This window comes from Ammodytes marinus (assembly GCF_949987685.1).
Source record: "Ammodytes marinus genome assembly, chromosome: 20".
Taxonomy (NCBI): Eukaryota; Metazoa; Chordata; class Actinopteri; order Uranoscopiformes; family Ammodytidae; genus Ammodytes; species Ammodytes marinus.
This window is the reverse complement of record NC_137224.1, coordinates 6995588-7283945: the sequence shown is the minus strand read 5'-3', so window position 1 is coordinate 7283945 and position 288358 is coordinate 6995588. Positions and strand designations below refer to the sequence as shown.

At 41.4% G+C, this 288358-nt stretch overlaps 5 protein-coding genes across 5 annotated transcripts in view; 2 read left to right on the top strand and 3 right to left on the bottom strand.

The window, feature by feature from the left end:
* adam12a (ADAM metallopeptidase domain 12a) overlaps positions 1-72051 on the bottom strand; it is an 81484-nt gene extending 9433 nt beyond the window's left edge. Inside the window, exons 1-17 of the mRNA XM_080049522.1 lie at positions 71931-72051; positions 58674-58795; positions 55987-56060; positions 32446-32524; positions 27487-27563; positions 25473-25659; positions 21073-21138; positions 19958-20029; positions 19138-19307; positions 17511-17595; positions 15080-15228; positions 7335-7512; positions 4779-4868; positions 4371-4566; positions 4168-4276; positions 3346-3544; positions 1968-2045 (exon numbers count right to left, since the gene is read on the bottom strand). Of these exons, the coding sequence (XP_079905648.1) occupies positions 1968-2045; positions 3346-3544; positions 4168-4276; positions 4371-4566; positions 4779-4868; positions 7335-7512; positions 15080-15228; positions 17511-17595; positions 19138-19307; positions 19958-20029; positions 21073-21138; positions 25473-25659; positions 27487-27563; positions 32446-32524; positions 55987-56060; positions 58674-58795; positions 71931-72039 (2040 nt within the window). The 5' untranslated portion in view covers positions 72040-72051. The remainder of the gene's footprint in view (positions 1-1967; positions 2046-3345; positions 3545-4167; positions 4277-4370; positions 4567-4778; positions 4869-7334; positions 7513-15079; positions 15229-17510; positions 17596-19137; positions 19308-19957; positions 20030-21072; positions 21139-25472; positions 25660-27486; positions 27564-32445; positions 32525-55986; positions 56061-58673; positions 58796-71930) is intronic.
* A 2615-nt stretch (positions 72052-74666) lies between these two features.
* cUnh10orf90 (chromosome Un C10orf90 homolog) lies at positions 74667-86847 on the bottom strand (the record flags this gene model as incomplete). Its single annotated transcript, XM_080049722.1, has 9 exons — positions 74667-76119; positions 78294-78384; positions 78845-78908; positions 80197-80371; positions 80815-80945; positions 81264-81416; positions 83338-84622; positions 86383-86474; positions 86763-86847. The coding sequence occupies 9 exons, from the start codon at positions 86845-86847 to the stop codon at positions 76081-76083; spliced, it is 2115 nt and encodes a 704-aa protein (XP_079905848.1). The 3' UTR covers positions 74667-76080.
* Positions 86848-93311: 6464 nt separating this feature from the next.
* dock1 (dedicator of cytokinesis 1) lies at positions 93312-266188 on the top strand. Its single transcript, XM_080049354.1, has 52 exons — positions 93312-93491; positions 112954-113037; positions 113330-113370; positions 113509-113564; positions 114189-114285; positions 114973-115121; positions 115800-115935; positions 117588-117745; positions 118410-118491; positions 118977-119112; positions 119802-119874; positions 121886-121965; positions 123670-123795; positions 124354-124478; positions 127785-127883; positions 128418-128490; positions 131902-132005; positions 132764-132947; positions 137283-137380; positions 139130-139219; positions 140456-140556; positions 140668-140796; positions 142741-142849; positions 145674-145744; positions 149159-149265; positions 155603-155730; positions 158161-158256; positions 201022-201123; positions 202493-202587; positions 216381-216459; positions 217335-217435; positions 223642-223700; positions 224385-224533; positions 225634-225719; positions 226105-226261; positions 226749-226789; positions 227213-227303; positions 229360-229479; positions 230870-230959; positions 231292-231396; positions 239921-240062; positions 240633-240714; positions 242715-242799; positions 243856-243942; positions 245671-245847; positions 247428-247511; positions 255596-255733; positions 259076-259218; positions 259887-260085; positions 261963-262143; positions 263614-263768; positions 265354-266188. The coding sequence occupies exons 1-52, from the start codon at positions 93449-93451 to the stop codon at positions 265447-265449; spliced, it is 5619 nt and encodes a 1872-aa protein (XP_079905480.1). The 5' UTR covers positions 93312-93448; the 3' UTR covers positions 265450-266188.
* Positions 165422-189559, bottom strand: insyn2a (inhibitory synaptic factor 2A; the record flags this gene model as incomplete). The annotated part of the gene is made up of 4 exons (XM_080049355.1): positions 189522-189559; positions 179139-180369; positions 174362-174433; positions 165422-165605 (listed from the first exon to the last, which is right to left on the bottom strand). Exons 2-4 carry the CDS (start codon positions 180362-180364, stop codon positions 165422-165424), a joined length of 1482 nt encoding a protein of 493 aa, XP_079905481.1. The 5' UTR covers positions 180365-180369; positions 189522-189559.
* An 11960-nt stretch (positions 266189-278148) lies between the features above and the next one.
* On the top strand, positions 278149-279595 carry foxi1 (forkhead box i1; the record flags this gene model as incomplete). The annotated part of the gene is made up of 2 exons (XM_080049398.1): positions 278149-278761; positions 279051-279595. 2 exons carry the CDS (start codon positions 278149-278151, stop codon positions 279593-279595), a joined length of 1158 nt encoding a protein of 385 aa, XP_079905524.1.
* Positions 279596-288358: the final 8763 nt, after the last annotated feature.

Here is a 288358-nt window from a genome sequence, read left to right as displayed (position 1 = left end):
AATATTTGAATATTGAATTTTAGTGTATTTTTCAAAAAAGCGGTTGGTGGTATATGATCGAAACTGGCATCTAAAGGGTTAATTTTTAATTGTGATTAATTAAATCACAACATGAATTGAATAACAACCCCTTCATGAAACAAATGGAAAAAAAAATTGTGAAAAAATATTGATCTTTCATCATTTTAATGCAGTTTAAAGGTCAAAATACACAAAATGTACGAAGCGGTCCCAGTGTAACTTTTTTATTCAATCTGACATTAAACAAAAAGTAATAATGCACCAAATATAATTTTCTCACCTATCATTCAGATGGGTGAGTCGGTGATACTAATAATAATCAAAGTTAAAAAAAATATTTGAATATTGAATTTTAGTGTATTTTTCAAAAAAGCGGTTGGTGGTATATGATCGAAACTGGCATCTAAAGGGTTAATTTTTAATTGTGATTAATTAAATCACAACATGAATTGAATAACAACCCCTTCATGAAAAAAATGGAAAAAAAAATTGTGAAAAAATATTGATCTTTCATAATTTTAATGCAGTTTAAAGGTCAAAATACACAAAATGTACGAAGCGGTCCCAGTGTAACTTTTTTATTCAATCTGACATTAAACAAAAAGTAATAATGCACCAAATATAATTTTCTCACCTATCATTCAGATGGGTGAGCCGGTGATACTAATAATAATCAAAGTTAAAAAAAAGATTTGAATATTGAATTTATGTGTATTTTTCAAAAAAGCGGTTAGTGGTATATGATCAAAAATGGCATCTAAAGGGTTAATTTTCATTTGTGATTTATTAAATCACAACATGAATTGAATAACAACCCCTTCATGAAAAAAATGGAAAAAAAAATTGTGAAAAAATATTGATCTTTCATCATTTTAATGCAGTTTAAAGGTCAAAATACACAAAATGTACGAAGCGGTCCCAGTGTAACTTTTTTTTAACGGGGCATAAGGGTTAATTGTGTGCAGTTTTCTCAGCACTTGTTGACAGCCACAGTCAACAAACAACTGATGATAAAGACGCTCTACGTGCTACATGGAGAAGGCATACAGTTAGCCAAGAATCCACACTGCTAGGCTCCACATGGCAAAGACGTCTGGTAAAAAAAAAACAGAGCAGATTTTGTTTGTTCTCTCTCTCTCTGTCTCTCTTTCTCTTTCTCTATGTGTCTCTCTTTCTCTCCTTCCTGTCCTGGAGAGTAAAGCAATAGTGGAGTCTAAGAGGATTTCCCCCAGTAGGGTAATACGGAGCAGGTGAGGGCCTCTTTCCAAGGCAACATCTTGATCTAATCTGTCTGCATGCAGAGGAGGGTGCCCCGTCTCCTAGAGGAGGAGCAGCAACATTCTTTTTTATTTCTGCGCGTAAAAAAAAACGGTCCCTAGAGCTTTATAGATGGGTCGCAAATTGGAACTTAAGACAAACAAATGTGGCAGTGTAATAACTTGAGATGTTTCGTTTGACTTTTACCGGTCGCAGTCGTGAGTTGTAACCACAGAAGCCACATATTTCATCTCAAACAGGGACCACCCGTAGATGTTTGATGGGTGGCATTTAACAAAAAAATCCTTTACCCACACTCCCCCGGCTCAAAGTCAAGCTGTATGTCACCCGCTCCATAAGTGTTCGGTCAGATAAAAGCCTGGCCTTCAGATTTCACATTTCAACACAGTTTTTTGGGACAAGGACGACTGCCTGAGAGTGTGATGAATGGCTGAGCACAAATTAAAGCTATTATGTCTAATTGATTGAACCTTTCAGCATCCAGAATGATTGATTGCGAGGCACCGTAATGGCTCCCTCCCTACCATGGCGTACACAGGGCATTTTGAACATATTTAGCTTCTGTGTGAAGTCAAATGGGATATTAAGTCAACAGCTAATCCGGGGGTGGCCACTGGTTTCGAGATAGACAGGCCAATCACTTTAGAAAAGAAAGGTGCTGTACTCACCCCGCGACCACTGCACTTGGATGAGCACTGGTGCACGCCAAAAACACTGACGTTCTGGCACTGGCGATTCAGACACATCTGAAGCAAGACAAAAACACTTAAAGAAAATTGACAAAGAAGTGAACCTTAAAGAGCGTATCTGCAATATTGTTCCAAAACTTTCTAATCTTTTAAAAAGGGAAATGAGCAACGGACCGAGATATATAATTCTTCTAATTTGCCCCTGACAAGACCATTTCGGCTTAAAAAACAAAGCACGAAATGTAATTATGTTAACACTGGGATTTTTGAAGAAAAATTAAAGCTGCTTTAATATTTCAAGTTATACGACGTGTGGACCGTGGGCTCATTTAAAGGCACCGCACCCAAATATCCCCCAGGCTTGTGAATGTGAAAGATGAACCTGGCAGCCCTGGGCACTGGGAGAGTAATGCCAGAGGGGCTTTGACAGATGAAGGGCTGAGGCTAGAATCCTCCTTTAAGGGTGGAGGATCACAGAAGACTAAATGGAGTAACTGTACCACTGAAATGACCAATGGCGTAATATATGTCTCCGGAGATTGCCAACTAGAATGAATAACGGTAAGTCAATGAAGTGTTCGGGGCTATGCGAGTCTGAAATGACTAGAAGAAACACCCTGTAGAACTTCTTAGGACAGGTTTAGTCATGGCCTGTCGCTCCACATCACTTTTCTCCGCCCTTATTTCTTCCCAGAATTTGGGAAATAAATTCACATTAAGTTTACACACCGTCTTAGACAGTCTGCAGCAGTATTAAGCAGTGGTGGTTAATGTATTCAAATCCTTTACTTAAAAGGATAGGTTCATGCTTTCAAGTCTGTCTAAACCCAAAGTATTTCAATGTGCATATGGGTCGGTGAGTTTTCCATTATGATGGACTCCTAGAATTATACAGCAATACAACAGTGTAAAAAATACAAATAATTGTTCATAGCTTCAGACAAAATCAGCAAAAGCACAGAAGCATCAAACATCATGTAGAATAGTTGTTTTTCATTTTCATTTCATTTAAATTATTTACGGCTCTAGTCTTGACCATAGTATTATGGTATGGAGCACAAAACATTCGAATAATAACAGAACAAAACAACGGTGGACGGCATGGACAAAAGAAAAACGCTACTTAAACAATGGTAGGACATTTAGGCTAAAGCACCTGTTTTACCAATAACTTTTGGTTTACCTGACCTCAAAAGCAAAATCAATTTAAACATACAGTAGATGGAAAGTTAACGTAACATAATTATGCACAATGCATAAGTCAACACTTCTGCTTGTCTATGATTTATATATATATATATTCCAATGCATCCTTTACTATTGTGTATGTTGTGTACAGTATATGCACTGCTCTCACCAGTCCATCCCCACACTTGGTGCCCGTCAGGACCAGGCCGGGGTCGGGCATGTCGTCGCCCAAGTAGACGTGCGTCCCTCGACACAGTATCCTCCCCCCTTCCTGCAAGGGGATGTTTGTTTCTATGGAAACAGCATTGGTACCAATTACTGGGCGGTTAGCTCCTCCTTGACACTGGACTTTGCCACACTTAGCGTCTCTGCAAACAAGAAGCCAAACAACGGGGAGAAGAACAATGTGATAATTGAACAAGGTGTCACCGTTTTTACTACACAATGTGTGTGTACTATATGCAATTATTTTTTCCTCCCCGCTCACTCTTGCCGTCCAATTAGGGAAAGAGAGCAGAACAGGCAGTTTGTTTGTGCTCATTTCAGAGCAACAACCTGAGAGATATTGTAACTTGCTGCATTTCATCCTGTGCCTATGTAACCTTCAATTAGGCCTGCAACTAATTATTACTTACATCGTTTTAAGGTGTCAGTTAAATTTTGGATTAATAGTTTAGTATATAAGATGTCAGAACATTAAGAAGAAAGACCAGCCCATGTTGACACAACCCAGATGGATGTCTTGAAAATTGCTTGTTTTACAACAACAGTCAAATATGTCATTCACAATGATATGAAACAGAGGGTAATGCAGCCAATTCTCATATTTCAGAGGCTGGAAGCAATTTTTGGCTTGTACTAATCAACTGATTGTTCCATGCACTGGTCAATCACATCCATTCTTTTGCATTGAAAAGGTCCGGTCATGGGTGAATGTTCAGTTCTTTTCACAAAGTAAGTCCATGCTCTATGTATGAAGTGCAGGTCTTACCGTGCTTCACATTTGGCGAAGGAACCTTTGGAGTCCTTGCCACAGTTGCCATAAGGGTCTCCTGCTGAGTTGACCCTTTCAAAGCAGATGCCTGGAGCTGCCTTTGCTCCTATGAAACACAATAAAACACATTTAAAAAAAAAAAAAAGCTGGTGACTATTATTGAACCATTGTGTGAGCCAGCGAGAGGGCCTTGTACATACCTGGGCCCCACAGTGTGATGCATTGCTGTTCGTGAGTCTGGCAGATGCCGTTGTAACAGTAGCCATCAACGTTATGGCAACCGTGGCCGTCGTGCAGGTAGACGTTGGACGGGCAGTGAGGGCTAGTGCCGGTGCAGAACTCGGGCAGATCACAAGAGTTACTGGATTCCCGGCATGGCGTGCCTGCTGGCTTCAGCTACAGTCCCAATGTTGACGGGAAGCAACATAGTGGAAGCAATGAGACAAATACGGGGTGAGCCGAGAAGAGCTCCGGAGAAATGTTTGTTTACAACATATTGTTAGCGCTGCTGCTGACGTAAAGCTCAAGTTAATCCGTGAGAACATGTTTGTGTCAAGAATGCCTGTGCAAATACCGTGGCTGTGGCAAAAACAGTAAGCACATCCTACCTGACAGTCCTGGCAGCATTGTCCGTGTGCGCACACAGCATCTCCCTTCAAGGTGCAGGTGGTAGCATTGCAGCAGGGATTCATACATTCCTTTAGATGGAAAAGAAAGGGGGGAAAAAGAAGGTATGAGCAGAGAAACGGAATGTAAGTTAGGGGGAACAAGAACAAAAAGAAGAAGAACACATTCAGCACAAAGAGATCATATTTCAGCCCAGAGTAAAATGCTCAGAATGTGTTATCAGGTTGGATGCAGCCCTAGCAGGACTGTGTACCGTAGCCACGGAAGAAAAAGAAAAAACCCTGGCAGAGGGAAAGGAAACAGCAGTTTTTTAGTTCTGTGAAAACAAGGTTTTCATCTGACAGGACTTACAAACTCATTTAGAACCCTGGAACCATGAGCCGGACGGTGAAGGAAAAAGAAAAATGAGGAGAGAAAAGAAAGAGACACATTACAACAACAAAAAAAGAAAAAAAAAGGGAAAATATTGTGTTATTTAGACAAATTGGCTCGTAACAAATAGAAACTGCCAAAGGAGTATCAACGGTCTTGATAAGACCTAATGGAATAATATAAAAATCAAGCCATGAGCCAGGAACTAACTGACCCTAAAAGAAAAAACGTAGAAAAGAACTTCAACAGACTACACTGGGTCTCCTGCTTGTTAACGTTGGTTTGAGGAGCTTTACCCGGCAGATTGTACCATACACATTTATTTACATCCCCCTCCCCTAACTAATGAATTAACACCCCTCTAAAAGTCATGTCTTTGGTGACCTCCAGTGGTTTGACTTCTCACTTTGCTGCAGTGACGTACAGATGTTTTTCTAGACCAGGTGACATCACCGTTAGGTGTGGTTAAAGGGTGCAACACAGCACACTTCTGACCCCACACACCCATCATTGATACTGGCTAAAGTGGCTATTAGTCCCAGATGAAACAGATGGAGTAAGTTACTCTTTAAGCTACTCTTTATTAACCAAATGCAAAGGGGTGGTTGATAGGACTTATATATTTTTTTAAGATAAAAAATTATCCATTCTTGAATTGGCCCGTTTTGCAGTGCCGAGAGAGAGACACCCACACACCCACACACCCACACCCACACAAACACTATCCGTAACATACCATCCCTGTAACGTTTCCCATCTCACCATGGAGGCCCATCTGTTCCATATTAGCCTTTATTATGAGCCGTGCCCTGCACCAATCGACAACTCTGTGCCTCCTGATACAGATGGAAGGTAGCATTCAATCAAGGCTGAGTGGAACAACGTGTATTCTTCTTGGCTGACTGGACCCCCGAGAGGTGGACTCTCTCTTTTCTAGCCATTAAGCCTAAAGTCTGAACAGTCTGTACAGCTATACAGTGCAGCGCGAGTGTGGAGTTAGTAGATGGATGGAGCTAGCTGGCAGGGGACACAGCTGACATGATGGGCCTTCCAGAACTTCTTTTTAGCCTGAAAAGCATTAAGAGCCTTTCCCATGGTCCCCAGGGCCAAGAGGAGGGAGGGGGAGGCGGAGAAGCAGTCACGCTGGAAAGATGTAGCCCTGTGATTGTGAGCAATAAGAACCCAGGCTTTTCTTAATGGTGGAGAGAGGTGGTGTCTTGGGCACTCTGATCTGGCCTGTGTTGGCATGCCGCTGCTCAACTCCGCGGAGAGCTTTACTCTGGCTTCTGGCTCTGGCCTGCAATATGGGCGTATGTCAGTTCTTTGATTTGAAGGATGAAGGCCACTTTCAGCCTGACCCTGGGTGAAGCATGAACAGCTCACGAAAAAAGACTGGCATGAAGAGATAAACAAAATCACGAAAGGCATTCTTACATAGGCTATAATATAGATGTCTCTTTCATATTTTATAATTCTGCCACTGTCTAATTTTTTCAGCTGCATCAGGATTAACCGCATTGTCATCCTACAGTCTGAGCAGTATAGGCAACGTGTGTGCTGCCATTGAGTATGTGCACGCCGCTGCAGATTAATTTTAACAATCGGCCTGTTGACAGGGCGAAGCTGTCAGCGATGTTTCCCTCTCCGTGAATTGTATCCCGATCAGACAACCCTCCAACCCAGACACACACACACACACACACACACACACACACACACACACATACACACACACACACAGCAGATGCCTTTTACAGCGCACGGATTGAATAAATTCACACTCATATCTCACAGCTCATTTTCCGGAGAGAGAAGGTGTGTTTTGCATTAACAAGAGCTCTGTGCTCTCTGTACGCTTTGAAAACAGAAGGTGAACAGTTTGTTTTTGCTTTGGGAAATGTATGTTTTGTGCCATGCCAGTTTGTTTCAGAAAGGCTACAGAAAACCACCCCAACTAGTGCTTTTTCTTGATTCATATCTCAAACGTGGGAAACTAAACTAACTAAACCTAACTATGGGTAGCAGTTTAGGAAGACGTAGGCAATTTTGGCAGAAAAGCGACGTAAAACAAGAACGCTGAAAGAAATGTAGGGGGGTCTGACTGGAGATAAAAAGCAATTTGTTTACCGTGACCTATTTAGCCCTGTACCGTACATAGCTCTCACCTCAAGTTCTCCACAGTCGCACTCCTCGCCCTCCTCCACGTAGCCATTGCCACATTTCTGCCCGCCGTAGAGCACCTTGACCTCGGGCATGTTGAACAGACACATCCCCACACCTTTCTCGAAGCTGGCTGTCAGGTCCTTCTTGCTGCAGCTGCTGAAAACGGTGGGGAACGGATACCTGTGGGTTGAAAGCATATGTTTATAGTGAGTGACACAATCAAGATATCTTCCCACAAGGGTCCTCTTCACTGTGATGTAATCAGTGCATAATTGCTACTAATTACAAAATCAATTAACCACTTGAGCCCGGGCAGACTCTACCCATAAACTCCCATCAGTATGCAAACGGCACAGGGACTGGGTGACGTCTCCCTCCGTAGAGAGATTGTGAGAGAGACAGAGAGAGAGAGACACACAGAGAGAGAGAGAGAGAGAGAGACACAGAGAAAGAGAGAGAGAGAGAGAGAGAGAGAGAGGTAGATCTGATAAGGCATATTTTATGAGACAGGGGGATCATAAAAACTCAAAAGCAAAAAGTGCTTCCTTCACTAATGGCTTGCAACACCCATAAATTGGAGAGAAACAAGGGGAATGGTGTGTTTTTAATATTGTTGTTGGAGCGGACAGAAGGGGTGGTCCGACCTCGTGGGGGAAACACACAGCCCAGGGCCCTCTCTCTGCCAAAAGCTTTGTTACCCCGACCCTCCGTGGCTTTATTGAGGTTTTGCTGTGATAATAAAGTGCCTTAGATGACGGTTTGAGTGTGTGTGTGTGTGTGTGTGTGTGTGTGTGTGTGAGAAGAGTGCATGAAAATGAGCAGATTTTATCTTGTTCTCTTTGTGACTCTTGATAATGAAGCACCATATGAGATTTTTAATACCTCCTCCCACGCCGTAAAACTCAGCCTACTAACTCAGGCTGGAATGGGTGACTCTACATAATATTCACACTCATATCCGTGCTTGACTTTTGTGCACACAGATGAGTGCAGTTACGTGACAACATGTGGGAGATCCAGTTCAACTTAATTACCCAAATGATTCTTTCAACAGGCGCACACCCACCCAACAGCTGGACGCCAAGAGATGTGGACACACATCTAACTTTGCACGTCCAGTTCACTTGCAAGTCTGTGTAGGCATTTGTTGTAATGATTGTGCAAAATGTGTCAATTCCAGAGTCATTTACAATTTGCAGCCACTAGGATAGTCCAGATAAGCAAACTGCCTTTAACAAATTCCAATTTTTCAGTGCATAATGGATTTTTTCTAAATGACACCATGGGAAATTAGCTATTTAGCTTGTGAAAATTATAGTGATGGAAGGATAGTAAACGATTCATGGTTGTAGCACTATTGGTAATCTTTCAACAAGCATACATCTGAAAGGAGCTTGTGTATACAAGGGCCAATTTATATACAGGCCCCCTATGGCAAAGGAAACAAAGTCCTATAATTGTCCTTAGCAGCCCGATAAACGCAGCTCAGTGAGGTGTTTATTTAAGCGATACATGACTTTAAATGCAGTTGAGTTGTCTATTTGTTTTTCATCTTGTAAGGCCGAGCCTCGAAACCTATTGGCTGTATTGACATAGAAATCCGTAAAACAATCCCTTTTTTTCAGTTTCTGCGAGGGGATGCACGTCTTTACAGCTCAACGTCGACATCTCTCTTACAAACTGTTGTTTTTTCTCTGATTGGGTTTCACGTCAAATGCGGCTCTAAATATGTCGTGACACTCTGCAAATGTTTTGACATGACCTCATTCTTCGGCTTGCCTCCGATTTCCGTCATGTGTAGAGGAGGCTTACATCACTGACCACCCCCCACCCCATCCCACCCCTAAAACACACAGCCTGCTGCTCCCTTTCACGTCTACCATGCAGAGGTTGTGTTAGGTGAAAGTGGGGTACTTTGGAGCTGCTCTCTCTAGACACTGAAATAAAGAAAGCACAAGATCAGAGTGGATCTGTAATGACATGACACGAAATGACAAAAAGGAAGGAGCAAATGAGGAAAAGCTGTAATAACAGCCATTATTGCGGCCTCTTGTTCCCCCCCTCTGATCACCTCGGGGGGGATCTTGCCATGATGAACAGCTGTCAAGGCTGCTGTTTCAACGGGGCAGGTCACTTCCTTCGCAACTGCTGTTGTTGATTTCCTTTTTGCCCCCCCAAAGTCTCTCTCTCTCTCTCTCTCTCTGTCTCTATCTCTCTCTGGCAGCATTCATTCAATTTCCACCAACCCAGCCCTGCTCTTCACTTACCCAGCCCCACGCAAACCCATGACCAAAAACTCACATCCTTGTTTTTTCCCCGTCCTTTTTCTCTCTCCACGACACATGAGCGGCCCGGGATCCAGCTGTTCTTTATGAGATGCAATACAGAAATAATTTAGTCTACCACCACAAACGGTTCGAGGATGGGAGTAGAAGGGGAATAATGGCTCTGAGAAAAGGCAAAGAGGCCCATAAATGAATTACAGTGGATGGCAGCTGCAGTCCTCAGGGCTCTAGGTTAGCGGTGCAGTGAGTGACCAGTCATGGTGGGCACATCTGGGGCTTGACGGTGAACCCAAGACACCCCTGGCCTAGACAACTATTCATCCCATGGGAGCATTTGCCAACACCTCAAAAGAAAAAGACCCCAGCATGACTCCATGACCTTAGGGCTTGTTCTCATCCTGTTGTTGTGACCACTGCCTGGTTCTCAGAGACTGCTATTTCTGCCTTATATACTGCTGTATTGTTTTCCACCTGGTCTCGCTCCAGTTCCCCTTATGCTAAATATATGGTAATTCTCCTCAGCCCTGCATTCTTTTCCTCATCTCCCTACCCACAAGTTGTGTTTGACAGTTGGCTCCCGACCTCCAGAGGTAGCCTACTTTGGGTGATGGCTGATAAGAGTGTGTATAAAGGAATCGCTGTAACTAAGCTGCGGCGCTGGCCAATCCGAGGGCTTTAATGGATCTGTTGGAGGTCTGGCGATAACGAAAGCGTTCCCAGATCAGTTACAGGCCTCCTATAAGCTCAACCGCACACTGGGATCATACTCCAGAGCTCAAGGCTCAAGGCAAACATCTCACAGCCCTGTGCTACTTTGAGAAAAGATTTAGATGAACTTTGACAGCGCTATGTAAAGATGTTTAGAGTGAAATGGAATCCCCTGACAGTTCTTAACCTAAAATGCGTACATTTCTATTGGCTCTATTTCTTAAGTTATGCCTCTTGCTTTTCATTGATCCACTGTTGTCTGATCTGCCGTCCTAACCCAGTTTAAAAGACTCCAGTTCTATAAAACTTTCATTCAAGACAGAAATGATTTGGCCAGAGCAGCATAACAATTTCATCTCAACAAATGAGTGTGCTTATTCTTTACTACATAATACTATACTTTAGTCTATACTTTAGTTTCTTGACAACGCTCAAGTACAATGTTGTGGTTAATCCACATTAGACAAGTGTTGAGTGCAGTCACAGGATAAAAAAAGCACCACATGAAGATCACTTTTGTACATGCTTTTTCTGCAGACAATGATCACAAATCCAAACGTTTTCCATTTCACCAGCCATCAGGCAAAGCATCACATAAATAATAATAAATAAATACACCGACCCCTTTAACCTAAATTTAGCTGGGCAGGGCTTTTCTCTCTCTGACTAGTCTCCTCTGTCCTTGTGGTTGAAATCACAGAGAAACCCCGGGAAACTCATCCAAACACATCCTGCACAGCCAGTTCATGTCACATCTTGTCAGCCGTAAAACACTGATCACGCAATGAATCAGATGAGCCGGCCCCTTTCCAATGACGTATCTGCCAAAAAAATCCCCCGACCCCCCCCCCCCCCCATCCTTGAGAACCCTTGTTGGAGAAAATACAAAATGTGCAAAGTGCTGATACACTCACCCCTATCTTCATGCTGTTATCACTGCTTTTTTTTTTACAGTTTTGAAAGAGCTTGATCACACCGGCACGGATGTCAACGGAATCTAATTCAAACATGACTGTGGCAGCTGTAACTATGACAAATATTTAATACTTGATACTTCAGTAATTCAAAACCATAGTCTGCATCACTACACATCTCATATAAATGTTAGGTCTTCCTTCTCGTGCGTGTATAGAGTCTGAGGCTCTCTGGGCGATGACATTAGGTGATATGATCTGTTGTGGCCATTCGGTGCCCGGCAGTCTGGCCTATGTTGTAGATACTGAAGAGCGTTTTTTTTTTTCTTCACAGTGATTTCCCTATGGACCCAATTAAACAAGGCATACTAGAGAGTTCCTGTTCTTCAGCCCGGGCATGGGTCACATTTCCGTAGCGTGCCCGGGGACTCTGGTTCGCTTTCTGTGTGATCTCCTCATTATTTTATGACAAGAGAAATATGTCAATATCTGTCTGATGGTGATGCCGCGTAGGAGTTACTATTTTACTCAGGTTTTTGACCCATGCCAGTATAAACTCTGTCTTAATGATGCATCCTTGGAGTCTATCTGTCCATCTCAGTTTGAGTGACTGACTTGCTTGTCAATTGGCTGTATTCGTTCATTTGTATTTTTTATAGGAACAAATATGCACGTATCACGGCATTTGTAACAAATGATCAACTTGATAACTAATTAAACACATTTGAATTAAACAAAGGAAAATAATTAAACCATGTTTTGGAAATGCATTTTCACAACTTTTTGTGCAAGATGAGGACAATGTTCCACCAGATGATAAGGGTATCATCTGCATACATCTGGACACCAGCTTCATCATAACACAATTGTATTAAATCATTTAGAGATCTTTCACACTGGGGTTTTAGTTGAAATCGCTTGGCTGTTTATCTGAAGACATGTGGTAATATTGCTGCTTTATCCCAAGCTATTGGTGCAAAATACTGCCAAACTGTTGTATCCATCACAATGCGAACTGTACTCAGACAGGAAGAAAATCCCTGTGCATGTGTCATTGTTTACGATCTCCAATGGTGAAAGACATCGGCCTGTTCTCATTTAGACTTAACTGAGGGGGGGTTGATATACAGAGATGGATGGAGAAGGGGGAAGCGACAATTGGCCGTGACCAATGCGAGCAGGAAACAAGGCAGTGCTCTCTGCAGATGTGCAGCTGGCACTGGGACAGCTTGTAGTTTGACTGCCCCCCCCCCCCCACCACCACCACCACCAAACTCTAACCGCCCACCCAACCCAATAAAACAATGATGAACTGGATCTCCTCTGTCCAAATTCCTGGAGCTATACAGCAAGGCCGGGGAGAGCTTGATGTGGATCTGTCTGTGCATATCAGTGACAATGGAGACATTCCTGTGCTTTATTCGATTGATATGAAAGATCAATGAAACCAAGCAAATAGAAAAACACAAGGTACTGAATCGTGCAAGTACTTCCAATTACTCAATGCGGGGGCCTGGTAATCACTGTGGCTTACGTAGCAACTCATCCAAACCGTGGCCCGGTGAAAAAAAGGGCATTCTGTGAAATTGCATTGTGTTTGAAAAAAAAAAAAAAAAAGAGCTGGTCGCCTGCCTAGAATAACAAGTCAGTCAAATGCTGTAAACAAATAACTGTAGCTGCTGGGTGATGAACAACATTGGAGTGATTGCAGCAGACACCCCGCGTGTGTTTGTGTGTGTGTGGCCACATGGCGTTTGGAAGCATGGAACTGCGAGGGGGGCTTGAGCTAGCTGAAACCCATGGGAGATGTATTAGTACCGCCTCAAGGCAGAGCATGTTGTTGCTGACCTGGAATTAACCGAAGAATCCCGAATGAGGGAATACAGAGTTCTTTAACATCTTTATTTTGATGTGTTGCTTTCCTTAATCCTGGATTAAATTGACAGAGCAGCAGTATGGAGCAATAATAGGGTGCGGAGGAGATTATTTTCAAACCAAGGACCAGATCATTTCTTTCCTTTTGTCAGCTGCAATGAAAGAAGTGCTTTCTCCGTGGGGAAAAATCACCTTAAATATTTATGTCTTATTTTTTTATTCCCACCAGTCCCTTTTCGATACATGCAAAACATCATTTTGGAGAGGATTGTCACTGCGACGTGTGGCTTCAGATTGAGATAGTTTAAGGGAGAGGTGATAAGTTCGTCGTACATAGAAACTGCACGGGAGACAGTCTTATCAGGAGGTTTTTAACTATTTAGTTGGAGCTGCAGAGAGAGATTTTCCAACATTAAAGTTGCATGTGTGTCAAAGAATAGAATGGCTCTAACTGACTGTGAGTGAGGGAAAAAAGGCAAGAGCCAAAGAAAGAAAGAAAGAAAGAAAGAAAGAAAGAAAGAAAGAAAGAAAGAAAGAAAGAAAGAAAGACGGAAACAAGCATTTCTTGCTCTTTTTTGTATGTGTATATATCTCGTTGCCAAGTTTAGGACAAAGTCCATGACCAGGGATACCCTCAATCACAGTTATATATAAATCTACATCTTACCGCTGTGTTGTTTTACGAGTCTATGATCAAGAATAGTGTTTCACTGTTTTTCATGGCTCCGCTCCAAAGCAAATACAAAGGGGATGTTTCCAGCATAAACATAAATGAAATGTGAGGCTCCCACAGACCGCTACACGTTGGGGGCTGGAACTGATACCCAACCTTTTCCACTCAGCACATCCCTATCCCTCTGCTCCATTTACTATAAGATGTTAAACACTGCAATCCATAGTGAGCATCTTTTAAATACCTACACCTCTTTTTTTTATATGTTGTTAGATGCGACATAATTGTATAGTTTGTATTTTTGTTTTCCAAAATACATTTAAGGCAGTATATCACTCGCACACTCCGGCTACTTTATGGACCCTTTATGCACTCTTTTCTTTAGTCTATTAGACTATATCAGCTACTTTGTGTCAGGATAAGTAAAAGTCTACAGTTTTGGACGTGCACTGCCATTGAACCATTGGCTTCTCGTTCCAAAATGAGTCATATTGCCCCCCGAGGCATTAGCACAGCTGTTGAATCTGCCACAAAGCCAACAGGGCCAACAGTTTAATGGCATTATTTGCTTACCGCTCGACAGACAATGACTTCCAAATGGAGAGCATGTGGAATAATGTTTACACATGATCGCAATCTGGGCCTCTTCGAGCAACTAAGTGAATGCAAACTTAATGATGGGTTGACATCATGGTGATGCATTGCGAATAGTTTGGGAGTCAGACGTCATCTGAAAAGACGGTTCCAAATAGCGACCTCACTACTGGGGTGCACTGGAGCAGGGAATGATCGCCTTTGGCCCAGGGCTGCTGGAGGCCAACGTGCTGAAAGAAAAACTCCCGTCATCTCGGATATTGCAGTAAGGATTGAGGAGTCAGCTATGTTGAAAATATATTCAAGGCGGAGTCAGCAATTCTGGAGAACGCTTGTTGACTTGTTTTGTCAAAATCAGTGCATATTTCCACATTATCAGGTAGCTGTCCGTACTGTGTGTGTGCTGAAGAAAATCGGGTGTTAATACACACACCTTAGGCTCTGTAAACTGATATTTTCACAAAGGATATGTAAACAAAAGGAGCCTACAGTAGCTAGCAACATACCTGTTTACAGAGCCTAGGCTGTGTATTAACACAGTTTTTTTTCCACGAGCACACAGTACGGACAGGTGGCGGATCGTGAGGAGATATTCACAGATTTTGACAAAAAGTGAAATTTTGACAAGAAGCATTCTCCAGAAAAGCTGGACTCCACCTTTAACTCTCGATCGTCAAGGGAGACACTGTGCTACTCACCCCGTAGAGGGAGTCATGATGCAGCCTCCTCGATCCACCGTCACCCTGCAGCCACACCCCCTCTCTGGAGTGTCGTGGTTCATTCCAAAGTTGTGGCCGAGCTCGTGGGCCAGAGTGACCGCAGCGCCAAGGGGGTTGTCTGAATGGTCCTATGAAGAAGAAAAAAAAAACTGAACTTGACATTTCTTCTCACCAATTATTTGATCTTAAACTTTCAGTACAGAGTCCGATTTACCAAGTTTATTTGTTAGGCTAGACATGATAACAACAATAAATGTCCCCAAATAATATTAGCTCAGCTCGCAGTTCAAATAACAAAGAAATATGTATTTGTAGCCAAATTGTTTGTCCCCACAGGACCCAGTGGAGAAACATACCTCAAGTGGGTGTAATTGCATATTGCCAAGATTAAACAAACAATGCCGCTTGATGTTTTGGCAAAGAAAATGAGAAATTAAAAAGGTAATGGAGTGCGGGCTGTCACCTTCAGCTTGCTCTGCTAACTTTGACAGAGCCAGATGTGCTGCTTTATCCACACAATTCAACGTGGAGTCAGCGATTCTTGAGAACGCTTGCTGTCAAAATCACTATTTTTCCAAAGCAGTGATTATCTCCTCACGATCCGCTACCTGTGCGCACTGTGTGCCCACTGAAAACAATGTGGTGTTAATACACAGCCTAGGCTCTGTAAACTGGTATGTAAACAAAGGGGGCCCACCGTAGAAAGCAACATGCCCGTTTACAGATTCTAGGCTGTGGATTAACACTGGATCTCCTTTCAGCGCACATTACAGACAGGTGGCAGACCGTGAGGAGATTTTGACAAAAAGTGATTTTGACAACAAGCATTCAGAATCACTAACTCCACCTTTAAAAGGCACGACACTCCTCAGACAAAAACTAGCAAGTAGGTTGAGAGACAGAGTAAGAGCTTGGAAAAATAACACGGCTAATCAAGCAAAGAAATGAAAAAGTAGAGCACTGTAAAGATGAATTTACTGTGGCACAGAGTGAGTGGTGCTGCTTTTGGTTGAGTTGCCCAGATTTCCAGCAAGGTATGTAAAACATTACAACACATGAAGAGGCCGGATAAATAATGCAGAGCTATCGGCTCTGTTGGAATGCAGAGGCCGTGCGTCAAAGCACCTTGCATCAAGAGTCCTCCGTCAATGTGCATTATTCAGTTACGCTGCGCAAGTTGAGCTCAGACCGATGAACTGCTCTGCTGGGGGCTTTTGAAAATAACGGTCATCAGCTGGGATCCAACTGTGCAGCTTTGGATTCACACAAAAAAAAAGGAAAGAAAAAAAATCTCTTTGATTCTGATCCCTGGAAAAACCCAGACACGTTCACCGAAGGATGAGAGTCTGAAGTGGATCAAGAGGGCCCTGCATGCATGCACACTGTCTGTTCCTGTGTTCTGTTTCACCACACCAATGAAATGAATGTAACATTCGGGGCTCGGTAAATGGAGATCCCAGATGGTCAGAGAATGGGATGTTTAAGATTTAACTGCCTAGAAAAACAACAATGAGAGCCATAGGTCGGCTAATGAGTTCAAAGGTATACTCTGTGAAAAAAAATAAAAAATAAAACGAGAAGACACGACTGAGACAACAGCGATTTGCCCCAGCAGAAGAGTCTGCGGTAAAGACAGACGAATCCTTTTTGTCTCTGCCCATGATGCATGTGTGTGCATGCGGAGCTCTATCATAATGACACAGCCAGTCCCTCCCACTTTACCATCTGGGAGGACAAGAGTGAAGAACCATCTGGGGACTTGCCGTAAACCTTACCACCAGCCAACTGGCCAGCCAGCCTAGCCAAGCCACAAGACACACAGTCACTCAGACATGAGAAGCATAAACTAATAGCATGACTTGCACTCACACAACCTGACTTCTGCACATAGTACAGTATATGGGGTTGCAGTTCTGTAACCGGTAATCATTTGCATTCCCTTTTCATTTTCATTCAGGCTGTGATATGTGGTAACCCCTAAATGTACTCATTTCTTGCACCTCATTAAGAAGAAAAAGTTTCCAACTCGTGTATTCATTCAACACACACTCTTGCTTTATCCGCATTAAGTGCAGGGTGCTAGTATGCATATATACCTCTGGCTTTCTTGGAATAAGACCCAATGATGTGTGCAACCCTGGAGTTAATACAACTTAATATCAACTCTGGGAATCCTCAGCTCAACCCCTTACACAAGAGACTCGGGGGGGAGAAGAAATGTGAGTATTATGTCAGACAGGAGGGAGGCATGGAACAAGACAAATAGTGTAAGTCAGGAAGAGGAAGACAGAAAGAGCCTGTCTGGAAGTGTACAACACACCAAATATTTATTTTTTTGCTTTTTCTCCTTTACTTTAGGATGGATGAAAGGCTTTAAAAAGGGGTTGCTGTAGTGCATAGGTTTACGTACCATGACAATTCCTCCCGACTGCTCTGCTGTGCACATACTCATGATCGGTGCCATACCAATGGTGGTGCCCTGGAAATACACCCCACTAAGGAGGGAGAAAAAAAACAAAAGTCATCACATCATCAGCATAAAGCACATCCTAACACTTCAAACTGACAGGGTTAGTGGTGGGCTGAGCGAAAGAAAGACCAACCATCATGGCCATCCATTGAGCCATATGGCAGATGTCTAAAAATGCCATTTATTTAAAAAAAACTTCCTCTATATCAGTGCTTCTCAAATGGTGGGGCTAGCAAGTGCTAGCAAGCGCGATGTGTGCTTGTGTATGGTCATATCTGCGCGAAAGGCCGCGATTTGCAGTAAATAAATGTCCACATGTGTCTCCAAGTGTCTCTGTAGGCTATTTAAAAAGAAATCAAGCAAGTACACTAATAATAACGTGAATGAATTATTGGTTAACGCATCACAGAAGGCCTATTGGCCTATAATAATAAAAAAATACCACCTTAACTATGTTTACAGTTTGAAAATGTTTTGAATGAAATGCAAACCTCAGTGAATCATTTGCTCTTGTTTCTCTGTCCTGAGATTCACACAGACTGAGCAGTCTTGTTTAAATGTTACAAATTGAGCTAATAAACTGAACTTTGAATTGTTTTGCTGCAGAAGTTATCTCAGCAAAATTTTGTTATCTAATTTGATAATAAGGTGATTGTATGCAGAATGCTCGTGCCAGAAACTCATACAGTGGTTTTGTACCGATAAATAAATAAATATTAGCAGGTTCTCAATAGTATTTCAATTTAGGGAGGGCGCGAAAACATTTCTGTCCCATAGGGGGGGGGGGGCATGACGGAAAATAATTGAGAACCACTGCTCTATATGACACCTCTGTTCCAGTGGCATCTTAACTGCATGGTTTTTGTCTAATAAAGTGATTATTTCATGATCTTTCTGTAAAGCTACAATAGTTTACTCTGTTTTCCATTATTCCAAATCTGAACCAACATCTGCACTAGGTAGTAAAATAAGCACATTCCGTCATTTTAAGACAAAATGATAAATCTTTTTAATAGCATCATATTTACGGTGTTCAGCATTCAAAAATATTATTTTCTTGGTAGCATTTTGTTATCATTTTCCAAATAAAAGTGGGTGTGGGGAGAACAACTGTGTAGAGAGCCAAACTCCTGTCTCTTTCTCTCCTTGTTAACCTCCTTGTGAGGCTTTGTAAAAATCTGTTTTTCTGCCTATAATCACAGGTAAACTGGTATTTTACATCTGCGCATGATTTATGCATTTTTTTTTCTAGAAGTCAGACTTTTTTTCTGGCTTTCTTAAAGCATCTCATGGGGCTCTTCCAGCGTGCAGACGGCTGAATCAGAAAAAGGTTTTTGCAAATGTATTACATGGTCGGAAATGAAATTCGTTTTGGTGAAACAGAACCGTGGATTATTGGTTATGAAAAATCCTCAAAAGGCAGGGTGCACTTAAGGACAGCTCGAGAGAAACAGTAAAAAACATCACACTTGATTTTGCTCGGAATAAATACAACCCCGAGACCTCTCCAAAACTGACAGACATACAATATGAAATGCCTTTTTATTTTTGAATGTAGTGGATCTACCTGATTAGCTGGGCATTGTCATGGGGCTTCTGAGGCAGAAGCTTGACCTTCCTCCAGTCTAGGAACTCATGCAAGGTGGTGAAGGGGTCCTGGGTGATGGGACACTTGTCCACGTCGCTCCACACCTCCAAGCCCACCAGAGCCACACGGATATTCAGAGCCCTGTAGAACTGAAAGGTGAGGGGAGGTGGGAAGATAGATAAGGAACTTATCAGACTTTTCCGTTTCCCTTTTAACCTGTAACTTTGTATTTGTTTGTTTTCATTGTCGTCTAAATCCAATTTTTCTTGTTCAAATTTTTCTGTTTTCACGCCTTGTTTTATTATCTCTCAAATGCAATCTCAATATGTTCACCTGTCTGAATTTTAAATGTATTTTTATGCCCCTGTAAAGCACTTTGAATTGCCTTGTGTCTGAATGGTGCTATATAAATAAACTTGCCTTGCATGAACTTATGATCTGTCTCTGCTAACATTTCCTTGACTCCTATCGCTGTACATCAACTATTAAAGCACAAAATGCTACACGATCGTCGCTCCGAAGAAATCCTTAAACATTAATCAACGCATGACTCTCCATATGAATAAATCATCGTCGTAAGGCTTATGTTTTATTAAACCATCGCCACCCGTGGCACATTTTATTACCGCGGCCTTTTCACAACATTCCTTTAGCCGAGTTATGGAATTGATCATCCATTCATAATCCAATCAGCCCTATACGCTCGTAGGGTCGGTTAAATTTCAGCAGGCTTGATGTGACCTCTCGTAAATCACGTTGCGTATACTCCCCAAGTTCCCTCTGTTGATTTGATTGTTACCTTGTCCACGTAATTGGCGATCTCAGCCAGCCGCTGCTTGACCTTCTCCATGTCCTTGCCTTGCTTCTGAAACTGAACAACAGGCAGAAGATGGAACACAAAAGGTAATCCAGCCTCTTGAATGTTTAGTAACATCAAAGAGCTTATTTAGGGCACATTATGACGGTGTCAGCTCTGCATATAAATGCCTTTACAAGGGGTGTCCTGGGGCCGCGCTACAATCACCGTCGTGTTAATACCACTGACGCTTTCTATCGGCTGCACCTTTTTTTGTTCTACCATCAAAGGGCTCCTCGGGCTAAAGAGATAACCTCAGCCACCTTGTCTTTTATCTAGCGTTTATTCCATTCCCTTTTTTCTCTAAAGGCCTTTGACCTTTATGGTTATAATCAACAAAAGGAACACTTTCTTCTCGGGGCTAGTCTTCGAGATCTCAAGTCTGAGATATATAGGCTGAGATTTAGAGCGCACACAATAACAATGGAGTCAGGTGCTTAATTCAAATGATGTATGCAAATAGATGCAGCCGGACAGAGGAAGGAATGAGAATAGCGTACACACATCAGAGCAGTGGTGGCAGGTACGAGGCATCTTGTCTACATTTCAAGGTGGAGAGAGGGGCAGCTATGCTAAGTGACCTTTGAGCCCACCTTTTTCTTATGGGATTTGGCAGCACTAGGGGAGAACCAGCAAATACTCAGGAAAGCAGAGTGTATTGTTTGACCTCCCCGGGTCATGTTTTTGCAGGCGAATTCTCTCCGTTGACTTTAAAATAATTAATTCCCTCTGCACTGAAAACCTTTAAACTCTTCATAGTTTTTTTATAGACAATTTATTCTATTTCTTTATTTTTTATTTATTCTTAACATAACATAGTATCTTTTATGCATATCACTTCTCTAGTATTAACACTTGGTATAATTTTTTTATTTATAGATGTCTTCCACATATAAGCTCCTTGGTGTATCCGTTTGATTTTCTTGTGCGACATGTGTTCTGTGCAGCCTATAACCTGCTGCTCATAACTAATTGCCCCTAGTGGGATTGATAACGATGTTTGAATCAAATGAATGGAATTGAATTGGAAAAGGTCTAGACCGCGGGCATCAGCTTACCTCTCTGTTGTCAGCCACAATGATCAGCTCCACGTACTTGGTGGTAGTCTGGGCATGGCGTCTATGCTGCAAGGGGGATGAGTGAAAGGAAATGGGGAGGGAGAGGGAGAGGGAGAGGGAGAGGGAGAGGGAGAGGGAGAGGGAGAGGGAGAGGGAGAGGGAGAGGGAGAGGGAGAGGGAGAGGGAGAGGGAGAGGGAGGACAGGGTGGAAATGACAATGTGATGAAGAGAGACAAAGAGAGATAAGAAAGAGAGAAGGACATTAGGAGGGCACACTTAACCGCAGCTTCCTTTGAGAAGGGCAGCCTAAATTTAGCAGGTGGCACACTCACTGTGGCTTTTTTTCACCTGAAGTAGACTCTGCGCAAAAAAGGGCTGAAGAAAGCACAAAGCAATCAAGTACACATCCCGTCTGACCCAATAAGAGGCTCTAAGGTCACACGGACCTTCCAAAAAAACACTCTGCGACAGTTCATAAACTATTTAATCATAGTTTTGGGACAATGATACCTGCACTGTTAGCAGTGCAGAGTGTTAAAAATAACTTGCAACCCCTGCTTTTTCATTTTACAAAACACAAAGGGCATGTAATATGATAAATATTGATTTATGAACAACCTCAAAGTGACTTTATACCGGCACTCTTGTACAGTGAAATATACGGGCTAGTGAGCGTATATATATTGTGTCTATGTGGTATGTATACTTGGAAATTGTCAAATAACAGAACAATGAAACAAACAAACACAAACAAGACAAATAAAAATATAATGAAATTCTGAAAAAATAATAATAAATATTTAAAAATGTAGAGACATTGATTTGGAGCTCTTCCAAACCAAGACAAATACCACCGCTGGGCCATGGATCAGATGTATGGGGGGAAAACAACTCGCTCTAGCCACACAGTGAGCTTGGTTCTGTCTTACCTGCGCGCGCGCGCGCACACACACACACACACACACACACACACACACACGCACACGCAGATCCTATACTATCCTGCTGGCTAAGAGTTCTGCCTTCACACTATGGCCTGCTTTCATCCTGAGCCTCTTTATCCTTGCTGGCCTGGCAGCCTGGATCCTCTCTCTGCTCTTATCTGCCTCCTCCATAGATAAGCCAGGATGGGCAAGTGTACTCTAAATGCACCCGGTGGTGATTACCAAGTCTCTGGGAGGCCACTGGGGAAAACACACACACACACACACACACACACACACACGGAAACTTTGTTCACCAAAAGCACCCCCTGTTCTTGAATATAATCCAATAGGTTAGAGAGCTAGAAGTGTGAATTTACAACACAGCTTTTTTTCATTGTCTCTATAAAACTGAAACTACTCTACCTCTTCTTGCTCTCCTTTGCCTGTTTTACACACTGGCTGACACCCAACAGTTCTGATTTCTTTCAATCCATATGCACTGTAGTATGAGTCCACTTCAGGAGTCATCTCTGGACACATTTCATGGTCTGTTTCAACCACAAGAGACAATACACTCTCAAAAGGATTTGACATCTTGGACAGCCAAATTCCCATCTTGTAACAATAGAGATTTTGCAGGAACTCGCCGGTTCAGTTCCTGTCAGCTAGCCATCATGTCTCTATCTCTCTAGCCCTCTTCTACACCATCCGACCCCACTCTTATCATCCAGGGGCACTCTGCCAACATGCTCCCTTATCTTGAGACCCTCTAGCAGGGCACATCGCAGCTTATCAAAGAAGCAGCAGCAGCAGCAGCACACCTCACCGCCCCACTGTAACATGCAGAGGTGAGATTGCTCGCATGCCACCAAGTGCAGAGAATCGGACTTTATATTCTCACCTTTTTTGTGTACCTTCTCTTTGCCACTAACTTATCTCTCTCTCTCTCTCTCTCTGACTCTCTCGGTCTCTCTCGGTCTTTCTTTTTTGGTTACGAGAGACAATTCTTGTTACTTTGTATGTTTTCACTTTTTCAATCATCCGTTGGATTACCACGTTTAACCACCTCCCCCATAAAAACGCATCTGACTTCACTTAGTGTTGTGTTTGCCTCCAACTCCTACAAGTCTTGCGGTGTTAGAAGGGCTGCAGTATTTTTAAACAAATGGAGGGGGGGGGGGATTGTTATCAGATAAAAAAATATATATATGAAAGCCCATGGTGAAAAAAATATTGTATGCATCGTTTTTAACAATGGTATAAATAAATCATCAATTGGAGCCTCTTCTCTTTTGTTATCATACTCCCCCACTCTGTTTCTGCATCATGCCGTTTCAGCAAATTGTGCTGTTGTCAGGATTTGTTCTCTCGTGCTGAATCTTTGTTGACACTAAAGACAATGCTTGCGATTGAAGCCAGCGCCTTAAATCGTCCACAGGAATCAAACAGTACAGTGAAACATCAGAAGAAAACACTTTTAACTGCACGAGTAAATAAAAACTAACAATGTGAAAGGGACTGGATGCTTTAGTCAGCAGCGCGGCCCATATGTTTGGCCCACTTCCCCGAAAAACACATTCACTCAATCCCAATGTATCCTCAATGAAATGATTAAACAATTGCAGGAAAATAGAAAATAAATAAAAAAAAGTTTTAAGAACATGGAAAGTCCCCTCACATTCATTATTAATCACAGCTCTGATACATTTGTTCATCCTCCTTTTCTGTTCTTTAAAAAGGTCGACAGCGATTCTGGAGAGTGCTTGTTGTCAAAAGCGTTTTTCTACTAAGTACTCTTTAAGTACTGTGTGTTCACTGAAAAAAAATCCAGTGTTAATACACAGCTTAAGTTCTTTAAACTGGTATGTTAACAAAGGGGGCCAGTTTACAGAACCTGGGCTGTGTTTTATCACTATTTTTTTTAACACACACACAGTATGGACAGGTAGCGGATCCTGAGGAAATATTAGCAGATTTCGACAAAAAGTGATTTTGACAACAAGCCTTCTCCAGAATCGCTGACTCCATCCTTAACATCTGTTTTCATCTGTTACACAGCCTATCTTAGCGTCTGGTTGTATTGGTCTGATAAGTCAGCTGCCCCCGCCCCCACATCCACTCCTGCCATCATTCACAGGTCCGATAGAGATCACTGGAGTCTGTGTTTTCCACTTATCGGTGCTCATCATCTTTTAAGTCCCACTCCCCTCTATGGATAGATACTCCCTGGGACTGCGGCCCTCTTGATTTATACCTATACTCAGCGGAGTAGTACGGGGCTGAGAGTGGGGGTGTTGGGTTCCCTAAAAGGCAATCTGTTAAATTCTGGACGGACGGGTCCCGCTGAAGTCATGATGTACTATTTCTGCAGTCTGATATCGCATTCAGAACAAATGTTATCGCTTTAACAGCCAAGGTACTCCAACCACGGGGCGTTTATCAACCCCCGCTGTCCGTACACTCCACATCACTAATGGACACCGTTAGATCAGATAGGAGGAATGGGTGAATAATTCAACAAGTAGTCATGTCTAAAATACATAGCAGGCCACTTACCAATATCTACATTGCAAATTATCTTTATAAAAGGGGGTTGAGGTGAGCGATATTTTAAAATATGGCGCAGTTGGAATGCAAATGCAGGCTCCAGGAAGAACACATCAAGTAAAAACATTTTCACTTTGGGCAGGATGGTTGACGCAGTATATTATTGTCATCGCATACTTTTAAGAGCATGCAGCGTGATTAAAACTTCAAACCTTTTGAGTGGCAAACACAAAAAGGAAGAAAGAACGAAAGCAAAGGGGGTTAATTTGTTTCCAAATGCAGGGAATCTGGGGAAGCATGAAGTGCTTTCGAGTCTAAAAATTGGTTATTGAAAAAAAATAACATTCTGCAGCACTCCCAAGGCTTAGCAAGAAGTAAAAAAGGAATGCTGAAAGCCTTGAATTAGTCAGGCTTCTTGATGGTTAAAAACAAGAGACCTCCCAGAATCCTCAGGGTTGAAATAATAAAAAACAAAGTGACTACATATAGACTACACTTAATTCACTATAGTGACAAATGATCTAAGATATAGGAGTTATGGGGTTTATAACAAGGGTGTATAGTTTAAAAGGGTGTACTTACCAAGGGATTGTCTTTTATGACATGTTTGATCAATTTGACCTATTGAAGACTTAGTCAGGTCAAAAGTGGTTAAAATAAATACAGTAGTAGGCTTAAAAAAACCTCTCTCTTTGTTCTACTTTAAGTGAATGAAGAATATTTCTTCTGAGAGGCAAAATTTGGCTAATTGTTCATAAGGAAAGACCTAGAGGTTACCGTCGTAGCCGCTAGCCGAAAGCTTCCTTAGCCAACGTCCGTTTGGGGACATTGGTTGCATGTTATTCCCTCTCATCCAATCTTTTCTGTCACTTTCAAAAGCATAAAATGCAACCCAAAAACACAAGCAGATGGTTGGATAATCCTTACCCTTGTGCTGAAAGCCGTGAAGGGGCTGTTGCCTGCGTGTTCACCAGGATAGGATATGTTGAAATCGTGTCCACAGGTGCCAGGAGCAAAATTGAGGTGTTCAGCTGTGTAGATCCAGTGAGTCCCATCAGTGTGATTGGCAGATGGTTCCAGTACATAGGATTTGGTTTCAAGAGATATGAAACCCCTGTAGAGAGAGAGAGAGAGAGAGAGAGAGAGAGAGAGAGAGAGAGAGAGAGAGAGAGAGAGAGAGAGAGAGAGAGAGAGAGAGAGGAAAGCCCACAGAAACGATCTCTCAGAGGTAAGTAAATGTGCCACATACGTATCCTGATTATTTTGTCAGAATTCAAACACTTTTGCAAAGGAATTGCACTTAAAAAATCAGATAATAAAGAAACAGGGATTGTTGATGTTGATTTGGACAGGGAATATGACTGAGGTCTCTGTGACATCCTAACATAACCAGTAGTGAGTTTGGCTAAACGGTGAGATTCTCACAAACCTTGCACAATATAGCCACAACCACAGGAAAGACATACTTAACCCCCCACAGCCAAAAAAAAAAAAAAAAAGCCAGAGCACACGCCAACCCAAACCAACATCAATTCTTTTCTCTGTGAACCGTGCAATGTTTAGATGTCTGTCAGGAAAAGTTATGTGCGTCTGTTGTTGGTGCAGACAGGTTACAGAAAAACTGGAAAAAAAACATAAAGAAATGTTGAGACCAAGATCAACTGCGAGGGGCTTACACAATCGGGGCGAATCGCACGGCAGAGAGGGTGTCGACGTTTGGCTGGTTGGTTCGAAACATTCCTGATGGCTTCCAATGATATTACTGCAATCATTACTCCTGTTTGACATCAGCAAACAGAGCCTTTCCAACACTGAAACTCCTAACTCGTCTAAGCACTTAAATGTGTCAACTTTAGTGCTTTTCAACAGTATATATACAGGGTGTCATCTCAGCTTACTATGTGGCAAAATCCTTTTTCCCTTTTTTTTTTACCTGGGTTCTGTTGACGAAGCCATTCCTCACAGTGGGAGACTTGAAACCAAGTCAGATAATAATTCCTATTTATTACTACCTGTGTGTGTTTTTCATAGTGTTGCTGACCATTTAAAAAAAGTTTCAATAGCATTAGTAAAACATAGCACCAAAATAATTGGCCAGTGAGGTGGTGAACAGGCCAAAAGTTTAGCCACATTGCCTAAACCACTTTATTTTATTTGGAGGTATAAGCTGAAACTGAGCACCAGAGATTTCGGTAATATGCTCTTCCTTGCACAGGAAATACTGTAGTGTGTACACAGCTTTGACAAGTACAGTAGTTCTTTCAAAATACGTTTGTCTAAGCTAAGAGTTACTTTTTAAAGCTTATGTGCGTTTGTGTTTCTTCCATACCAGACTCCTTTTGAAAATAAGCCGATGACAATTGACTTGACTGCACTTGAAACGTGACTCATGCGAAACTTAAAAGCAGAAAAAAACATCTGTTTAGTGTTCACTTTGTTTGAATCCATGTTGATTTGCAATTTCCTTATGAAGCTTTTTTTCCCCCTCCAATAGTCCAAAAGACAAAGGCAGGTTACAGAAAGCAAACTCTAAATTTCCCGTGGCTGTGAATGTGGGCTTTAGCATTTGTCCGTCTCCATGGTATCAGCCAGGTGATTGACAGGCGACATGTCCAATGTGCACTAGCCCCGCCTCTGGCTCAATGTCAGCTGGGATTGGCTCCAGCCCCATTGTGGCCCCTCAAGGTTAAGCTTGTATAGCTAATGGATGGCCTTGTAACTAGAATTGGACTTGTCTTGAATGACATTCAACTCAACCAGCCTTCAAATTCGTCCCTATGGACTTTAACACATTTGAAATAATGATCAACACAGCGGGGAGGGCAGGACATTTTTTTTGCTTTGGGCTTTTCGGGCAACTTTTATAGTTTATCATAAAGGCATAAGACTAGTGCTTCTGTCATGACAAACAGGAATAAAAATGAGTGTGTGACAAACTTACTTAACGCCAGCGCAGGTACTGAGGCTGACATCTGAGTTGACGTGACCCTCCACCTCGCCGTGGTAGTAGCAGTTTGCCTATAAAAAGGGAGCACAAAAACAAAAAGACCTTTCAGCGTTCAAAAAAAAGGCTTGAAATGAAAGATGACTCTAGGTTTAAGCACAGTTCAACAACACCAGTCCCAGCTGATAAGTGTGAAATATGAGCAAATTAACTGGCAGAGGAGGGGGAATAGTCTTCTGCTGGGAGTAGTCCTTCCCCATCCCCACTCATCATCACAGGCTAATGACGGCTGAAATCTGTGCAGAATGCAGAATGTCCCATTTCACCAGCACACTCTTTTGCCTGCCACTGCTGCCTGCCTGCTTGCGTTTTCCCAGGTACCCCGCACTCTCTCCCACGGACCACCTGTCAAGCTCTGCAGCGGGGAGTAAAGAAAGTGTATTAAGGCCATGTTTATTGAACCAGCGCTGGCGGCGTGGAGGGCGGGGAGGAAGTGTCTGGTTTAGGGTGAAAACAGCCCCCCTTCTGCTACAGTTACTGTATACCACGGCCTCGCTCAGGTGAGGTCTGACCAAACGGCCAGTTCAGCAAACCCTGTTCTGGTAATACAAGGAAATGTGAGTTTTCCACCTCTCTGTCTTGGTCTGCCTCTAAATATAGAGTGCAGGCAGTACATTTTAATGCCAAACTTCCTTCAAAGGGCAGGAGGGGGGGGGGGGGGCTAACCTCTGAAGGCTGCTGATTTTGCATGTTCAGTCAGTGGCCGAATGGGTTTTCTGGTGTGCTGAAGTTAAAGGGGGATCATTGCTTGGTCTTGCATCACGGAACTTCTTCAAAGTAATTATGCCATAACATTTATAATCCAATTAATCTATACTCGCTTCTGACATGAGCTAGTTAATGGATTTCTTTTTTAAAAAGTTACTTTTAATCTCAACCCTGAAATAAGGTTGGGGTTCAATAGCATTTTCGAGTCGGGACTGAAAATGAATCCTTAAGGTATCCCTCGTCAAATTAAGTTTGGTTTAGCTTTCAGTAATTAGATCGTCATATTAAGAATCATTTAATGAATAATGCTGCACCAATTAATAGTCTTTTCTGTGGATTAAAATGGATCGTATGACTGTACTGTATCTGTATGTAATATGAAAGGGCTCACAGTGAGAATGATAACCCATCGCCTTGTGTTTTAGCATCATTTAACTCACTGTTTTAGGTTTGATGTACTTTTTTGGTTGAATGTTACTGCTCTCTGTGGTTTCCAGCCATTGCAGCAGCAAAGCAGCAGCTGTTTTCCAGCAAAAAAGATTAGTGACACGCTGGCGAAGAGGAGTATTTGCAGCTAACCAAACAGATCAAAACAAAAGCTTAAGCAGAAGAGTGATTGCTGGACTTACATTTGTTGGATTGCAAGAGACTCCAAAGGAATGTTAATTCAGCTGCCTCCATGTCTGCCAGATGTATAATTAGGCAATTGTTTGCTAATACATTTTCCAGTACGACGGCTACAATATGTCAATGCTGTGTTTACAGGTTGTTCTGCTGCTCACAATGGGCAGAAAAAACAAACATAAGCGATTACAGCGTGTTGAAGAAAACTAAACTAAATGTTTAATTGAAAAAGCTAAAATGTGAGTTTTGTTAGATATATAAGATCTTCATTTATTTGAATAAATAACTGAAGATTTTGTGCTTGGCTGTTTTCTAATGAAAATAAATAAAATATTGTGTATAAGTGAATTGTTTTTACATTCAATAATTGTACCAACTTGGGACCAAATCCAAAATGGCAACCCTGTCTCCTAAAAGATAATGTACAACAAAACAGCTACATTTGAAATTAGTTAATCTCGCAAGCAAATTGGCCTAGACCAGTACACACATTTAGATTTCTCTGCAAAACAGTTACATATCAACCTAATCTCTGGGAGACAAGAGTTGAATATTGGATTTGAATATATAATATATAAAACCCATCCCTACCACTGAAAAAGAATAAAAAAGATATCTTATTCAGAGGACATTCAAGAAGTATATACCAAAGCCCTGAAAGCCTTCGCGTGTTTGGCCACTCTCCATATCTCTACAGAGAGGTGTAACTGAAAAGAGAACTATCCATTATAGGGGGGTAAAAAGGTGCAAGGAAAGGACAGGCTCCATTATATGAAATATGAAATTTTAGTGTTATTGGGGAGGAGCAGAGCTGGATTTAGTACACCGCGTTAATGCTACCACCTCATGTTTCTTTGATGAGATCATGACTGTGATGCATCGATATGAGGGATATGAATAGACTTTTTGTTTCTAAGGTTTTTCTGCACAAAGAAATGAGTAAAATGGGAAGTGCTCACGCCTCCTTCATATCTGGAATAAAAGAAGATTAATAACTAATACCCAGATTATCGTGGGGAGGCAAACCCCCGGGGGTGTGAACGTTAACATTGCTCATCATAACTATGCATTCATTTATTTTTCTTTGTCAACCCATGTAATATCCATGCTAGTGATTCATACTCCCGGGAGATGGGTTTTTTGTTACAGCACACTGCACTCATTTATCGCATTGTATGTTGGACTGTGGATTTAGTGAGGGAAGGGGAGAGTACGTTAAAAACAGACAAGAGGGAACCGAGGGAGGGAGGGCTGACTAACGCCCCGAAGTCGCTCTCTCCCAGCAGTTACCTTGCCTTTGACACGCAACTGAACTCTCCAGATCCCCTCGCCCAGATCACTATATCAGTCTCCTCCCTGGCGGCAAGACAAATAAATTAACCACAGATCAGTTCTCAAATGATCTGGTTGTTTCCAGTAAAAAAAGAAGAAAAGAAAAACCTCCCATGAAGAGATTGCAGTGGTCATAGGAGAGGAATGAGTGGAGGGAGGGATGGAGGTTGAAAGACGACTGCAAGTTATCCAAGATGGTATAGGTTTAGGTAGATACAGGTTACTGGAACTGATCTATTGGCCCAATCCGTTACACTCTTTAATCCAGCCATCCATCCAGTGCTCCAGAGTTTATTAGTCGATTAATTAACCAGGGTCCTGACAGAAAATCATTCTGGAGGTAATTTGATGCAAACTGGAGGCAAAAAAATGCCACTCGCTTTTTCCAATGTGAGGATTGGCTATACTTACTTCCATTTAACATACGATTTTCAATTGAATATATTGGGCTGTTTCGATCGAAAAAAAAACAAAACAAGCTAATATTAAGGGGCCCCCTAGGCTCTGGGGCAATTTGCGACGGTGATTGTGATTTTGATTATTCTCGAGCATTTGAAAGATTCATTTTGATCAGGAAAACCAATGTTACTGGCAGCTTTACATCAATCTATGTGTCCATGTGAGTCAACCCTCAGCTGACCCGCTAGAACTCCTTCATTGTCTTTATGCTTAGGAATGGCTTTGGAATTTCAGATGAGCTGGCAAGAGCCCGGCCAGCAATGGTCCCAGCTCTGGTCTCCAGTGGAAAATACATGTTCATTTTGCTTTGCGTGGGTTGGCCTGGTTGAGTGAATTATATTAATCTCCTCCTCTTTTGTGGAATTCAGCATAAGTAGGACAGACGTTTTTTTGTACGCGGGCCCTCACAGGCATGCCTATTATTATGCCCCTCTGTGTATCTGAACATACAATTAGACGTTAAATTGCTTTTTGAAAACGAAGCGAAGGTGAACCAACCGTGGAAATCAAGCAAGCAGGTGGAAGCTTTGAGGCAGAGAAAAGCATGTTTTTTTCCCCACGTGGTCCAAGACACATCATACTCATTCATTACAGTATGCCGTGCAATGTAGTTTCCTAATACCCTTGCCGCTTCTGCACCTCAAAATAAATATCATTCAAAAGAGGGATATTTATGGAAGATGTTTTCAAAGACCCATTGTATTCGAAAGCAGAACATATGTTGCTGGGGGAAAACAAAATGAGCTTAATGAAGATGAGAAACATTTACCAAAACACTGAAGCAAATCAAACTAAATTAGAAATGACAGGCCCCCGCCCCCCACTCAATTTGTGTAGTTGAGGGAAATAAATTGGTGAAGTATAATTTATTTAGTTAAAAAGGTGCTCAGAGGAACTCTCAGTTTGTGTTAATTCTTGCACACCCTTTGGACAAATGCGGTAGTGTTTTTACTACACCAGCTGTTGTTCCTGGGTGAGCGTACCCATGACAAAGGCATTAAGACAAACTATTTAAAAATAGCATTCTTTGCACTGGTGGTCTCGTTTGCTGTTGCATGTTATTTATGATCATCAGAGGGAAAATGAGACTGTTTCAGGAATATTAAAAAGTTCATCGTAGCACCTTTAATAACCAAATAACTGATATATGTGTAAATTAAAAAGCAAGAAGCTGACATAAAACCCTGTTGGAGTTATCTAATGTGTATGTGCTCAGTGTGCATCTGCATTGATTTGGAGAAAAAATACAAATTACAAGTCATTTTACAGGCTTAACAGATGTATTTCAGGAATATTAAATGATATAAATTGCATTGCATATTTTTCTGGTATGGTCTATCCATTATATAAAAAAAAAGATTATAAAAGAGCTGTTCACTCTGAGAAACTAAGTCGTCTCTCTGACCTCTGTCGAACCCTTTTATTTCATTAAATATGAATCTTCTGGCAGACAACGAAAAAGGGCCCACTCACCTCCATTGGGTTCTTTATAAGTGGGACAAAAAGACTATACCCAAAAGCTAGGCTGGTTTCAAAAGTGGGTCTAAGCGCAAGACCAATTTTTTTCTTTGCTTCCTGACTGACCCTAACATAGGAGCAAAATGAAGCAGAACCCTGACAAGAAGAAGGGTTCAAGAAAGCATTCATAGGAAGGTGCTGCGCGGGGATAAATAAGAAAACTTCATAGATTTGAGATAAAACGTTTATTGAATCAGTCTTATTCAAAAAACGAAATAAAAAAACAGGTGAATAAAAAGGTTGTTTTTAACATACCATGAAGTTGTGAGAGCCCGTGACCGCACTGCCATCTTCCAGGTAATGGGTTTCTGTATAGTTACTTGCAAACAGCCCCCTAGAAAAAAAAGGATAGTACACAAAAAACAAGTGAACCCAAGGGTCTTTATCCTTTAAAGAAAAGAAAATCTAAATCAATCACAACGTCTTAAGCCCTTCCATCCCTGCCAGACTCGCAAGGAAGATAAATAGTCTGATGGGATTTCAGAGCCTGCTTTAGTAGAGCATCAATTGAATTTAGCAGCTGTAGGCAACGGAGAATGGAAGGCCTCCGTGACATTTTCTATTAAACCACTTTTTACACCACACACATGCACTGTGAAGACGCGCTCAATATAAATCCATAACTCATTCCACGTGATATGGTAGAAACCCGTAATTAGCTTACACACATTGCAGACAGGAGCAAGTCATGAGCAGATGGACAAATATGATGCGATAAAAGCGGGACTGGGGAGCTAATGTTGACAGGAAAACGGTGGTGATTTTTTGCTACAGAGGGGAATCGATAAAACCATAAAGTGACTCTCTGAGGTGACCAAGTGATCAATTTACAGTTTACATCTCGAAAGGCACATTAAATCAACACAGAAAAAATCTCCGCCGTGGGCAAACTATCTCTCTCTCTCTCTCTCTCTCTCTCTCTCTCTCTCTCTCTCTCTCTCTTTCTGCTTCTGTGCGAATTGATGCAAGATGCGGTAAGATCCATCCCACATGGCATTATACCATCCCAGAGGTAAACAATACTATCCGTAAGTATAAGTGGTTCTGCTGTGCCTGCATTATGTGTCTTGATGACGGTTGCATCACAGATGGGACACATATTTATTTAATGGAAACAGTTAAACAATCTCTTACATAAACATGTTTTGTTTGTGTGTGTGTGTGTGTGTGTGTGTGTGTGTGTGTGTGTGTGTGTGTGTGTGTGTGTGTGTGTGTGTGTGTGTGTGTGTGTGTGTGTGTGTGTGTGTTGTGCTGTGGTGTGTATGTGTGTGGGGGGCCATACAATGAGAAAGCAGAGCCATCAGCCACGGCGACAGGTTTATGATTTAGGAATAACTGTGAAAGATGCACCGCTCCCTTAAGACAACTACAAATAAATGAGAAAATCACTACAGGACTGCACATCAGGGAACCCATTCACGATAATCACGATTCCCAAATTCACCACGATCAACACATTGTGAGTGTAATTTATCACAATACAATATCATATCCTCTCATCCCTAGACATCAATATGAAACCATCAACTCTTCGGTACTCAAATGAGATATATGGGATTAAAGAACAATTATTAATAAACTTCTGGTATTTTGACTTTATTTTCAATAAAACATCTTACTTATTTTTTTCTTTTTTAGCTTTGAACCACATCTCATGATCATCCTCAGACCTCAGCTTAGAGTAGGTACAATGTAAATCACGTCGACTGAGTCAAGAAGTGTAGTTTGACCTTGTGTTAGATCCATCAGAACTGGGTTTTACAATCCCTAAGGTTCCTGCACTACAATTAAGTGGGGTTGTTGTTGTAGTTGACCACCAGATGATCATATAATCACCATAAAGACCATAAAGCCTGACCTTGTGTTAAGTACGTATTCAATTTCCATGGTCCAAAAGCAAACAGAGCAATTGACCTTGTCCCCAAAGTAAAATCATTTTCAGCTGTCTCACCCACAATCCTTCCTTTGAAAATAATTTACCAAACACTTGACCGTTTCGTGTTTTGGACAAACTATCAGTGTTCATACCGAACATATGGACAAGCAACAGTCGAAGTGGAATATGCTACAAGATTTTGAATTGAGAAGATTCTCCTGCACATTTTGTGATGCCTTTTCTTTGTGCTGTGGCTCTGGGCCACCGTTGAAATCCAACTGTTTGGAAACCAGGCGTACTAAAGCTCCAAGAAGCAGCAAACTACAAAGCCTCCGGTAGACTTTTCAAGCCTGGAGAGGAGAAGCGGGGTGGAATCGGATTATTTGACACTCTCTGAAGATAGATTTTTTTCTGAGCACACCACATAACCGCTGAACTGTGCTGCCCTGTCATTGCTGTGACAAAAAAACACTTTACCCTCATAACCCCACTGGGATGATGGCTGCCCTTCTCGTAACCCATTGAGGTTACTAAGCACTGCTTTGTTCTCTTGGGAGGGGAAGGACACTTTGGGGTAAAGGGAGTTGGGGGGAGTAAGACGATCAACAGCAAATTAGCTCGGATTCCAAAAAAAAGCTTTTGTGGACACCTCCTGGGTCCATCATTAGCACGAACATGTGTGTTTGTGTTCACGATTTGTACGAGCGAAAGGATGAGAGCGTCTGTGGCTTTCGCGTGTGTCCCCGTGTTGTACACAGAGCGAGTGCATGTACAGTACTAAACGCTACAGGACACCAGCAGATGGTTGGCTGGTGCTAATCCACTGCAGAGGAAGAAACCTCAGCAGGCAGCTGGATTCTCTTACTGACCTCACCGCTGACAACCCAGCTGGGAGTGTCAGATGTAACAACCCGCGGAGGGGGGGGGCGGGGGGGGGTGTTATTTTGTTTGGGAGCTGTCAGCATGAGACACAATGCTTCCCCGCCCCTCCGCTCGTCTGCCGAGCCAAAGAGCTGGTAATAATCATTGGATCAAAGCGAGGCCAAAAGAGTGCGAGAGAGCCAAATAAAATGATGTGTTTCTTCAGTCTTAATTAGGTCTGCTCTCTCGGTCGGATGCACAACCTCGACATCTGCCCACAACAGACAATCCAGTGTGCTGTGTGCGTGTGTGTATCTCACTGCTTGCCTGTAACACTCTGGGAGACTTGGTATAAAAGAACATGTTGCAGACAACCCATGTGTCATCCATATGTTCCATGTTGGGACTTTCAATAAATGAGCATGGTGGGGGGGGGGGGACTCAAGGACTCAGAGAGAAGACGCATAGTTGTTGCAGGAATTGAACCATCAAATCACTGCAGAGTATCTTATCTTAGTGAAGATCAACAAAGATATAAGCTACCGTCACGAGTCTGTTTAACATGTACTGTTAACCGTTGCTTGCTTTTTCGAGGCAGCCCTTAGAGTGCCTTCAAACCTGATGTGTTCTGTTCGATTGAAACAAACTCGGGTTCATTTCCACCTTTGCTTCAGTTCCGTTTTGTGCAGGTTAGAACACAGCAATTGGGTGCGCACCAGAAGCAGACCGAGTGGTGACTGTGATCGTGTCAAAGAGGTGATCTCGGTATACGCTTCCAAACAAACTCAGGTGCGGACCGTTTGTGGTGAGAAAGTGATTATACTGGATACAACCCAACCTCAGAAATCGTTGAGTATATTTTTACTTAACAAGCTGCCGTAGCCAGGTACTATACTGTATGTGTGTTATGGGATGTGGGAAACTTTCTGTAGTTTCTTTGTGTAGTCTTCCCGCATGGAAATTCTAACCAATTCCAGTTTAGGGATCTACAATATTGCTCCCTCCCAAGACACATCTGACCGATGGAAGCGCATGGAAAAGCGGATTATCAGGTGTGAAACCGCCCTCAGTCATAATCAACTTTCACAAACACACAAATTGTGAACCTATCCTTTAGATGGCTACTACAACATGATGAATCACCTAAAAAAAGAGTTGCAATCTCTAATACACAAAGCAAAATAACATACACAGGAGAAATGTGCACAAGAATACCATTTGCATCATTGAGTCAACAAAAGTGCAGAAACACGGATACACAGAACTTTTCCGAGGCACGTCACCCAGCCGTCAACACTTGGCAGAGGCGTGGGTTGATTTCCTCCCTAGCTGAGCGATGCATCCACCAGCCAACTACATCATGTGTCTAATTCCAGGAGCCTGTGGCAGCAGCAGCTCACTGTTTATCAATCAGTGGGACGTTAATGAGGCATGGGGGGGAAGGGAGGGGCTGGAGGGTTGGGGTCGCGCCCCTCCATTTAAAATGCATTACCCACAGGACAAACCTCCAGCAGGGCTCCGTCTGACAGACAGGGAGTTCACATCGCTGCGAGTGTCAACAAAGAAGATGCCATGTTCCGGGCTGTTAATGCCACACCTGTACTGAGTGTAGGTGGCCTGACACGCCAAACACACACACATATACACACACACACACACACACACACACACACACACACACACACACACACACACACACACACACACACACACACACACACACACACACACACACACACACACACACACACACACACACACACACACACACACACACACACACACACACACACACACACACACACACACACACACACACACACACACACACACACACACACACACACACACACACACACACACACACACACACACACACACACAGTCTTAAAACTCCTGAGAGAAATATTTGTTAACTTCTCTGCATCTGTTAGACAGGTACAATACCCATAATTACAGTTGGTATATTTACATCTTAGGCAAGAAAATATATTAGGTTGGTAGGGAAAAAGTCAGATTTGGCTGTCAGTGCATTTCACAACTAACAGACGGCAAGACAATGAAGTCACTTCAAGCTATAATCCTGAATGCCAGCCACTAAATGCCGCTGCTGTTCTTCCCGCATTAAATTATCATATTCATTCTGTTGTATCTCTGTTTAATATTGACAGCCTCTGCGGTCTGCCTTCGTATAGGGAAATAAGACTGGGCTTTACGCAAAGTCTTATCTAAAATTGAATATATTCAAATAAAGAAATAAATGTCATCCCCCGTTGTGCTTGTTCTTATTGAGAAAATAACGTCAGAAAAAGAATCTCTCTGGCGATTCATCAAAATATTCCACCATTCTTTTTACAGCGTGGCCTTCGTTGTTAGTGTTGGCTCTGCTTTAATGTGACTAAAGTAAACGTTGTGGCGTTTGAGATGCATTAATTGTAACAGGCTCGATGAATTGGAGTTAGTGCCTAATCAATCAACGGCAAAAGGGAGGTCTCATTTGAAGGTGAGTGCTGCATGTGACCTAGAGGCAGGTCAGGAAGGTCAATTAAGCCTGGACAATAATGATTGAGCTTTTCTATGCAAATGCATCGGTGTTGTATTGATTACAAAAAACAAGTGTACTGTACTGTAATGTAGTCTGGCCCTGAAAACCTATATGCTAACAATGAAGCATGGAGACCAAGCTAGAGCTGAAGGACATCATGCACAGGCTGTAAAAACACATTCTCAGCAGGGGAGCGACTGCTTGGGACACATCCTTCAAGGGGGGCGGACAACCAAACATTGAATTGATTATGTGACTGTGAGCCAAGAGGGAACTGTTGTCAGGTGGCTTAAAGACAAAGTCAGAAGCGTGGGCGAAATTACACAATAGCAGATTTAAGCTTGCCCATGCTGCGGACATCATAGGCCTGTTCTATTCGTCGGAATATCAAATCACCCATTTTTTATTCTGTATATATAGTCACAAATGGGGTTTCATCTTCAAGCTCTGCAGTACCTCTCCCTCTGCTCTAAATAAGGTGTGCAACCAGGCCGGAAGTATTAATTGAGCAAAGAAAAAGCTTAGCACTTACACATTCTGTGCTCATAATGGGACTTTAAGACTTCCAAAAGTACATTACCTTTTACCAAATTGACACTATAGAGCCTTCATTGCCATTCCTGTAATACAAGCTGGATCAATGTAGTGATTTCCCAGTCGCGGGCTCCGATTGGTCTCATTAAACTCAGACGACCTAATCAGGGACTTCTTGACAAATCCTAGAGTTAACTATGATAAATGAGTAAGCCAGGCGTTAGGTCTCGGCAGAGCAAGTAGCTCTCCAAATCGCTCGTATAGGCCCCCTGCTTTATGTCAGAGAGTTATTCAAAACAGATGTAAATATAAACATTTAGAGGCTGAAGAAATGGAATCATCATCATCAAAGGAATACGTTTCTCATAAAACCTAATCTAGGCGCTCCAATTAGTACATTACATTTGGACGGAGAGAAACCCTCGTGAGGCAATGTGGTAGCAATAATGTCCCCCCTTCGCTTTTATGTGGCAAGTGGCGAGAGCCCAGCGTCGTGTGGAAAAAGCGGGATCATGTGCATGAAAACCTACAATAGTCTAACCCCCCTCCCCCCCCCCCCTCTGAACCACACAAGCCAAAAAAACTTGTCTCAGTCTTGGTACGATTTTTTTTTTCCAGGAGCAAGGGAAGAGGGCCAGTCTTCCTGGCTGTGATCTGTCTGACATCAGGCAGTGTTGCAGGCCAGTGCCAAGTAGAGCAGAGAAGCAGAATTCCCCCGCGCTCACCCTGAGCTCAATGCAACTCCCAGTCTTCACCAAGCATGTCATGAACAGAGCCGTTAGAGAATGCCAGCCAATAGTTTGTGCTCAAGCGGGAGGGATGGAGGGAGGGGGGAAAAAAAAGTCAAGGCAGATGGTTTTGACTTCATACAAGCTGCCATGTTCGCTAACGTTCAGCAGCAGCAGACACGACAAGGCAAAAACAAACAAACAAAAGAAGGCTTTTTGGCTTTTGTTAAAGCTATAGTGTGTAAGTTTTTCATATAAATCAATTATGATTGTGTTACATTCAAGATATTGCCAAACGAGTTGACACAAAGGTGATCAGCTCCAAAAAACTCTTGTTTACAAACTGATGACGGGACACCAAACTGACTGAAGTTTGTTCCTGTTTCCATCGGAGAGTGTTTTTAAATCCTCCCGACCCTCCACAACCAAAGAGTGAGCCTCCGTTTAGCGTATATCCATTTGTTTACAAACTACCGGCGTTACTTCCTCAGTCGCAAAGTGATATGCAACTCTTACTCTGCAAACTGATTGGAACGCAGTATGTATACGCGCATTATACAACAGTTAGGAACCAATCAGATTGCTGGATTTAAGACACCCGTTTTATAATAGCGATTTTATAATGATAGAACGCCGGTTCCGTATGGGTGAAGTATTCCCTTAAGTACTATAGCTTTAAGAAACCAATAGTGTTGAAAGTGCAAAAGAGGACAAGTTTTCTCATATTTATTTTACGCAGAGAAAGCAGGTTGAGTTATATCCCTTGGTTTCACCTCATCATAACAGCCTCATTATGATTCTTTACACCTGGCTTCTCGGGCGGGCTAATTGGTCAGCGAGATGGTCAAACAGAGTAGCCATTAGTAGCAGGGGCACGCAATTATCGCCGTAACTATCTCATGGAGATTGATGTGGTCGGGTCCAGGCATGCCCCGTGAAATCAATAAAGTGTCATTTTTTGTGCAGCGTTCGTGTGATGGATGACTCCACAGGATCCCAATTACAGAGACTGGGACAGTGAATGCCACCCCCGACAATGGATAAGATAATTGGAATTAGGGCAGAGATGCAGCACAAATCTTTGATAAAGTGTGAAGATAATGATGCAGCAGGCCATACTGAGATACGCAGGCTTGTTGGTTATTGTGAAAAATAAATAAATAGATGATATAGTTTCTTGAAATTGTAAAAGTACTGAAAAGTAAATCCGAGAATGTCCTTGAAAGGAAAAAAATGTCCGCTTCCCTACTTGGTGGAAGTGGAGTGATGCTTCCACCACTACAAAAGCTGTCAGGGAAGAGGTCAGAGTGGATGGTGAATGATAACCATGGCTACCATCATAACAAAAACTGTTTCAGTTGCCTGAACTTAAAGGTCCCATATTATGCTAAATGCACTTTTTAAATGTGTTCCAACATATCCATGCGTCCACGGTGTGCCTAGAGACTGCCAAAATATCAAAAAAAATAACAATCTCTCCTTTTCTCACTCTCCCCTTTTCTGAAACCCCCACCCCTCCCCCCAAAAACACTCCAGTCAGAATTATCCCCTTTTCTGACCTCACAAACCGTAAAGCCAGAAGCTTCCACTGTGCAGCCCACACCCCTATTTCTTATTGGTCCACGGCCCTGACAGACAGAGGGCGAGGCGTATCTGGCTTCGCTTCCGGACAGGGGGCGGGGGGAGCTCAAAGATTGTATATTTACGAGGGGACCTGCAACTCTTTTTTTAAAAATAGGCCATTGTGAGATTAGCTGAACATCAGCATAGTACAATAAATTATCTGAAAGTTTTTTTCAGCAAACAATTAAAGAAAAACGTATTATGGACCACTAAGACCATATAATATGGTGTATAATAGAACCGAAAAGTGTATAATATGGGAGCTTTAATGAGATTACAACCATAGAGGGAGGCAGACTGGGAAAAATCTCATGATTTGTTTTTGGAATAATCACACAGATCACTTTTGGATGGCATGGACGAACGTTGTCATTTTCGTTTTCAGGAGTTGTTTTTTTGTGTCTGTTTTTACACATAATTGTCAATTCCTCTTATGGCTTCTTTGCCTGTTGTGACTTGACAACATGTAAGTCACATCTGGCTCTCATGTGTTTGTGCTCAACCCTTCTCACCCAAAGGGTTGGATGCATGCACACGGCCAAATGCAGTCTATGAGAACATTTCCCCCTGAACATCATCACCTGCTTACTCATGGTTTACAACAGGGCAAGCCTCTCTTATTTCGCAGAAGACATTAGTCATAGTCATTTTATTCAGCTAATGATAACCCAAAACCCCAAGGGCCGGGGATAAGTAATCACATGTGACTTATCAAAGGCAGTTTATCAGCACAGTGCAAACTAGGGATTTTTTCAGATTGCAGGCAAAACTCACCTTAAATATGATTTATCTGCATGTATGTGACTGAGTGAACATCACAAATAACACAGAATTTGATCTTTTCATTTCTGATATGAGACACTTTCCTACTCAGTCCGAACAATCATAAGGGAATTCATGCAACTTTTAAGCAGCCCTCGACACCTTAACATTTTGGATGAATTTTGTTTCTGCTAAGTCATTCACGCTGCATATTCCCACCACCACTCCTGGCTCTGATTCCACATCAACACACACCTCTGTGCAGAAGAGGGTTAGCCATTGTTCCACAAAAAGTCATCATTAAAAAATGTGGCTCTCTTTGGCCTCGTCCTCCTAATGGTTATCATCTGTTCACGAAAATTTCCACCCAGGGGATCAATAAAGTATGTCTGATTCTGATTCTAATTTGCTGGCTTCCAGTGCACATCAAATTAGAAACCAAACCATAAACAGTTGCCAGCGGCCTCCAGACTGCTGCATGCTGCGCGTGACAACATTGTTACCGTTTCTTTTTGCGAATGTGGGTCAGCTCAGGACCGTGACCGGTTCACTCTGGAACCTTTATATGTGCCACATTCAAAAATGAATGAGAACAGCCCAACAAAACAAACAAAGATCTGAGCAATAAATCTGAATTGAGCGTTGAGGCTTGCGGTGTGAACGTAGCCTCAATAATCCACTTGAGGTCAAATGAAATATTTCTTATGCTTTCAATTAAACACGTGATAACAATTTCATTTAAAATTGTAGGAAAACCAAAAAGAAAACTAAATAAATATTGGCGGTTTGTTCCAGGTAGATGATTTTTCTTCTTTTTTCTTTTCTTTTCTTCGGGGCATAGGCCATCGACATTGTTATCTGAAACTAATTATACCGGGTGCCAAAGCAGCAGTCTCTCAAATCGCCTTTGTTGCCGTGGATCACTGGAGGCAAGAGATCCTTCATCCTTCTTTCTACTCCTATCTGCCCGCAGGGCTTCTGTTCCTCTGCAGCAAAGATCGGCCTCCCCCTCTGCCTCTTCATCTCCTTCAGTGTGAACGCTGGTTGTGTGTGTGTGTGTGTGTGTGTGTGTGTGTGTGTGTGTGTGTGTGTGTGTGTGTGTGTGTGTGTGTGTCGGCATGCGGGGGTGTGGGAGTGATGGAAAGAGAGAGAGTGTGTCACTACTCAAAACGCAGGAGCCACTGCATGTGCTGGTGGCTCGGGCTGATTTACGCCACTCTGTACTAGAGCATGTGTGTGTGCTTATACACATGCAGGTGGGCAACAGTGATGTTGTTTGTGCTCTCTCCACATACACAGCAGGCTCATGGCTTAAATGTAATGCAATACATTCTTTTCTTTCAACACTATCGGCAGACCACAACACTCCCCGATTTCCTAAACCACTTATTCAACCCATATACATCCTGCATTGGAAGTCGGGGAGGCGTTAAAAAACTGAAATGCTTTCCAGTAGCTTTCTTCATTGTATTGTATTTTGGAGACAGAAGTGAAGAAGAGAGAGATACCTCATTTTGATATGCATGACTTTCGAGCCTGCGGTAAAAATCATAAAAATATTGAAAGCACACACAGATGTGAAGTGTCTAGATTTAATTCATATTCCTCGCTGGGGATACGTTTGCAGGTGGAAACAATAAGATTTGACGTGCAGCCTCAAAATAATGAATTGCATCACATCTCCTCTGTCTGTTTTCTACATTGTTTTTTGTCTTGTTCGTTATAACGGTTAAGGCTGAGAATGGTAGGAGGTACCGGTGAGGGGGGGGTGGGTGAATGCAAAGTCATCTTCAGGACGGGTCATGCCTATGCAGCAGCTTTAAGCTTTCCCATTAATGCAAATGGTTTGCAGGAGAACTGGCCCAGGTCCCAAAGCTCATGCTTCTATATTCATTGGAACCCTCGCGCCCCCAACTCAAGAGCAGCTAACTTCAAACAATCAACTCCTATCATTCTTTTCACGAGGTAAATGTACATACAAAAAAAACAACAGCAATGAATTAAATCTTTCCGAGACTTGTACGCCCTAACCCTTTTTCTTTCCCTTCTTGCGGGCCCTCTGGGAAATCAAACAATTAAGGACTGAATACAAATTTGCTCACCCTCCCCTTCAAGTATTTCACCTCCGTTGATGGTGTCAGTGAGGGAGATGTCTTTGCCTGTTTCCAGTAAAAGGCTGATTTTGATGTATTAGGCGGCTTTTAGTGGTGTATCACAACCCCGTGTTCTTCGAGGAGATTGACTGACAGGAGGAGACGGCTACAAGATTACAGTTGGAGGACACAGTAACAAAAACAGCTAAATTATTCAATGAGAAATGATCCTTAGTGTAACGTGGAGGGTCAGAATCCTTGTGTATTTACAACAACTGTGGTCTGTATTTTAAGCCTCTGGAATCCTGGTCTGAAATAGTCAAAAATCAATGTATGATATCAAAGTTGGGTGTCAGTCTCAATAAGCTTTTACAAAAAAATCTGGTTGAAAATAAATGTTCAGAAATATTATAAAACTTAGTTTATCGAATATCTGTAAAATGTATCAAACTTAAATGACAATATTTTTTATTTTCAAGTGATAAACATGCCTAAATCTTTGCAGGTGCAAGATCAAGATCATCGTTACTATCATGCAACTGACTCTCCAGATGACATAGTTAGAAGGATTTTTGGGTTTAGAGTGGCTTTTCAAAAACAGAACTCTAGGGTGAATGCTGACAAAATAATATGTTGTGTCAAGCTCCTTTAAATCATTACACGACATCAGGTTTGGCGATTGATTTCCCGATAATACACCTTCCAGCTCATCGATCATCCAAGGTCCATTGACCCCCAATGGAACGCTGGCTCCTTGTTGTTCAGCTGAGGCACCCAGGAAGTGGAACATTATTGGTTTTCTCTACACAAACTGTTTGCAAACATCACAGCATACATGGGAGCGTGCAGATGGAGCGCACAGATGGGGCTCGTTCATTTTTACTGCATTGATGACTTTGTATAAAAGGAAAAAAAAGGTGTGCGTGGTTGATTTGCATCCACATATGGAGAGACCGTTTGTTATTTTTTATATGCTTTTTGAAGAAAAAAATCAGTTGCAAGACCGAGGCCACAGCCAGGATTGTAGAAACTATTTGCATTTTTCCTATTTTAACCATTCAGTTAGCTATTCACTTGTATTTGCTTTTTTTGAAAGTCTTTTTCCACACTGTTCAGCTGGGGAAGTATTGAATCTGCTGAATCATGCATTCACTCATTAATTCATTAGCTCATTTTTCTTATATTATGTCTAAAAATACTGGAATCAGCTAATCAAGTATATACCACCTCCTGTGATTAGTTATTGTACAACCTTAAAGGATAGGCCAACATTTTTTAGTCATACTATGTTTTTGTTTCTTGCCAAGGGTTTAATGAGAAGATCAATAACGCTCTTTCATCTGATTGTACAATATGGAGTGGGAGCCAGCGTAGCATAGCATAAAGACTGAAAAACGGCGGATAGTCCGTCTCTATCCAACGGTGAAAAAAGGGATTCTCTGTGGGACTATTTCTTGGGGCGGGTGCACTGACTTCCTTGAGTCTCCACAGCTCCAGACCGATGGCTCCAGCTTCAAATTGAACTGGCAGATTTGAGTTGTCCTTATCTAACCATTGTCAAGAAAGGGAATAAATGCATTTCCCCAAATGTGGAACTCCCTCTGCATTTCTAACACCCCCAATATTGCCATAGTGGCAATGTTCCTACATTAAACCACAGCCAACTCGATATATGCCTTGTTGTTTTTCATAATTGACAACCTATAGCCTTTTTCTCCCGGCTCATGGACCCTCTTGCGAATTTACAACCTGCCCGTGACCCATACCCTCCCACATCTCCGTTGATGATTTTAAGGCTAACTGTGTCATGGACTCGTGCCCTGACTCCATGGGGTCCCTGCTCCCAAAGCAGTCCACATACAGCCTCTTTATCAAACCCTGGCAGCCCCTATTGTTGTTGGCAGCTCCACTCCTGTCCCCAGCGCTGGAGGGATTAAGTGAGAGAGAGAGTGAGTGAGTGAGGAGGAGTATGAGGGCCAGCCAAAGGAGGCCCTGCTGTGTCCCACACCCCAACAGGGGAGAGATATTAGAAGTAGCTGACGGCAAGAATAAAAAAAGGCACAGTTCTATTGGTTGTTGCTACCCATGTATTGTTTCTGGGAAGCAACTTTTTAGATAAGCATATTGGGCCTTTTGTTAAGATGTATTTCAAAGTCAGTAAACGGTCAGGCTTAGTTTTGATATATTTATTTCAAAATTCTTCAACTTCCCTTTGTTCCCTTCTTCCAATACCTTTATTTTGGAGACTCCGATATGTTGGACTCTTGATTTGTAAACTAAAAACACTGTTATTTTGTCACATCTACTCCCCCTCCCTCAATTTTAATTGGCTGTTGGGTTATCCTCCTTATTTACCTATAGTTCCACCAAAGGGGACATAACAGACAGGTAGACAGAAGAGGAGGAGGACTGCCTTTTCAAGTCATCTTGACAAAGCACAAACTCCAAAAACTATCTATCCCGTGCCTCTGTCTATGCTCCCTGAGTTGAGTGTCCATCTCTCAACACTGTGGGGCCTTTAATGACGAGTGGGATGGGGGGGGGGGGGGCGGAGGGGGGGGGAACCAAAAAGCATCTGCTTTCTGCATGACACGGAGACCGGGGAAGAGTCCCGGTGTTTCCAGGTCCCTGACTTTTCCTCCGCACCATTTCCTTTTATCACTGAGCTAAATTTAGTGATGAAAGAAGCATGTGAACTTTAACTCCTTCACGGGTTTCCAATTGAGTAATGTGAAGATTTCAAGATCTAAGCCGAGACACAGCAGGCACAAGCATAGTCTTTTCCAGCACTGGTAAATGTTGAAGATTTTTGGTATATTTTGCTTCTATAATGTTTTACTTCATAATAGTATAAATAAAAAGGTCCAAAATGTACCTTTAATAAAATAAATATTAAAACTCAGTATCTATCCGACATTAAGGTTTTAGTTTTTTTAAAGAGATGCAAATGTATATTTATATATTTAGTTAGATATTTGCCAATTTTGCATATTTATTCAAACATTTCTGAATACATTGTAATGCAAAGAATACTTGTTTCAATGTAAGTAATCAACTGGCAAAGTTTCACCTGCAGTGGAAACAAACAAAGGAAACAAAGGAAGATGAATTGATCTCTTTTGGATGGATGGGGGGAAATGGCTCTCAGAGCTTTATGCTGTGCTGGACAACTTTTTTTTTTTGCTTTCCACTCAGCATTTTTTGTTGACACTCTTCTACGTGAGCATGTGTAGCGCATCAGAAGTGCAAAAAAAAAACCTCACAGTTTAACCGGAGGAGACAGACTTCCTCCGACCGTCTGACTGATGACCACGCGAGGCTTCTTCGCTCAGTCAGTAACCCCGGCACGCACACACACAGGGAGAGCTGGTCACGGCCAGGTCAGTGGAGTGTGAGAACGGAGAGAACAGGATGGAGGACAAGTAGAGCGAGCGTTCCCTCCTGGCTCAGGCTGACATTAACTCCTCGCACTGCAAACTCTGGCAAAAAAAAAAACCTATTTGTCTGTCTGTCAAGAGACGGGAGGATGGAAGCCAGGACTGATTAGCTTTATGGTCAGACGACACACAGGTCAAAAACTTTGGCTGCTTTTGTTTATTCCCTTTGGCACCCGGAGAGCCTGGAGAAAATGAGAGTTCAGTGGTTTGCTCAAATAGGCGAGAGGGAGAGATCGTGAGCCAGAGAAAGAGAAAGACAGCGGAAAAGACAATCTGATGGAAAGAGCACATAAAAGCCAGATGAAGAGAGAGGGCTAATGATCGCTGAAAGTTAACTTTTTTTACTCCTAATTCAAGAACCTCTACTAAAGCCACATTCACGTATGCTACTGTTTACTGACTGTTAAAAAAAACTTGTTATTCCTCAAAGGCATACAAGTCAAATACTGTATTAGACAGGGTGTATGCTTACGCTCGACTTTCAGAGCTGCATTTCAGCAAAAATACGAGCCCCGGGAGGAAGTTTTTGTTTTGCTTGCTTTATTTCCCCCATGTCTATATACAACCACTGTGACATTATTGCAGGCAAGACAAGGGGGGAAGACAGAAGGGTTACAAGTTCCCCACCTCCAATTTGTGTTATTGTGGCCATGTATCAACAACAGTGAAAAATATACTGTGCGCTACAATTACACTGCTTTGATTGGTCTTTCTAATTTCACAAAAAGGACCTAAATGCTAAATGCCTACATGCGAGAGGAATTGCACACGTGAAATAGTTAGTTTTGCGCAATGGTCGTAGAATGCACAGTGCACGTTGTGATTAAAAAGACACATTTTGTTTGTGTGTAATACAATATCGGGTATTTAAGGAATTTAAATGTTCCCTGCAACAATCCAACAGGTTCTTTATTATAACAGTAATGTGTTGTAGCTGCGGTGATTTCCACCAACTTTTAGTGTAAAATAAACAAGACAAAGAAAATGAAAACTAAAAGAGTTGGTGGAAATGGGTGAACGGCAACACAATCACAGCTTTTGACCACGTTCCAGCGTGCAGTATAGTCACATTAAAAGATAATCTTAATTGTGTTTGGAAAGTGAGTTCCGCGCAGAGACACAACACACAATGTAATTCCATTAAGTTTGTATATGCTGATCTGTAATGCCACATGCAAAATTTATAGTATAACCCATGTCTGATCGAGCGTTATAGCAGCAGAGTCAAGAGCAGACATGGATAAAACATGAGGGCCGAGCTCATATTCAATGATTTTTTTTTCTCAGTTGACACATTCACTTGAAGGAAGGGGAGTTGGAAATAAAGGAAACATAATATAATGTGTGCTTCCACTTTTTCAGCCGTCTGGAAAATGCTGAAAGGTCTTGGAATAAGTGTTCTTGCAGATAAAGCCTTACATTATGCTCTACGAAATGTTAGCAAGAGGGTGTGGAGATGAAAAAAATGTGGCTTTTAGTTCAATCTGATTTTGAAAAGACGCACAGATGGGCACACGTCTTTACATCGACAGACTGGCATTCACAGGTAAATCAAATGCCAAGTGCACTGCTAAAACTGGCCTCAAAAAACAGCTCCATGGCAACATTGTATTTATTTATTTTTACCGGCAGGACTCTGTGTAAGCTTGTTGGTGGAGGTAAGTGGTGACTGGTGGCTCGTCTGCCTATAGAGTGAAACTGCTGCTGACAGTTAGGTTTGTGTCGGCTGTGTTACTTTGAGGTGAAGGGAGGCTGAGGAATAGATCTACCAGCTGTGCAGCCTGCAGAGACCCATGTGGTCCCGTCTGGAAAAGGGCTTAGGGTACAAGAGGGAAGACCCTTATCACTGCAGAAAAGCTCTTCTTTTTCTTTTTTTTTCTTCTTTTTTTAAGCCACTGCTGCAGAGTCTAAAAGTCAGTCTTCATTGTCGGCAGTTATGTACTTAACATCATGGAAATGTTGCTCTGCTTAACACACAGCAAATTCATTTCACTGTTGTTGCTGTTTTCACAATCGTCTTCTTCTTCTGAAGTTAAAGATGTATACGCATGGACATGATTTTGTGAAATCGCAACCACTTTGGAAAGCCAGCTGTGATCCGATTGGCCACATACACACAATGTGAGTGATGTAGAAACTGAATGCCTGCAGTGCACATACACAGGGAATGGACTCTCTTCAGTGAAGTGGGAGACGTCTCTTTTGTGTACAATCAGTTTAAACTTTTGAAATGAGCTCAGCATGCACACTTAAAGGTTCTGGTTTGTCAATGAATGAGAATGAGTAGATAACATTTTAGGAAAATTTAACCTTTTATTGAATTTTTCTTGGCAGAAAAAGTGTGAACGTCAAAACAAAAATTATTATTTAAAGCATTTTTTATATGTCTTCAAACGTGTTGGTGTAGATGAGATATTTCCAGTTTTCCTATTTGATTTCAAGTGAGAAACTAGATAAAGTCTCAAAATAAGGCAATCTCACATCACAAAATGCAACTTAATATATAGAACATAAGAAGGAATTCTAAATAAAAGTGCTTTCATCGATTCTATCTTCAGTTAATTGTGGACATCAAGTGCGTGTTTTGAGCTGTTGTTTTTGAGCTTTAGTAAGCTGGAAGGTTATGTTTGCGATTGAAGTGCTTCTAGACCAACATAATCGCATTTATAAAGACCCACGCAAAACACAAATGTCAAATAACACCGTGCTGTGCATCTCACTCTTCTTCACCCTGAAAACAAAGGACAAGCCCCACTAAGAGCGTTCCAGTGTTACTGCGTGCCTTTCTAATTAATTAGGCGCATGGAGTGGCGAGTCCACGTTATTAATTACTGCTCTAAGCTTTAAAATAATTGGAGCTTGTGAGAAGGTAATTCAAAAGAGGGAAGCTTGTTCCCCCCAAAAAGAAAATTCCCCCTTTTGAAGGAAGAAGTTGAAAGGCGTGGGGCTCTGGACGGAGACAAGCCCCATTTCCATGGCTTGTCTTTGACACTAATGAATCACAGTGTGTATCATGGCTTCGCAGCCGCAAGGGTGACTGGGAAAGGTACAAAGGCTACAGTTAACCTCTGTGCATCCTACTCATGGTAGTATAAGGTTCGGTGGCTCTTGATGAATTTTAGAACACGGTGTGTGTGCATGTGCGTGCGTGTGTGTGTGTGTGTGTGTGTGCGTGTGTACGTGTGTGTGTGCGTGCGTGTTTGAATCTCCCTGATGAGAGAAAACTGTGTATACATTTGTCCGCGGAAGAGAACACTTGGTTGCAGATGGTTAGTAGTGAGTGGAATGGGTTCTTCGTGGCCTCTTACACATTTGCCTTCGCTGTAATGTACAGAACATGCCGGCCAATGACTAATGCAGCCATTATGTTACTGTCAATGCCTTTTTCTATTTCCCTGGGAAACGCTTGGCTAACACAGTTGAGAGGACAAGCTGATTATGCACTGTTGGATAGATGTGACCAGTTGGCTTCTGATTAGACAATCAGGAGCATGGCCCCATTTAGTTGTCATCTCCACAGTGATTACATGAGAATAGAGCAGTAAGGAGCACGTACAGTATATCTCAAGGCTTGAATGCCTCAGAGGATGGAGACTTCAAAACCCCTATTTCCATCTGCATCTCCTCCCCTTCCTTAAAATCTTTAAACGGTCTTCCCACCCTCCATCCTTTCTCATATTATGCTCTTCTTGTTACCACTTGTTCTTAGCTCTACAATGAGGGGAAGTATTAAGGATGCCGGGCTAGCATACGTTACTATGGGAACAAAGCATTTAATGGGAGCCGGTGAGGAGTCTTTTATTCCTTTCATATGAATAACCAGATAATTGGATACTAGGCAGACTTGTGTTGCCCAAGAAGAATGGCAATTATTATTCGGGATTGATTTTATGTGGTTCAAATCACACGCACGATTCATAAAGAAATGTGTAAGATTTGATCGTCTGTAGCGGTTAGTACTTGTCCTTATCTATTGTTGGCTTGCTGTAAACACTTGTCATATTTGTCAACATTTTTCGAAAACACTGATTTTTTTTGTCTTCAAAAGAAAAGTCTTAAAACTAAAAAAAAAAAATCCCACTCCCAACCATTCTATTGGCAGGAATTACACAGGGTCAACTGGTCATGTGTGTTCCAAAGGAATGCTAATTAACTAACAAGACGTTGCACTATACATGATTATGTTGCTTAAGCATCTTGCCAATCAACACAGAAATTCACCTTCAAGAAACAAGGGTATAGAGTCAAGGAAAGAGCGGGATGAGGCTTTGCAATACCCCTGCACTACATTTTGAGTGTGAAGCAGTCCTTCTACGCATTCAAATCTGCAATTAACACATTCTGAACCATTCAATTTGAGAGAGCACTGAAGCCATCATGAGGAAAAAAAAACGAATTTTCTCCTTGCTTTATTTTCCACTTAATGACTTGGGGAAGGGCTTCTATACACATGGGGTGTCACTGGGTTGGACGTTCTTTAAACAATCTGTGTGTGGCTTCGGCAGCCGAGGACAATAACTCTACCAAAGGAGGTCATAGAGAGATGTCTTTTTTTCTTCCTAGAAAGGCTAGGTTGTTTGTGCTGCGCCTTTTTGCCTTCTGTTTGCTCAGCTCCCCACGAGAGACACTGTTTCCTGTCCATGTTTTCAGTGAGACATGAGGACGTCTTCATTGAGAAAAAAAGCAACGGGTCACTGGCCTGAGATATGGAGTTAAATAACATCCCTTAAAACCCAATACGCAAACTAGGACAAATAGTGTCTGGATCCTGTCCAGGCAGAGTTTTTATTGTTCTTCCAAACACCAGAGAGATAGATAGAAGAAGGCCTTTCACTCAGGAAACATATCCTGCTCTGCTTTCCCCTTTGTCCAGGGAAAAGGCCAGATTAAAAAGGTGGAGTCGACGATTGTGGAGAACCCTTGTTGATATCTCCTCACAATCCGCTAACTGTCCGTACTGTGTGTGTGTGTGTGTGTGTGTGTGTGTGTGTGTGTGTGTGTGTGTGTGTGTGTGTGTGTGTGTGTGTGTGTGTGTGTGTGTGTGTAGAAAAAAAAACATAGTTGTGTATGAACACTGGATTTTACTTTTTTATCGCACACACAGGTAGCAGATGGTGAGGAGATATTCACTGATTTTTTATTGTTTTTTCCAAACAGCAAAGAGATAGAAGATGTTTGCAGCCAGGCCTTCTCGCTCAGCAAACATATCCTGCGCTGCCTGCCCCTCTGTCCAGGGAAAAGGCTAGATTAAAACATCTGTGTGTGCTCCTTTGTCTCCGTTTCGCTCGGAGAATAACAAGGATCCTAAAAGATGGATAGCCGGCCCTCCAGGCGCCTTAATGCTTAAGGCCAAACAACATGATGAGCTGGGAGGAACCCAGGGTGCAGGCACAACCAAAAACATCATCCGACCAGCTGACGAGCCCCAGGCCTGGATCCTATCAGTTGATCCTGCAGTCCATTGGAACAGGGGAAGAGGGATGGTGTGTGCATGCTGCCTGCTCAGCTTGGGACTCATCTTGATATGCCTGCGGGCCGCACATTCAAAAAAGCCACAAAGCAGCAAGAGTTTGCTAGAACAGCTGGGCCAAGAAGTTCCATATACCCATCGGTCAAAGCTCAACAACTGGTCTAGCTGTACACAATCTTCAGGGTTTCTTCCCTAACTACTAGCTGTGGTAAGGCACATAATATAACTATACATGTATGAAATGGCTAATGGATGCATTCATACACTGTATATGGCACCTGAGCAGGAGAAAGTGCTTTACAAAGTCTCTCATTCGCCCACGCACACACTCCCACACTTGCCAGCTCATTGCCAGCAAATTGGTTGAGAGTAGTTAGAGGTGCTATTGAATCAAGCGAAAGACATGTGCAGCTTCTGTTCATGATAATGCCACTAGGGATAAGACTAAGCGCAGCAGGCTTACCTTTATGAACATTGTTTCTGTGGCAAATGAAGCAACATGTAACCACATCATGTAAAAAAAAAAGAAGAAATTTAAATAAAGCAAATTAACTGATTTCAAGTTTAATTGTCACCAGCTGGATTCACATTTTATCATCAGATCCCTTCGCGTCGACAGCTACATCATTGCTGCTTTATGTGTCTCCTTTTTGTGGAATGGTCAGAGAGAGTACAGCACTTAGAACCTACCTTGACAACACCTCCCCGCAGAGAATTGTAAGATTTATACTGTATATGTTTGGCAGGGAACGTTGGAATCAAACTGCTCATTAATGAAGTGTTGAAGTATCAACATGCACTACAGGGATTCATTCACCGTTGTTTTTTTCCTGCACAAATGTTTCTCCAATTAACCAGAGGGGACTACTGTATACTGTTCAAAAACCCATCGCTTACAAAAACACAGGTAACTAAAACGTGTCTAGAACCAATGCTTGTACTCCAATCTGAAGCAATGGGGTGACAGACCATAACTAAACCATGTTGTTATTTTCAACATGTGATTGCATACAAATGGCAGCATGTCCACATGGAGAGGGCCTTGATCTTTCAGTCAGCCATCTTCTGAACCATAATATCGAGCGCCGGTTCGCACAGTTGACATGTTGCTCCAGGCAGCGCGCGCCCTTTCCGTCCCCGACAAAAGGCAGCTTTCAAAAGGTGTCCGGGGATGTTTCTCGGAATATCTGACAGCTCAGACCTTAATGCCAATGGAGTAGACAAACCAAAAGGAATGCTCCATATTGGCTCAAAAACACGCTAGCTTTGTACTATCAAGACTGGTTTTCATCATGTAGTGGGCTTTCCAAATGTCATCAGCACCACACCATCGGAATAAGAACGTTTCAACAAGTCGGCATCCACAACAATAAACATTTTCTCAGATATTGATTAGAAATACAACTGTAATAGTGAGGACAGGGCAAAAAAAATTGCAACACAATTTGGGGTAGTTGCAATTGTTCTGACGTTTCTGCCGTTTGCAATCTGAATTTCCATATCAATTTCGAAAGTCAAGCTTCAGTTCAATATTTGCTATGTCATGGTGTTGATCAGGGTTGAATGATAAATCGATTTTAAATCGAAAATTGCGACAGTGCTATTAGCAAATCGGATATGGCTGAGATTTAAGATCTGATTAAGCTGTTGACTGGGCTTCGTAATAAGAGGTTTTGTTTATTGGGTCAACACTGTTACAGAAGGTTTAACATTAGACATTTATATGTCAAAGTTCTCACCTACACAATACATCAGTCACCAGTCTTAACAGATGTGTGTAATTCATGTTTTTTGCCCTTTAGTTCAGCTAATAATAATAGTAATAATAATAATAATAGAAAAAAAAAACATGTCATAATTTCAAGCAATTTGCCATAACATTTGCATGCCAGTCAACCTCTATTACTCTTTACTACACTACTGGGGTGATGTGAGTTCAGAATCAAACTGAGCCTGTTCCCCTCTCAGTCCAACAGAAATGAACATATTCAGCTGTGCAGCACACCTCACTCGTGTTTTGTTGCCGCCAATATTTATTAACCCAAGACCCCAGAAAGTCAAAAATAAATTCAGCGAATTTAATTGAAATCATTTCATCCTGGACCACACTTTTCTTCCTCCTCCTTCGACTGATGCCGGCTGTGTTTGAACAACTGGATTCCATCATCGGCGCACACACAAGCCGTGTCTGCCAGGAAACCTCACAAGACAAGAACCCCTCAACTTAATGTCAGCACATACACAGGTTTAGTTTGTCTGGCTCCAATGCAATGTTCAACCGAGCAACACGCATCCCCCCTTCAAAAATCCCCATCCTGTTTGCGATTTGTCAAACATGCGTGGCATAAAGTAGCTTCTATTTTGATTTTTTTTGAAGTGGTGTTTTGACTCGACGCAGAAAAAGTGTGTGAGAGTTTGCAGATGCTGAGAAATGCAACGTTAGCCAATGATTAAACCGTGTTCTCCAGGCAATTGCTGCATGTGTTGAAAGTATAATTTCAGACAGATTGGTATTTGTAATACTTGGAGGTTTGTTTGAGTTAAGTCATTCTATCATGCTCAGGCCTTATTAGAAAGATCTAGATTGCACCTCTCCAATCGTCTCTTGTTTGTTCCTCTTGGCCCGGAGGTTGGAGAGCTCAACTGTTGACTTGTACGCTTAATGCTATGGGACAACGATGACAGCCATATTGAAGGAGGATAATGTGCGGAATGCAGGATGTTTTTTCTCCCTGTGCACTGTAGCCCGAACAGTGAACACAGGGGAAAGGTTTAGTTCCAATTTTTAAAATGAAATGTTTTGACTGTACGAGAAATGTATTGCACCGTTACAGATGAGACTGTGTGTGACAATCTGCAAGTTAGCTTTGCAAAAAAAAAAATCCCCCACCTGTGCAGAGCGGGATATTTTTGTTCAACAGAAACAGATTTTAGAGTGGGATTTCCCATCAAAATATTTTCCGTGCAGGTAAGCCATAAAAATTGCATGGTGTTGAAAGCTTTGTCCCACACAGTCTGCACGTGGAATTTACATATATTAAGTCCGGGGGAAACAAGTGAGATTCATGGCTGACTGACAGTAAAAAAAACCCATCCGCTCTCTCTTTCTTTCTTTGCTTCCCTATCCCTCTGTCTCTCTATCACACAGACCGCTCTGCTTGTTCCTGGTTGCTCATGTGTGGCAGCAGGAAAAGCTGGGTGGAAAACATATTGCTCCATCAATCACGACCCATTCTTCTCAGCGAGCGACGCACTAAACTCAGAGGTCGTTGTCGGAGACCTGTACAACACGTATACAGCCCTTGTGTTAAAAAATGCAAAGATGACAAATATTCCCTCCGAAATAATTCAGAGCCGTGTCTATACGTAAAGTACCTATTGCGATAACCTGGTCTGTTTCGAATGATGTATTTTCCCCCTCCTTGACAGTCCCTGGGCTGACAACGTGTTGACAGTATCTCAACGTACAGCGCTAGGAGTGTGTATACTGTCTTCAAACAAAGCCCTCTTCTCCCCTGTGTTATACCAATAGATCAAATGAAAAGAGAGAGTAGACAGGGAAGGATGAGGAGGAGGAAAATGTCGGTTTTCATCAACGTCTTGGCTGATGTATTCAGGAAAATTCTGTCTTTCAAGTCGTTGTTTCAGAAGACCAGCGCTCTCTTTTGCACCGCTATGCTACTAGCACTGCAAGAGAGAGATAGACATTCACTTTCTCACCCCCTTCCCCCCTGGCTTTTATGTGTGACACACTGCTTTGGCCACTGCCCCTGCTGCAGCCCCCCGCGGGCAATTGCATATGTCACCCATTTGTAGCTCTCACTTCCTAAGCTATAAGGCCAAGTGTGGAATGGAGGGAACACTTACTGGTTTTTCGCCAGGGACAAGAGCAGCTGTTCACCTTCCGCTTCAATCAGGAGCTTCAGCGATGCAGGGTGACTCTGAAGAGACAACAGACAGGCGAGAGGGAGGGGGGGAAGAGAGAGATTGGATTCTGGAGTCAGGCAAGAAAGCATTTTGATTGTGGAAAGATCAAGGCTCAGGGCACCGTTCAACTGTTGCAGTATTAGTTTGCGTGGTTTGAACAAATGGAAAAACAAATTATATTGACGCAATGTGTGGCAATAAAAACAGCAAATAGTTCAAAAAGCTACAGTGCGTAACTTCTGTTGTCCCCATGAGGAATTCTGAGGAATTACTAACAACACAACACAGTCGGCACATCTGCACGAGGTAAGCCTTCGGTGATTGCGCATGGATTTTATTCCTTCTTTTGTACGTAAGGTTTTCTTTTTTGCAGTAGAATCAACAACTGAAACATTTTGTTGCAGCTTCTTGGGATTTTTCTGAGCTCCTTTGCCAGTGTTGGTGGGTGGGTGGCACCAGTTTGTAAATGAATACTGGGAAACACCTAGGCTGTTTTTTGTGGAGCTGAACGGCTTAATCAACTTTTGTGACAACTCCTACGGCAATGGCTTGAATGTAATCAAAACACATTTATATTTTTTTTAAAAAGTTACGCACAATAGCTTTATAAACCTTAATCACAATTCAAGAGTCAACTGTGAATGAGCAACCCAGTGATGTGTGGGAAAAATGTTAAGACGACTGCGTTCAATTGATGAGAGCAGTCGGAAAGCCCTTTTGAAGAGACGTTGTATCTTAGAACAAGAAGAGCTTGAGAGGATTAGCTTGATGTTTCTATTGTATTTGACATTAATCCTGCAGAGAGCCACGAGCCTTTCGCGCCCCCTGAGTTACAACACCGCCAGCCAGAGCCCATGTGTCTCTGTTAGGAGTCAGATGGAGTGGCACCCAGTCGTACATCACGTCTGGCAGTCGCGCTAAGCAACAAGCGTGGCTATGTGTGTGTGCTGTATGCGGTGTGCCTGCACCAACGCACACACACACACTCATCCACACTTCCACCTGTTACTCCATCTCCTCCCAGTATGTTGCCATCACACTCGGGCACAGAAAGAGAAAAAACAACTCTTTCTCTCTCCATACCAGTGGGCAACCGGGCAACCACACACACACACACACACACACACACACACACACACACACACACACACACACACACACACACACACACACACACACACACACACACACACACACACACACACACACACACACACACACACACACACACACACACACACACACACACACACACACACACACACACACACACACACACACACACACACACACACACACACACACACACACACACACACACACACACACACACGTATTGTCATCTGGGTCAACAGTGCTCTGGGTTAAGTCATCCATCACCCCCCATAGAGAAGAATGTCTAGTGGATCATGAGAGGATATGGAAGCGCAACACTTAAGGATTTAGACAGTATCATTGCACAAGCCATATGCAATGACTACACTTCCTGCTATCTTGCTTTGACCTTCCTGTACACTTTATACTGTTTATATAACTAAACATTTTCATTTCAAGGGGAAAATAGATGCTACACTGCATGTTTAGGCTTGTTATTAAGGGAGTAACATATTCAAATGAGCACTTGAGTTCACCTTCAGTCTGAGTATTCTTTAATTTGCTGATCTGATGTTTTGTTTTTCTTTTGATTTTTTGGGTAATGACGTCCCAGAGAAACCTTGTGATGCATTGACTGTGCAATTAAGCCAAAACAAATTAATTCACAAATGAATTGAGTAAAAAAACACAACCTGGAATAAGAAAGCTGTGTTTTTAAGTCTGCCTGGAGGCTATGTCTTCTTTCTTTATGTAGTCTGGGATTAAAACACCCGACAGAGTCAAGGATTCCAGATTTCAAACATTAGCGGGTTATGAAGTGCTTTCCTCTTCTCTAAGATGCAAACATTCTTCAGCTGTCTGCGTTCAGCTGCGTATACATTTTGAGCACAAAGAGGCAGTGACTGCCATCTGATTCGTTACATTAAGGATGATCTAATGGTGTATGACTCAATTTGCATAACATTTAATAAAACAATAACCAAACATTGGATTTTTCAAAATGTTTAACTGCAGCCTATATTGAATGATAGGGGAATATGACAACAGCCTTTCAAGAATGGCGCAGGGCTTGCCTGAAAAATTAGGAAGTCATCTAATTATAAGATTAGCATAAATTCATAATGTACAATCTGTTCAGTTGTACACAGTTGGTTTGGAGCCACTTGAGTAGGCATAAGACTACATTTGTGCACCAAGCTTTAGAGTAAACCTCAAAAGATTGAAGATCTGTATTTGTAGCCGAAGCACGAACTCCTGTATTAGCTCTTAAGCCCCAATAGGCAGCCCACTATAGAAGAACACTCACAGTATAGCTATTTTAATGCAGCGTCCAGACCAACTCTATCCCTGTGTAAAAACCTAGACAATTCATTCAATTGAGTGAGACCCATCAGTACTAAATTTCATGACGATATGCTGAGTAATGTCCAGATATTTGGAGTGATGTGGGAAAGAAAAAATAGAAGTTTCAAAGAACAAGTAGAGCAAAATATGTAAAAGAAACATGTTGAATTCTAACTGCTATCCTTCACCTTGGATTTGAGCTGGCTGATTGGTTTCCAGTCTTGTCCGACCAGCTGAAGAGGTACTGTAGTCCCATAGTGTTTCTGCTTTGCTGTCGGTCTGTGTTGAACATTCGTGCTCGAAATATCTCCTGCAGAAGAAAAAAAATGTAATCAAATAAATCAATCAAATAAATTTTTTTTTTTTTTTAAAGTTCACTGCTTTATGCTCAACTTTCTCGAAGCATCTGTAAAACCACCAGAACATGTCCATCTTTTGAGGACCACAAACAATTGGAACATTTTCTCAGCTGGTTTCCTATGAAAAATACTGATTATGAATTCCTCCCCCGGCTATTAAAAAGGCCTGAGGCTGAATGCAGCTGCCTTGTAATATAAAGTGTCACTTAAAGAAAATCACAGTGTTTTGCATTTGACACGCAAATAAGGCTCTTTTGAATGCTTCTTTATTCATACCTAACAATTATCCGCGCTGACAAAATGCCATCTCCAACGCACCCCTAGCCTCTCCTGAACACATGTTCACCATCTTTTTATAGGCCATCAGTATACTGGAGCCCGTTTTCTCTGAGATGAGTACATAAACGCAACCTGGAACTTATTGACGCTCTCACACAATCAAGCAATGAGAAGTGGAGCCTTGTGGCAACAAAGCGTTACCACCCCCTCTGCCAATCAAGCTGGCAAACATTTCCACAGTTCTTCCGGAACTGTGAGTGAAGAAGAACTAGGGCTGCTTCTGCTGCTGCTGCTGCTGTGATAACTCCTAACACAGGGCCAGTGTCCAGGATGGATTAGACATAGACATAGCTCCGGAAGTCTTGTTCCCAGCATGCATTGCTTTTATCTCTCTCTCTCTCTCTCTCTCTCTCTCTCTCTCTGGTGTGACACAGTGTCAACCGGAACTCTTGAGTGGCTACAATTCTTGGAACCCCTCTCAGAAGAATAGAAAAATCCCCCCCAAATCCAATACTGGGGTCCCCCAAGCAAAAATGGCCACTACTTCAAAAAAACCTACCGTTTATCCGCAAGACAGAACTTGCAATATTTTTAAATGGTACATTAAGAGTGAGAGAGCAATAGTGAGCCACTCGAACGTTATGGCTAACAGGGTTCCGGCAGTAATCAGCTCTCCACAGTGGGAAAGCTATTATAGAGCTCGGGGTCTCTTACTAAAAACGGCAGGGGTTTTTGGAGGCCATTTGTTTCAGACAAATTACAGACCAAACTCCTATTCAAATGTTTGCTTCTTTTTTTTTCCTTTCTTTTTTCTTCCATTGATGCTCTTCCATCCGAGCATTTCCGAACAGCAGGGAAACAGATTTTAGTTTCGGGAGGATGATGTCAGTTTCAAGCTGCGCGTGTGGTCTGAGCATGACTTATGTCTGCTTTGAATAGGAAAACTTTGTTACTTTTTAATTTTCTGAATCCAATTTACAAACACAAAACACACTATACTCGTCACCGATTTTTATTACCAACAGATCCAAGGCCCCATTCCTTTTTCGAGGGGTTTCCATTTCCATCCTTCTCCGTCTCTCCGCGCATGACTCACTCGACTCAATTGCTGAGTCTGCTTTTTATCCAGCATTAATAACCTGGGTCATGTGGGGAGCTCCCCAGCTGAGCTTTTGTTCTGGTTCTCCTCTTGAGGAAAAAATAAAAGCAACCCCTCTGGAGATCATCACAGAGCCTCTCCAGCTGATAGCAAGGAACCCAGAGGTGACCAGCTCAGCATTCTCCATCCAGCCTACAAGCCTCATGATGAGAAGCAGGCTCCGGCACACACACACACACACACACACACACACACACACGCACACACGCACACACACACACACGCACACACACACACACACACACACACACACACACACACACACACACACACACACACACACACACACACACACACACACACACACACACACACACACACACACACACACACACACACACACACACACACACACACACACACACACACATTTGAATGCCTAATACTTGTGAGGACCCTCATTAGGATAATGAATTCCCAAGCCTCTTACCCTTACCATTAAAACTAAATGCCTGACCCCAACCCTTAAACTAACCCTAACCTAAACCCAATTGATACCTGAACCTTAAAACCAAGACTTAACCCTCAAACAGCCCTTTCAAAAGGTATGTCCCGAAGTGAGAACCGTCAAAAATGTCCTCACTTTTCCAAAAATGTCCTCACTCTTGGTCTCAAGTATTAATTGGTCCTCACAAAAATAGTTGTTTAAGTACACACACACACACACACACACACGAGAGAAGCATCCCTCCCCTCATTAGTCCTAGAAAAACCACACCGTCTGGGGGAGGTGGGCATGCTGAGTAATTGAACGCATGACAACCTCCGTGAAAAGTCCAGATGGATAAACAACAGATGCGGGTGAAACACATGGAGAGGTTTTTTGACTGAAAAAAGGTCAAGTCCAAATTGTGGCTCTCCGACTTATGGGGCTGACACACGGATGAGTTGGAACGGCCCTTTGACGTTGAATGGCCCTTTTTCTGTGGTGTGCTCCGTGTCGATTTTTGAAAGTGAGATTTCACAACCAGACCAGTGTGTGGTTCCACCGACTTCAAAGTCTGCAAAGTGAATAACCATTTTGTTAATGTGCTGTGCTACGGGCTTTAATTCCCTGCATATAAATGGAATTATATTAGTGGAAACAGTCTGCAGTTTTCCCTGCGTAACTTGGAGAGACATTTTGGGGGAAGTTGGATGGTTGCAGGGGCTGCGGTGTGTGGAGTGTGTGTGTAAGTGGCTTTTGTTAGCCAGAATGTTATAGGAGCCACCAGAAGCATTAAGGGAGCGGTAAAAGTGGCACCGGGACCCCGAGCCTTATTTATACGTTCAATAAAGGAGAGTGTAAACAGAGGTCTTAATAAAGCAGAGTTCTGGGCATGATCAGCTCCCTTTATGCTCCGGTGTACACAAGGAGAGTTTGTGCCATTTATATTGCTCCAATAAAGTCAAAGCTCGGTTGGAGGATTGTATGTCTGCGTGTGTGTGTGTGTGTGCGCGTGTGCTCATGTGGGTGACTGAACACAATACAGACCTATGACTGATAAAGTAATAAAATTGACTTTCACTGGCAGGGTTAATAAAAGAAAATCTATCATGTACTCAGCATGTACAGCCATTGTTTTGTTGGTTTACACAATGCAATCCTGTGTATGATCGGCTGACTGTAGTTTAACAGAAGTGAATAACTTCTATAATGAAACTATCTGGTAAAGGAACATCTTTGGTGAAGTCCTCACATCTCAAATACATATGCAACTTGTGATGAGAGGGTGGGCTTGTATAGCTTGGCTTCAAAGGGACACAAGACAAAAAGGTCTGGGTCAGTGGTTGGTTTTTGGTTTTGGATCCCTTGAGAATAAAGCCTAGATTTTTGTCACACAGTATGTATGTTGGTTATGAACAAATAAATAATCAAGGAGTCAATTTGTCATGGTTTATCGTTAAGTCATTTTCAATCCAAATTATGCAAATACCAACAGAATTGGTGATTGGGAATAGAATGATGAATGATACATCCAGAGAGGAGGAGCCATCATGCAGACAGTCTTTCAGAAATGACCTTGGAGACAAAAGCATATGAACTCTTCGGCATTTCCATATCTCTTATCTTCTTTTTAGGCAACTGTAATGACTTCAAGAATTTTTTTTGGTTAATTGATGAATCTTGTATACTATAAGTTGTCAAAAGGTACTGGAAAATCCTGGTTTGAGATTGAACAGAGATTGTTTTCCCCACTTGCCCCTATAAATGCTCTGTATAGCACTATACCCTCCAAATTAAAATCTCACCCTATCATATCCAACCTCTTTAATGTGTGGAAGAAGTTTTCTAAAGCTTTTAATATCAATGTCTATCTTAATTCTGAATCTTGTATTTGGAATAACCCAAAGTTGCGTATTAATAAACATTCTCTTTTATGGAAAGATTGGGTAGAAAAAGGAATTATTACACTAGCAAACCTATATGAGAGGGATAATATAAAGTCATTTGAAATGTTGGCTGGTGAATACAATCTGCCCAGAAATAATTTCTGGAAGTACCTGCAAATGCGTCACTTGTTATTTACTGTAATAGGGAGAGGAATAGAACCTCAACAGTCAAACCTTCTTTCTCAGACTACGAAAATAATGGGTTTGGGGCATGAGGCTTCCATATTCTATGCAATGTTATTCCAACAGACTGTTACCATATCTTATGCAACAATGTTAACTTGGTCGGCAGATTTGAACATTGATGTCACACATAAAGAGTGGGATCGTATTTGTGAAAACATCAAGAGGGTGTCAAGAGACATTAAAATTAGATTAATCCAGTTTAAGATTCTGAACCGCTTTTATTGGACTCCAAGCCGACTGTTCAGGCTGAAGCTGCGGGATAATGCAGACTGCTGGAAGTGCTGCAGCTCAGAAGGGACTCTTCTTCATCTGCTCTGGGAATGTCCCATGATTCAGAGCTACTGGCAAAAGATTCACGATCGCATTGAAAACATTACTCGGACTACCTTGGAGTTCTGCCCTAGGCTGTATGTTTTAAATGATCCACAAATAACATCCAACTGTGGGGCAGCGGACTTTATTCAGACCAGTATAATGGTTGGAAAACAAATTATAATGAGAAACTGGAAGAACCCAGGTGAGCCCTCTTTCCAGGAGTGGAGCACGGAGTTGGCAAAAGTGGCATCCTACGAAAAAATCTCGTTCAACATCAATAACAGGACTGAAAAATATGTGGCGAAATGGGGAAAGTACGTGCAATATATTGCTACCAGATGAGAGAGTGTTGCTTAGTGTAAATCTGTACAACTGATCCATGTGTGTTTTTCTATTATATATACATATTTTTTTTCTCTTTTTTTTATTTTTTTTACCTTTTTTTTTTAACTATTTCTACCTGATTTCTATTACCCCTTTTGGCATAATCTTTATTTTCTTTTTCAAAAATGTAACATCACTAAGGGATAAATGCTAAGACGTCAATTGTTGTGTTGACTACAATTCTGATTACATTGTTACAGTGATGTATAAAAACTCAATAAAATACTAATTACAAAAAAAAAAAAAAGGTACTGGAAAATGCCAATTCCTTGTCCAACTAAAGCGCCCAGAAATATCCTAAAAATGGATTGCTTTGATACACAAACAGTTGAGAAAACAAACAGGCTCCCCTATTTGTTGGTTGTGTTGCTATGTCTATGTGCTTAATGTAGACTCACTCATTGCTGCACAAACAACTGCCCCACTGGGGATGGATAAAGTTATTGATTGATTCAGTTCTTATCACAAAGAAGCAAAATGAATTCACAAAAAAAATCTAAAACATAAACAGCATTTTCTTACAAAATGTGATTTTGTAGCACACATTCACAGCACTATAGCATGAACTTAGTGATATAAAAGTCAAAAGTCATGTATCAGTTGTCTCCACAGCATTTCAATGACCATATTCCATTCACCTTTAAAACCAAATTTTGGGCTGTTTTAAAACTCAACATCTAGCCTTAAACCAACTGAGTGCTTACTGGGGCATTTTACAGTTCCTGACGGTATTTCACAGTGAATCATTTCCCCGGTTTTTATCAGCGCTGCCAACGTAATGCATTCTCCACATCCTATGAGCTAAGGGTCCCAGGGAACAGACGACCTTCAAATCAAGTCAAAGCTTTATTTATATAGCACTAGTCATACTTTAAATGTACCCGCGTGCACTACTGAGTACCTTTCCTCAGTTCTCAAGAAGTCCTTTCTTACGTCCACAGCTCCAGCCCTCCTGCTCACTTTGTTCCACCAAAACACACCAACAACTGTTCGGTCTTTATTAAACCCCAGAGCCTGCTTTCTCGCAAGCAAGCCGCAAGTCGCTCCTTGACAGCCAAGCGTGAAATGATGTATTCATAACAATCTTTTGCTTTCCTAACACAAATGGCACGCTGTTCTTTTCATCTGCCTACTTGATGAGGCCGTGCCCCCGACATATGTGCAGGTCCCCATGCCGAGAAGAAGTACAGGCTATACACATACGTGCACACATCAATAACGAACACGCCTAATCACCATCTCCTTTACTGACGGCTGGCGCCGAAAAAAAAAACCCACAAGGACAAACTCCAAAGTCACATTGACAGCATTTCTCTATGATCTTGAAAATGTATTAGATTAAAAATAGGAAATAAACTATTCAAACCAATTAAAGGAAAGGGGCTTGGAAAAGGAACACATGGAATTAATCAAGACTGAGTGACAACTTGACACAGCAAAGACAACACAATGATTACAAGAAAAAAAATACAGGGCTTTCCCTTTTTCAATATGGAAGTGTGTTCTTGATCAAGCAAATCCATTGAAATGGTCCCTTTTGTCTGCACATACCGATGGCCGTTTTTAGCCAGATTAGGTGGATGTCTTTAATGAGAGAACTGACTGGACTGGACTGGAGACTCGATCCAGCTAAGTTTTTCAGCTGACATCAGCCCATAAGGGACAACTTGGTTAATGTTTATGGCTATTGTTAATTTAATAATGGCTGATTGGCAGGCCTATCACGTATTCAATTTATCCCCAATCAGAGTGGGCAAATTATGCAAATTCCAACAGAATTGGTGATTGGGAATAGAATGATGAATGATACATCCAGAGAGGAGGAGCCATCATGCAGACAGTCTTTCAGAAATGACCTTGGAGACAAAAGCATATGAACTCTTCGGCATTTCCATATCTCTTATCTTCTTTTTAGGCAACTTATTTATTTTATTTAACCTTTATTTCACCAGGAAGGTCCCATTGAGTTACAGTAACTCTTCTCACAGGGAGTCCTGGCCAAGACAGGCAGCAGAAAAGAAGTTGCAGAATTTGCACAAGGCCACACACACACACAAACAAAGTACACCACAATTGACACTACAATGCAACTGTAATGACTTCAAGAATTTTTTTTGGTTAATTGATGAATCTTGTATACTATAAATTGTCAAAAGGTACTGGAAAATGCCAATTCCGTGTCCAACTAAAGCGCCCAGAAATATCCTAAAAATGGATTGCTTTGATACACAAACAGTTGAGAAAACAAACAGGCTCCCCTATTTGTTGGTTGTGTTGCTATGTGTCTATGTGCTTAATGTAGACTCACTCATTGCTGCACAAACAACTGCCCCACTGGGGATGGATAAAGTTATTGATTGATTCAGTTCTTATTGCAGGAATAAATAGTCATGTAATTGATCAGTGAATTCATAGAAAATAAATCATCAAACCAACGAACCTACAACAATGCTAAGAATTTGAAAGCATTTACTGCAGTAAATTATAAAATAGGGAAAAAGCAGCAAATTCTCATATTCGGGAAGCAGGATTTTTGTTCTGTGACACACCTAAATCGACTAATCTTCGCCTTGCCCCATTTAAACTTCTTCCTGGAGTCACAGTTTGTGTGGGGTTGGAGGGGATTACAGAGCAAGAGGTGAAAAGTGCCTGCTAATCCTGGCTCCACTCCACAGCAAGCATCTGACCCAATTGGAGGGACATTATGTCAACACCCTGAGGGGCTGCACCACCAAACACAGAAAACCTGTAGGTGACATCATCATGGTAATGGGAATCTGCACAAACTGGAAGAGAGGGGGCCTCCTTAAATCAAATCTAATAAGGTAGCCATGTGTCAAAGGTCACGGCAATGAGTGTTTTTAATGGTGTGATTTATTAGCGTTTTTTTTATGACATATTTAGGGTCATTATCAGGCCGTTTACCACGGGGCTCCCTCTACCTCCAACAGGTAGAATAGCTCTTTTGTGTTTTCTCTCTATTTATCATACTCTCCACCCACACCTTGTTAAATGAACTCATTTACTGTCTGACTGGCTTGATGTCAGCACATAATTACTCCATAGGAAATAGATGGTCCTGCAGGGAGAGAGAAAAACAAAAAAACAAAAAACTCCCGTCTGCTCAGCGGGAGGTTAACTCTGTCCGAGAGCCTGTGCTGTTACGCCCCCAGCGGGTGACACCGTTAGCCCCCCTGCCCCCCCACGAGGGCTGGGCTCGCTGCCTGGCATGGGGCCAGTGTGCCTGGGCAACCAAAGGTCAGAGTCAGACAGCTTATAGCAAAAGAGCTGTGTGCAAGCTTGTAAATATAGTCCTTTTTATGATGAATTTCATTTGCACCGTTCTGGAACTACTCCCTATCATGGAAAGCACATGTCTGGCATCCAAAAATAAAAATAAATAAATTGACCATCAATATCAATATGTCCTCAACCAACTCACTCATTACCTCAAGGGACACAGTGTCTCTACAACACAGCTCAAGGAGTACAACAACAACAGCACTAACTGCGATATTTCAATTCCATTTATTTAAGTCACTCATCAAAGCAACAACGCAAAATATTTTTTCTGGCTTTGACAATACACGGATCCTTGAAGGCGTAATGGGGGGGGGGGGAGGGAGTCATTTGTGCTCTTGATTTATTAATTATCCCTCTGTTTGATGGTCCATGCTCTCCAATGTTTTGCAAATTAATTAATTTTGGGGATATTTTTCTCTCAATGACATCTCCCAGGCTCCCTACTAACGAGAGGATTTGGGGATTTCTTTTTTCTTTATATAAACATATCACAGGTCCGCCTGTGGAATATAACTCAGGCAGATGGAGACAAAGCACCAGGACTTTAATTGCTCCAGTTAAGTTAGAAACTCACCCAGGTAGGAGGTGACCTGTCTTTGCTGCAGTTAACACATCTGCCCATGCCCATTAGGGAACATATTGGGCTTTGTCCCTTCATTGGGTTAGACGCGGTGCGCCAGGCCGAAAGATGGATGATATGGAGACATTCAATTCTCTGTTTCAAATCTCAGTGCAAGACTATAGGGCTGCACATTCATGTGGAATCTTGTCAAACTCTGGGAATGCCATTGGTTCCTATTCTTGATGCATTTCTCTGCTCTGGCAAGATTATAAAATCTATTTGGTAAAAAATTAAAGGTGCACTACGCGGTTTCAGGGGAGAGGGGTTTGTTTACATTTAAAGAGCCTGCAGTAAGTTTACAAAACATACCTACTCTAGATGTAATTCTTAGGATTGAATCATTATAAAATCATAAATCAAAACTTATTTTATTTTGAGGCACCTGGAATCAAACGTAAGATTAGAATATGTTTGTAAACCAAACTGTTGGCCTTGCTGCTGTAAACAACAACAACAACAGTGAAACAGAAACTTTTCAGGAAGCTTTCTAACTTCAGTGTTCCAGGGATCCGATTTTGTTTATTCAGTTATGAGAATAGAACATGCTCACTTCTCTGACACACACAAAGTTACAGAGTGCACCTTTAATATAGGCTACAAAAAACGATTTCAAATGAATGCTAAAACATTCTCCACCATGACTGTACAAGGGGATAACATGAAGCTTATAGCGTGTTCAACTGCCAAAAAACAACCAATAATGAAAATCGACCGCAATATTTATTGCTCTGTTTCTTATGCTGAGGGAGTTTGCCCTGCACTTTGGAAATGTGATGCTGCTGCAGCTCTCTGCAGGGCCACGATGATCAAAGTGAAGTTGACTTATTCTAATTCACCTGGGACATTATGACCCAGTAAATCAATGCACTTGGTAATTCAGCAACATTAAAAAGGTCCACTAATCAATTCCCTTTTTAAACAAACCAAGGTTCAAATGACTAAATGTCACTAGCCAAACAGAATTATCACCCAACTCTGCGGTTCCCCCTCGGCCAGGCATTACAGCACATTTATTTGATTGTTTATTGTCCCAACCACTCTCATCAGTCCCGTCTCCTGCAAAAGATGGAGCTGTTTCTCAGGAAAAAAGGTTTCTGATAAGCCCTAATGTGTACTAACTGCTCAGTGCCAAACAACAATGAGAACCAGCTAATTAAAAACTAACTTAAATAAATTGGAAATATCCGGCTGCAGAGACAAATATTTTGTCAAGGACACCCAAGCAGAACTGAAGGGAGATGGGAATGTTGGACAGAAACACATCTCCAAATAATGAATACTTATGTAGCTGCACGTCTGCTAGAAAATAGGCAACAGATGCTAAAATGCTAGACATAATAACTTTAAAAGGGTGATTTTCAGAGCATTTTTTCCAGTAGACATTTAAAGGTCACATATTATGCTCATTTTTAGGTTCAAATTTGTAATTTGGGTTTCTACTATAAACTGTTTCCATGGTGTAGCGTCCAAAAAAGCTTTTATATTTCTCACAGTGCCAACGCTGAATCTCCTGTTATCAGCCTCGGTCTGAAACGCTCTGTTTTAGAGCCTGTCTCTCTGAGCCCTGTCTTGCAAAAAGCCCCAATCAGATATCTCTCCCCTCATGATGTCATAAGGGGAGAGATATCTGATTGAGGCTTTTTAAACACAAGTTTTCAAAAAGTGGTGTGGAGAAAAAGGGGACCCATATAAATGTTGAAAAAATTAAATAAAAGTGCATTTTGCAGAATAAGTGACCTTTAAGAATAACATTTATTATACTAAAACTAAAACAAAGTAGCACTGCAAAATGGATCAGAAGAACTGACGAATGCAGGCGAAGTTATGAACTGTCAAGATTCCTTTAGTGTGCAACACTGACGGGGTGGAACTTGAACTAACCCAGATAGACATCGCCGCTGACAAGAGACATGTGAGCCAAATGGGCTCTGTGTCCAGACGAGAGGAGAAGACGCTCGGGGAGGTCTGCGCTGAGCTCAACTCTGACCTGTCTGGGTGTGAAAGTCCAATGACAAAGTCCAGAGCCGGCATCGGGTTTCAGCTCGTGTGTTCAAAATTGTGTTGGGTGTGGTGGTGAAGGGTTGGAGTGGAGTGCAGTGGGGAGGTGGGGGGTCAAATGAGTCCAAAGCAGCTTCCACGAAATTAATGCAACACATGTAGGGTCAGGCCACATGAGCACAGTCCAGCTAAGCTATTTTCCCCCCTTCCTATATAAATATCCCCACTGCGGGACAACTGGTTGATCAATCTGTCTTAATGCACAAGCACACATTGGCTATATCTTTGCAGGCAGCCTCCCTGGGCTCTAACTATCCTGAACAACTCATCTGGAAGACCTGAATCCATCCCATGCTGAGTAGAGACTCTCAGCCTTGAGATGGGGGTCACTTCGTGGTGATGGAAATGTCTCTCTGGGGGAGGACACTGTTTGCTGAAGGAATGTTTTACTACGGTCCAAAAATATATCCTCTCTGCTCAACTTTCATTTGTCTGAGTGTGCAGCACGCAAGCTGCATGCTGCGCTCGCGGTGGAGGGAGGGAGAGAGAGAGAGAAAGAAAGAGAGAAAGTCATGTTGGCTGAAGCAGTGCAGCTGGCCAGTAAATGCTGGCTGACACTTTAGTGTGTCAGCCATCAGAGGAAATCATTCACAAATGATCCCCGGCGTGGGACAGAAACATGCACAAGATAGACAGGTAGAGGAAAAGCGACGAGGAAGCGACGAGGAGCGATGTCATTAAATATTTATGCCAACATGACATCGCGCTGAGGCTGAACTGCTCCATCTTTTTTCAGCAGCAGCCTTTAACATTCCTGACAGAAAAAGACAAAAGTGAGCTCAGCCTGGAGACAAAGAGCAAGGCTCATAAAAGGAAGCACTAATGATTCCCACTCACTCTGCCCCAGCATCAAGTAATCTGGGAGCAATTATTTTCACTAATTGAACAGTCACTTTGTCTATAAATTGTCCAAAACAATGTGAACAATTCCAGAAAACATCTTCAACTTGGCAAGACTTAAACCTATTCAGTTTGAAATGATATAAAGACAGAGAAAAAGAGTGGAAACAGTGACTTTATGTCGTAACATATTATTAAAAATTGTTGATTACGTTTTTGAACTTCAAGTGATGGTTTTGGTAGGCATCACTCACCCTGCATCTCACACCAGTCCATTATCTTTTTTCTTTTGAATGTAAAGCCCAGACACAAATGAAGTGGCGAGGATGCTCCAAAGGGGTGAAGCAAGGCGTCAAAGCCAACTTCTGATGATGGACTGTTTATGAATAAATGAACCACATTCCCCTTTTTCTCGATTCCCACGTTCACACACTTGCCCTGGCTGGTAATTAATTCCCAGGCTTCTACTGCGAGTGTCGTGACTGGCAGGGGGTACAGATGTTTTAAAAAAAACGTAGGCGCCAAACACTGTAGTCTAGTGCAGCTCCACCACTCACAGTTAACCTACTCCAAATCCTTTGCATAGTGTGTCCTTGGTTACATTTTACCTGGGGCAAGAAACACTGGTGCATGGTATGTCATGAGCCATGGCCCCTTAGGGTTGCAATAGCAGAAGGAGAAAAAAAAAACATACAAGCATAGACACAAATACACTCTGACACCAAATTTGAGCATCTCCCCAGAGCTATCGAGGCAGATATTTATCATTTGTTTGCTATGATGATTTCAACGTAACCCAGTGCAATTAACAGCTATCTGATCAAAAAGATACTTCAATTGCTTAAATTCAAACTAACAATGTGACTTTTATATTGTATGGTTGCCACTTAAAAGATAACCCTGGAATTCATCCATAATTGAGAAAGTGGAGCATGTTTGAAGTGCCTTGAAAAGCCGAGAAAATGCCTCAAGTGCTACCACTGATTACCAAAAAAAAGAGAAGAGTTTCAGCATCATCAATTATACAGCTTCTCCTCTCCTCTGAGGTATTAGGCTACACACTGGATGGACTGAGAGCTCACATGTTATGTTATGTTATGTTCTTCCTTTATGAAAATTATTTTTTTCTTATCCACAAAACCAAATGGATTGAATGACAGGCAGAAATCCATGCATTTAGAAAGCTTGTTTACACTGGAGATATGTTTTGTTCTGCCCCAACTTTTGTAACAGATCTGAAATGCTTTCATGATGTAAGCTGCCCAGAGCAGCCAGAGGGGAGACATGAATGATGAAGAGAATATTGAGTAGCCTATAGATGTAATAACCTGTACAATAGACACATGGGAGGCACAAACGCACAGCATCAGATGACGACAGGTTCATTTCAAAATAAAAGCTTTTTTCATTCAGGGTTCCAGGTGAAAACACATTTTTGACATTCGCGCAGAAATAAAACAATCAAGAGAACTATCTGTTGGTCACTTTAGCGCGTAGATGGAACAATGATTGAGCCTATAAAATAAAAAAGCAAAAGAATCTTCCCCACTTCTTCGCCTCCTCTTACCTTCAGCAGATCTGGAGATCAAGCTGTCACACACCGATATGGAGAGGGAGAAGAGGAGCTGAAGTGCTGTCAAAATAGCAAACTTCAGACTCCGGCTCCTGGGATTCATGGTTCCCCGGGTGAAGCGTGGACGGAGACTGGCCAAGTGTTTCACTGCAGCGCAACCATCATCATCATCATACACAGTTCACAGTCCACCACCAACAGCTGATGTAGCCTGCAAGATTCCGGATCCCCCCCCACCCCACTCAAAAAAATAAAAAAACAAAACCACTTCCTGAAATATGATCAAGTAGCCTAGGCTGCCGCTTTAGGAAATCCCGAAGACAGCTGATTCGACTCCGTGCACTTTCCCCATTGAAAGATATCCAAGTCGAAAGATGCCTCGCGCGAACACACACACACACACACACAAAATAGGAAAGAAAAAGTGAGAAGTGTAAGGTGAAAAGGAAGAGCGAGAGCTGAAAACATTAACAAGTACGCTAGCCTACACCAGCCGCAGCTGTCTCGGTCGCCCGCTGGATTGACATCAATTCCAGGGCAATTACTGAAGAGAAGTGTTGTGTCTTATGAGTGGGGACCATGTGCTTCAATGAAACGTTCCGCGAGGTCCTAAAGCCTCCTCATCCAGCGCCCACTACAGTCTATGATCAAGCACACAGAAACAAGCAAAGTACAACTTCCTGTCTTAGCTTTCAAAATAATTCCAAGAAACGACCATTAATTTATGATGCACTTTGGCAATACTTTTTTTTTTTAATAATTTACAAATAAATATTGAATTAATGAATAGCCTATATAGGTTGGATACCATATGCTAAACAGAATACGACTTGATCTAAAAAATAAATACAAAATAAAACAAACATATTGAGTGTGAAACGTCATTCTTGACTGAAACAATAGTTTTATTAAAAAATATTGTGTCAACAAGCTGCCAAATGCTTTGAAATTCCATACTATTTTATGCCAGAAAAAGATATAGGATGTCCCAAAACACTAATGTCAAATGCAGTTGGCCTATGCCTAAAATACCCGAATGCTAATACATCCAATTGCATTTTGCAATAGGCAATCTAGCATACTAATAAAGTGTAGTAGCCTATAGTAAAAAAGAAACTGTCAAAATGTATCTAGGCTAAATTGTCAGGATTATTTTTTTGTCAATGATGGACTCTTATTTTGAAGAAAGAATCACTGTATTTCCGGCATCCCTTACGTTCCTTTGCTCAACTTGACCTAACGGATTTGACGGGCATGCTGTAAAGCAGAGCCACACTGTGTAAATTGAAATACCATAGCATAGGCCTATATAGCCCTAACTCGCTGATATTATCATGGATACATGTTGTCATTCAGTCAGAGTGAGCTGAGAGCAGAGATGTGAAGACTTCAGTTGAATCATGTTGACACAGTGCTTGGTTCCTGACCCAAAGTTGGATAGTCAGAAAAGTGGCTTTACTTTAAACACATAAATCCTTTAAAATACTCACGAGACTTAACTATAAGCTTAACTTGTTGTCAAGATGCAGTGATGCACTTAAAGATCACACTTCATGGATCTAAATATACGAACATGGCCCCATTTAAGGGCTATGTGTCTCAACTCAATTATGCTCCTCATGTGCACTCTGTACTGCACCACACAGCTGTCCGACTCAAGAAAGCAAATGCAGGCAGGAAACAGACAGATATAGACTACAGGCTGGGGTCCTCAGAGCCTTTTCTCACGCAAAAGGAGAAAAAGTTCAGTATACAGCATTTCAGGTACAGTATGCACCCATCAGAAAGAAGTATGGTCACATCAGCAAATTCAATTGCTCCCTTACACTGTTTGAAATATATATATAGAGCGAGAAAAAAAAGGGGTGCAGTCTGGTGTCATGGTGCAGAGAAAACTCCATTTCTCAAAACTATTCCTTCAGGACCGAAATGTGAGTGGAAATACTGAGAGGAGTATTGCTCTGCATGCTGATTTTGTTGCAACTCAGGGTTGGGCTGTATAGGATTGTTACAAAGACGAGCTGATCTTTTGCTCTTTTTTGAAGCACCAGGGGACGCTCGGGGGGAGATGATAAGGTGCAGAGAGAGGAGCAGCCCATAAAAAAGGAGTTTCTGTTAGTGTACTAGGACAGATAGTGTTCAATAATAAATCCCAGCTTTATGGAAGTCATTCACTCTGTTGTTACTGTGTGGATGCAGTTTGAGGGGAAAAAAACTATACTTCTCTCTTTCACAAGTGATTGGAGGAAACTTTTTATACTTTACATGCTTGGAATAAAATGAAACAAGATATACAAAACACAACCAGTCAAAAAATAATTCAATTCAAATATAAAATACACATAGTTTTGGTATAAATAATTCAATATGTTTCTTGTGATACATGTGCAGACTGAAACATTTTGCAAAGTTGAATAGAGGAAACAACACATTCAATTCCAGCAGCAGTAATGGTTCACAGTGTAAAATGACTCATTTAAGAGAGAAGGAAACAATTACCTACCAAAAAATGTTGCGTTTAGTTATCTCCTACTAATCCAAACACAAACACACACACACACACACACACACTCGAACGTGCACTGTCAAGCAATGCTGTTTAAAAAAATATGTCTTCTTTGAGACATTGGTGCAAATTTAGATGGATGAAACAGCCGGACTATGAACAGCTCCAACCTTAAGGCCAACGGGTTGAAATAACAATTCAGGGGTAATGAAGTGAGAGTCTGCTCTGTTGTCTATAATTACAAAAATAAAATGTTCACACATCTCACATTTGGTTTGTGCCCAGCTCCATCATGTTGTGGAGCATGCAGCTCTTCCGGAGCCACAATGCACTTTGGATCAAAACACACAAATCTAAATCCGCGATGGCAGGCCCCGCTCTATCATGAGACAAAAGCCCCATTCAAAATCGGCACTGTCCATTAACAGGGCATTTCCCCAGTGAGAAGGGGAGGTCACATTCCTCCAATCTTACAGCTAAGAGCTGGCACTGACTGATGGCAGCCATATAGCCCACTTCAGGGCTGCTTTTCTACTCATCGGGTTGCATGATAATGAGAACGTTGACCGAACACTGTTCTCTGGATGGGACTGTAAAGCATAATGAGTGATTATGTCTTACATCTCTGCTCCACATCACATGAGGTCATGTGAAAAGTGGCTGCGTGAGGACATCAGTGCGTTATTGTGCAGCGAGAAGCTACTCTGCATCACATTATGTGGAGTAGTATTGCGGAAAAAAAGAAAAGAGGCAAATTTGCAATCAAGTGAAAACAAGATAATGCTGATAAAAGAGCGTGCATTACAGTGCGTCAGATGTTACATCAAAAGGATCGGTCAGTGGATTTGATTACAACCAGAGCATGAGTTTGAGACGTGATGACGTCCAGGAACATTCATTTTGAACATCTTCATTTGTATTTGCATACCACAAGAGGCAGCTGCAGGACAGTGAGTTCCTCAGAAAAGTGTTTTCTCAAAAAGACCAATCTGTGGCAATCTTTCAGATAATTCCAGAAGGTCATTTAACATTACCTCTTCTGATAGGATTTCCTGGATCTTTGTACTCATCTGTCCAAGTGCATCACATATATCCAATCCATCCATACCACTGCAGAGTATAAGAAATACACATTTAAGCTGTTCCAAAGGTTTCTTTTTTCTATATATGTAGGACACATTAACAAAATCACTAAGTTTTATCATCAGTTGTATCTGTGTTAACGTTCTGTCACTTTCTCTAACCATCTACTGTTGGATTAGGAAATACAGTAAAGTCGCAAATAAGGGAAAAAGGTTAAAAGTTTTTATTGTTGTGCATCAGAATATATGGTATTCTCTTATCCAGATGGGCAAAAGAGTCTGTGAGGGGTTCTGGAAAAACCTTTAAAATAGTGGTAAATTATGTCAAATGACCTTCTGAGTTTGAGATTGCCATTCATTCTTTTTCACAAAAACAGATGTGAAGCTGTAACTCGAATGTAAAGCCAATAAACAGGGGCCAGAGGACAGCTAAAGTTATACCATGACTAACACTGATATTACAGTTCACATTTAGTACTGTCAAAGGGGTGATGTCACTCTGTTATACAATGCGACACACTTTGTGATGTCATCATTTTCATCTGCTGTCAGTCGTTCAGCTGTTGCTCCTTTGAAGAATCTGATCCAACAGTTTCTGCAACAAGAAAAAAAAAATACTCAGATGGCTGAACTAAAACATTCATGGCAGATTGATGGCTATACATCCAATCCAGACTAACACACAAACACAAACATTCCCCAAAAAGGTATAGTGCGTAACTTTTATGTCAACCCCATGAGGGATTCTGAAGAATTATAAAAACACAATCGGACCATCTACATGAGGTAAGCCTTCGGATAACGCGCATGAATATGATACATTCTGCTGTTCGTCCAGGTTTTTTTGTGGCTGTAGAATGAACAACTGACATTTCGTGCATTGCATCTTGGGATTTTTCTGAGCTCCTGCGCCAGTGTGGGGAGGGTCGACACTAGTTTGTAAACGATGCCATACTGAGAAATACAGAGAGAGTTTTGTGGAGCTGATCGGCTTAATCAACTTTGTGTAAACTCATTTGGCGTTGGCTTGAATGTAACCGACATTCATTCACTGTATATGAAAAAGTTACGCACTGTAGCTTTAAAGGTTCAGGTTGGGAGTCAAACAATCCAGGAATGAAGCCCTGATACCCCCCCCCCCCACACACACACACACTTTTCAGGACCTGTTGGATCCCTGGCATCACGCCCCCTGTTCCCCCCACGTTATCTGCCACCGCAGCAGTGTGGGTGGAGCAGCTGTGTGTGGGCAGCACACGCTCTGTCTGCGACTCAGCTGAATGGTGGCACTACTGCACTGTATAGCTGGCTCTGCCACTGAAGGGCCTTTTGTTTCACTGGGGAACACGGGCCTCATACACTCGGCACAATGAGACTGTTCACAGTTTTTCTCTCCCCATAATGAGGCAAAGGGGAGGCTGCAACTTACATTCCTCTAGCAAAAAATCAAAATTTAATTATGTAAAGGGTTATAATTATAAAAAATAAAATAAAAATAACAATAACACCAAATGTACATGTTGAAAACGCTCTGAAATGGTAGTTTTGTTGACATCAGCTTTTCTAATCATGCACCAGGGGAGAAAGGCATGACAATAACAAAAGTGTGGCAGCAGCGACCTCTTGTGGAACAATACACTCATTGTTCTGAAAGCAAAGATGAACTCAGGAAAAACCCTTCAGCAGCTTCAATATTCAATATAATGTGACTCCTTTTAGAAAAAAGCAGAACCTAATTATCTAAATAAACATATATATTGTGTGTGTTTTCTCCCCTTCATCTTTGCCATCTATTTGATGTTTTGTTCCAGAGTTGCATACAAACAGACAGTACAGCAGCACAGAATCAAAGATCACCTCTCGAATGAGTCCTTGATCCCAACTAATGAACACAAAATCACAACATTATAGCACTATGAGACCGAATAAATAAGCCTGCCTCAACAGAAGAAAAATCCAGTCATATAAATTTGGATTGCTCATATTTTTGCACAACTATCCTGTCTACCTCTTGAGTCCCACTCATCACCATTTCACCATAGTGTAGTCTGCGAGCGATTTCAAGCCATTCTTTTTCAACAGCGACACTGCGGGGCGGTGATGAAAGGAAAATGCTTCATTATTACCACGGCCATTTAGTGTCGACCATTACCGCAAAATGCCTCACCCTTTGCGAGGATTAATTGAGCTTGTAGGAGAAAGGTGTGTTATTACTTGCTCAATTGCATGTGGGACATATACACGATTAATGATCTGTTCAGTTACTCGGTCAAGTACTTGTTAACACAGTGGCAGGCTGCTGCTATAAGGCTGTTTGCATTACTTCACATTCCCAGGGATTTGATGATTTAGTGCATCATTTCTGCACACATATTCATTACTAATTACTTCAGGGAAATACAATTTTTATTACATTTTTACAATATTAATCCCTCGATATGCATTTCTTTCCCCCTTACGTAGTGTTAATGTCAGAAAATCATCTTATTCTACGCTGTCTGTCAGTATCATAAACAGTTTATTGTGTATCAGCTATTTATTTAAACTATTTGATGTTCGTACAGTTCCATATTAAAACCACTCCATGTTTTTTATGGCTGCACCATTCCATCAAAGGGATGCATTGTACTGTCTTTTTTTGCATTATTCTATACATACATCTCCCAGAGTTCAATCTGACATATTTGACAATTTTTAAAATGTGGGCTCTTCACAAGGACAAAAATAACAAATACTGTGGGTTTGACTGAAAAAAAAGTATGGGTTTACCTTTTTGAAAAGTTCCACTCGCTGTCTGTTGCTCAAACACACCTCTCTCTTCTTCTCGTTCTCTTTTTTCCTCTTTACCTCTGCGGGCGTACTGTAACAAAATGACATGTTTTGGGGTATTTTATAGTTGCTGGTGACGACAAATGGCAGTTTAGGGGTGAGTATTTCCAAATATAGTGACAAAAAGTACATATATAACAGTAAACTTTCCATACATCACTTCTTACTGTCTATCTACACTAGAGTATATTCTATCAACAACAACAAAAAATCCCCAGTCTAACACCACAGTCTAACATTTCTCTCTAATCAATGGGTGGATCTGTCAGGGAAGGGAAATAAACAAGTGAGGCAAGCAATGGGAAAAAATATAATTGCAGCAAAGGTCTTGCCAGAGAAACAAGAGCAGCAGCATTACGGAGATGTCACCCATATACACACACCGCATTTCACATGCAGAAGAAATACGGGGCAGTAAAGATGAATATGCCAACAACGGAGGAAAAGCATATCTGACAGGGAGCCAAGATAGAGATTGAGATGGAACTCACCGCTTATATCTGTGCTGCGCCTCTTTCCCAGTAATGGCTCTATCTCGGAGTTTGAAAAGGTTATCTGGAAACACACACACACACACACGCAGTGCTGATTGAGTTGAAGGCTGAACAGGATGGTGGTTCATTTCTGTAGCCCTTTCTAATGTTTGAGAGACTGAAGGCCACCTATGTTACATAATCTCCGGAATAAACAAACAAGGCCATTTCTGAAGAAGGACATGAATTCCGCTCCCTCAAGACATTTTTATGAACTAGAATTTTGTCTCGACATCATGCAAGAACTTGGAGTTCCCATAACACTGTAATCCAGTTCATCACGTTTGGTGATCCCTGATGAAAACACCATAGGGAATGTGACATTTAAACCAGTCTTTTCGAACCACTACTGTATTTCCCTGTTTGAGCCAGTAGAGGGCAGAGAGAGCTACACAATCTCCGTCACACTTCTCCAAATTCTTTACTGTTCACTGTGAAGCCTGGCAAACAGAATGAAAGTCTCATCAGACCAAAGAAAGCTTAATGACATTTGAAGGTCACAGAAAAAATATTTCCACTGACACCTTGTTACTCCATAGAGGAGCACAATGTATACTATACTATGGATTTCAAACAAGGGCCTGTTATGTGATCCATCTCATGATACATTGTGTTACATCTACATCATCTTTGTCAATGTCTTTGTCCATTTTATTTCTTATTGCATGTATTCATTCAGCTTTTTTATACAATTTTCTGAAAATTGATTCCAGTTCTTAAAGACCTACTTCACAGGTGGAAATATGAAGGTGTATTGAACTCTGAGATGCTATGTAGTATACATGTGCAAACATTTTAGAAATCGGTTCATCCTAGCATGGGAAAATGTAGGGTAAGGATTAACAGGACAGCTGGGCCAAGGGAAGACTGAGGGAAGACTGGGAGAAGAAAAACCTAACTTATTATATCATAATAGCGTTGTTATAATGACAGAACGTTAGTAGTATTCCTTTAGTAAGTGTATGCCGGTCATTAAGTAGTTATGGTAGATCACCCTGTCTAAAACTACTGCTGATTTGGTCTTCAGTTTTCAATAGAGAATTCAGGTGGATTTAACAGCCCCATTGAGTAAATAAATAAATAAATAATGAACCTGAATATAGTATAATGTATGAGCCTTGAAAAACAACCCATATTGGCTGAAAGCTCTCTCCCCGCACTCTAGCTCTTTGTTCTGTGTCTGTATGTTTGTGATTGGTCATGTGGCAGAGAGCCACTGCAGCTGCAATGGAACAATGGGGCAGTGCAGTGGATGAAAGAGGTGAGGGTGGATGCTGCTGCTGCTGCTGCTGCATGCTGGCATACAGTACCGTTCAGAGAGGTAGAACAACCATTGTGGACTCTTCTCTCTTGCCTGAGAGTAGCATCAGACTGTGGGTCAACCAGGCTCACTAGCTCCCTCCTCTCCTGTGCCCTTAGCCCCAGCTCGCGCACTCTGCCCTGGGAACGACTGATGAAGCCTGGTCTGGACCTCTGCAGTGCATCCTGCCAAGATCACAAACATATTGATCTTGAGGACAAAACATTTAAGCCCAAACTGTAACCCTCCCCATTTCAACTTCCAACCACCCAGGGGCATCCCATGAAAACTCCAAAGACAGTACAATTGTGGCATTCACTTTTTTTTGACATTGAGTATATCTTTTTTTATTACTCTATACTTTTTTGCTACAAGAAATATGTTATTTTTCAAACTTTTCTATATCTTTTATATCTTAGTTAAACGGATAGTTTTAGCTCTGCTGCCTCTTAAATGAAAATGTGCCAGCCATGTTCTTTGGTTAAACATGGCTGCAACAAACAAACTTATGCTACAAGTAACCATTGCATTGTTCTAAGAGGGTCACACCAATCTTACCAAAATCAAAGCATCCATTTGCTTTACATTCTTATTTAGGAGAATTCAATCCCCAACTTTAAAAACTCACCCGAAGAGAAATAGTTTCGGGCGACCTTTCAAGCTGAAGGCTCGGCGGAACAAATGCAACATTAGGCTGGCTGTGGCTGTGGCGCTGGATTGGATTTTGAGCTGGACGTGGCTTCATACATTCCCCGTCATCTGTCACCACCAAGGCAGAGAAAGTGAAAAGTGTTTGCTTTTCATTCACACCTGGCTTGGCTTCTCATACCTGAGTGCAACGCACAGTTGCTCAATAGCCCCTCTGGGCCTGCCGGGACATATAACTTTCTTGGCATGAATCAAATAGGCACAGTATGTTATAACCAAGGAGTTTCTGTATCGATTAGAATCAAGGATGGAGCTCGGAAAACACAAGTGTTGAGCTTACCACACTTTTGGCTTATTGTAACAAGGACCAACATTGTGTAAGGTGAGGACTTATAGTAACATATGAGAGGAAGGGAGAAGTCATAATACCAGTATTTCCCCGGGGCGAAGCAGTGGAGTCGGTCCCAGAATTGCCATTTGGTGTTTTCGTCTTACTAAGCTGGTTTTGGAGTTTGATGTTCGCTATGACTAGAGCCGCATTGAGGGCAAGCACTTCCTCTGGAGACTGACGTGAGTGGGGATCTGAAATGTAAGAGGACTGTGATGTAACTCAGGCGTCAGTAAAAAGCAACGCTGACTGATATTGAGCTAGCACTTATCTGCAGTGCACTACAGGCAGATTTGAACACAATTGCACAATGGCCTGCCTCACTTGGAGGTTGACTGTATCAAACACTGAATTTTGAATGATGTTGCCTCAATTCTTAGTAATTAATTGATGGCACTGTTAATGAATGTGCTTGAGGAATAATTCATAATTTTGCACAGAGAAAAGCCATCGTGAATAAAGGAGCGGGCTTTCACAGCAGCAGCAGAACTCCCCTCTCATTTGACTAAATTCACTTGAATAATAAGCATTCCCAAACAATAGCTTGAGATGACTGTTTCTTTGCCATTTTAATCATCATAATCAAACAGTATTTTCTGTAACGTTGGGGGATTTTGTCTTTACTTACTTCCAATTGCACATTTTAAACTAGCTCTCCGACTTTATTCCCATAGAAAATGAGGACTTGAAATTGGTCCGCCTGCAGACTTGACTTCAGAATTAATGCCAAAAAACATTCAAGTCCAATTTTTTTTTAAGCCAGGAGCAATAAAAAAATAAATGGGCCAGCAACAGCCCGGCCTTGCATGCCCCCACATCTTGCATATTTGATTGTTCAGCTAAAGCATTGGAAAAACTTGCATCTTGATGTGCACTTTCCCAAAGTATGTGGACTCAAAACTTGGACTTTTCCACATAACACTTTATTGTCGGTTTACCATAATCTAAAAACAATAAGATTTGACATTTTGAGAAATACATTGATTCTCTTTCTAGTAAAGAGTTGGGCAAAAAAGGTCAACACCACACTTCTATTTGTAAGTTAAAGGTGCTGTAAGCGGAATGGTTCTTTTAGCTAACTTCCTGTCAGTTACTGCAGTTAGCAGTCCCCTCGCTCGTCCCTACGTCACCATATTAATGCATTGCGGTCTTCAAGCAGCGAGCTATCTAGCATCATCTCAGATCCATAAGTGTGATAAAACATGATAAAAACCATCAAAACAGACATTGGGAAGGATTTTTACCTGCTCCGCCATTGTAGGCGCATACACATTCACCCATCTGTTGCTCTGGCGTGCACAGGCAGTGAGACCATGGAGTGTATACAGTATATTAGGTATGAGTGAGACGGGTGTTGGTTTGTAGCGTTCTCTCTTCTGATTGGATAAAAATTTCGGGATACTCCAATACGTTTATTTGCCGATTACATGCAAAGCAGCTGATTGAGAGATCGGCTTTATGAAACGCGCACATTATGTAAGTGATCACTGTATTAATAAAGAGCGATTTAACACTTATATTAACATAAATGAACCGCTTACTTCACCTTTAAATATAAAGCAGCTTTGTATTTCCCCTGTGCTACCTGCGAAAAGGGTGACTGCAGTGCAAACTGAGTATACATGCAAAGAGGTGCATGGGAAAAATGAAAGAAGGTAAAAATGAGAAGGCGTCAGTGTGTGCTGCTTCTGAAACTAAGCAACGCTATTTGACATCAGCAAAGATATCTGGCATGAACGATAATTGCAACTGCAGGCCTATTAAAGGAATCACCTCAATACAATCTGATTATGCCTAGTATCAATAAGACACCAAAGGCGCAAGACTAGACAACGATAACAAACCTGAGAGTTCGGGCACCCAGAACACTGAAGTGTGTGTGAAATAACTTCAAGCTATAGTACACACAAAACAGGCCACAAAAGGAAAGCAGCGTATATTTAGACACACTGCAGTTCCTTTGAAAAATGGAGATCAGAGACAAAAGGGAGCCCTCTGTGTGTGCTGAAAAAGAAGCTACTGTCAGGAGTGGGACAGAGAGAGAGAGAGAGAGAGAGAGAGAGAGAGAGAGAGAGAGAGAGAGAGAGAGAGAGAGAGAGATAGAGAGAAACCTACCGGGGGCCTTGATGAGAGATAGCGACCCTCTCCTCCCTGGGTTCTCTGGGGGCAATCTTTCTGGCTCGCCGCCTCCGTTTGTCTTCAGGGTGTCTGCCACCAGCTGACCTGCCCCTGTCGTTGCTGCTGCTGTTAGCGGCCTGATGAATCCACTGTCGGGGTTCACGTTGGGGTTGATATTGGTCTCTTGCGGAGGGAGCCCATAGCTCCATTTCCTGGCAACCGGTTGTGTCACGTTGGCCCTGCTCGGCTCGGTGTGTCCGAACACATTGCCATGGCAGCTCTGCGGTCTGTCCCATCTCCGTCCAACAGCAGCCCTCAAACAAACCTCTGAGGGAGCGGCCGGCGCTGCTATCATGCCAGGGGTGGTGGGAGGAGTGCTCACAAACAGACTCAGAGTGGATCTGTGTAGCGAGCCTCCATTTTTCTCTGGCCCGGAAGTGGATTTATTTGGTGCCACCAGGGCAGAGCTTGGCCTCTTCGTGGTATCCAGATGTTGATATGAAGGCGCTGCAATGTGTTGACCCCACGAGTTGTTTTCCTTACAGTACAGGCCCTCTGTGTAGCTGTGTCTGTTCTGCGGGTGTCCTACTTTTGCTGGCCTGTAGCTCTCGCTGTGCTCTGTCACTTTGATGATAGTGGCCTTTCTTCTGTGGACCACCGTGTCCAAAGCATTCACACTACTAGTCGCCGCTTCAGTGCTATTGGGGACAGTGCTGGACGTCATCCGCTGCTCCGTCACTTTGACTATGGTGGCTTTCCTCTGCACTGTGACCTGCCTGGAGTCAGGGTCCCTAATGGACTGGTGGTGGCCTAGTAAGGGAGGTGGAGAAGGGGATTCCCGGGAGTGTCTGCCTGTGTCGGACGGTGGAGAACTGGAAGATCTGCTGACTTTTCTGGAGGAGATGGTGATGGAGGAGAATGTGGCTATGTTCTGAGGGACCATTGTAGTCACGGCAGAGCTTGTCTGTATGCGTGATGAGGAGGGCTGTGAGCTGCTGCTGTTTGTTGTGCACAGTGGGGCCGTTGCCCTTACAGGCTGAACACTGCTCACCCTATGCAAAGGAGTGTGTGACTTGTATGTTTCTGTGTTGTTTGTTGTGTGTGGTTTGCTAGTTGTTTTCATCAGAGGGGAGGTCTTCATGTCGGGGTCCCAGTGAGTCCCAGTGGACTGACTGCCTCGAGGGAAAGCCGACACCCTGCCGCTATTCCAGCCTCTCCTCAGAGCCTGCCAGCCTACAGGCCTGTCCCCTTCATAAGCAGGGGAGCTTTGTTTTTCTGGCCCCTACAGCATGTGGAGAAAAAGAGATTGTATGGGATGAATATCTTTAATTATGCATTGGAAATCCCATCCAATGGGATCTTAATTTGATAATCATTTTGTCATTAATCAACACATACGCTGTACATTCGTCCTGTCAATTTGAGCTGCAGTTCTCAAGTGGCAAATGCAGAAAAATGGAGCATAACCTCACTTAATACGGTTTGAGATATTGACAATATGACATCTCTTTAATACTCCATTTCAACAGCGGGTCAGCTGTTTCTGCAGGGCTTTTGCTGTTTGTTCTTTAGTCAGATGACTCCCCCCATGCTTGACACAGTGGATGCGCCCAGTGGCAATGGAAGCAGAAGCAGCAGCAGGCAGAGCCAGCACACAGCATGACTTATCCCTCACAGAATCACAATGAGACTCCTCTATCCTCAATAGAAACTGAGAGGCCAAACAAAAAGCAAAGAAGCTGGTCCTCGGGCGAGAGAGGTCTGACGCTATGCAAGGATGGAGTAGTCTGAAGTAGGCTGGAGAAATGCAGATACGTCCCTGTCGCTAACAGGTTTATGATGTGTCATCCCTCCCTGTCTATTGATCACTAATTTATCAATTTGAACCCATGGAATTTCTATCTGTAGGCCTACTAACTTTTTTTTTTTCTTCTTCTTCTTTTTTTTACACAATGTCAACAAGCTTTGACTATTATTTTGCAAAACACCTTCTGCCTGTCAAGAAAATACTTCTCACCAAAGAGACTAAACTGGGAGGACAGTAGGCTACAACAGTACTTCTTCATATAGGCTAGACTGATTTATTTTTTAAATTATGATCAAACTCATATTTACATATATAATGTATTTTCAAACCCATTGATGAAAGAACTATATATGTTAAATCTTGTATAAGGCAACAAGTACACATCATCTGTACAAAATGTCTCCCTTTGCATTGCCTTGGGTCAACTTTGCCCATCCGTGACGACAATGGTCAATAACAAGGCAAAGCAGTCTGACATCAGCCTCCTTTTTGTTGATGAATCATCACTTTTTTTCTGCATTCTGATAAGACGCTGCTTATCAAGAATTTGACCTGCTATAGTTACTCTTTGATTCCTCTCAATTCAATTCAATTCAAAAAGCTTTATCTCTCTCTCAAGTTCCAAAGATTATCTTTCATTTTATATAAATACAGGTTAAATTCCACATATCTGAAATGCTTTTCAGCTTTGACCCATTGGCCTGCTCCTGCATAGGTGAGTTTAATTTTCCTCGGCTTTTGAAAGGAAGGCTTTCAAAGGAAGTCCTTATTTATTGGCATTTGGACTGCAATGTCACGTAACTGAGGGGTTGAGAATGTGTAAGAAGCGAGCAAAAAAAAGGAAGCTAAATGAAGTGCAAATGAAAAATAATAACTTGTTTTTCTGCATTCAACATTTTTCTCTGTAGGAGTGAATTTTAGACCTTTCTCTACACAGTGTTGATAAATGAGGCCCTGGTTTTATCCAATATTATGAGTGTCCCACCAAGCTAAACACTAAATCCATCATGGTTTAGAAATTGGATACACGAGCCCACGCATCAGAAAGCATAATATAAGCACAACACTAGGATTAGAAGACTCAATTTCGCCCCAGTATCCAGGCAGACGTATAATACACTCACACAGACCCGCTGGTATCCATCATAATATTCTACCACTGTATTGTTACCTCCAGGTTTGTCCTGAGCTCAATATATATATAAAGAAAAGATACATGAGGTGTTATGAGTTACCTGTTTAAGAATGGGAGAGTCTTGTTCAGGTGTCTGCCACATCTTCACACCCACAGCACTCCGACTGGTGTGACTTCTCTCCACCTCTCCATCTATGTATCAAGGCAAAACAAAGGATCACATCCTTCACGTCACGAGACATGCTCTCTCTCTCTCTCTCTTTCTTTTACACACACACACACACACACACACACACACACACACACACACACACACACACACACACACACACACACACACACACACGTCAGGCATTCCTCTGACCGCATGGCAATGTTGACACTGTCAATAATTGACACTGACACTGTATAGTGAATCCAGCACCACCCAGAGCCACTTCTTTGTTTTTTGTTGTTGTTTCAAGACACGTAGCAAGTTGCCTGGTCTGCCTCTCAGCCCTGACTGATACTCTATTCTCACCCTGGCTGCCTGCCTGGCCGCATTTCCACCTGCTGCTGTTACCATGGCGACTGGCTCTTCATTTTGGGATAACCCTTGAATGCCGTGTGGTTAATCCGAGATGTTTTTCATTCAAAGAGGAGAAAAACAGGAGACAAGGTGAAAATTGCTCCACTTTGCAAATTATTAGAGATTACACATTTGCTGCAGAGGTCTCATAAAAGGACTGTGTTTTTTTGTGCCACAGTGTCACTCCTGCTGCTATCATTATACAATATGTTTCATTACTTTCTCTATAAAGGGCCCCCACACCAACCTGTGCCCCCCCCCCCCCTCAAAGAGCTTCTCTCATTACCTCCTCTACGCTGAGCTCAAATAACCATTTTTTCTGAATCAACAGCTGACTGTAATATCCCAGGGGAAAATGACTAAGCGGGGGCCATATGGCAAATACCCTCTGAAGTCCCAACCATCCCAATTTATTTCTTCATCCCCATGAGTTTTATCTAAATAGTAAGTGTGAGCAGGGTGAAAATGGGCACAGCGCGTCTAAACATGAAGTCCCTCGGTGAAGCACAAGATCCAATTTTATCATCATTTACTCATTAACGCCAGGCCATTTTAATATTGTTAAATGTGACTTCTGTGGCAAGAGAGGGCACTATATGTCTGCAACGAGACCTCGGGTCTGATTAAAATTCCTTCTGCAAGAGTTGTCAGCTAAAACCAGAAAGAGAGAGAAAAAGGAGCGGTAAAAAATAGATTATAGAAGAGGTTGGATAATTTTCTAGCTGGAGTGTAACCCAGTCCGTTCTTGCGGTTAGAATTTCTGAAAGTTTAATTTGTTTTCCATTGTGGAATTGTGAATGTTACAGAATTATACAGAATCATGGCTCATAAGGATATTAAACAATCTTGCCTAAATTGAATAACATACAAAGATTTTAATAGTCTTACATAATAGTTTTTATTATGTTAACACAATCAGTGCATGTAGCTTTTAACCAACAGTGGAGGTGATGTTAAACAGGCGTTTGCCTCTTAAAACACTGGCATCGTCAAAGTTGCATTGCCGCCATTGATGGATGGCTTTGATTTCTGCCAGCTGCCCGGGCCTCGCCAGGATAATCTATGTATAAACAAGGACAAGGCTGAAAGATAAAACCTTAGATCAAACCCCAGCTAGTTTCGGGGCTGCCACGTTCTTAGATTAACAGGGCTCCTTCAACAGCAATCAGTCTGCATCTCTCCTTATCTCTCTGCTTCTCTCTCCCCCCCCCCAAACCCCCCATTTCATCATCTTTTTAAGCCCTAATAGCGCCTTTCACTTTACCTGCAATCCTACAGGAATACTATATAACTCAACATTCAAGGCCAGTTGTACTTGGAATTGACTTTGTTTTGGGGAGGTGGGGGGGTTGATGGGAGGTTCAAAGTGATCAAGCAGTCAGTCAGTGTGGAGCATTTCAAAGAGGACAGGGGCAACACTGCTGCAAGGAGCTGATTAGAGGCAGGTAAACTATGTAGCAAGTCAGCCCTGAAATAAGCTCTTGTTCTCCCTCTAAATAAGCCGACATCTGAAGTTACCCCGGGGCTACAATTTTTTCTTCTAGCACTGATCAAGCACTTAACATCAAATCAATCTTTGTGTGTTTCAGGGTATTTTCGGGTTACATAATGCGCTACTTTATGTTTCTAAATTTGCTTCTACGTATTGTTTTGACGTATAACTTGGTAATGATCACACTTGCATAATCATGAATTTGTTTCGGATCACGATGACTTTTTTTTTTTTTACTTATCTGAAAACCCAGCTGTTATAGCCTACAAGAGATTTGAAACTGATAAAACAAATTGCATGTTGGTACATACCCTGGTGCCTGTTGGCTGTAACTTGAGTCTTCTGAATTGTTGGAGTAATTGCTTGTTTCAGTTTCACCTGCAGAGAAAAAAAGTCTGTTTAGAATATGTCATAAAAGTACCTTTTTCATCAGTATTTCCTTGCTGGAAAAAGCTGACATGTCTTTAAAAGAATAGTTAGAAAATGTGGGGAAACGCTATTCACCTACACGATTCATTACATTCTCATTTTCATACATCAAATGTGAAGCTACCGTAAGCAGCCATATGGAACAAAATCTGAACAACGGTAGAAAGCTATACCTGTCCGTTTTCAAAGGCAACCAAACATACAAAAAAACTTGAAAGCTTAAAAACAAACACGTCTTGTTTGTTTGTTTGTTTAAATCCCAATGACAACTATCAGGTATTCCGGTATTTGTGCTAAGCTATGCTAACTGGCAGCTAAATATTTATTGTATAGTCATAAAGGTATTATCAATCTTCCCTTTTATTCCCCACACAAAAAAAATTGTTGTATTCCCCCAAAATTTCAACACACTTTCAGAACTAGGGCTCATAAATACATATAAAAGATTTAAGTTACTGTGGTGAAAACCCAAACCATCTCAACGCTGACTTCACAGAGTGCTTTTCCAGTAGGCTACATAGTGGCAGGGGAAGGGATGTGCTTTGTGCATGCTTTCAGTCAAAGCTCTAGTACAGCGTGGCAACTTATCAACTTTGAAGTCATATTATCGGTTCACCGGGTAATACTCCCATTGAATTCTCTCTGTACTTTCCCTCGCATCCTTTTCAGGGCACAGAGCTCTATATCAGCCACCACGGCTCCAAATGAATCGTAAACCTTTCCAGAATGCGTGGAGTTCCTTCAGAGTATACCGTTTTCAAAGGATACTGCAGCTCTGCCTGCTCCCTGGGTAACTGAGACTTGACTACAAATTGACTCTCTGTGGCACTCTTATAGCCTGCCTTGTGTGGTAATATGCACCATCACCTCCATTACACAGCACTTTACTTTCAGACTTGCACAGCTTATACTGTCTTACTAACATGTAAGAATCCCAACCGCACAGCCTCAGAGGATGCCAATGCTAAATCCAGGGTTAAGCAGTGCAGCATGTTTGTAAAGGCCTGTTTTGAAAAGGGTTCACTGCGAGAGGAATTCTCAATGCTCCAACATACATTTTCTGTGTGAGTAAGGGGGCCTTAAACTGCTTAAATGGAAGGGGTTGCTTACTTTTTGAAAGGCAAGGATGTAACTGTTGTATTTATCTAAATTCTCCTAATCATTCTAATCTAACTGAAGATTGAAGAAAAGTAGAAACTTCTGTAGCGTCACAAAATGCTAGAAATATTTTTAGAATGTTATAAAACTTCATGAAAAAAAATACACTTGAGGCTTTCCCAAGGTATAATGTGTTTTTTTTTTTACCTGGCCAGCAGAGCGGTCCAAAAGCTGGTTCTGTTGACAAGAATCTTCCACCATAACTTTTCTTTCGACTGGCAGCCACCCAGTTTTGACCGGAACGAGATTACTGAGTTGAGCCTGTTCCTTCCTTGGGGCCTGTGTTATATGAACTCTCTCCAGGCTTCCGCTGCGCACCGGAGGAGAGAAAAACCCCGCTTGGAGGGACTCCTGGCTGCCCAACTGACTATCACACACTGTTGAACTCCCACAAGATGAAAATGAACCCCTGCTGTAGGAGGGAGTCCCCGTCTGTCTCCAGGCACGTTCTTTGTCCGGAGCGGGCATGGAGGATGTCCGATCGCTGAAAGCCGAAGCCTGATCCTGAACTGGGGCTCTCATGAGAAGGTTGTTCTGCATCCTCTGAAGGTGCTCCATCCAGCCGTTGATTTGGTGGCTCCCTTCGATGGCACTGTGGGGTCTAGGTTTGCGTTCGGGGCGAGATACTCTGGCCAGAGGAACCTCACCCTCTGACTCTGTCGTTTTCTCCCAGTAGGACTCATCTCCTGATCTCCTCCAGACAGGAGTTTGTCGTAGGTGGGCAGCTGGCCTGCGGAGAGCCATCTCTCCAGGGGGGCTCAGGTAACCACTTGACAGCTCTCGAGTTTCAAGCCCACGATAAAAAGACCTTAACTGCAGAGGTATTAATGAGAAGCCTCCTGGCTCAACTGGACCTTCTTTTTTTTTACCGGTGAAGGTGCCTGCCAGAAATGCACTGCAAGGAATTAGTACCTATACAAGAATGCTGGAGGGCATCTTTGTTACGGATCTGCAATGAGAATGTATACAGAATGCAGTCAAGACTGAGAATTGAGTGAAAATGGTCCTGTATCATACATTTAGGACAGAATACAATTCCCAGCTTCAACTCCACTACTCCACAGTGCTGCTGTCACCACTACTTACCAGTTACTGACAAAGCATTATTTTCCACTCGTTTCCATCTCTCCAAGTCCTTGAGGGGAAAAACACAGTCTGTCTTGATATAAACTAGGTGCTGGTGGGTACTGTCTCCAGTCAGGGCTTAGTGAACAAAAGAGTTACTGAGCACAAGGTCTGAACATCCAATACAGACAGGGAGATGGATAGAGACAGAGGAGGAGGGGGTGGGGGTGGGCTGAAAGAAAAAAACAATCACTTGTTGATGCAATGCGTGACCTATGTGCGTGACGCAACACTATCTCTATTTTAACCCGAGAAAAATCCTCAAACATTCGGCCATTTAATAATCCAATCGTCTAAATTTGGGCTAAGACAAGTCATGCACACACACACGCACTATATAAAGGAGCAAATCAAACTTCCTGAAATTCAGGTGTCTTTAAAAAGTGATGGAGCGTCACTAATGAGCAGATTATCCATGTTATTCCATGAGTCACTTACTGCGTCAGAGATCTTCTTTTGTTGAATCCCCCAATGCCTTTCTACTCTTCCCTGTGATCTCGTGGTCGGTGGCTGATGATGAGATATCTCTATGTCCTCAAGCCTCTCCATCTCAGCCATGTGATCTGTGCGAGGCTGCCTTTAAAAAAATGGGCCACTGTGTTCTCTTTGGATAAGTAACGGTGACCCACATGATGTCCCACAATGCATGAGTGAAGGGTGTTTACAAGACAGCACAAACTTGCCTCTGGCTGGAAGCAACTTTTGGCTATAGAATTGACTGAAAAGGGATAGTTAAAAAACAGATCTGTGAAAATACAACTTCTTCCAAAGAAAAAAGATGTGGCATGTTCCTTTGATGTTTAATGAATTTCACTCTTTCGCCATGGATTAAGAGTCCCCAAACGTCTCTTACAAAGCAACTTCGTTCCAACTCTGTGAAATAACATTTTCCAAATGTCTTTCAAAGACAGAGATATCTCAAATATAAAAGGTCGGTACCTATAGCGTGAAGACATCTTATCAAGCTGGGAAGCTACCTGTACAATGCAATATGCAGTGAGCTAAAGCAATTTGCATATTTTGTCTGCTCTGCATGTAAAATAACATCAAAACAAACCAAAAAAAACAACAACTGAATAATCCAAATCCAAACAAGGGTTCAAATGTGTTCGGTTTGGCAGCCCCCTCTGCTGGCAATCCTCCAACACGACAAGGGAAGGAAGCAGACAGAGAAAAAAAAGGAGGGCACGGGGTCAGGAGTTATGGAGGCTTCCTTAATAAATGATAAGATGCACCAACAGGATGCAACATTTGTGCAAACAAGAAGGATAAAGATGAACAGATCCAAATGTGTGCACCAGGCGCATCTCTGTGATGTCTTTTATTTTAACACTGGCAGCTGGAACATCGACGTATTAATAAACAAGGGAGGAAGGAACTAAATGTAAAATGCATGAATTGTATTTCTGTGGTATAGCCAATAGGAGGAATAATCTGTTGGGTTTCTCTTATACTACGGGCTACCAACATGAGCTCTTTGTTACTTTGTTTTGAAACGTGCAATACAAATAAAAGGCTATTAGGCTATTATAAAGAAAGGTCGCTGTGGGAAATGTAACAGACTAATAATACTTCAATATATTTAATGAAAAATTAAAAAAATAAAACAAGTTGAAACAGAATGTAGCTATTATCAACTTATTTATTCGAAGCTTGGTGAAGCAGAGCCATGCTAATGTTGACAATACATTACTGTCCACAATAGTTCTATTATGTCTGTTTGGAAAATAAAAATAAATTTGGACTAAAATGCCACTTTAATCCATATCTTTCTGTGTTTACTATTTATGTCAGTAGTAATAGTTTAACTGGTTATTTTATTTATTTTCTCATATCCTATATATTAATATCATACTCTAGTGAATATGTGTTTAATTTTTTGTTGTTGACTTTATTAGAATATGTAACATGGCAGAATAAAACCAACCCAATTTTTATAAGCTTACTGTAAAAGTGATGTATATGAAGAAAGAAAAATAGTGTTAATTCTTCAATGTAAAGGGTAGCCGTAATTTTTCTAATAGCATGCTGTAAAAAAAAAAAAAAAAAAAAAAGATAAAAGATAAAAAAAAAATCAACTATTCTTTCTTATAGCCTAAAAGGCTGTTTCCGCCTCGGTATATATAAACAGTAGTGGAAGTTGAGCAGGACGGTCTGTCTGCTGCCTAAACTCCTAGTCCATAGGCCTACTACAGGGAGAAAAAGTTGTGTTCCCTTCCTCCCCCTTGCGGAGCGTCCTGTAACTGGTGGAAAAAATGGCTGCTCGGAGTGGCTCCCCAAAGCTGAGAGAAAACTGAGAAAAGAAAAGTCTACTTCAACACCAAGAGGTCACGTCTGTACCTATTTTTCCCAACCGGCTAAACGACAAACTCGAGGAGAGCCTCGACGCGGAGAATGTCTCGCTGGGTGCCCACTAAAAGGGAAAAGTACGGTGTTGGTAAGTGAGAAAAAAAAACTTGCATGCTCCATCGTTAGCTCGTCCTAGCTCTCAGCTCTCATAAGTGCACAAGTTTGGAATTGTGATTACAAGGCGGGCAGGCGGATGTGTAGTTTCTCACGCGGGACCTACGTGATTTATTTGTGGGACAGAATTTGCCTATAGCGAGTGGGGAATGCAAATCTTAAATGTTGGAGAAATTTGCCTATTAGTTTGCATGAAACGCCAAACAAGGAATGTCTGTCTATTGTGAGGAAGAGGACTGTGTGTGGATTGGGAATTGTTAGAGGCGCGCCTAGTTATAGCGCTGTTTCCTGTGTTATGGGGCCTTTCGCTACAAACTAACTAGCTAGTATCAGGCTGCGCGAAACTTGTAACTCTTTACTTTGTTGTTTGTGTGTGTATGTGCGTGTTGAGCCTACCACATTGTCTTGAGCCCAGAGAAAAGCCCTTTTGTTGTTGGTTTCTTAGTTGTGGACACTTCCTCAAATGCTCTGACAACGGCCTGACAACACTGGCATTATCTAACAACATATCTAACAACATAAAACCCATTACCAAAAAGTATCTGTAAATTGTATTGGGCTTGTCTACTAAAGTTATATTGTAGGGTTCTGTATATCAACATGTACTGACACTGTGTGGTACTAGTACTGACATGACTTTTACTTTGCCCATGTTTATTTAAGGCCATGTTAAATCTGAATCTTATCCTTTTGTCAACTCCTTCAAACACAGTTATCACATATTGTTAATGTGCTTTGACCATGAACTACTTTTCTACGAGCTCAGTTAAACCATTTAATTGGAAGGACTTACGAAAACAACCACAGGGTTTTATTTGTTTACACATTGTCTGTCTGTTAGTACTTTAGTACTGTTAGTAGCCATTATATATATATATTTTTTGAATACTTTTTCATAACACATCATATGCTATAATACACATGTATTGTTGTGTACTATCACATGACTACCTTATACTTGAACTGTATATATACAATGGTGGAAATAACCTTGTTAGGCCACCCCGACGAAGGCAATAATATGTCCATAAAAAAGGATGCTGTGTGTAGGAAGAGACTTGTATTGCTTGTTTAATTTTGATGTACTCTTTAATTTGAAATATGAGAACAGCATCATTCATCATAGTTAAACAAGCTCACTGCACTGCTTTACTCCAATGCTTGAAATAACAGTGTCATGGAACTATTCTGATTTTTTTTTTTTTCTTTTTTTTTCTTTCTGGGGATCCCCTGGAATATCCCGATCCTGCCGGTTCAGTCAGCAATGTAGGAAATGACATATGTTTTATTTTACCCCTCCTCCTTGTGGAATCTGTTTTCACGTCAATGGCTTGCAATTTCAACGTATGTAACCCACCCTGTGTGCACACAACTTGACTCTTAGCTGGGTTCGTTAGCGGGTCTGTTAGCCGGGCTTGCTGCTGCTGTGCTGTGTGTGGGAAGGATGCTGATGCTGAGTGATGGTGGATGAGTTCAGCGGTGTGATGCTAAAGCTAAGCTAAATTGGCATCTCATCAGTGCGGCTTCTAAAACAAGCTCTGTTGTTTTCAGTCCAGTTCGAGGTCACATTGTCTCTTGAGCGGATAATATGGTTAGGTTTATGTGAGTGTGTGTGCTCCGTCCGTCCGTGTGTATTTGTGCAATGCCTGCGTGTGTGAAAACTAGTATAGTATTACGATTGCCTCAATGCATTCTCAAATACCCAAGAGATCTTAAAAAGTGGATGTTCTTCTTCAAAAAAGTCCAGCAGATAATTCACACAGGGCTTGCAGAATTGCAACAGTCAGTGGATGAGTCATTAGTGGAAAGAGAGGCAGCTGCCACATGGCTTCTTCTGCAGATGACTGGTGGTGGTGGTGGTGGGGTGCACACACTTTTAATACTTGTTACATGTGTTGACCAAGATGCACTAATAAGTGTCTCTGTGAGATCTCTTATGCAGCCGAGTCGGCAGTGTTCACTCACTGTGGACCTATTCCTGCTTCAGCAAAAAAAAAAAACGATTGGCCGCGCTACTCTCTCTTACTCTCATAATGGCCCCATGGCTTTGTTAGTGCAATATAGGAATCCCCACCTCCTTTTTAGTCTTTTCTCAGCAGTATAAATAATAAATGCTTTCTGTCTTCTTGCATAGAGAGCTGCAGTGATAATAAAGGGGCTTTGTTATCATATCAGTATTTTCATAACCCAGGATTTTGGATGGTTATAGAAGCAATTTTGTGCACAGTATTTAGCTTCAATATTGTACAATGATAGTGTATGAGATCGCTGTGACTGCATTTAATGGACACACTAATACTTTTTTTTGGTTTTGTTTGTCTGTTATAATAAAACATGTTGTGATTTTGGATGTTGACATGACTGGCGCCTCGCCCTAGTTGTTCAGACAACCTGCAAACTCTCTGCCTATCATGATAACTGCCCTACCCGGTTCTATTAGCAGCTTAGGAATGTAAATATTGTACTACTACTTAGGTGGCGACAGTAATTTGACTTAAAGGTGGAGTCAGCTATTTTCTGGAGAATGTCTTTTGTCAAAAATCACTTTGTCTAGGCTGTGTATTAACATTGGATTTATTTTCAGCGCACACACACAGTACGGACAGCTAGCTGATCGTGAGGAGATAATAACTGACAATAAGTGATTTTTGACCGCAAACTTTCTCCAGAATCACTGACTCAACCTTTTTAAGTAGTACCACTACAGGTCTAAAACTACACAGGGACATTTTCGGTTCTGTGACTGTTCTTACTAACTACTAATTCACTACATTTCAGAAATTGCTAATTTTCTTTTTCTTTTTTCTTTTCGTTTTATTTTACAGCTGTAGAGACAGAGGCAACTTTGCTGGTAGATTTTCTTTCACACAACATGATATAAAATTTGATGTATTGTTATTGAGTACATTATCTAGTTGGATAGAGTATATAAAAGTAGTTCAAATCAGCCTCAACCTGACCGGCTACACAGTAAAAGTTTACTAGCACATCAATGCAGCAGTGATAATGGAAATGTCTCTGCATAATGAGTACTTTGAATCATGACACTTTGTTGATACTTCCACTTCATTTGAAATATAGGGCTCTTCTTAAATTTTACCGAAGTATTTTCACATGGCTGTGTTGCTGAATAGTTCTCCCATCACTGGTATGTGGACTTTGGTGCTGTAAGACTAGTTCCCATTGAAACAAGGGTTTGATATTATGTGAGCACCTAGACTGGATTTAGGAAACTCATTTTCTCAATGCATCTGGAATCCTCCTTATCCCACCGGCGGCATCAACTTTATTGCGTTTTAAATTTTTTTTTTTTTTAAGGATAATTATTACTCCGGGGCTTGAGCTCCACTTCCTTCTCCAAACAATGTCTTGGGTTCCACTGGCATGTTCAGAATGCTGCCTATCAGCTCCTTTTTAACCTCGGCTAATCGGGTGATTTGACAGAAGTCATTGGCATTCATGAAGTAGCCGCATTCAGAAAGAATAATTGACTATTCTCAAATTGAAGTTGATTAATTTTTTTGGGGCGTTGGGCCTGACATCATTTTTTGACTCCAAATTTATACCATAAAGGAGGAGGAAGGCAATCAATTCATCAAATAAATGTTAAAAATCCTATCTATCTTGACCTTGTGCTAACTGTATTACGCAGTTCTTTTTCTTTTCTTTTTCTTGTCAAATGCCACCAAGCCCCCTGCACAAATCAAAGGAATGAGGAGTTTTGAAGCCAAAGTTATTCTTGTGACATCTCAAAAAGTGACTTAACAGGGCCTCTGGGAAATGTTTTTTTTTTTTTTTTTTTTTTTTTGCATCTCTGGGTTCTGTGATGAATTAACCAGAAATACTTTGATGCTAATTCCAAGCGTTGTCTCATTAATTCTGTTTCATCACAACGATGTTGTGGCTCCTATAAGTTAGAGACTTCAGAGGGGTTGTGGTTCTAGAAAACCAGGGATCTCTAAGCAACAGGGCCTACGTATCACTGTTGTAGACTTTGAGAAAACACAAATCACCCGTGAGAGCATGTTGTGCTGTCTCCAGAAATGTTTTCCACCCTGTGATGATCCTTCTTTTTTATAATTTAAATGTGCACTATGCCATTTAAGGGGAGGGTGATTTGTTTACATTTGCAGAGCCAGCGGTTAGTTTACAAAAACGGATTTGCTCTTCATATAAGTAGTATTAGTATTGAATAATAAGGTAATCATGAATCAAGAGAAAATTATTTTGAGGCACCTGGAACCAAACTTAAGACGAGGATATTTTTGCAAAGAAAGCTGTGGGCCCTGCTGCTGTAAACAACAATAGTTAAACAGTGACTTTTCAGGTAGTTTTCTGTCTTCAAAGTTCAAACGGGCTTCCAGCGATCTTATTTTGACGAAAGTTTGTTTATTCAGTTAAGAGAATATACCTTAGAAAACTTTCTCTCCTCTGTCACATCCAAAGTTACAAAGATCACCTTTAACTTAAAAGTGATCCAACATGATACAAACTCAGAAAAAAATAAAAAGCAGTCATTGTTCAAAATACGTGTTATTTTTTTCCTCTGGCTTGCAGTCACAGGTTTGGGCAGTAAGGAAACGCGGCTTCCTGAAGGTCAGATAAAGCACCGGCAGCTTATCTTTAAGACGACAAACCGGACACAGACGTATGCACGCTGAGCTTAAAACATATTAGAACCCCTAGACCCCATATAGAAAACCCCTAGAACTCATCTTATTTGGAACAGGTTAGCCGTGAGAGGGACACATTTGGAGAAGAAAATAGAGACCCAGTCGTTTCATCTCTTGATTCAGGCCGGAAAAGTAATGTGTGAATACCCTGCCCTGCACCTAAGGAAAACCATCTCCAGCCCACAAGTGCAGCAAGCTTATAAATATGGTTGCAATTAAAACACACAGTCGCAGGCCACTACATCAATTCTAACCATGTGTTTTAAACCACCCCTTCCTCGTTTTTTTGCTCTTATAGCCTTGACAGTGGGGAAATTTAGTGTAAAATATCGGCGAGGGAAATTTGAGTCATTCACTTTTTATCAGTTAACTCCTTGGTTTTATACTTGAGGAGTTATTTTCATTGCGCTACATTCAGAAAAAAGGCCTTGTCTCTCCCGTCATTTTTAAGGCACAATAAAATGTGAAAAGGAGAGAAGTGTGGCCCTTGTCTTTCAGCGCACTCCCTGCCAAACTTCACCGCTGTTAATTCTGACATAAAAAAGAAGCATTCTCCAATATTAACTACGCAGTGGAGTTTCAACTTATTTCACCTCTCCCCACGACTAAACTTTATCCAAAGGAATAAAAAAGCTGAGCTGACAAAAATGGAGACGGAGTGCTTTTACTAGAGTGAAATATGGCCGCTGATTAATAGGAAGGCGCAGAGGGAAGGAAGGAGATGCTGTGGACACAGGCAGAGGAGAGAGGCCAATTTTTATTTATTTTTTTGGTGTCAGGAGGGTAACAAAACAGTTTCATCTTTGTTTGGTCTGTCTCAAAGCCAGGTGGTGTTTATGATCAGCCCGGCACCTTTTGCTCGTAAATAAAACTGTACCAATAGAAATTGCTAGGAGTGTTTTTTTGCGGCAGAGGGAGATGATTAAATTAAACGATGCGCAGAGATATGTGAGATATGTTTTTTTGTATGTTTGTTTGTTTGCTTCCTTCCTTTTTGGTTCTGTGACCAATATGAGTGTGGTTATGGTCTGTTGTTGTGTTTTTATTAAGCGCTGACTATGAGAAATGTGCAACGCTCTCAAGCGATCAACTGCAGCCTCACCGCTAAGCTAACACCCTTATATCTGATTGTATGAGTTTGAGCATCGTGGCATTGGGTTATTGGTTTTTGTGAAGATTGCTGGATACACCCTCCACCTGCTCGCGTCCCCCCCAAAAAAAATAAAAAAATGATATGTTGTTCAAATGTGCTGATCTGTGAACAATACTTCATGTCAGCTGACTTTGGATAAACATCCGTAAAACTTTGCTTGTATGCACATGTCGGGTGCCATTTACCTCACATTTAAAGCTAGCTGTGTGCTACACCTTAAAGGTCTCTCACATATAATGCTAATTTTCAGGTTAAAATTTGTAATTTGGTTTTCTACTACAAACTGTTTTCATGGGGTGGTGTCCCCAATTTTTTTTTTATATTTCTCACAGTGGAATTGCTGATTCTCCTCTTTTCAGCCTCGGTCTGAAACGCCCCGGGCCTGGCTCTTTAAGCCCCTTACAAAAATATATAAGAAAATATACCCAAACCTGATACCTGCTTTGGATCTTGTGAATTTGTCAAATTTGATATGAGTAGGTCTACATTAAGCTTTACTCTTCATGGACACTTTGGCCATCAGCCTCCTCCTCCGTATTTGGAGGTCACCACGCCTCTGCTATTCTTCATTCTGAAAGGGAATTATATATTAAGCACTGGCCGCACTGCTTGGTGAGGCAATCCTAATAGTACAGCTCCCACTGGCTCGCTGTGAGATGTTTGCTAAGACAAATGACAGCTGGCCTATTTAATCAGCGCATAGCTAAGTGGTTCCATGCTATTCCTTGTCGGCTCGCCACTGAGACAAAGCCGGAACACTTCTACATCTTGTCTAAGGGGTCGTGGCCATCCCAAAAGGTTGAGGTGAAAGAGGGGAGGGGGATGAAATTAACCTTGGATTTACACAGGTGAAAAGCATATTCTTCCTCTTCACATCTAAATATAGTACAGCTCAACAGTGTCTGCAACCATAGTTTTTTAACAGAGGCTTGAATGTTTAGCCTTTTTACAGCAAATTTGGGAGCTACTTCAGTGACTAAGTAAATCTGGAGTGTGCTAAAAATGTAATGTTATGAATCATACATGAGTCACAATGGGGTGAAATCATCATTTGTTCCCTTTTTATACGGAACGTTTCTCATTCATTGTCTCAGCTGTACTTGTTTTCACTGTACATTTAAGAGAGGCTGCTGGTTGCTGCTGAATTGTTTTTACCATAATGTGGCCTACATATTATTTTTTGTTTGTTTTACAAAATGTTTATCTGCATCTTAGGAATAATACGAGTAGACCTCTTAGTACTCTTTAAGAGCAAACCTCTCCCTACCTTCAGTTCTTCTGTACCGTCTCAAGGGGATGATATAAGAGAGGTTGCCTTTGGTCTCTGTGGCAGACAGTGACACAATTTGACTTTACAGAACATCTTTGTAGTGGGAATTTGACACAGGTAGGCGTTTGGCGTGCGTGGACCTCCGTGGCGATTACGTTGGCACTTTGATGTTCCCTTCCTCTTGCCAGTTACATCAAAGGCAGCAGAGACGTGAAGAGAAAATGACACGCAAGAACTCTCAAACACATCTGGCTTGATCATGAATGATGAAGCGGTGCGTTTGAGGGAAAGCGACTTAGGTAGTTTTTTATTTGTTCCTCTGTGTCACATGCAGGCCGGTCTCTCTAGTGCCCTCAGTATTGATTGTAGACATGCCAAGCAGCTTGTGCATTGTCTGAAAATAGTCCTGCTGTGCTGCTTCTTGACAGATGGCCAACGGTGTCTAACAAATCAATGTCAAACAAAGGTCACTGATGTTGTAGACATAGTTTACTACATCATTTAGATTCAGAGGGATGAAATGAATGTACGAGGACTGGAGCACCTTTTTAACTGTCATATTGTATCAAGCAGGCTGTTAATATGGTTTTTGTGAAGTTGTAAGTTCATAAATATGAATTCAGCTTAGGTTAACATCTGTAGAGTTTCATCTGAGATGACAAATGTCACCAACAGGATTTAAGTTTCTTTGATAAAATGACTGCTGGTGCAACTATGTGATTCCCTGAGGGGTTTTCACAACAACGCAGGTATCCTCTTCAGTTCCTCTTTCAAGTTTAAAATGAGCGAACAATGACTTTTTTAGCCACAGTCACTTGAGCGCCTTTATCAGAACCCAATCCAAAGCACTAATATGTGTGTGGAGTGATCAGGCAATCAGGGTTTCCAGACGGTGTCAAAAGGAATTAACAAGGCAAAACAAATTGCTGGGAAAGGAGAACAAGAAATCTGCTTTTGTCAAACTAAACTCCCATCTAGCCGGTGGGGAATTGTTTAGCCAATGTGGTGGTAAGCCATCAGGATCCTAAAGTATCCTGGGATCAGTTTAATTATTAGATAATGGCCTGACAAAATAGTGAAAAAAATAAAAAATAAATAGTAAATCACACATTTGAAGAGGATCTTTATTTCCTCATGGATTACTATTAATGTTTCTCTTTTTTGTTTTCAAGCTATCAATATCTCTATTTTTAACTGTGAGAGGTACTTTGAAGTTGCAGTTCTCAGCTGAAAACACCAGGATGTATCTCTTCCCTTTGATGAAAGTGTTTCCCTTCCCGAACAGAGGAGACATGAGCTGAAGGCATTTAAAAAACAGTGCAGTTGCTTTGTGGGAAACAAATTTTAACGTCTAGGAATATAAGAACCGGAGGAAAAGAATTGGCAGTGGATACGAGACCGTAAACTGGGTCTCTATTGAGTATTCTTAACAACATGTAGCCGGGCGCTCTGGCGAAGGCTTTATTCCAGCAGAGTGATGAGCTTGCAGCTGAGCGGGGGCTGTGCCAGGGCTGCCGGTGGGCGAGCTGACACTGGACGACCTGTCTGATTCGGTCAAGCATGGGCTAAAAGGACCAGCCCCCATGGGAAAATCTCACTTCCCCAATTACCTTCGCAAGACTAGAGTCTATCTGAAAGCTGTTCGCATGTACAACTCCGGCTATTGCGTATAGCTTAAAAGAGCCAGTGGCTTCCAACATGCAAGCTGTTATTAAAGTCCCATAAGCCTGGAACATATTTATTTTGCCAAAGTGAACATCCCCCCCAGAGTTATGTTTTCCAGTCATTATACTCTATTGGTTTTGAGTCTTCTAATCCCAAGTGCCCTGATTCATGCATAGCAACAAATCACAGTGCTCAACAACTCTTGGGCCTATTCAGTTTTATAGAAATGTCAACATTCATATCAGCCGCGGTCCATACTAATGTTGCATTTGCCACCTTTTTAAAATGTCCCATGGGTTGTTTTGGGGGCCTTGTAATAAGAGTTGTCAGTCATTGATTGTGGTTGCGCAGACGGGCTTTGGGGATTGCCACGTGCAGCAAGAGACAGCCTTTCAGTACGCCTGGCATTTGATGAAATGGCCTTTTGTGTGTTTGTGTGTGTGTGTGTGTGTGTATATAATGTGTGTGTGTGTGTGCGCTAAATACTTGATAAAGCCAAAGCCTTGCAGCTCAGATGTTGGTGGGCTCTGGAGGCCGTTTTAGATGTCATTGAGTGGCAGCTCTGCTCTGTGATCAACCTTTAGGGATTCAGATGAAGTCTCACCGCTGTAGCCGACACCCCACTCTCCTTTTGTTTAGAAAAAGCATGAAAGAGATTTTTGAGACATGAAATTAATTTTCCTCTGGCCGTCACATTTGCTGTCTGAACTTTAAAACTCCAGCCCTTTTTGCTTGGGTATAGGTTTAACTCGGTCAATTAAAGTGATACCCTTATCCAGCTATGGTTATTTTCTATAATGGATTCAGCTGATCTATGAAATGTCAGAAACAATTGTAGAACATGTCCGAAACAGTTCTCATTTACCCCAAGGGTGACCTATACAAATTTCATTTGTCAGACTCAGAAAATAAAGATATGCTATTTATATTATTGCCATATAGGAAACCAATGATGAAACAAATGTTTTGCATTCAAAGGGATTGAGACGACACCAGATATCCTAACAGGGAAATTCATCACATCGAACAAGCAAGAGTCCTAACATGATTGGTTGATAACTTTTATTTTAAGAAAATGAATGCTATATGTTGGCGTGATTTGTCCTTTTTAAACTGTGTATTGACCATGATTCAGATTAAAACACATGATTATTAGAGGATGTTCTACATGGCCAGCTTTATAATCTGAACAGTACAGCCATACCTTTACACATTTCACATTTCAGAAGTAATTGTTAAAAAGTATCCCCCTCCTGCTATTCAAATAGAAAGCTCAACAGTCATTTATGTAACCACATGCAGGCCCTATACCTTTGAGCAGAGATGTAACCTATGCGATACTGAAAGTAAACACATGTATAAGGCCCTGCAAATGCAGCCACAGAAAAAAAAACATCCTATTAATAGATCATCATTAGATGCATAATGTTTGGGTTTTTTGCTGTAGAATGCAAATTGTTTCCTGGAGCTCACGTCTGGCCTGTGCTACTCCAATTAAGTTGTTAAATGAAACAATTGCTGGGATAATAAATGTGTTTGTAATTTAACATTTATCAAGGGCATTATTATTCCAACCGCAGTTTTTTTTATTTTGTATTATTTGTTATTCTTTAAACCTTGTTCAAATGTATCACAATGACTATTCATCTGGACTGATGAGACCGCTGCTTTGTTCATATCCAGATGGAATCAATGTCCTTGCGCAATTGTTTCGCAGCCTTTAAGCCAGCAAATGTATAGTCATTAATTGAGAGGTCAGGTTCATCCAGCTTTGCACCAATGTCTAATGTGTATTTTGAATGGCCAAACCATGATGTTGGCAGTGGCTGATACACTATGTCCACCCTCTTACAAAAAGTGCTTGTACTTTTTTTTGTTGTTGCAATCTTTGCGAGAGCAGCGTGGTTATCAAGAGTCCACATCTATGGCCAAATGAACGGCTGGATCTTTCTTTCCTCCTGGTGACAAAAAAAAACCCAGTTTCTCGGTTGATGAAGATGTTCCATGGATTAATCTGAAAAGTTAATTGCCTTAATCTCTTCCAAGAATTGAATGCAGGACATTTGAAAGGTCTTCACATGATCTGAAGTGGAGCCGGTATACTCATTTACTGCTAAGAAACATTGTCTTCGACTTAATTGGATTGAAGTAAGTGTTTTTGTTGCAATCTATGTTGCTGTATCACATATTTCACCAGTTGAATGCGCAAGAATGCCAGTCTAGCTTTGAAGACGTTTTGACAGTTGGATGTTGGCAGTTAGAAGCAGCATTGGGTGACTGCAGGCAACCTTTCCTTACACCATTATCACTCTTCCCAACCTTTTTCTTTTTTCTGTAGGACATTTCAGAGCATTGATGCCATAACACTCTCTCATCACTAACAGTGCGACTCTTGCTTCAGTAGACAGCCTCAGCCTTCTGTTTATACATACCAGTATGAAGAACAGGTCCTAGGCATTTCCTGTTGACTGTCTGTTTAGCTGTACTTGCACGACTAGATACTGCAGTAGATACCACTCGATGAAGGTCAAGTCCTGTATCATATGCTTGTGACTTTAGTCTCATTTTTGGCTCGGTGCCACCAAGGAGGTTTCAAAGTAAATTTGCTGAGTCAATTTGCAAAGTTTCTTCAAATGTTTGAAGGTAATTATGCACTCCTTTTTAGAATTGGTATCACAAGAGATGTAACACGGTTTAAACTGTGTGGATTCTGCCAATTTACTCCCCCATGCTGTGTATTGTTTTGTTCATGGAATAAATACAACCCCCCCCCCACATCATCTGTCCCCATTAAAGGTGGATTGTGCGATTCTGTTCAGCGAGAATGCTTGTTGTCAAAATAAATTTGTCAAAATCAGTGAATGATCCATTGCCTGTTTATCAATCGATGCAAGCATTTATGAATCTGACACATTACTGTAGTCTAAAACGTGCAGAAAAACGCTTATCATGACATGCACCAAAGTCTCAAATAGTATTATTATAAATCATTCAGCCTGCTGAATTGTTTAGTCATACTGAGAGGCTTTTAAAGGCTCCTATTCTTCATAATAAAGCTCATGATGAGACGTATGTGTGTGTGCAAGGTGCAGAAAGGTTTGCTTTGCAGAGCCAGTTCAGAAACCCATGTAGCACCACCACAAATAAAACCAGAGACCTGTGTGTGTGTGTGTGTGTGTGTGTGTGTGTGTGTGTGTGTGTGTGTGTGTGTGTGTGTGTGTGTGTGTGTGTGTGTGTGTGTGTGTGTGTGTGTGTGTGTGTGTGTGTGTGTGTGTGTGTGTGTGTGTGTGTGTGTGTGTGTGTGTGTGTGTGTGTGTGTGTGTGTGTGTGTGGTGCTCCGTAATAAGCCAGGTTCTGCTCACTCTCTCCCCGTTGTGTCGGTGGAGATGATTTTCAATTAAAGGCTCTGCAGAGGTGCAATGCAAGCTGAGTTATTGGTGTGCGTTAGATTGTGCCCCGAGGCCCTTCCGTGGAGCTTGGCACATGGAAGCCAAATAGTTCTGCCAAAAGGTATTACTACTGTTGGCATCTAGAACTGGCACGTTGGTAGTTTCCTCCACCTGCTTCTCCCTTCACCTTCATTCTCTCTTCACTTTCTCTGCTGTATACCATTGTGTTTTTTTATTGGTGTTCTGTTTCTCTGTTTACCCTACCTTTCTATGGCCGGAGGCATCATGTTTTCGTATTGTCTGTCCATGAGTACATGCCCTGTCTGGGCCATTCTTGTGAGCGCATCAGTTTGCACAAATGTAGACTCAAAGATGAACAGAATAGATTTTGGATGTCAAAGGTTACTGCGATGCCCTTACATATAGTTATAGTTTCTTAATAGCTTTACCTCCATTGCCTATCACCACTTTCACCATTTGGGAATGGTAGGCCTACTGCCAGTATTTCTAGTGATGTATTGTTAATCTTCCTGCAGTCATGAAAAGCAACAGCATTTCCTTCTGGCCCGCTCACTGGCAGGGCCCCGTCTATTGTGATACAGTAATATCTCAAGTGGCATTTCCTGCTTGCTTCCAGTCACAGGAGAAAGAGAGAGAGAGAGAGAGAGAGAGAAAGAGAAACCTGGGGCTTTCCTCTCTCCCAGTGTATCTGCTTGTCGTATTCATGTCAGGTTAATTTAGCCCTTTATCTTCCCTTACCCAATGCAGATAATGCTAAAAGGCTCTTGCATATAATTGGTTTAAGTACTGTGGTGATTTTTGTTGGTATTTCACAATCCCTTGGTTCACTGTCTGCCTTTGCCTCTTAAATTACAGCCATCAGGCTTCCGTCTTAGCGCCTAAACCCTCTTATTAAACTCTATTAGAGAGCGACTCCAAATTAATTATCATGTTTTCCCTGCCTCATATACGTCATTGACAACGCTATCTCTCCATTCGAGTGGTACAAAAATGCTGCATAAGTTGATTGTCCGCTTTTACTGTGCAAGCTGCTGGCTAATGTAATATGCGACAGAGGAATATATTGCAATCTCTCAGCTAAACCCCCGGCGGATATCTTCGCTGGGTATCTTAATAACTTACTTAGAGCCAGGCCTTTCATTTATTTTGACTGTGTTATAAACGATCTTCATTCTTAAGAGTAGACAATAATGCAGGAAAACGAGAGTTATTGTCATTTCTCAGTCCTTGAAATATATTAAGACTCCCCTAAACAATTAGAATCGTTTGAGTTCTGATGAATCACAGCCTGCAAGCCTACCCAAGTGCCCCTCTGCAATATTAACGTATCGCTTTTGTATTCACCTTTTGTCCTGTCAACTCTTGTGCAGTGGGGACACCTAAGTGTTAACTGTGGGAGTGTATTTGTTCACTTGTCTTCTGCTAGAGGGCTTTGTTCACTCTGTTTCAGCCGACTCAAACACTCACCAACTCCCAGAAACACCATACTCGACCCATTTAAAATAGGTTGGTAATCATGCTGAAATAATTTGCAACTATGTTTTTAATTAAATCATTTTTGAATTAAAAAAAAAATATGCCAAAGATTTATTTGATTACACTCTCTTAAATGTAAACATATGACGCTTTTCTTTGCGATAGATATGAGTAAACTGAAAGTCTTTATGGACAAAACAAGACATTTGAACATGCCACCTCCTTTAGACAAAATGATCAATTTCATTTAGAAAATAATCAGCTAATAATGATGATTTGAAAATGAAAATAAATGTTAATTGCGGCCCTAATTGGAAATATTGGTGAAACAATAAATGTACTAGTCAATTCATCAACAGCATTTGCCTATCAATTGTTTGAGTCATTTATCAAGTTAAACTGCAGTCATTATCTGCTTCCAGCTTTTCTGATTTATATCATTTAAAAAAAAAATGTAAGTATTTTCTGACTTTTATTTATATACCGTGAAAAGAAAGGTAGAATGCAAAAAAAAAGTGCCCTGTTCTTGCTCGTTTCTGTACAAAAACACTGTAGTTGATTGAAGCCCGTAGTGCAATATCTGAAAAATTGCAAGGATCTCAGACTATATTTAGAATTATATTGAAAGGCCTGGCCTCTGAAAGGCAAACTGTGTAGTGTTTGACCTCTAGTAGCACTTTACAACTGTTTTTAATGAGAGAGCCCTTTTTTAAAAAAAAGGGTATTTCTTTACTGTTGTCCTTGCCTGAATAGTTTTGAATTGAGACTCTTATTTTGTATATATTTTTAAAATCCTCGCTGTTATAGAACTATATATTTTCAAAGATTACAACGTTTAAAAAATTGTGCCCCATTATGCCTGTTCTGGATATAACTTATCTACCAAACCCACTATGGTGCGTTGCTTTTATATGAATGAGCTCTCTGTTGAATCTCAAGCTCTCAATTTGAAATAGTGAAATGTAAAATATATTAATCTAGCCTCATGCTCTTAAGTAGGTGGAGCTATATCATTTTACATGCAAATCTCTTCAATCCGTCTGGGTTAGTGACTTAACAGTCAGATATATCCTCTTAGAGAATACTGTGTGTGTGTGTGTGTGTGTGTGTGTGTGTGTGTGTGTGTGTGTGTGTGTGTGTGTGTGTGTGTGTGTGTGTGTGTGTGTGTGTGTGTGTGTGTGTGTGTGTGTGTGTGTGTGTGTGTGTGTGTGTGTGTGTGTGTGTGTGTGTGTGTGTGTGTGTGTGTGTGTGTGTGTGTGTGTGTGTGTGTGTGTGTGTGTGTGTGTGTGTGTGTGTGTGTGTGTGTGTGTGTGAAACTCTTCTTTGCTGACTCCTCTGTCTTGCCTCACAGACCCATAGTGCAGCTGGAGTGTAATAATCATCCTCTATTCTCAATCCTGCTGCCTGGAAAAGGGCGCTCTCAGTCTGCTGTGTGTGCTCATTGAGTTCCTCCTCCTTCCAAGTTAAACTCTGTATAATATTAATGTTCCAATCTAAATAAAATGCCAGCATAAATTAAAGCCAAAAGGGAACAATGTTGGAAATAAATGAACCTTTGAATACGCACCGCATGGACCAACTGTCAAACCTCAAAAGGGCAACAAATTGAAATGACACAAGGTCAAGGTTTGAGAAAATCTGCTCTCCGCTATTGCCTACTTTGTCATTTTGGTGACGTAAATGGTCTCAGAAATAGATATATAATTTGGAACATTTGTATTAATGTACTTTAAGATCAGACCACTTTAAGGTCAGCTTAGTTAGGTTTCACTTTTGCTTCAGGTCCGTGACACACAGCTGACGCTCGAGCCTCACGGGGCCGGCGGTGCAGACGGAGTGAGACGCGTGAGTAAGTAGACAGAGGGTCAGATACAGTCAGCCTAAAGTCAGTGATGATCACTCACAGTTAAAAAGAAAAACTGTAGAATCAAGCTCTCACTCTCTTTCTCTCTCTCCGTCTATCTCTTTCTCTCTCCAATGCAGCTGATCGTCTCTTTAATCGGCGATATTTACGATTCCATTGCCAATGGGCACAACCCTAGTTTTCAACTTGAATGTGTCTGCTTTTGGTGATCCCAGTGGTGGTATTGCAAAAAAGGCTCGCATTCAGATAGAAATGCACACTGCTACACCAGTCCTTGCATCCCTCCTTTAGTCTGAAGGGGGTAACACTTTTTTTATTTTTTTTATTAATATTTTTATTATTTTCTCAAACAAAACAATCACAGACAACATATACATACACCACAAGACAAAAAACTCACAGGACAATACAAAATACAACACGGGGGGTGCAGATCCATACTTTTAAATAAATTAATTTAAATGTCCAGTTTCTTAAGTTCATGCTTATAAAGTTCCAGGGACCTTCTTTACCACAGTCATTGAGAGCTGATGCTGCTCGCTCCATTGACAGGAGGTCTAAAAAAAAAAGGGGGTAACACTTTTACTTTCACTCACTTGCACTTGCTTTGACTCTCATGCTGTATTTGTTGAGGTTGGAGTCTTGTAACTCTAGCCAGACTGCTACCAATGTGGTGTCTGGACATGGGCCCTGGAAGTCATCTACCACCTACTGCTAGACATTGCAGTTTTTTCCTGCCTGTTTTGGCTCCTTCAAAAGCCCACCCTAACCAAACCAGACTGAGTGTTACCTCATGCATCACTCTGCCTTTTTCCCTACTGGAGAATCCTCTAGTCTGGGATTCCCTGGCCCTCTCTCTCTCTCTCTGCAGGCTCTCACATCCCACACAGAGTTTATACAAAACATCTACAGGCGGCTCACTCAGTCACTTTCCAGTAAGCAATTTTTCTCTGCGCTCCTCTTTCCTCCCCCTTTTCCCCGCCCCTCCTTCATCAGCATAGTGTATATTCTCATCTGAGTGTAATGATATGTTACACTCGGCTTGGATTAGTGGAGGTTATTAGTGAGCCCAAAGTGTAGCATTACAATCAGTCCAGTGTTTTCAGATGAGGCTGCTTTATAATTGTAGAGAGGGCGGTAGACGCGCGCCCGGCTAAATGGATAGGTCCGTAATCTGATTTCTCACTCGTTTCCCTCTGACGATGATAATAGTGCTCTCTGAATTTGCATGGGCCTTACACAAGAAGAGGTTATGTATGGTAATGAGCCGCCGGCAAAATGATGCTATTGTTTTGTCACGTTTTCAATGAAAATCATTTGCATGTCACACACACACACACACACTCCTGGGTGAATGTGGTGGTCCACTTCCTCATCTTCATTGTCTCCTTCCTCTGATGGGTTTTCTCTCCCTCCACTGCTTCCAAATTGACGTGCGTCTACTCTTGGGTATGCAAATACAGGTTTATGAGAAATCAGAGCTGTCATTCAACACCCCTCCCCCCCACGTGAAAAGAATCACTTGTGGTAATCCCATGTTAAATTGCACCATCATTGCCTGGCATGTCCGGGATTGTGTTTGGTGGCTGTCATCATTTTACTCAGCATCTCCCAGGGTGTCGTTTGTGTTCATTTTTTGATTGCACCTCTTGTACCTCTGAGCGGCCATTTTATGTTTATAGGAGACCCCAGTATTATTGGCAGTGACCACAGGGGCCGTTTTTATTATTTTGTGAAGAAAATTGACCCTTTTATGTTTCCATTAGAGCACTGTGGGTTCCCTCTCAGCACCTGCCGTTTAGCCAGCATGCCGAATCAGCTGGACCCGTGACCCACTTCCAAACAAACACATAGATGCAGCAGTTGACAGGCTTTTATGGGCTACTCTTAATGATGGTTTAATTGAGCGCTCCCTGCTGCACATTGACTGGGCTGCTCTGATGGTTGCACACAGTAGTAATCCTACCTCCCCTTTCGATTGTCTCTCCCCCTGTAGGAACCTTTTGTATCCCCGCGTGGTACCGCTGAATTTGTTTCCTGGGGGTCTTTGTTTTATTGTCAGCCCGTGGCTTGTGTTCTGGTGGATTCGCCGGGGCTCACTGGATTGTTCCGGGGATCGGAAAAAATGCTCCGCGCGGACACGCACATACACTTTGATAACAAAACAACACATGATTGAATGAAACAGGCTGTACATGGCATTTCATGACCTCCACTAAATGGTGAAGTGGTAGGAGGGCTGATTTATGCTATACACGCTGATGAGGTTTTATATAACTGCACAGTCACCATTGGATATTTTTTGTGGTATTAATCAAACATCCCATGAAATGTATCTAAGTCTGTTAGTTTGTTAACATACCCTTTGTTTACAGAGCCTAGGCTGTGTAAGACCAGCATTTTTTGATGACAGGTGATTGGGAGCAAACTTAGGGTGCACTTGATGCACCATCAGCATGCTGGGAAGGCTCCAGTGCCTGCGGTGAGGGCCTTTTTTTAATTAAGCCATCGTTCACCTCTTGAAACCTCTGTTGAAGTGGCACTGCATGTGTTCCCTCAGGGGGGCATGCATACACACAGATACATGCGCCCTTGTCTACTAGCCTGCAGTTAGCATATTGTGTGTGTGTTTGCGTGCGTTGGTCAGACAGGTGTCAGTCATGGCTGGTTAATTTGACAGCAACATGTTGTTTACGTCTTACCGAAGGAGAGAAAATGTGTCACCGGTCAGGATTTCATTGTCGTTATAACATGACCTTGAGCTGTTGACAGAGCTCTGACAATAGATGTGTGTGTGTGTGTGTTGGCTGTTGAGTCACTGCTGTGACAGAGAATAGCGCTTTTTTTCACCTCCTCCATTTGGATACTGAGTTCTTGTTAGGGTCTTTAGTTTTGCCAAGAGGAATTATGTTTCCTCGGTTGGTTTGTTTACTAGCAGGATGTCACAGGTTTTTTGATTATATTTGATGGGATTTGGCCTAGTAAGGAGGATAGATAATTAGTTTTGAAGTTTTTTTTTGTAACACTGCAAGCGGGAGACATAATTTTAACACTTTTCCAAAATACGGTAAAACATGCATCCCAGGTGTCAGGTTTATGTTGTTAACTCTCTCCGATGGGCCTATGGTCTTAATGTTCTCTCAAAAACAAATTATAAAAGCTGGATGACTATGCTGTTACTTACTCATATTCACTAAACTAAACTTCAATGAATTCTAATTGTATTTTTTAATTGATGCCAAGTTGCCAACACAGTTTTCATTTCACTTTCCAGAACATGTTGGGTGATTTACCCACCAATTGTGGGAGCACCTGTTCATTTACCATGCAAAACAAATCCTGACCAAAATAAGCTTTTGTAGTGTTGACTTAAATAGCAAAAAAAGGATCTTCTGATGACAAGAAATATTAGGAACTCCATTGAATCGCCATTGGCAATAGTTTGCAATAGTGTCAACCACTTTTTGACATGGACCCCAAACAACAATTTAATTTTTTTTGCATTGGTCATTTCATATCCGTTATATATCAGCCTGCATGAGTTCTCTGCTTTACTCAATGCCTTCCTTTGTCATCTGTCATGTGAAAACATCAGAATTTAATTGAATCATCTCCCGTGCTTTAATTCCGAGCAAATGTCTTTTCCTCCGGCATTATTGTTGCTTTGGCGTCATTATTGGATTGTATTCAGTGGGTGTTTAGTAATGTGTTGATATTACAGCTTCACCAGTGCCAGGGCCCCAGCATCACTGTGTGTGTGAGCCTGCGTGGGTGGACATCTTGTGGATATGTGTGATGCCTCCACTACTATTACTCCACATTCCAATGGCACACAATTAGTGCCACAAGGGAGCCCAACGCTTTATTGCCTTTTTATATCTCCTCCATTTTTTATTGTCCTCTTCTCTCATCCCCCTCTCTCCAGCAATCTATAACTACGATGCCCGGGGAGACGAGGAGCTGTCCCTGCAGATCGGAGACACAGTGCACATACTTGAGACACATGAAGGTGAGGGACAGACTTACTGATGACACGCGTGATCACAGCTGACAGGCCAGTGTCGGACACATTATTTCTCCTGTCGCCACTAGTGCTTCTTTTGTTTTGTCAAATTTATATATTATGATGACAAATGATTTATGATAACAATGGTGTGTTCCTGTACTTTAAGTGCAAACTCTAGCCACCACACACTATTGGTTCATGCTATATTGTAAATTATTTGTTAAGTTATTTATTCTTGTTTATTGTGTATGGGGAAAAAGCAGCTTATATTCAGTATAACTCTGCTCTCCTTTAGACTGGTACAGAGGGCATCGGCTGAGGAGAAAATCCAAAAAGGTGAGTGTGGTACACAAAATGTTACACACTCAGATCCAAGAGATAACTCTTAACAGCTCCAATTATTTCACCTGTTCAACTTTTGTCCTAGTTTGACCATATTGTTGTTGTGTTTGCATCTCCCCCTTCCTCTTCTAGGGCATATTTCCTTCTTGCTATATACACCTGAAAGAGGCCACAGTCGAGGGCAGCGGGTTAGTACTTTCACTTTTTGGATTACTTATGATTCCTTTTTCTCATGCGAAAAGATTGGTTCCTCTTCAGGTTGCATTTGTATTTGACATTGTATAGTCATCACCATGCACTGTAGGATGCATATTGCAATCCCAATAATTCTGGCGAAATAACCATTTAGCTGAAGACGACAACAAAAATCAAACGGATGCGTATTTTTATCCTCCCAACCTATTCTCCGACCTGCTCAGAAGCTTTTTTTTGCCTAGATCAAAAGTTGTACGGAGGCAGCCCCTTTTTTGAGGTTGTTCCAGTGGGGAAAGATCTGCACTTGATATGATCTGACGTGTGCATTTAGCTGTTGCACCACTTGTGGTACTGTTTTGTTTTTGATGTGCCTACTTTGATATCACTTGCAAAACACCCACACAAAAAAAAGACAAACCCCCGAACTTCAAAGTACTGGAATTCAACTGTCTAAAATCTAAAGGATTTTTAACAAAGCTAGCGGGTGAAATAGATATGAATTTCCCACCAGACATCAAGCAACAATATTTGATGCTGACAGCGTCTCGGTGTAAGGGAAGTGAAAGGTGGAAGGGACATAGAGTTACTGATCAAGAATGGTTTTTCTGTCGCTGCAGGCACAAGGAGACGGTCACCCCCACTGAGCTGCCCCTGGTTCAGGAGGTCACCACCACACTGCGGGAGTGGGCTACAATATGGAGGGACTTATATGTGGTAAGCAAACACACACACACACACACACACACACACACACACACACACACACACACACACACACACACACACACACACACACACACACACACACACACACACACACACACACACACACACACACACACACACACACACACACACACACACACACACACACACACACACACACACACACACACACACACACACACACACACAGTTGTGTCAGCTATGTTTTCTGGCAGCATATAATGCAGTGTATGGATGTTACAGGGCAAAGAAACACTAAATGAGCTTATTAGGTGGCAGTGTATGCAATTATCACACACATATCAGTATTGGCAATGGCTTGTATGTTGCCGTGTGTAAAATAAAGAGGTGTATGTTAATGTTTTATGACCTGAATACTTTGAGTTGAATATAGTTGTAGAGTTGTAATTACATTTTTATATATATAGTGTTACTATTTATAACAATAGAAATATTTTGTTTTCTTTTGATGAGACGAGAGAGCGAGGGATTATTTAGTTAATAAACGGATCCTTTTCACATTATTGAACCAATGTAATAAAACAATAGCAAACATATCAATAATAACACATTCTGTATTTGGGATTCCACACACTTATAACTATGAGGTTTGTTTTATCACCTCCTCCTGTGTCCAAGCTCTACACGTGTTGATCTGTCTGTTTCCTTTGACAGGGGGACAAGCGGGAGATGTTCAACTCGGTCCGTGACATGATCTACGACCTCATAGAATGGCGTTCCCAGATCCTGTCGGGCACCCTACCGCAAGACGAGCTGACGGAGCTCAAGCAGAGAGTCACCTCCAAGATCGACTACGGCAACAAGTGAGCCTCCAGTCTTCCTTCCCCCCCCCCCACACAGCTTCTATCCCTTTATCCTCATATCTATCCGCTATAATGACGCTTGTTGGAATAGGGTCAGCGGTGTCAGTCAATAAGAAATGACAGGTCATCGCTTAGCTTGAGGACAAACTGGAGGGATTTAGCTACAGCAAACCCGCACTGTATTCCATCATGAGGTGACAGCTCTTGCAGTGTGTGTGTGTGTGTGTGTGTCTGGCAAATCGGTTGAAAGGGAAAATTGTTAAGCTCCATTCCGTTCCTGTGATGAAACTTTAAACCTTTGGCCGGTTAGAGAAATGACTTTTGCCTCAGGAGAAGCAGGAAGTGATGAGCTAATGAAAAACATAGACTTCTTGTTGACAGCATGCTAGTGTCGTGCACTGACCGCTTCCATAGACGAAAGAGAGCTGAGAGAGAGTGACACCGTTTTGAAATAAAACGGTGTCACTGAGGGAATATTATATGAGGCGGCAATGGGACTGGGAGAATACACTTAATGTATGCGTTGTCCTCTTTAAAAAATAAATAATAATCCACACATTTATTACAATTTACCTTTTCTGTTACGGAGTGCTTATCTAAGTTGTCATCTGGACAGGCTGTGGTACTTGTTAACTCTCCCTCCATATTTTAATTTTTTTTTATTTTTTCTTGCTAAAGGTACTTGGATCTGGACCTAGTGGTGAGAGACAAAGATGGCAACATACTGGACCCAGAGACCACCAGCACCATCAGCCTGTTCAGAGCACACGAGGCCGCCTCCAAACAGATCGAGGACCGCATTCAAGAGGAGAGGGTAAATTATTATCAAAAATCTGATTTATATAGCGCTTTTTTCAAATGCACAAAGACGCTCCACAATGGCAGCTAAATCATACGAAACAAAACCAAAACCATACAAAAACATTTGCAGGTTTAAAGCGAGGGTGAAAAGGTGTGTTTGGTGGGCTGTTTTGAAGGATGAAAGAGTGTTGGCATTGCGGATGTGAAGATAGATGGGAGTCGCTTCTGCCTCTTAAGAAACCATTTTCACACCTCCAATTAAACTCAGATTTTTTTTTTATCCATATGCTAAAGCAAAAATGAGTTCAATCAGATTAGCGCACTGTGTGACTGAACATGGTAATCATTGTGACCTGAACATAGTCACACATCTTGACCTTTTTCTTTCTGACTCATTGCATCTCAAGAGTCAAGCAGGAAGAGAAAATAACACTTTGTGGTAGTGAAGGGTTGTAACTGCTCCTCAAGATAATTGTTCGTGATGACCCCTCATTTGTCTTCATTTCCTGTGTGTAGTGTCTGCTCCTTCCTCATACACGACAATATCAAACATTCTCTTGGGATGTCAATATAGATTGGTTAATCACCGCTTTGGTCCAGATTGTAATATCTCAGCTATCAGATGGATTTTCCTCACATTCTCAGGAGATCTCTGGGCACTGAAAGATATATTCTACCAACTTTTTTAAAACATTTTTAAGATATTTTTTTGGCATTTTCCAGCTTTCACAAGGTAAACATAATATCTACTAAACATCTGCACGTCAGAATTGTCACTGCATCCGCTTGCATGTCTGTACTACTGTATTAAACTGTACTTCCAAAACTGAATGAAGATTTTTCTTTAGCCATCTACATGGTCCAGAGAAAGTTGTGCTATTTTCCTTCAATAAAAGGTGCTTTTTTAACTGACAAAGTGCATTTCAGGGTAAAAGAAATGCCAGCACCTTACACTGAACTCCTGTTGATCCATCTAGATTTGTGGCTTTTGCACGACTTCAAGTTAAAGTTAAAGTGAGTTAAACGGGGCCTGCCCCAGGCATACAAAAGACACATGACTGATTCTTGAGAAAGTCAGAAACTCAAGCCAGAATCCCTGTCTATCTCTTTCAGTGGCATCCCTCATCCCTGAATATCTGTTGGCAGTATGTAGGTGTGGCCGGCGCTAAGTGCCCTGCAGTTATTTGGTCTCATCTTTCGCCACCTTTTCATCCACAGGGTCCTTATTGCATATGCATGGTGTCCTGGTCAATGTGTTAAATATTAATGATGTCGCCCCAGCATATTTTTTTGAAGGGCGTCCAGAATATCAGTACACCTATTACTGCAGATGCAGTGCTGCAGACCAGGCAAATGTGAAAAAGGCTTTTTTAGTCCAGTGTGGAATACATTACAATGAATTCTGATGGGTTTTAAAGACATTATTATATCTTGCTTTTTAGCTTGTTTAATTTTTGGGAAAGACACATAGGCAGCGACTGACATTCAGTAATCCGGTGTTACATTGCTGCTTAACACATCTGCGTACAGTATATCTCTTGGAACCTCTCCAGGGCTCATTGCTCAAACTGCAAAGGCCTGAACTCTTAGCTGCATGTGACAGAAAGGCTGTGGAAGAATGCCCGATATTGAATACAATACCTCTTGTTTCCCCTCCTCCTCCAGTCTCAGAAGCAGAATATTGATCTGACCAGGCAAGCAAAGTTTGCCTCCACACCGGCGTTTGCCCTCTTCGTGACTCTAAAGAACGTGGTGTGTAAGATCGGCGAGGACGCGGAGGTGCTCATGTCACTCTACGATCCGTTGGACTCCAAGTTTGTCAGGTAAACCAATGGCCGCATATTCACTTTTCTTTTAGTAGTACTGTTCTAGCCTTTACCTATTACTGTTGTCGCACTGACAGTTGATTTCCAAGTTCGTGTCTGTTGCTAGGGGAAAAGTGTTATCTACTTTTTCTTTGAACAGCAGCCTGAACTGCAAGCCGTGCAATCAAATAACTATCCAGGCACAGTGGCACACCCATAGCATGCAAGGACGTAACCTGAACAAGTCAGGGAATTGCTGTTGTTTTAGGATTCTCACAGCAAAGTAGAGCAGCTCCAGTGTGCAATGTTTATTTTTGCATCCAACATCGGTGAAACATTTTGTTTCCCAAAGCAGTGTCTGTATTACCATTCTGATGATTTAAAGGCAACTTATGTTAAAGGTGGGTTCAGCGATTCTGGTCACGCTGTCTGACAAAACACAGTAGACACAGTACAAAGAGATAACGGATCGTATGTAGATATTCACTGTTTTTGAGGAAAAGTGACTTTGACATCAAGCGTTCTCCAGTAACGCTGACTCCACCTTTTGATGCAACTGAACTGATTGCCTCAATTCACTTTATCAAAGATGTTTACCGCTAACTCTAACCCATGACGTGAATATGAGAAATTGCTAAGACAGGTCATAACACAGTTCTTAATGTTTTGTTCTCCCTCATAGCGAAAACTACCTGGTAAAATGGTCAAGTTCAGGCCTGGCGAAAGACATAGACCAGCTTCATAATCTGCGGGCGGTCTTCACGGTGAGTGTGTTTTGCTTTTATGTGTGTGCCCCTGCGTTTGTGTGTGTCCACTGTTTACCCAGCCATGTTATGAAGCACTTGGGAGCCTGTTTGCGGAGCCTGTATTTGTTAAGCTCTCTCAGAAAGAGCCCCCAACTCGCTGTATGTATTTACAGAGGCAGTCACCTCTATCTAATTGGAGCCCAAGGGCGGGAAGGGTCAACGTGCCCCCAGAGGGATCACTTTGGGAGGCTTTGCCCACAGGAAATGAGTCTGTGTGGACACAATCACAGATTTTGCTGAAGCAATTTGTGGTGGAAAGTTTGCCCTTAACACAAACTCGCTCTACCAAAGAAAGTGCTATTCATTGATCACTAGTTGTTATGCACCGTAGCAATGCTGTACCCCGACTGAAGGCTTTTGCCAGATGGGGCTTTATTCAAGTCTTACAAGGCAACCGCATCACCAGTTTTTCCATAACCTTTCTATTTTTTTCCCCTCCTTAGGACTTAGGCAGTGAAGATCTGAAGAGAGAGAAGATCAGCTTTGTGTGTCAGATAGTCAGAGTGGGGCGCATGGAGCTGCGAGACAACAACACCAAGAAGCTGACGTCAGGACTGAGAAGGCCCTTCGGAGTGGCAGGTAAAGAACACTGGGATAACCGCTTGTTCCAAAAGCAGCTGCAAGACGTACTTAATACTGACTCAGATGTAACCTTTAAAAAAATAAAGTTTGGACCTTTCTCTCTTAAAATATCTCTGTTTTAATAAAGTAAAGGTCCTGTAGTGTAGTAGGTAGTCCGCGTTCCATAAAGGCTCAATCCTTGTCGCAGCATACCCAGGTTTGACTCAAGCCTGGGTCGTTTTCTGCATGTCATCCCCCTCTCTCTTTCTCTTTCCACTCTATCTCTTCAGTTGTCAAATAAAAGGTTTAATATTAATAGAATATCTAGAAGTAAAGGTGAGGGGAGGGGTAGACAAGGGAGGGGTAGACACGGAGCGTTTTCATGTAGCTTTTTCACCTCTAGATGGTGCTAAGATACACCTTAAGAGCACACCACAACTTAAAAGTCAGATCTAAGATTTGCTTTACAGACCGCTCCTTTTTCAGTGCTTTTTGTGACCAGTATTTGGTTATGGAAACCAAGAGTTGACTTGATTTCACCTGAAATATGCTCAACCCCTTCATTAGTGCTTATTGAAGAAGAGCTAACATTGTCTGCTCTCACTCCCTGTAGTGGCCTAGCCATTCAGTTACCTGTGTCTCTTTTGTTGTCGTGCTGCAATCTGCAGCCCTTGATGTTTTAACCCTCTCTCCTTGTTTTTCCACAGTAATGGATGTCACTGACATCATAACGGGCAAAATGGACGATGAGGACAAGCAGCACTTTATCCCTTTTCAGTCGTAAGTGGATTGTTCCGCCGCACAAATTACATTCATACCAGAGGAGAATAGACTTGCATTAAGCTCTGCTAGTGTTGCATTAAACACTAAAGCTGATTTGGTTCTGCTCTTACACCTACATCCATTATTTTGAGTTTGTACAGTATGTCAAAGACACATTGGCTGTATTTAAAAAAAGTCCTTGACACCTGATTAGCAGAGGTTTCAAGAGAGTAGCGCTCCCCTCCTATTCCCTATTGACTCAATTAAGGCAATCTCATTAACTGCTGCCATTCTCGCAGGACTAGAGTACAAAGCCGGAGTAACCTTTTCCTTAACGTGATTTCCCCGCATAATTGGAAATGCTTCAGATTCGGGCAGTTTAGCTGGCAGATCACCTCACTTAAAAGGTTTTATCTGTGAGCATATATCATGGAAACTAGAGGCCTTCCAAGTGTGACGAGAAGAACGGGATGTAAAAAGGGGGTTATTTATGTCCAAGTGTGAATATTAACAGATGAATTCTGAAGTGGAAGTTCCTCGAACCACATTATTGAATATGTTTGCAAGGCCAGCAAAGGGGCAGTAAGTGAAGGAGCCTTTTAAAGAAAGGTTGTATGATATAGTGCAGTCTTTTGGATAGACTCCTCCTGGCAGAAATGGGAATGGCTTTCAGGAAATGGACTAGATAGATTGAAATCTTGCTGAAATGGCTTGTTGCTCTTGTGTTTCCCAGACACTCCTTCATTGTAACCGGGTCAGAGTTGACATCATCTTTTGGCATGTTGTCTGGAATCAAACCAACTTGTATTTTGATTATGCATTTGAAGCAAACAACTTAGGTTGTGCTGAAATGATCCATAATATCTGACTGTCCTACATGTGTCCAACTCAAAAATGTTATCATAGCAAATTTGCAGGGAAACCTTTCCTTGATCCTGTTGTCTAACACTGTTCTGTCCCGGGAATGAACTTCTCTTGTCCCTTATTCTACTTGCTTGGACTATTTTTGGATTCAAGGTTGGGGGAACTGAGCGACAAAGATCCTCTATTGCCTCCTCCATGCTGACATCACCACTCTCTTCTACTACATGCTCTTTCTCTTCTGCAACATCTTTCTCACAGCGGCCACACATGTGGTGCCTCCTAGATTTCATCTCTTACTTTCTTAGCTCTTCTTATGTACGTCCACTGTCTCAATTCATTTCAATCAATCTTGCAGTGTCTACACGCAAAGCCCTGCAGAGTACAATCCAGTAAAATTTTAGTTTGCGTTCTCACTTAAGCATATTTGGATAGCATTTTCCTTGGATTGAGTGTAGGCCGGAATTTATAGCTTACAGGTAGTAAAGGTGCAGTGTGTAAAGGGACTTGGATTTTTTTTCTGAACAGACTGGGTTGATATGAAATATAATGTTCATAAGTATGATTTAATTAGTAGTTGCATGTTGCACTGTCATGTTTCTACCGTAGCACAGACCGGACAAACTAAACAGCCCTAGATATATAGTGGGTGTCCGCCAGCAATGCACCTGTCGGAAGACAAAGGACTGTAGAATAATTAACTAAATAGATCTTCACCTCATCACTTTATATTGTTCACCAAAATATATGGTATACACACTGCACCTTTAGTCTCCTGCTTTGAAATATTTTCAAGACAGACGGCCTGCAGGTCAAGCTCCCTGCTGCTGACTGGGCATTATTTCCTAAACGATGGTCTCTCTGTGTGTGTCTTCCATTACCCATCCTGCTTCACTGTTAACTGCTAACAAGCGGCTTTGTGTCTGTCATGGTATATACGCATCACTCTTCGGTGTGTGTCTCTCTCCCCCTTTCCTCCATCTCCCTTTCATCCCACTCCCTTCCTCACAACCATGACTTTGTGGCTATTCTACTACACTCCTCTTTCTCCTCTTCCTCTGCCATCCCTCCTTCCCGTTGGTGTTTGCCTGTTGTGTGCACACTGCAGGCTAGCGTTGGATGACGCCATTCGCCACAAGCAGCTGAACATCTCCCGTTTTTCACCCAGGGTGGCGGGGGAGAACGACTTCCTGCAGACGGTCATCAACAAAGTTATCGCCGCCAAAGAGGTCAATCACAAGGGCCAAGGTACGGTGCACGGCTCACACACACAAGAACACTACTGACAATAAGATGTGGTTCTTATATATGTTAGAAAAGGATTTAACTAAATGAAAATGTGGATTTGAAAATGGTCTGCTGTAATGATTATGAGGGTTTTTACTCACAGAGGGGGACCTCACACACCTGTATCTTTGATATATTTCTATAAACCAGTGTTTTGTGACATATTGCCTTCTTCAGGAAACTCAGCAATGTTATATCTGTCACAATGTTAATAGGATCAAAACAAATCTACTGTACCTGCATAGCAGCTGTGCCCTTTTCTTTCTACAAAGTACCGTGCCACCTAACATACTGGCAAGGCGTTGCATGTGTTCATAATGCTAATAAGAACATAATTCTTTGTCAAGTGCTCACACTATAAAGCACTTCTTCTCCTACTATAAATAGTTGCCCTCATCTCCATGACTACATGAGCTAAATCTAAAGTAATCCAGCTGTTAATTAAAGCTGGTGGTGACTCTTCTTCTCCAAAGACTAGATCTTGTCAGTGATGTGACGTCTGTGGTATAAAAAGACAACATAAGCCGTGGGAGGGATTTGTGCTGGTAGCGAGTGAAACAACATGACAGCCTCTGTGGTATTGTCATGCCCTATGAAGATGTACTTGGGATAAATGTCAGGTCTGCTCCGGCCCTGGCTGGGGAGAAGAGCGCAGTGCTGAGTGCAGCTGTTTTCGATCACGCTCGCATATCAAAAAGCGCTCCCCCGGCTTGGCTAGAGATGTGTCGCTCATAACAATATGGGGCCTGTACACTGAAAAGTCAGTACACTTTCAGGGTTCACTTTGGTAGTCGCCTGTGAGCAGCACGACTGCTTTAATTGGATGACTTGTTCCTATTCAAGTTCAGAAGTAGGTGTCTATGCTGCTCGGCTTTTTCCCCCAGAGAATATTAAGAGGGAGTGTGTGGTTTCAATACAGAGCTGATGCTGCTGCAGTGTCTGCAGAAAAGAAGAAGAAGAAGAGCAGATCAGCCACTGGTGTTAAATTGTTATGAAATATGACCCATGAAAGTTCCCCCTAAAGGCCCTTTTGTTTCAGAATTATTCAAGAGCCACAGAGTTTTCCTCTCAAGCGTCGCCGTCTCAGGGTTTTCAAAGACCAATTATTTAAGTCTTGCAATTACCGGACAATTTAAATATTCGACCATAAATGTCACTTAATCCCACACGAAAAAAAGTGAGAGTGCTTAAAGAAGAAATATGGGGCCTTGGGAACATTATCATGAATTCTGCAGTGGTACAGAAAATATGTTTTTCTCCAAATTTCCCATTTAGGGTATCGCGTGTTTCTTTGTTATGGCTGGGGAAAAAAATACATTCCCCCCCCCCCCAAAGTATTGGAGCACATAAGTAGCACTTTTATTTGAGCAGAGGTTCTTGCAAGCTTTTTGAAAATACACTATTGATATTTTATGTCACCAATAGGAACGGCAATAGCACACAAAGGAAATGCAATGTGCTCAATATACAGGTCACCAGAGTGAGATTTTGAACTTCTTATGCATACGATCATATGCCCTTTTCCTCTATTATATTTTCCTAATCACGTCCCTGAGACAGCGGAAAGCACAAGCAGAAATCAATTTTTTTTGTACTTGTGGTAGTTTTATTCTCACACTGTCTTTTTCTCACGTTATCCCTTGTCTTTGAATGCATCACCACCAGGCCTGTGGGTGACACTCAAGCTGCTCCCTGGAGACATCCATCAGATAAGGAAGGACTTCCCTCACCTGGTGGACCGATCGACAGCAGTGGCTCGAAAGATGGGCTTTCCTGAGATCATCATGCCAGGTTGAGTGTTTTATGAAGCTTTACCTCAGCTGCCTATCTGCTGAAAGTACCAAAACAACACCTACTTTTTTCAGAAAGTTATTTAGAATTAAGATGTACTTGTTTAGAGAATGTGAGTGGAAGAGGAAAAGAACACATTATACACTTCATTAAAGTTTGATTTGCACATTAGTTATTTAATGAACTGAAGCAAGCCCACAAAGTATATAGTGCAAAATATCTTATGCTACCTAAAATGTTATTAGGTATGCAGAATCTTGAAGGGGCTACGAGGAGCTTTCAGTTTTTGTTTATTCTAGCGCCCCCTTTGGAAAAAAGAAATAGTGTTTTTACTGCGCCAGCTGTTGTTCCTGGCTGAGTGTACCCCATGACAAAGGCATTAAGAAAAACTATATAAAAATAGCAATCTTTGCACTGATGGTCTCGTTTGCTGTTAAATCTCATTTATGATCATCTGAGGAAAAATCAGACTGTTTCAGAAATATTTTTAAAAGTTCCTCTCTTTTAAGCTCTATGAAGACTGTGAAAATCTTTTTTTTTTTTACTGTTTCCTTAAAGGTGACGTGCGAAACGACATCTACGTAACTCTGGTGCAGGGTGATTTTGACAAGGGGAGCAAGACCACGCCCAAAAACGTGGAGGTGACCATGTCGGTGTATGACGAGGACGGCAAAAAGCTAGAGGTACAACTGAGGAATGTTCACTTACACAGAAAACTTTTTTTGTATTCTTCCGTCGGTTCAGCACATTCCCATCATTCAAAACACTATAAAGTGCTATGGCTAGATCGGCCTCTCGGTAAGTCTGTGATTTACCGGGCTTTCTTTAATCTCACACAGCTCAGCACGCTGCTTAACTGACCAGGACTCCTATAAAGCAGTGTGATACACAGAGCCCAGACTGTGCTCCGTTTGCCACCTGCCCCAAAAAAAGACAGAATGCCATATTGGTGCTTTGCGGTTGATTGACTGGCCCTCCAATTTTGCTCAACACTGCAGGAATGAGCCTGTATCATTGTCAGAGTCGGTTACAGACCAAAAGCATGCAAACAGGCAATGGTGGGCACTGTATAGTTTTAAAAGTTTCAAGTGATGAAAGCTATTAAATCAACATTTGCCATGTGGTATAATTGATAGAGAAGTCCGGTCCCTGTCTATTTGTCTATGAGCAAGCTGTCTCAAGATGCTGCCCATTTATTTGGAATACATTTGCAGCCCTTGGCACAGAGATCAGTTCATTACATGTAATTGATGTTCAGCAATTAACTATTTTAATTTCAGTCTACCTGTTGAAGGCCTTCACAGGGAAATCCGACATCTGGGTTTTGCAACTTAACACCATTAATTACATCGAATTTCTCTTGAAAGAAAATCTTTATGTTGGCTGCCAGTGCGAAAGTCGGAGAATGTTTAATGGACTTTGGCTTCCAAGTGCTGTCTACTTTAAATCATATGCCAACCCATCAGTGTCTTATGTCCTAAGAAAGCCTCTGTTTCATCTTCTAGCCTCTAGCCAGTGACCCCTTTTACTCCGATGTTTCATTATTGTCAACCCCTGCTTGACTTTACAACTTGTTCTCCCCGGGCGACCACTTAATGGGGAATATGAGCGCTTTAGAGCAGTAAAGAGACATGACAAGGCTGCGATTAAAAAAGGGGGCATAAGGTGTGTGTCAATGTAGATTTTTTTAGGAAGTCGGTTTTTAGAGATCTTGTGTGTGGTTGCATTGATATTTTGTTGCATATCATAAAATATATTTCTTTTGTATAAAACAAATCTAAACATTTTACGGAACAGATGTTTCTATGGGAAAAATATACAGACACAATATTATTTGTAATATAAACACGTAACTGATCTCAAAATTGACAATTGCATGAAATGATGACTGTCATGTCTCACCTTTTAAGTTATATAACATTGTGCAGGCATTAATACTATTCTATCCACATTCAGTATGCTTGTGTACTTTGGTTGGAGGGTGAAAAGTTACATGGACTAATGATTGAGGAGTGATTGCAGATGACAGTTTCCTGGTCACGGGAAGGCCTCCTGCAAACAGCGAATCAGAAGAGAGCGCTCTTACCCTTGGCTGCCATAATTATACACATTAGTCTTAGATTGAGAGGCTGTGTCTGTGATTTGGCCCAGTAGGCAGAGGAAGCTTAAGGATCCGCTGTGATTAATACTATAAATGCAGTTCTGAAGTAGCAGCATTCTTTAGTGTTCTTGACTTCTGTTGAATACAGACAATGCTGGGTCGTCTTAAGTAGTCTAATTGTGACTATTTTGTAAGTTTGGCTATTAGAGTATTATTTGTCATGCATCTTTTAAATTTCTTTTGATAAATATATTTGTATACCATATCATCAGCAATTTTATTCTTGCTTAGAATTTGAATGTCATGTCTTCAAGTCAATTTCAAGCATCTACACAAGTAGCTATACTGTGTATTATAGTACATTTGTTGAGTTTGGATAGGCTGTTGCATCTACAGTGCAGCAATTAAGTTTGACTGATCTGCTCTCATAGTCAGTATAATAGTAACTATGGGGGTCCTGGCCAAGCTTCCTTAGCAATGCTTGAGCTTCTTCCACCATCTTTGTCTTGCATGTTTTTTACAGAAAAGCTCAATCTCATCGTTTCCGTCCTCCGGGGAACAGTGGTGATTGGTTAAATATTTCCTCTTCCTTCTCGACTTTAATTGGCTGAAAGGAAATTGTGTTTCTTTGATTAGAGCCGCTGTCACTTCCTGTTTGTCAGTTTGATGACTGAAGCGGCTTTGGCGTGAGATTGAATCATAGAAACATTCTCTTTTTAATTCACCCTAACCCTAGATTTTGGGTCACAAGAACTGCTACTGCCTCCAAATATATATAAATATATATATATTTGTTATAGCTTTACTTACAAGTTTACTTTTTCATCCTTCCTTTCTCTGTCTCTCTGGTAACAAACACAAACACACACCCAAACCCATCTCACCTCGGGCCAGACCTCAGTCATTTCCACCTCTTCCTCTCTGAACTCTGAAGCCGCCATAGATCCCGGCCACTTTGGTGAAGGGGCAAAGTTTTCTAGATCGAGCACCTGCCACCCCCCCACCCCCCAAATCTGCTAAGTGTTGCCTGGGGGAGACGGGGCCTGTTATTCCTCATAATTGCTGGTTGTCAGAAGCCATTAGTGTTGGAGTATTTTAGCAGCGACCCACGAGCAGTCCAGGGAGTCAGCTGCTACAGTGGGAGGAAATAGGTAGTTAGTCTAGCTGAGCGTATAGATGATAGAAAACAAGGCTTCGAGAGCCATCCGCTGTCACTCCGTCCCTCGTGCCAAAATCCCCCAAGGAACACGCGCAGTATTTTACGTACGCACCCTGACCTGTTGTAGAAACTCTGGGGACCCGCTGTGAAGACCAATTTACATGGTTGGATCCATGAGCACCAGCTGCTCTGCTTCCCCATGCACCTGGTGTCCCTCCACTCTGCTGCACGGGGAGCTATACTGCCACTCCTTCTTAAATAATTCATTTCTAATTCATTTCTTATCTGACCATGCTGCCCTGGGACTGGCAGCCAACAGGCAGGTGCTTATGCATAAAGTGCACCTGGAACATTTAAAAAGGCCATTCTGCTGGATGTAAGGCCTTCTGCTCCAGGTACTACATTTTAAGGAATTAAGAGTTAATGTGTCCATTTTCCCATATGCTGCGAGGTGTGCTAATGTTTTGACAAGCAATTATAACACAAGGGACCACAATAGAAATAAGCCTTTGGGCTTTTTTGTGTCATCCCTGACGATTGATGTATTTTTAATGTATGACACAGTGCTGTTCATATTTTATATCAAAATGGTCAAACATAATCAATCAATCAATCAACTATAAGGATGTTGCCACTTTGAATGAAACTACCGCTTAGGTAACATTGCCAGTATTGCCGTATTACCACTTGAATTATTTGATAACTTGCTCTCTCTGTGTCCTCATCTAGAATGTAATCTTCCCTGGAGCCGGAGATGAAGGCATCAATGAGTACAAGTCTGTGATCTACTACCAAGTAAAGCAGCCGCGCTGGTTTGAAACGATAAAGGTGTGTGTCTCTCACCTCATCCTTACCCATTTATTTCTTGTTATCCGGAGTTTTAAATTAAATGTGATAACATTGGCTGCAATACCAAACCTTTGATGTCATTCTTAAATTCATTATTCATCTCAACACAGACTTCCATCACTAGTAATCTGCAGAATGAAGACTGTGGAGGATGAATATTCACCTGTCACGGCTTTGAAGCATAGAAAGACAGGGATGACTATGGGATCATACAGAAGATTAGATGTTTAATATGGCAGCTGCATTAATGTGAAGTTATTGTTCCTTGACCTCGACACATTAATATCAGTGGCTTTGCATGTAATGCTAATTAACATCAAGTTAATTCTACTTTACATACATATATACATTGAAAACCATGCTACTTGCCATGGGTTTCCAAAGGTTTTTTTTTATAGTGTGAAAATCTAGAATGTTTGGCTCATTTTGCTCCCTAAAAATCAGCTTTGTAAATGTGTGTGTTCAATGGGTGTACATGTCTCACACACAGCTCCTTTCTGTCCCCGTTATCAGGTTGCTATTCCCATTGAAGACGTGAACCGGAGCCACTTGCGGTTCACCTTCCGTCACCGCTCGTCGCAGGACTGTGAGTATAAAATGTCAGCGCGTGTGAATAATTACTTTTCGCCGATGACCAGCTGCACAATTGCCTGCTAATCTCGCCGCGGCAACATAATAATGGACGATATCCAGTGCAAGCAGATGTGTTTGCTCGGTGATAAATACTTTGAAGCTCGCCCTTTGTCACGTTAATCAGCGGCATTAGGCCGCCCCCTGCACAAAGCGGCAGCGAGAAGTGGCCTGCCAGAGTCTACAGCTGGGATGTGAAAAATGCCTGAGGTGACTCGTTTGTTTATTGGGGACCAGTGTGTAACTGAATGCGGCCCAGTGTTGTATGCCCTTCTGTTTTTTAACATCCTTTTTAATTCTGGGGGTGTAGAGGGCAGGGAAGCCTGGTGTACTGGCAGCCTCTGCATTCCATCTGCCTGACACATGGCCAGGCCATCCCTCCAGCAGCAGGACTGGTGCAGGGAACATTTGTGAAGGCGTAATAGGAGCCACGACAGGTGTATATGTAATAAACAATCAAATCATATGGCACAGAAGACAAAGCAGAATTGGGAGAGTAGCAGCACGTACAGTTCCCTCCTAAAGTTATGTGCAGCTGCGGTCATCTTCCACTTCCAAAATCCCTCTACCTCCACGCAGGTGGTTTGGTGGAAATTGCCAGGTCTCAGAGCTCACTGCTGGCTTCTAATCCACTTGGATAGCCTCCTTGTCATGCTTGGCACATTGCTCCTGCGGCTAATGCTGTTTCTGAGGCATGCCTTTGAAACCCTCTGACTTTCTCTTATCTTGCTATAACGGTTGCTTTAGAAACTGGCTCACCTCAAGTGACTGTGGCAATGCAGGGGCATGCTGATGCTGCCAAACTTCAACTTGTCATTGAAGATTGATAATAAAGAATAGTCACAAGTGCCTTATTATATGGATTTGTATATGGTGTATGACGTATATCTCCCTGTCAGTGAGTGAGTGAGTGTGTTACACTTCTATCTCATCAGACACCTGGTCATTCATATCTCTGTACACATGAATCTATCTGCATCCAGGTTTCTGATTAACTACATCTGTGCAGGCACATCTCTTTAGCATTGCCCCACTTTCTGTCATTTGACCACCAACAAGCTTTAGTAGTTGAGGATGAAACCACTGTGCTGATAACTCTGTGTTACTATTGCGTTTTGGATCTAGCTTCTCCATTTCATCACGAATCATGAAAGATAGCAGATTACATGTTTCCACGCTATTGATTTGTGAAAGACTTTCATCTCAATGTGATTGTAGTCAGAACTGGAATATTAGTAAACGTAGGTTTTTGAAACCTACGATACTGCCACCAATGCATTTGCTCCATACTTTGTAAGTATGCAAATGCAAATAAGAAAGTAGCTCAAGTAATAATCTACATTCTTCTGCCAAAGCCCTTATCTGGAAACATGGGAAACTAGTCAAACTGACCACATATGATAAGTTGTTGATTAAAGGCATAGCAGAGCAGAGATGGACTGTAAATCGAAGTCTGCCTCCTTGTGTGTTGTTCCTGCTTCCTCCACTGCTCCTAGCTGCTACTGACCTTTACACACAGAGTGACAGAGCCGCTCATCAAGGAAACTAGCAGAACTCATGTGGCCAGTATCTCAGCCCCCCTGGTTATGAATCAGGCCGGCTCCAAGACTCTTATATTGTCAAGCCTCATCAGACTGATGGCTGCTATCACAGATGCTGCCGTGGCTGTAAGAAATCCCCGCCATCTTTTCACCTCTGTCATTAGGCCACTACCTGATGAGTGGAGTCGATGCTTGGCTTTAAAAGTGGAGACAGAGATCCTGGAGAACAATTGTTGTCAAAATCACTTTTTGTCAAAATCCGTGAAAATCCCATCAAGATCCGCTACCTGAACGTACTTTGTGTGTTGATACACAGCCTAGGCTCTGTAAACAGGCATGTTGCTGGATACAGTGGGCCCCTTTTTGTTTACGTGCCTTTGTTACATACAAGTTTACAGAGACTAGCCTGTGTATTATCAGATTCTTTTTCACATTGTGGACAGGTAGCGGATGTGAGGAGATATTCACTGATTTTGACAAAGTTAATTTTATAACAAACGTTCTCCAGTATCACTGAATGGACCTTTTAACTGTGATACAGTACACTCAACATGAATCTGAAGTGACGGCCCTCCTAGGAGGTGAAAGTCTGCAAAACCTCTCCCCGAATGCGGAGCTATGAAGTCACTAATACATTTTTCTTAACTAGGTGGCATGTCCACAGTGTTTTTCCCTCCACTGGTTCCTCTGAAGCCAGCCCAGCAATTATTCACTGGTGAGGCTGCAGGCAGCAAACCAATGAGGGGATTTATGCAGATAGAATGCGAGAGATACTTCAATGAATCACGTCTCTCTCCCTGCATTTAGATTTGAGCTTGTTGATCCACAATGATGATATATGTGGCCCGATCCAGACGCTTGGTTACAGGACAAAGTCATAACTCTCGTTTGTTTATGCAGCGCTTCAACCTCAACACCATCAAATAATGTTGCACACGTGTATGCACATACATACAAGCAATAACCAATCTTTTTTTGCCCCCTTGATAATACAGACTGTTCACACCTGCTGTGCTGGGATGAATTGCAAGTGTTTATTCATATGCTTACAGGCAGTGGACATACAGGATATCTTAATACAATGATTGTGACAGAATATGTGCCAGTAATGATGTAGTGGACTATTGTTTTCTTCTGAAATTAGAAAATTAGATTTTTAAAAGGCCAAATCACCTATATTTATAGAATAAAACAATACGTTTTCAGTTGTTGGATATTTTTTTCAACTCACTTGCGCTTTACCATGTATAATAAAGTGTGTCTGCCTCATTTAAGCCAAAATAATAAACAACGAATGGACCACATTAATACAGATATCAGAAAGGAACAGTACGTGGTACAGTACCTGGCTGTGCCTAACTCAGGAGCTGATTCAGGGCCTGCAGTGGTGTAATTTACATCGGTGATTATCTATCTGCTAGTTAAATGTAAATAATGTATGGTGAAGTCAGCTACGCAGCATGCTTTACTGCAAGGAGCTTTCATCTATCCTGTTGTTGTTTGATCTCATATGAACACATTTATATGCACAGAGTTGGTCTATTCATTTATTAATACACAAAATGAAATTATAAACAGGAATGTCGCAGTGGTCGCGGGTTTGAATCCAACCCGTGGACCTTTTCTGCATGTCATCCCCCCCCTCTCTCCCCATTTCCACTCAATCTCTCTGAATCTTCAACTATCAATAAAAAGTTAAAATGCCAAAAAATATCTTTAAAAAAAAAGAAGAAAGTAAAGTACGATGAACACAGTCAACTTACATGTAACCAACAGTGATCACTGTTTCACGTCTTAATTTGATTCTTTCTTTCCTCCTCCCACAGCCAAAGACAAGTCAGAGAAGATATTTGCCTTGTCTTTTGTGAAGCTCATGAGGTATGATGGGACGACACTGAGAGACGGCGAGCATGATCTCATCGTCTACAAGGTAAATGGGAAATAATATTTAGATAATAGTTAGTTAGAGTGTGTGTGTGTGTGTGTGTGTGTGTGTGTGTGTGTGTGTGTGTGTGTGTGTGTGTGTGTGTGTGTGTGTGTGTGTGTGTGTGTGTGTGTGTGTGTGTGTGTGTGTGTGTGTGTGTGTGTGTGTGTGTGTGTGTGTGTGCTGAATTTGTTTCTGGCTGAGTAGCTTTCGGCCATGCCCACGCTCCTCATCATGGCATGAGAACAACAGAGACGAGTCCTAGGTGAAAAATTAGCCTGTCTTTATTTCTAGCTGCTGTAATAATAGCTTCACTGCTTATCTATGCAGAACTTTGTCATTGGTATGCATCAAACCCCCCACAGTAAAATGAAATCACTTTCCAATTAAAATCCCTTGTATGATGATACCTTTTGTTTAATGGTTCCAGTTTGTTAATTAAAATTTTTTAATAAAACAAGTGAAAGTTAATGGGTGAAAATGCCCCCAATTAGATTATTCTTTCCCTTATTCATTTACATTGCTGTTGAAAAAAAAAAAATTGGACAAAAGTTATAACTCTCACATGCAAAACATATCATAAAAACTCAAGAAAACAAGAAAAAGGCATCTTAAAAACAACACAGTAAAGGAAACAGACACTTCATTACAACATAAAAAGCAGCTACCGATTCAATTTTTGCCGGGAATTAATGAGCTGCCTAAACTTCTTTTTAAATTGTACATTTTCTGACGAGTGTTATCGTTGGGGGGGAAAAAACCAGGCAGAGGCAAAGAAGCTGGAGGACTTGTCGCTGTACCTGAACCTACCTGCCACCAAGCTGGAGTTTGAGGAGAAGGGCTATTCCACCACCGGGAAAAACACCCAGAACCTGGGCAACTGCACCATCAGCAAGGACTCCTTCCAGATCGCCACCCTGGTCTGCTCCACCAAGCTTACACAGAACGGTAACACTGCTTCTATGCTTATATCACTTTTGTACACTTTTTCCTATTCTGGTTTGAATCTTTTTTTCTCTACGAAATCTCCCTTTTCTGAAGCTTGAATGATGCTTTTTAAGGAAATGCATTTAAACATATCTGGGAGACTTCACGTGAATAAGTTTTTATGAGTAACCCTAGATCACCATCTTCAAAATCTGAAGAATGCATGATGTAAACTGTGTGTGAAGTATGCTGATTGATCCAACAATGTGTTGGGATGTTACCTCTATTTTCTTTAGTACTTTTGATACAGCTTTTCCGCATGGCACCAACCGTTTACATTGATACATCCAAATTCTTTAAAGTTTTTTCATAGATGTAGTAGTTTGTTGGGTCTGCCAGCAGGGTTAAATCAAATTATTTTAGTCAATTTCTTATTTTTTCATTTATATCGTTGTTTGTTCAATGTGACACTGTATCCTATTGAACATGTACACCAAATCTGTACAATTTAAAAACGACACACACACACACACACCTAGACATGTGCTGATATAACCTGTTTATTTGCTCATGGACAGCCTCACTGTCACATTTGTGTGAAAAGAGCGGTCGAAACACTGTGGTTGTGTCGGTGTGGAGTGTGTGAAAAACTGGTCTATTGTGTGTGCGACGGGTACAACGCTTCTAGCTCTGATATCACTGTTTCTCTAAACAGAACCATCCTAAACGTTTGTTTTGCTTTCTCGATGACTGACGCACCATTTTAATTAGAGCCTAAATGAAAGCTTCCTCTTTCCTCTCAGCATCTTTTGGCTCTCACATGAAAGCAGGGGTGCTAATGAAATGTTACTGCAGGCTAACTTTTGACTGGAATAGAACTTGTTTCACTTCCCCAAAAGCAACACCCTGTTTTAAATAGGGGATTGCGTCATGTCCTTGTTGTTTTTATTTCATGGTAACACAACAATAATTATCTGGCAGTGTTTTTCTTTACTTTAAACATGTTTTCAAAATCCCAACAACACATTACCGTAAAGCTTCTTGGATGTGCTGGTGTTTCTGCAGTGGAAACACTGTGGTTGTGTCGGTGTGGAGTGTGTGAGAAGCTGGTCTACAGTGTGTGACCGGTGAAAGGCTTCTACCTCTGATATCACTGTTTCTCTAAACGGAAGCGTCCTAAACGTCTGCTTTGCTTTCTTCCTGTGCTTGGTGCATTGGGCTATGTTTTAGTTTTTTTCAAACATGGAGGACTGACTCACCCTTTTAATTAGAGCCTAAATGAAAGCCTCCTCATTCCTCTCAGCATCTTTTAGCCGCATCATGACAGAGGGTGAGAATGAAGTGTGACTGCAGGCTTAGCTTTTGACTGGAATAGAAATTGTTTCACTTCCCCGAAAGCAACACCCTGTTTGAATAGGGATTCTGTCATGTCCTCGTTGTTTTTATTCATGGTAACGCAACGATAATTATAAATAGCCAGCCAAGGGCAGAGGGAAAAGGAAAGGCTTGGAGTTAACTGTTGACTCAAATCAATGTGTTTGAGGCCTCACTAAATAATCCCATTCATATGCCTACGAACAGAAGCAATACAAAACTTGTTTCAATGTTCTAAATATAATAAATATGATACAGTATAATCCTTCTGGAAATATCCCTTTTTTAGAATTGCAAGTAAAATAACATTTTGAAAGCAACAGGATTTTTCAACTCAAAATGGCTTTATTCAGTAGTCACCTCCTTTACCCTCTCCCAAACTAATATGTGACATCGCGGTAAATGTTTGCCGCTCATCCAAAGGACCTACTTGGGAGAAAAAGAAAATGATTTGCTGTTGTTCTCCCTAAATAACATGCGCAATAAATGTCCAAAAGGGCCTCGGTAATGAGGGCTGTGGACCCCAGAAAAATGTTGTCTGTCAAAGGGCTTATGTGTATATTGTGTGAAGGAAGGGCGTAAGGCTTCATGTTGTTAACATTAATGCTCCCTTTGATGGTTTATAAATTCAGTCGATGGTATAAGTTGTCATTAGAATACAGTTGCTACTCTGCTCAGTGGGTGGGGATGGCAGCGAATGAGCAGCCTCAGTTACAGAAGCAAAACCTGCCCACACCGATTGCCCTGGATAGAAAAGTAATGCTAGTAGTTTTAACTGTTAAAACTCTAGATGTACAGTGTTTAAACGTACAAGAAAAATTCAATCAGCAACATTCTCTCTCCCTATTTGTCCACCTTTGCTTTCCTGTCCACGCTTTCCCCTTTCCCTTGTGTGAGAGAGATGGGCAGCACTGTGTGTCCATGGTGAGACCAATCAGTCCCGGTATTTACCTTGCACCTTGTTAGGGGTGATTTTCAAGGCACCAATATGCTCTGGGATAAGAGTGCCTAGTCACTGCACACACTATGGTTAAACAGAGTTTTTTGTGCGTGTGTTTTTGCATGTCCCTCAAGGATATGTCATCCCACACCAAAGCTCTAGGATTTTTTTTTTAATATAGCAAGGCAGAGAAAATCTATCTCTGTGTGTGCCCCGGTCTGTCTTTTTTTTTTAAAAACCTAGAAGCTCTTTAAAACCTCCACTGAAACATCTCACTCACCCTTCTATCTTCCTGTGCAATTTCTCAATAGGTTTTTAAAATGTTCCTTTTATTGTGGTTTCTCATCATTAACAATGTCAGACACCTTGCCACCCTCCAACAGTGTTCCTAGTATAGGCAAATAATTGTAACTTCAACACTACATCCTCCCAGCACTGGGACAATGGTGTGAAATGGCTGCTGGCTCCTCCCTGGGTAGTTGCGGTGTGGAACATAACTAAACAGAGGCCCGAGGAGAAGCAGGGGTCTTAAATGACATGGCCTGCTGAAAGATGTATTAACATCTTGTCCTTGGCTGGAAGGAGAAAATATTTGTTTATGAAAAAAGTGTGTTAAGGAGAGCATAGGGAGGTCATACTGATTGCATTTCTGCTGTTACATCACTGTTGAAGAGGCCTGCGCTTTTTAAATGCAAAAACAAATACAAGGTTGTAACTATTAAAGAAGGAACAAGCTATTAAGACTGTGTATTTGCTTGTTTTGAGAGCTAACACAAGTGCTCTTGTCAGGCAAGATGTGCTGTAAACAGCATTCAAATGGTAATGTGAAGTATTTTGCATTTCATTGGTGCAGTGACAATGTAATCTATTTAACTAGAATTAATATTCCATCACTCTCCGTGTGCCAACGTCGTGGCTTTTAAACGTGGCTTCTCCCACAAGTTTTTCTTTGAAGGCTCTCAGCGATTTTCTTGTATCTCCCAGGCAAACCAGACCCCTCCCGTCCCCCCACCTTACCTCACTGTGACATGTGCTAGCCAGTGTGACCTCTTACAACAGTGGCCCAGTGGGACCATGCTGCCGGATGATTTATTTTCATTTAATTCCATTTGTCTCCCTGAGGTGCTAAACCTTCAATTTTTTAAAATATATATCCCCTTGGGAAGGTGTTCCCTGGTCATTTGGACATGGTCTTTTGACTGATCTGGGATAGGTTGTCAGGTTTGCAGATGATGGGCATCCATCACTGTGTCGCCACACCTGATTGACTCCCCCACAGCCAATCAGGCATGGCGAACAGAGAGAGGGAGCGGCCAAGGGCAAAGTTGTTGTTTTTTTAACACATGTTTTCTGACATTTTATTATATCTGACCATATTTCATATTATAAATCAGGAAAACAACCAGCGGATTAAGCAGATTTAAATGAATCATGAGTAATGGCGCTACTCCGGACTGATTCAGAAATTTGCTGGAGATGTTAGTATTGCACTTTTATAAAGTTGGTTGATTACAGAAAAAGAAAAAGTCAAATATACCTGCAGTAGAGGTGGCTGTGTAATGCCCAGGCTCAACAGCAGATAATCCTGATGACATCCCCTTGGTTATCTTGTGTTATCTTGTTTCTTAGCTGACTCACAGGCAGAGTAGAGAACTCTTCTTGATGTTAACATTTTGTGAGTTCGGCCTTCTAAACTCTCTGTTATTTCTCACACACCTTTTATGTCTTTAAATGATCCGAAATTGAGTGATTTTTTTTTTTCCGATAGCTCCCAATTTGATAATCTGGTGGCTTGAACATGTGCTCCTGTGAGCATAATTAATCACATCATGATGACTCATCCTCTTGTGACTGAATTCATTTCCCACGATTAAAATGAGAGATCTAATAGAATGACTAACTCTGTATTTGGGAAATTAACCAAGTGTGTGGGAAAAACGTTGTGGGAACAAACGACTGACCCCAACACTGCATTGTCATTGGGAGGATGAACCTAACTGTACTTTGTGGTAATGACTTTTTTTTTTCTTTCTTTTTTTCAGTGGATCTCCTTGGCCTGCTGAAGTGGCGCTCCAACACCAGCCTGCTGCAGCAGAACCTCCGTCAGCTGATGAAGGTGGACGGTGGCGAAGTCGTCAAGGTCAGTGGGGCCAAAGTCGTCTCTGCACAATTGCTGACTATCATTGTCTCTTGTCCTTGTTTTCATGCTGAGTCACACACATCCCCCTTGTGCATTTAAAGCTGAGGCACAAACTAATTAACTGGACTTACTTTCCTTTTTTTTTAAATGTGCGTATCCTTGAAAATGAACCACCACAGCCTTTAGCCTGGATACAGATTAGCAAAAAATAAAAAATCTCAACAGCTGGTGTCATGAACAATGCAGTCACAATCCTAAATATATATAAGTTACAACTTCTTGGCAGCAATTTCACAAATGATTTCACTGCCTGTCAGAGTGAACAGGTTTTTTTTATTCTTTATTTAATTTTTTACTATTTATGTCTAATAAGAAATGGATTGGATTTATATAGCGCCTTATTCCCTAGGGACTCAAGGCGCTTTACAGGGTTCCAGGTTCCATTCATACACGTCATACTGGTGGTGGTAAGCTACCATAGTAGCCACAGCTGCCCTGGGGCAGACTGATGTCTACAGCGAAGGAGGTAATACATACAGTAGCACCACACACAGCGTACAGAAGGGGAGGAGATGACCTGCTGTCAGAAGTAAAGGCAGGCTCTTTAAGTGCTCAGCATGGGGCAAATGAATAACTCACTCTCCTGAGAATGTTTTTTTTTAGCATGAGCTGGTTGGAGGAGGTCTGGTAGATTGCTGCGTATCAAAGGAGGAGATCCTTCTCACCCAGACAGTTTTTTGATCGGGACCAGATATATGTGTCAACCACAGCTGGACCAGTTCATTGAAACCACAGGGGTGGGATTATTATCACCACCACATTAGCACTCCATCTCGCCAAAGTGCTCCGAGACTGTCGGTGTGCAGTTACATAACATTCCCTCATCTTGGCAATCGGATAGACAGTCTATCTATCAATAGGGTATTCTTTATTATAGGCCTTTACTTGTGAATCCTATCATAGATAAATCCAAGCAGCTTTTTTTAGGCTTTACAGTCGTGTTTCTATTATAATATCCCTTCTTTTCCCCCCAGCTCCCTAATTTGATTTCTGGCAAATACTCGAGTCTGGCCGCATGTGTGATTGCATTGTGATAAACTCTGTATTGTGCTGCAGACTGCGTTTGTTTCTCATTGAGAACATAACGACGTATCCATCTTGAGATGACAGACCTGGCACGGCGTTGATACCTTTTTTGTTTGCGATTCTTACATCTGTTTTCACATTGCCCCTGATTTGGCTGAGCAAATGGAACACGTTTCCCCAGAGATGAAGTGTGTGTATATAGTTAGTGTTTCCTGAGGTACGGTTGACGGGGGGAGGGGGGGGGGGAATTATTACAGTCTTCATAGTATATTGGCTCATGTTAACAGCAGTAAAGGGTTATCGGCTCGCCCATTTTGTTAACATAATGTAAACATGCCACTCAAATGCTTCGACTGTTATATTGTAGTTTATCCCTTTATGTCTTGTTCCTCTTGACATGATAAAACGTGTACATTCACCCAGGCCTGATGTCACTTATCACTCTAATGTCGCCAGATAGATGAAAAATGTCCATCTTTTTAAAAAAAATATATGATTAGGCCCTGTTGATTGTCCATTTGACTCAGTTTGATTTGAAAGACCTCATTAGCAGATTTGCCATTATTGCATTGAGACAGAGACCTTGTGTGTCCATGTTTGTTGAATGTCACAGTTTATTGGTGGACCCGCTGTAACAGGCTGTTGCACATCTTGTCATTCCAGTTTCTGCAAGACACCCTGGACGCTCTCTTCAACATCATGATGGAGAACTCTGACAGTGACACGTTTGATACTCTGGTGTTTGACGCCTTGGTAAGCAGCACAGAAGCAGGATTCATACCAGCAGAGGGTCCTGTCACTTTGAATACACACTCAGACATGTGTGTGGCTCACATGTGAATAGATTATGCTGTTAGATCTTTCATACGGTGGGGGTGGGGGGGGGGGATGCCTCAACTAGGACGCCTGTCTGCATCTGTTAAGGCCACACGGCTGTGCACTCAACAAGTATTTGGACATCATGTACATACAACTACTGTATGTGAGACCAGCCTGATCTCACCAGCTTATTCGTCAATCCATGTTGACGTCAACGACTACAAAAAACAATCAGGGGCTGCCTTCCACTAACTGACGGAAAGTGGGGAGGGTCCAGTCTGACTGGAGGCTAGATTGACAACTACAAGAACCAATCAATGGCTGCCTTCTACTAACAGATGGGGCTGGGCTCCTCCCCACAAATATTAGAGAAAGGCCAGACTGATCTGTGGGAGAGCAATAAAGATGATAGAGAAATATTTTTGGTTATAAAATAGTTATGATTGCATACTTTTATCCAGTGTGGATGTGAACTCTCTCAAACACCAAAGTCAGTACCGAAACCTCAGTCACCATCTCATTTTACAACCCATGTGCTACTGTAGATTACAGAGCCAAAACAATAGAAAATGTGTCACTGTCTAAATTACTATAAGGCTGCGATGCACATGTTATTGTAGCTGACACAAGCTATTGTTCATAAATAGGACCTGGGCTCATCAGTCACAGATGGAAGTGCAGGCATCTTATGTGGCATCTCTGCTGCACTGATCTGCATGAATTTGTTGTGCTTGGGTAGCATTTCACTAATGTTGTTTGTCTGACATTAAAGGTCTAATTTCCCTGAAATGGATAGAGCAGGCAGAAGGCAAAATGAAATTAGCCTCCTGCAATTTCTATTACATAACTTTGTGATGTTTATATCAAGTATTTGTATCCAATGAGTCGACAAAGCATCCAGCAGCATCCTATCCAGAATGCAATCGTCTACCATTATGGGTTACAACCTCAAAAGAACAGTTTTCAGTTTCAGAGAAAGGAGTTGGATTTTTTATTTTTTTTGTGTCCTAGATTATCTGCAGGCTGGAGAATTGAGAGAAAATGGCTTTCTGCTTGAATGCAATCTTGTTTAATTTCCCCAATCTATTTCAGCATATTGAGTAAGACAGACATTTTTATCACACTTTTCCATTATGAGACATATAAATGACTGTCTCTGTTCTCTGACAGGTCTTCATAATCGGGCTTATAGCCGACAGAAAGTTCCAGCACTTTAACCCTGTTCTGGAGACCTACATTCGAAAACATTTCAGTGCGACGCTGGCATACACGTGAGTTCAATGTACTCTCAGTACGAATAATCCAACAACATTTAATAACACATTATATTAAGTTTTGTGATTAGCATATGAGTCAGACTGACTGTATGATTTTCTTTGCAGGAAGCTGACCAAAGTTCTGAAGAACTACGTGGACAATGCTGAGAAGCTGACAGAACAGCTGCTCAAGGCCATGAAGGCCCTTGAGTACATCTTCAAGTTTATTGTCCGCTCCAGAGTCCTCTTCAACCAGTACGTCCTGATAAATGTTTTGATGATGTATTGCTTGTGTTTACATTATTTATTTTGTTTAAACCAAGGTCGTATTATTATTTTTTTCACTGTTGCTCATAGGTTTAGGACACAGTCTGGTATACCATCGTTAAGCATTTCGTTCTGCATCTATACATCAATTTGTAAAGACGCCTCTCCAACCTAAAAGCATGAGACACCATTATTCAATACAGAATAGTCCCCTCCATTATCTGACTGTAACCCAACCAAGCTTTTCTTCTGGCAGGCCATTCCAAATTTTTGAGAGTAACCGTACATCCCCACAGCACACCACTGCTGTAAAGCGGTAAAAGTGAATAGTGTGAATTCCTATGAATGTATTTATAATTGACTGCTGGGGATGTGTAATGTATGATAATGTTGTAGAGCCATGGAATGAAGCTGTTGGCGTCTTGTGGGGCTTGATGTATGATCCCGGTCTAATTGAATGTGCTGGCGTTTGATTGGTTTCTTGTCCCACGTCTAGAGGACGCCCAGTCCTTTACCTCACACATTAGACTGAAGCAACTTCACTTCACTATCACTTTATAGAGCTGTCCATGTTAGTTCACAGTGTGTGCCAAGTGGATTCTTTTAGCAAGGCAACCCAAAACAGCCTCAAAGCCCTAAAGTTGACCCGCTGTCTTTGTTTTGTTGTTGTTGAAGCACTTCTCTTGGTTGGTTGCCAGAGTCAGAGAGATAGACTCACAGTTTGAAACTCTTCTAAACTGAAAAGATGCATTAGTCCAAGTCCTTTCACGTGGCTCTGACTAGAAGGCGCAAACAGGCTACACCAGTGTGTGTTAAGCTTTTCATTTTCTCCCTTTGGAACATTTTCTTTGCATCTGCAGAGGAGACACATTAATCGCACACTTTTCCCCACTGTGACTTGAGGCCGGTGTGGCAGCTCACTCTTGCTCCTTGGTGCTACAGGTGAGAAGCAGCTTTAGGTAATTGTTGTTGTGGGAGCCCTCAGACGGGATGCCTCTAATCCCATGATTTCTGTAAACCCCTCGACAGTGACTATATCCTGGACCATGTAATACCCGCACAGCCCTTTGAAAGATTGTGGCACAGCAAAAAGCCACATCTCTGGAAGAAAGCCCAGATAAATCTGATGCTGTTGTCGGAGCAATCTAAACACGTCACCCTTCTATGACCCGCTTCCCTGTGCTTCAGTGTGTGTTTACAAACCATTTAAATTTCCCCCTTACAAATCCGGATTTTCTTTTTCTTTTTTTTATCTCAGTGGTTGACGCACTTAATTGCTATGCAGCAAGCTCAACTTGGCTCATTTACACTTGATACCCAATTTGTGGAGATTTATTGGCTCCGCAAGTGGGATGCAGTCGCATTTGCATTGTTGTGGGTGTATAGAGAATCACAGCTTTTTGTTTACTCACAAATTGGAAGTGTTTTCTGCAATTGTTCTGTGATGAATAGCTTTTAGTCGCTACAGTCGCTGGGGCAAAACCTAAACTAGCAGAGGAGACATTAGTTATACTAAAGTCCCAGTCCGATTAGAAAATACGGTCACTGAACCCTTACCATGGCATTTGCTTTATTTTCCTGTATCATGGTATTTCAGGAGAGTTATTAGCATACATCATTAATTTTAACGATTTTTCTTTTTGTTCCCGCATGCCAGCAGGGCCAGGTGCTTCAGGGTCTTGTCATGTTGTTGTAAATGCAAATCCTGCTGGCAACAAAGAGCGACGTCTGTGGTTCTGATCCAATAATATTTGCATTGATAACACACACACATGGGCCATTGGGCTGCCTGTTTTTTTTAATGATTTAACAGGGAATCGTCAAACCCTTGTCATATCCATGGTTCGGGCACACACACACACACGGATGAAACAAACAACAGGGCTTTTGTGATCGCGTGCCAATGTAATTCTCTACTTTATCTCCTCGCAGGCTCTACGAGAACAAAGGAGAGGCCGACTTCATGGAGTCCTTGAGGGACCTTTTCACGTCCTTTAATGACATGATGAACAGTAATTCAGAGAACACTGGCATGGTGAAGGTAGGTTGAGTCCAACTGCGCGCTATCGCTCAAACCTCGGTGCCAAACCATGTCTGCTGCTACGTGCATAGTGAATAGTAAATCGCTGCTGCTGTGGGAACTGTAAATAAATCTGCTTTGATTTGCTTTGGATGACATGCTCTGTAACTGAAGATGCATGTGTCTTGTTAGATCTAAACTAATGATACAGCATCTTATGATACATTGGTATTAGGGTTGCTTCCGATCATTGATGGTGATATGTCTAGGTCTATGTCCTACAGTATTTGTTTTTCTTCTTCTTTGTCATGTCTCTTTGTGCAAATTTTCCTGATCTTTATTCTCATTTATTTTCAGTGTTGTTAGGGCTGCACATGAAATAAAAGTATGTTTATTTAAGGGTATAGCACATAGGTACTTGAAGTAATAGTTCAACTTTTTGGGCGTGGTCCTTTCTGACGGTACCAGCATCCATCTACAAGCACCTCTGAAGCTCACATTTACACATGATATCATCATTAGTTTAGTAAAAAAAAATGCATTGGATGCTTTGCCACATTCTTAGTCTTGTTTATATATTATTTGATCATATATGCCATAATTTAAATTGGACAACAAACAGGGAAGTTTGCACTGGTACAAAAACTGAACTGAATGAAAATGTTGAAAAAAATACAGTACACTATATTCTACTGTATAGTCTGTAGCATCTGAATACATTGTTATATGCTTAGAATAGACTAATTTTGAGCTGAAATGTTGAGGCTTGTTTGTGCAGCCCTAACCCACTTATCTATGTTCGTTCTGTGTTGCTTCTGTTGTCTCTATGAGTGTTTGTGTTTTTCCTCTCTCTCTCTCTGTTTCCCTCTGACCTCGCCCGTCCTGTGGTCTGGGGGTTCCTTTGGCCTTCTGCTCTTTAGCTGCTTCTTAAGGTATTTATTTCACCGTAATGCTCCATCTGTGTGTTTTCATGACATTGTCCTAAACCCCTAGCCTGGAAATCCTGACCCTGATATCTTGAACGATAGAGGGTCTGGCGACGATCAATAGTAATTTCCAACTCTAGGGGCGGCTCCTACTCGTGCATTTCAAATGCCACTGCACGCAGTTGGATAGCACTACAACCAATCAGAGCGATGCACAAGTGACGTAAGCCCCGTTCGTTTAGCGAACAGCTGTTAAACTGTTCAATTAAACGTTTGCCGTTGTCGGTCGGCAAAACAGAACATTCCACTTACTTGCTAGTGAAAGCTATGAGTCCCGTCTTCCAATTCGTTAAGGGTCGAGGCCAAAGCAGTCTCAAACTCACACAACATATCCGCAGCCATCTTTGATGTTTACTATCACAGCTTCGACGTCGCATGCACGTCACTGTCGTCATCCGGTTACGTCCTCCCCAGAGCACCATATAAAGGGCTCTGGCGCGCCCATATTAGATAGAACCAATTGAAACGTTATACCAGATTTCTGGTAGTCTTGATAAGCTTCAACGGAGCGTCTCCAGACCAACACGCGCAGCAAATTTAATTTGCCAGCGCCTAGTGGCAGGTCTGGGAATGCCAGGCTACTAAACCCCCTAATCTCAGTCCAAATTTGAAACAAACACACAGGTATTTTTTCTATTTATTTTTTGTGTCATTTTGTCCAGTAACACTCATGCAACCTCGGCACACCTACAGTAGATCCCTGTGCACGCTCAGCCAGAAGAGAAGCTCAGGAGTCAATTAGGAGTCAGCTGCTGTGTAATTGGTTGAGATATTAGCTTCACTGTCAGTAAATTAAAAACTGATCTTGAAGAACAGGCATGAGAGCGAGGAATCCGGGATTTCTTCTGCTTGGTGACCATGAGGCAGGAGACACAACTCCATTTAGACTTGGAAGTGACACTTCCCACAATGCACCACTGCAAACCTGTGTGGGAGTTTAGGTGTTGCTGAAAACAAAGTGGAAAAAAGACATTATGTTAAAATGTTTTCTTCAAGGGGTGAAGGGATGCCGTTTAAGAAACTGAAGTGGCACCAGCAACTTTTGAAAAATCAGGCTTCAGTTTCCCCTAACTCTTTTTCTGTCTGCTGAGAGAAGGGAAGTTGTCGAGCTACGCATATTAAAGTGTCAAAAATCTCCATTGAGATGAGAATAGATTAAAGTCAAGGTAACAAATACTGTAGTATTCCTCTGAATTCATTTTAGCCCTGTTGGCAGAGATGTTCAGAAATATGCAGAAAGATAAATAGGCAGGATTAGATCAGAATTTTTAGTTTACATTTTTTTTACACATCATTATGTTTATCTAAAGTCCGTAACAAAGTGTTTTTCTCTTTTAACTACCTCATTTGAACATCGCTAATTATCTTTCACAATACCAAACAATGGATTGTTGCCGTCCAATGTGCTACATCTGTATGGCCAATCAACCCCTATGAGACGGACTGGCACTGCTGCTAATTTGAACAGATGCTGTACAAACACTCCCATCTACCTTGGCTGGCATTTAGCTGCAGTCAGTCAAAAAGGGAAGTGTCAGCTCTGTTAATCCTGCCCCATTATTAATGGATGGTTCTGTAATCAGAAACCACTGTGTGTACATATGTGATTACATCATTCTTGTGTCGTTTGGCAAATGCAGATGGCTTGTGGCTGAATCCTATCAAGTTAGCATTACATAGAGCTATTTCTTTGGTCCCTTTTATATTTATTTAACATCATCCACTGCTCTCAGGTAGACTGGATCAATTAAAATGAGATATTCAGATACAGTTCTGTTTACTAAATGTCAATCAATGACTGAAGTAAATAACTAAGAGCTGAAGATGATCATTTAACTTTTTATTTCTCTGGTTTTAAGGGTGCTGCACTGAAGTACATTCCCACAATTGTCAACGATGTGAAGCAGGTCTTTGATCCAAAAGAATTAAGGTAATTTCTCATGATCACTTCCATCATTTTATCTTCTTATTGTTGTTACAGTGTCACCTCCTGTCCACAATTATAATTGGATGAAAATCTATTCAACCTCCGGTAGAGGAAAAGTTGTCACCACAGCAGATCACACACCTTTGGAAACCTTACTGTGCTTTCCTTGTCTTCTGGTAGGACCTGACTGTAATTAGCATCTTTCTGTCAGTTTTTCGCAAACACCAGAGAGCACCACAGGAGCTCATTAAAAATGTTCAAGTTGGACTGAAATGTCCCCTTGCTGATGAATGAACGGAGAGATCTCAATTTGTTTTTGTTTTTCGAAAATGTCAGCTTGAAAAAAAAAAAAAAAACATTTTTAATGTAGTTTACTAACAAGATGATTGCAGCATTTTTTTTCCTTTTTTTTGTCTGGCTCTCCATCTACCTCCCAGCTGTTTGTATTCAACAACTGAACATTCAGCAGCCGTACTGTGATGGCAACTGGTTAAACACGCTCGGGTTGCCTTGGAAACCCACTGACTGATCAACTCAAGTGTCCATGTCAGCGTCTACCGTGAATGTCATCTGCAATAGCTTAATGCTCGTCCTAATAATGAAATACTTCTGAAGTATTACATGCTGATGTCACTGTCGTACTTAAAACGTTAACACTTGAACAGAAATGAATAAACCTTCATTCAAAAGCAACAACAAAAGAAGCACTATTTACACCAGATAAAGTGTGTATATTTGATGATTGAGGTTGTACCACCGTCTAGTCACTAAATTAATCAAAAAAACGATTAGACTACATACTGACAGGATCTGTCTACCTCGGCTTAATCAAATTTGGGAGATGAAACCCCGGATGGTTGCACGTTATTTCATCAAGTATTTCACCATGCGTAACAGTCTTTCAAACTGAAAGTTCAAAGACTGGCACAGGTAGTGCTTGTACATGTGGGTGTTTTCAGAACTTGAAATGTGCTTTGCCGGTTTATTCGCAAGCACTCAGCCAAGGAGACATTTTCTATTTGCCCAAGTCCAGCACCTGGGCCTGCTGCCATTTGAGCAGCAGGTTCTGGGCCAAACAGGGCTGTCAATCCCTTCTTGTGGCCTTCACTTCACTCCACTCCACTCCACCACTTTCACAGCTACAGTGAATGGGGGTGAATTTCTTCCGAAAGGTGGAAGAAAGTCTTTTATTCTACCTACAATGCAAGATTTCTTTAGTGTTTTTTTCCTACCTTCCTTCTCAATTGAATTCACCATCATGTCGCCCATACCTACTTTGGCTTATTGGTCAACCAGCCAAATGACTCAACTCAACAGATTATCATATTTTTTATTTCTATCGTTACAATTTTAAACTGCTGAAGTGAATTACTCCTTCCATCCACTTCTTTCTCCGTGAAACTGATTCTATATCATTTCAATTAAATCAAAGTGCTCGTCATTCATGATGAGGCCTTTTTTTGCTCGTTAAAGATAATTGACTGACAACATCCCATATGTTCTCCAGGAAACCATATGTTCTCCCGCTATATGGTGAAATGCAGCTAAACACTAAAACTGGCACATGTGTAAGGTTGGACAGAAAGTGTGAATTCCTTTCCAGAAATGTTGATTCATTGGAGTTATTTGGTCACACCTGTTCTTGGTTGACAGTTCCAATGAAGTTAATCATTATATAGCATTTATGTTAAAGCTCCCTGTTTTGAAAGATGGATTTTATTTCAGTCCAGTGAAAAAATTGGCCAGACAACATAACGAGTGCAATGCCACATGCTCTGCCATCTTTTTTCTGCAGTTTAAAAGCAAAGGACATGATAGAAAGCTTTTGATTTTATCTTTTTAATTCTGAAAGCTGTGGTCCTTATGAACCATTCACCCGTTCATAAATCACAGGCCTGACCAGAGGTGGCATCAGCTGTTCCTGTTTGTTACCGCCGAAACCTGGCTGAGCTGGAGGCCACTGAATTGAAGCCTTAAGGATGGGGGTGTTACATCAACAGCCAGAAGCCTTTTTACTCTCCTCCTATAGTCTTAGCTTAGCCAGCCTAACGAGCATCTGGCAGCATCTTTGAGGAGAAAACTGTCTGCGTTATGTGTGTGCATGAATGCTGTTTTTTTTTTCTTTTTTCTTATACTGTTGAATGCTCATAGTTTGGTCCAGCTGAGCTACAGTATATGCTGGTTATTTCAAGAAAATGAGTCACCGTTCCAAAAAAATCTTTAGTAGAATAGTCATAGTGTGCATTAGCAAACAAGGTTGTATAGAACTAGATGATAAAACACTAAGAATCTATTAAAGGTCACACAGTTGTTTTGACTCATTTGGCCTGATTATTAGACTCTTATTTCTGTATGTACGGACTGTGCTTGCTTGAAATTTTCCTGAGTCAACGGACAGATCAGTTGAACTTGTTGGGCAACGTATATTATTGTGAATTTAAGTGTATGAAGTTTGGAAACCTACCAAACGTCCTGCATTGCTCAGCCCATTTTCATCTATAAGATAATAAGTTAATTAGCCAGAACAAGAAGCAGACAAAATGAAGATGAACCGATGAATGCTACGAGATACGGCTAAAAGCTTAAGAACAGTTCCAGTAAGTGACCTGGCACGGGAGATGAATTTTGTGAAATTACTTTTTGCAAAGCCAGTAATAAACCTCCAAGCTTATGTTATCTATAAATGTATATTACAGCAATAAATAGTGTGATAGAGTATGTTCTCTGGATTCAGTCAGAACACCCTTTTATACATCTAAGAAACGGATAGAAAAAAAGCCTGGTTTAGGTTAAATAAGCAATAAAATATCAATAAATGAAGACACTATATCACACAAATACAGATCACTGTAGAACCGTAAATCATTCACCATCCTGTTCTCAAGAGTTCATCCTAGGTCAGCTACTCCGGGTCAGTTAACAAATCTCCTATTGTCACATTGTCATTGCTATATATTGTCATTTCCCCTAACCCAGGCCAGAATATCCTTAAAGGCCTACTTCACCGGTTGGAATATGAAGGTGTATTGAACTCAGAGATCCTATTTAGTATAAATGTGCAAAAAAAATGAAATCGGATCATCTTAGCCTGAGAAATGGCAGAAAGAGTGTTTTATGGTCTCACTGTCTAACCCTACAGTTTCCTTCTTGTGACATCACAGTAAGGGTAAGGATTAACAGGACAGCTGGGCAAAGGGAAGACTAAGGGAAGACCGAGGGAAGGAAAACCTCATTCATTATATTATAATAGTTATTTTATAATGATAGAACGCTGGTTCCGTATGGATGAAGTATTCCTTTAAAGTAGCTAATGTTGGTGTGTAGGATCTTGGATGAATGCTCGCGATGGGAAGCATTCAACCAGCCCAAGATGCCTGATCAGTCTGACCTTTTTTTTTCCTCCCTCTGTTTCCGTAGTAAGCTGTTCACCGAGTTCATCCAAAAGGTTCCTCAGGGTCGCCTGGTGAAACAGAAGCTGGACTGTCTGATTGACATTGTCCACAGCGATCTCTTTACTCATCACGGTGAGAGCACACACAGACACACACACACACGCACACACACACACACACGCACGCACGCAAACACACACGCACACACCTTGCCGTTTTCTTCAGTGCATGCACCTTCCCTCACGGTAATATAGGCAATCACACACACCACCTGCCTCCCCTCGGCAGTACTGCGTGAACCCACAGTAAAGGTCATTGGTGAGGAATAGTGGAAACTGCAAAGCCCTCTTGTTATCTAACAGAATTAAGCATCCCCACTGCTTCAATCGCCTGGACTTGTCTGCAGCAGGATATCAGTATTCCAATCTACCCTGATTCTGATGGGTCACAGATTTCAGTGTAACACTGTATAAAATCGGACCCGTGCAAAGGCATTAATATATTAATAACTACATAGATATAGCTTTATTTTCGCAGATGGTTCCTTTTGCTGTTACTGGTGATCATCAGAGGAAACATTTGACCGTTTCATAAACATTACACATAAAAAGTTCCTCGTAGAAGACAGCTGCACACACACACTCACAAACACACACACAAACACAGGCACGCACATACACTGTTCTGTGGTGGTAAATTAAATTCAAAGTTCTTAAACCAATAAACTAACTAACAGCAAAGTGATGTAATGTTGCTGGCAGGAACACCACATGCCTCCAAGCGTTTACTAAGGTAAAGAGAGTGGACAACAATTATCCACTTGCACGGCTGCTCTCTGCCTCCGTCATCATGAGGCATCGCGAATGTACAGAATACAAATTATAAAAAATGGAAATTGTACAGGTGGTAATGGGATTTTTTTTTTTCCTTCCGAAGAATGTATCTCTGATATCGAACAAAATAACACTGCATAAGTGTCTCTGCATTCAACGTAATGATCCATCCTTTCATACCTTAGCTGCAGACAATTATCTGGTGTTTTGGCCAATTCAGTTCGTAGCTCTGTGCTCATTGCTATTGATCTGTTGGTGTAAGTGTGGACAGGAAAATCTTCCCCGATGCTTGTAAATTGCCGACTGATCAGCTGATATCCTGCTGCTGAGTTCTCCCCATAGTTCCACCAGTGTTTTGAAGTGTTTTTCGAAAACCAATGAATGCTTCATTTCGAAGTTATATAGTCTTTTTCCACATTAGTGTCAAGCATGTTTTGTTGAGAGAATAACCACTTAAAGGGTGGTCTTATGAGCTAAAGTAGATGGGACACATTATCAGATGTATCCTGATCCCTCAGGAGGGTCCCAGCAATGTTCCCTACCCAGCCAATGGCAAAGTGAAATGTACTGGGGTACTTGTAGCAAATGAATGCACTACCTATATCCTCAGCATCCTTTAACATGGAGTCGTTTAGCAGTCTCCACACGCTCTTCATTATGTACCGAATATGTTCACTGATTGAAGTGTTCTCTTCCCCGTAGGCTGCACAGCGATTAACATATGAACAGCTTCTGCGTAAAGGCATGTCTTAAATAACTAGTTCTCAGTCCCCGTCGGGCTTATTTCTGTTAAAAAAAATATGAATTTAGACAATAAGATGTCACATCGGTCTCCGTGGATTGCGTCTATATGTTTGAAATTGAAATGCTGACTTTGTTGAATCTGATTGGTATGCATACGCAATTCCCTGCTGCAGAGTAAGAACTTAATGAACTCGGTAAAAAGGGGGAAGTTTCACGTTTATTTATTTTTTATTTTGGATGCACAACGTTGTGTCACCTTTGCTGTCGATGATGTGAATGGATAGAGGGCAGGGCAGGCACATTAATCATTTGAAAATGGGCTAATCGGAAGAGAACAAATATGTCAGAAGCTTTCCTGGGCTGGGTGTGTTAGAGGGGGGAAAATCAATGTAGTGTCTAAAATCTGCTTGCGCTGGAAGTTTGAGGAGAGCGCTCATGGCCTAGCTTGATAGTTCCAGTCTGCTTGTCTCGCTACGCGCGCGCGCGTGCGTGCGTGCGTGTGCGTGTGTGTGTGTGTGTGTGTGTGTGTGTGTGTATTTTGGCACTTGTTTGTGTATTTGGAGTTTGGCGGAAGTGCAAAAGGAAAGAGGATAAAAGAAAACAAGGTATTAAACACTCCACACAATGTTGGATACCCTCTGATAGGAGATTTGCTTCGGTGTTCAAGCCCTGGGAGATTGCTTAGCACATCCACACACATACTTTACAGAAAAACACACAGTTTTGTTTTAAGCTGTGACAGGCGGAAAACTTGGCGCCTTATGACACTGCCACCGAAAAAAAAATTCCAGTGCAGACATGGTTGTCACTTTGTGTCTGGGCTAGCTAACACATGACCAAGCCAAACTCTATATCATGCCGTCGCTTTTCAGGTGTTTTCCAGTGAAAAGCTTTTTGTGAATAGCCGCTTGAGTTGTGGTTGTCCACAACACAGCCTGTCCACAATACTGCATTCAGACATGGGAAGATACATCGCCAATGATTTGTCAAGCTTTTTTAAAGTGGTTAGTGGGAGCTTTTGTCCATGCTCTTAGCTCTGTCAAAGTTTTGCATTGGGAGAAAAATAGGGAAAAATTGCATGTTTGGGTAGCGCCACTCTACCGAGGAGGACTGTGGGTTATTGTTTATGGGGCTCTAGGGATGTCAGATAGGCGATAGGGCCAATGCTTTGGTCGTAAGTTAACTATCTTCTCAACAATGGGCTAGGTTGGGATACATTCTAATCAATTTGTCAAAGTGGGCTTGATTGGTGTCCATTTTATAAAATTATTGCAAAATAATACTTTATCATTTGGACCCCATATTAATTAGATTTACTATCTACAAGGAGCCTCGGCACCATTTTTTTCTACACTAGGATTATTAAAAGCATTTCCAAAGGAGCCCTGCAGCTCTTTAATTTCACAGATTGGTCGAACGGAATCATTGCTTAACTAATGAACTTATCAATGAGTCTTACACAATGACATTTCTAATCTGCTAGGAGTCTTTATTAAATTGCTAATTTCTAAATAACGCAATTATTATACTTTTATTAAAGAGCCTCGCCATTTTCTCTTTGTGTAGCTCGGGTCTTCGTCTTATGGCTGATTAAAGTTATATACTGACAGTGAAATCTAAAAAGGCATTCACCTTAATGAAAAATGTTCTGTTCTGTTTTTTTTATTTCAGTTTTATTTGGTGCAAGTTTAGAGAAAAACTTTGACTGTTTGACTTTCTTCACCCTCCATATTTGTACATGTGATTCCATTAGAATGTTGTCAGATAATGTGAACAACTGATTACAATCTCGTTCGATACCTTTGGGCATTGTTTATGAAGAAGTCACAGTAGTGCATAGTGTTCATTATGCTTTACATCCTGCTGTGTATCATTCAGCCTTGAGCTGTATTGACAAAGCTTTATGATTTTGTGTGTGTGTGTGTGTGTGTGTGTGTGTGTGTGTGTGTGTGTGTGTGTGTGTGTGTGTGTGTGTGTGTGTGTGTGTGTGTGTGTGTGTGTGTGTGTGTGTGTGTGTGTGTGTGTGTGTGTGTGTGTGTGTGTGTGTGTGTGTGTGTGTGTGTGTGTGTGTGTGTGTGTGTGTGTTTTGAGTAATGAAGGTAAAAACAAATTGAGCTGGTTGTCTTATTAAAGCTGTAACGTGGCTGGGTGGTCATTTAGAGCACCTTGCCATTACTATGGATTGTTATTTGAAGAGTGCTGTTGTCCCCTTTATGTAGCATGCTGCAGTATTTGTGGACATTTAAGTCAGTGAGCACTTCTTTAGTTCTGTTCTTTTGATAGTTCATTAATATCAATGCTCTGTCTTTGTATTTGTGTGAGAATGACTAAGTGCACTGCAATATAAGGCCAGTGAGAAGGCTTTTTTTTATTCTCTTTTCCTTTCTTGCGGCAGGGTTAGCAATTTATATTCATATCTGTTTATATGTAGCAGTGGGCAGAAAAACAAAACATCTACATAATACAAAATGTTAACTTTACCAATACTCCCCCGTCTTGTAAATTGAACCAACATAACTCTAGTACTTGTCCCCTAGGCTTGAAATATGATCCACACTAGGGGTGTGCACGTGTACACGTGTACACGTGTAACCGTTTAGTAAATCATAACCGTTTAGGAAAAATCAATAAACGAAAACCGTTTAAAAAAAAAATTTCAAATTTCAAATTTTCTTTTTTTCAAAGTTGTTAAATATGTTCTGGAGACACATTTATTGATTGTACATCACTAGTAGGCCTAAACTAATTGGGGATGATAAAAGCTAGTCTGCCGAATCGGTCTGTCCCTCGGCGAGTGTGTGAGTGTGTGTATCGGCGCACACACACACACACACACACACACACACACACACACACACACACACACGGGGAGTCGCCGTGCCGGTGCTCGACTCACAGCCACGGAAGAGTGATGAAAGATAACCTAAAGATTAAAGTTACTCGGTTGACGTGAACTAAGCTCGTAAGTAGCCCGAACTTTATAACACCTGTTCAACCTGCATGAACGTGGACATGTAGAAAGCGATAGGCTATATTAATCAGGAAATTAATGAAGGGCGATTATGACGGCGCACATGTCAGGCGAACGTGTGTGTGTGTTTGTGTTTGTGCCATGGACCTATTATAAGAGGTGTGTAAACGAGCGTAGTTCATTTCAACTGTGTGTTTACAGGCGAACAAACGCGTATGTGTGTGTGTGTGTGTGTGTGTGCGCGCCTACAGGACGGCGGGCGCGCGAAGACAATGACGTCACGGTTAACCGTGTACACGGAAAAAATTCCGTCGTGTACACGGTTAGACATTTTTGTAAACGTTCACACCCCTAATCCACACACATATACAAATTCAACAAGATTGATATCAGCAGAGTTGATAAAGAATATAATGAGTGTGGCGCACACTGTCTTCATGAGAATACTTTCTGGCGTACCACTGCTGTCCTCCATCCATGTCAAACTGCCATCCAAATTCTCTCCACTATTTGGAAATTCACCTTTTGATGTTGTAGTCAACTTTAGAGAAAAACCTTTTGGTTGCATGTTGGGTTGAATTCTTACTGTGACTTATAGAGTTATTTAGAAGGTTTTAATTGTTGCTGCTGCATTTACTTACTAATTTAAATGCAAAGGGGACATACATTATGTAATATTCTGTAATCTATATACCAATGTTTGTCCGAGAAAAAATATGTCATCACCAGTGTTGGGAATAATGCGTTAGGTAACGCCGTTCTTTTTTCAGTAACGGGGTAATCTAACTAATTACTTTTTCCGTCGTTACAACGCCGTTATCGTTACTGAGCGTTAAATGTGGTGCGTTACTATGAATTGATTGAATAAACTGTGTAATCCGAACACACCCCTGGCTCCATACTGCACAAACTGCTAGTGAGGAGACCGGTGTGTTTTAAGATGTGTTTATTCAGTGTGGATGACATTATAACTGTCATGGCCAAATCTCTCCCGGTAGACACTTTCATATCGTCCACGATATGATATCGTCATATCGCCCAGCCCTATGCACGTTATTAAACTGCCACGATTCGCCGGTTGCAACAGCTGTTTAGCGTGTCATCACGAGCCGAATATTGCTATTATTCTTTTCCTGGGATCTGTATACTGATGTGCATGTTAAAGAAGGAAATAAACATAGGATAAATCCTTACTCCTCCTCTCATCGTCTCATGCTTCATAGTCTGACGTTTTTGGCCTCAAGTGGTGATTTAGCCGACACCCCTGAAGTGAATCCAGTGATATAGCAGATCAGCACGGTACATTCAGCAGTTTTCTCTACTACTTTAGTTGAGAACAAAATACTTGAAGTGCAGGATAAACCTCTTGCTGTCTGTTGATGTGCAATACATATTGAAGGTTATGTAGCCTACAAGTAGGCCTACCTGTCTGTTCTAGGCCTACTCATTTCAACTGACTTGTGAAAACTGCTCAGAAAAATCCAAAAACAGTAGGCTAACGCAAATAGTTGCTTTCCCTGGTAACTAATGTATTCTATTATAAAGTAATTCAGTTACTAACTCAGTAACTTTTTGGAACAAGTAGTGAGTAACTATAACTAATTACTTTTTTAAAGTAACGTTCCCAACACTGGTCATCACACATATACACCAATTTATACTTTCTCTTTTACTGACACTATCCTAAGGGGCTTTCGGAGCTTTTGTTTCCCCAACATTCAGTTTAATTAATAAATCCACCCGGGGCATTGTTTTAATTGAAGCCTCTGAGCTGTGAGCAAACCAATAAATATAGCCACGTTCGTCTTCATCGGGGCTGTGTCGACAACATATGCTGTACCGGCTCGGTGCGGTCTATCATCTGGCCCCATGTGTGTTGAGCGGCATTGTGACTGTATTTATTCACTGGTTATCCCCGCAGATTGCCGCGAGATCCTGCTGCCGCTGATGACGGAGCAGCTGAAGTTCCACCTGGAGAAGCGTGAGGAGCCCAAGCCCTGCTGCCAGCTGCTCAGCGACATCCTGGAGGTGCTTTACAGGAAGGATGTGGTGAGGAACGCTACTCTCTCCACAGCTTTGTTCACTTTGAAATTCTCTCCAGGATAAACGGTAGAACAACAAGGGAATCAACAAGTCCCTCCATAAAAGAAGAGGGAAGTTGTGGCGAAGTGGGTATGGCGGTCGTGCACTGGAGTGCCCCCCGCCACATGTCCAAGTGTCCATGGGCAAGACACTGAAGTCTGAATTGTTCCCGATGGTTAGCTTTGCACCCTGCGTGCTAGCTGCTGCTATGAGTGTATGAATGTGTGTGTGTGTGATTGGGTGAATGTGTACAAAACAATGTAAAGCGCTTTGGGTCTGTGAAAAAAAAACAGGTAAAATCGCTGTATAAGTTTCCATTCCATCCAAGAAGCACGTTTACGCTGTGGTTATTTCTACTGAATAGCTACTAATCAGTGCGCTGTTCTTAATGTATTTTTTTTCCCTGCATGCCCTGAGAGGAGCAACATTTTTACAGCAGTTAATTTACTCACCTGCAGAGTTGGCTGTGCATAGTCATTTGTTGCTCATGGTGGCTAGAGGCCTTCTCGAACAACATGAACGAGTTGAAAGAACAGGTTGTCAAGAGCCTGTATGTCATATCAGACTACCTTTACTCAATGAATTCTACAGGATGATTGACACGTTGAAGTCGTTAACAGAGCCAGTTATGCAGCCAGAGAAAGCTTGTAGAGAAATGTCATGTCCATTCACTGTTTTTCCAATTAATAAAGTTTATAAATTTAAATATTAATAAAGATATATCATCAAAACTCCAAGTTCCCAGATCCCAAGGTGATGTTTTCAAATGGGTTGTTTGTCTGACCAGCAGTCCAAACTGCCAAAATGTTTCATTTACAATAACATAAAGCAGTAAAACGTGACACATTTTAATTTCCGAGAAGCTGAAAACAGCTTATTGCTAAACTTGATACATGACTTAAAGCATTTGTGGTCAATCTCATCCATTAATGAGATAATCAGAATACTTGATCAGGGTCCACATCCCTCCCACACTCTGGCTTCAGTTTCAGATCTCCCATGCATACACACACACACACACACACACACACACACACACACACACACACACACACACACACACACACACACACACACACACACACACACACACACACACACACACATACACACAGTCAAACACTGAGCTGCTTCACAAGTGTGTTTCATCCTCTTCCATGCCGGGAGCCCTGATGTGTCCCTAAGGTCCTCTCACACTCCCTGCCATTGATTCCAGCAGCCTGGCCCCCCACACTTCACTCTGCTTGGGATTATCCTCCTCTCCCACTCGGCTCTGCTTCTCACTCACCCTCTGTCTCTTGTTTTGATGCTTCATCTCCCTGCCCTTGCTTACTTTCAGAGGCTTAGTTGCACAAGTAAACAAGAAAAGATGGCCACTGTGGACACATCTGTCCAGTTGAGATTCTGAGTTGTCAAATGACATACACAGTGTTAGGAAAAAGGATTATTATTGTACATGTTCTCCTTAAAGGTGCAGTCAGTGATTCTGTTTTCAAAATCACTTTGTCAAAATCAGTGAATATCTCCTCACGATAATGTTTGTCTGTAATTTGTGTGCGCTGAATAATCCAATGTTAATACAAAGCCTTAGCTTTGTAAACGGGCATGTTACTAGCTATGGTGGGCCCCCTTTGTTTACATACCCTTTGTTTACATACTATTTTACAGCACCTAGGCCATTTATTTACACCAGTGATAATTTTCAGCGCACACACAGTATGGACAGGTAGCGGATCGTTTGGAGATACTCACACATTTTGAAAAAGTGATTTTTACAACAAGCTTTCCCCCCAAATTGCTGACTCCACCTTCAAATAGTTATATTCACACATAAAATATCATTCATATATATATATATAATATTCATACTCTGGGTAAGTGCAGGGAGTTTATACTGGGTGGTATTTTTCTGTGGGAATCATGTGGGGTTTTCACAAAAGATGCTGCTTCCCTTGCTGCTTCCCTTGCTGCATCGGAAGGCACTATCAGAAACTTCATTCTCAGATAGTTTATTCTCCCCCGCGCTCCTCCCTGATTGTGTGAATGTCTGTGTGTGTGTGAGTATGTGCACAAAATCGCGTGCATGAGTTTTTCAGCTGCAGAAAGAGCTGTATAAATTATTAAAGGTGTAGGTTGGTTGATGCTGCAGAGCTCGGCCTGCTTAGAAGATTCCTCCCACTGACAGGTAAAGACAGTAGGGAAAGAGCCCTAGTCTCACTCAAACACACTAATAAGCATGTCCGAGGAAAATTGTGTCACTTTTGACACTGGCTCAATTGATTCAATCTTTGTAAAAGTTAACAATGTTACTCCTGTCCTTGTGTCCTTCTTTGCTATATATGTGTGTGTGTGTGTGTGTGTATGTGTGTTGATATGTGTGTCTGTTTTCTTTTGCAGGGACCCACCCAGTGGCATGTTCAGATCATCATGGAGAAGCTGCTGAGGACGGTTAACAGGACAGTCATTTCCATGGGCCGCGATTCGCCTCACATCGTAAGTTTTTCTGATTCTTCCAATATAAGCTGTAAAGCAACATCTAGCTCTGTTTGTGTTGTGTTGGGTTTGCTTTTGCTCTTGTTGTCACACATGCATTATCCTACACTACACTACACTACACTACACACAAACGTTTGTATGGCTATACTTGAAAGGACACTCATTTACATAGCATTGCCTAGCTCATTGCCCTAATGCCTAACCACAACCTTTACACTAACCCACACCAAAACTCAACCTAAACGGAACCTTAAAACCAACTATAACATTTCAAACAATCCTTTGAAAGTATGTACTAAAGTCAGGACGGCCTCACTTATTTTTCTTTTTACAAAGACCTCTCTCCTAAGGTCTAAAACTCAAATTCGTCCTCACAAACATAGATGTACAAGTACACATACACACTCCAAATCAGAGGTCCCTGGACCACAGCCAGCGTAACTCCCACAGGCCCACTGCGACTCCAATTCCATTCCAAAGCTATCATTAAAGGTAAAGTCTACCTTGGCCGAATGCTTCCACACAACCTCTATCTGAGAGTGGCTTTGATCCGCTCATATCCTTCTCCATCCAGCCGTTTGTGTGCTGAGCTGTGTATGTGTGCCTGGTCTTTGTTGTTTCATCATTGCAGGGTGTGTCTGATCCCTCATTTATTAAAACATTTCTGATGCTCCGCGCTGTAATCTAATCAGTGTACACACACACACACACACACACACACACACACACACACACACACACACACACACACACTGCTGTTAGCATCCTTCTCCCAATCACCCTCTCAGCTAGAGCTTGGTTGCAATCAAAGCAGTTATCAGTCATCGTGTAAATATGCTGTCTGCATTATGTGCGTCGCAAAGCCTTCATCCGAGTCCAAAGAGTCCAATGAATGTCAACTTTTGTATTCCTCGCCTCGTTCTATTGCACGCTGTGGATGTGAGTATTCGTTAGAGCTGCATGTCACTTGCGATTTGACATTGAAAGTGAGACTTGGGTAATAAACCTATGTCGTTTTTTACCCTTGGTTTTAAGATGGGGATTCCCCTGAGGGCACTTAAGGGTACTTTTACTGCCCACTTAAATTCAGCTAAGTGACGAGATAGACATTTTCTCCTGATTTCAAGTATGCGTCATTTAATACTGATTGATTGTATTGACGCTGTTACTGGTCGGTGTAGCGTCCTTTTTTTTCTGTCACAGGTTATTTATCTACAGGGCGCGCGCGTGTGTGTGTGTGCGTGTGCGTGTGCGCTCCCGCGCATGCACGGCACCCTCTCCATCTGGGGAGCAGCAGCTAATGGCATCACCTGTTTAAATGGAAGCTTATCTACTTTTATTACTTGCCACTGAGCCACACCAACAAGAGAGCAGTTTAATAAAGCCAACAGTACCCAGAGTTGTCAGCCACTAATCATCCAGTGTGTGTGTTATGTCATTGCTGTAATACGGCCCCACCATGGCCTTTTTTACTCTACTTCATTCATTCTCCATCCCTCTCACATCTTTCCTTTCTTTCTAAGTCGCAGTAAAGTGAATTGGTCCCTCCATTTTATCTCTCCCCTCGGTGCAAAGGTATTTCAGCAACGCACTTAGCTAATCGCAAAAGACCTCTGTTGTGTAACAGATTTGCCGGCGTGCATCGCGGCGCATCATGTAGAGCTAATGAAGCCGTGAGTTGAGCTGAGGCCTCCCTGCTGCCCCTTTCCTCTCTCCCAGCTGCCTGGAGGGGGACTAGGACTACCCATCTCCTCTGACTATACTCTAGACTCTTTGCGCTCCAGTCTCTTCTTTGTTTATGCCTGGGCTGCATCGTCTGGCCTGGCTCATAGTCGGAGAGTTAGAAAAAGTCGGATAAGGACTGGATGTTACAATTTGGACCCGCTGCCTTTGCGGTTCTCCTGTTTACTCTGCTGCCCCCCCCCCCCCCCCCCCATCTGCGACAAAATATTACGGTTTATTCACTTTAATTTATTTAAAGTGTATCTGTTCCAATACTTTTGCTTGCCTAAAAATGTGGTGTTCCTTTTCAAATAATGATATCTTCTCAATTGTGTATCAGATCCAGATGTGAATACCTGGAAATGAAAGCTGAAATGTTGAGCTATTGTCTCATATTCATCTTTTGGTGTCAAACCCAAATGTTTCCAGTCTACAGCAAAAATAAAGGAATTGGCCTCACTGTTCCGATACTTATGGAGGGGACTGTAGATGAAATAGCCCTGCTTCCAGCACTGGCTGCTGAATGGCCTGAAAGCAGACCAGCTCATTGTACTAGTTAATGAAAGTGCTCTTCCCATGAACCTCCTATGGCCCTATTGAGAGTATCTACTCATGTATGTGCTGCCTATCGAGCATACTTCCGTCCCTATACAAAGCTTGTTTTTATTGTCCCTTGTGAACCCTGCCTTTTAGTCGACCTCTATAGGTAGCTACACAATGTACTTGACCACCTAGACATTAAGTAACTGTATAATATTTAGCATCGGTGTGCAGTGTCCTTTTTTCCCAGTGGCAGTTAGAGGTCACATCAAAGTCTTGTCCTTCTGGAACCACCACGGCTCTTTAACACACACACGTTATGGTATTGGCTACTCGGGACGTAAGCGGGCTTTTGAAATCACTGTGATCAATACGTTTGGTTAACGGCTATGAGAGCCAATTATTGCAGCTGGAAGTGTCGTTGCTTTTCCAATCAGAGGGCTGTGTTGTTGCTGCCGCTGGGCACCGCTGCCTACTCTGCAGGCAGATTGCGCGCCCCTGCTCACACACAACATCGCAGCCAACCACCACCGACCTTGTACTTCTGAGTGGCAGCCACTTACATTTAGATTTATGCATTAACGTTCTACTCCGTCTCCCATCTCTCTCTCTCTCTCTCTCTCTCTCTCCCTCTCTTCCCTTTCTCCTCTCTCCCGCCCGCGGTGGACACAGAATGTTGATGAGGATGATCACAGCGACGGCTCGGGGTGGGCGTCGGTTTTTTGTTGCGTTTTGTCACTGCAGTGCTACGCCTGTTAGCAACTTAGACACAGCATCGACACATATTTGCGTCCTCAGACATCTTAGCAGGGCTGTGTATGTCTTTATATTCATGTCCATCCTCACACAAGGTTGAAATGAGTTCTTGTGAATTCATTTGCGATATAGGAGCGGAGCAGAATCATTTTGGCTGTCCCTGCTAAAATTACAAAGTTCTACCTTTCATGCCCTTGAATTATATTTCCTCCGTAGTTTAAGCTTTTGTATGAGGCCTTCACATACACAAGGATAGGAAGCTGCAGCTGGAAAAATCAGTATGTCAGTCAGACACTGCCTTCTCCTTTTAAGTTCCACCCCAGAACATTGAAACACTATTTTAATTTTTTTTCTAATGCTGTCATGTCAGCCGAAGTGACCTTTGCATATTTTGGTATACATTGTCACCAAACATCTAAATGTCAAAATAATAATGAAGTACACCTAACAGACCCAAGGATAATTTGAAAACACTGCAAGCCAGTTGGTTTTATCTTAATCTTGTCTGAAATGACCTATTGAACTTTACATAGCGGTAGTTTTTTTTATACCACTAACAGATAACAAGTTTTGGGGAGAGTTGGCCACAGGGCCTCTCATTTATCCTGAAGATTTTCCTGCAGTGTGCAGAAGGAATCGAGTGGAAAGCTGCAGAGGAACTACTTTATGTTATTGATTGACAGCATGGGGCCGAGCGGTTATAGGGGCTGGAGCCCGTTCTTTTGCTGCATGCACTCACCAAACGAATATATTACAACAAAGCCATCTCAATGGCGTCTTTTTAAGATCCCAATCCTCCCACCTGTCTCTTGCTCTCTCTATCACTCACTCCTTTCTGTCTTTTTATATCCGTTTCTGTCCAATATATCTTTCTCTCTCTTCCCCCCCCCCCTCTCTCTCTCTCTCTCTCTCCTGCTGGCCAGACTGCTGCAGAGCTCTTACAGAAAAAGAAGCATAGTGAGATATGGCACTGCATCATAATGCCTCAAACATGCACTTATCACTCTCTCCCACTGCACCCTCTTTTTCCTCTCTCCTGCGCCGAAAAACTTCCGAGTGTTCTCTGCGGGTGTATCAACACTACGACCACTCATGTCAGACGTGTGCTCCCTTCGCTGTCAGCACTGCGTGAAAAACCACAGGGACTCTTTAGGCGATGCTCTTCACCTTCAAACCGCAAAGGGCTGTGGTTAAAGAGTGTAGGATACGAGATGTGAAGCTTCACTGGTTGTCTGGTTTGTAACCCTCTCAGTACTCTGCTGCCAACATTCAACTGGGAGGGGGTTGTGGTGGGGAAAGGGGCATTGTGGCCCTCGAGCAGCACTAGTTCCTGCTACACCTTCCTGCATCCGTGGCAGGGTGACTCTGCATCTCTGGGGCATTCAGTCAGAGCTTTGTCCCCAGCTTACCTCACGGTTTCACCTCATTGCTGATCTACGCTGACAATCAAGGCGGTTCGCACACCAACGCACAAAACGTGCTCGGAAAGTCCAAAGGCGGCATTAAAGTGAGAAAGACTGGGGCAAGAACCGCGCTTTGAGTTTAAGCTTTGGATCAGAGGCAGGTTCTAAGGGAGGTCGGCTTCCTGCATCACAAGCCCTCTGGTGCTTATCCCCCTGTTGTATTCTGCCGCTCGTGTTGAGCCCCCCCTGCTACATCAAAGGGACGCAGGCAGGGCGCGGATTTTAGGTGGATTTTTTTCAACTTCGTTCGCTGAATTTCATCACGTAAGATTGTGGAGTTGATTTGTTTTGCATACAGAGTATTCAAACTATGGCAAAGTTAAAATGATAGATTACAGGGTTGGCTCTCTCAAATGAAAGAAAAAGTACATCATTACCGTGTAGGATAGTGTTTTCATTTTAGTTTTGCCTGCTAAAGTTTTGAGAAAAATTTCAATCACAGCATTGGAAAAAATTACAATTAAGCACTTCAAGAGCGACATATCTTTCCAGAAACAGTCACAGTGACACTGGATCATTCAGATCTCACCATTCCAAAGATGTCAGCCTTCATGTAAGTCCCATTCCACCATGCTACTCACCGCTGTTTGCTACAATGCTACGCAAATGATACACGGTCTTCTTCGGACTTTGAGAGCTCTGTAGATGTCTGTTTTTATTTTTCATATTTTGCATATTAAATATCTTTTCTTTTTTTTCTTTTTAAAAAGACAGTATAAAATACACAGTATTGCACATAATAAATCAATTGCACTTCTTTAAGGTACAGTTAAACATCTAGTTCTCTCTCGATGCTACAGCGTAACTATTGAAACAAAACCAACCCGGCATGTACAAGAGTGGAGGTGTGGATGTGGGCAGCATGTCGGAGCTTGTGAAGGTCAAACCAGTGATATCGAGCACTTTACCAGATATTGTTGTGACAGTATATGAAGATGTTTCTTTTATGCCCCTTGAAAGCACGTTGGCGCATTTCCTGTCTTTCGGGGCAGTGTTTTTGGCTTGAGAGTGACAGTTTTATTCTCCTGCAGACGCTGCTTGTTGTGTTCTTTTAGATATTGGCTGCTTTCCCACTCATTAAAATGGTACATTAGCCCTATTTTATGCTATACAACATATATTTCTATATAGTAAAAGCAAATATTATTAGGCTGTACATAGTCTTAGAACCCTGTATGGAGGCAATGCACAACTTTTTATTTTACAATCGAATAGATGGGAAGCGATGAGCAGGAGCTAATTATTCAAAAAGTTGTGGAGAGAAAAAAAAATAAAAAAAAAAGTTTTTTAAATTTCCTTTTAAAAATTGTTTCTTTAAATGCTAGAAAATATTCTGCAAAATCCAAGTGTTGTAAAAAGCATGCAAGGCTACACGCCTGCCACCCTGCCCTGTAGAAGCCCTGGTTGTGTTCAAAAGTGGCACATTCAGTCACTCTGGCTTGGTGGATATCGCAGTAGCTGATGCAGGATACTGCAGCAATACAATCACAGCTATCTTCTATAACCCCTCTCGTGTGCTAATAACCAACATGATTTATTATACTTGGTTCGTGACCGAAACGATAAAGGTTCTTTAAAACTTTTCCTCTTTGAGCCAGAACACTCTATAGTTTCATAGTGATGCATGAGGTCTGCCTGTAGGGATTCCCTCTTTTCTATATGGTATCGGGTGTCGATGACCATATGCATTGTGAGGTTAGTAGGAACTAAGCTTTATGTATGACAAGGTAGGTATTAAGAATCAGAAATTCTTTACCTCCTTTTCACTGTGGTTGAATGCACAGCCCCTTTCACAGCAGCTCAAATAAATCTATTCCACTAAACCTTAAAGTGAATGTATATAGATATATATTTATATAGAAAAAAGTACATTGACGTCTAACTTTGCAAATGTCATTAAGAAAATAAGTGTTATTTATTCATTCTTTACTTCAAAGTCAGTTGAATCAAGGAGACATGTTGGTGCTGGATAGAAAGATGATCATAGAATTCCATTAAACATCTCTGACCTCTTTGTCCTTTAAGTCTCTTCTTTAGATATTATGAAAGTCTTCAATCTGTCATGGTTAGTAGTCGATTTACACGTGTGAGTTAATACTCAAAATATTTTCTTTAAATTCTTATTCTGCAGAAAATGTATCCTGAAAAGTGTTCATTGTGCTTTGCAGTACGGCGATATGCTGTTGATGTTGACCTCAGAGCCTCGTTGTTGACTCGCAAACCTCTGGCAAGAGGCTGGCAAGCAAGACAAAAGTCCCAAATGGTGAATAAAAACATGACGGCCACAGACCCATTATCATAGAATAGGACCCCCGGAGATGTCAGCTACAAAAATATATGCAAATAGACAGTGGGAAATCAAATTCGCCTTCTCACCTTGCTGATCACCGAATATGTTTCCCTGGTGTAATTTCAAACCCTGTTTGAAGAAATTAGTTCAAAATAACTCTGAATCAATTTTTTGGTAAGCGTGAGATTTAGAATTTTCCATGGAATCCACACGTGGGTCCAAACATCCTGTCTTGTCTTAGAAGGGGCTTAAGTATCCAGTGGTGGAGCTCTCCATTAATACCGGTAAGCAGGTTCTACAAAAAGCCAAGTAGATGTGATAAAACAGAAGCTGATGAATAAACCAATCAGGCGGGATGAATAAATCCTGTGCATCGGTAGCGGGGGGAGGATCACAGGAACCAAAGTTTCCAGCGAGCGTGCTTCTTGGAGTCAGCTTTGGACTTGCGTTTTGGGGTGGAGGTGAAGGCCTCCTGGGGGTAAGGCAGGGGGGCGAAGTGGCCGTCGTCCGTGGGCCAAAGCCTCTTCATAAGCGGCTGCAGCTTGTCCTCCTGCTGCTTGAAGTCCAGCTCCACACTGCAGCAAAGGAACAAAGGCACATAGTCAGCTCAAACAGTAGCTTAATTGCTATATACAGGTATTGCACCATAAAGGTTTTACTACCACATTGTCCATTGCTATTATAGTGAAGGAGAAAAAAAGGCAAGGCAATATTTAAATGCATATTTCAAACACAGACAATTAAAAGCGCTTTGCATCACATATTTTAAGAGAGAGAAAACAAATCTATCATTAAGCAATAATAACCCATGCAATTTCCTCCAAGACTCCTATTGTGCACTCTTATTGCAGAATGTATCATAATGAATGAATCAGTGTGTAATAACTGTTTATTCAGTTATGAAATGATGAGTTTGGCGCAGTTATGGAACCAATTGGATACATTATGTGGAATTGTAAATTATAGTGAATATATCACCTAAACCATATAGTTCTGTTATCAGTTATGTAAATTGTTTTGCTCCCTGATTTTTTTTTTTTTACATAGCTTTTGTGTTGAACCATCTTTGTCTCTGAAAAATTATTCAAATACCGGGGTATTTTAATTTGATGCATTTAAACTCAACGTGGACTCTTCTTTCAACGACACTGAATACACTCAAGGTTTCTCCGCCCTTCACGCTTCTTTTAATCTTGACATGTTTTGACTGCCACACTCCCCCTCTAACCATATTAAGTGTCTGCGCTGTGGCCTGCTCTCACTTGACCCCTGCACAGGCATCTGTCACAGCAATGCTCAGCCTAGCAAAGTGACCCAGAATTTATCTTTCACATAATTCCCAGTAAAATCACCCCCAATTCAGGCCCCTATTTAGTTGCATCTGACGGCCAACTTTCTGCTTTTTGTTTTATGCATACCTATCACAATTCATAAAGTGAAAGGGAAGACAATTAGTATTTTTCCCAATGCAGGACAAAGAGGATTTATAGGTCACTGGTGAGGGTCTTACAGTGGGCGAAAATCATTCGCTTTTGCTAAAACTAAGATCAGTGCCTGGTTATTGATTTAGGTCTTTTAGGATTTTTTGTGATATATCATGTTACTTTGATCCCTGTGCAATATTCCAAAGTCAGGAAAAAGTATAGGCTAATGGCCTGGGGATGCAAAGTCATTTAATTTGTTGATTTTTTGTAGACACTCACAGACACAGTATTCTCTTTCTCTGTGCACTCGGCGTTTCCCATGGGTGCTAGGGGATTTATCAGGACGAGCCGTCATTGTAATCCCACGCCCACGCACATCTGACTGACTGCTAGCTTCTGTTAAGTGAAACTCAGATTACAGCCTCAGCCGTAGTAGCCTAAGTGTACAGGGACTTTAATCTGCTCCAGCTTCCTCCAGCCACTATAGTCACTGTCTGGCTGGCTGGGGGACTGTGCTGGACAGAATGACATAATGGAACCAGGATCCACAATATGAATACCGCAGTTGGTCTGGCCTAGATACTAGCATTTACCACTGTCAGAGATTATGCAGCGTCAAGGTTAGCTGGGCACTATGGCTGTCAGCTCTGATTGGGAAAAACAAGGCATCTGTTATGATCACCTGTTGCAACACTTGAGATTGATTTTTAAAGAAGGAAGAAGCTTTTAAAATCTACATTGGCTAGAACTCTAACAATAGATATACTAGTTGTATTGGTGTGATTACATTGCCTGTTGCATTGCCAAAAAAAGTAATTTTCAGTTCACATATGCAGTATTAGGATTTGAAGGTGGGACACTTTCAAATAAGACGTCACAGTAAAACCCAGACGTTTTGGTTGTGCACATTGATGCTTTTGGCATTGATTAGCAGAACAGTCTGACAGTGACTCAATGTTGGGTGCGGACACCAGACAGTCAGCACTTTGCAATTGTTTAACTCAGGCCTTCACACAGGGCCAAGAAGAGACTGCTGGTATTAGCAATAAATCAACGCCTCTTAATTATCCCGATAAATCCCAAACTTTGTGTGAATTCCTTTAGGGTTTCTTGTGTCTGCGTGCACGTTTGTGCACGCAGACACAAGAAACCCATGTGGAATCAGTTGGATTTGCGTATCCGTAAATTAGGCCGTGCTCACTTCCAGCCGGTTTTCCTGCAGATTACATAAACTGTTATTTACAGTTTGGTTTGTGTAGGACCGATGTGCTTTAATTGAAACAACCTATTTCCACATAGTTCATGTAGTGATGATTATGCAGGATGCTATGTCACTGAAACTGAGCAATGAATAAGTTCCTTTCCGTCCCAAGCGATTTTTTTACATATGTTTACCAGTATTTGTAAATATATGTGAACTTGAAATGGACCACAGCTAAAAGAAAACAAGGAATACTTTGCAATTCTGATATATTTCTCCAAAATAATGGCGACATTTCAGAACAACCTGAATACCTTGAACCAAATATGAAAGCCCTGCACGAGGAATGTCTGTTTTGCTTTGCTCAGAATGGCTTTTTGATGCTCAGGCAGACATATTTGTCCTTGGGTTGTCTTGTTTAGCTCAGTGAAATCTCCAAAAAAGAAACCTTTGCTTTACCTTGAGGTCAGCAGCTTTCATTGTTAAAACTCAAAAATATATTTTCTGGCACACAACTGATAGGACTGGTCTAAAATTCAGTGGCCAGACTTATGGCAGGTTCCAGGGAACAGAGACCATATTATGCTTCAAATATAAAATACATTTCAAGTTTTCACAAATGAATTGGCTCTGGGGCATTTCAAAATTCCTAGCTACCTGTAATCTGCCAATAAGCTTCTCTCATTTCAGAAACATGCTTTTACCTGACGATATATCATTTATCAGGACTGTTTTATCCAGTCTGGGTTGGATTTATTTTTATTTTCACGGTCTCACATAGTAGGCGTCACTTTATTTTGATCTTTTCCTACAATTTGTTTCATTGCAATTTGATTGAGTTATTTTATTGATCAGGCCCAAGGCGAACTGAACTACAAAGGTGAACATGGCCCTCAGGGTCATGATGTATAATATGATCACAATGTCTTCTGCATTCAAACTCAAGCTGACATATTATGAGCTGCAAAGATTACAGCAGCTCTCGCAGCTCAAAATACTAATGACATAGCATCAAAGGATTCTGTGATCAATGGCTGAGAGAGCGTAATAACTGTGTGCTGTCATTGATGAAGCAGTGGGCTGAGTCTTGGTGCCTTTTTTTTCCATCTCTTCAACCCTGTCAATTAATACTGTATAAAAATTCAGAGAGAATTCTCAACCATGTTTTTTGGGCACCTTTGGGGAAGTACTGTAGCTTTATTCTGTCAGTTTTGTTATTCATGCACACCACAACGTGTGGAAGGATTTCCCCGACTCTAGTGTAAGCCTCTGATGCTGCTGAGACAGTTGTTGCTTTGAATCCTTTGGGTTTTTTGTGTGTGTGTGCTGCTGTGGGCTTTCCTATAGACTGACTACACAGTTTTAGATACATTGTCTCTTTTACTAGTCACTTGTTTATCTACTTTGTAATAGATATTGCTGGTCACTTATAACCCTCTCAACCTTGAATTCAACTCTGCTACAAAGTATTATTCCAAGGTCGCCAAATAAATAAAGAAAGGCATGGCTACACAACTTTGTTCACATCTGCCCTGTTGTGTCTGTCGTGTGAACATTGCAATGACTACTGCCAATACTCTTAACAAACCTCAACTCCCATATACCCACTGTCAAACTCAAATAAACAACATCATGCCACTTCTACCTCTGCTAGAGGACAGTCATTAGGATGGATGCAAAAGGTTGCTTGTCATGAATACAATTACATATACTGTTAGTGTTTCCTCAAATTATTTTGGATGGAAACAGTCTCTGTTCATCATATTTAAAAAGCAGCTTTCTAAATCAATACATATTTGAACAACCTTTAAATGTGTAATGCCCAGCATACAACAGCGGTCCAGTTAGCTTATTTTATCAAAGTGTTATTTTTGTGAAGTTGAATCTACTTTCTTTTTCTTTTTTCTTGCTACTCTTATCAGAAACTTGGCTTTTAATCTGTCAGTAAGGCAGAGTGGCCTGTGGCTTGGGAACAGCACAAACTTAAATGTCACTGAAAAAAAAAATCTGCATAATTTCATTAAAAAAAGAAAAAAGTGAAAGATAATCATCTAATCTTTGAAACATATTCAAAAGGCCTTTTAATGAAATATGTATTAGTCTATACTCGGCCCAGTTATCAGCTTCTCCTTATGAATCTGTCACAGGCTCTGCTGTGGCGCTCCACATTTTCATTTGTTTTCAGTTATTTTATTATTTTTCTGAACGCAAAAAGTGAAGCCTTGTTGGCATTTCCCTGTCCCCTAGCTGCCTCTCCCTCGGGTGGGTTGTCGGATCGGAACAAATTGAAGAAGGCATTTTGAACCTTGGCGGTCTTTAACCTCTCTCCCACCACTTGTTCTTACCCTTTCTTTGTCTCTCTCTCTTTTTCTCACTTCCCTGTCATGTTCCGGCTCTCCAGTGTACATATACGAGCAAGAAGAAACATTTACACCTCCACACCTAACCCTGTTACTCCAACTGACCACACACACACACACACACACACACACACACACACACACACACACACACACACACACACACACACACACACACACACACACACACACACACACACACACACACACACACACACACACACACACACACTGACCTACCCCATTCTAGAGATCTGTGGCTCTTTATCTCTGGTTGTCTCCTTCACAACCTCTCTTCTTTTTGTCCACTTATCTTCCCCTGGGTGTGAAAGTGCCTTTCTGTCCTAACTGTCCACTCGCAGTGTCTGTCCTACCGAGGATCCGTCGTGTAGCTATGGTAACCAGCTTAGCACCATGTTGGAAAACATCATTAAGGCTTACACACACAAAAAAATGATATCTTCTCCCAGCAGAGTCGTGCTGCTCGATCATTTCCATATGTTATAATGTAATCTGCTCTTCAGCCTTTAGCAACGCATAATTGATTTTCACAGCCTCGTACACTAGATTACAGATCTTTTCCTCCCCTCTTTAAATACCGATTCCCTTTTGTTGAGATTGATATTCTTTATTTTATTATCTGTTTGCACTGCGTAATGTTATTCAATGGATGTTCAACCGTCAGATAGTTAGTTTAATGACCAGTTGCTTATTGAATGAATCACAGACATGCAAGCCATTGAAACAAATTTGGACTGACTGGAAATAACAGCAGTCCATTGTGAACAATGGCACCCAGTGGTCGGGAGCTTCCCTAAACGTCTTCCTTAATCACAACAACTTAAGTATATCTCCCTGTTTGATCAGAACATTAGCCCCTATAAATGCAATGTGAGGAAAATGAGATTACAGGGTTTCTCCGTCAAGACGCATCACAATTTAATGGTCGTGGACTTGACATAAGTGGAAAGCATTCCAAATCCCCCGGCTTTTCGGCAACCGTCCTGTCTGTCTTTCTGTGTTTATCTCTCTCTCTCTCTCCTTCTCTCTCTCTTTCTCGTTCTTTATCATGGTTTTCTCAGTAACAGATATTACATCACCTGGCAAGGTGGAATGAATCGCAGTAATCTTCTCATTCCATTCTCTCCTGTTCTGTTTCCATGTCATGCACACTGTATTAAGCACTGAATCCCCAAGATCATTTAAATACACACAGTTGGCTTTAAATACCAGCTGTTGGCTGTTAGGAGGAGATAACTCATTCTGGAGGTACGGTGAGACAGAGAGAGAAAGTAACTGAGGTGGGATAAAAACCAAACACAAAGTCAGATGAGTTCAAGATGGTTCCAAATAAGGAAGGTGGGACCAGACAAGGACAAGAGCTTTTACATTCAGTTTGAAATCCATGCCCTCTAGATTGCAGCACTGTATTGATCTGGTGCTGTTGTTATGCTAGGGTTCGGCTCTGAGATGGTGCCATACACTCTTGGATGAATTGATTATGGTGAGGAGTGCATGGCTGGCTCCTAACCGGACCTGCGTTAAAATGATTTATGGAGCCATATGTCCACTCCGGTCATGAGACTAGCTTCATCATAAACACAAGGTCTCAGTGCTTTGGGTCTGGGACAGAGACCGGAACATACTGGCAAAAAAAAAATCCTAATAGATATTATTGAGACAGCTTTTCTTCCTACGTACAGTGTGCATTTCTTCATGCTACGCTGTGTTCTTCCACCTCCGGAGAGGTTGTTTTCATGGAGATCTGAGTAATTAGATTGCCATTTAATCCTCCTGCTTGTGTGAATACAACTGCTATATTTGATTCTGTGTCGAATCAACACAATTCACCATGCCAAGCGATTCTCTCGTAGCAGAACTCCGATCCATTTGACAGATTTCTAACATCTCACCTCGAAATGTCTGCCCTTTTGATCAAGTTGAAACCCTGCCAGGCGGCGGAAAAGCTTTGTCAAAAATGAGTCTTCTATTCCATTTTGTATTGAGTTTCTGTTTTTCTACACTTCCTCCGCAGATGAAGCATTTCAATTGATTGTGTCTAGAAAGCCAAATGTGAAGTTCTGATGTATAGTTCTGAATATAACACCTATTTCAAGAGACTTGTCACTGTGTGTGTGTGATCAGCACCAACCAAATCAAGTGAGAAATCTGACCTGACTTTATCGAGTGCAGGGTGGAAAACTCTAGTTAAAAAACATATGTTGGACAACTCACAAACGCGTGTGTATAATGGGCTCATATGCAGATGGAGACACTTAATAATACATTGCAGCCTTTTAAACCCTCATTTTTTACGCTATTTAAATTCAACACCTTTCCCAACATACTCACTTGCTCACTATAAACTCACTCTGAGCTGCCAGACTATGTTCACAAAAACAACCTTATAATGGATTTTCTCATATATATTCTTTAAATTTAGACGTGTTATCACACTGCTATTTGTGCTCACAGATTCTGAGTGATGGTTAGTGCATGCAGATGCTGGCACAGCATCATCAAACATAGTTGGTTCTTTACATGCAAAGCAAAGGAGGAGGAAAGGTAGACTGTAAGGACCAGGGCCAAATCACAGAGAGTTAGCTTTAAACGTGGCGCTGACTTATTCATAATACCAGGCAAGCTCCTGTCTCAGCAGTCTGTCCTATTTCATCCAACCTTTATCCTTGCACCCAATCTGTTACGTTTTTAATTCCCCCATGCCACGTTGAGCTCTCCAATCGTCCTTCACATCATGAGCCATACTGCAATTCAGCTCACCTCACTTGATCCTTGCTGCTATTGAATTGTTGTAAAGCAACAGTTCTTGTCCACCCTGCAGCAATGCAGCGGACCTACACCGATTTTAAACACACTTCGATTTACAACACCATTCACCCTCACCAAGAGCTGTGCCCTGTTCTTTCAATTTCAGGAGCCAGTTGAAGTTTGGCTGTTGCCTTATCAGTTACTGAGAGCATTGGAGATGAAGTTATGTAAATGGCTCTTCAGAGGCAAAATGCAGACCAGCAGAGTCCAGTAAAAATGGTTTTAAATTTACATTTTTTCAGCAAACAGAAAAATAGCCGGATACAAATCTGAATATTCACATACTGGTTGTATAATGTAATTGTTACTGTGAGCAAAGAGCCCTCATGAGGCCTGCAGACTGTCGGTATTATTTGTCAGGGCCGACGTCTGTGGACTCTGGGGTGACCCCACTCAGTTTCACATTAGGACTGTAACTCCAGGTGAGTTTTGTTACATATGATTAATTTATGGATTTATAGACACTCTAACCACGCGGCAGCCACAGGGATGGCGATGTTAGTATGTGAGTTGAGGATGCAACCTAATAACGTTATTAAACCCTTGTGACTTTTCTTCTGGCAACACCATGGGGTTCACATTTGTGGGTTAGAATGGAATAGTGTGACAATGGATTACTGTGAAACGTTCTACAGTTATTCAAAGTGCGTAAAGGATGATTTCCAATGACTTAATTTTATTTTAATTAGGCCATTACTTTGGTTTATTAGTGACCAAATACCCGCACACTTGATGATATTCCCCCTCAAACAGGCTTAACTATATGATGATAAATATTTTACCCTTAAGCATTTTAGTCAAGCACTGCTGTGCATAAGTCATGCCTTGCAGTGAATGTAGATCTGTAATTTTGATAAACTCTATTTGAACAATCTATGATTGATGTTATTTTTAAAATGTAAGAAAAAACTAACCAAGACCGGCTGCACACATCAAAGTTCAATGAGCCTCAAATGACCACTAGTCAAAAACCGAGAGGGATTCAAATTACGGTAAAACCTGGCGCCTGAGAAGCTGTAACCATAACAATTTGTTGATACGCTATTTAAACAATAATCAAATGCAATGCCAGAATATTATTCTGCCAACCAACTACTCAATAGACAAGACATCTCATCACTTGAAGCACCCATACCTTCATAAAGGTAGAACTGTTAGACTTATGGCTTTGGACTCATTTCTGTATTGGTTGTCAAATAATAGAGCTGATTTTGAAAGTATGCTCATAAGCCTCAGTTGGCTTAGCAATAGCACACAGTCAACACTTGCTTCACACCCTTCAGTACATAAAGAGGTGTGAAGGGACAGGTAAAATATATAGATTTTAGAGGGTGAACGTGGTGTGTAAATGTCACATGTCCCCATGTGCTCATTAACAGCATCTATATTAGCCTTGCATCCCCTGCTCCATTACTCTCCTCTCTACGGTCCTTTTTCCACCTGTTCACTTTCCCCTCAAGGAGACAGGACAGGGCACATTTGGATCGTCTTGTCTCTGAAGAGGAATGGCTACTAACCTGTAAATAATGCATGCGCTGTTCCGACATGTGTCACAGTTGGCCGTGTCCTGTCCGGTTCGATAGGAGAGTCTGCGGGGAAGATAAGAGTCGTGAATCAGTAATTACAGGACTTGTTAAGTGCACAGGATGAGTTCTTTTTTTTCTTCTTTTTTTTCTTTTTTTTACAGTTTTGTTTAGGACAGCAGCCCTTTGGCTTTATATAGTCAGGAAATCTTAATTTCATTGTAATATTGATTAAACCAATCCACATTCAAATCCATCAATATCCCATTACATTGTATCCTGTGTGTCCCTTTAGCGTTTTATTATCACTAGTCCCTGAGACACAATATTGTCATTAAGTAGCTTCACATATAGATCCTTTTTTTTCTCAAGGGGCAGCTAAAAACCATGTCAAGGCCATAGATGGGAATATCTGGTTGCATGCTTCAAAGGCTTAATAGCTTTCTTATTGTATTAGCTGTGGAATTGTGCGTATTGATTGAAAGCAAATATACCTCCTTGTAATTAATGGCATATTACTATGGACACAAGGTGGGCTCACTTTACCAATGACATGGTCAAGAAGGAAATCCTCTGCTGGTTGGTTTTTATGGTTATGGCCTGCACTGCTGAATCAACAGAAACAATTTGAAACCCAGTGTAAAGGTGGCATGATTTTTGTAGCTGTGATTTACTCAGGAATTATCCATTATATAAACCACTATCCTTCACAATCAAACATATATGACCTTCCTTGTGACCCTGCCTATGAATAATCTATAGTAATGGTGGCACTGTTTGTGAGGGAAGATGCCGCTGTTGAATCGTATGTGTTCAGTGCTTGGAGCAACAAATGTATGTAATTAAATGTACATCCATTGTATTGGGATCAGGGCAGTAATCAAAGTATAGATTGTAGAGCTGAATGATGAATTGTTTTCTTATCAAATTGCTTAAAACAATTCAAGGCGATTAGCAAATCGTAATGTTGCAATTTAGTATGTTAGTGTAGTGCCCGTATAGCAGGCATTAGCTTATGCATGCTTATATGTAACTTGTCTATGAAAGTGGGACACATAAATGTAACAGACACATACAGTGCTGCTTGAAAGTATGTGAACCCCTTAAGCCTTTTTGAATTGTATCAAGTTTAACCATTATAAATTATTTGTTATCAATACCAGCATGTTTTTATATTAAATAGCAGGTGTGTGTTTATCAATTCATATTTTTTTTCACGGAAATCAATTGTGTAGTCGAAAGATTAAAATCAAACAAATTTGCCAAATTTTGTATGTGCAAAAATTTGTGAACCCTGAGCTGCATTGCCTAAATAGAGCAGGTAAACACAATCAGGTGGGCCAAATTGAGTGATGAAATGGACCAATATAATGAGATATCTTTAGGGAACAAATTGGGCAGCACAACATAAAACAGAGATCAAAACCAAAAGGCTCAAGGGGTTCACATACTTTCAAGCAGCACTGTATAGACAGTGTCACACAGTCATTGAAATGGCTGTCGAATCAGTCGTCAATGTCACTTTTGGTCATTCTGTAATAAGCTGGATGATAGATAGATAGTTAGATGGATACATTATGTAGTACATCTGACCCACGATTAACAGTGTCATACCTGATGGCCTGTGCTTGTAATTGTAAGTGTCAATGGTTTTGCAAATCTATGCAGTCCTCTTTACGGGACAGTCATGTAATCAGAAGTGGCCCAAGGCGACTGTGTGAATGCGCAGTCAATATCAAACAAACATTTATTTTCAAAAAATTCGATTGCAAATTAAAGCGATTCGTTTAAAAAAAACAATTATAGATTTTCCCCAAATCAATCGGCTCTAGTGGATATAGGCTTACTCATGACAGGTAAGCAAGAACATATTTTTTATTTGTTTGTTTTTATTGTAATTTAGATGCACTGACCCTTTAATAAACAACCCTTCTCATAAGTCAGGGTTATTGGAGTGCAAAAGTGACTGGATTCTACTCATCATTGAGGATAATGTGCTAACTTCATTTCTCACCTCTCTGTAGCACTGACATTTTTCAAATATCTCTCTGGGCTCGTTGTCACACTCCCCATAAGGTATTGCACCAATAAAAATTAAACCCTATCATAAATTCCCCTCTCCTTATCTAGTCCTGTCTGTGCTATATGGTGTGACAGGTATATTGAAGGTGTTGATCAATATCGTTATTTAAGGCTGTGGCACAATGAGGTAATGGGGTAAAGTCTGAGAAGAGGATGAGTACAGCGACATAGGGAAGTTTACTTGAGGTTTGTAGCTTTGATTAATTGTAATTAATCGGCTTGCCATTGGAGGGGGTTGGGAGGGGTGTTCAAGGTGAGCCAATCGATAAGCAGCCCATGGGGTGAATGGTCTACTAGTCCGTGCCCTTTTAATGACTCACCCTTATTTTCTAACTCTTGCCTTGCTGTCAAGATGTCTTTCTCACTCCATCTCTCGTCCCTCACCACCCCTTCTCATACTGAGTTGATAAGAGAAAATAAGAGAGCTGGGCTCATTTCAGCTGGCCTCCCCGGGGAGAGTGAAGCCAAAAGTGCCTTCAACAGCATATAAATCCCTCCTACCCCCCTTTGTGCTACTAGGTGAGCGCTCCCAAAGGTCACGGAGTGGATGGGAGTCCAACAATATAAAAACATGCACACATAGACAGTGATAATAAACACGCTAACAAGTCCCCATGACTGCCGTTAATTAGGTCTAGTCTGCCAACATTGGCTGATGACGCAGCAAACTTTGTGCTTTTGGATGCAACCTATCGCGTACTGTAAAACTACATTGTACCCTTCACACTGGGATAGGGCTGGTAGATGTGTTTTTGTGCTTGCATGCATGCGGTGTGTGGGGAAGGAGGGCAAGTCGATGTGCCCCAATGTGTTTCCCCCGCAGCAGTCACATAGCATAAGCAGTTAGATATCAGATGTAATTGTTCTAACGCCTGACCTATAGCCTGTGCGCACTCCTTTTTGTTGTGTCAGAGACAAGGGCTGAATGAAGCTAATGTAGTGTGACAGAAGCAACATTAAAAGTTCTGCTTGGCTTGCTAAAAATCCCACTTTTGATCTTGGAAATATGCACTGAAACAAGATGACTGTGGCTACATAGAAAAGTTGAGGTTTGGTAGGATAACAAGAGGCTTATACTGCTATACTTTAACTACGTGTAGGCTTTTTTCTTAATTAACATGGCAACACAAGTGATTGTTTCTTTCTGTATGTGACCAGATGGCACCATTAGACAATATTTATTAATTTACAAATTAATGATTTCTTCTTCTCTTCACTCCCACCTGCCACTTAAGACACATCTGATAAACCAGATGTGCTTGGCAACACAGAGAAGATGGTTCCCCTTGCACTTCAGGTCCGCTTACTTTTCCACTACTGCCACACTTTTATGATTTTGGCGATTAGGAGATTATGACTGCCTTGTGCAAGTTTGTAAGATCTGATCTTGCTCAAGCCCTGTTGAATAGAAGTTTGACCCTGTCCGTCAGTCAATTTGATATTGATAAAAGCTACATTCATACTTTGAAACATTTGTGGTTGTGTGATCCTTGTTTATTAGCTGTGTGTGTGTGCGCGCGTTTTCGAGTCCAGTCTGGAATGATGTGGATTATATGGATTTTCTCACTCTGTACCTCGCCACATTATTGGTCAAAACAGATAGGGATCTGAGTGCAGAGCCCTAGCAATTCACTCAACAAATTGGCCATTTTGTTTGCCTCGTCCCTTTGGATAGACAATCCTCTATTTCTGCAGGCTTGATGCTATCTGCAGTCCTTTTGTATATACTCAGTATCCATTGGCCAGCAAGTGGCTTTTTCACAGGCCATGGCTTTTTCAAAGACCTTAGACTTATCAGATAAACATGGCTGGCAGCTGGATAAGGACAATCATCAGGACATCAAGTGTTTAATTTCATTTTCTGTTTTAAGTTATCAAATAACTTGAAAGTGTCACTTCATCATTTGATGCCCTTTTTAGAATATTATTTTCCCCAGCATAACCATAATTCATTTCCCCTTATCATTCATATTCAAAGTGACAATCCGCACTGTTATTCATTTGAAAGGAAACTTCTTGCTGACCCTCTGCATTGACGATAATAGTGATCTCACTCACATTGTTGTTATCAGTTACTTGAATAGTTTGTTTGCCATTTCCTAGCCTTGGGTTATGCATAGTGGCATTGTTTCATAGGACAAGTCATCAAATCCATTTGGCCAAATTAAGTGAGACACTCTTTGGGTGGTTTACGGTTTAAGGTCCCGGTGAACAGATGTCACATTTACAAGCTTGTCTCTAAAATCTTAAAAATGATGTGACACATCAAGAGGTTGTTGATCATGTGGAATCCTGAATGTGTTCAGTTCTGTGATCTTTTCCTTGCCTTTTACTTTTTTTACTAGTTCCCATGTATGCTTGACACTGAAAATGTATGCGATCAGTGTCACCCTGAGATAGACCTTTTTAAGCAGATCGGATATCAGCCATGATTAGACCGGACTTTGTAAAACATGTCAACTTGATTTCCACTATACGTTAAGTCATATTTGGCCTCATGGTACCTTACACAAAACATTTTCTAATTGAGGGAACAGAGTCAATTAGCTAGAAAGTGATTGCCGGTGTCATATTCGTATTCTGTATCGGCAGGTACCCGGATTAAAAGTATTGGAATTGTGTCATTGGGAGAAAAGGATGAATCAGTGCAACTCTAGTGTAAAGCAAGGCTAAAAGGGAGATGTCTTACCCTTCTCTGTGGGCCTCCCCTTTCTCCAATTCCTGGATGACCCCCAGCAGCACTTTGATGGTCTCTTGGCTGGAGCTGATGAGACTTTCCATGGCCTGGAGCTGCTCTTTAACATCCCCGTCCTGATTCATAGGCACTATTTGCTTACAGGCCTCCTGTGTTTGGGTGGGCGGTGCCCCACCAGCCTCACCGTCCGTGCAGGGTGACAGAGGCTCCTCCATCAGAGGCCGGGTTGATAACTGTCCCGTGTGGCACTGTGCCTGCGTTGTACAGCCTCTGCTTGAACGTGGTAATGTCTGACTCTGAAGCCCGTTTAGCTGCAGAGCTTTCTTCCGCTTGCTCCGCACAGACGGACTGTCCAGGCACTCCACCTGGGTAAGGGAGTTCCAGGCGATGGGGCCCGTAACCTTGGAGGCCCTGTCCGGCAGGGTTCGGGACGAGCCCTCCTCCAGATTGAGCAGCTGCCTCTTGATGGAGCGATCTGTATCCGCCTCCCTGTGTTGTAATCCTGTCCTGGCTTTGGATGGGACACTACAAAGCTGGTACTCTGCCGGTGCTCCGACTCCGCTTCCTCTCTGTGTGTCTGCAAGGCAGGCTGTGTCTGCAGAGCAACTGAGCAGCAGAGCGTCAGAGCACAGGCCATCAGGTGCAGTGTGCTGCTCCACTGTGGCAATGCACTCATTAGTATGGAGCAGAGCCCTGGTCCTCCGGACTCCACTCCCCCCACAGGCTCCCTCCTCCTCCTCCTCATCTAAACCCTGCTCAGCTGCCTTGGACTGCTTCGCCTCCATAACAAAACCGTTATTCTGACCTTTATAAGTTTCCACGGCAGCCACGTGTTTAAAGGTGTGGCCTTTCTTGCGCTCAAAGGGAAACGTCTGATAGCGTTTCTTCAAATCTGGTGACGTCTGCACGCCTGTGCTTCTTGTGACGTTGGGGATGGATCTACGGGCAGGGACAGTCATGTATTTACGATACGCCACTTTATATGAGATTGGCTTGCCACCTTTCCCTGCTGCCTGCAACTCCGCCTCCCTTTGCTCGTTCTGCGCCTCGCAGATATCCTTGAAGCGCACTTGCAAGGCCTTGTTTCTTTTCTTCACCTGTCGACTGGCTTCCTGGGGATACTTCACCTCAAGCGCCAGTGAGGTTGAGGGCAAAGGTGCTGCCTCTGAGTCAGACTCTGAGTTGGTGAGCATGCATTTGCCTCCCTCCTTGCTCACCATGTTTCCTGAGAGGCATGGAGAAAGACACTGTTACTCATCACTTATGTTAATATGAAACAAAGACTCTTGCCTTACTATTACATTAAACTTGACAGACCACACATGCTCTCCAATCTTGGGGAGTATAGGGGCGCAACCATTCCAGGCATTTAATTAATGTTATGAATAGTTGCTTTTATCAGACATTTATGCATGCCAAAAAGCATAACAAACAATTTTTTATGGAGCAGATATTTCACTGCCATTGATAATCAAATTTCACAGGAATAGTTTAGTTTGACATTGAACATACTTTATACATGTGACACAGAAGGTGTGTATGTATGATCCCATAACAGTCTAAAGTTTCCATCTTTGAAAGTGAACCCTTTAATTGTATCTCTATTGCTGGTTTGTTAGGGTGTTTTATGCTTGCCAATCCCTCTTAAACTGCAATGCTTATGGTTGTAAAATGCCCTAAAAATAATCCTGGCAAATTGTTATGATGCATTTAATCTTCTTCACAGTGTAAACAATAACTCCAATTCAGCATTATTTAAAATGGCCACTTGCTAAGGATGGGTATTTGTGTTTTAGTTTGTTTAGAAGCTTCGGAAGTGGGAATGAGTCAGTATCACACCCTGTGCTTACGATCATGCACACACTCACACACTTAAATATACTAAATATACTGTTTACTATTCTGAAAACTACGCCTGAGGTCTGCAGTTTATTAGATTGATTCATAATGTTCAGCAGGAATGTTGGCTGTCTAACCTTCTCCTCTCACAGTTAATATTGAAGTGAAATCGGATTTTGGAATTGTAGGGGATATATTTGCACTCTTGTAACTTATGTGAGTATGGCGTTTGTTCATTTTACAAATTCTCAAATGAACATGCTGAAAAAATGGAGACACATTTTCAGAAACCCCTCCATCCCCCCAGAAGGAGAACCAAGCACCCTAAACAGAGATTATATGAATTATCTTTCCCCGCCACCACAGGTATGGTAGCTGCATCACAACGCTGCAGTATGCCTCTAATGGATTTACAATTATTCTCATGTCTGTTGATTTACAATAAGCAAACACTACACACGCTCCATATAGATGCTAAATCAGATTGGACAATTATCCTTCTCAGCTTATCTGCCGTGACTGCTCTTTGTCAACAGGGAAATGACGGTCTATTTCAAACTGGTTTGTCTACGTACCTGGGGAGCAATAGAATAACATTAGGTATTACTGACTTTTCAATCACATTATCATTGTGTTCCTACGTAACACATTGTGTTTCATACATTATGACTTTGATTGGATAGAGAGAGCCACCTATCTTTGTCCATTTTATCTAAGACCTAACATGACAGTCTAATCTACATGCATTAATAGCTCTAGTAGACATGTTTAATTTTCAGCAAAAGATACTCTGTCAATATACTCTCTAAGGACATAACACATCCTCAGCATCAAATGTGAATAAAGGCCCTTTGCTGTGAATAAAATATTCCCTTATTACATTATACCTAACTTTCAAAGTTGTCTGTCTTGTGTGCCAGATGCCAAATATCGAATGGGCGTAGTGACTCTATGTAAAGGCCCTGTCATGTTTGTCTGCATTGATGTTTTTTAATAAAACCATCCAATGTCTGACACTTAAAAACACATTACGGACGGATGGACCCTGGAAAGTCACGGATTGACAGTCCTCCCCTGAAACTATCCAAAAATTGCTCAGTAATGTCACTGAGATCACTGTCTGAGAGCAGCACAGCATGCCCATATACAGTCTAGAAATGGCAGCTTTCTGCTGGGAAGATGTTTGTTTGATACTCTTCCGACAGGTAATTACTAATGGCCAAATAACCAGGTAGCACAGTGCAATGCAATTATTGTGAAAACTGTCTAGAAGCCCAACACAGACAACATTATGAAAGCTATTCTGCCAACAGTGACAAGGTATCAGAGTACAGGCATTTCTGCATTACAATAAAGGAATAAGTTGAACAGTATGAAATATACTGGGTGCATGTGTAATATCATGCATCATACAGAGCGTTTTGTCAAAACATGACATTCCCAAGTTCTTCAGTATCAGCCCCACTCACTGCTGTTATACCAAGAAAAACACCAGGGTAATTGAAGGAGTGGAACACAAAGGAGCAACGTTACCTTACAGACACTGTTACCATAACTTTGGTATTTTTTTGCACACAATCACTTAATGACTCTTGACCCAGTTGCCATTAGATTAAGTTCTGAAAGCAGAGGGACGTTCAGCGATCTAAAGGGAAAGAAACAAGGCTGCATATAGCACAATTGAATAGACACACTTTCCAAGTATTACACTGTCTTTGCAGCATATGAAGCATTTAAGTCGGAGTCCGATTTCTTTCCGCCTTTGACTGCCTAACCATGTGACCTTTTTCCCCCCAGACTATTATCTATTCTTTAGCACAGCTGTGCTCTCCTGGTCCTGGTTCACTGTCAGTGTCCTCTCTATGTTTGTTTAATGACATTTTTAATAACAGATTAAAACAGTTACCCTACATCCCTTGTCAAAATGTTATAAGCAAGGCCAAAATTAAACATTATATTCAATATGTGCACAATTATATCGGATTGCCATTCAAGATGTCACCCTGTACGAAGCAATCAAATATTGAGACATGTGTAGTTCGTCAGCACAAACAACAACAGTGTTTTCTCATTACTTTCTATTCTCCCTTCCCAACACACGCAGGTTCCATGGTATTGTATCATATCCTCATTTAAATTTGATCCCTGTTGACATGTCGGCACTGCAGGCAGAATGATGTCTCCCTGCCTCCACATATCTGATTTGTTACCCATTGGGTTCGGGCCCGGACGTCTGTAGCAGCACTCGTATCTCACCTCTGGCTGGAACACCACCCCCTAACCTCTTGCATAAGCAGCATGACTCATCACGCAAGAATGTGATAACTGCCCCTTTTTTAAGGTGGCTCCCATCCCCTTTTTTTAAATTGTAACTAGGGCCAAGTAAGTGAAGTGAACTGACCCATTCTTTTCTATCCAGTAACACAGACCAAAACAGACCTCACAGGGTCATGTGCACATGGCAGAACACATCAGACATGTTTACATCTGACCTTGTTTTAGCAGCTCCCATGGATGTCATTCTGGTATTATGGGTCATGATTGGTTCTTTCCATGAAGCAGCATTGTGTCTTGTGATGAGAGACTGTTTAGCCTGGCTGGTTCTCAGGAGGGCTTTCTCTGCTAATTCGACCATCCGTTGGATTGTCCTTGCATGTCTCCAAGGCTTCAGATTATTCCAATAGAGCAATTCATTATGGTTTAATATAAATTATCTTTATGCCTAAAGTGCAGGCTCACATAATGCAACGCATATGGAATTGAAAAGTGGGATCCACATTACTTGCATTATTTCAAATTGCATGCAATCCACAATATTGTGAATGGCAGTTCCTTAATTGAATTTTTAGTGGCCTGGGGTAAGATATTAAAAGGTGGAAATATTTCTGTGTCCCAATTTAACCTAGGGACTGAATGTTTACCGAAAGTTTGAGCCTGACTAATTTTGTTTTATCGCTTCTGCCCCACCGCCGGGGAAATTCATTAATATGGTATGCATCACAAAACCACTGAATTGATTAAAAGCTGGGAATATGCCGTACATGTCAATTAGCAACAGCTGCCTAAACAGATTTTTCTTGTTTAAACATTTAACAGGGTGTTGCAATAGGCTTTTCCATTATGTCTTTATTTCTTATTGTTTTACTTTAATATTTTCCCAATCAATGCACATTATATGTTTCTGATGTTTGGCTGCCAGCATAAAACAAATGGTAAATCAGTGAGCTATTTAGTCCAAAAATGCACGCAGACGTGTGTAGCCATGTTGTTGTGGTGTTTTATCCCTGTATACTAATAATCTGTCTTGTTACTGTGTTGTATTTTTGTGACCTGCCAAGGGACTACAGATGCAAATTAGCTTAAAGCTATAATCTGGTATAGTGCATCAAATGGCAACATTTATGTTCTAACTGTACATTGTCCCTTTTAAATAAAGATTAAAAAAAAATATATATATATATATATTGCCACATACGTTGGTGAACTTTTAGTCTGGGACTGTTTTCTTTTTATTTCCAATTCATGGAAAATCCTAACGCAACACCCAATGATATTTTACATAGAGGTCTACTTATTAATCGATTTGGCGTTTAACAAACTAACGTGATTGGCTCCAACAGTGGCCAATCACTGCGCAGCTCCATATAAGAAGTTATTGTAATTGTGTAAATGGACTATAGGCTCAAATGTCTATTTGTGATATTGGACAAATACAACTGATTTGATTTGATTTGATTTGAAACTTCCCAAAAATGGCTCAACCATTTTTTTTTTTTTTTACTGAATAAAAAAAATCACAGCTTAATGGATGCAGCTGGCATTGCAAGTGAACTTGTGCTCCACCATTAACAGAAAAATGCCTGCCCTACTATTGCCTCTGTTGTTCATTATTACAGCTTGGTATGGTCTCAGATGCTGCTTGAACAAATGAGTGTGGCAGTATCATCAGTCATGCAAAGTACCAAACTCTACTGTAATCCAGCTTTATCTACTCGTGTTTTGTTTTCCTATTTTCTCTGCTGTCAAATTCCTCTCGTAATTACACGGGGCTTAGTGGTGTTATGGAAAAGTCTTTGATCGGTCTCCTAAAAGCATACTGAGTGTGCAGTAAACACATTTGCAGCCTCATAGTTTACTTGAGATTGTGGTAGGGTTTGTTTGACAGGCTGGGTTAGTTGTTGCTAGATTTATATTTTCTGTCTGTCTCTGTGCTGCAGAAATGTGAGCAAGCTTGGGTGCACCCCCTGCTCTCCGGGTGTGATGTGAGGGTATATATAGCAGAGTGATTGACTGCGCAGGTCAGTGTTGAGGGATAACAGCAGTACAGTGCATTAGGCCAACACCAAACGGAGCAAATCCTTTGTCAGTTAATGGTAGCTTAATGCCATAAAATGGAATGGAAATCACAGGGTTTTAAGAGATTGTCTTTGGCAATTGTTGCTCAGTCAGCATGGAACACTGTGCTGCTGTCAAGCACCATTTTAAAGATTTGCCTCAGAATCATGTAGTTTTGCAGTAATGACTAAAGAAAACGTATTTTTTGTCCAGAGTGCAGTATGCAATTTCCAATGGGGGAAGTCAACATATCAATCGTTTCAATCCTAGTGACCATCACATATTAATACCATGACGATTTACACAGCAATCTGTTTGTACAGAATCCAGATTTACTGTTAATCCACACTACTCAGAATATCCCTATATGTCAATATTCTACCAAATGTACAGCACTTATTGAAAAGCCATGTGTGCATTACACATATTTATATATTTGCGGCCATATTGATCTCAAATTTGCATTTATTTATGTGTGAGAGAGACTGCCTAAGACTGTAGTTACAGTACAATACTTTGTTCTGGCTTACGGCCTCTCTTTGAGCCTTCAAAGCCTTCAAGTGTTCTGTTGCCTTACACATCATCATATTCCACCCCCTTTTGTGTATGAATCTTTAAATTGCTATCAGGAAACAACTCAGTATACTGTAAGTCAATCTGTTCCCCTTATCATCTTCAGTTTCTCATCCTTGGTCTGAAGCCTATGGACAATGTTCTAGCCTTTTTAGTTTTTACGCACTTTATCCCAACTGAATTGTTCTTGTTTCCTTTATTTCCTTACTCTTACGGTAGGGGGTTGGTTATCTGTGCGCTAACAACATGCAGGTGGGTCCTTGGGAGCTGTAGGATTTCACAGGAAGCCTGTAATCCATACGTCATGAACATGCAGGCTAGATGGAGATCAGACCTCAAGGAAAAGATGTATGTATGCTGCAGAGGTTGCCGGTTCTAATCAGAATTCATCAGATCACCTTCTCTCTTTCTTTCCTCTACATAATATGGGACTTCTTTGTGTTCCTCCATTGTTTTGTTCTCCTCCTCTCATTCTCACACTCCTTTGTTGCATTCTCTCTCTATTTATTTCTGTTGTCCCCCTCTCTCATTGCCTTCTGTATACACTGAGGTTTCAAAGCTGATGGGTAACAAGAGAACTCCCCTGCTGCTCTCAGATTCCTCCTAGTCATTCCCAGCAAAGACGAAAATATGACACACACAACCACACAATAAGATGCGAAAGAAGAGGACATACTAGAATAAACAGGTGCAGGGAGAATGTAGGATGTATGTGTTGAGTTTTCACTGTGCTTGGAGGTAGCAGAATTAAAGGCTCATGCACACTGCACCCGTATTTCGTGTCTGCGTTCTGCTTATTCTGATCCTGAGCAGTGGCTGGGAGTATGGTAGCAACCCACACACATACAACAACACGTGTAGGATGCTAAAAATGCAGAAAACTTAAAAGACAGACCCATTTTTCAGAGGTATTGTATGGGAAATAAGGGACTCGGTGTGCAAGGGTCTTAAGTGTGTGCAAATTTTGCAGGGGATAACAATGAGGAGGTGAGATGAAGCCATGGATAAGTTTCCATGTACAAAACTAGCTGGAGACCTGGATTTAGAGAGATGCCAAAACCTGTATGGTAAAAGAGTCACATTTTTAGCACCATCTCACCAAAGCCATACAGTGGAGGGAGAATCTATATGAAGCTAGTAAACAGTCAACAAAACTCAGCCCTCCCCAAAAAACTAATAGCCTTCTAAATGCAATGATGCTAATTTTTTTCTGAGCACATACTTAAACGTCTAGAAGTTCTATTGAGTTTTTTCATCTTTTTTTTGAGTGGGTCCCTTTTTAGTTGTTAACAGATGGAGGTGATGCACCCAAAATATGCTGCAATGCACCAGCAAAGACAAGAAATAATGATAGATTTAAGACACAAGTAATAAGTGCCAATGTTATTTGGTCCTCAGAAACGTTTGACCATTATCAAGCTTAAGTGCAAAATAACTGTGTTGCTCAAGCTTCTCAAATAAGATAATGTACTGCTTATTTTTCTCTCTTTTATGTAACCAGACATATAAGAACGGTTAGGATTGGACAATCACTATAATATCTAAAACAATTTAGCCAAAGGTACGTAGGCTCTACATTGTTCTGTACCTCTGCCTCTGGGTCTGCTGGGTCCACACTGCAAGCCCGACTGTCCCCAAGCAGGACACATGCTTTACACACACACACACACACACACACACACGTTTGTTCCTCTGCTTGGAACAGACTCACGCACACATCATCTCCTCTCCAACAATGGACGCTCATGCATCACCTCAACTGCACGGCGTTGTTATGGCACTTCAAGGGGGAGAAAAAAAATCTGAGTCTTAATGAATAATCCTATTAGCACATGAAAGGTAACATCTGGCTTGTTCCAAAAGCAGTCATTCTTTTATAGGAGAGCAATTTGTTTTCTGGATGAATGAGTACCCCTCCCCATGGGAGGCGAATGCCCACTTCACCACTCACTTGGAAACCCTGCACTCTCCCTCACTTTTTACCAACCGCACTCCCTCTGCCATGTTTGCTTTGTTTGTGGGAGGCAAGTGCTTTGCCAAAAAAAGTTCCCAAAAATGCTGTTTTGTGCAGGCCAACTCTATTACATTTCTCCTTGCCAGTTGTCTCTGTTGTGCATGTGCACGGCATCTCAGTCTTGGCAAACATTGGTCGTCTTCTTGTTCTACCTTTCCATCTTTATGTAGCTCGGCATTTGGAGTGATTGTGCACATAGTCGTGCACAGACTCCTGTCTTGTGTGGGCACTATAGTAGCAGGGCAGTCAATTTTCTTTTCCTTCTCTCTTGAGATATACTGGGTCAGGTGCAGAATGATGTCCTTAGAATAAAGATTAGCTTTGAAGCGGTGAGCCATCACGTCCATCATTCTTGGGTTAAAGGTTAAAGCAAAGGCAGTTGCTGACTGATAAAGGGCATGTCATTTCATCCTTCTTTAATCCCTGCCCTGTAATTTTATATACTTTTATTTACATTACATAAGGCTTTGACAGCAGGTATGCACTTTTCATGTCACTCATGTCTGTCGGCACATAATACCCCTCAATTGTTCCAGAAGAAGAGAACATTCAATATCCTCTTCCTCTACTGCAACACTCTCTTTCTATAATTTCTCTCACAGACAATCTCTTTTTTTTCTTTGCTCCACTACAGCATATCTCTTTCTCCCTCTTTATCTATCGTCATCTGTTTCCCTAGGTCCTCTTCCCAGTGTCCGCGGAAAGTGAAATAGAGCGGACGGGAGATTGTATCAGAGTGTTGATGTGAGATAGGATGATGGCAGCAGGTTTGTGGGGAAGAGTGGGAGTGACATGCGTTTCTGTGGCAGCTGTGGGACAGTGGAGATGAATGTCTCACACACACACACACACACACACACACACACACACACACACACACACACACACACACACACGCTCCGACAATCTGTAAAGACATGGTGACTTCACCCAGCCTATTAATCTAGATCAGTATTGAGTCAATGGACAGCTCTCATTACCTTTTTAGCTTGAAGCTACCTGCCTTCAAAACACTGCCACCTCCATACATTGGACAACAGCTTAATGCAACAATTATTTTTGCTTGTCTTTTACATAACGCTCACTGAGAGGGAAATGCAGCATCATGCAAGCCCCTCGTACGCAAGCACCGTTTTAGCTATGTATGTGAAGCCAGTCAGGTTAAATCAGGATCAAAAATCCTCTCGGAAACTGAAAAAACTGACCTGCCAGTTCCTTTTACATGTCACTTAGCAGCGGCTGTGAGTTCATTTATTTTTTAAACCTTTCTCTTCTTTAAAGTTTTTTGGAATTGACCGGATCGTGTGTTCAACTCCAGCTCCAGCACATTCTGAAACTGTTTGCTGGAAATCTCCCATAAGCACAGGGGCAACTGAGCATAAAATCAATCCCAGATTTAACTCCTTCTATGTGCCACATGGCATTTGATATTTCATCAGCCGACTAAAGGAGAAAATGCCCAGTGAAAACAATCCTTTTGGCTAATCCTAATCTCAGTCCCACGGACCAGTCGATCCCTCTGATGTCCCCCATCCAGAGGTTATTGGGACTGACTTTCAGTTGCAGACTGAGAGGTGAAATAGAGGAGAGCACGAGAGCGGAGAAGAGCGACTCACCTCACCAGCGACTGTGAATTACTGACGTAAAGGATGCGATAGCCTAGATCCCCGCTTGTGCCCATGCATGCCCGTTTCCTTTGGTGGATTTTAAGGCGAGCTGGAAGAGGAGGCTATGCCATGGCAGAAGTTAGGAAGACAGACAGACAGGCAGGCGGTGGCAGCAGCAGCAGCAGCAGTAGTTGGGAGTAGTTGTTGCACATCAGCGTCCTCTGATCCAGTGGCGTGAGGTTCTCCTAAGCCCCGACAGAGTCAACACTCCCCCCTTCTCTTTCCCCGCTCTCCTCTGTTCCCCCGTTCCTTTCTCCGCACGGCGTCGGCAGGCAGGAGCGCTCACCTCACTCACTCACTCACACAAGCACACACACACACGCGCAGGCACACACACGCACTCAGCCACTGTGGCTGAACTCCGGACGCCTCAGCGACAGAGCCCACGCAGGCAGAATATCCCCATCGTGCCGCCGCAGTTCTCCTCTCTGGCTTACTCCTCTTTTTCTGCGTGTGTGCGTTCCGAGTGTGTGTTTGGAGAGAGAGAGGGAGAGACAGACAGAGGGTGAGAGAAAGAGAGAGAGAGACAAACAGTGTGAGAGAGAGAGAAAGAGACAGACAAACAGAGTGAGTGTGAGAGAGAGAGAGTGAGAGAGATTAAGCAAGAGGGGGAGGGAGCATGGGAGGGAGAAAGCAGAGGGAGGAGAGAAGGTTGCATTGGAGCAAGTACAGCTCTGGTTTTTGGCTACATCTGGCAGGTTCATGCATCATCCCTTCATCTCATCATCAGTTCAAGCAGTTTTGTCAGTGACCTCGCTTCTGTGGAGACCATATGCATATCAAAACTTGCCTTTACTTTCTTTGTCAGAAGCAGCAGAATACAATTTGAATGGATCACAACAGACTGCACTTCAACTCCTCGCTGTTCTGCACCCCTGTGTGAGAAGTTTGTATCAAGAAAGACACTGTCTACATGGAAGCACGGGTCTTTCATTCTATTGCGTGCTGCGAGCCGTCTCCATTGAGCGATACTCGTCATGTTTTATCATCCTTGAGAGTTTCCATGTGTGGGAGGTTATTCCGTCTGCCTGCCCACTCTCTCCCACGAGCTTGTTGGCCTGATCTCATCTTAGCTTTTTATCCATCTTTCGTTGTCTAGCAAGTTGTAAACATTGTTTGGGCAGCTTTCATCTCGGAATGTGAATTTTCCTCTTAGACTTAATTGGATTTATTGTGTACCATTAGTGTTCAATTAACAAAAATTGAATCGGGGTAACACTCTTGGTGAGCTGTAAACGCACAAGTTGGAAGTTTGCTTAGCCATAGTTCACCCTCACTCTCTCACAGAGAAACCCCTACTTCTGCTTTAAGCCTCAGGTACCATGGTAATGAGCTGCAACTCTCCAGACAGCAGCTGCTGCTACTGTGTGTGTTCTGTCATTTATTTAGGTGTATGTGTGTGTGTGTGTTATGTGAATTGTTTTCATGCACCGTATTTTTACCAATGCACCAGTAGATACACTATGCAAAGCCTCCTATAATGCATATGGTTAAGACCGTCTCCTTCGCCATTCAGAACCAAATGTAGTCGTTCCGTTAAGTGTTTTTTATTGAGGATTCATGAAAACTACAATTCAGTAACCTTGAGCTGAGGAGGTTTAACGTTAACTGGCATTTCCGATGGAAATGAAATCCATTTGTCAAATCAAGGCTTTTGTAAAAATGTCAGTTATGTAAAGAAAAAGAGAACTGGACAAAAAACCTTACAACGTTAACATAATTGGTCAGTAGTTACGTGATGGCCATCTTGCTTCAGAAAGTACTGTAGATGGAATTATAATGCATTCAGTTTAATTAAGTAAATGCAACATTTCTTGTTACAGTATCGTTCTTCATTTTGAGCTGCTCTCCTATTACAACACTTCCTGTTATTACATTTTGTTTATGGCTCTTTTATATTACCGGTATGTTTTTTCTCATGTGTTGTATTTCCTGTTTATACTAAATTGTTTTTAAGAAAATGTTCCTCTGTGGTTCCACTCTGCATTATTGGATAATATTTTTGTCATTTGAATTATTTCTCATCATCCTTAAACCGGTTATAAACATGATGAACGTTATGAACCCTGAATATAATTTAAGACTTTGCAGCAATTGTGTCAATATCATATGATTTATATATAAATTATGTTTATGTTGGAGTAGTCATATTTGAGAATGATATACTGTATATGATAAAGCATTGAAAAAATTAAGCGGAAGGAAAAACGTCATGGAAAAAGTTAAGTAACTTGAAAAAATATATATAACTGGGCTGTTTCTATTTGACAATAGATACTAGTCAATATCAAAACCCCTCAGAAATATATGGTTGAAAGAAGACTCGGCAGCTTCTTACACAATTATATTGCAGCCAGCAGCAGGGCAGCGCGTCAAGCTGTGGAAGAAAGTCTCAAAAAGTCTAATGAAAAGTTAGAGAGCTGCAGCGGAGTCTCAGAGACGCTACACTAAGATCCATCAGACCTCTTTCTCTCATTGATTCGTCTCAGCGGAACCCTTTCATGACACGTGAAAAACAGAATAAAAAGTTTTGTTATTTGGTTTTCATCCCGTCGACTCATCTCGCTATATATCTCTACTAAGTGACATAGATTACCACTGACTGACTGACTGGCTGACTGACTGACTTACTTGATGCGCCTTCAAGATGCCAAACACTGCACTCACACTCACAGCAGTTTATGAGACTGGCTTCTTGTTTCGGAGTGACAGTAACGCATCGGCTCCACAGACTCGTTATTGCAACGGAAAGCTGCCGGTTTCGACACAGGAGGGAAAAAAACTGTGTTAATAAACATCCTAGTCTCTGTAATCAGGCATGTTGCTAGCTACGGTTGTTTACAAACCATTTGTTTACTTATCAGTTTACAGAGCCTAGGCTAAGTGATTTTGTCAACAAGCTTTCTCCAGAAATACTGACTGCACCTTTAACCTTGGACCTTCTCTGTGCTTGGCAAGTGTTTTTGATTTCAACCCAGGGTTAATGGCATTTGTTTAATGGCTATAACTCCTCAGGGAGAAGATGCCTACTGTATGTGGTCTGGAAAAGGTTTTGTTGTTCTCTTTTATTGGAATCTACTCAGCGATCTGCTTGTGTAAGCAAACTGTTTCTCAGATGGATAAACCGGTGACAGTGGACAAGTCACTGGAGTGACTCTCCTCTCCTATTGATTTCATTATCTTGCAGCCAAGCCCTCAGGGGACTCCTATTTGATGTCCTTGTCCCCCTGCGTGTTTGGTATACGCAGTGCTGCGGCCAAAGAAGGATCCAGACCTAGTCCTCGTTTTTTTACACCTGGGCCTGTGTCTCTTCTGTCACGAATCACGATTAGTTACATTACAAATTGCGAGAAAAAAAATCTTGCAAAGTTATTAAAAAAATATTGAATATATAAATGTCATATATATAAAACCAGACAGTTTTTAGCCATTGGCTAAGAAAGAGAAAAAAGAAGTCTGCCACTCAATGGTACATACTTCCCTTTTCAAGAAATCCCCAAATAACAGAGTAGAGGCAAAAACTGTGTAAGTAACCGAAGCATCCCCAGATCTTATCCAGCAAGAGCAATGTAAATGTGTGTAAATGGTGTTTGATTATGTATTCTTGTCACATCCTCTTGATATTTCACACCACCCCACCCCCTGTAGAAATCTGTATGTATGTATGACACAGACCTTCTGTGAATAGAGTTCAGGGTTATTTCTGATTCTGTGGTAAGGTGTTCATCTCGTCACCCTCGCGCCGCCTTTTCCCGGCTCATACTGCTGAGTGCTGACCGACTGGTGTTAAACTGCTAATTGGTTTTGTATGTGTTAGCGTTTCCCAGTGGAATACATTCTCCTGGTTTTCTCATTGCCCTGTTTTAGGATACCTGAAAACGCTATGACTTTCCTTACCCCCAAATGCTCTCAAACTAACTGACTAAATTCACAGTATACGTAGCCTATTTAACTTTCATTTTAGTAGCCTCAATGTCACCACTCCAATCTGTCCTGAGTGCGTTCATTCACGAAGAGTAGGCTACATAAGAGTGTTGAGGTTCATATCTGTATGGAACCTAAGTACTAAATGGTGAAGAGAAATCAAAGAGATATATTGTAGCTTACATCTCCCAACAATCATGAAAGAGAGAGAGGGAAAGATGTGTGCTTGTGTGTACATGCGCATGTGTTTGTACAAAGCTGGCACTAAGTCTGCAAACAAAGTATCAACAAAGTAAGACAATATTTGGGAGATATGTCAAAATGTGATGTTACTGTTAATGCAGACAGAAGTGCCATTTGTTTGGAGCAGATTTGGTATCGCTAAAATTTCTCCAAAGGTGGTCTGTATTTCTGGCTGTGACTCAGGCCTAGTGATGCCAAGAGCTCATTTAAAGTATGGACACCCTCCATCCGCAATAAAGCTGGTATTAACCTTTTAGTTACAAATACTGTGAGCTATAAAGACAGTGGGCTGTGGCTTCGAGGCGTGACTACGCATTATTGATGTACACAATACCCCCTTGTGCTCCCATCTTTCCATACAATCTGTCACACTGACTGGGCAATGGTCGGTAACATCTATATACTTCCCAGTTTCAAGTGTACTCATTGGACACTGAGACGTTTATTTTGAAAGAAAGTGGCTTTAGCTCAATGGAGATTTCTGCATAAATGAAGGTGTCTGTCCAAGGAAGTATCATGCTTCGAACGTATTAGAGTGTGAATGTGCTTCCTCAAGCTTGTCTAAGTTGGATGCTGTCTGAATGAGTGGCATAACAGGTCACTTTCATGGCTGGCTGCCCAGGTTTTCGGTGGTTGTTATTAATCCTTATGTACTAAGTGTTTATTTGGACTTCACAATGCATTGCGCCAAATGCGGCTGAAGAAGAAAATGAAGTGTGAATGGTTTCAGCTGTCCTCGAATACGTCCTCCACTCATTTCCGTTGGCTGACCCATCCTGCCTGCCACCTTGTTGGCCTGCTGTTGGAGCCAAGTGGGCTCGCTGTTGAAGCCTCCAGCGGTGGCCAAGTGTGGAACAGTGCTCCAGTGCTGTTGCGGTTCCAGCCTCACTTTGTGTGCCTGTGTGATATGTTGTTATGTAGAAAAGAGGCAGGTGGACGGGGATTTACCTATCTGGAGAGAAGCAATAACAATTTTCACAAATACAACGGCGGAAAATATATATATATTTTTTTTTTGAAGGTGGTTGATTCATAGCCAGATTTTTATGTTTTGACCTCCTTTTCGATCAGGGACGTCTGAGGCCATTTCACCTTTCATTTAAATTCTCCTAAGAAAATACCCACAGTGGAAAGTTTTGAATCTCTGCTCCAGAAATGCTTTTATTCTTTCTCAGAGTATATGGAAACAAACTGAAAAGAATAATACAAATTGAGATCTACCTTAATTCTGTGCCTCTGCCAGCATCATCCTTTACTCAAATAATTCCCTCTTTCTCGTAAGATCTTTTGTCTTTACACACAAAGCCTCCAGGTCTTAGCAGTGTGGATCCATTGTGTTTGCATGGCTTTATCCTTCTCAGATTGAATGTCATTGTGGCCATGTTCAATCTGTTCTCTTTGCTTGGATAATTTCTGCCGTAATGTCGCAAACTCATATTTCATCAGACCTGAAGAAGCAGTTGTGTGGGTCCCTGTTGGTCATCATGGGAGCCTCATATTTCTCTCTTCTTTGTCGGTTTTCTCTCCGCAGACGGTTTGAAGACCACACTATACATCTCTCTAGAGTACGCTGTGCTGTTTCCCCCACAGGCTTAATTAAAGGCTTAAAACAATGCTCTGTTTATTAGGCAACCCTTCACTACTTGAACAAACATCCAATTTGGCTTTTTTTGCTGTCGGGCACTTAAGTGAGATGAATTATCAGAGACATGCGAGCTGTATAGCAGCTTATGATGAATCTGGCCCTGCCCTTCTAATCACTGCTTTTTCATTTCCGCAAAGATTCTGCCTCATTTGCCCTCAAGCATGAGATGGATATGGAGGCAGGGTTTTCTGGGACGGGAGTCTGTAAGCATCCAAAAAAATGTTTTGTCCTGTCCTTCAGGTGCTGCTTAGTTTTTTTTTCTTGCTTTTGTTCAAGGATTTTGCAATTGAATTGAGGTCAGGTTGAGCTTTTTTCTCCAATTTTTCTGAACACCTCACTGTTCCCTTCCTGACAAACACTCGACAGGGCACTTTGTCTAATCATCATCATTTTTGCATTTCTGTAGTGTCATCTCAGGTGTAAATGGGAATTGGATTATGAGATTTTTATCAAAAAGTTATGTGCATGCTTTGAATGATGCATGGATTTGCTTTTGGGTACTAGCAATGAGGCTGAAGCTGATTTGATTTAGTTAACAACACAACTTTTCTTTCTCTGCTTCTACCGGCTTAATTTTAAACGGTGTGCCATACAAATCATGATTCTAGTTTTTGTTTTGCTTTGTTTACAGGTATAGTGTGGAACTTTTATATGTATGTATTAGTATGCATACAAGTAAATCCAGCCTTCAAGTTAGAAACATATATCACGTCATGACATGAAGGACACATCAAACCTTGTCGAAAAGTTAAAACAAATAATCATTATAAAATAGAAGGAGTTGTCAGAATTTTGTATATTTTCCCTTTCTGTCTTTCTTTTTTAAAGTTGTTTATACTTGGGCAGGCGGCTGAGTAGTTACTGGTTTCCCTGCGGGTACTACCACCTCTCTCGACAGCTCTTCTGTGTGTCACATACTTCGGTCTCCCAGTCCAAAATTAGAATTGGAAGGCTTGCTTGCATATAAATAGGCAGAGACATCCTTTTTTTATATACAGCATGTTGGTCATCAATTTACCCAAGTTCTCCCATACACCACTCCTCCGCACCCTACACTGTTGACTGGTGGCTACTCAAATCCCACACTGGCACTTGCCTTCCTTGCTGTTAAAAGCCCAGGACCATCGTACCTGCAGGACATGGTCGAACTATACTCCGCAGCAAACTGGCTTGTTGCTCCTGAAATTCAAGGGGGGGCCAAGCTACTACTCAATACAATCAAAATTGTTTGCTGTCCAGGGTCCACAATGGTGGAACAAACTCCCAAATTATATCATGACAGCGGGAATTCTACCCATCTTTTGTTGCAGACTGAAAACTCATCCTTTCAGACTAGAAACATGACCTATGAAAATGGAATAGGGTAATAACATCTTTCTGCTTTTTAATGTAGCACTAAAACCAGTTTTTCTGATTTGATGTTGATATTTTTGCAGGATTCTTGAAAATGTTGGCTGTTCCCAACCCGGTGTATAGTCGTGTCAGCCAAATGTAATTTAATCCTCCAAACCCCTTATTTTATCTTGGCCTGCTATATTTAATTTCCTTCCATCTCTATATTTTCCTTAAAAAATAATACAACAGCTGAGCACACTGTCATGGCAACGGTACCAGGTTTATTTCAGCACTAACTGTGAAGAGCTGTGCCATGAGAGGACAGGCTGGCCTTTGACTTCTTTGGGTTCACCTGGAAACACCAATAGTCATGCTGATGGACCGGTGGAGTCGGCTGTGTGACAGCGAGGGCTATCACACCCTTCTACTGTGTGCACCAAAAAACGTAGAGCTGAAAGTCCATACCTGAGATTTTTACAATTGCCACTATGCACCATATCTCTATTTCTCATATCACCACTGAACAGCTGGTGTGGCATGTGTTCCTGTTCCGCATTTAGATCCTAATTGCTGCTAGGCGAAACGTCTCTGAATACCTTTTGTGATAGACTTGTGTCCTCCACACTGAAGACATACAGTTGGGAACTGGTCCATAGATGCCTCACCTGTATCTAATTTGCCATCATGATTTGCCAGATGATCGTACTGCCGCTAGCAGCAAATGCATTTTGATGAAAGCTTAAGATTCATTCATGAGCTTCACTTTACAGTAGGGCTGTCAAGCGATTAAAAAAATTAATTCTGTGATTAATTAATCTAAATTAATCGCATACTTTTATGACACTTTTATACCTGTTTATAAACAGCTGTATAGCCTGGTACAGTTTGTTTCTCTCTCTCTCTCTCTCTCTCTCCGTCTCTCGTAACTTCTGTCTCCACAACAGACAGCGCTGCACTGCCACAGATGCCTATGCCGATTCAGTCACCATCTTCGTACTCATAGGCAAAAATATTGACACACACACACACACACACACACACACACGGGGCGGGTGTCCGTTTACGCGGGAGACGAGACAGCTAGCAAACAAAATTGAGAGACACGGAGGAAGATTGAGAGATACTGTTTTGAACCTACATGGTTGCACCGACTAAATCAATAATGCACAGACACTGCGGAGAATAAAGTAGGATGTCTTCCTACCTTCATATTTGCCCGAAGCATCCCATAAACCGTCCATAGAGCCCTCGGCTCGGCCCCTTTCCCCTGCTTCTCTCTTTACTTTTCTCCCTTTCACCCGTGCGGGCCGTGTATGAAAGCTACAGGTGCAGCTCGGTGCAGCTGCGCACCACTTTTGCACCGGGTCAAAGGGCATTATAGAAGTGCGATTAATCTGCGGTAATTTTTTTAATCGCGTTAATTTTTCTGTGATTAATTAATCAAAATTAACACGTTAATTTGACAGCCCTACTTTACAGCAATAAAATCAATTTTAACATTGCCGTTCATATATGCTTAACCGTGTTGGCAGTCTTGAACGTTAGGAATAGGCTTAAGGGGCTTATGCTACTGTACGCAGTGCCGGAGCCTTATGGCAAGTCCCAAATTGATGCTTACAGTGTAGTTTGCTCTGAAGGATCTTTATCTTTGGTAATTCATTCACAAGCTGAAGAGATGGAAAAAAAGAACTAACATGGGATACCCTCTAGCTGATCTAGTCTTCTTTAGTGTGTGCAGTGAGGGAAGCTGCTGAATCAGCCACAGAAAGCTGCTGAAAGAAAGCAAGAAAGGCTGCTGCCTGCTTTGAAGCCCTCGCTACTTTTATTGTTAACATGACAACCCGCCCCTTCACAATAGCTACAATCGTGGATCTGAGAAATTCAAGTTGGAATGATGAAGGATGGGTTTGACAGGCTAATGCTGCTTTGGCCGAGGAAGTTCACCTTAAAAAACCTCCCCACCAACAACAAAATTAATTTCCCAATTCTCATAGGTTTTCCATAGGCTTGTGATAAATTATCTTGTTCCCTTTTTCATAAAAATAAATGGCTACAGAAGTATGAGAGATCTGTCTCTTCACACACTTAATATAGACTTGTCTCTTTGGTTTTTCTAATCAGGATATGTCAAATGTTCTTCACCATCTTGAGTGCTGAGGAACTGAGGCTAACTAAGGCTCACATGCCCTCACAGATGAAAGAGTATTGCCCTCTGTGCTTTAGAAGGGAAAAATAATTTCCATATCAATACAACATGAATCACAATGGTTTCTGTGAAGCATTACTGAGAGGGGATTGAAGCAGTCATCAGCTCCATGTTACATAACACAGAGAAAGTGCAAAAAAAACATGAATTATGTATATTTGATTTGGGGAATGTAGGCCCCTTTTTGCATTACTATCTTTGAATAATTATTGCTATACATTTTAATAATCATAATTAACCTTAAAATATTACATTGTGCTATACTGAAAACCGAGCAAACATTAACCTTGAGAACATCAGGAAAAACAAAACAGAATTGCAGGGGGCTGGATGAGGTAAGAGTCAATGTGAGTGTTCAGCATGGGTTTCAACTCTGCTGTGCTTTGGTGGGTCAGGCCTAATTACAGCTCAAGGAGAGGTTCTCCAGCGAAACAGAGTGCCTTGTGAGGATTAACTACCATGAAGCCGCTGAGTTATATCGGTCGCATGAGCGCTGCACTAATAGAGTCTTCTCTTCACAGACGTAGTCCCTGTCCAGATTAGAAGTCCCAACCTGAGGTTTGTTCAGGTGATTAGTCAAGGAATGATACCTGCTTATGGGGAATGGGTTAGCATTACTCTTACCGAATCCCACAAGAGCTCTGTCTTGGTGTAAAGATGGTGCTTTCAGTCAACTATTGAAATTTAAATCAGTTAAAAAAAAAGTATTTAAAGGGATAGTGCATCACTTTTCCATGTACATGAATGATGGTTTCATTCAAGCCATGCCAAATTAGTTGAAACAAAGTTGATTAAGCCTACCAGCTTCCCAAAACTTTTTCTGTATTTCTCAGTATGTCAGTGTTTGTCACCCCCTCTGAAACTGGTGCGGGAGCTCAGAAGAATCCCAATAAGCGCCAAAGAAATGTTTCAGTTGATTCTACTGCTAAGAAAAAAACCTGAACGTACAGCAGAAGGTATAAAATCAATGCACGATCACCGAAGGCTTGCCTCATTTAGATGCGCCGACGGTGGTGTTGTTGATGGAAGTTACGCTCTATAGCTTTAAAGAGGTTTCCAATTGTAAAAACCTTCAATTCTTTTACCTTATTTTTTTTTCACTTTCTCCTTTAATATTGCTTTTGATTGTGGTGGTTAAAGATCTATGGCGTGAGTCTTGGAAAAAGCCAGTCCCAATCCATTAATATGACTCTTACTTCAGTCGTTTTTGAGTTGGAGGTACACAGTCTCCTGTAATGCGTGTGCATCTCATTGCTTATCAGACGTTTTAATCTATTAATCTGGATGTGCTGTCATGCGTTCTGTGACAAAGCCGCTTCAATTACTTTCTCTTATCTTTGGTGTTTTTTTTCTTCTTTGATTAGGTAGTAAAACTGTCTAGAATAATTCCAACAATAATAGTGTGCCTCATTCTTCAAAAATGATGTACACAAATAAAGTAAGTTTTATTAGATATAGATGAGTTGCACTACAACTTTTTTTTGGTTAATAAATACACTCACATCCTCATGTCCATGCCATCTATATCTTTCTGTCTTTTGTTCCTGTACGAATATCTTGATAGCTGATTGTCATGATACTCTGTATAAATGCCTTGCATCTATTCCTGTTTTTCATACAACCCAACCAGTTTAAGCAATACACACTCCATCCAATTATACTAATGATCATCAGGACCCCCCTCCGAAATATGTCCATACATTTCCAGGACCTCTACTGATTACTACCCCCAGTCCGTCTCTTCACCACACCATTTGCCTTCCCTTATCGGCTCTCCCACACAGCACATTAACTTACCGGAGCCAGCAGGATGGGCGCACTGCGAAGTAAAGACAGCACTTTAGGGACCTCATAGACATTATAATCAGTGGGGACAAAGAGCTGGGGAGTGAGGGCAGAAGGTTAATGAGATCAGCCACTGAGAGAGGGCGCTTTACTTTACCCAAACCTGGGCCGCCAGGCAATGTTACAGTACTCAGATCCAATCAACCCGGCTCGTCAGTATCTATCAGAATCCCGGGCATGGAGTCATGCTATCCTCATCGTTCAATTTGATCTTGATTGGGTATTGAATGTGTCTCTTTCTCTTTCTGCAGGGGAGCTTCGTGGCCAGCATGACTGCTACGCTGAGGCAGATGGACGACTATCATTACGCTCATCTGATCAGCACCTTTGGCAAGATAAGGAGCGATGTGGTGGTGAGTACACCTCTTCAGTGTGTCCGTGTCCGCGTAAATGAGATACTGCAGGCTACATTGTCATCTAATAACTTGAAGTGTCGGCCCATCAGTTCAGCCTCATTTAACTGTCCTCTTTTCTAGATATTCAAAAGTTAGATTAGCTCTGATAGGAAAATGTTTTTTTCCTTCCACAATAAAGTATCAAATTGAATTTCTGTTATTCCTTGCTCTGGGGCTGCTACGTCTACAACAGCATGCTCTTGATAGTAACTCCTAAGGGGAAGCAGATCACTCGTTGCAGCAAACAGGTTGTGGAAGAAAAACTCATTGATGTTATGGATTTCGGCTCCGAATAATTCCTCCTCTCAAAGTGGTATTTCTCTGATATCTGCTGCTAGCATTCTGGTACTCCCCTCTTGACAAATGGGAATGTCCCACTGTTTACTTTTACCTTAACAAACGACTTTTGAACTTCATAAAGAAGACAAATATCTGATTAAGATCACATGGTAAAGCTTTCTGATTTTGCGCTCACTCACAACACATACTGCTTTTTTTGGGTATTTATTGAATCATATGCATATTTTCTATATGTTTCAATCAGAAGAATTTATAGTATTTTTCTGTTGACTGTAAATACGAAAAATCAACATTAAAAAGAAAACTTTCTGACCTTCATGATTGTAAATAAGCGTTTGTTTGGGACTGCCTGTCTAGTTCCCACGGCAGGATAAACAATCACTGTGATGAAGCTGGATGTTTTCACAGATTTATTGTTCCTGAAGCTGGCGTGGGCCATATCCACATTTCAGAACTGGCTGCAGCCCAAAGGACTTTGTTGTTTTGCAGCGGTTCTTCTAAACCACGCCAACACAAAGCACAGGGAATCATCCAGGAGCGAAATATCTACAGCCAGAAATAGATTTCACATGCATATTTATGTCCTAGGTATTTAGCTGATATTAAAATGAGAGCTGGGTGGGTGTGATGGTAAATAATGTAACAAAAAATGCCAGAAATGTAATATGCTGTGGTTGGTATCAGGTTGAGCATATGTTATGGTAAAACTGAACCTAGTTATCAAGCTGTCATGTTATGCTTTAATAGCTGATAATTATATGTCCAGTTTGGTATCTAAATATTACATCAAGAGCTTTTCTGTGAGCAGTGGGTAGCTACAATCTCATTCATTGTACTAGATTTAACAACACCCACGATTGTAGGCAATAAGTGCCAACAGCAAAAAGAAAATATTTGAGTCACCTAATCTTATAGCTGTGTATGGCTGAACACCGCAAACTCCTCTAACAGTTCATTTCAGGTTGCTCTTATCTTGAAAGTGGGGAGAATAACAGTTTTCATTTTGCAAACTTTCTGTCTCTTGCAGGATTTCCTAATGGAAACATTTATCATGTTTAAAGATCTCATTGGGAAAAACGTCTACCCCTCTGACTGGGTCATAATGAACATGATGCAAAATAAGTAAGTACGATATCACTGGACACACACACACACACACACAAATGGAAAACATGGCACTAGAAACTCCCTACACTGTTGTTGCTAAGGAACAGTAGTCAGAAGTGGGTCTGGGTATTTTTTTAATGTTTTTCCCTCCGTGCAAATATCAGCACAAGTCCTCAGCAGTGTAGCAATCAGATGAGCAGACAGCGCAGCCGCAAACAATCACATGAATTATAGATGGCCGGGTCTATGCTGCCTGCTAATCTCCAAACTTAGTCTCAGCATCTCTTTACTTTGTTGCTTGTTGTGCTGCCACGGCCTTCTGTTTTATTAATGTGAACTTGCCTGATTCCATTTCTGTCGAAAATGGAAAAAGGAGATGAAATGTGCTTTGCAGTTTAGGAGTTTAGTCAAGAGCTGTGCTTTTGTGCACTTGTCAGATGAAGTTAGAGCTGGAAAAAGTATTTATAGGCTCTTTTTGTGATTTTTTTTTTTTATATACAGTACATATACTTCCCCATTTGTGGCTTTTCAGAAGAGACATGTACCGGAATGTGTTGCCGTGCTCAATTATGCAACGGCACAGCAACAGCTGTCAGATGAAAACCTAACAGAAAAAACTCCAAAACTAAATAAGAAAATGCCTTCTTCCCCAACAGCATCCATGCATTATTAAAACTGCTGGATGTGTTTTAAATGGTGGTCAAGGACCCATGGGCACTATGAAATTGACATGCCTCTACTGATTTAGCATTGCTCTCCTACAATATTGTCAGACTAGCATTGAAATGTGAAAAAATATGGATGCAGCAGAACCAGAGATGTTGTCTCTTTTTTTTATTCCACACATTGTTCTAAAACCTGGCTTGTGTATTTTATGAAACTCTACCGCAGATTGATCAAAGATTCAGGTGAGTTCTGCTGGTAGCAGCTAATGTATCCTTGATCATCCAGCCTCAAGCAGGGTTGATGAGTGGGCCACAGAGAACACCAAACTACACTTTTTCATTTGCAAACTTTTATGTCTTAAACTCCCCCCATCCATAAGCTGACTTAAGTGACATTGCTTCAGGCAATGTTTTAGATTCAACGTAGCTCCCTCGGAAGCCCACCAGGCTTTATAGAACTTTCTTCACATGTGCTTTAGTAGTTTTGTGTAAAATTGGCAGAGTTCCCCTTAAATGGAACTTGCATCAGACACAAAAACAACAATCTGGAACAACAACATTTAAATAACAAGGCTTTTTCTCTTTACAACAGAGCACCTGGGGCTGTATCTTTAGGAGCCCAGGTTCTAAGTAGCCATTTACGGCAGGTGCAGAGCTACTAGAGGCAACCCCTAGTTGACTGGGAGCAGTTTGCCTGCCCACTCTTTCCAAAACTATTCTAACAACATCAACAGCTGGGATATTTGACTAGATTGCATTGCTATTCAATTCTGTTTCTGTTCCTTCCACCAGTCCACTTAATTACTACAAGCCAGATTCCATATGGAACTGAAACAACCCACCTAAAAACATCGTTAGACACCTGGGCCACAATGCAGAATGAATTGGCATAACTTTGTTTATGATGCTGCCGTGTGCCTAGCAGGAGTTCAAATCACATCTGGACCATTATAGACTGAGCTGCAGTATGAGGGGATGGTTACATACAGCTCTCTGACCCTCCTAAGCCATAGGCGCGCACACACACACACACACACACACACACACTGGAATAACAAGCTTTTTCAAACACTCCATACCCACTGTGATCTTGTGCTTTCTGGAGCAGCTTTAAGGATGGGATGAACATCACTGAGCTCCCAGCAGTTAATTCTCAGATCATGGTTTGTAGCGAGTGAAATGTTTTTTTTGTTTTATCTCTCAGACTAGAGGTCAGTGTGTCATTTCCAATGCCAAGGCAGAACATTCCCCAGTTAAAACTGTTTGTCTACTTGTCTTGCACTCGCCTGTGTGAGCCGTTAGATTAATTCAGCATTTCTAGTCGGTGCTTTCGGACACTTGCTGGAGCTAAATCATTGTTCAGCTCAATGAAAAATAATCCTGTCAAAGTCTGACTAACAGTCACTGATCTCATGGTCTTTGTACTCAAGCCTGTTTGAATGAAGCAGGTGTCGGCTTTGCCACAAATTAGCAGAACTCTTCCATCCCTCGCCATCGTCAGAGTCTGTTTGATCACTTGTTTCCTGCTCCCCCACAGTTAAAATCCAGGCTGATACTTTCATCCATCACACAAGAGGGATATAAATGTTTTGCATCAACAATCTTAGAGCATACTAGCTATGTGCGTGCGTCATGCTGTTTTTTACACTCTTTGATTGCCAGAGCATTCGAGACGGACTGATTTCCCAGCAGTCTCTGCAAACTTTAAGTGTCATGTTTTAGAGGCTGCAGCGTTAAGCTAGGACCACCACTTCATCCTATGGTTCATGTACTTATTTTTAAGCTGTGTTTTCATTTTGGATTTCCGTTCCCATTTGGCCACATGGCAGGAGAAAAAAAATTTGAAATCTCAAACACATTGTATTTTCACCTTATATTGAAAATACAAAATTGGTTTTGCTGACATGGCCGTTATTGGACATTTCCTATTTACACATCCAGTCGAAGAAGGAAAAAAGTTGGGGGCGACTGTGGCTCAGGTGGTAGAGCAGGTCGGCCAATGATCGAAGGGTTGGCGGTTCGATCCCCGCCCTGCCACTTGTGTCATGGTTGTTTTGTCCTTGGACAAGACACTTCACCCACCTTGCCTCGTGTGAATGTCTATAGTTAGCCTGCTATCGGTGTATGAATGTGTGTGTGAATGTTGGTAACGTGTAAATGGGAACAGGTCTCCCTTGAAAAAGAGTCTCCGGTCTCAATGGGATTTACCTGTATAAATAAAGGTTTTTAAAAAAAAGTCAAATATTTAATATATTTAGTCATTTTACAGTACAGTGCTCTTACCAGAGCCTGTTTGCTGGAAAGAGTTCCCTCTGCTTGAAAAAGGATTAATCAGACTGTGTTGAGACTGAACCATAATAGTAAACAACTAGCTAAAATACATTAAAAAGCTCCAGGCTACCACTAAAAGCAACAGAGTCATGTAATCCATTACTAATATAGAAATCTTGGTTGTTAGACCTTAAAAATACTTGCATGTCTGTTTTTCTATCAAGTGCTTTGAAGCGTGCATTTATTAAGGGGTGCCAAATTTTGTATTATTATAAAGTCTAATATCGGAATATTCCACAGTCTTCCCTCGGCTCACAGCGTCTTGTTATCAGGGAAATCCACACGTAGCACATTCAGCACACAGATAGCCACCACCCACGTCACATGCAGACTCTTCTTTCATGTCACATTGTGATAGCAACATTAATGAGATGGGCATCCGCTGTAGCAGCAGTCGTTTCCTCCCACTCCTTCTCCTCCACCCAGCGCCTTTTACTTCCTCCAAGTTGTGTACTGATTTATGGGCTCTAATTGCCCTGGGGACTGTATGCGGCATCGGGATGGTTAGCCACTGACTGCCGTTTCCCCCATGCCAACTGGCCCATGGCTTAGTAGTGACTAGAGCTAATTGGCACACAGTTACAAGCTTGCTCTTTAAGCTCATGGTTAGCTGAGAACTTGATTACGTGTCCACAGATATTTCACAAGTCATGTGCATCTTATTTGGTCCAAACACCGATAGGAATTTAAGTCACCTTCAATGCGGATTTACAGCAAACTGAAACAAGAAGATGTGACCTGAATTGTAAGAGTGACAATAAACAAAGGAACAAAAGGGGCCCACCGTAGCTAGCATCATGTTGTTTACAGAGCCAAGGCTACGTATTAACACTGGATTTTTTTTTGTTCAGCACACACACACATTTAGCAGAAAGTGAGGAGATATTCACTGATTTTGACAAAAAAAGAAAATTGACAAGTGTTCTCCAGAATCGCTGACAACACAAGCTCCTCTTTGAAATAGGCAACATCAAAAAAGCTTCTGGAAAGCAGATATAACACTCTATTTGAATGTATCCTTTCCTTTTTAGAGGTTCAAGTGCCTAAACCTTGATTTCTGGCTTTCGCCTAACCACCATAGTCACTGTCGGTTTTCTCCCAGGGATGAAAAACCTTGCATCACCTTTTTTTCCCCAGACTACAGCTGCTGGCTGCTTTGTACAGTCAGCTTAATGGGCTCGCTTACAGATTTACACAGTAAACTTATCAAGAGCTCAAGCACTCCTCAGCCTTATAGTCCGGGATGTGCTGATGCGCTGCATACTTAGTGCAGTCATCATCAGCATCAATCTGAACAATGTTCATTGGCAATTCTTATTTCAGCAGCTGTGGATGTTTCAGCAATCAAGATGCTAAAATAACAGATTGAGTTCAAATGATGTTAGGTGATCAACTGTAACTTGTGATATTTAACATATTGGTAAATGTTCCTTTTTTCCCCAGATTAAGTAAAAATATTTCTAAATTAGGGGAGAACGGGGTAAGTAGGCACACTTTTTACTCTAGTGAGAATTGCTCATCACCTAAACATCTTTCAATAGTCATTCCTACATTAAATTGAAGCTTAAGGTGTTGGCTTGAAATGTGTACCCCTCACTTTTTCTATCTTATTGTAATAAAGAAGAAATTAATCATCAAAGACACCCTTACACATTGTGACAACCAACCCCATCAAGGGGTCGGTTGTCAAACACTATGGGGTTGTTTGTCACAATGTTATCTTAATGGGAATAATCTTAAAAAGAAGGCAAGAAAGTAGAACTAAATTTGAAAGTTTAATTGCATTGTCAAGTTGACAAATAGGCCTACATAACTTACTGTAGCCTTGGCAGCTGGTCTAGCTTGGGATGCACTGGGTTGTTTTGATTTTGTTGTCCTTTTTTCTTTTGCATGCTAGCTGCCTTTTCCTGCTCTATTCTTTCCTTCTCTGGGGTGTCAGTGAGGATACAGCTTGACAATTTATTTTGTTATTGGGTTCCTTTTCTGGCTGCAGCCTTGAGATAACATGTGACAACCAACCCCCCAAAAAATGTGACGACCAACCCCAACTTGAATTTCTTGCTAGCATCAAGGCCAACAACCATCTGACAACTAATTAGCTTGCTAACCACAATCTAAACTATAGTTTACCCTTCACACTTTGTATGGGTAACAAGTGTTTTGTTATAAACCCATTGTGTAAAAGCCTAGAAGAAAAATACTGAGGAGCTAAATATTTTCAATTTGACATGAAAAACACAAACAGTCGTCTCACCTCAAATTCAGCAGTCTAACTCCAAGGAAGACTATGTAGGTGACCTCTGATCCCAATTCTGGATATTTACATACCAAAATTTCACAGACAGCGCCTTCTGGTTCCGAGATATAACGATTGTGACAACCAACCCGTGTGACAAATTACCCCGTTCTCCCCTAATAAATTTTAACATGTAAAATCATGTTTAAAAACTATAATCCACTTTATCGAAACAACAGAGATAAACTGATCAGTTGTTTTCTTGAAGTGATTGTGTTATTTTCGTTGTTGTTCGACATGCAAGAGAATACATTACACATATGTTTCATGCCTCACTGGTACACTGGCAGAGCTGTTAATTATGTGTAAGAATAGTAGATTGCGAGATGAATGTGGGGAGTTCTCCGAGAAGCCAGCGTGGCAGATGAAAAGATAAAAAGCCCAGATGAGCTGAAGAAGCAGCTCTTTAACTCCATAACCCATGCCATCAGTCCCTCACAGCCTCATTAGGAGAGAGGGGGGTTCTGAAGCTTGGACGGCTGCCTTTTGGAAGGTTCTCTCTATGACTAATCCAGGACCTTGAGGGGCAGGTCTGTAAGGCAAGGGAGAGGAAGGAGAGAATGAAAAAAGACTGTCAATGATGCCGTGATCCAGTTTGCCCCTGTGCAATCCACTCACCCACCAAGATTAAAAAACAGTGCCTGAAGGCGTATTGGTATGATTTGACATACTCCCCTCTTGAGCAGTGCGCTGTTGGAATAATGCCATTTTGAAAACCTGTTGAAAACATGCTCTGACAAGTTGCATGGAGCTGTGGGATTTCAAGATATTTGAAATTCAGCTTTGTAATGAAATTGCCATAGAACATAATAACTATAATATCTAGCTGCATAGATGATTGACAGTAAGCTTCCCAAATGATCTGCGCACACTAATTTAAATGCACACTGCCACTGCTTCGCGAGTCTCATCTTTTTTTGGCAGCGTGAACCGAAAGGAAAAGCCTGACCTTTACATGGTTCTCTGCTGTCATGCTGCTTTGTTAATGTAGTGAGAGTTGTCTACTCTATCCCTCTCTTGTGTTTGGTTCGTGTCCGCATGTTTGAACCACGATTGCCAATTTTGAAATGACGAGATTAAGAAGCAGCTTTACATAGAAACCATGGGAGAAACATAGTGACATAGTGCTACATAATGCACTGCACTGCATCACCAGCTGCTGCTTGAAATATGGGTAAGGATTGCCAACATTCTAATGTGGTTTAAAAAGCTTCCAAATTTATCTTCTAACTCCATACATATTCAAAGAGCTCTGAGGTAAATGCCAAACCTCCGTCTTAACAAGCTATTCAGAGTAAACTACAAGAAGTTTTTGTATAAATCCTGCCGCTTTGTGCCTTTGCTAAGGCAGGTAACATTGTTTTTTTCCCTTGGAGTGCAGAGCACTTAAGTGGCTGTGATTGTACCCTGTCAGTTGGCCTTTAAATACTGCCCCCTGTGGAGCGATAACATCCAATGTGATTTCTTTCAACCATGGTTTTTATCAAGTCATTATCAAGAAGCCGCAGGGTGGCTCACTGCGTAGGATAACTATCTGTCAACTGGGCCTACCACATCCAAGCTCTAAGTAAAAGTATTCAGACCATTAACTTAAATAAAGGAGCCACATCACAATGTTAAAATAGTCTAATACAATAATAGAGGTGAAAGTCCTTCATTCAGAATTGTAAATAATTAATTTGCATGAAAAACGTATTATAAACGGATTATAGTGAAATGAAAAGTTTTCATTTTACAGAATTCCCCTCTTCATAGTGTTATATTATTAAACTATTAGATTAGTATTTTTGGTGCATTACCATAGCAGCATTTGTTGTGTAAATTGTCAAGACAAAGCTAGTTTTAATTGCATTTAGGAGTAGAAGTATGAAAGACCATGAAATGGAAATGTACCACTGTGTTGACCCTACATTTTTTTTTCTTGTGCTGGCAGACAAGTGAAATTGCATTTTGTCCCTATTGGGTATAAAATAAGGAACACTTACAAAGGAAGCGATGCCTCCTTTGCTAGATACTAAACGGGCATCCATGGCATGAATTTCCATCTGCTAATATGCCAAGGCCCTGTGTAATCACCCCAATACACGGATCTCCACTTCTATTGTGGGTATGAATCCAATCCAAAACATCTAATCAGTTTTACCTTATGAAATATGGCCATGTATTCATCAAAATATGTCAGGGTAAATGTAAAAATCTTCATGTTTTTTTTGTTAGTGCAAAAAGTCTTATGCGTTTATTCTTCACTCTCTAGTTTTATTCAAGCATCTCATTTGTATTTGAAAAGCAATCATGAAAACAAGTTTAGACTGGGAATCTGTTTTAAATGCTTTGTGATTCATCTGCTAACTTTGAATATGCGTCATTATCTCACCCATTGCTCAACATGAATTTCGCCAACGCTCTGACTCCTGTGCACAAAGTTTTGAGTTTTCCTATTCGCTTTTATTTTGGAGATCTGTCTAAATCAGCCGTGTGTTGCCTCATTAATAATGCATTCACCTCTTCACAAACTTTTTGGCCCTGGGTGAAACGCAGCCTTACACAAGCTGTCATTGTTACATCTCAGATCTCTGTGTTTACGGGCTGGGGGAAGCTATAGCGCTCTTCAGCTCTGAAACTGGCATCACGTTGCCTGCTGCTGCCAAGTCAAAGGGACTTTGAGTATTCGCATTGAAAGCAGGCCCTAACTGCCCTTTGGGGTCAGTCAGAAATCCTATCTTTTCTACTCTTTTGATTTCAAATCATTCTTGTATTTTTTAGTAATCAAGCACTCTCCACCATTCATCTCTCCAGACATATTAATTAAAATACAAAATGGAGTTTTATTTTAGAGCCATGACCCCAGTTGGGTTTAAGAGCTCTTTTATTTTTTAAGTATTTTAGATGTGAAGGGAAGTGAGTAGGCTACTTCTTTTTTTTCCCCACAGCGTAAATGGAAAGGTCTAACAGATGAGAGCAGTCCTTTGACTCACCCCAGTAACATTTTTCAGTCATTAGAGCTTCCCTGGGGTGTGCTGCTCAGTACAAGTTCTTACAACCCGGTTTGTGTGAAAAGCCATGATACACTTTTAACAGGATAACACTTAAGATGCACTAGGCAAGAGCAGTCAGTCACACTGGTGAGAATATTATTTTGAAATATGTTGACAGATAGATTGATCTAATATTAGATCAGGTTTCATGTTAAATAAAGGGAAATCTATTTTAATAAATGGGTCTGATAATGAAGGTTTTTGACCTTGCCTTATCTCTGAGACGCAGGCAGATACGCCAGCTACTGAGCAACGGTATGCAAATGCTTTTTCGTGATGATTATCGGGGAATGCTCTCTGAACTCAATTAGCAAGTATGATCTGCCGATAACTTCGCATTAGCATATGTGCTAGGTGTCTGTGGCGCAGATCATCCGGGCAGAGAGCAGGGCTGTGTGCAACGTCTGCAGGAAGTTAGCTGCTGAGTTTTATATATTTTTTTTATTTAGGAGAAAAAAAGCAACGTGAGTGTGAAACGCAAGTCCCCTGTTGCCTGTGCTGAAATGTAAATGCACAGCACAGCAATCAATCAGCTTTAATGGGGTGATTTTTCGGACACTGACAGTTTGATGGAGCATATTTGTCATAATGATGCCACGTGTATACAGTATCAGAAATGACACGTATGGGGATGCTATGCTCTTGCACTGCCTAATTAAAGCAGGGGTATATGATTTCTGATTGGTCAAAGTTAACATGAGCTGTACACTTTGACCAATCAGAGCGAGGCTCCGATTCTCTGTTCTTATTGGCTGTTGGGACTGTCCATTCACTTTGGCACGACTTTGTTAGTGTAGAGCGTGTCAGGGAGGGACCAAAGAGAACAAGTGGAGCGGTTGAGGTATTTGGATTCGAATCTCTATCCCAACTGCCATTTTCTCCCCAAATCCTCCACCCCAGCTTTAACTAGTCAAAAGATCCCTTGCCGACGACTTAAGCAGAAACTAAGGAAGCCCGTGATTTCTTGAGATGATCAGATCCACTTTCATTTTCCTGCTGAACTTTAGATTAAAAAAATATATGGGAGCAGCAAGAGTGCAAGCTGTTTAAAGGAATTACACATTTCCCAAATTCCCCAGAAATGCTAGATGTCTTAGCTGAAGGCTTGAATACGTCTTTGATTACATTAATAGAAGCAGCGTTCAATTCCCCAGTCATTAACATTTTGCTTGCAGCTATAAAAGTTGAGTTATAAAAAATAAAAAAAATTTAAAATAAAAATTATTTGTCACAGTCTCTCTCCCACTGCATCCCAGCGTCTTATTTTGCCTCTGCAGCATAATTGACTGGCTGTCACAGATGTTGCAGGCCAGCCAAGCATCTTCTCCCTGGCATTTGGCTTTGTTAATAATGCAAATGTGAAAGAGCAGGCGCCACAGACAGTGTAATATAAAGTTAATGTGAAATATGCATAGAATATTGAGTCGCCCTCATACTGCTGTGTCTGTGCAAACATTCCCTGGAATCAATAATATACCAAGTCATTATAGACTGTATAATTACATATTTTTATGGATAAACTATTCAACTAAATCCAACACAGCCAGAGTGGAGCTTTTTTTAGTATGGCACATTTACATAAGGACCAGCGGAATTTTAAAAAATGTTCCTACTTTTAAGCCCACCATTAACAATATATATTTCAAGGTTTAAGACAGGAGCTCCGAATGCCTTTTACTATCGTTTGAAATGTCCCTTTTGGGGCGTCTAAGTCAGAGCCCACACTGTGTGAGGGAGAGTATATTCTATTTTCATCCGCCTCATTAAGTTCTTCACTTTAATTAATGGCAGGATGTGCTCACAGAGGAACTGTCCTGTCCCTGTTCGTTTAAGCCTGTTATATGTCACGGGCTCAAGGCAAGACTGCCGGCTTCAAATGGCATTTTAGGTAATAGAAGTTACATTATCACGTGAACATGAGAGACAGGCGCTCATAAAACATGTTCATAGAGCATTAAGCGCACAGGTAACAGCAGATCAGTCATTCAGAGGGAGCACAGGGGGGTGTTCACCTGCCCGCATCATCAAACATTTGCAGCTGAACCGTGAGGGAGAGGGAGTGCCTCTACTGAAAAGGGAGATAAAGCAGGAATGGTTGATTACAGCCGCATTTTGCCTGTTGAGTTGATATTTAGCCCGAAGCGATTGAAATAATCGATCTGGCTCTCTCCTTCACTGTGTGACCAAGCAGTGGGAGCCGTCTGCCTCCTCTGTAGTGTGTGTGTGTGTGTGTGTGTGTGTGTGTGTGTGTGTGTGTGTGTGTGTGTGTGTGTGTGTGTGTGTGTGTGTGTGTGTGTGTGTGTGTGTGTGTGTGTGTGTGTGTGTGTGTGTGTGTGTGTGTGTGTGTGTGTGTGTGTGTGTGTGTGTGTAAATTAGAGCTATAGGTGATTAGAAATAAGTAAAGTTGGATCCTCCGCATTCTCCACATATAAACTAGCCTCTGTTGTCAAGGTACTGTCAATTGAATTCCAATAAAGTTTAACACAAACCACATGCTCAGGCTGCAATTAGGATTGTTTCATTACCAGGTCTGAGCATTGGACCACGGAGTTGGTATTAATGCAATTTGTATGTTTTGTTGGACAGTTGTTTAGCTGGTAGCCCAGATCAGATGTATTGTATAAAAGGGGCTTGTTAATTATTTTTTATTTGTAATACTTTTCCCATTTCAACACAATATGCTATTGGTACTGCAAAAAAACATATTTTCCCATATCATTGTTATACATTATTATTGTTCTGTAGGGCATATTCAATTTTTTCCCAACAGAAATACAGTAGCTTCACATTTTTTTTCAGGTTGACAAGTTCAAAAACTCGCCAACAGTAGCAGACATTAGCAAGATGAATAAAAAAGCCCCCCCCCCCCCATTCTTATCCATTGTTTAAATTAAGTAAAAATAATGATCCCTGTGTTTTTAGCAGTAATATTTCTGAGCCCACAGGTGCAGTGGGTGGAAACACAGTTTAGCATTAGTCCAGCGTTATGCATAGCAACTATATTGACATGTTCACAGCTGCAGTAAATTGAGTGAGGTGTGCAGAGGGGGAGCATGTGCTTGTGCAGACAGGATGGTGGTAATAGGCTGCCTGAGTACTTAGGAGATGGGGAGGGGGGCGGGGCAGGTCTCCCACTCTGAGGCCAGAGAGCCAGAGAAATGGATTTCTAATGGATTATCCAAAGGTGTTAAATGACAGTTAACCTTTCCAGTTAATGATTAAGGTGACTCTTAATATGCATCACACATCAGACCCAGATACTATTTAGTCAGCAATGGAGATAAATGTGCGACATGAATACTGCATAGCTTTAAAATACCCTAGATCCCATGGCATTGTCGTCTCCACAGTGACTGTTATTCCTTTTCAAGGTCAGTTAGGCTGGAAAGTGAGGGGAAACCCCCAGACCTGTCTCTACAGCAAGGACATTTAGACCTACAGTAAGCACAGGTGACATTGACCCTTATTGCCAAGCAGTAAGAGACTCCCAAGATAAGGTGTGAGCTATTGTCGATTCCCACGATTTAGCTTGTGCCACGACAAAGGCACTGGGCTCTGTCGGAGCCGCCTGTGCAGCAGATTGCTACTCACCTGCCAGTGTCGGTTACACAAGCATTACATCTTCATGCTGCTTTAATGCCTGCTCATGAAACCTTGATGCGATCCACTTAAGTGGTGTAACAATTGCCCTTGTTTCACCTTGCACCTTTTCATTGCACATTCTGATGCGTCTTCATATGCCCCTTGGGGGGAAATCATTTGTTGCAATTTGTTTATTGATTAGTAGTTGTTGTGTATGAATTACTCATGCCAACTGGAATACGAAACTCAAACCACAACACCCTAGAGGGATCCTTTAAAATACAGTAAACCAGGTTATTGAATATGCTGTTTATTAGTCTATTAAAAGGATCCCTGTTAGCTAATGCTGCAGCAGTTGGCTAAACGTCATTGGGTCCTCACTGGACATAGAATACATACACATGATTACATGATACAGGCATTTCATTACAATATTATGCATCACATCAATATGCTGTGCTGGCTATTTTTTTCACAAACACTCATGATAAGGGCTTCTCTTTCTCGCCGGGTAATACTTAAAGGTCACATATTATGCTAAATGCACTTTTTAAATGTGTTCTAACATATCCATGGGTCCACAGTGTGTCTAGAGACTGCCAAAATATTTAAAAAAATAACACTCTCCTTTTCTCATAATCCCCCTTTCTGAAACCACCACCCCTCCCCCACCCAATATACTCCAGTCAGAATTTTCCCCTTTTCTGACCTCACAAACTGGAAAGCCAGAAGCTTCCACTGTGCAGCCCACACCCCTATTTCTTATTGGTCCACGGCCCTGACAGACAGAGGGCGAGGCGTATCTGGCTTCGCTTCCGGACAGGGGGCGGGGGCAGCGCAAAGATTGTATATTTACGAGGGGAGCTGCAGCTCTTTTTTAAAAATAGGCCATTGTGAGATTAGCTGAACTTCAGCATAGTACAATAAATTATCTGAAAGTTTTTTTCAGCAAACAATTAAAGAAAAACGTATTAGTGACCACTAAGACCATATAATATGGTGTATAATAGTACCGAAAAGTGTATAATATGGGAGCTTTAAGAGATTGGTACACACATTGTTGTATTGCTGGTTCCGCCTGGGAAATGAGTTAGATATTGAATGGGTCTCTACCACTGTAAGTAGCAATCATAATTCCTCTCTAAAAGCTTAATGCCACTTAAGTTATTAAAATTGTATTTTCAACATCAGGGTGGATTAACCCATCAGAAAGAGTTCTCATTTGGGTCTACTCTTTGAAGTGCCTCCATCCCTTCTGTACCTCAGTCTGCCAACTTGAAAGATTCAACCAGTCTCACCTCTGTTGGAAGGGCATAGTTCTTATTCTATTTTTATTATATGCGTATGTACAAACCACTCACGTGTTTCTTCTTTCTCTGGTAGCATTGTTAACGTTACAGTTCAGCTTTCCAAATAATTTGGCAATTCTGATGTAGCGGTTGTGAATCTAGTGCCAATGTTCAGGTCAAGTGCAGGAAGTAGTCACATTTATGAAGTGTGGTGGATGAGTGTGCAATGTTGTGCTAGACGTTTGACATCAATCGTTTAGAAATAGTATTGCATTTGTTTTTTTTACAATTGGAATGCAATTAAAATATAATCAACACTTTAAACTGTTTCCGTCAAACAAGGCACATTTGTGAACATTTCCTTAATGCATTACATTATGTTGTGAGTGTTTTGTTCAATGGTGTTAGCACAGGTATTTCAGTGATAATATCCGTAGGCTACGTAATCAACATGCCGAGTGGTTTAAGAGGAGAATGCAGAGGTTTAAGAGCAGTTGTTTGAAAGTGACGTTACAACCTCATTTAATTAGAAACTAAAGTGTGCGAATACCTTTTTTATTTTAATGTCAAAAGAGTAGATCTAAAACACTTTCCTCTTCTTTTTTTGCAGGGTGTTCCTACGGGCCATTAATCAGTATGCAGCCGTGTTGAACAAGAAATTCCTGGATCAAACCAACTTTGAGCTACAGGTAAGAGCTGGACCTTTTTTTCCGTAGCTTCATTTTTACAGTATTCTACTGTGAGTTATATCCCGTTTAGGTCTTGAAAAAAAAACATTTAAATTGTTTTTCCTCCTGATTTTAAACTCAAGCTCAGTAGTCTTAAAGAGTATTGATCCGGGCATGTATTTCGAAAGAAGGTACTCTATATGCATTGAAAACTCATCATGACGAGACTTATTTCCTATGCATGTATGGACTATTTGCACTGCGGTGAAAAAGTGGGGGATATATAGTCGCACTCTTTTTAGCAGTCATGGTCTGATGGAGAGTGTGCTCTGGAGGCCAGTGACCTAAATCACCAACCTCTCCCTCCACTGAGACAGCTTCCAGACACTCAAGTATATCCATCTCCCCTAAACCTGCTCTGATGTAGTTAAACTGTAAAGCTTTCCTGCCCACATAGTGCACTGGGCTTCTGAAGGATATTGTTATAAAACTGGCTTTTTGAGTCAAATGTTTAAATATTTAAAGGTGGAGTGAGTCAGTGAATCTGGAGAAAGCTTCTTGAAGAAATCACTTTTGATCAAAATCGGTGAATATCTCCTCATGATCCACTACCTATACACAGCCTAGGCTCTGTAAACTGGTATCTAAACCAAGGGTATGTTAACAAAGGTGGCCCACATTTAAATAGCCTGTGTAATAACACTGGATTTTTTTCCCACACACACACACACACACACACAGTATGGACAGGTAACGGATTTTGAGGAGATATTCACTGCTTTTTATATAAAAGTGATTTTGTCAACAATCATTCTCCACAATCGCTGACACCACCTTTAAATAAGGAATTATTGTATTCTTCTAACACCCTTTGTCTCTATCTGCATGTCGGTCAGCTGTGGAACAACTACTTCCACCTTGCCGTAGCCTTCCTTACCCAGGAGTCATTGCAGCTGGAGAACTTCTCAAGCGACAAACGAGCCAAAATCTTCCAAAAGTGAGTACACGGCATTTCTGTCGACCCTTAGGAGGTCCTCTTAGCACACTTGACACAGCCCGGTCTCCCTCCCCAACCCCAGCATGAGCAGACTTTCTATTATTCATAACACGTAGGCTCACAGGGATACCCAACATCCCATGGCTCCAGTGAAGGGCTGCACCAGTCATTCGCCCTTCTGAACAAAACATAACAGCTTCGTAGTAACACCAGGGGTTACAGAGAGCACATCTTGATACTCAACTCCAAGGTTATCTGACAAAGATTTCTGTTAGAATTTAATATGCAGGTCCTGGCTTCTCCTTAAATATTTTTTCTTATTATTCTCCTCAATGGATAAAGAGGCAATATCAGTTATTAGTAATCAATATAAAACCTCACATCCGTCAACTGGACTCTCTTGATCAATTCAAATCACAACTCAAATCACGATTAGCAAACCCAGTATAACCTCCCCCCCTGTCCACCATGATTGTATCTACGTTAAATGTTCTTAACCAGTGACCTTGAATTTACTTTTTAAATGTGTTGGTGCTCTCTCTAATGTTTTGTAAGGTGTCCTCGGGTGTCATGAAAGGCCCCCGACAAATAAAATCTATTGTTATTACTGTATATTGATTGCTTCTTGATATCTGCACTAAGCCCTAACCCATCTTTCCAAAGACAGAAGGGTTTTGTTTTTCTCATCATCCACTGTCTGTATCTACAAAAAAGCCATTCGTCTACATTAGTATTTCTCATAGACTCTGGTAACGCAGCCAAACGTGTAAATGCTTTTCTGGGCAGACGTGGAGCACATTGGCTCCCCTCTTCATTTTGGAAGGAGCTTTTGTCACCAAAGCATACATCACACCGGCCCCCGCGCGCTGGAGAGAGAGAGCGACACTCCTCGTTGGTCAGTGCTTTATTATCGGCCCTGATGAACTCCCCACACAAACAGCCAAACACAGTAAACAAGACGCTCCCAGCTACCCCTTCTCCCCCTCCCCTGCCCTTTCTCCACTTGTCAGCCTTCCCAGAGTAGAAACAGCTTTTTGATTCACATACACACAATAACTGCCATTCCTGGGCGTCAACAGAGAAAATGGCTGATCTCTGCCTTGCTATTTTTCCCACACCGTTTTATTTGACATTGTTAAATATGTCATTCAAATATAACCAGGTGGCTTCCAGAGCCAGCAAGCAAAGGGGGATATTTTTCAGGGGTTGTCAACTTCTCTCTCACCCACTCTTTCTATCTCTGCCCGCCCACACTCCTTTTTCCTGTCTGTGTGTCTTTCTGCCTCCACCTACTATAGTCACCTTCTCTCTTTTTTTTTTTTTACCTCACCCTCTCTGCAATCCCATTTCCCTGTGTGCTGGCGTGCAAACTGTCAGTGCTGCCTGCAATACCAATTACTGCACCTTGGTTTGGGGAGCAGGGAACAGAGAGGGTTGAAATCAGAGATGTGTGAAGCACGGCTCTTTAGCGCTCTGCATCGGCTTTTATCCTACATCACACACGTATCTGTACCGGTTATGTTTGTGAAGTTGCGTTCCATTACATATGTCTGCGTGATCCTCATCTTCCCCCCCAACACTTACACCACCTGGCTTAACATGTTTTTACAAACATGTGCTGCAGTGTAATGGCCTGAATAGGACGACAAATGCCTTTGCGTATCATGTTGCTCCATTTAGAGTACAAGAATGGGACCGAATTTGGAGAAAGAGACTTCGGTCCGAACAGACACGGATGTGATGGGCCTACATGATATCTAATGTACCATGATTGCCTCAAAATACATTGTATTTGGTTTTGTGAACACTGATTCCCCAATATTTTTAAATAAGTTTGAAATGAAAGAGCGATTAAGTAAAATAGGCTATATAGAAAATAACTATTGCCAGTCACGTAATTTTCATTGCAGCCATTCCACATCCCTGTCTAAATTATTAAAGTCTAATCTTGAATCTTGAATTTTCTTTGTTTTTACTGTCTTTTAAATGCTATTTCTAATTTCTAATCTTGATGTATTTATGCCCCTGTAAAGTGCTTTGAATGGCCTTGTGTCTGAATAGTGCTATATAAATAAACTTGTCTTGTTGTTTTCAAACCTTCAACCTCGCATGACAAAAATAGACTAAATAAGTGATCATGCAACAAAGTTGATGTCATGATATGCTAATACGAGTTGAGTGGAGGTGTCATATTGTCAGGTTTTTTGAATATCTCACACACACTACACTAAATTTGCTTCAGTCTTTGATCACATCTAACCTATTGGCACAGACCACTGCTTGTCAATCACTTGTTTTTCTCTCATGCTATACACTCCCTCTGTATGTTTTTTCTCTTCTGTTTCCATCACCTCATGCCTCTGCTGTACATCCATTTCCTCCTTTTTCTCCTCTCAGTCATAATAATCTTTGTCCCCTGACCTGGTTGGATTACACACAGTGCAGGAGCTGAGATTCTTCCAGATCCCACTCACTGCTCTACCGCTGTCCCCTCTCTGTAGACATGTTATTCTTCATTAACCTCTCGGAGAGCTTTCCGCCCCGTAGCTGACAGGTATGGCGTTGTAGGTCCTGACAGCCGACAGTCATAGCTGCCTGTCTCCTGCCTGAGGGAGTGTGACAGAACAGCACCCTGCGTCTGGCTCAGCTCAGATGAGGAGGACACCATGATGCCTCCCGTACAGGCATCTGCATACAGGTGAAACACATATGATAAGAATGTCATGGAAAAGCAATTATATTAATGTAATTTAATTGAAAAAGTGAAAGTTCCATATGTTCTAGATGTATTACACATATTGCTATATTTCAGGCATCTTTTTGTTTTGTTCTGTACTTTTCCAGCTTACAGCTTATCAAAAGTGCGACATTTCTGTATTATAAACAATTTTTTTGATTGGATTTATGGAATATCCTAATATTTTGAGATGCTGCATTTTTGATTTTCATGAGCTGTAAGCCGGAAAAGTTAAAAGTTAAACAAAACATGCCCGAAATATATCACTATTTGTGTAATACATCTAGAATATATGGAACTTTCACTTTGTAAATTAAATTACCTTAAAAGAATAGCTTTTCCATGATATTCTAATAATATGAGTTTCACCTGTATGTAGAGACACACGGGAGGAACCCCACACACACACTTCCATGTGCGTGCAAGGAGCGTGATCATAGGCACGCAAATGTGCAGGAGTAAAAAAAAACACTAACACATTTCACATTAAAGTTGCAGTGGCATGAAGTGGTAAAAGGTCTAGATTGCAACGCTACCTTGGTTACCCCCTCCCATTGAATCATAGATATAAATACGTATGATCTATGCCATTGAATGATAACAGAAGCTACAGTATGCCTTCAAAGACAAGAAGCTAGTTACTAAAGATGGCAGCAAGTTTGTCCACAATATAAAGTCTGTCCACAATACCAAGTGATGAGGAGAAGATGTATTTAATTATTTATTCTTTAGTACTTCTTCCTCATCTTCCAACAGGTGCATATCCCCAGGAAACCCACTATAACAATTCTTGGATGTTAAGTTTGTCCATTCTGTGCTAATGTAGAAACATGGCAGTGCAACATAGCGGCCTCTGTGTAGTGTGACCCGCTCCTATGTACTGTAAATATAATAGGCTCATTCTAGGGAAATAAAAGAAACAAGAATTTTGAATTTTTTAAGTTATTTATTATTGAATTTAAAACATACTTATGAATTAAATGTTCCATTTCTACCAAGTCTGTTCTGGAAAGTGCCAATACATTCTACACAATGCACCTTTTAATGCACATGAAAGTGTGAATGAGCAGCAAAAACAGTCTAAGATGTAACACATAATGCGTTACAATTTCTCTCTTGCAGCTTTACAGGATTTCATCGAGGCAGGTATCTATTTATACTTTGTCATCTGGCCACTACTTTGCAAGGAGAATCAATCCTTGGGCCTAATAGCGACACTCCCTCTCCGTCTGACGGCCTAATACTGTAACTTGTTTTGACCCGGCCAGGGTGGCAAAGAGGTGACGCAGCGTCTTTGTTAAGGATTCCTTCGATGCTCGCCTCATCCGCGTCAAAATACATTAGTGTGGGTTTGTACACTATTGGCAAAACAATCAATTGGGGTTTCAGAATTCCATCAAGGGCTCCTGAAATGTCACACTGTAAGAATGCTTGGTACCCAGGCTCTTGTCTTTTCTACTTCTGTACAATGTCATGCAGAGGTGTTTCGCCGTCAGGGTGCTTGGAGGAGGAGACGTATTTCACCACATATAACTTGGCATGCCCCCCATAAAGTGGTGTCAGATATTTGATTTCTAAATAAACCAACATTTGCACTACTTTCCTTAGTTTAGTTCCGCCTGCTGTGAAGGGAACCATGCCAAGCACTGTTTTACATACAGTATTCATCTCAATGAATGCTTAAAGGTACAGTGTTTATCATTTATTTCTCAGAACAGACTGTAATTGCTTTAGAATGAGCCTTTAATATCTACATAGGAGCAAGGCAAGACACCATGTGTTCACAGTAGCACAGAAAGGACAAACTAAACAGTGGTATGTGTTAACTTTTTATATATTGTGGGTGGCTGCTGGAAATCTGTTGAAAGACGGAGAAGAAGACAGAGTGGTTGTTGTATGATAGTTATCCTATAAATATATCATAGTTAGTTAGCTTCGATTCCTTGAAGGCAACCGTAGCTTCTGTAAATTGTCTGAGCAGTAGGTGTAAGCAAGGGAGCTTTATAACCTCTAAACATATTATAGAACAGTGGGTAACACAGCATGCTGTTAGGATGGATTTATACATCTACTTGGTGTCCAACCAATTTTTTCCTGTTTTTGCTGCCTGCTCAGCCCGCCCAACCTCATGGCCTGGTTGAGAGTACAGATTTTGGCTGTGACGGTTTGGCACATCTTCAAAACACAAACCCCAATATTACAGTTGGAGGCAGTTAATCCCCCATGGCGCATCATGCACCAGCAGTGAAAATACATCTGACTCCTTCTCCGCATGCAGTGGTAACAGCTACAGCATGCTATATCAGGGCCAGTGGAAATTGGTTAAAAGCGCTCAGAAATGGCTCTCTCAGGACTGTTATCTATCTACTGCATTGCCTCCTCTATATTCTCGATTTTGAAAAACAATTTCAGGCTTGAACTTACTCTTCTTCTTTTTTTTTATCAAAGGGTCCAATCGGTTTTTCAACTAAATCCATTCATTTTGTTTCACGTGATCGGCTTCGCAGAGCTGGTCTCAGTTTCTGCCTCTACCGCCGCACCTCTTTCCACTCCCGTTAGTCTCTCCATCACTCACTGTCTTTTACTCTTTGTCCTTTCCCACTGCACCATGTCTCCTTTCTGTGACCCGGGCCTGTGTTACATGTAGGGAGACAGCTTGGCTCCAAGTTGCCTTAGAGATGGGTTCATGACCTGTACATGGCCCAGCTGATCGCCTTATAAGCCCCTTTCGTTTCACAAAAAAGCTAGGCAAAAAGTCAGGGCGGGATTGATCCTTTCAGAGTCTTTTGCAAGTCTTTGTTTTACAGAAGGGCCCTTGACAAACAGAAAAGCCGACATTAAAGAACTAGTACCAACAAAGAAGGTTTGATCAAACACTTGTGTCTTCTGTGTGTTCGAATGAATACACATAGCAGAAGAGAGATAGTAGCTGATTAACACCAACTTCAAGCTTGCATTGGCGTTAATAAGTCAGTAGTGTATAGAACAAACAAACTTGACAATTGTCTGTGCATTCTGACACTGTATATCAGGTCTAGTTATGTGTTTTTCTAACAGGTGTCATTCAGGGATAGATGAAAAAGGCTAAAGGAACTGCCTTACACCATGTATAAGCACTTTGCAGAAAGACAACAGGAACACACACATAATGCACGTTGTCTTTGGCTTGGGCACAGCAGATATGGGCTTCCATTATAGAAAAGTATAGCTCTCAGAATGACTATATTATATATATATACACCAGAAATAAAAGAAGATACGTTTGATTCAAAAATTGCAACTGTCACTTGGTTGTTGCTTTTCCATCTCACTTCCTCACGCTGTGTCTCAAGTGTCAACTGGAAGCTCTAAAGAAGTAGCATGGTTATTTCTTTATCTGAATCAATTGAGCCCCAAGTCATTTTATTTTGTTATGCGATGATTTGACTATGTGCTTGTGGAGTAAAATTGTATTCTGTCTGTGTTTCAGGTACCAGGACATGAGAAGACACATTGGCTTTGAAATCAGGGATATGTGGTACAATCTAGGTAATTCAACAACATCCTCATTACCAAATAACAATATATAAGGTCAATCTTTCAAACCCTGCAGTATAACGCTAGCAATTGACAGGTGTTAAATTATCTCAATTTATATTAGATTGTATTCCAGCTCAGTTCCACCACACTCATGTGTTGTCAACCCCGCAAAGTACAGCAGCTAAATATAGACAATCATGTGTTAATTGGCTTTATGTTGTGTGACGAGAGAGACGGAGCAGCCGGATCTCAATGGAATGAGATTGCAGCGCAGGGATTGGAGCGTTACGTTTTGGCACCTGTGCCTCTCTTAAAGTCTTCTCATTGTCACCTGCACCAACTGATCCCATAATTACAGCTTTCCACTAGATTAGATTGGCTCATTCACTGGCTTATTATATGAGCCCCATTTTCTATTTTTTTACTGAGGTGTATGGTTCAAGCTTTTAATTTACCGCATGATTGTTATGTTCAATTAAGATAAGATGAGACTCAATAAACGGATTATAAAAATATTTCCTTCTTTTTTTTTTTTTTTTTGCAACAGCTAATCTTAAATCTGAAGCACATTAGGTATTATCGTGTGCAGTTTAGGATCATCATGTACTTTTTCCATTGAAATTAAAGTTTACAAATGAGTTGAGTAGTATGGTGATTGAGTTTGTGTAAATGTTCTTTTTTCCTCTCTCTAAGGGCCCCACAAGATCAAATTTATCCCAGAGATGGTGGGTCCTATCCTGGAGATGACGCTGGTCCCTGAGATCGAGTTGCGAAAGGCCACCATCCCCATCTTCTTTGACATGATGCAGTGCGAGTTCCACTTCACATGCAGCTTCCAGCGGGTGCGTCCTTTGAAAAAGACATTTAGGAACAAAAGGACTGTAATAAAAAATTATACTTTTTGGGAAGTAGTGGGTGGGTGCTGGCGTGAGAGTCTGAGGAGGAGTAAACATTGCAGGAGGGGATATATAGTCCATTTGAGAAAAAAGTTCCATAGCCACGAGCTTGCTTGTAATTCTGCAAATCTCATTTTGTTGTGCTGCGATTTTCAACGGCCACGGTAAGTGGAATTTAATGTAATGCCCCGTCACGGTGCAAAATTAAGCCTCTCTGCATGACGACAATCCGTTTTGAAACAGCTGTTCTGCATTTAGATGTTTCAGTATGTGTGGCGTTTGTGTGGGCCCTCAAAGTATGTGGTACCTTATTGAACTTTTAACGTGTGTTAATGTGTGTGTGATGGCCTTTGTAGGCATGGAAAGACAGGCAAACCTCTCTCAATGGAAGGGCATATTGCTTATCTGGTCATTGTGTCACTTGTGTGGCTCATCGATGATAAATGCCCCTTTCACATTCAGAAACGTGATCAATTTCACTTTGGCCCTTTTTATGCTGTAAACCAGCTTTATTCCCTTTACTGGGCTTGTGTGTGTGTCTCTATGTGTGTTGTGTAAATCCCTGGCTTAGCAAATCGCAGCCTTTATGCATTTTCTTACTTGGCTTCTGTTCTGTATTTGGACTTGGCCAACACTCAAGCAAATCAAGAAGTCGGTGAAAATTGGTTTGTTTCAGCAAAATAAAACCCCTTTTTTTTAAACGGCAGCAAAAATACAAATATCAGGGAAATAAGGCCCATGCATCACTGTCAGACGCTACAGCAACAACAGAGCAAAAATAAAAGGGGATGTGTCTCATGATTCAGTCTTGTTCTATGTTTGAACCAAATGTATTCAGATGAAAAAAAAGCTTAGATGATGAACAGAAAAGAGCTGCTCACAACCTTCTAGGCTGCAAGAGAAGGACGATTGGAGTGTGAGCATAGATCCCCTCAGCCAAGCCTTGATGGAGAGAGAGGGATAGAGAGAGTGAGACAGGGAGATGGCGTTAATGAATTGAAAAATTAGCTCCACTGATTATTTACGCCTGCTCTGTCTAATTGCAGTTTGAGAACGAGATCATCACCAAGCTGGATCACGAGGTGGAGGGGGGCCGCGGAGACGAGCAGTACAAAGTTCTCTTTCAGAAAATGTAAGTGCTGATTAATGGGCAGGATTACAGCCTGAGCCTCTCACAAGTTTAGATATTGCTAATTGCAAACATTGCAAGCACAGTGTGCCGATGATCACACAACCTTTCGTCACAGTTTGCCTACTGTAAAACGTGCTTTCTGCTCAGTTGGTTGCTAACCCTGCTTTAATAAGGCACGAAAAAAAGATTGGTTCGCCAAAATCCTTAGTGTCAAAAGTATTATATTTGAAACTGTAAAAGTACCTTTTATTACATGCTTTAACATTTGTTTTTCTCTCTTGTCCTGGCTCCTTTTCCCCACTGAAAAACACCACTCCAAACAAACACAAAAAACACACACACATACACACACACACACACACACACACACACACACACACACCAGTTTACTGGAGCACTGCAGGAAGCACAAGTACTTGGCCAAGACTGGAGAGAACTTTGTCACTCTGGTGGTTCGCCTGCTGGAGAGGCTGCTGGACTACAGGACCATCATGCACGACGAGAACAAGGAAAACCGCATGAGCTGCACTGTCAACGTGCTCGTAAGATGGCTTTCTTTTCTCCTTCAATGAATAATAACTTAAACAATAGGTATCAACAAGGTCTTTATCATCAACACTCAGGCATTGTTCATAGGATAATGTCGTCAATACACGTGTCAATTGTGTCTAATGTAATACTACGCGTTGAACTATATGGAGCATTTATCTGAGTCATGTAATGTTACTGCTGTGCCTGGCTGTTTAAAATGTGTTCTTAGCTTGAGTTTATTCATGTTTTTTAGTCTACTGTCTACCACTGTGATTCATAAACAATGTTATATTCCAACTTACTTTTATTTAGTGGAAAAGCAAGGCAGACTAGTGGAAGCCATGCTCTTGTTATGTATCCATATTTTAGAAGGTTCATTTGTCACAATGCCAAAATATTGTTTGTTTACACAACTCAAGCCACAGTCCAGTGATTTCTAAATGTATGCCACGTAGGCACGATACACTCAAATTTGAATTTTCTCTTTCCTTCCTGTAGAACTTTTACAAGGAGATAGACAGAGAGGAGATGTACATCAGGTAAGACAAAGTCCTTTACAGCTTAAGTTTACATTCCTGGACATAGAATCCTTTCCAGGCATTTTACACACACCACTACGGTACATTAAATCCAGCACATTAGGGGATTTAGGGCTTTGGCATACAGTTGAACAAACGTTTCCATCTGCTTAAGACCAACCTCTGTAAATGTTGGCTCTTTTCCTCCGCGCTCTATGTCCCCAGAGCTTCAGAATAAAAGATTAGATTTAGGTAAAATAGGTTTTTCTATTTCCGCTATCTCACCAGTCAGAGTTTTCCGTTTTGTCTGTCGAGCGTTATTTGAGGTTAAAGAGGCTGTCACTCACGACACCTCAGCCTAGCGGAGGTAACTTTGTCCATGATTGTAGTGTGTGAGAGTGCCCACCTTGATACCACCCATATATCATTGCTATTTCCTGCCAGGTACCTGTACAAGCTGTGCGACCTCCACAAAGAGTGCGACAACTACACCGAGGCCGCCTACACTCTGCTGCTCCACGCCAAACTGCTCAAGGTAAACAAACACAAATTGAATGTTAGGAAGTGCACCCTCTAAAAGTACTTCACGCAGCAGCATAGATCACCCAGAAATTGCATTGTTGAGCTGTTGTCAGAGACATGAGCTATGGCAGTTTAACCTCGGGCATTAAATAAGAGTGTATCTGTGAATTTTGAATGTGTACGGGATTTAGAGAGATAAGACCGCATCCCTTTTAATCCCAGCATGGCATGAGGTGGCTGCTAAGAGGGCAGACTTTGCTGAGCAGCATCTTGTTCACCTTGCATAGTCGATTTAAAAAAAGAAAAAGAAGAAATCAGGGCTAGTATCTGATCGTTACTGAAAAAAGAGGAAGAGGAAATAGCTGTGGCAGCCATCTGAGGGGGCCTAAAGGTGCACTTTAACTGTCCTCTTTGTCAGCTGGAAACCAGACATCCTCTACTCTTAATCACATGGTTCTATGCAGGGCACCTCTGATTAAAGGTGGAAAAAGGGGGCAGGTTTCTTCCACTCTTTTGGAGCAATTATACCTCAAATTAGATACATAAATATGTATAAGGTATCATGAAACATTCCTTTTAAGATCACAACTTTCTGTTAATGTAGGCCTGAAATACACACATACACACATAACCCCTGTCTGTTTGGTATACCTTGAATTGGAAGTTGTGCCTCTCTTGCCTTTCATCCAAAATGGTTTCACCAAAAAACTCATCTGTATTTGCATAAATAGCTGGCTTCCTCAGCCCTGTGTACAGGTCCCGACAGGGGGGGGGGCAGCCTGTGACTGAATCCCATTTTCGCTGCGGAACAGTCACAGTAGCATTTCGCAGGGAATTGTTTTTGTTATTGTCATTTTAATTCTGCTCATCTCCCGACAGCTGTAGCATCGTGATCATAGCATACCTTCAAAGAGAGGGATCCACTATTATATTGTGGAAATTGGTTTAAAATATATATATATGTATACAGTACATATCTTGTTCCACAGTCTGGATAAAAATAATTTCTTCTCCAAACAGCTGCCCTATGTAATCTTTTCTTTTTTCATGTCAGTCCTTCTTTTGTATGCACACACAGGCACATGTAAGCACATGCTTGAATCAATGGATGGTGGATACTTCACTCTGCATCCACCAGCGGTTATAGAGTAAACCGGACTCCTGTAGTGATAATTACTCCTCCGCACAGGCAGCAGTACAACATTGTTTGAATATAGAGCACGTTGTCTATCGTCAGAGAGGTATCTGCACTTTAGTTCTGTCTTGGAAACCAGCAAACCATGCATAAACATAGATCCTTATTTTTTTTACCATGTAAATGCTGCAGTATGGCTGTAAAGGAATCAATAACCTGATCCAAAGCCTCCCAGCATCCCTCTCTTCATGTCACAGCAACAGTGTGCCTGAGCAATTACTTTTTCAACCCGTCTCCAGCACACACGGTATGCAAATTCCTTTGGCTTTGCTGTATTCAAATGTAGCCTCTCGAATTTTCACAGGGATCTTGACTCCTCAGGTTACTCACAACACTGAAGAATCCCAATTAAAAAAACAACTTGTAATGAATCCGTCCTGCCGTAGGATTATCGCGTCCTCGAACCGACACAGAGGGCCAATCAGATTTGTCTATCTCCCTGACAGAAACCTCATTATTCGCCATGCTGGGTGAAGAAAAGCAGTGATGGATATACACAGTCAGCACAAAAAGAATGCCCCTGCAGTCTTGGTAGTTTCTTGCTTCCAGTGGGGGTTAGCCTACTGGATTCTTGTGCCTTCATACTCTTTTAACAGCGATAATTAGCCAAAGAAAGCTATCTTTTGCATTGATGCCCTTTCTCAGCGCCATTCGATAATGTATCGACGGCTGTCTCACTGCCCGTGTCTCAAGTTTCAATCTTGCCCCTGCCAGGGTGTAGGGCAGCTTTAAAAAAAAGGAGTTACACATCAATCCCACACATTTGCATTGGCTATAAATCAGCGATTGATTTCTTGCCAACCGATCCCCCTTTTTGCTCTGTATTGTATTGCACGGGTGTGTTGACCCCCAATGCTAACTTTTCCCTATGTAGTGGTCAGACGAGCAATGTGCAGCCCACCTGACCCAGAGAGACGGTTACCTGGCGTCCACTCAAGGACAACTGAAGGACATACTCTACCAGCAGATTATAAATTACTTCGACAAGGGCAAGGTAAGAGAGAGACACACACACACACACACACACACACACACACACACACACACACACACACACACACACACACACACACACACACAGATGAATGCTTGTAATCATGATAATTCTTGGACTCCGAATATTGCTGCATTTAGATGCCGGCGTCGCCTCTGTTCAATACATTTCCTGGCATTGGGTTTTGAAGAATAGCCAGGGAATGGAAGTTTTATATCCCTTTTCCACCGAACAGGGGTTGTAAATAATCCTGTGCTTTTGGCTTATGCTCTGACAGAGGGAGGCACGCATCAGACTACACAAGCATTAATGGGACCTGCTTGTGTTCTCCGCTGTCTTTCATGAAACCTCTTTTCCTGCTGTCACTTCTTTCTCTTCTACCTTCATACCACTTCAAGGACATACTTGAATGCCATCTCTGTAAAAAGAATCCCTATTACGATGTGAAGAGCAGGCCTTTCTTATATGTGTCTCTCCGATTGGGAAAATGTTCTATAGTATAGGACTGTCATTATCTTCTATATTCCTATAAGCTAGACCAAGGACTGCAGCCAGAGCTTCTCAGAGATGATGTCCCAATGCTTTTATTTATTTATATTATAGCTGTATTCACACATATCATCATATCATTGAAAAATAATTGCATGACAATTTGCATGTGCCATCAGTGTTGGGTTGCAGCCACCAGTCTCGCCTCTCTAGCCAACTGTCACTCAGCAAGATATGGCCAGGGAGACAACAAATTGAAAGGGCTTCGCATAGATAGACTTTCACACAACACACACAAGCACACCAGAGGGACCAGGAAGTGTTACAGTGGCTGTAGGAATACATCAACACTACAGGGAGATGGGGGGCAGTTTCAATTGAGGACAGATTCTGAGAGTGTCATCAGAGTCATCCAGAAAAGGCGCTCCAGATGGTGTTGCCACCACCACTCTCACTGATGGCAGGCTGATCTGAGTAGCCTGTCTGGACTCGGTCCACCACCGGCACGACCCCAGATCAGTTCAGCACCAATCTAGTCTGTCAGCATGCCACTTAGAAAGCCTTTCAGCATGTTCGAGTGGCTCCCGTCTATCTGTGCCACCACTCCACTGCTGTGGATGAGTCTCAAGCGGAAAGGCATCACTATAAAAAAATTGCTACTCTGCTACTAGAGGATTGCATCTGACTTTTAGTGTTTTTCGATCAAATAAAAAACTAAATTATGTTGATTTTAATATATATTTCAACAAGGCTTATATTGAATAGTTTTGGCTCGGAGAGATAATCGTATTTGAAGGGAATTTGGTTCGGCTGGCTGAAAGGGGGAGTCCTTTATCTCAGCTTGAATCTTGATAATTGATACATTCACCAGCTGAACTGTCTCTGTGTATGTGTCCATTAGATGTGGGAGGAGGCAATCATTCTGGGAAAGGAACTGGCTGAACAGTACGAGAATGAAATGTTTGACTTTGAGCAGCTCAGCGCCTCCTTGGTAAGTACAATTATTTTTGTCATCAATTGAGTCACTTCATAATGCAAACTATGAATACTATAACGCATTTTAAGGAGGGACGAAGGCTATGATGTGTTCATTTATTTGACCAGGAAAGACATTCAAACTGTTCTGTGTGTTTTGGCCAAGATGGGCAGCACCACATAAAATAGGCTACATGACACATAACATGTCACAAGATCAGAAAGTTTAAAAAAAGAAAAGAAAACATGCAAAATTTGCAAATAAAATAACCCATAAGAATTATATAAAATCAGAAAATCTAAATGATTTCCATGACACTGAAAATTTCCCATTTTGTCTCCCAACAGCGGAAGCAAGCCCAGTTCTATGAGAACATAGTGAAGGTGATCCGGCCCAAACCGGATTACTTTGCCGTGGGCTATTACGGCATGGGGTTCCCTTCCTTCCTACGCGTGAGTTCCCGCATTAACATACATCCACCCCCCCCCCACCAACTCTCAGAAGCCCACACATGGGCTGATAGCACAGCATGGGAGAGCCACTTGTCAAATCAGATGATCAGTAGGTTTTACCAGGGCTTTCTTAGTTCTCAGTCTCAGCCGTCAATACATTTGTGTTTCACGCGTCTCGCTCCCAAGGGGTTCGGTTTGTTTTGGCGGAACTCACTTTGTTCAACATCCCACCTGGTCTGGCTTTCACTTACTTACTCACACACACTCACTCCCGGAAAGAGAAAAAGTGAATCATAGCAGCTGTTGCCATGTGTGGGCTTTAGAGTAGATCTAGAATAATGTGCTGCACATATGCCCTTCAGTGTGGAAAAGTGGGTCTCTTGGAGAGAGGAAAAAAAGGCTGTGAAGTTGTGAATCAAAAAACAATCTCTTTCTCTCTCCCCCTCAGCCTCCTTTGTCTCATTCAACATCCACTCTCCCCCGCTCCTTTAGCCTTTGCCCATTCCATGTGTCTGATACCGGCCTGTACTATATCAGTCACTCTTTCTGGGTGAATTATTTTTCTACCAACTGGCCGGCAAAATCAGCCACATAGCTGTGAAGCCTGGACGATTTTAACACAAGAAACAAGTCAATCTTGGTTTCGTCCAATCAAAAGGGCTGATCCACACTGCAAGCAGCCAAGCACTGTCTTTGAATCCATCCCTTCAACTGCAGCCGAAAACCCTTTCCGCCACACAATCAACGTGGGCTGCATCACAATGTAGCCCCGTCATAGCCCTCACAACCATAGCAAGGATAGAATGTGATATGTTCACATTGTAAATTGCTTGTGGACGCTGCAGAATCATGTGTTGTAATTCCGTAATGTTCAGGCCTGCGCTTGTTAATTAAAGTTAGATCTTTACTCCGGATTGTTCCTGCAAGTGGTGGGACTGCACAGCGGAAGCCATTATGACTTTTAAAATGACCACCATTATATGGCCATTAGGGGTGTGAACGTTTACAAAAATGTCTAACCGTGTACACGACGGAATTTTTTTCGTGTACACGGTTAACCGTGACGTCATTGTCCTCGTGCGCCCGCCGTCCTGTAGGCGAGCGCACACACACACATACGCGTTCGCCTGTCATGTGGCCGTCATTATCGCGCTTCATTAATTTCCTGATTAATATAGCCTATCGCTTTCTACATGTCCGCGTTTATGCAGGTCGAACAGGTGTTATAAAGTTCAGGCTACTTACGCACGTAGTTCACGTCAACTTTAATCTTTAGGTTATCTTTCATCACTCTTCCGTGGCTGTGAGTCGAGCCCGAGAACGGCGCCTCCCCGTGTGTGTGTGCGTGTGTTTGCGATTATACACACACACACTCACACACACACACGCCGAGGGACAGACAGATTGGGCAGACTAGCTTTTATACTCCCCAAGTAGTTTATTAGTGATGTAAAATCAATAAATGCGTGTCTCCAGAACATATTTAAAAACTTTGAAAAAAAGAACATTTAAAATTTGAAGATTATTTTTTTTAACGGTTTTCGTTTATTGATTTTTCCTAAACGGTTATGATTTACTAAACGGTTACTCGTGTACACGAGTACACGTGCACACCCCTAATGGCCATTGATCACCATGAAAATGAACACTTTATTAAACTGAATTAACACCCCCAAGTCTATTTATGACCCACTATCAGGTGTAGTTGGACTGATCTGTATTACCCCTCTTAAATGTCCTGGCTGGCCTTGTGCCAACCTGATAACAGCCAATCCCAAATTTAATTTGCTTAACTTGCGTTTGATATCTCATCAATGGCCTTTCTTAGTGTCTGAAGTGCTACGGTGTACATACAGTCAAGTGCGAAAGTTTGTGAACCCCTTGAACATTTTGGAATTTTATTTATTTTTACCATTATTAATTCATTTTTATCAATACCAGTATTTTTTATATGAAATAACAGATGTTTGTTTATGAATTCAACATTTTTCTTTTCCAGAAATCAATTGTTAAAACAGATAAAACAAATTATTTGACGAATGTTGTATGTGCAAAAGTTTGTGAACCCTGAGCTGCATTGCTTAAATCGAGCAGGTTGACACAATCAGGTGGGCCAAATTGGTTGATGAAATAGACCAATGTAATGAGAGATCTTTAGGAAAGAAATTGGGCGGCACTAGATAAAACAGAGATAAAACCAGGTCAGTTTAGGCTCACCAAAGTGAACCCATACAGGTCAGACATGCTAAAAGGGAAACAAATCTCAGAGGATCTCAGGAATAGAGTTTTGATGTTGCACATTTGTCTGGGGACAGTTATAAATTCATAAAAAAAAAATTTGAGCTCAATCGGTCCACCGTGAGGCAAATCATCTACAAATGGAGAGCTTTAAGAGTGACTTAACATCTGCCTAGAAGTGGACTTCCTTCAAAAATATCCTCAAGCGCCACAAGAAAAGTGATTTTTCAGGTAAAAGCCAACCCAAACATTACATCTGGAGATTTGCAGACAATTTGAAACCACCATTATTCACTTGGGAGAAGGTTCTCTTGGTGGTAGGCAGAATTGCATTTTTTCCCAAACATGGCAGTTTTGGTTATGACCAAACAGTTCAATTTTGGACTAATCTGTCCACAGAATAAGACTTCAGGTATCTCAAAGTCAGTGGCGGCTCCTGACAATAATCTCAGGGGGGGCAATTGTTGCCATGATGGGAAATATGACCCAAAATTAACCTAAATCAGATAGCATATGACAATGTCATATTGCATTTAACTGTTTGTTTTTCCTGTTCATCTGGCATAACCACTCTGGCAACATTAGACAAGCATTGCACTGTACAGTATTTTTGGAAATTAAGTTAGTTAATTTCTTGAATACAATTATTTTAGCTCTAAAATGATTTAATTATCCGGCTGTGGCCATCACAGATAACTTGTCATCTACCAGTGTGCTCCTCAGATAGGCTTCCTTTAAAAGTTAGGAGACAAAAATGGATGCTGGCATAGCATGTGCAACATTAACAGTGCTAATCATCACATTGGTTTGGGTTACTACTGTCTACAGCACTTGGTAGGCGGGTTTATGTCGGACGGTGAAAGCAGCTGTCAGCTAAACGACGATCAACAGCTGATCGCCGTTCAATAGCCGATCAGCTGTTGAACGGCGCTGGCTCGTATATGCAGATTGATGTTTAATGTTTGTTTTACCTTTTCTGAGAGATGATGCATAGGGGTGACACCCAAAGTTATCCATGCGGTCTCTGTGCTGCCATCAGGATGGATAAAAAGCCAGTATACAGTCCATATCATCATGCAGCGGCAGCAGGACAGAGCGTTAGCGCATTAGCATCCTGCTAGCCTCGTTAGCCGTTCAAACGAGCCCCGTGAAAATCCGCGTTTATAAGATCCCCCAATCCATCTTGGTAGATACTTGCTTGATGGTTACATTTTGTCTGGGAAAGACCTAGTCCGAGTCCGATCAAGTAAGTAGCTTGCCAGCCTAGCCTGAGTTGATATAAAGTTGTGTTGGTCTTGAATATGACCGCTCTGGGCTGCATACTGGACATGTGACTGTATCAGTCACTGTAATTGGTTTATTGTTTACTGTACGTATGACGACAACACGTTAGGGCGCGCACCCCCGGAACCCATAGAGATTGCATTGCGAGGCTTGCAGTTTGAAAAAAAAAAGTTTTACATTGATGTCTATGAGAGCGCTGGGGGCGATTTTCAACCAGCCCGACATCGCCCCAGAGTGACGGTAAAGAGCACAGACGCTGATTGTACAATGATATTCAGACTTAGATGCAGGTAAAAACTGTATTGAAATCATAAATTATGATTATTAATACAAAAAAAAAAAAAAAAAACATCATTATTATTCATTATTATATTTTCGTTTTTTGCTGATATGGCTCAAGGAGGGCGGCGCCCTATCGCCCTCTATGGGCGAGCCGCCACTGCTCAAAGTGCTCTCAGGCAAAGTTGTGACAAGCAGTTTTGTTCTTTTTTGAGAGCAGAGGCTTCTTTAGCAACCCTCCCATGAAAGCCATTTTGACTGAGTTTTCTTCTTATTGTGGAACCATGCACATCTGTCCCAGATGCTGCAAGAGAGGTCTGCAAATCACTAGATGTAATGTTTGGGTTGGCTTTTAACTGAAAAATCACTTATCTTGTGACGCTTGTGGATATTTTTGAAGGAAGTCCACTTCTAGGCAGATGTTCAGTCACTCTTAAAGCTCTCCATTTGCAGATGATTTGCCTCACGGTGGACCGATGGAGCTCAAACTTTTTTTAAAATAATTTATAGCTGTCCCCAGACAAATGTGCAGCATCACAACTCTATTCCTGAGATCCTCAGAGATTTGTTTCCCTTTTAGCATGTCTGACCAGTATGGGTTCACTTTGGTGAGCCTAAACTGACCTGGTTTTATCTCTGTTGTATCTAGTGCCGCCCAATTTCTTCCCTAAAGATCTCTCACTACATTGGTCCATTTCATGACTCAATTTGGCCCATCTGATTGTGTTTACCTGCTCCATTTAAGCAATGCAGTTTAGGGTTCACAAACTTTTGATCATACAACAGTTGTCAAATAATTTGTTTTATCTGTTTTAACAATTTATTTCTGGGAAAGAAAAATGTTGAATTGATAAACAAACATCTGTTATTTCATATAAAAAATACTGGTATTGATAAAAATGAATTAATAATGGTAAAAATAAATAAAATTCCAAAATGTTCAAGGGGTTCACAAACTTTCGCACTTGACTGTATCTGACCTCTCTTTTGCTTTTGTCTTTGAAGGGCGCCCTCTTCAGTCCACATATATTTTTATTTAACAGACAATGTAAATTGACGTGATAATAACCCTAACATTTTCAGTGTGATTCTATGAAGCTGTGGGTTCAATGTTCAAAATAGAACCTCTTTTCAACATCTCACTTGGAATAAGAAAAAGATGCCTGTGCTGACGAGGCCAGTTGTTTGCTTGTAATATTTTCCCCATCACAGCTGTTTTCAGGCTGTCATCTGGCGTCCTGCTGAAGATGTTGTTTTCCTGTCTCTGGAGAATTCAAGTCTTTTCTTTCTCCTTTTTTTTATATCACACAAGCGACACACTATATGTCCTGAAACGTCCTCATAGAATAAGATGATGTGAAAAAGGCCAGTTTGGAGAACGGTAATCATACACTTTTCATTCTATTATGAAGAACAGCCCATTTCACAAGGGCTCTTTTGCTCAGCGCCGATCTCCATGTGCCCCCTCCTAAGCCCTTTCATCTGGCAGGGCACCAACTCCATTACAGACAGGGCACACTGCAACAGCCACATCTAACTGGCTATTTAAACAGCCCTGGTGGATAACTTTGAGGTCTCCTTTTTTTCGTCGCCTTTATTTATTTATTTATTTTTGAACTTTTGGAAGTTTAACCTTGCCTGAAATAACCTGGGCGAGCGTATTCCAAGTTGTCTTTGCCAGTTTGAATCTACACTGAAGGTACCAATTTGTTGTTTTGTCCTCTTAAACCTTTGGACTAAAGCGATAGTGTCTTTACGACACCGGTGATGGAGGTGCATGCATTTGTTTAGGGAGAGAGTGAAAGAGAGACCGCAGGATAAATCACGATGAGGTAATGTATTTTTATGGGACAATATAAGATTATTAATGGTAACATGACAATGGTGAAGCAAAGTTACCCTTGATTTAATACCGTTCGTAAACACAGGATGTTCCGGTCTGCCTGCTGTAAATTGTTTTTCTCTGAGTTACCGGGTTATCGGAACCGAGCAAAGGCATTAATAATAACTGTATAAAACTAGCAATCTTTTCTCTGAGGGTCTCGTTTGCTGTCACAGGTCATTTATAATCATGCTCAGAGCAACAATTGTACTGTTTCATAAACATTTAAAAGTTCCTCGGTGTCTCTTTAAGTTGACATTTTTTACCTGGTTTTATCCCCAATTATTTTCAAGGAAATGTATTAGGTTATCGGGTGTTGATAAATGAAAACAGATGTAAATCATCTCATCCTGATAATGAGCAAATCTGTTCCCTCCATTCATGGCTCTGCTATGCGATTTTGTCAGCCATGATATTATTCATAATTATGATGAAATATTTCTGTGTGAATACACAGGGAAATATTCAACTACGCTTTACATATTAAGATAAATATAGTTTGGGGGGGGGGGCTTTGGTTTTACACACATGACTGTTTGTGTTGCAGCATGGCAATGTCCTCAGGTAAAAATCAATTGATGTAAGACAAATCAATACTCTTGATAAAGGCCTTTCGTACCAACCCCCTATTAAAGATTGATTTTATGCAAGAGTGCTTAATTCAGCTGCTTATGATTCATTAGTTGTTAATGTGGCTAGACGCTAGGATTCTTGCTCATTCTAAAATACTCTAGAAATTGTGTCGCTTGTTTTAGGCACAGCCAACTTTGTAGTTCCGTGTTAAAAGTTCATGTTTCCATTGGTTGGCACTTCTAGTAGACAGGTACGTTCTTCTGTTTGTATCAAAACAAACATTGTAAAGGCAGGCCCAGAATATGTGTCTGAAGTCATCACTTAAACTCTGTGAGCCACAATATCCTTGTCAAGAAGTCTTTTGAAGCATGGCTGAAAGTTTCTCTTGCATTTTTTTGCTCTATAAAGAATCCTGCGCGTCTTTCAGTTTCAAGACAACTTAAAAGTATTCTCAGTATTTTTCAAAGACAGATTTCCTTCTACAATTGTTTCTCTGGCTTGACATCCAGTCAGCGTTTGTCTTAATCCCTGCGTTGAGTTCCCTCTGAGCGTTTAGCTTTTAAAAAACCGCAGAGGTCGTGTGAAAGTCAGTTTCAAATATGTTTCCTAACACGCCATGTTCTGAGACATTCAGATATGAGCTGTCATATTGTATCATTCAAACTGTTCCTCAGATACAGACCCCTTGAGCACACTCAGAGATGAAGGAACGGTCAGGGCTCAAACATTTTTAGTACAACTTATTTTTGTTTTCTATATAAAGCGATCAATTCAGTGTCTCTCAAACCGTATCTGATTTTGCGGTAAATGGAAAGAAAGGATCCATTAATTTTTTATTATTTTTTTGTAAACTACCACTGCCAAGGGGTTGAGACGTTGCTCTGTCATTGGTTTTCCCCTCTGTTGTTTTTTCCACATTTCTAACAAAATCTCCCAGTTTTTGTTAAAAGCATGGACAAAGAGTTTAAATCCTCACCGTAGGCCTTTCATTTGAAATGTGAAAACATTGCAGTTTTATGAACTGTTGCTGCTTTGTCTCTCGGCTTTATGAAATTGCATCTTTTTACCGACACGCCAAAAAAAGAAAAGACCACTTTAGCATGAGTTATTATCTGGCCTGCGTAGGTTTGAGGGTAAAATGGAAATGAGAATCGTGACGTCGAGACTTTATACACACGGCCAGAATGCTTTACGACAAAATGGGGATATGCTGTCTTCTCATAAATAAGGATTGAATATAGGAAGCAAATAGCACACTGCATCACAAGCAGGAGTGTGTTGTCAGGCAGATTTAGCTGATTCTCTTGTGTTAGGAAAAACCACCTCTGGAAATCAATGTGCTTTTGTCAATTTCACTGTCAAAGCTCATTTTATAATGGCCCCGGGCATACTTCCGGGCTTCATTTATTTTAATTAGTACGGGAATTGAGATGTGTGCAGTGCATTAGTATTGGACTTGGTGTGTGTGAGTTATTGTGCTAGTAAATGAAAGCGAGACAAATATGTCAAGAGGCAAGATCAACCCTAAAAAGATCCCGACATTCAAGCTAAGTTTATAGTCTAGTATCCCAGTTAAGCTAATCCATGAAGATAGTAGTTCATGTCAACCATGATAGTTTCCATAATAGATTATGGCACTAGGATGTGAGAAGGGTGTTAAGAGAGAGCCCATCCTCTGGTACCAACTTTGTACCATGCTGATTTTCAATTTGCAAGTTGTCTGATGCATTGAAGGGGTTTGAAGGCAACTTCATCAGTATAGCTGCAGTAGTCTGCTGCAGCCCTTTGTGAAAGAGCCCACGGCAAACTGGTAGCAGCCATTCGCAGTCTGTCAGTTTGCTAAAACAGAAAGCCCACTCTGAATTCAGCCGGGATTGACTAATCACTGAATCGGTGCCAAGAACTTTCAGTCACCCTCATTTCCAAGTATTTATTATGGAGATTATGATAATGTATTTTAACTCAGCCACAGTTCCAAGCCAAGTAGATTTACAAAAAAACAAGCCACACTGGTCCATATAACTTTCTTTTTGTGTAACAGTTTAGTCATTGTCCCGTGTCTGTACTTACAGCCACCATCCAAGGAATGTTTGCTAATGGATGTCATTTTCTTGTGAAATGACACTGTATGTTGTCAATGTTGCCATATTCATAAAATGTACTTTCCGTCCACATAATGTGTCTGTGCAAAGTTAGCTCCTGCCTGCCTATCTGTGTATCTGTCACCGTGTACATGTCGGAAGTCTCACTGTTTTTTTTTTCTTTCAGAACAAAATGTTCATCTACCGTGGAAAGGAGTACGAGCGGAGGGAGGATTTCGAGGCCCGTCTGCTCACACAGTTTCCCAACGCGGAGAAGATGAAGACGACCACGCCACCCAGCGAGGACACAAAGTGTTCCTCCTTACAATGTATCCTCAGCACCAATCGTTGAATGTTTTTTTTACACAGACCAGAGGCTTGTTTTTTTTCTCGTTTTTGCTCTTTAGTTAAATAATGGTTAAAAAATGAAATCACGTTGTTCGTCGTCTCTCTGTGTTTGCCATGTTAAATCGGGCCAGTCCACAAAATGAAGGAATTATGATTTTTTTTCATACTCCACATAGTGGCGATGCGTAATTGTGGGACTAGGGGACATGGGACTAGGGGACATGGTTATAATTAATATTTAATGTCATTCATTATAAAACGTATGTGAAAATCGTGATAAAAGTAATTAAATTCATGTTTTTTTTGTAATGAGACGACTTTCCTTGACATGTATTATGTATTTCATCATTTGACAAATTGCTTCACATGTATGAAATCATTATTTGGCAAAAATCATTTTGTGAAAGTATAAGATAAGATTGCATTTTAAAATGTGACTTTATCGATTGAGGACGAACAATAATACAGAATTTTCACCTGGTCCTAATTCATTGCATAGGATGCATTTGAGTTGAACAGCTTTGTTTATTTCCTTGACGTTTCTGCTGAAGACATCCAGTGTTTCACGGTGAAACCCATCCTAGACCTTCCTGCCAAGTTCCAAAACAAGCCCGTCTCTGAACAAATAGTGAGGTAAGCAGGATAATCACCACTCAACACACTTTCAGTTCTTCTACAGTTACAAAGTGTATTACTCAAAGTCACACAGCATGCCTTTCAATTTAAGAAAGAATAATTGGCTTTCCCCAGTCACTCAAAAACGATTCAGAAAAATTGTGATGATGAGCGAAAGGGCATTTACGTTTTACATTTTTTAAGTGTGGTGTGGCGAGGACGGCGTGGTGGAATTGATTAAATATTGACATAAATGTGTGTCTGTCGCGCAAACAGAGGTTGACCTTGTTGTTTTTCTGGTGGTTATTAACTTGCACCAGCCATCTGCTATTAGTCACTGTGCCAAGTACAACATTGTTTCTCTGACATCATTAATACCCTCGTGTGTCACACACACACACACACACACACACACACACAACGGGGCCACAGCAAACACTGGGGCCACTGCACTCTCACTTGTTTGTCCAATCTGTACGCCCGCCATCACCCCTACTGCATCACTCAGCTGTGCAAATGCACTTGGATATGCCAACCCAATGCATCAATGGACATAATTAAAAGAAGACATTTACTTGGGAAAACCTTTAGGCAAATATACCTGTGCACCGATATTGTCACACAGGCCTGCATCACTGGTCGCATCCCCCCCTGCAGCAGCCTGTTGGCTTGTTTGCTTACTGTGTCTGATTGGAATATGTAACTCTTTTAATAGCCCAGATTAGACAGCCGTGTTTAGAGAGTGATGGAGGACTGTTCCACACCAACTGTCTGTCCGTCTGTCTTTCTCTGCCACTCTGTTCTGTTTCTTTCCTCCAGTGTGTGTGTGTGTGTGTGTGTGTGTTTCTGTGTCTGTGTCTGTCTGTCTGTGTGTGTGTCTTCTCTCATTTATTCTCTCATTCGGTGCAAATAGATCAGCGGTGCATAGCAATGAGAATCAGCCAAAGGTTCACACAAGCAGCAGGCAGAGAAACACCCCCTATTGACCTTGCTTTGTCCAGACCGTGCTACCGCATCATTGCCTCCTAGCCCGCCAGCTAATGACATGTAAAAGGCTTAATTAGGGTGGTGTGGCTGGTTGAAAGCGGCTTTATTAATCTGTATATTACATCAGAAAATCCAGTTCTTTTTTTTTTAGGTCATTGCGCTAATTTGTGAACGGGTCTCATCATGCTCATTACATAGTGTGTCGCCCTTTGTGACCTAGCACAGCACGGAACATCTGATTATGGGTGTAATCTAAATGTGTTCTGTTTTATTAGCAAAACATTGACGGTCCTTATTAGCAAAAAAACTCAGAGAAGAGGGCAGCATTTCCCTCAGTGATTTGCTTTTTTTTTCCTGCCGCCACAAACATAAAAGGGCAGAGGTTTTGGAACGGCAGTGATTCCTTTCATTTATTATTCATAATTGTTTTCCAGTGGAGGCAAGCCATGCTCTGCAACCATATGGCATTGTTTTAGAAATGGGAAAATGCAATATGCTGTGTGGGAAAAACAGATCTGTATTCATTTCCCTAGGAGAGTGTGAATGGATGTCTGTCGGCACACAGAGATATTCATATAGAACGATGGAAACGAGCATGTAAAGTGTCAATGTGGGCAGGGCCATGTATGTGCCCAGACAGCTGCTTCCACAGCCACTATGTAACACCGTCATTTTCCTAGTATGAAAAAGTCTATTAACCTGATTTGCCAAAGTTCAGCCCTGCTAGTCATGCGCCCCTGTCACGTATGCTGCCGCCTCTCTACATGTCTCATATGTCAGACTAACTTCAGGGGCTGCCAGTGACGTTTTGTGTGACCCCAAAATGAATGTATTTACCATGTCAATGAGGCCCTAGCCTTAGACAGCTCGTCCAGAGCAACATGCTAAATGCCACAGCCCCTGGCAGAGCCCGCCTGGAAGCGGCCTGTCCTGGGTTTGGCCCGTAGCAAAGCAATCAACCTTTTGAATCAAGCTGTAGATTGCCCATAACGGTTTTAATTTACTCAGGTGCTGATATTCTCCCTCCTCAGCTTCTACACAGTAAATGAAGTCCATAAATTCCAGTACTCCAGGCCAGTGAGGAAGGGAGAGAACGACCCCGCCAACGAGTTTGCGGTAATTTCTGTCTTTTTTTTATAAATTTTTTAGCTTGTCTATCTTATTCTTGTAAAAGGGTTTTATGTATGTATGTTAACATTAGCGGACATGAGCATAATTTATGCTCTTTTTAAAATGAAAATTTGATTGAGCTAGTTTTAAATTAATAAAATGTACATGAATGATAGCTGGTACTAAATTAAATAATGGAGTATTTGAGCTTCTATGCAACGACCCTGTTTGCTCGAAGCATTAGATTAAGACAGTAGATTTAAGAGATGAGTACAAGGTTAAAACTATCCTCCTACATTCATTTGTCAAAGTTTACTAAATCGTCACTGTATTTAGATAATGTATGGTTGGCGTGATAATGGTCCTGTGTATTTATAAGCGATGCTTTAGTTTTTGAAAAATTATACCTAGAATTATGTGAATAATGAAACATAACAAGTTTTTTGGTTGACTTTCACATCCTCACAGATGCACACACAGTCATTATATTATGTATATTGTATAAAAGATTTTGCTAGGAACAAGTGACTCTGCTCCACTAACATGGAAAAACATTGCACATTTACTTAGTAGGGTAAATAACAAGAGGCCAAATAATGATTCACCAAGCCTGATCAAATAGTTCCTCTGATGCTGAGATGATGCAAAAAAAGGAGTAAAACTGCAAAGGACTTTTCATTTTTCTCTCTTTTCTGTCGCTGCTTTGTATTATATAATAGGTTGCTGCTGGAATGTTTGTTTTACGCTCCAAACATATTTTGCTAGCAGCGTATCAATTGCATAGCCAAATTCTCATTTACATAGGCAGACATTTTTTACCAAGGATTTTATATTTTTCTTCATTTCTTCTCTTGTCTCTCCATACTGACAATTGAGTGATCCCTATTGCTAGACATATTGATCTGACAAACCTATTAAACATGTAACACACATATTTGTAATTTGCCAGAGTAGTCTGGTTGTCTCTTTATTTGAATTGCTTAAAAGGTGAACATATTTTTCTTCCATCACACTAATTAAGAAGGTTTATGTATTTTGCGTCTTTTGTAATTTTGTCAACAGAACATGTGGATTGAGAGGACCACATACTCGACGGCATACAAGCTCCCTGGCATCCTGCGCTGGTTTGAAGTCAAGTCAGTCTCCACAGTGAGTACAAGGGGCCTGCGTGCCAGACGGACCTCCTAATCAGATGAGAATCTGTAGCCCAGCCTTGCTCAAGAGGCGATCGATATGATTTGTCCACTTAAGCCGTATAGACAGCCGCGTGGTCGCAGGCGTGCCTATCCCCAGACTCCCGAAGGGGCACGTTCGCTCTCTGCCAGAGGGCCCCCACATTGATTCACCAAGCAGCACTCCTTGAAGCTTGTTTCCACTGAAAATAGCTACACAGCACAAATACAAGCTCTCTCGCTGTATGTTGATCCTAGATAATAGAATTACCTGGCTGCCTGTATTGAAAACCAGTTCATGAGACTGACTGCAACAACTGACTTTACTGTTTACTGTAGCACTTGGAATGGTTCACATTTCCCCCACCATCCCACTGAAACTGCATTGCATTATTTTAGCTGCTCCAGTTTCCCCCATTTTGGTGCTGAGGTGTTTTATGTTGGAAGAGTAGGGAGTGTGGAGAAACAAGCACACTAGTAGTTGGAGCAGGTCACAGTGTTACTTAAAGCCAAGACACCCGCCTCATCCTTTTTAATGTGCCATTAGTTTGTCCCAAAACAAATGCACTACTTAGCGTAATTAGCCCCACTAAGTGTCCCGCAATCAATTACTCTTTATGTGTTGCTTTGATTTGGTCCTTCATGTCTGGGCTGGGGGAAAGGGGCACTTCTACTCCTCTTTGCAGAGATTATGTTTAACAAGAGAGGGGGGGGGGATTACTATAGTCTGTTCACTCTGCATTCCTATAGCTGTCAAATAGCACCGCATTACAACCACACAGCAGGCAGCTTGTGCATTTTAGCTGACCACAATGGTCCTTCTGTTCGCTAAATCCTTAGCACAATCATTTTTACTACAGATATTTTATCCCTTCGACCTCCCCCTACACTCCCAAATCCATGTAGTGAAGTGTTATTGTCATTTGCCACACTCAGAGCAGAGGCCTTTTCTTTCAGGCTGGGTTTGGAACATACTGTAAGGAGCAGCTTGACCTCCATATGAGCCAGGCCCCTGAAGTCAGAATCTCTATCTAAAGCTTAATGACTGAACTGAGAGTGACCAACCACAAGCCGTCCATCTGACTATCCTTTTTTTTTCATCAAATTTCCATACGACATACAAGCACAGATAGGAGATTTCTGAGTGGTGGGTGGGGTCTTAATCTGACATTTACTCAACAACCCACTCATCTTTCTTCTAAAATTCTTCCGAGCCAAGCTGGGGATGATGTGTTAGTTTGTATGTCCAAAGTAATGAGATTTTCCCCTTATATGGAATTCAAACGCTGTTTGAGATGGAATTTGCTTTCACACAGTAGGGGAATTAATGACGACACTTCCAAGTATTTTATTCGTCTTTCCTCAGAATTGCCAATCATATTTTGTTGACATGGGAATTGAAATTTTTCCCTTACTACACCAGCGCAACAATCCATCTTCATTTGACAGTTGCAGGTTCATGTATTGGGGGGGGGCAGTGAAAAAATGATTCATCGCATCTATTTCCTACATGATTTATGTGTGTAGTTAAGGGTTTCCTAAGCCTGTCTTCTAATAATCCATCCAGTAGCCGGTGAACACAAAATGTTTAGCACAGGATTACAGAGACAGTAGTGGTGTGTGTGTTGTGTGTGTGTGTGTATAAACAGGTGAGTGAGTTCTGAGAACGTTTGACGACACCTTCAATTTAACTGTGTTTGCGCAGGAGGAGATCAGTCCACTGGAGATCGCCATGGAAACGATGCAGCTGACCAATGAGAAGATCAGCAGCATGGTACAGAGGCATCTCAACGATCCCAACCTTCCCATCAACCCCCTCTCCATGCTGCTCAATGGGATTGTGGACCCAGCCGTCATGGGAGGCTTTACCAACTATGAGAAGGTACTCAACCTGGAACAAAAAGAAAAAGTTCTGGATTTTTTTGCTTATCCTATATAAACTTCAAAGCTGTACATCTTTTTGCTTTACTTTGCTTTTATAGAAGCCTCTTGGGAATAGTTGACATTTTGGGAAATACTTTTTTTTTTACTCTCGAGTAAGATGATTAATACCATGCTTGTGTCAGTCCACTGAATAATAAGCTAGAGCCAGGAGACAGTAACAGGATTCCATTGAGGTGTGTGGTAAATTGAAGGTCACTTAGTCCTCTGCCCCTTTGTATTCAAAGTATTTGTGCAATGACATCATTCCCTCCTTTTCCTTTTCCTTTGTAATTTTTATTTTTGGTAAATTTCATCGCAAAGAAAAGGGACTGGTTGACACACGCATTGTACTGCACTGTAAAGAGTTAAATCTACTGAAAATAGCCTGTGTGCGTACAGTGCTCAAGTTGTAAGGACTGACAAATTACACCTGAGGTGGAAGGCTAGTCCACTTCTTTCTACTTGAAAAGTTTACAAACTTTTTTCTGTAAGCAGTGTCACAGCTATTTGTCAGTCAGATGTATTTTGTTTCTTTTTATTTGTGGTTGTCCTAGTGCCCTTTCTTGCAACCCCATACTGGCCGAAAATACCAACCACTGTAACCGTCAATTCACCACAGGTGCTAATAGGCATATCTGTTTACCGTTTGGACAGAGCCAATCTAGCTGCTTTTTCTTTATGCTAAGCTAAGCTATCCAGATGCCGCTGTAGCTTCTTATCTAGCATACCGACATGAGAGCCGTATCAATCGTCTCATCTAACTCTTTAAAAAAAATAAAAAAGTGTTACCCTAATCACTATCTTTTAACACGAGAAGTGGCACGTTTTATATTCCTAAAAAATAAGCTTATACTGTACATTGTTTAAGGTATCAATCTGCTTGCACATAGTATGGCTTACAAAGTGATAATACACTTCATTTTCTAATATGTCAAACTAATTGAAATGGACAATTTTTTTCTCCAGAGTTTGATTTCATGCTGTGAAATCAAATTATAATCTCATGCATATTTCAAGGCCTTGAAGCTTTTAATGCAATCAGCCTTAATTGAATCACTTTTGAATACTCACTCACAACATCACTAAGGTCATCATAACTATGTTTTTGTTTGAAGAGTTTGACTCAATCTTCTTTTTATCCCTTTTTAATTTTTTTCATCACATTTCTAGTTTTCTCCCTGTTGTGTGAGCTGCACACTCTCAACACACGTACAAAAAAAATGCTGTTTCCCAGCATATATACTGTATATCACGAGTAGGAATAGATTCATATTGGTCTTGTAAAACGGTGCCTGTGTGAGTCAGAGGTGTGAAATGAATCCTTTGCCCTCTGGTCGCTCCTTCATCTCGGTGAGAGTGAAGGTGATGAAGGGGCGATGGATGTCTTGACTACATTTTCCTCTTTCCCCCTTGAATCATCAATATTTTTTTCCCCTCTGTTTTTTTTTCTTTTTTTAAACATCAAAAACCTCCCTACATTTTCAATTGTTTCCTTTCATCTCCCCCTGAACCTAACTCCTCCTCCTCCTCCTTTCCCAGGCCTTCTTCAATGATAAGTACATGCAGGAACACCCAGAGGACCAGGAGAAGATAGAGAAACTGAAGGACTTTATCGCCTGGCAGGTGAGACTGAATTTCAGAACAGTCATCTGTGTCTTATGTGGAGTGCACATGATGATCATGGTAAAGCCTCATACTGCAGTTCGTACGGCATCAGTCCATTTCGCCAAAAGGTTTGAGTAAAACTGTTGTGATCTGCTTATCACGAATTTAATGCTGGTTTACTTTAGAAGACATTATTCATCGTATTACATGGTATTTATCAGATTATAGCAGAGGGAAGGCAGAGCCTACAGACAGCCAAACACAACTGAGATGGTAATGGTAGGAGCATGAGAGGCATGACAATTTCAAGTCATGCCACTTTGCTTTTTCCACATAATTGAGCTTTCTTAATAGATTTGATGATTTTCCTTTGGGCTATTCACTGAGCCTTTTTGTTGTATGTAAGTGTTACCATGCATGACATTATCAGAATTGAGGAGTTTTATTATGTGAGTCGGCACCAGAAATGCGGGATCTGGGTACCACTCTAGAAGGGTCCCTGTTGTCACCAGGCAGTGCGTTTTGACACCTGAAAAGTCCTTCATATTCACAGTGGAGAGTTGTATTGGCTGAAGGATACTTGTGTGTTCGGTTCTGTATGTTATGGGCCTTTTTATCTGTAATGTTGTCACTTAATTAAAGAGCTGCAGCTGCAAAAAAAAAGGTAACAGCTGAAAATATGATATAGTTTAGAAGAACACGTGATTTCACTGCCACGAGTGTCTGATGACATCAACCGAAGTGAGCAAGGGGGAAAAGTGTGTTAAAGACTTCAGTAGAGAGATAATAGCGGAGGGAGAGTGCTGAACCAAACATTCTGAAGTTAAGGAGGATGCTCCAATGCGTGAATAGTGAAGAGACGGCTAGAGATCATCATTGGCGGTTTTGCAAGCTCGGCAAACCCACACTGCGCCTGAAGGAAGTGCACACACAGCAGACAGCAAGATATGGACACACACACACAAACACACACACACACACACACACACACACACACACACACTAGTTGGAAAATATACCCCACATGTGCTTTATTTTAAACTTAGCCTACTATGAAACTCGAAAGATCTTTAGCTCATCCGTGACTCACTCACTTCTAAACGCTGGGGCTATCTTTGCTGTCTAAAGGGAATAACAACCACTACTTCCTCCCTTTGGGATTACACTGTATGTTTTATTTTTTCCTCTGCTTCTTTAAAGACTCTCTCTTAACTCTGTAGCTCAGAGCTGAGGGTCACTTTAATCCTCAGGAAGTCACTCTTTCCTGCCTCAGGAATTGAGAACAAATTCAAAGAAGATCTTCCCTGCTTCGCTTTGCTAGTTGAGAGGAAAAAGGAACTTAATTGAACTTGCAGTAGTTGTTCCTTCTCTCTGTTGTCGTAAAATAGGTCAATGTGTGCGCTGCATCGCCAGTGGAGCTCCCCTGAATCCCCAAAAAGTTTGTCTCTTTTGTGTTTGTGCAACCTTTTGTCTTTATAAGGCACAATTATTCAGGTTTTATTATAATCACTGTTTTTCTAATTTTGTGAACATGGGGAAATGTAGAACTGACTGAAGTAGAAGTCGCCAAAGCATTTGAGGGTAACCTAATTATAAATGATTCACTACTACTTCATTACTCCTGGAAAGAAGTGAATATCTTATGCAACATTTTCACTGAGCAGTTCGGTACAGCGCGGTTTGGTAAGGAACGGTAACCCTAGATCTGGGTAGAATTTCCACTATAGATGGTACCCTTAAGGCCAGGACACACCGGCCCGATAATCGCCGTCGGAGAGTCTGGAAGGTGCGGGGAGGGTAGCACAAACAGCTAACAACAGCTAGCCATTGTTTTAATGTGTTTGTTTGTTTCGTTCAGCAAGTACTCACATGCATCAACCATTGTTGACTGCTCGACACCATGCTCGACACTCTGCTAAAAATGGTGCTCTTTATGGTCCATAAGTATTTCTATCTATGTTTATGGCCTAGAGAGTTGTCCCATCATTTCCGGCTTCCGTATTTTTTTGGGCCACAATACAGATTAGCGCCGCCTTCTGTTATGGAGACATTACGTCCCGTGCAAGTGCAGAGCGTACGGAAAATCAGTAGTCGGCTCGGTGTGTTCTTGGCACTTTTTTGGCCGCAACAGGCAGACTGGCGCTGCCTGAAACGGCAGACTCCATTTTCGGGTAGTCGGACCGGTGTGTCCTGGCTTTTACTTGGAAGGCAGGGTATATGCCGGACAGCGATAGTCTGGCACTGGCCCTTATAAACAGTCTGTGCTCTGGCCACAGCAGCTACAAAACTATTGTGATATCATAGCAGCGGGACACAACGTAGCCTGCCAAAACATTCAATGACGAGGAAGCATTTGTCATATTAAAAAAAGACCTGCACGCCTTCATTTTTCTCTCACTCTTGCCGAGGAAATATCCACTTTTTTGGGACCCTTTGGAACTGCTTGGTAGGCCAAAATAGGCACAACACTGTTCCTTCATGTTGGTATCCTTGCCAACTTTTGAAAGTAGAAGCGCAAATAAATGTGTGTCATGCTGTACCAAGCCACACAGCTCAGTGGAAAAAAAGAGGCTAAAAATACGTCCAGTCTGACATTATTAAAATGTAAAGGTAGATTTTACTTGGAACACCTTTCACTTACTTTTGTATCCATCTCGAAGCAAACACACTGAACAATGACGTCTGTAAGACTAACCTCTGTTTCCAAGCCTCCAGTTTCTTCTAGATGTGAAAGAGCCAACAGTTATAGAATTACAGCTGGTCTAAAAAGAGTGTTAAAAAAATCACACAGTTCCATATTAAAATCATCCCCCACAGTACTTATTTAGCAGGGGTTCTGATGTACGCTCCACTCATACCACCAAGAGATACAACCAGTTGCTTTATCTTGGCAGCTCTGTTTGCATGAGGTGAAGGACGTTTTTTAAGTGTTTTGAAGTCACGGTGGTGTGTATCTTCGGTTAGCTGCGAAAAGACACCATTGAAGTTGTTTGGTGTGATCATCGCAGCGGCGTGTCACCGAGAAAAGCACAAATATGTTTTGCCAAACGTACACACACACGCGCGTGGGGAGCTGCTAAACACTTGTCTAAGGCAGAGTTGTTGATTTGAAACGCTCTCAGCTGTCTCTTTGCCAGAGCCAGCATGCTTGTTTATCTCGCCGTCTTGAATCTGTCTAAATGAGACAGATGAAGGGGAGGCTGCTCCAATGAGCAAACTAAACACTTCTAAATGAGCCAGGGTGCACTGTAATTCTAAAAAAAATTTAAATAAAAAAAACGTTGTACTCGTCCAGTAATTGGAGAGGAAATGAGCAACTGGAAATTAGTTGTTGTTTTTTAAAGCTCCCTAGCAAATACAAAGCAGGTGTTTTTGGTGTTATAATTAGCAAACGCCCTAGAAAGGTGCCTATTTAGCATCCCAAACCTCTCTCTTTAATGTTGTTAAGGGAAACCGAGTGAAAAAATCTATTTGAATCACACACACGTAAGGGGATTTCATTTTCACATGGGCATCAACTGCATATTCACATGAATATGAACAGAATCCCTCGGTGACAATAACGTTTATCTTTATGTTGTCTTTAAAGCTATTGTGTGTAACTTCTGTTGCCCCCATGAGTAATTTTGAGTAATTACAATGCTGTCGGCGCATCTTCATGGGGTAAGCCTTTGGTGATTTTTCTGACGTCCTGTGCCAGTGTCCTGGCGGCGACACCAGTTTGTAAACGCTACCATACTGGGAAACAGTGAGTTTTGTGGAGCTGATAGATTTAATCAACTTTGTGTCAATTTGTTTGGCGATGGCTTAAATGAAACTGAGATTCATTTATATGAAAAAGTTACGCACTGAAGCTTTAAATGAAGGTCTTTGCTTGTGCTCTTGTTCCCTTGATCTCATATATCATAGATGAATTTACTTATTAGCCGACTCACCATCGACTGTGTACATCTTTTTTGACCTTCATGAAAGGTCTTAAAGCTCCCATATTGTGCAAATGCACTTTTCCGAAAAAGTAAACAAAGTTTTCAGACGTGCTGCGTGATGATGTGTTCAGGATGGCTCAGTAAAACGACTCTTAGGTTATCATGATGCGTAATAGTGTAACGTAAAGGAATGGGAAATTGAGTTTTTGGCGAGAAACATGAGTAATACAGTTGTATTAGTGCTCTCATCATTTTAAAATATATATTTAAACTACTGATGCCAATATTTATTAGAAATTTAATTTAATTTAAAATACAATTATTTATTTCCTAAATATTTTCCTTATCACTAAAACATGATAAAGTGACAGTAGACAATACATTAACCAACAAGTGCGAACATTTATATATTTTTTTCATAGATATTATACACTTGATTTTTTAAAACCAAAAATTATATTTTCTTCAAAATATATAATAATAATAATAATAGAAAAGTATCGATAGTGGTATCGATAAAGACCCGGATCGATAAGGCGTATCGATAAAGGTATCGATATCAATAAATATTAACGATCCCCATCCCTAGGCGGGGGGAGCTCAAAGATTGTATATTTACGAGGGGAGCTGCAGCTCCTTTTCAAAAATAGGCCATCGTGAGATTAGCTGAACATCAGCATAGTACAATAAATTATCTGAAAGTTTTTTTTTCAGCAAACAATTAAAGAAAAACGTATTAGGGACCACTAAGACCATATAATATGGTGTATAATGGAACCGAAAAGTGTATAATATGGGAGCTTTAATATGTCAGCGTAGCCTTAATACCAGGCGTGTCAAAGGCAACGTGGCTGTACCAGCACCCTAGGGTGTGCCTCAGAAGTCTGTGCGTTAGGAGGGGATAGAGTGACAGGATTCAGCTGGGAACACTGGGCTGATATTAAACACCAAAGCCATTGTTCTTCAATACTTTCTCTTCAGCTGATGATACTGGCATTCGCCCTTTTTCTAAATGGGGTTGTGGCTTCATTTGTAATCGCAGCATGCCGGTAAAGTGCAGCTCCAAAGGTAAATGTTTCAGTTAAAAAGTTGGAAATATGATGTTGCTTGTAAGCAAACATAAACCCTGCATTTATGAATTCTGGGAGTGGAGCCTTCAAAGCCTCCGGCCTCAATTTCTCAGCTAGCGTTTCAGCATTGCACACGGAATGTCTATCTGGCACTCCAACTTTGCCCTTTCCTTCTATCAAACGAAAATGTCTATGCTATAAACTAATACAGTCTGTATAATGTGTCCTATTTGTTTGCACTGTCATCCTTAAGCCACCACTTGTTTATTTTTTTCTTTACAAAAGCAGCTACAGGTCTCCAGTGTCTCAATTATCTGACTCAAAATCAGCCTCACGTGTACGAAAGCTTTGTCGATCCAGTATGGTATGGTTATTGCTACAAAAATTATTCTTAAGGTTTGGAATAAGGAGATAGCCCCCTGCTTTGATATGTGGCTCATGGAGTTCTCTGGCACTCTATACTGTATATGGAGAAAATCCATTATGAGATCTCAGGAAAAGTAGAAAAATTCAAACAGATATGGCAGCCTTTCCTCGACCATATGGAAGCGCTGAACTGACCTTCGTGACACCATTTTGGCTTTTTATATTTTGCCTAACATTTGTCCTTAATTAAAATAAAAATTAAGTAGAGTACACAATCGTAGTTGTTTATTTTGTTTTGTCTTTTGTTTGTGTCTTCATATTTTCTGTTTTGTGTTTGTGTTCTGTGCCTCACATGAGGAAATATCTGCGACTGATATCCCAAAATCATAAACTGGCTGTCTCTGTTAGACTGCTGGAGAGGGAAAAAAAATGTTTTAAAAAATGATACATAATACATGTGTGTATATGTTAGAAACTTTGAGTGTCAATGTCTTCCACAATGAGCTTATCTCTTTGCAGCCACCAAGCAGAATTCTGTTGCCATGCTGCCACTCAGTCGCACTCAATCATCCTACGGTCTATAAAAAGATGTGGGTATCCTGGGAGACGTGAATCTTGCCTTAGCTTTTGCTCGCACGGTTTTTTCTTTCTCTCTTTCTCTTACTCCTCTTTCCTTTTCTCTCTCTCAATAACAAAAAAAAAGCTTATTGGCATGACTGTTTTGTCAAAGCATTACAGATATTACAAATGAGAACAATTGAGAACAAACAGAACAACCCCCACCCCCTTCATATTTTAGGATTTAAAAACATATCTACACAATCAAGGATAATAAAACAATATTATACATAAAAAAGTTCACTTGAATTATTACAGGTAACGGATGTATGATACAATTAAATAATGGTAATACGAATGCTAACAAATAAATAATAAAAGTGAGATAATTTGATTAATCTAAAGAAAAGCTACAGACTATATGAAAACTAATAATCATAATTAAAAAATAAAATAAACAGTGAGGCCTAGTGTAGGTCTCTCTCTCTCTCTCTCTCTCTCTCTCTCTCAGCCTCCTGCCTCCTGCCTCCTCCAAGAGTTCTCAGTAGTTATGATGAAGGCGCTCAATATCAGTGGGGAAATCCTCACAGGGGGTCTGTAGCATTCTCTCATTCATCTTCCTGTGCCAGAGCTTTGAGCACAGCAGCACGGCAACTAACATCCAGTGAGTGAAATGTCCAGGGTTTTTAGACACTGTATGATACATGATCAGTATCTCTTTTACATGCGGCTCGCTGTGTGTTTATCCTACCGTACCATGCTGTTTAATACATTAGTACAGGGTATTACACGTGGCGGGGAACCTGTGGGGTGTGTGATTTTTCAATCGCTAACCTTGTAGATGGGGTTTCAGCATTAGCGTTTTATCTCTCCCTGTTAATGAGACCCTCCCCTCCCCCCCAATGTGTTGAAACTTGTGTAAATAAAACATTCAACCGTATGAGATTATTACAAAAGGTTGCATCAGCAAAACTGAATAGGTTGTTGTGTGTGCCAGATGAGTGAAGTCAATGCTTTGCTGCAGCCTGCTGCGAGGGGGCAGTTTGCCCTCAGCGGACAGGGAGAAAGGCTCTAGGGAATGCAAAGTTAGCACACACACACACACACACATACACACTTACACATATTAACCCTTCCCTTCACCTGCCCATCTAGATTCTTCACAAACGTCTTTGTACTCTGAGCAGACCCTTTGTTCCATTTGCTCAGCGCTAAGGTGAATTTGTTGGCCTTAAAAGCTACTGAAATTCAAATGAGACTCTGGATGCACTCTGCCCTTGAGTGTTGCCTTGTTTTTCCCAATGTGCAAATGCAACCTCTCTGACTGGGGCCGATACATATAAACGTTTGAATTAAATCTCCCTTTAATGTAGTGTTTTGTTTTGTTTTGTTTTTACCTATTCATAAGCATAAAAGCATAAGCTGCTTTCCTCTCACCTTCAACAGCATTTCTCACTTAGAGCAGTGAGACAGTCGGGAAATATTTTTTTTAACCATGGAAAAGAAAATGTCTCCTTACACAGTAACATATTTGCTGTTTTTCGGTGATATATTTTGCAATCCTTCACTTCTTTACCACAGCCAAAGATGGCATGCAGCATTGACGTACCAGTTTCTGAGAGAAAAAAATTAACCTGTGAATTTATAAAAAATAACTGAAATGCTGCAACCCCCAGGGACAACGCTGTCTATGGCAATGGGAGTTTCCTCATTACTAGTTTTCAGCTGTTTCAGTCTCTTGCTCTCTCTGCCTCTCCCTCCTTCTACCTGAGAGGCCTCTGTTATGTGTTTAGATTCTTGCTATTCACTCGCTGCCTGTCGCGTTAGAGGCAGCATTGCGCTGCAAAGGGTGCATTGCGTCTTTATTTGCCATTCAGTACATGCCTGCCCTGTATATGTAGTCGTGTCTATGCTTCTTCTGTTTAATAAACCTGTGTGTTATGAAGCTGCTGATGTTGGTGGTTGGAGGCAGCAGGGAAAGGGACGTGTCATGGCAACAGCTTCCAACACAGCCTTCCACCTGGATGGATGTCTGTGCACACAGACACGCTGCTTGTGCCCAGTACCAACAGCCAAGAGGCCAAAGATCACATGCTTTTAGATTGGAAGCATGGTGTGGGACAGAATATATAAAAAACAGTCATTCAAATCTGGATTCTTTCTCTTTCTCGCACCCCACCAGATCCCACACCTCGCCGAAGGTGTTCGCATACACGGAGAGAAGGTGACAGAGGCACTGAGGCCTTTCCACGACCGACTAGAGGCCTGCTTCAAGCAACTGAGGGAGAAAGTTGAGAAACAGTACGGGACAAAGACCCTGGTAAGAGTTTTTTTTTCTGTTACAGTAATTTTTAGTTTGTGTAGTAAGTATTAGAGAGCCACTCATGAAACCTGCAACCATTTCTTTTGGTGTGTTATATCACATATCCATATGTTATTGGCGTAATTCATTATTTAGGAATATTTTTGTGTTTGGTCAGGGATGCCTTTTTTTAAAATGTATTCCACACATTATGTCTTTTACTTCCGAAGAAAATCCATAACATGATAAAACACAAAGTTACAGGAAATTCAATTTAGAATCATACCAAGTCAATAAAAAAAATCATCAAAGTTTGTTCTGACATTTCCAAGAGCTTATGTGTGCTACGATGAGCGCCGTTCACAATAAAGCCAAGTGACATACAGTAGGTTTCTATAGCAACTAAGGTTGCAAAATTCCGGGAATTTTCAAAGTTGGAAACTTTCCATGGGAATTAACGGGAATTTATGGGAATTATTGGGAATTCACGGCATGCAAGTACACTTGGCAAATTGCACATAGCACACATTTTACTGCAGGGGTACTGAGGCCACGCCCCCTACATGAACTGTGCATTCTGCCATCATGGGGTGGTGGGTTACTTAATTTATTGAATGGGTGGGGTCAGAAAGATGTATTATATTTGACACAACATTCATATTTTTGTTGTTCAGTGAAATTATTGATTATTCATTAAATAATCAAAACTTGATAAAGTTCTACTTACAAATAAATCTGTTCAAATGTAATGTTTTTGTTATTGTATTAGTTTGCATGGATGTCTGCCTATGACAAAACATAGTGTTTATATGTTTAGATTTATGCTTGGATATGAAAAAAATATTTTAGCTGACTGCAATTTAGTTAATTACTATAATTCCCAATTTTGAATATTCCCAAAATTCCCGAGCGAAAGTTTCCGGAAATTTACCGGAAACTTTCCACCCCTTTGCAACCCTAATAACAACACACAAACAGTGCACACACGGATCAGATCCTTTATGTGAATATACTTTCCCATTTGAGGAAACACTGCAAAACTGTTTCTAAACTTTGTCTGAACCAAGATATGAAGTTGAGAAATATTGGGGAATAAAAGGAACAAGATAATTAAAACAGCAATTAGGAGCATTTAATGACATTTCTTACTGCAAATCGCAAGGCCAAAGTCATAATTAACAAACGTTTTACTGTTTTATATTAAGATACTCATTTGAAGTCTCCTTTTCCCTCTAGGGCAGTGGTGTCAAACATACAGAGATGATTTAGTCTGGCCCGTGACTTGTAGAGCACACATTTCTGAGCATTTAAAAAAAAAATAAGTCTCTAGCCCATTCCTGTGAGGAGTGGGCTCACTCCAGCCGCTAGGGGGCAGCCAAAATTTTAAAAGCACATTTTAGCAATGTGGGAAATGGTAAATGGCAGCTATTATGTTCCCTCCAGTGCTTTATGGCAAAGTAAAAACCAAAAAAAATAAATAATTTCTTTTTTTAGTGCTGAACAATTAAGGTACTAGCAAGCGCGGTGTGTCTGTGGCTCTGCGCGCAAAACGAGCAGGAGCATGCTAGTGTAGGCCTACAAGATTTATTTCCTAATTTTCAATGCTGCTTTATTTTTATGTTTTAAATTAGGAAAAACGTATTCCAAAACAAACAATAACCCCTGTATGTAAAAAGAAATCAAAACAGTAGAAGTTGCACTTTTATTTAATTGTGTTTTGTACTGTCTGCATGTTAGCACAAAATGTGTCCCTGTACATAGCAAACAAAATTGCACAACTGTAAGGTCAGTGTCTGTTGTATTTTTGTATTCAAATAACAGTTGTTTATTTCATTAGTGCGTATTGGCATCTTTGAGCAAAATACCCCCAACAATTTGGCTGTGCCGCACCTCCTATTCCCTTGGCCAGCAGCAACCTTTTCTAAGACATTTCCTGGGGGGTACAGAGATCCCTTGTGATCCCTGATAATGTAGGTTACAAATGTAGGCTGAGTGATCAAGCATATTACTGAAAAACAAAGCTAAAGATTTGGAGTTGACATATGTACGTTATTTTGCCATCATTTTACTGGTCCGGCCCTCTTGAGATCAGAGTATGTGGGTATGTGGCCCTCGAACCAAAATGAGTTTGACACCCCTGCTCTACGGCAAGTCCTCCAGATGCACTTAAAACGTGCATATCAGACACTTGCTTTTACTTTTAGCTGAAGTCAGCTCATATGTGTAGAGTGAAGCTGCCGGAGGACTGCCTCCCATCTCTGGTCCTCCCTTCACAGATTTAATTGTTGCTTGGCCAAGCTTTTCCCCTCATTCCTGAATGCGGTAAGGGGTCCATCTTTCCATTTAAAATGGAGGGGGTGTGGTGACCTTCCAAAGGAGAGAAAAGCCATCACTTTCCAGGGTGTGATAACAGGGTTAGGCTATCAGATGTACGGGGGGCCCCTTTCTTCCATTGAAAATACTCTTTTAATGCAGAAGAGTTCGTTGTTAAGAGACACTGTTGCCAGATTCTTCTGCCAGCAAGTTCTTTTCACAGAAGTACAAAAGTGAATACCATTATAAAAAAATTATTCGTTTTACCAACTGTCTTTTGAGCAATCAAGTGGGTGCTATATACAGTTCAAAGGCTTGGAATAATATTGAAGGCAATGACCTTCATGCTTCCCCAGCTTGCTCCCTGCTCTACGTCAGAGTGAGATCTAGTTGACCACCACAAACAGCTATAGATAATAACTAGGACATTTTGAAAACATCATATATAAAATATCAACATCTTTATAGCAGCCTGAATTTAAGTACTATTTGTTAGCTACCTAACTGGAAGGCCATACTGTATATAAAGTTCATTTGAAAAGTAAGTTCTGAAAGCCTGCCCCAAGGACGATAGAGTAGTTGGGTGAGGAAAAGATAGATGTTTTATAACCGTTCACAAAAGAAAAATACCCTTGTAGTATTAAAATCTCTAGTCTCTCTCCAGTCTCGTTAGAATAACTGTTCTTTAAAGTGATTAAGTTTTGGGTACTTTTTGTTTTAATGGCAGGCATCATTTATCATGTCGAAGTGCGTTCTTCTTTGCCAAGATTTTTTTAACTGGGCAAAGATGGGTACACATGGCAAACCCAAATGTCAAAAACCCCAAATACTCATAAGCAACGTCACAGTTTCTCTGTAGAGATTCTAGAAGTACATAGCTTAAAAGTGAATGTGTACTGTTTTGTGTGATACTTTTGCACAATAGCCTATTCTGATGCAAATGTGCCTTGATCAAAAAGGTACAAGTGCACATATAGCTGTATAGCAGTCAGTGAGTTTGTCAAGCTGAATTCCTCTGTGTGTTTTTCTCTGTCTCCCCTATGTCAGCCGACAGCAGAGGAGCGGCGGGGCCCTCGTCCTCACTCCATGGTGCGCTCTTTCACCATGCCCTCCTCCCAGAGGCCGCTGTCAGTGGCTTCAGTCACGTCCATCTCCTCTGACAACTCCCCCTCCAGGCCTGGCTCAGATGGGTAACAATTGGTTTACTATTTTCTTCAGGGAATGGAAATAGCAGACATCCCCGGCTGGCTTTCTGTCAGCCCCCATTTTGAGCGCTTTAAAATTGCTTTTGAAAACCACCGTCTCTTGTAATATTCCCTCGTCGTTATTTCAATGAAATGGGTCTCATCGCCGGTCTTAACATAGATTTCATTTCCATTTTTAAACTAGGACGTTTTTTATGGGGTAGTGCTTATTCAAGTTTTGAAAAATAAACTTTGTATTTTTGTTGATTCCATGACGACTGAATCTATCATAAACAAAATAGATTATTGTTCAATATCTATATATCTTTAAAGCTATAGATCTTTAGTGAACATGTATGCCATTAACTATTTCAACTAATAGCATTTAACTGGGCTTCAGCTTAAAGAAATAAAAACACATAATTGTTTTATAGTTTTTTCTTGTATTTACTTTTGATGGAAAAGTACCCCAGCATCCTCTCCGGCATGAGTCAGTGTATTCAACTCTATTGAAGGCTGTATTAAAATTGCACATTCAGCGAAACCACCAGACTTTTTATCCTGCATCCCTAGCCAGTCAACTATTTATAAAGCTACTTCAGATAAACAAGAGACAACAAAGGAGTTAAACAGCGTTCGATTAGACCGGTTCTCTCTGGATCTTTTTTTTTTAGTTTCGCCCTGGAGCCGCTGCTGCCAAAGAAGCTGCACTGCAAGTCTCAGGACAAGCTGGACCGGGACGAGCCGGACAGCGCGCGCAAAGACAAGAAGAAGGAGAAGAGGAACAGCAAGCACCAGGAGATCTTTGACAAGGAGATGAAGACCACGGAGATCCTCCTGCAGCCCGCCGAAGCTGTCATACTATCAGAGACGGTAACTGGAAGAAAAAAAAAGTCACCTGTGTTCAAGGGATTAGGTCACCTTTCCTGTTTTTACTCTTTACTCTCTTCTCTCCTCCACACTATAGTTAATCTGCACTTATCTGTTACTCTCCCGAACCATTCTGTGTACTCCCGCCATTCTTTTTCTTTTCCCAGTAACACTTTATATTAATAAGTGTGAGTCAATAGGTTATAAGGCCCTTAGATGCTTATTAACATTAGTAGATGTTGATAATAATTTTGAGATAGTACGACATTTATACGCACTTATTAGAAACGTGTTTACAATTTACATTGCTTAATAACACAAACAAGTCTCATGGGTTTCTTATCATTAATAATAAATAAAAGGATTACAAACCCATTAATTGAGTCTTACTAACTTACGTTTTATTGCATTTTTCTTTTATTGAAAATGTTTTTATTTCGAACAAGTAAACAAAAGAAAAATAAGCAATAAAATAAAATGATGAAACAAGTGGACAGTTACAATCAAGTAATATTTACACACAAAGAAAACCACAAGTGAAAATAAACTGTCAAACGCTTGCTTTACCTGTTCAAAAAGGGTTGAGAAGAAGATAAACTTATTATGCAATTGTTTGACCTTTTACTCGGCTGTTTTGTTATTAGCTGTATTATTCATTTATTAGCAGTTAACGATGCAAGCTTTTCCTCAAGCACATAGGACATATATTAATGTGAGTCACAGAGCAGTGTAAGGATTCTTCTGAATTCAGTGTTTAGTAGTGTTGTCCTGAAGTCAAATGTGGTCTTTTTGGTCCCCTTAGGAGGGAGAAGAGCTAAATAATAGGTATATCGTTCATTCTGTCCAATACATTGATATTATAGCTTGCAATTATAACTGTTTCTCTATCAGGGTCTTAACCCTCTTCACTTGGCCTCTGTTAACCTCTTCTCTCTTATCTCTCTCCTTCTTCCTCTCTACATCACACAGCTCACATTTCTACCCACCACCCCCTCCTCTATGCACTCTACATACCTTTATCTTCCCCCTCTCTCTGTACTGTTCTTGTTCCCCTCTTTACCACCATTGCTACAGACAAGCATCACTAGTTTTCTGCATGACCAGTGGGAATCCCCCCTTCACTAGCAGTATTGAGATAAGGGCAGGAATGGGATCCAAGAGAAGCCCCCCACCCCCCAGCCCCCCTGGCAGTGGTGGAGCCGTCTGGCCCGTGATAGGAGCCTCCTGCCTCAGGGGTCAAGGCTAAAGCACCCAGGGGCCTCTAGTGGCTACCAAGCAGATGTAGGATATACTAGTGTTAGTTGAAGTTTTATTCTGAAACACATTTTCTTTTCTGCGTTCAATACAAAGCAAAATTACATTCCTGAGTGAAGAGTGTTTGTATTGTATTGCTTCTGGGCTGCATGTTTGGCCAATTACAAAGTTGTTTGCTAATGTAGGCTTCAGTGTATGGAATAGTCCCGAGGACATATCTTTTTCATATTCAATTGCAGCCCATAATAGAGCTGGGAGAGCGCAGCCTTGCATTGCAAACAATAATTTGTAACAGCGAACGAGATATCGCATCCCAACAAGCACATTCATCCAAATGGTTTTCTCCTTCAGGAAAACAAATAGCCGACTTAATATGTGCTCACACACACACACCGCTCCCAGAAGGAGATGTGAAACAAATTCTCTTCTCCTTTTTAAATGATCTTTTATTGATCTTCTGTTATATTTCATCATAGACTCCACTCATTCGCCCCACAGTAACATTGCCTCTCAGTTGTGTTTCATTGACTTGTTGTGTAATTTAGATGGTTTGATTGTCAGCACCCGGCAATGACTCAGTCCCCGATCTGTGTCTTACTTCTTTTTTTATTGTCTGTATCATTCAGATCAGCCCCCTGCGGCCGCAGAGACCCAGGAGTCAAGTTCTCAACCAGATTGGTGGAGACCGTCGCCTCTCTGTCTCCCCTGGACCCCCTGCTAATTCCTCCAACTCATCCTGCCCTTCACCAGGACCCCCACCCATCACCGCCCGGAGCAAACTCTCCTTTAGCCTGCTCACTGGTTCCAGTAAGAGCAATTACATATTTTATTTATTTTTATTTTATTTAATTTTCATTTTTTACAATATCTTTATTGAATTGTCCTTATACAAACTCAGACATGGCAATGTACTGTGATACGTAAACACAAACCCTCCCTTTCAAATGACTCTCTTTAGAGATCCCCCTTGTATTAAGATCCAAAATTGTATGATATTTTCAAGCATACAGTTCAATGGTACCTCTAGCTAAATACAGATATACACAGAAAAAAAGGAAAAAGTATAGGAATAAAATTGTTTAACAAAATTGAAAAGCAAGGACAGAGGAAGAAACATAAAAGAAAAAACCTGTCTATGTCCCTTTTTAAAAATCTAGGTATGAGCAAACTAACTTCACTCTCCCGACCTTCCAGCACACACTCAGTTAAAAAAGGTTGTATCATCTTTGCACTGGAGCTTCTGCAGTCTCAGTAGTCCCTCTGACGTGGGTTTACCTCTTGCACCACTGTTGCAACATGCCGCAGTACAAGTTACTGTGTTCAGTTTGATCTAAAACCTTGCACCCCTTGTCATATTAGCCAGCCGCGCTTCTTTCAAAATGGCCATGCAAATCATATTCTGTCAGCACGGCACACTTTACCTCCAAATTTATGTCTTTGTCACTGGGTTGGCTGCTGACACCGGGATCACACATAATGGGCTCAATGTGTCAAATCTCTTATGCAGGACATTTATGAGCAAAGAGAACAGAGTCCATTGGTTTTGCCACAAAATTAAACTTCTTTGCCTTGTTAGACACACAATACTTTTAGTTGACATACATTGCTTCTGCTGCTAGAGGCGTTATATCACGAAAACATTTTACCCGGTGACACACGCTGAGATGCTGTTTAATACTTGACTGAATCACTTTCATCCCAGCCCCTCCAGTCAAAGGATTCTTGTATAACAATCCGCAGCTTGTAGCAGCTAAAAACAAGAACTCCAATCGATTATGGCACATCTATAAAGTCTGGGGGGACTTGCGAGAGACATATATTTAGTAAAAAGGAATCAATGCAACAGAGGCAGTGGTATCCTGACTTTTAGTTGATTGTATTGGGCAAGCTCCAAAAACAGTGTGTGCAACACTTCCCCTAAATGCAAAGTTAATAGCACAGCAACATCTTTAGTTGGCTCCCTCCTGCCTGCTAAATACAATTCTTTCAAATGACCAAAATCAACATTTAAAGTTTAACTTTGTGGAGCCACAGATGACATAATACAACTGAGTATTATTCCCAATGTCTACTGTGCTGATGCTGATGTGTAAAATCAGTGTGTGCAGGAATTGTGCTCCATTATATTACATTTTCACACTTTTTTTCTTGTTTCTTTATAACGTTCAGTCACACCATGTGATCCATTTTGGGTCCCAAACGTTCTTACTGTTTAAGAAATCTCCATGTGTTTTGAGGATGATGAATGTTGAGCTGATGAGCGTTCTCTTTCCACAGATCTGGAGCTGAACGGAATGGGCCGCTCCTCCGACAAAGGTGAAATGCCTCCTCCGCTGCCCCTGAAAGGCAACACGTCTGATTACGGCAACCTGCACGATAATCAAGACTTGACGAGTCCCTCGACGCCTCCGCCGCCCCCGCCACATCAAAGGGTATGGGAGTTTTAATTAGGACTGAGAGGAGCTCCTTAATGATGCATGGCACTTTTAATGAAACAAGAGGCACCGACACGCACTTGACATTCGGTTCATCCTCCTCCACTATCCCCGACCCCTGTAGGTCTTGTGCTAATGTGCATGCGTTCATTTGTGTCAGTGTGTATGTGTGTTCAACTATTTTTGTGATAACCAATTTGAGTTTTAGACCTTAGCAGTGAGGACATTTTTGGAAAGTGAGGACATTTGGTCCGGTTCTCACTTCGGGACAGGCCTTTAAAGGGCTGTTTGAGGGTTAAGACTATGGTTTAAGGTTCGGGTATGAATGAGGGTTAGGATTAGTTTAAGGGTTGGGCTTAGGGCATTTAGTTGTGATGGTTAGGGTAAGGGGCTAGGGAATGCATTTTGTCAATTAATGTCTGCACAAGTATAGCCGTACAAGTGTGTGTGTCTGTGTGTGCGTCTGTCTGTGCATGCATGTTTTCACACTCAAATCTCTGCCCGTACTTCATTTGCGTGTAATTTTTTTGTAATATATGTCACAGACGAGGAGTGCAGGCATCAGTCAGTTTAGCAGGGAGGGCCTGCACCCAGCCTGTCCACCCCGCTGTTATTTATACTCACCCCCCCCTCCCCTGGCCGGCCGGGCGCGGCGCTCTAGACATGATTGATTGGATGATTACTTTACCCCTCACATCCATCAGGAGCTCTCCTGCTGTTAATCAGCCGCTCGTCTCTCCACACTCACCGGCGTCTCCTGCAGCGATCCTCTCGCCTTCGCCACTCCGTTAACTAATCTTATTTATCCACTGTCACCGGCCCGCGGACAGGTAGTAAAACAGAGCCTCTGCATATAGAGCGTGGCAGCACACCGACGCTAGTGAGAGCAGATGTTCGCAGACTGTGAGTGACAGCCACTCTTCATTCATTTTCAGTCCCTTGATGGCAGACAGAGGTGAGGTCATTGACGAGCATTACTCCCTGTCTCTTCTCTGTGTTGTGATGGCTGGTGGCGTAGGAAGGGCATACAGGTGGACAGACTGGCTCACATGTCTTCTGTTTGGATTGAATAAGGATTTACATTTGTTTTTCACAAATAAACTTAACTTGACAGTTCAAGACTGCAGTGAAATTGGAAAGTTTAACTCGTGACTTATTGATCCGGGATGTTTAAATCTGTCAACATCTTTCCAACTTCAACCCCGGCTTTGAACCGTCAAGTTCATTCTCGACGTTGTATTTCGTCTTTATTCACAGAATTGTATTTCATCTTTCGACTTTTTTCTCTCTCATTTCCTTTTCTAGGCCGTGGTTCTAATACTTTTCCGCAATTCTGATGCACTTGTAGTCTGACATTTTAAAGCATCATGAATGAACTAATCTGACATAGTGATCCTCTCATCTGACATGAATGTAGTTTGAGCTGATCCTGGCACTTGTCGCCGTATTGAAAATACCTGTCAATCAATTTAGGAGTGACAGCAGCTTTAAATCCTCAGATTTGAATTTGGCTTGTAAACCTCTACTGTTGTCCCTAAGAGTATGCCAATTTCAACATGACTGTTTTTTGTCTGTTCCACAGTCCATGCCACCTCCTCTGCCCAGCAAGACCCCTCCTCCACCTCCTCCCAAAACCACCCGGAAACAGGCCTCCATCGATTCAGGAATTGTACAGTGAACAAAAGACACTTGACAGTAGGACCAAACAACACACTTGACAACACAACAATAAAAAACATCAATAGTTACCGCTTACCAAAAAAAACAAAAAAAAACGGTTGTTTCTTTTATCCCACACATTCCTCGCTCCCTGTCCACAATTGACAAGATGAATACCTCACTGTAGCCCGCCCCTTCTTATAATCTTTTTTTTTTGTACCCCCCATTCGTTGCCTTCAGTTTGAAGCTATCTGGAACAGGGAGCATGATGCACCGATTAGTATTCTGTGATTCTGAATTTGTAGATGCTGTCTGCCATGCCACAAGACTTTATCAGGACATTGTGTTGAGACATATATAAGCTTTACTGACCCACTCTCAAGTATATGAGAGCACATAGCTCATTTAAGAGTAATTCCTCTCTCTTTTATTCATATTCCCACTATGTACAGAGGTTTGTATATATGATTTTATTTTATTTCATTTTTTTTTTGTATGTGACTTGATCATGACTTTTTGTATTAACGTATCATTAGAACAAGTGGCATTTATATGAAAAAAAAACAAAAAAGGGCTTGTAGGTTTTGAATTGACAGAGTTGGAATGAGAGAACCTATGATGGATTTTATGGTTAAAAAAATTTGGAGTGCACATACACAACTAATACTCCTATACCGCATTATCATTGTTCAGACCTTGTCCTTGATTGCTGTAACCTTGGATTTCAATAATATTGACTGTTCCCAATTCACTACTGACATGACTTCTGAATAAACTTTCAAATGTATGTATTTTTAAAAAAGATGTCTGCCTCATTATTTTGGTCTACAGAGAGAGAGATGCTGAAAATAGACGCAGGTGTTTTTCATATTTATGAAATCCATAACAAACCGGCAATCTATACGTGTTCCTTCATTTCTTCAGAAAATGCTTAGTGTCTAGGCTTTGCGCCCGCTTGATTGACAGCCATCACTTCAGCCTCTTTGTTATGAACACAGAGGCGTTTTATACTGAGACTGTACGCTACGGAATGACTTCCATATACAGGCTAATGCAATCACATCTACATAATGTGTCACCAAGCGATCATTTCTCTTTTTTTTGTAAAGCCTTAAGTGTGAACCTGGAATGAGGCCCGCCATGTTTGAAGAATGGTTTAGCGGCGTAGATGAGCCAACACAACACAGGTTCCAGCTTTGCCTGCTCCGTTCACTGTTGAAATCTGCTTTTTATACAAACAGCTGAAGGTTGTCTCTGTATTTTTTTCACACTGCTCCAGCATAGTAACACATGATGTGAATAATTGAATCATCCGTTATGTTTTTGTGTGTGAAAATTATACATAGGGTGTCAAGGGACTCTCGTGCAAAGACGCACATGATGTTGACAGATTTTGCGTGATCGCTTAAATGGATTTTGACTCCAAATTATCGATTTGTGTTTGAACCAGTAAGAAAGTGTATTCAGTATCTGTTGTGCAGCAGCTTTAAATTGAATCAGGCTTGAATTAGTTTAGTCATGCATTACTTTGGGTGTCAGTGGAATAACTTCATTAGTATTAATTTCAATGACAGTGATCGTTGTTGCATGTATCGCATTCGAGGCTTACTTTTTATTTCTTTTTTTATTTGTTTTGCTCCAGTGACTTGAAACTGCTGGGAAGTTGAGCTGGAACTGTTGAACTTTCAATTTCCACACCGTCATTTGCACACTTTTACAGACCCCCGCCGCCTGTATCATAAAACCAGCTTGTGGCACCTTTTTTGTAGCGCTTGCCCCCAGGTGGCTTATATTCCTCTGCTCTCCTATTCTGCTGACACTTTGTGAGTGGGTGTCCGCCTGAAGAGAAGCGCTCAAACTCTAGCATCTGTTGTTTGAAGTTGATTTTTTTTTAAACATCTCAAGAAAGTTGGGGTTTGCACAGCTCTCTTGTCCTAATTAGGAACGCTGAATGACATATTTTCCCTTGGTGTTTCAGTTGAGAGAGGCTGTCATAGGAGACCACTTGTGCTGCTGTAGCTCTAGCATATTGTCAGAAGTCTTGTTAATATGTTGATAATTCACCCACCCGTTTCTTTATTGATCATCAATAAACCGAGTAAATAACACTGCCTCCGAATTTAATTCTCAAGATGTACCAATCAATATATATGTAAACCAGTGTATCTTGTACCAATCGTTGGTGTTCCCTCTTTCCTCATGTGTATTGTTAAACAGAAAAATCCAATCTGCCGTGGCGAAGACCATTTATTGTTGTGTACATGTTACAACAGCTGAATTGAAGGTACCCTATGCGCACCATATAGGACCTTCATTTTATCATGTTCTTCCTATCTCCATGATAAATTGCCCTGCAAACAGAAAGAAATGGACTAAGTAATATTCAATAAAAATGCAACCAATACCAATGTTATTTTTTTCTCCTGGTTCCCCTATTGCCTCGTTCTTTCTTCCAGTTCCTCTCAAGGCTTGACTACCTGACACCCTCCATGGGCCATTAACCGTGCTACAGTGCGGCGCCGTACTATGCTTATTCTAACAAAAACAGGGTGGTGTTGATTAAAGCCTTTGCTCAGTGCTAACGCACATTTCGACCCGCTTGCATGGTGACTTCGACACAACACTGTTGGAATGTATGGTTTCAATTGATTCCATGTGAAAATCTTTTGGACTGTATGTGACGCCGACATAAGAAAAACAAACGACCTTTAATGGCCACTAACTAATCATCCAAACCTAATCGCCGATCAATAACTACAAGCGAACAAATGCATGTGTTAGGCACTGCACTGCTTAACAACATGAAGGCAATGCTGGTTAATGCATTGATGATTTAAAGCACACACGTTGTTCACACAGTGCTAATGCAATGTTTTCACCTCCCCCCTATATTGAACCATAATGGAGCTGAGCAGGATTTTTTTGCACTATTTATATCAAAGACTAATAAAAAATATAAAAAAGTTTGGACAAATCAGTCCCTCTTTGAACTCAAGAAAATAAATATACAAACCAAATGAATGTAACAGGTGTTACACTAGCATTGAGGATGACTCGAGCCTTGACTGTGAGCCATCACATACCTTACCAGGACCCTAAAGAAGAAAGAAAAATAAATGGAATTTAGCCATTACTCAATGTACTAATTAAACCTTTGCTTTTCCTACTGTGACATGTCAAATTATCTGCCAATGAACAAAAGTACATTTTGTAAGCATTCACCCCTCTTTACTATGACAACCCCACCTCATTATTACTGGTGCAACAAGTTCTTTAAGAATTAACACCTAGACAATAAATGAATAGATGAAACACTTAAATCCACAAGGTCTAGCTGTTCAGACAACATCTTGGCAAGAACTAAATCATGAATATAAAGTATTAAAAAATGTTCACAAGGTTGAAACGCAAAACAAAAGTACAATGGCACAGCTGTAAATCTACCTTGAGAAGGCCTGTGGAGGGGTCACGTTGGAGACTGGAGACACGGCGCGTACACAATAACTGCCGTCCCTGTAATTTAAGAGCAGTTTTATGAAAGAGAAAGCCCCTTGCCTCACATGACATGGAAGCGGTATGAGACTCATAAATGGCATCAGGGAGGACAACCTGCAAAAGCGAGAGTGTGTCATGGAAGATTTATATTTCCAGCAAGATAATGACCTATCCAAACGTGAAGACAAAAAGCCACACAGGGCTTCTGAACAACAATGCTAACGTCCTCAAATCCAGGCCCCAATCCAATATACAGTATTTGTAACAATAATAAACTTTACAGTCAACTTTATTGATACTGCTGTTTTCAATGGCGCAGTAAGGTTTCAGTAAAGCAAGGACCTACAGTAAAATAATAACAGGATAGAAAAACATAAATATAAAAGCACAAAAATAAACAATGTTATAAAATATCAAGGAGTTAAAAAGAGTGGTTTTGGTGTGAAGAAACAGAGTTTAACCAATTACAATGATGGGTTGTGTCCATATGTACAGGCAGTCAGAAATCTATCTGCATAGACTTAACGGCTGTAATTGCTGGCAAAAGGAACCCCTACTAAATATTGACTTGTGGGTAGCTAAATAGAAGTGGTCAAACAGATTTGTTTTCATTAGGCCATTACAAAGTTTTCCTGATTTAAAGTTTCTAGGCAACACTTAAAGAAGTCCAAAGGAGGTCCAATACAGTGTGACCTGCTTATTGCATTCCAGTGATAAGTTTGTTCTCTCCCTCTGTGAGGTGGGAATAAAAAGTTTCATCAATGGCATAATTCACTTATCAAGAATACCTAGTGCACACTCAATATCTGGCTTTGCAATTGAAAGGGGATAAAGGGTGACGCATTTCAGCAGTGGTAATATTACATAGTTAACTGGCAGCCGTTTCAATAGGGCTCTCAGTGATTTGTGCTCGGGCATTATACTTCGCCCGCTCGCTCCTCATAGCACAGGGAAATGCATCGCTTAATTGAGAGGATTTCCAGGGGCTTTGTGGGGGGGGCGGGAGGGGGGGCTGTGAGCTAGCTCCTTCTATCCACAAGGAATGTATTTACAACGCACTCTATCCCCATCTCATTTGTCATTTCGACCTGTAATAATGGGTATATTTTCCTTCCCTCTTTACACACTTTCATTTGTTGGGAGGCTGCAAATGTGCATGGTCCTCTTTAAATGTATCCTTTGCATAATGTAAGAGAATAATATTTCCATATATCAACAGCTATGCTTTTAGTTTGTTTTTGTTTTTCAAATGGAGACTTACTACAAATAACAGACATGTTTGTGGTTGGTTTTATACTGTTAATGTGGCAAGCATTCAGGGAATACATAGCTTTTCAGGAGATTCAACTGTTAGCTGTACGGATTGATTTTTGTTTGGGGTTGAGATATATTATATGTTGCTTAAAGGAGGAGTCAGCCATTCTGGAGATTGCTTTTTGTCAAAATCGGTGAATATCTCCTCACAATTTCCTACCTGTCTTTACTGTGTGTGCAGTGCACTGAAAAATGAATCTGGTGTTAATACACTAGTATAAGCAGTTATGTAAACAAAGGTGGCCCACCATCAACATACACGTTTACAGAGCCTAGCCTATTTTTTTTCAGCTGGCACACAGTAGCGGATCATGAAGGGATATTCACAGGTTTGACAACGTGCTTTTGACCACAACCATTCTCCAGACTCGCTGTCTACACCTTTAATTGCCAACATAAATGTATGAAAACCCCTAATCATATAGGTTAGGTAAAATTAATGTTTGTTGTTCAGTAAAAATACATTTAGCAAAAAACCTTGGCAGTGCACATTTACAGACAAGACTTGTTCACTTAGTTGTTGTGTCAAATGCCATCCACCTCTCTGTCTTTATGCTACATTTACTGTAGCTGTCGAATAAAGAAGAAAATGTATCCATTATATAACATGGTGATTGACATTCTAACTGTCAACTGTCGAAAACTAAATGTACAGCTGCCTGTCGTAAATAAACATGTACCCTCGCCGGCAGTCAATAGATGTCAACATGACAGTGCAGTGCTGTGCGTAGCTGTTACAGATAGTGTCATGCAGGAGCCATAAGGCCCCTTTCTATCTCACCACAGTTGTCAGTGAGTTGGTGCAGTACACTGACTAAATGAATTGCGTTCAATGACAGAGCAAACACATCTTGTGTGGCCAGAATAAGGCTTTAGTTACTCTGTTGAGTGAGCGTCGGCATTGCATGCTCTGCAGTAATATCAACTTGAACATTGTCATGGAGTCAATTCAACCACTCACCTTTGTCATTCTAATGCTTACTGAAGATTCTTTATTCAATTTCTGTAAAATCATAGTTGCAGAATTTAATTGAGAACATATTCTGTAATTAATGTAATTGCAGTCCTTGTGTAAAAGAAAGACATGATTGATCATGCTGTTGGACGCCAGTGGATGCAGTAGACTTGAGCTTTAATGATTAGTTGAATAATCGGGTAGTTGATTGCCAGGAAATGATTAGCAACTTGATTAGTAATTGTGATGATTACTTGACCTCAAATATTTTAAGCTCAAATTTTTTCTTCCTTTTCAAAGTCATCTACAGCAAACCCAATCTTTTTGGGTGTTAGACTGTTAGTTGGACAAAACAACAAGCGATTTGAATAAGTTAAGATGGGTTTTGGTGAAATATGATTAACCTTGATTTGACTTTTTCCTAACACTGTGTATCTTCAATGATCACTGAAGTCGATCAGTCTAATCAATAAATAATGAAGGACTACATAAGTTGCAGTCCTACAGTACATGGTCTTGGACTTGGAGTACTCAGAACTTGGAAGCAATTTGTTAAAACCTATCTTTATACAAAATATATACACGTAAGTAGGCCTACAATACGAACCAAAAACTTATCTTGGTTTTGAGAAGGAAATATTAAGATATGTCCCCTCTATAAGGTCAGGACCACAAGCTTAGGACCCATATTAGCTGATATTGCACAAGACCCCCTCAGGGATCTTGGTGCCCATGGTTAGTTACCTGCTCTGCCCAGTTGGTTATACAGCCTTGCATTTGTTCACTTATGGCTCTCGGACATTTCACTTTATTCTGGTAAAAATAATCAGTAGTTTGCTGCCCTGCTTCTAAATGGGCCGAAGTAATTACTGATTTTGAGTTACAAATTTTGTCATAGTGTTACAGTGTGAGATATTTTGCTGCTTGGTGTTTCTCATCTGTTGAAAGATCTTACACCTGCACTGGTAGCCATCAGCCAAGGCTTTGAGTGAACACCTTTTAACGTTGTTTTTCGGTGCTGCCTCCAACTTTACACACTCCAGACAGACACTCCATCACTTTCTTATCAAGAAGGGCCGTCACGAGCAGCTCTTACAAGACTAGGACAATAAAGCATAGGAGAAGCTGAGCCCATTAGCGTGTATGTTATTTTCTGCTGCATTCAGCAGTACATACAAAATGCACATTCTGTACTTATTATGAGAGCCAAGTGCTGGTGATCTATTATAGCTGAGGCTATTATGAAGCACTGGGTTTTCCCAGTCAGTCAGTGAGACGTGTTGCTATAGAAACCTTACCTAGAGATGGGGCGTGGAGGACTGGTTTGATGAGGAAGCAGAGTTTCCCAGCTTCTTTCAGCTTCACACGGAAATAGTTTAGACGTGCCATAGGCATGCTGGCCCAGTAGCATAATATTGATTTGAGCCGGTTAATAAGATCTTTGTAATTTGGTCTTTTTGATCCCACGTCTATATTTTCCAGCTGCTTCAGAAGTATTTCTTGTGAGTTTTCGAAGAGATGGATATTTTTCACAGGTTCCCACCGATACCATGACAGACTCATTACTAACTCCACTGAGAGCAAGGTTTGCATTATGGTTCTGACTGTTAAATGGCAAAAAGTGATTCATTCTCAAAAGCTACATACAGTCCCTTACGTCTGACATTATAATACACTGACCTTTTCAGAGCAGAATAAATGTATTATTACTGTCATATAATGACACCATTCTAAAGCAACAAAGTAAACTATGAGCAAATTTGGAGAAATGTAAAGGTTGTGTATGGACACTATCCATGTGCACTCAGACAGTTAACTTCCAGATAGCCAAACATATGTCATCACTTTCACTTTAAGGCCTCTGTATTTCCTAAATTTCGGCATGATTAAAATCGATACAGTGATCAGATTGTGGAATTTGATATATTTTTGCCTCCCAGAAGGCTGCACAGCTTTGTTGATACATGGATATTGTAAATAGTGTGGTTTATTGAGTAATGTTGAAATTGTCACGTCTAAAGCAATGCTGCCCTCACCTGGATGAGACTGCTAGTGCAACCTGCGTGTCCTATCATCACTGTGCAGATGAGTAACTAGTGTGACATAAACCTTTGGATTGGCCTCATAATTTATCGTTTTAATTACACCAGCACCCTGTTTTATCAGTTTATGTCCACATCATCTTTTCACCATTGAATTGAAGCATCGGTTGTTTAAAGGGGGAGTCAGTGATTCTTGAGAATGCTTCTTGTCAGAAACATTTTTCTCCTCATGAACACATGTCTGGACATGTTGCTGGCTACGGTGGGCCCCCATTTTTGACATACCTTTTATTTACATGTCTGTTTACAGTGCCTAGGCTGTGTATTTACACTGGATTTATTTTTTCAGCGCACACACACATTACTGAATATTGTGGGGAGATATTCACTGATTTTGACAAATTGATTTTGACAAGAAGCATTCTCCAGAATCACTGACTCCACCTTTAATGGGTGATCAGATGTTTAAAGTTTGAATATCATCGCTTACAAGTATCTCATCTTCATACCAAATGTCTAATTCTCTAAAGAATACACTGGGGAAAAAACTGAGTATTTTTAACCTCTCTGCAGCAAAGTGTGATTTTGGCTCCAACAGACCGGTATAGCATCTGATCCCTTCCAAGGATGTAATCAGGAGCAGGGGTGTAAATCTGTCCAGCACAGGAGAGAATTAAGCTAATGCAACCGGCAGCAGCAAAGCAGAAGGCCAAGGCTGGTTGTATTTCTTCCCTTTGGTCAGCGTGCCGTCTGCAGGGCTGACACCTTAGACACACTGCTACAGCCAAAAGCTTAATTGGTCAGATGGGACTACTACACAGAGAGGAACATTTGATCACTAATAAGAAACATATTGTCCTCCTTGGGCCCCTCACGGGTAAACAAATAGCTAGTGATATTTATGTAGGTGAATTATTTTTTTTTTTTTTAGTCGAGACTATCGACCACAATGGATTGGAAGCAAACTTTAACGTGCCCTATAGCAAACAAAAGTGATTGGTCACTTTGGTGTCTGGGCGTCAGTGTGAATAAATGATGTATGTGCAGAGTTATGACATCTATATTCCAAAAAGGAAACATTTCTCATGCGCTCACCTTGAATCAGAGTTTGAGGCATTTTGTGACATCACAACCGGTTTGGAAGCCAAGCATATAGTCCAAACGTGCTGTTTTACACAAGTGTGGTGTGGAAAGATAGCATCTAGGTGCCCCAGTATGTCAAACTTTTCCTATTCCTAGATTATATGTTTCTGAAGGAGGGGGAGAACGAATAAATGTGATTTTCAGAATAAATTAAGTGACGTTTTTTTGTATTGACACAAATGAATGAAACCAATCTTATTATTTTTTACATCTTCAGACAACGTCACTTGTGTGTTGACCTTTCAAAATGAGTTATTTATGCAGAAGCCAATTGTTTTATCCAACAGTCATTAAATAGTCAGTAAATACTTTTAAAATATGACACAATGTGAAACATTTCATAAGAATACTCATTAGTCACCTATTTTAACTCTTGAAATTGTTTTGGAAAATGTGCAACGCTCAGCCAGAGATCCTAATGTGAATGTGCCTTGCGGCGGGTAAATGCCTTGGCCAATCTTAAAGAATAAAGTGTAGAAATGAAAGATGCTCCGAGGCCAGACAGATGCTCTGCCTGCCAAGTTTCAAGATCACAACACTCCAACTGTCTTTAATCTCCTCGCACTGCAAGGGCTGCGGTGGAATTAACTTTCTCGAGAGCAAGCTTATTTTCTTTTTTTTTCTTTTTTTCTCATGTCACTCTGCATCCAGACTGATCATTAATTAGCAGTCAAGCTGAGTGTGTCTGTTTGGCTTTGTTCCTCCACTGGGGGGAGACTCCGAGAAGGACAAGGCCCCTTTGGCTGCACAAAAGGATACGTTTGTTTACCCTGTCAGAATGAATGACTTTATCTGGGCCTCTCATGATTTCATTGGCTTGAAGTACATCCAATAGTGTAGTAATTACTTCCAAGCAACAAACAGTTTGTCTATCTTACTCACACAGCCTCATGGGTGAAACCAAGGCTGTCTGCAGTAAAACGTGCCTTGAGGGCCTTTGATGATTCTAGCGTGGTTTTAGCAGTAATCCCAGAAGTAAAAATGTGCCGATAGATTATAATAGTGAATGGATGATGAGAAGTACATACTGATGATTCTCCCATCACCTACAGCAGTGGTTTTCCTCTGCTTACATCCTGAAAGGGCCTGCGGTGACTCTGGCTATGCCTCTCTGACCTCTCCGGGATTGACTTGATCTCTCAGAGTAAAAAGCTCCCATGACCTAAAGAAAAAGGCTTGAGGAAACAGGGGAAGAAGACAGACATGGCAGGGCAACAATAGACCCCCCCGCCCCCCAACACACACACACACACACACACACACACACACACACACACACACACACACACACACACATTCACACATTTGTACGCCTATACTCATATACTTCATTGACATAATGCATTCCGTAGCCCCATGCCCTAACCATCCAAACTAATTGCCTAACCCTAACCCTTACAATAACTTCTAATTTGAACCTAATTCTAACCTGAACCAAGTCTTAACCCTCAAATAGCCCTTTAAATAAGTGAGGACCAGGCAAAATGTCCTCAAATTCCAAAAATGTCTTCTCTCCAATCGTTAGAAGCTAAAACTGGTCCTCACAAAGATTCCTGTACAAGTACACACACACACACACACACACACACACACACACACACACACACACACACACACACACACACACACACACATAACCACACACAAAGTCAGCATGTTTGAACTATTACTTTACAATGCCATGGGGGGCTTGGGATTGCCATGCCGAGCCACAGTTGACATCGCTGAATTTAATCCAATACTCATTATTTCTGCCTAGGATTAATCAACCTAATTGCAAGAAAATAAATAGGGATAGGATGAAAGTGTTGTTTTAATCTAAAATTCTACGAATGTTAAACTGCAGAAATGCATACAAAATACAAATACTAAGGGATCATACCTGGGCAACACGAAAACTTTCCTGAGGAGGAGCATCATTGCAGTATTTGCTTGAATTCAGGTGTCCAGTCAGCAGTAATTAGCAGTACAGGGTGTTGGACACCTAACAGGTTGTGTTGTTTTTCTTCTCGGGGTTAAATGCCACCTCCCCCCCGCGGAGTCCACGGCTCGCCACCGCTGTACAGCCCGTGGTCGGTACAACACCTCCGAGCCAAACAATTACATCAAGGTCATGGAGAGGAGGAATGTTCTGCCGATTAGTGCAGTGGAGTCCAGTAGCAGCAGCAGCAGAGCCCTCTCTTTACGACCACAGATCTGAACGCACAGGCCACTCAATAGGTAAAACTGACCTGATTTCATTCATGACCCCTAAAGTTGCTAAAGAAAGAGATTCAGGCCCCGAGCTCCAAAAAAACGCCAAAAAAAAATTAAAGAGTGGAATATTTTTAGTTGTGTTAAAGAAGAAAAAAAGCCTTAAACAAATTTAACACACTTAAACCGAAGAAGGTCTCTTCCGCCCTCCGCTCAGTCGAAACTAGTGGAGGTCGGCACTAGAAGCCACCAGGGTTGGCTAGGTCCCTTTGACCAAATTAGTAAAATAAAAACATGATTTTACTGTTGTTTACAGGTATTCCTATTTAACTCTATAACGTTGAAGCATGCAAGTTCAAGAACTACAGCAAATATCCTGTAAAAAATATATATATATTTTTAAATGTTTTCACATTAAAATAAAGTTCATGGCTTTTCTTCCGATTTCAGTTTTCACTTAGTAAAATCCAATTTTAGTTTACCTATAATTCGACATGTAATGTAGGCTTATGCAGGCTTGATGCAGAAACCTGTTGAACGCGTTTGATGTTTACTTTGTGTTTATTGTAAAATTCACAAAGATAAATGTACCAGTATGACGTAATTACAGATTAGACATGTATTTAATTCCAGGGCGGGTAGGACAGTAAGCCTGCTGGGGATATTATTGTTTTTACACGAGACACTTGTTGACACTAAACTTGCGGCACTTGTGAAGTGTTTATTGCAAACGAGTTTCTTTTTAAGAGGAGGTGGCTTTTTTACAAACACACGCCGGTCGCAGTTGTTTGGGGTTGACACTGTCTTGCAGATATTTCAACGAGTTCTAACATGGTTACAACCGTATGCGTAAATGTTATTCTTTTTTATCAAGTGATTACAACCCTTATTTCTTTTTCACCATAAGTAGGTACTTCAAAAAGTATTTTAGACGCTTATTTTTTAATTAAATCGATAGGGATTTTTTTTATTCAGACATTCACTCAAGTCTGGCAGTATAGGCTAAGAAAATCCATGCGCCCTATAGCTGGAGCTGAAATAATTTCTTTGAGTAAATTATCCGAATTTATTTGGAACCCGTAAAAGTTCAAGTCATTATTGCTGAGACCTCGGATAGTTAATCGTATTAAATAAATCATAAAGTGTCACAGCTCCTGTTCCCTTTTTCTGTAATGAGTTTAAAACTACTCCTAAAGACGTTGCCATGGCTAACACCAGCCCCAGTGCTTAACTACGCACGAGAAAAAAAGTAACTCTTTCACACCTTCCTTAATGAGAATATACCTTAAAATAACACAGAGCTCAGCATTGCAGTTAGAGGCAGTATCGGCCGCTCATTGATAGGGAAATTGGCTCATCACGAACTGGGCTGCACTGCGAGAGACGCCAGAGGGGGTGTGACTGACCATCCCCAAAAAAAGTTTTCTTCAATGGGGGCTACCTGTAGAGTCTCCGGGCGCTGCAGCATAAATACTCCCTCCCTCTGAGGATGAGTTCAGTCCTGAGGGAGATCGAGACACAGAGACGAAAGTAGCAAGGTTTATTTTGGGGGGTGGAATCTGGTTTGGGGCGGATTATGAACGCTTTTGGACATCAACCATCTACCCAGCAGAACAACACCAGCAGCAGCCCTATTCAGCACCACAGCGCGCAGGAGATCCTAGACATGGCCGTGTACTGCGACAACTACGGTGTGTACCAACAGAACCTGCACCACCATCACCACCAACAGAGGCCGCCGACGCACCCCTCCAGCTACGGCCTTGGGGAGTACTCCTCCGCGTCGGCCAACCCGTACCTGTGGCTGAACGGACCGGGCATCAACTCCTCTCCTTATCTGCCCGGGAACAACGGCACGTCCTACATTCAGTCTGGATACGGCTCCAACCAGAGGCAGTTTTTGCCGCCTCCCACCGGCTTTGGTGGAGCGGACCTGGGCTGGCTGTCCATCTCCAGCCAGCAGGAGCTCTTCAAGATGGTCAGACCGCCTTACTCCTACTCGGCGCTGATTGCCATGGCCATACAGAACACCCAGGACAAGAAGTTGACTCTGAGTCAAATCTATCAGTACGTGGCGGAGAACTTCCCCTTCTACAAGAAGAGCAAAGCTGGATGGCAGAACTCCATCCGCCACAACTTGTCCCTGAACGACTGTTTCAAGAAAGTGGCACGCGACGAGGATGACCCTGGTGAGTGTGGAATATGTTTACCAAAATGTATAGTATTTCTGTGTGAGATGAGGCCTACTTTTATTTAACATGCCTCATGAATTGGCTTGAATCATATTTGGAATATTATTTCTGATTTGCTTGTTCCTGATCAATAAGAAAACAACTTTTTAAATGTGTTACACTGCTCCTGGAAGTTGTCAGTTGGATTCAATTAGGAAATTAAATCAACAAAGAAGGGCAAGTTTGAGCTGAAAAAACAAAAAGTGTCCTCCATATTTTAACCCCTTGCCTCTGTTTCTTTCTCCAGGTAAAGGAAACTATTGGACGCTGGACCCCAACTGTGAGAAGATGTTCGACAATGGCAACTTCAGGCGGAAGAGAAAGAGGAGAGCTGACCTAACCGCAGGAGCTGACAGTGCTGCCTCTCTGCCCATCAAGTCCGAACAAGACGGCTCGCAGTCGCACAAGCTCTGCGCCGACACCGCCAGCCTCCTGAGCTCGTCCCCGCCCAGCCTGCACGGATCCCCGGCTTCCACTGAACCCAAGTCGTCCCCCTCTCCAGCCTCCACGGAGCACAGCCCGTGTTACAACAGTTTCGTGTCCAACGTCAACTCGTTGCTTGCGGCCAACGGCAGCAGCGATGTCTCCCGGGGGAATACTGCCGTAGTGGAGCGGGACTACGGCTCCGGGCATCCCCAGAGCATGTCGGGACTGGGCTCCTACTCGCCCTCTTTAATCACCCCACTGAACTCTGACAACAACAGAATGAACTATTACACATCAGTACAGAGCCTCTCCAACCATTTCAGTGTTAACAACCTCATATACAGCCGGGAAGGAACAGAGGTGTAGACCAATAGCTGTCTTGTCTTCGTCAGTGTTTTTGGATTAAAAAAAAGTAATTTATCACCCATTGTAAGCCTTCACATTTCTTTTGCAGCCTGCTGTCGTTCCTTATTACTCACTCTCTGGTTTAGTAAAGGCCCTCATCCTAAAAAAAACTATAGCACTGCACTGAACTGCTATTGTATCCACAGTAACCTCTCCTAAGTGGGACTATGTGTTTCCCTGTAATAGAAATGTTCATGCTTTTCAAGTGACAATTTATCTCTCATGGTTTGCTATAATGCAATTGAATGAAAACCTGTTTGATTCACTCATGAGCCCGCAGAATCTATCTCTTAACTGACTTTACCTGTGTTGTTGTTTTTATACTTATTGTAGCTGCTCTGTTGGGGGTCGCCTGTGTCTTGGAAAAGAGGACACCTATGTACAGAAATTATTTTCATAAGAAGATGTGACATGCCATGTATTTTCGACTGAATTTTGTTTTGTGGTCTATATTTAAACTTGATGTTTGAATAAAAGTCATTTATTTTAACTCCATAATCATGCGTCATTTTCTATATATTTATTTTTCATTATTGGATGTTGACAAAGTTAGAAAGAAACCCAGTGATTCTGTGACTGTGCTGAGACATTGACTTTAGATAGTAATTTATTAGACATGCTTCGTTTTTCTCCTATTTTGGTCTAGGTTCTGGAAGCCATTTCAGGTCTTTTCTTAATTTTTCCTGATGAAAAGCATATTCAAATTCCTATAAGTCTCCTATTAGGACTAACAGAGTGTATTGTTTGGTCGTTTACATCTTTTTCAACTTAAATCAATTGTTATTTTTCATATCACATAATAATATTATTGGATTGTTTTTTTTTTTTGTAGAATTTCTTAATGTTAATTGACAGTTTAGAATATGCTGTTGACAGTGCTCTGATTCCTGTCTTTCTCTTAGCCACAATCAGTCCCCAAAAAAAAATGGCCTTAAAAAGATTCTGATTTAGTTCTCTAACGTTTTTGTTATTCCAAGCAAGTTCTTAATAAACCTGTATGAATGCTTTCGGGAGGCTGTCAGGAGATCTGAAGTCAAGTGGCTGTAAGCAGTAAAGTGTGTAAGACAGAGACATTTTCCGCTTGTCACTTCCAATAGCCCCGTTTCTACAAGCAATCAGACCTTTAACTCACTTCCACCAGGTTCATAAGTTCAGCTTTTTGTCTAGGCTGGATTTGTACTGCGACTGGGCCTGTTTGATGTTAACCTGCTGCTTTGCCGAATATTGCACCTGTTTCCATCTATTCCCAAAGTCTTGTCACGCAAAACGCTGCCTGTGTGTGTGTGTGTGTGTGTGTGTGTGTGTGTGTGTGTGTGTGTGTGTGTGTGTGTGTGTGTGTGTGAATCCTGTTAATGGGATTTGTTTTGTTTTGTTTTTTTTGTTTTCGTATTGGGAGAATACTGTGGAGGAGCCTCGGCTGAACAATTGAGGAGAGAGTTCAATGGCATGTAGTGTCCTTTTGTGTTGAGCTTGTGAGCCAGTGGGGGGACACAACAGAGAGGCCTGCTATTATTGAGGAGAAAATATAACGCAGCCCCAGTGTAGGCAGCGGAAATGTTCAAGTGATTTAACGCCCCACTCCCGTTTAGTTTCCAAACAATATGTATACGCACGGAATCAAAGCCTGTAAATAAAAGGAAACACCTCTTAATTGGCGGATAATTGAAATCAGTCAGGCGCTCTGTGGTCGGGAATAAAAGAGAAATTAATTGACAAGACTTTCGTGCCTCCTTGTCGGAACACAATGGACGCTGGCAAATTCAGGAGATCCCCTCCTGGGCTCAAATGAAAATATTGCCATCTGAAGATCTGGGAACAAATTATCTCCCTCAGGCCACATTTCGCTCTATTATCTATGGAGCAGGGCCACGGAGCGGACAAAGAGGATTTTTGTTAGAAAGGAGCAGGTTCTCACAGTAACAAGTTTTCTGTTGAAATCCTCGTCATGTCCAATGAATGGTGTGTGTGTGTGTGTGTGTGTGTGTGTGTGTGTGTGTGTGGAGCCCTCTCCCCATTCACAGGCCTTTTAGGTCTTATTGCTGTCATTTCCTGAGCCATCTACTCAGTCTTAACTATATTTTTTGCACTCAGTGTGGCATGTTCAGTGTTTATTGAACAAAATATATATACTCGTGCCACGTTATACTTCTATTGTACTGCAATTTGGATGCAAATATTGCACTTTCTACTATACTGCATTTATTTGCCAGTCACTTGTTATGGTTATTTATCTGAAATGGTCCATTCTGGATCATTTGAACTTTTTGTAGAAGTATATTTTATTGCTTATTCTTATTACTGTATTTGTTCATGTACCTTGAATGAAGGACTTTTACTTGTAACACATGTGAAATTGGTACTTTTACCTGAAGGTGCACTTTGCAGTTTCAGGGATAGGGGATTTGTTTACATTTTCAGAGCCTGCAGTTAGTTTACAAAAACATGTTTTCTCCACAAGTAATTCTTAGTATTGAATTATTCTATCATAAATCAAAACAAAATGATTTTGAACCCCCAGAACCAAGCGTGAGACTAGAATATGTGTGTGTAAACAAAGCTGTGGGCCCTGCTGCTGCAAACAACAAAAGTGAAACATTTTCAGGTAGCTTTCTAACTTCAAACAATGTTCCAGGGATACAATTTTCCTGTGAGGGAAGATTTTTTTAAATTCAGTTCCGTGAGTTTTCCTCAGAAATTGTTCACTTGTCTGACACCCCCAAAGTTACACAGTTCACCTGTTAAAGATCTCGGTAAGGTACAACCCCAAATCTGTGTGCAATGCAACCATGCACATCCACCTGCTTTCCAAACTCGATTCAGCCCTGTGAGTTCTCAGAAACGTTACGCTCCAGTGCCCCGTGCCTGTAGACACGTTTACTGCAGCTCTCTAGAATATCAGTCAGGCCACCATGTCTCTGATGCTCCACCTGCTGCAGGGCTGAGGGCACATAGGCCCAGCAGAATACACCAGCATGAGGGTCTAGCTGCTGGTTCCCCACACTGGCCTATAGTGGGCTAAACCCATAATGACGGGTTTCAGCCTCAAAGGGTCATCCCTCCGAGGCGAGGTTGGCTCGTAATTGAAGTTGCTGTTTCAGGACTGGCTTATTTTAATCCTCTTCCTGTTTTAAGGGGACTAGATACACCAGCAAGTCATCCGACGCCAACTATTGTGAGCAGGGTGTAGGTATTTCCTGGAAAGTGGATCATCTGCTTCACCTGCAGGGAATTATATTTACATACAGCACATAAACAGAGAAAAAAATTAAGAAAATACACATACAATAGGTATATTTCTCTGTTTAATTTAGTTATATTTTTAATATAAGATTTTATGAATTAGACATAACAACCGGAAAGACATGAAGAATAGTTGTCTGCAGCTGGGGACCTGGAGGCTTGTCCATGTTAGTCAGTGTGACATGAGCCCGAGTGATGAATCACTGCCAGATAACGTTGCACTCAGCAGTGAGAAGTGAGAAACTTAACTCCCATCGGTTGTTAGGCAAGATCTCTTCAACTGATAAACAAGACACCAGAACAAGACTTGCAACCCTCCTTCACTCTGAAACCTGCTTTTAGATATGAACTGTGCATTGTGATTGTTTCCCCATGCTGTGTGTTGAAGACTTAATTTCTGATGATGAAAGCTGACTTTAAGGTGTGCTTTGTGAGGGAATGTGTTGGTTTGTCGAGCATTCAGGGTTTCATATAAAAAGATGTGTCCATGGCCTAATAATTCTCCACAGCCCATATAACACTACCTTACAGACAAATCTGAGGGGTAAACATGACAAGGGCGACTGTACGTCTGACCCCAGTCCAAGAACATGATATCTTGGCCATAGGGGGGCTGATTACAGTCTGGGTCTACCCTGACATTTCACATCTGTTTGTAGCAGTCAGCGGGCATTACGAGGATCATTTCTTATATTACAGCTCAATCTCTTGAGGAAGTTAAATATTTGAGGGAACAATATGATGACAGCTTCTGGGGAAGCCACTATACGGCTGTAAGGAGGTGATGAGGGGGGCGCACCTCTCTTTGCTGTACTTTAAAAGGATTGTGTGTGTAAATGATAGCTGAGGAGAATGTCTATCAATTGGCATGACCTGATTCGGTTTCATCATTCACCATCCTGGTCCATAAAAAAGCCTAACGTATGGGCCGGTAACGGCATGGGATCCCTGCTCTGGACGAGCAGCCATATGGATTAATTTAAACAGAAAAGTAGCCATCACACAGCCTGCAGACTGTATCGCTTGTCCAGACCGTGTGAAAAATGTCTCAACATTTAGACATCACTTGTCATAGTCTACACTTAGCTTATTTTTTTTTTTGCTTTTTTGCTTTCTGTTTTATAGTCATTTGATATAGATAAAGATGCAAATTTGGGATTCATAATGAAACCAAATGCTAAACTGTCTAAACATAAAAATAATAAGAATATTTGTCAGTTAAAACAGCAAGTTCCCAACCTTTGCAATTAGCTGTTTTTTTTTGTATCATTTTCTTTTTATCATGTCAACCTTGAATGCCTGGTTTGGATACCGGCACCTAGAATTATTGGTGAGCACAGGAAGGCCAGCCACTTCAGAGGCCGTATGGCTCGCCGGCAGAGGAACTTGCTGAAAGAGTCAAAGAGATACAAGGATTAACGGACTAGAACGAGTCCCAGTAAATCCACAGCCAGGGCCTGTCTTCACATCGCTCTGTCTGGAAAACCTATCCCCAAAACAATGTAACCTATCCGCCCCGCTCACTCTATTGCTGGAATCTATTTTGACAAAGTCTTTGTTCTCACATTAGGGGACTGTAGGCAGATCATCCGTTATCCGTGACCTTTGTCATAACAGACCATGGCAAGGGCTTTACACACTGCTGAGAGGCCAGAGAAGAAATTTCACATCAACCGGACTGGTGTTTTAAAAAGTTATCGGTCATTCTCACTCATTTGAAATCAACCCTCTACTGTAAGCCTATATGCAAAAGAAATATTAGAAAAAATTTAATATGTGATTAAAATACTTGTTTAAAAAATGTTTTCCAAACAATTTTTTTTGTCACAGTGGTTTATTTTCCATAACTATATTCTCTGATAAACTCAATACAGTAAAAGGCTCACTCATAAGCTCCTCAATAAATCTGCAGCCATTCATCACCTTCATGAAATTCCAAACCCTGACCTTATGAGAACAATATCCAGGGTTCATGGAACATCAATTTCTATGTGCAGTGCAGCAGAACAAATATCTGAGTAACGGCCAATATGTAATCATTTTAGCTCGGTCCAGGGACCACTTTAAGTCTTGCACATGATAATGGTGCATTCGACCTCTTCTCTGCGCACACTGAGAACTCCCTGTGGTGATTGTTGCACTGTGTGAATAAACTGGAGACATACTGTACAAAAGAAAAAAATAGATACTATCTATCTATTCCATCATTTTTGAAATCACAGCAGCTGAACCAAACAGTATTAACATTTGTTTGGGGGGGAAAATAGCACGTTCTGTGCTGCTGACGTCTTGCAGTGATACCACCCTGCTAGCAACACCTGCGTGCTGTCATTACCTGCTCTTCACAGACAGGAAGTGGTGACAGATGACAGAGGAAGTAGCTACCCAGAGGGAATCCATTTTACCCGCCGCAGCCGCAGTCTGGACTTTAACATGGACGAGACGGAAGTGAGGAGATCATTCGGTACTCTGGGGGATCCTCGAAATAGCTACCTCCGCGCCACTTGTCAGTCATTGTCTGCCGTTCTAAAGGAAGCTATCTCTCAGTGAGCATGTTACATCACATGAAGTCCCCTGTTGTGAAAAGATGCAGCCCACCTGGAGCACTTTTTGAACTGCAAGACACACATTTGACGCAGCTCCTTCTGAAACAGATGTCGCAGAAGCAAACCTTATGTGTTTTTATTCTTAATAGTTTCACATGTTCCCATGAAGTATTATTCGGCTTCAGTCCTGTGTGATGCTGGTGAATCTGCCCCCAGGAATTCCTCGTCTGCTCCCCCCAAAACAACACTCCCAGGCCCCTAATGAGACCCCCTGCCTCCTGCCTCTATTATGAAGGGATGCATACCAATAGAGAGACAGGACAGACAGAGACCTCTGGAGCCTACCCTGGCCTAAACCATCAAACGCACCCCTCACCGAGAGTCAAATAATGGGCCCGATCAACATTTAACCAAGTTTTCCCTTGTAAGCTGCAGATGATCTATTGCTGAAGGCTCTAAATGATAGCCTTTCAAAAGGGACAGGCATGCCCCCTCCAAATGCTCCTTTTGTGTAAGCCACTAATCCCAGCCTGCACTTCAAGGCCCGGGCTAACATCTAAAGGCAGCTGCTATCATCTTAAAGAGGTTGGGAAAGAAAGGCAGCACTTTAAAACTGCTTTAATCAAGGAGATGTAATAGCATGATAAGATGATCACCCCCTTAAGCATATAATTATACCAGAATCGGCTATTAATATTATTACCATTAACATCTTTAATTATTTTATTACCCAGAGTAATTTACATGCTTTCACAGAGTGAAAATACAGCTAAGCATTGTTCAACCTTTTTTTTTTAATTCTTCAATGAAAATCTCTGTTGAATTCAAGGCATTCATCCTTGTGGAACACAGGTACTTTTTTAGGTCTTTACAGATACCACGCACATGAAAATCTGCCTGGCTTGTCTGGCAGCAGCGCAGGAAAAAGAAAGGATGCTTATTTGTCAGAAAAGTGTTCAAACAAACATCAGCGCACAGCCAGTGCTATGTGTTGACTCTGCTATTGGAGTCTATTAACCCCAAACAGCTTCTGTGTCAACTATAAACACAAGACATGCACCCTGTCTGGGGAAACAGAAACAGGCTTCTAGGCTCACTGCTGCAGCAAAAGCTCCTCTGTTAACACTCTGAGTTGTTCCCGGTCTGCCCCTGCTACTCGTGCTATGTTTCGTGATAGGAAAACAAGCAAGCGCTGTGTCTCTCTAACTCGTTTAACGCAGTCTGTTTCCCTTTATCATGTGATGGCATTCCAGTGTCATGACACAATCCAGGATGCACACGTGCGGCCATGCGTGTTTTCATATGTGCGTGTGTGTATCCACTCCACACACTGATGCTGACAGCACCGCTGAGAGGCCGACATCATTCACAGAAGTGTGTTGACATGCCCCCACTTGACAAAGGGGGCCTTTTTTTATTCACCATGAGGGAAAAATAGGTTTTTACAAGCCTTGGATAATCTGAGGAACACAAAGGCTTAATTTGAACAGTGAGAGCATTTAGCCCGTGAAATAGAGATGCTGTGGTGATTACTCCTGCCCTGTGTTGACTTACATTCAAATCAAGGGGGGGGGGGGGGGGGAATAGAAGGGTGAGGACTAGGGTTGCAAAGGGGTGGAAAGTTTCCAGTAAATTTCCGGAATCTAATTTTCGCTCAGGAATTTTGGGAATATTCAAAATTGGGAATTATAGGAATTAACTAAATTGCGGTCATTTAAATGATTTTTGTTCATATCCAAACATTTATCTAAACATATAAACATTATGTTTTGTCATAGACAGACATCCATACAAACTTATACAATAAAAAAGCATTACATTTGAAAATATTTATTTGTAAGTAGAACTTTATCAAGTTTTGATTATTTTATGAACAATCAATAATTTCACTGAACAACAAAAAGATGAATGTTGAGTAAAATATTACTGTCTGACCCAACCCATTCAATAAATTAAGTAAAATGCTATTGCATAATTATGAGAATAAAATAAATGGTGTTAGTTTAGTATAATGTATGTAAAACCACAGACTATGGTAGTTTTCATGATATCTGACAGTGTCCCTCTCAGCTGTTTTCTGTTGCAAACCAGGCTGTGATAGAGCTTTGTTTTTCTAACTCCTACTGTTCTCAGCATGAGGCAGCTTTTCAAATCCCTCGTCCCTACGACAAGAAAAGCTGTGAATAACTTCTGAATAGAGGTATGTGAAGTTTTCTTATGGAATCCTGAAATATTTCTGTGCCTTCTTCTCTACAACATTTCTATATTCACCCACTCTCTGAGCACTAAAAATGGGCCAGTAAAAAAAAACCTATTGAGAGACACACTTTTCTATTTACTTTAAACTGCCAGGGACCAACTCACTGACGGGGCATCAAGATTGATTGAACACCATCTTAATTAGGTGGGTCAGGCCTATGCCAGATAGCTTTGTGCAGCTGTCAGTACCCCTCCCTATATAAATTGTTTAATTATCCTTTTCATTACACTGAGCTTTAAGGCTACCTGATAGAATTCAAAGGGAGGTGTCCCTATCTTTTATCATTATGCTAATGGAGCTTGTGACCGGCAGTTAAATCACAATAGAGGTCGGTGTGTGGGGGGGACAGTAGCTATCAAGCTAGTCTGCCAGTCTAGCGGACGAACCCAGCCCGGGACATGTCTGTCTGCAAGGGTGATGGGCCACGACATGTCAACAGGCCCACAGGGGTAATCAAACCAGGAGGGGAGAGCCGCCTTGGGACAAGTCCTGGAGGGCTGTCTCCCCTGACCTCCATCTGCATACTGGTGGACTACTCAGACAACTCCTCAAGAGACATTTGAATATGATTAGACATTAATGACCTTCACAAATGAGAAGACACAAGATGCTTTGTTTTGGGTCTATCTCAGGACTCCTCTGGTGACTTGCCACTGATCTCCCAAGTCTCCTTATCTG

Excerpts from the sequence above, each read along its gene's own strand:
- dock1 (XM_080049354.1), top strand. The coding sequence starts at position 93,449 with ATGTCTCGCTGGGTGCCCACTAAAAGGGAAAAGTACGGTGTTG. Across the intron at positions 217,436-223,641 it reads CGAGCCAAAATCTTCCAAAA|GTACCAGGACATGAGAAGAC; the intron begins GTGAGTACACGG and ends TCTGTGTTTCAG. Across the intron at positions 226,262-226,748 it reads GCTGCACTGTCAACGTGCTC|AACTTTTACAAGGAGATAGA; the intron begins GTAAGATGGCTT and ends TCCTTCCTGTAG.